The sequence below is a fragment of the Amblyomma mixtum genome, chromosome 6 (assembly GCF_055824585.1).
Source record: "Amblyomma mixtum isolate Tamu chromosome 6, ASM5582458v1, whole genome shotgun sequence".
NCBI classification, from domain to species: Eukaryota; Metazoa; Arthropoda; class Arachnida; order Ixodida; family Ixodidae; genus Amblyomma; species Amblyomma mixtum.
The window spans coordinates 46,876,474-47,136,068 of record NC_143017.1 but is presented as its reverse complement, the minus strand read 5'-3'; the positions used below and the strand labels follow the sequence as shown (position 1 = coordinate 47,136,068).

Here is a 259,595-nt window from a genome sequence, read left to right as displayed (position 1 = left end):
ATCTACGCCAAACCTGACCTGATTGCTGGTTACAGTGGTAACGATTCTTAGCAGTTCTTTGTTGACTTGATTTCGATACCTCCTAAAGGCATTGAGTGCGTCCGGGTATTTGACCTTGATAAACCTTTGAAAAAGCCGGTCACCCTTTTTAGTGAGGTTCAGGAGTTCAGATCTTATCTATGGTTTCCGGATTTTTTTTTTCACCTTTTGAAACTTTTTTTTGGAAAGCAGAAATTATAAACGGGGATAAGAATTTCTTCAGAAACTTATCATAAGCTACGTCATGGTTATATGCAGAGAGGACGTCCTTCCAGTTTACTTCTCCAATCCATTCGCGGAATGTAGATAATGTGCGCAGGTTGACTTGCCAGCAGAGCGAATGAAGCTCAGATTTCGCACTGACTTGAAAACCATAATGATAGACTGAGAGAAATATCGGAAGGTGATAGCTCAAAGAGTAGATAATGATACCAGCTTTATTACGACAGGTTTCGAAATTAACCATAAAGAGATCAAGAAGTGTTTGGGAACCTTCTGCCAGCCGTGTAGGTGATATTATCACATTTTGGCATGAGATAATATTCAAAAGAGATTTAAACTTCATCTTTGTGCGATCTACAGCAAGAAAATAACATTGAAATCTCTACCCAATATAATATAGAAGTTTTGAGCATTGACAAATTCTAACAAAGAATCCGTGAACGAGAAAAACGGAGACAGGTCACCGTATGGTGGGCGATAGAAGTACAGAATAAGTATTTGTGTGATTTTAGTACAAGCACTTCGAAGTCGGGAGTAGCACAACAAAACTCCTCGGGAATTTCGGATTCAATTCCGTTACAAATTAGCATCGATACACCACCACCACGTTTACCTGCACGATTAACAAAGTAAAATTTATAGCCACATAGCTTAATCACATCCTCTTGACAGTCAAACAGGTTTCAGAAAACATCACTACATTAAATATATCAATTCAATACAATGGCCTGGTTACAGAAAGCCACACGATCGCTATCCTTATTCTTGCCAGATCTCAGATTAAAATGAATGCAGTTCAAGCACCACCCAGAATAACCCAATGCACAGCCGTCCAGCTCCGTTGCATAAACTAAGTCTCTCATACACGAAGCCATCGTGAGAATACACCTGTATTGCATATTTATATCTCGAGCAGACGTCATCAAACTACCAACGCATGATGCATGCGCAAAGACGACTTCGCGCTATTACGCACCATTCATACTGGAATCGGTGCGTTAGGCTGGCATTCAGATTAATATTCAATATCAAATGCACACATAGGCCTGCGTTAAGCTATACGGTTTCATTGGGAATGCTTTGTGCAAGCAACATGAGCAGTGCTTTGACTTCTAACAGCCTGCATATAAAAAAAGGGACTTCGAACGCCCGCGGAGATAAGAAGATGGCAAGTATATTAAAATCAACTGCAAATCTAGTGTACACGTTACAAAAGAGGGATGAAGGCGTGTTTCTGGTCTAAACGCGAAGAATTAGCGTTCATGCTAAGTCAGCTTCGTTGTAATCTTTTGTGCGAAAGAGTGAAAGCTTCCACCCTGTGCCGTTCAATTTTTTTTGTGAATTAGTGATACCATCACGCCTTCAACGTCGTCATAGGAAAGGTTTTTAGATCTGACAGGGCCTCTGCAACAAGCATTATTTTTCATGTTTCGCTTCATTGTCTTTTGCGAGTCCTAGCCGATGCAGAAACACTTTCACTGCATCTTTTCAAGATCAAGCTCCTGCTGGATGGCCAATACGTCAGAGCCATCTGACTTTCTAGCGAAAATTTTTCCGTTGCGGCGCCAAAAATACTTCGCAGCCAGAAGAACGCTTTTTGGCAGCAGCCATTCCCAAAAGAAGTTTCAAAGTAGGGCACAGGGGTTCAATAACAAACACAAGGCATTCTGATGTGTGGCCAAGGTCAGAATTCTCAAGGCGAAGCTTTCTATCTTTTTCGAGCAAGAAAGCCCTCTTTTCGCGCTGACTGAACTGAGCAACAATGCGACTGGGTTTATTCTTGGACGGGACGTCATGACAAGCTTCAATATTCTCTTGGGCAATGCGCACAACGGCGAGTGCACCAAGATCACAGAAAATGCTGGTGACGTCCTTGTCGGGCTTTTCATCTAAGCCTTCAATTCCAACGCTTTTGTTTCTCGAGTATTGCTCTGTGTCAGACGGAATTCCGCACTCGTAAGGCGTTTCTTAATGGCATCAAGCTCAGCAAGCAGTGCACTGTTTTATTCTCTTTGTGCAGCATTTTCTGCCTTGACGTCACTGCAATCTATCAAGAAAGATTGCAAAAACTCTTCAAAAACTTCATTCATGTGAGTCATAATTTTTTCATGTTCACGTGCTTCCGCTCGCAGTTCTCTCATATCAGAACGTAAATCCCGGTCCACCGTATCGCGCGCTGCCTTTATTTCCTGCCGCAGTTCTTCCCCCAGATCGTTGATTTCATTGCTCATTTTGGACGAAACGCACACCAAGGTTACTTCGCTTACACAATGTCTATTGAAGTACTCCTGTCCAGCAGTGACAGCGAACAAAAAGGCACGAGCAGCGTGGTAAAAAAAGAGGCCTGACAAACCAACCTGCAAAAGAGATGGAATAGGAAGAGAAAGCTTGTAGGCAGTCACTCAAAACTTTTAGCGGCAGAGCACGAGAGCTTGTTATGGCATGCGGCAATTCTAGACTATTGCAGACGTGCAATAGCAATATATTTAGGGCATTATTTCACACGATTGGAGTACAATATAGTGTTTAGAAACTGTGTTTAGAAACGAATTTTCTATATTTTGTTCAAACACAAGCTTTACGATTCCATTGCGTGGCAGCCAGAGAGAGAGAGAGAGAAACAACTTTATTGCCATAGATTGGAGGGATTTAGGGCAGGTGGGCTTGGTGTGGCCCCCAGGTGGGGGCGACTTCCTGGGCCCACGAAATGAGTGCCAGTTGGATGCTCTTGTCTGGCCTTTTGAGGAGTTGGTTCCATCCTTCTTCGGAGGGAGCTGGCAGTAAGGTTCGAGGGGGCGGATTTCCCGCGCAACCCCAGAGGATGTGTGCCTGGGTGGCGATTTCTCCCTGGTAACAATTTTGGCAGACGGGGTCATATTCCCCGTCTGTGCTGTGATGAGTGAAAGTCTAGAATGGCTAAGGATGGAGTGCGTCTGCAACCTGCGGAGCAAGCTGGCTTGCGCTCGATTCAAGTCGGGGTGTGGAGGCGGGAACTGGCGTTTCATCTCTCTGTAGAGGTTGGTAATTTCGGCAAAGGTCTGGGGAGCCTCGGCAAGAGCGTCTGGGTCCGTGGGGCCGGCCGCCCGGTTGGTCAGTCCTCGGGCTAGTCGGTCGACCCCTTCGTTTCCAGAGTTTCCCGCGTGGGCGGGTACCCAGACCAGGTTGATCTTATGGTCGAGAGTGCAGCCGCGAAGGATGCGTGCAGCGGGGTGGCAGATAAAACCTGCCGAGTAATTTTGTATCGCTCTTTTGGAGTCGCTTAGGACTGTGCGCGTACGTGGGTCAGCGATGGCCAGCGCGATGGCGGTTTCTTCTGCCGCTGTCGGAGAGTGAGCTACTACTCTGGCGGCGGTGAAGAGAGTAGATTGTGGCGTGGTTGCACAAGCCACGTATGTGTTTGCACTTTGCCGTGCAGCATCTACGTATATTGCGTGTTCATCGGCAAGGTATGTGGCATCTAGTGCTTGGGCTTTCAGCTGACGGCGCGTATCATGGCGGCCAGGTAGCATGTTTTTGGGAATTGGTTTTATAACTAGGCGGCTATAGACCCCTATCGGAATGGGCGTCGTGGGGTGGACGTCGCCTATGGGGTTGATGTTGAGACGGTCAAGTATGAGCCGCCCGTGTTTAATCCGGGAGAGGCGGTGGCTTTGGGCGGTCTTGTGTGCCTCTATGAGTTCTGTGAGCGTGTTGTAGATGCCGAGTTGGAGGAGGTGCTGTGTGCTGGCGTGCTGAGGTAGCCCCAGTGCCGCTTTGTACGCTGAACGTATAATGCTGTTCACAGCTTCCTCGTCCTTCCGGCGGAGGTGATAGTAGGGGTAGGAGTAGACTATCCTGCTAATGAGGAAAGCTTGCGTGAGCCGACAGAGGTCATCCTCCTTCATACCTCTGCGGCGGGTGCTGATGCGGCGGATAAGGCCGTTGATCTGATTGGCTGTGGTGCGGAGGCGCTGAATGGCCTCCGAGTTTTGCGTGTTGTTCTGTATTAACATACCCGGAACGCGGATGGTGCGGACCGGAGGTATGGGATGTGTGTCGACTTCAAGCACAATAGGTTCTTGCGGGTCGGGGACTGGCAAGCGAACTCGTCTGTTCCTGATGACTAGTAATTCTGACTTCGTGGAGGAGCATGTGAGCCCGTTCGCCTGTACAAAGGAGTGTACTTTATCGATTGCTGTTTGGAAGGAGTTTTGGATTTCCCCGTCAGAGCCAGAGTTGGTCCACAGGGTAATGTCGTCGGCATATATTGAGTGTTTAATGTGAGGTATCTCTTCGAGGAGCGGAGGGAGGCCTCTCATTGCAGTGTTGAAAAGGAACGGAGATAGGACTGCTCCTTGTGGTGTTCCTCGGGTGCCTAGTGTGATCTTCTCGCTGTGGAGGTCTGCAATGTGAAGTTCTGCTGTACGGTTATGAAGAAAGTCGGCGATGTAGTTGTAAGTGCGAGTGCCTACATTCATTTGTCAGAGGTTAGCCAGGATGGAAGCATGTGACACGTTGTCGAAAGCCTTGCTGACATCTAGGCTTAGGATGGTTCGTGTAGCTCGGATGGGTCTCGGATCGAGGATGTCGTGTTGGATTTGCCACATAATGTCTTGAGTGGAGAGGCCGGTCCTGAAGCCGATCATAGTGGGGGGAAAAAGGTCCTCTTGGTCTACGTGAGTGTGGAGTCTATTGAGTATGACGTGTTCCATGACCTTTCCCAGGCAGGACGTGAGCGAGATGGGCCTAAGGTTGCCCAGCTCGAGTCGTTTGCCTGGCTTAGGTATGAAAATCACTTTGGCATTCTTCCAAGTGTCTGGAAGGCGACCCTCATGCCAGTGTTGGTTGAAGAGGTCCGTGAGTGCCTCGACGGACTGATCTTCGAGGTTACGAAGCATCTTGTTGGTTATGTGGTCGTCGCGAGCGGCTGCGGTGGTTTTAATCTGGTTGAGGGCGGCGCGGACTTCTCCTGCCGTGATGTCGGCGTCCATGTTGGTGTTCTGAGCACCCGTGTACCCTGAAGGGATGGGAATTTCAGTGGAAGTATTGATGTATTTGTCTTTCAGGGTAGCGAGGAGTTCCTCATTTGTGCCCTGAAAAGCGTGTATGACACGGGTGAGGTTCTTGTGAGATGTGGATTTGGTGTGAGTTGGGTCCAGTAGATGTCTGAGCAAGAACCACGAGTTTTTGCATCCTAACTGGCCGTTAAGACGGTCGCAGGTTTGATGCCATTGCTCCTGACTCAGTTTGATGGAGTAAGCTTCGATCTCTCGCTCGAGGCGAACGAGACGGAGCTTAAGGGATCGATTGTGTTTTTGGGGCAGCCAGCGAGCGCTAAGACTGCGCTGGGCCTCCCACATGTGTATGAGTTTGGCGTCGGGAGAGGGGCCATCCTCGTCCTGGGTAGTCGTGGAGGTGGCATTGGCGGTGTCTTCGAGCAGCGAGTTTGTCCATGTGTTCAGGTCGTCTATGGGGGCCGAAGTGCGTTTGGCGCGCACGTATCGGAAGGCGTCCCAGTTAGTGTGCCTGATTGTTCGGTTGGGGGCTTTGCTGTGTGTAGCGGTGAAGGTTGTGCTGAGAACATAGTGGTCGCTACCTATGTTCATGCCGAGGTTTTCCCAGCGGGCGTCTGGGATGTTGCGGGCGAAAGTGAGATCGGGGCAGCTGTCCTGTGTGACACTGTTTCCAATGCGAGTAGGCCTGTCGGGGTCTACGAGTAGTGTCAGGCCCAGTGTTTGGGCTGTCTCCCACACTTTGGCTCCCTTACGACCGCAAGCTTTGCGGGGGTAGCCCCACTCGGTATGCGGCGCGTTGAAGTCACCTAAGATGAGTAGCATCCCTGTTTGTGCAGCCGCGCAGGCCTTACGAACGAGGGTTGCCACTCGTGTACTTTTGTCGCTAGGGGGGCTGTAGACGTTGAGGATGTGGAGTGGGGCTTGTGAGCGGCTGTTCGGTAGGACCTGTGCGAAAGTGTGCGGAACCTCGGGGTAACTAAGGTCTATATGATTAGCTGCTAAATTTCGGTGGACCAGGATGGCGGTGTTGGGCCGTTGGTCTGGTGTCGTTTGTTGGTTATATGCGGCGTAGCTGGTACGTTTCGTGTCCATGTAGGTTTCCTGAAGTGCGATGATGTGGGGGGGGGGGGGGTGTGGCTGGGCCTGCAGGGTGTGCTCCAAGGCTCGCCGCTTCGCCTTGAAGCCCCTGCAGTTCCATTGCCAAACTGTGAAGGGGGAGCTAGCCATCGCGTTTCCCGTAGGGTTCGGGGCGCTGTGATAGCGCGACGGGTGATTTAAGAATGCCGCCTGCACGTGAGCGCGCGGTTGCACTCTCCGATGTGGCGACAATAATGGTTGCTGGGTAGTTAGGAGGGGTTGTCGTCTTCAAAGGGGTTGCGGATATCTGGGGATTCGTGAGAGTATCGAGTCTGGCATGAAGGGTTTGGATGTTGGCTGTCATTGTGGCGCAGCTTTCTACTAGACGGTCAATGGTGGGGGCTAGTCGAAGGAGGGCGCCCTCGAATTGGGCCATTCGCGTATCAGCTGCCTCGAATTTGGCATCTATGTCTGCTTGTGAGGAGGGGGGAGGTGCTTTGCGCTTGTTGCGTTTAGACTGTTCAGTGTCCATGCGTGGATCACCTACGGGGTCGGATGTGGGAGCGTGAGCCACCTGCTGCGGTTGCAATTTGGGGTTTGCCTGTTCTGATTCTAGGCTAAGAATTTTGGCATTTTCTTTGGCCAATTGTAGCTGTAGTTCCTTGACCATGTCTGCCAGCTCCCTTACCTGTGAATCTGGTGGAGAAGCGGTGACTTGTGCAGGAGTCTTCGATCCAACTTGTTTGACTGCTTTGGTCTCCGGCCGGCCTTGGGAGCTGGCCCGAGAGCTGCGTGAGGCGGATGTGGAACGGCTGCGAGTGCGGCTGGAAGGGCTGTCGCTGCCGAGCGGGGGGAAGGAGTCGTCCCGCAGTAGGTTGTGGTCGCCGCGGTTGCGGTCTCGGGACCGGGACTGGCGTCCGGGGTTTGTCGAGTTGGAGCCGGTATCGGCGTCAGTGACCGATGGGGAAGACTTGGACCGAGTGGAGGACGTGAACCGGTATTTGCAGCTTCTGCTGCCTGTCGGGTGGCCACCTTTGCAGACGATGCATGAGGCTTGGCACGTGGGCGGTTGGCCAGCTGGAGGAGGGTCATGGGCTGCGCCACAGCGTCGGCAGGTTGGTTTTCGTGGGTGGGGGCACACATCCGCCCTGTGCCCTAGCTTCCGGCAGTTGAAGCATGCCTCCGGCCGGCTTTTGTAGGGGAACACCTCAAAAGTGAAGCCGAGATACCTCACGTAGCGGGGTAGCTTGGCATTAGCGATAGTCACCACGAAATGTCGTGTGCGGCCCATGCGGCGTGCGGCGACTATGGGGAGATCGGGGTTTCGAGCTTGGAGCTCAGCGAGTATCTCAGCGTCGGTCTCGTGACTGTAGGCTCTGTAGATTATTCCTCGCACGGAGTCATCGGGGGCTGGGGCATACGTGGCTACCAGGATGGCGTTGGAGTCAATGGTTAAACTTTGTAGTTTAACATAGAGGAACGCACGTTCTTTGTCCGGTGTGCTGATGGTGACAGTGTTGTTTGTAGGATGGATGCGGACTTGGTCGGCGGTTATTGCAAGGCGGCCGTCGATCTTGGCGGCGTTGTAGATGGCCATCGCCAATTTGGCCGGGCCGACTGCGTTGAGGTCGACGGTACCTTGAGGTCGGAAGACGATTTTGTAGTCCTCTGAAGGCAGGCGAGGAAGTGGTCGTCGTTTAGTCGGCGGAGGTGGACGGCCGCGGGGTCGTTGGTCTGACAGGACAGTGGTGGCTGCGGGAGTTTGGGTGGTGGCCGGCGGCGTTGCCGGTGGTGGCGGGCGTCTGTAGCGGCGTTGCATTTCGAGCGCCGTCCAAGTGCCATCGGCCAGCTCCGCGGCGGTAACATCCGTGCCGGTGACTGTGTACTGCATGTTGAAATGCAGGGAAGCGCCGTCGAGGAGAAGCGGGCGTCGCCGCCGCAGCTGGGAGCAGAGCACGCACTAGGCGTGCTGAGCCGTTAGGCCTAGCTCCCGCGGTCGGGCGTGGCCGCAAATCGGCCGTAAAGTTGAAGGCACTCGCCTGAAAGTGGTTAAAAGTCCCACAGGTGACGCCGGATGGGTGGCGGGCCGTCCTGTGAAAAATTGGTGGCTGTAAATAGCCGGAAACTGATGAAATCGCCGGAAAATCGCGGACCGCATATAAGATGCGTCCGCTCGCTCCGAGCGCAGTCGGCCAGCGCGTGGCAGCCAAACCGTTATGAAATGAATGAAACTGTCACTAGTTAAGCAGACGACAGTTGTGTGCGCTAAAGGCGGTGATGTAATTTCGTAGAAACAATTAACTTCTTATTGTTCGTCTGTTACATAACAGTATCGCATTACCGTGGTTCTCCTCAGCTAAAGTGAGCATAGCTAGTACTCGTATGAAAATCCGGCACATTAATGCGTATTCACGCAAGTCACTCCTTTCAAAAAGCAATGTTATATAGACATGTTTCAATTGCTTAACATGTTTAGGAAAACGGGAGGGGAATGCATGAGACAGATTTGACAAGGGTGGAAACTTGGGGCATTCGGTAAGAGCGTACAACTTTGGCAAGATTGACAATCTTGAATGCAAGTACGCCTATATATGCAGTACAGATGATACAAATGCATGCTTGAATGCAAAATGGCAAAGGAAGATGTATGAAAACAAACGCTGGGAAAGAAAATGAAAAGTTGGTTGGTTTATGGGGTTTAACGTCCCAAAGCGACTAAGGCTATGAGAGACGCCGTAGTGGAGGGCTCCGGAAATTTCGACCACCTGGGGTTCTTTAACGTGCACTGACATCGCACAGTACACGGGCCTCGAATTTCTCCTCCAAAGAAATTCAGCCGCCGCGGCCGGGATCGAACCCGCGTCTTTCGGGCCAGCAGCCGAGCGCCATAGCCAAAAGTGTTGGTGAAATGGGTAAATTGGTAAATTGCTTTTTGAGGAAAGTAAATGGAGCAGTATGTCTGTCTCGCATACCTCGGTGGACACCTGAACCGCGCCGTAAGGGAAGGGAGGAAGGTGGGAGTAAAAGAAGAGAGAGAGAAAGAGATGCCGTAGTGGGGGTCTCCGGAATAATTTCGACCACCTGGGGATCTTTCACGTGCGCCGACATCGCACAGCTCATGCAGACGGCCCCTGGGCGCCGCCTGCTAAACCGCTTACACATCCAACACGACTGCACTCCAGAGGAGGCGGAGAGTCCCAGTACTGTGGCGCCATATGCTCTGGGTCTCCCCGCTCCCCCGTAACATGGACACCGACATGCACGTAAACAGGCGACAAGCGCGGGCTCGGGCTCTTGAGAGACAACACGGCTCCCGACCCGGTGTATATTATGTAGACGTAGCAGGCACATCGCCCACGGGATTTTACACGGCCGCTGTCGTTCACCAGGAAATGCACGTTGATGGACTCTCTTTTCGAGCCCCGAATTCAATGCGAGCCGAGGAAGTAGCGATAGCGCTTGCTGCCGCCCACGCCAATTCGAGAATCATCATTACGGACTCCCGAAAAGCATCTGATCATTACTTGGCAGGGGAGATCTCCCCCTTAGCTGCTTCCATTCTTAGACGGACTGCCACTGATCCAACACCCAAAAGAATCATTTGGGCTCCTGGCCACCAGGGCTTACGAGGTAATGAGGCCGCTGACGCGGCTGCCCGAGCGCTTACTCACCGGGCTCCTCATCCCAGCTCTTCTGGCTCGGAGACTAACCAGCCGCTGCTGCGATTCAAGGAAATTATAACGCATTATAGCGACATCCACCGCCTTTTCCCGGCCCCTGCAAAGGGGCTGAGTAAGACGGAGGAGCGAACTTTAAGGCGCCTGCAGACAGGTACTCTACTCTGTCCTGCAATCTTAAAGCATTACGATCCTAACACGGATGGGCGATGCCCACACTGTGTGGAGACCTGTGATATCTTCCACATGGTGTGGGCATGTACTCAAAATCCCCACCTCCCCCCTTCCCCTACCCCTTCCAGAGAGGCATGGGAGACTGCCCTTCTCAACTGCTCCTCGCTTGAGTCCCAAAGGGCTCTGGTGAAACGGGCTAGAGACGGGGCATTGTCATACGGTGTCCCGGACTAGGGACGCCGACCACGTAGCGGGGCCACTCTGTGGCTCCCAAACTCTACTTCAGTAATTAAAAGTTTTCACCACCACCACCACTACCACACGGGGAATCTACAGGGAATATTTTTTATTTATTTTTCTCTGAAGGCCTTGGGCATAATGCAGAGGGGAGTGAATAATCGGAACAATGTAACACAAAAAGAGAGAACGCGAAGCACAGAAGTCAATGATCTAAATATACCTACAATGTTTAATGTTGTTCGAAGACGAGGAATGTCTCTAATGCTGGCGATTGATCCAGGAACGTGGTTGCAGTCTTTGCACACTGAGGTATAGAAAGAATAAATTGGTTTTTTAGGAAAGGGAATCGCGCAATATCTGTCTCACATATTTCGGTGGACACCTGAACCGCACCGTAACGGAAGGAAGGAAGGTGGGAGTGAAAGAAGAAAAAGAGAGAGACAAGCACTTTTGCTTTCCGCTGCATGTTCTTGTCCTGATGGTGCTTTTCCACCCTTGCGTGCGTGGTCCAGGGGAAAGTTTAGTTAGTTTATGGGGTTTAACGTCCCAAAGCGGCTAAGGCTATGAGAGACGCCGTAGTGAAGGGCTCCGGAAATTTCGACCACCTGGGGTTCTTTAACGTGCACTGACATCGCACAGTACACGGGCCTCTAGAATTTCTCCTCCAAAGAAATTCTAGCCGCCGCGGCCGGGATCGATCCCGCGTCTTTTGGGTCAGCAGCCGAGCACCATAGCCGCTGAGCCACCGCGGCGGCAGTCCAGGGGAAAGTATGAGTGGGCTGCGAATCTTTGAAGAAATATGAAAATCTTATGGAATAATAAAAATGCGATAAAATACTAGTAGTATACTAGTACTGGTAGTACGATGATACTAGTAGTATCACGATAGGCATGAGAATGAAACGAATGAAGTTGTTTTGAACAATCTCCAGGCCAAAGTTAGGTTAGCACAACTGGTACCTTTAATCAATGCAGCGTATGCTAGTTTGCTACGAATTAGTGTTTTATAGAAGAAGGCTAAGTGAGGTTGGGCCAGAATAAAAATTACGGAGAAGATAACCAAGCGTGTGATTATCATTATTGATTATGGTGTTACTGCGTAGGAACCAAATAAAATCACAAGAGATTTCGATTTCGAGATAGACGACACTTTTTTCTCGCATTTCTAATTTCATCACACGCAGTAAATGGTAAATAAATGGCAAATTGGTTTTTGAGGAGAGGAAATGGCGCAGTATCTGTCTCACATATCTCGGCGGACACCTGAACCGCGCCGTAAGGGAAGGGAGGAAGGTGGGAGTGAAAGAAGAAAGAGAGAGAGAGGTGCCGTAGTGGAGGTCTCCGGAATAATTTCGACCACCTGGGGATCTTTAACGTCCACTGACAACGCACAGCACATGGGCGCCTCTTGCGTTTCGCCTCCATCGAAACGCGGCCGCCGCGGTCGGGTAACCTGACTTTTTTTGCAAGACATCTTGTATAAGTGCATGCACCTCACTAAGTATTTTAGAGCCTAAACTAACGATTAATGGCGGTGCCCAAGTCCATGCTTAAGAAGAGAGTGGTCAGCACACGAGAAACATGGAAGATGTACAAAGAAATGAACTCACTGAAGTGCCAGCCATTGATCACCGTCTTGTAAAGAATTTTTGGGCAAGATGAAAACGACGTTGATTCGCTGCTGTATGTGCGAATTTCAGGAAGAGAGAATGGGATGAGGCTGGCATGCCAAGAAGATGCGAGGTGCAGTGTGAAATTCGCTAGCCTAGGTTGATTGAAGGTGCGCATTGAACAGTTGTATTTATCGACAAATGCCTTTACCCTCCCCCTCATCCATCGCTCACGGTGCCGGAGGCTCGCCTTCTTCGGCACATCCAAATGAATGCAGTCATCACCCCGTCTCGCCTCTTTCTCTATCGCTATCGATCGGACCCTTCCTGTCCCAACTGCCCCTGTATCTATGCGGACCTTGCCCATTGCCTCTTCTATTGCCCGGCTGCTCAGCAGTCGGGTTCCTACCCCCCACTTTCTTTATCCATCACCACCTGGCTCGACTGGCTTGGCACTGAAGGGGAGGAAGAACAGCGACTTCTGGTCGCCCAGGCGGTCGACAGGCTCGGCCTGTAAATTTTGGCCGAATAAAAGTCTTCTACTACTACTACTACTACTACTACTACTACTACTACTACTTATTGCGTAAATATGCCCTTCGGCATTATGATAATTTGATTTACTATTTCGTCAAACAGTACATCACAGTCTGCAGCTATCCGCTTAAGCTATCTGCTTAAGAGAGTTATACCTACATGTGCTGGCCGGTGTCGGCTATAAATGCTAACAAGACCCGATAGAGGGGCCCATGGATCCAGATTTGAATGTCTGGTGGTCGGCTGGGGTGGCAACACTGAATGCCTCGGTATCGCTTACGTGCCGCCCGAAGTCCGGGGCAAGTTGGCATAAAGTGAGCTAACGTCGTAGTACGTAGATATGCTTTTTAACTACATTGGTTTACACGCTTACTACCAAAATGTTGAAGGCAAAGCAGCGCCCGTGGCATTTATTTGGGTAGAACGCGCAGAAAGCCGTTCAAGAAAATATTTAGATTATAATATTTCCTATCGACAGGAGCCTGATGCAATTTTATATACAAATTGCTACGAAAATAAAGGCGCCATTTCACCTTTCTAAGGTCGTGGTAGGTTATTTATGCGTAATTTACACGGCAGAAATTGTTGCGAGAATTTTTAGCCGAAAGTATGAATAAAACTTCATGTTCTCAGTTTTGGAGATGGCGCACATAGCTGAATTTGAAAAATTAAAATAAGGTAAGTATTACTGCCACGCAGATTGCAGTGTGCCTCTCCTACTAATACCCCACCCGCTGGCCATGGACTCTTATCCCGATTGTCGGCACCAAGCATCAAGTCCAACTGCACTCAGCACTGCTAGGGCCCTTTCTTTGAGCACCTATTAGCGCACAAGCGCGTCCCGTACCCTCAGAGACTACGACACAGCCATGTTGCAACCACGCTCGAGAAGCTTCCGCTACATGCCAGCATGGTGGCATGGCTGTGAAGGGCTCTTTACGCCCTGACCCACTATGTTCCCTAGTGGACCAACCTGGGCCTACCCAATCTGCTGGGTGGCAAGACGGGTGTTTTTTGTACGCTGAGGAACATAGGCTCCATCACGGCTTTTGTCTGCCACCTGCCACGCGTGGAAGCTTAGTCAAGTCGACCACATTGTGGTGACATTACACATGCCATTCAGAATATATATTGTTTCATGATTTTATGCTGAAACATCCAACCAGTATTATGGAGGTGCTACTTGGGTTCGAACCATGGCTCCACTTGTAGCTAATGGCCAAACAGTTGCCACTAGCAGGAGCATCAGAAAGGCGCATGGCCCCTTCCGGAGTAAGAAAACTCTCTTCACGCCTTGACCTAAAGAAACTGCTTGCGGTTTAGCATCTCTAAGCTCGAAATATTGTGCGAAAGCAGTTTTTCGCAGGCAGACATCACCGCCACGTACTGTACCTGAAAGTGCGCCTTGGGTGCCCGCTGACCCAGGGAACCAGTTATGCGGCTCGCCTAAAATCAACGGAGTCAACAACGCTGTCTACGCCAACGACAGTGAACCCGATGAACACCGGCGGCCTATTCCTGTAGTACCACGTTTATGCCAAACGCTGGCAACGAAAGTAACGCACATCGCTCTGTCACCACCGCCACGCTGCTCGAAGAGCATGTAATTCCGCTATGGCTAATGCTGGGCGGTTGCGGCGCACGCGGAGGATAAAAACAATCGCAAATCGACACAATTCATAATACGACACACCTAAACAACCAAGCTCGAGAAAAGACACGACACAGGGCAGATCACTACACATCATAATACGACACACTTCAGTAACGAGGCACTAGAAAGATGGCATTGAAGAGCACAGCACTAGGAGTGGTTGCCACTCTTGTTCAAATTCAGTCTGGGTATGCACGTTTTCCAATGACATGCGGGAGATAGAAATATACTTTTAAAAACAACGAAAGAGGATTTTTTTTTAACAACTACACTAAGAAAATAAACACTCGCCGGAGAGCGTCGAAAACGAGGAGCGCGCTTCTCTGGGATCACTGAATTTCTATATCCGACCTAAACGAAGCAATCGTCCCCTCCTCGCGCCCACCCTCACGCTAATATCACTGTCGCGCATGGACATCGCTTTCCCTTGGGGGAGTAATGGGCGCTTCACACTTTTCCAACTATAATTGGTTTATGAGCCTTGCTTCCCATGAGAAACTACAAACAGAGGGAAATGCAATTTCACCTATACTCAAGCTTGCGTGGAAAGGCATCTGTTCTCAGTAAAACTGAGTAAAATACTTTTTCCTTGGCTCCTTGAGTTTTGTACATCAGGGGGAGATATACAGTTTATTGTAAGCTCATCTTCATACCTTTCATATATAGGTTTATCTTGTTTTGTGAGCTCTGAGTTATGTGTCACGTGTATATCCAATGCGAAGGCAACGTGAAATTACTTCAACCAAGCGTTCAACGTTGTTCTTTTTTTTTTCCTATCCAAGGAATTGTCGCCGAATTCAGCTGTGAAAACTGATGCGCCCTCAGGCAACCTTGCTGCCTTCTTCCATTTATCTTGTATTACAGCACTTACGACGTAATACGCTGTTTCGAAGCCAACTGTAGAAAGCTGAGTAGTGTTCATATTTTTCGTTTAGCATCAAGCACTCCTGGAATATGGGTTCATATGGTGTTTGCTTTTTGTGAAAGCGAGTTAGTGCATACTAAACTACAGAGGGCAGGCTGTTCGAAGGTGGGAGATGATCAGGTCTGCGGGCGCCAGTCGGCAGTATGTATTGTGATCCTATTCTTGACATTTTTCCTCAATGCGGAGGAGCAAAGGCCTAATCTGCTGGTGTTTTTCCAATAGTGTTTTGCAAGTGCACTTTGTAACTATGCTGCAACAAAGATGTTTCGATAGCGACCTTAATTTCAGTATGTATCTACGTTGATGATTCCGATTCTGTCTGCTAGGGCTGGTTCATTTGGTTATACATACACTTTTTATGGGGTATGCTCTGTATGCCCCATTTGAGCGATGCAAACCCTGGCTAAGCACTTGGTCCAGTCTATTCTACTTATTTATGGAGGAGACGGGCAGCCCAGTTTAATTAATATCCATATCAGCTTAACGAATTCAGAAAATGCCAATACCTTCAGTGTTGTATTCCAACAAACTATGCCAACATTGCGCCAAAATACATATGCTTTAGAGAAGCTTGCAGGCGAAGCAAGCTCTCCAGCGCACGTAACTCCTCGAAATAGACAAAGGTTTGAAGCAGTTTGTAGCATGTCCACCTGGTAGGGGAGTGACAGTCATGGTTATTTCGTTTTTGATTTGCACAGCTAACATTTCCTAGTCATCGGTCACCCGAGCAAAATCCGCTACCATGACGCATTTCTTTCTCGTCGTAATATGGATCGCAACACTGTCACCTCGTCGTCTTTTCGCACGATTGAGAAAAAATAAAGAATTTATACCCAGACAGTCCTGAGCCTACACTGTTTATTGTATGCCGATACTACAGGAAATCATTTCTTTATGCGCACTCTTGAGCTCCTTGTATGTCGAGCCGGAGCTAGGATCATAGGAGACGTTGCGGACAGCAGGCGTTACTAGCCAGGCATCAGGAGATGGGGCAGCTGGTTACACTCCTGCGAGCAAAAAAAAAAGGAAGCAAATAAGAAAAAGGACAATGGAAAAACATAAGCAGTCGAAGAACAACGCCGATGCTTTATCACGGAACTTCATGGGCGAGTGAACCCAAATAGTGGTAGCCTTCGTCCCATTTAAGCATTATGATTGGCCAGTGCTGTTCTCAACCATGAATTTCTGGTGACGCAGTATCTCATGAGCACTTTTATTTGCTGTGAGAAACGTATTTTGTCCAGTACGTGCGCACGCTGTGATTTTTTCTTTTCAGAACAAGAGCGACAAACGGAGAATAACGTCATTTAAGTCAGTTTTAGCACTCAGCATCGCGAGTAAAATAGTAATCTGCATTTGTAGGCACGTGTTAACCGCTACAAAAGAACCGCAAGTCCGAAGCAGTGATAGCGAAAAGAATCATTAAACAGTACTTTTTGCTACCATGAAAGCATAATGCGTATTGTACGCGTGATCTTTCAGGAAGCGCGTAAAACTAAGGCCGTGGGGAAGTTAGCGTACCTGCAAGCGAACCACGTACGGCACTTGAGAAACTCTGATGCTGTTTTTCATGGCTTCGCCTTGGTAGCTGTACCACGACGCAGTAACAAGCCATAGATATTCTTTTCCCAAGCTTGTTGAGATAATAAATAACCTACACACAAAGCCTGTGTTATGAGTAGAGGCCGCCCTTACCTTTGACGCACCAGGTACCCCCGCATGGCTTAGGGCAGCATTCCAGACCCTGGGCTGCGCATTCTTCAGCTGTGCAGGTGGTGTGGACACAGTCGGACGAACCTGTAGGCTCCGGGCACTTGGCCTCGCTCACGGCTGTCAGCGAACCGGCGGCGATAATGACGAAGGCGAGGAAGAGGGCGGGCATCTTGACTGCGGTTTGTCCAGAGAAGGTGGCATGAAAGTCAGAACCTGTGGTCTACCTTTTATACTGTCGCTGTTGCAATGGTTTGGGCAAGAAGAGGAAGTGAAACACCAGTTCGGCGACCTTCCGGTAGCTATGCGACACGATGACCCTGCCGCAGTCCGCTGTGTTTGCCCTTCACAGAATAGTGAGCAGAGCAAGAAAAATACATTTCAATTCCCAGAGCTAGTGATGTTTCGGCGGTGTACTGTTGAATGCGCGTACTATAGCCTTAGTCACTTTGGGTCGTTAAACCCCATAAACGAACCAAACCAACGGTCATTTCAATTTTGTTTTCCTGCGCAGCAGAGCAGGAAGCCAATGCAGCTGCCGCTGTGTTATCAGCACCCGGGCACTGACAGTGCCGAACTCGGCGTATAGCTTAGTCAAGTGACATCTTTCTTTTGCTAAAAAGCAGGTTTTCTTTCGGTTCGTTTTAGTGCCTTGACTCACATCCTGTGTGGAAACAACCAGTTTTTTTCAAGGGAGACACGTGTATTCACTTATTTGCCCTTTTTTTTTTGCTTTCATTTAGTACGTTTTCTGAAACAAAATCATCAGGTTTTAAGCTAACGCAAATCAGACAGATTGAGTAAAGCATCCAAGGTACTTTTTCACGCTTCGAAGCCTCTTTTCTGGTTATGTATCCCATTGTAATGCGGGTCATGCCTACAGTATTTCTATGAGCAGGCAATGATAGCGGAAAATGAGCATAACTTTCTTCCAAGTAATTGTGACGACCCAAGTTCTGCGTGGGTCCGCATGGGAGGGAGAAGCATAGAGACACCGTTTGGCTTAGATGGAACAAAACAGATATATTAAAGAACTACATATTAGCGAGTACCTGATGCAGAGGCTTGGGTACCCATGCTTACATGCTGCTCCGTTGGCGCCGGAATCTTCATCAGAAGGAAAGGAGGTGCTGCGGAGTGCACCCTGTTCGATCGCTCAGGTTCGCCCTTTACTTCGATGGTCTGGGCGCTTCGGTCACCAGAGAACCGATTGCCAGCGGTGTGTCTCGGGCCTTCCTGGTCACCAAAACTTGCTGGCTTCTTCTCATTTTTTCCCGTCCATTCGGGCGATCTTTCTTTCCAGACTGGCGCGGCTCCCTCGCCTTCCTCTCAGCGCAGGCGACTGCGGCATTAACCGTCTTCCTTCATTTTCCAACCGGCTCTGGCCTTTTTTTCTCCGGTCAGCGCCTCTGCAACTCTTGCCGGGGGATGTGCTGGACCAGTTGAATGCTTATAAAGATGAAGGACCAGCTGTCGACCTTCAGACCTGTACTGAGCCTTGGACCCCGACAACCGGAGACTCCTGGCGCTTACAGTCTGTTGTTCAGGTTCGTCCGGGGTCTCAAAAAGCGAAGATGTCGATGGAGATAGCGATCCTCCGAAGAAGCGCGGCGCACTGTCACACTCGCTCACCGTCCGAAAAAATGTCCTCCGAACATTTGATGTCCTCATAGCGAAGCCACTCTGAGTACCCTCGAAGCAAATCCTTTCACTCCGCATAGCATTTTCGCAGAACACCACGAGTCGGCAGTCACAACTACGCGTATCACAGAGCCACACGGAACTTGCGCATATATGCATGAAACCCAGCACCTAAGCCTCTACCTTTAGTTCAAACAAGATGACATAAGCATTACGATATTTACCAAGGAGCTCCCACTTACAGCGCGATCATAAAACGAAGAAAAAAAGGGGAGGGTGTAGGGAAAGGAAGACAAATGTTATAAAACAGTGCATGCTCTCCTGCACAGGTACTACGTCGTCGAAACAAAGACTACAGTGCCTTGCAACTCCAGTGGCTTAGCTTATAGACATCAACATTGTTATTAGCTTCAATATAATACAGAGCTAACCATTTCCCACTCCCGCTTGGTAGATGCCATTAGTCCGATTAAGCTTTCTGCTTTCTTCACTGGTATCGGCATTCACAAGTCGTACCAGGTAGGTCTATGCCTTTTTGTGCGCTTTGGGACTCGGCGGTGGTCGTGGCAGGGGCCTCCCCATGTGTTACCTGCGCGGAAGCCTTGTGCGCTTCGTCTTCCAGCAGTGCATAAATATATCAGGCGGCATTCCTGCCATAAACCCTTGTACCTGCGGAACAAATGCAGGAGAGGACTTTTCCGGCGAACTATCTGCACGCTCCGTCCCAGTGCGGTCCCCATCTAAATCTTGGCTTATCACCTCGCTCACATGGTGACTACTTAGCTGCTGCCAATTATATTTTTTGCACACATCGTGATCACAAGTCTGTTCCCGTCTTGGATTTTGAAGGTTACTGGAGACAGCATCTCGACAACCTGACATGGTCCTCTCTACTTCGTCAGAGCTTTCTAGCTAACCCTGTGTGCCCTTGGCAGTTCTCAGTGTACAGGCTGTCCCCTGCATGGCGCGGCGTGTCTCTGGCACCGCGATCATGCGTCTTTTTCCTTCTTTTCGCCGCTTTCATTAAAGTCACCCTTGCGATGTCCCTTCAGTAACAGATGTCCCTTGCAGCCTGCAGTGGCAATTCCATCTCAACCTCATAGTCGTCCAGTCAGGCGTATGGGACGCGACGGGGACCCCCTGGTACCTCGCTGGACTGGCCTGGTCTCTGGCGTATAGGAAGAAGAATGGTTTGTCGCACGCGCTTTCATAGGCTGCTGAATTATATGCAAACATTGCATAGGAGAGCCACAATTCGCTGTCACGCTGGTCGCGCGCAACAAAATTCAACTTGAACCCGGTCACAGTTTCGTTTAGTCGCTCCACTGCGCCGTTGCAAACGGGATGGCATGGTATTGCCTGCCTCTTATTTATCTTAAGCAGCTTGCATACTCTCCTCGTTAGCCGCGACACCAAGTTGCCTCTTCGGTCTGTTAAGAGTTGCCTTGGAGATCGATGTCGGAGCAAGCTCTGTTCGACAAACTCTCGTGCAACCGTGTCTGACTTTCGAGATGGGATTGCATCGGTTGCGCGTATATTGGAAGATTATCTACAAATACTAGTATGCACCCGTTTCACGAAGTGGTAGCGGGCAACGGGATGACTATGTCTACACTTATTCGTTCGAAAGGAGCCAAAACTTAAGGGAACGCCTGAATTGGCGCTGCCCGGCGATCCTTTGGTGTTTTTCTCTCTAATCAGGAACGGCGCTTTTTTAGGTAATACATATCACTTTAGCCCATTCCACCTGTCTTATAGACCCTCTTGAGAAACTATACTCATGCACATATTTACTTCTCTTAGGCTCTATACACCCGGTGTTGATTTTAACATGTCCCATATTTCAGCCTGAGTCGATCAAGAAGCTTGCATATGTGTTTGGCGCTACTTGTCCTTAGATGCCCTAGCACCAAAAAACCTAGCATCACCATAAGAACGCAGTCCGAGAAGGATGTATACAGACAATCCTGCTTCTGTCTTTTTTTTTTTTTTTAGTTAGAGAAAGCCTATTACACCACATCAAAGTTTTGGATTCGGCGCGATGTTGGACACATCGGCATCCGCGGCAGAATAGTCAAATGCTTGAGTGGCTTTTTGTCCACCCGTTCATATCAAGTATGTCTCGGTGTCACGCTTTCAAGTAATTTCACAAAGAGAACCGCGTGCCTCAGGGGTGCACTTTAACTACTACGCTTTTCATATTAAAAATGAACTCAGTTGCGAAGATAAATCCAAAGCCTACTATGTATTCGGTTAATATGGGCGGCCCCCAGATTTATTGCGCGTCCTCTAAGCCTATCATAATGCGAGAGACAAATACAACTGACAGTAACGGTGGAAATTGGTTCAAGTTCCCACTCAGAAGTCAGCAGGTGTTCTGCTAATGCTAGAAGGGACTATACACCAATCCGACCCTTTATCTGAATGAACTCACACTGCCAGTAAAAGAGAAACACAAATTTTAAGGATAACATTGCACAAAAAAAATTCACATTCATTCCTCATTTAAACACCGTCGAAAGGAAAGCCTCCTGGTTTCTCAGCATACTCAAAGTCCTCTCAGCTAAGTAGTGGGGGTCCGATAGGACATCCCTTTTTCACATTTATCGCTCTGTTTTACGTTCTTGCCGAGATTACGGGTACATGTTGCGTGGGTCTGCAAGACCGTCATACCTAAAACGATTGAACCCAGTGCTCCACCTTGCTTTACGTCTCTCAACTCGTGCATACAGAACTTCTCCCGTAAAAAGTCTCTATGTCGAAACAAATGATGCCATTCCAAAGACCGAAGAACCATGCTTACATATTTATATGTCCTGAAAATACCCTTCGTAATGTCGCCTGAACGCCGACCCAGTGCCCCATTGTAAAGCCTTCCCAAAGTATGTGATATAACATTAAAACAGCTTCAGAAAAATAAAAAAATCCCAGGAACACTTTTTTACAGGAATACTTGGCAGTAGAGTGCGTATCTCATAGCCTTAGTCGCTTTGGGACGTTAAACCCCATAAACCAAAACAAACCAAACCAAACCACTTGGCAGTACAAGTAAAGTATCTGAACTACACAGAGTTTTGCACTGACGAATCAAGGACTGTCGATTGCGTTGGAAACGGGGAAACTGGTAAAAAAAACAGTAAGGTTGCCAAACTGCGCATGCATTCTTACATCAGAATGTTCTGGTGCCTGTAGCTATAGCTGAGTACCAACGTCTCCTCATCTTTAAATGCGTTCGAAAATGAGCATGGTTCTGACTATGCGCCTACTGTTTTTCTCCGGCAAGAAAAGAGAGAGCGTTAAAAGCGCTAGGATGACTTCTGTGTACCAGCTATCATTGCGAAATGTCTACCTTGACGGCGTGCACAGAGGAATGCATCCGCAATGGTGATAACTATTTTTCGTAGTTTGTGGAATGGATTCACCGAACGTTCACCACCATCTCAATGAGCGGAAAGGAGTGTCATGTAGCCTAACAAGATGTATTCAGGAAGACGTTGGTCCCCTATCGTTTGTGCAAGATGGGAATCAGACATGTCTCTTTTCACTGCAACAGGCCAGTCATAATATGTTTAACAATTCCATACCTTTGTTCATAGACTTGCAAGTTTGCAGGCGTACCATAAAATACTGAATTCTTTACTCCAGCGCATTTGTCCAAGTTGTCTCCGACATAAAAAGCCTTGGACTCTCAGAGGAATGTCGTGTGGTTTTCAAATAAAAAGTCCATCTCCCATGTTGTATGCATGCGAAACGACGCAGATAAACTGTTTACCTTTTTTTTTCTAAACAAAACTGCCCTAGTCTCCGGCTTTCAACGCATTTGGTAAAACTTTGCAGGCCATCTTTGCACCGAATAATGGAAGCTTCGTTCAAAGCTGTTGTTTTGACTTCCATTGAGGGGAGATGCCGCCACCTGTGGCACATTACCGACAATGTCTACGGAATGTTTCCGGCAATTCTGATACATGTATGTGGTGTCCTACATGAATTATTCCACTAACAGGAGATACAGTTGAAGCACGACTTAATAAATGATTAGGTTTATTCCAAGCTTAGCTGCGTCCCTTATAGGTTTTGAATTGGTCATGGAAAAATGCTCTTTTTTCGAGCTTTAAAAGCTCAGCTTTTCACATATGCCAATAGAACCGCGGCTTTTCAGTTATGACAGTAACTGAAAAGCCGCTATTCGGGCATATTAGGCCATGCTGTGGGCCATTGTTGGCAGTCACCTTAGGTCCATTGACCTTAGGGCCATTGTTGGCAGTCAGAGTGGCTGAACATCGGCCCTTTCTGGCGTGAATGATGGGCCATGTTTAGAAAATGAGTAATTCGCACTGATGCCAATGAAGGACCGGTTCTGGATCCAATTTTCGCCGCCGTTAGGTCCTGGGTAGACCATTAATGGCGTGCTGCTTGGGTAGAGAAGTATAAAATTTGTACATAGAAATATGAAGGCTAAATGGCAGACAACTCGGGAAAACGAAATAAACAAGCTGCATTTTGTAAAGCCTGTTCTCAAGGAACGAACGACCTGGATGTACAAGAAAGGTTTTAGAGAATTAATATTACGTCGCCTCTGAATTGGACGCACACAGTTTACACACAACTTCCCACTGACAAAACAAGATAAGCCTGAATGTGAAATATATGGAGATGAACTTAAACCACATTTTATTCTCATGCAAGCTAGAAAAGCTATGACAAAAGTACTTGAATCACTTTTATGTTTAATGCATTCTTTTTCATCCAACACCGCTCAAAGTGGAAATGCAATTGTTTACATGTTTTGCTAGCGTGACAATGCAGGTAACGGCACCACAATGGCGAGAGTGGTCTATCCCAGGCCATAGAAAGAATGGATTACCGCTTTTCATCTACCACTCCCTGCTTTGTTACACTACACAGTCACGAGAATCGGCCGACGCCATTGGCTGAAAGGGGATCCTCTGCCGGAGAAAAGCAGCTGCATTCTTGAGTTGTATCCGACTGTGGTCGACGTTTTTTTTTTTGCGTTTTCTCACCACTCCCTAATCCTTCTTCAACCATACTTAAAATGCCTCGTGGGCTTTATTTCTCTGCGGGACCCCATTAAAACAATGAAAAAATGTGCTTTTAAGTTGCCCTAATGAAGTAATAATTCATTAAATGAAGATCATGTGTTCCCTTTCATGCTTGACCTGCCTGTACGTCTTGGAGAGCTGGATGCGGCTTTTCCTATTCGTGCAGCACAATATTCAACAACGTTGGTAGACGTTCAGGTAACCAACAGAAAGGTATACTCATTTTGAATTGCCAATTTCTATGCATGAAATTTGTGTAGCCAAAATGTGCATTACAGCATTAAGACTGAAATGGCATAGCTCGAAAAGATGTTTCGAGCTTTACAAACATAGCTTGGCAGCTTTAATAATTGTGCCTTATTTGTGTTAACCTAAAACCTCACACGTGTTTCAGAAAAGAACTCAGACTGCAGAGATGATAAATTCGATGGAGGACCTACTTCAGCGAAGACCAGAAGGAAAAATAATATAACGGAACACACGTGTATCCCTCAACAAAGCTGGTTGTTGGCACTCCAGGACGCGCGTCACGGTGCTAAATCAGAACGAAGGGGAGAAACAAAAAAAATAAGACGCATGAAAAATACACAATAAACAAACCTAACGATTAAGCATAAAAAATATTAACTTGACTCAGCTATACACTGAGTTCAGCACTGTCAGTGCCCGGGTGCTGATAACAGAGCGGCAGCTGCATTGCCTTCCTGTTCCGCTAGGCATCAAAACAAAATTGAAACGAGCACGGGCATGCAACACAACGCTGCAGAAGCGGCATTAGCTCTGAGAAGTCGTTTTTTTTTCCTGCTCACTATTCTGGGAAGGGCAAAAGCACCGGAATTCGACAGGGTCATCGCGACTCAGAGCCGCCGGAAGTGTGCCGAATTCATGTTTCGCTTGTTCTGCTTGCCCAAATCATTGCAACGGCGGCAGTATAAAAGGCAGACCGCGGCTTGTAACTTTCATGCCACCTTCTCTGGACGCACCGCAGTCAAGATGAACGCACTCTTCCTCGCCTTCGTCATTATCGCCGCCGGTTCGCTGACAGCCGTGAGTGAGGCCAAGTGCCCGGAGCCAGCGGACGCCTCGGACTGTGCTCACAGCACTTGCACAGCTGAAGAATGCGAAGCCCAGGGTCTCGAATGCTGCCCCAAGCCGTGCGGCGGTACCTGGTGCGTCAAAGGTAAGCAAGGCCTTTGTGCTGTGCACAACGTACTTTTTTTTGTGGGTTATTTTTTACCTGAAAAAGATGGGGATAATAATCTCGGCAGTGCCTTTCCATGCTTCCAGTTACTGCTATGCCCTGCAGCGGTGGCTCAGTGGTTACGGCACTCGGCTGCTGACCCGAAAGACGTAGGTTCGACCCCGGCCTCGGCGGCCGAATTTTAATGGAGGCAAAATCCTAGAGGCCCGTGTACTGTGCGATGTCAGTGCTCGTTAAAGAGCCCCAGCTGGTCGAAATTTCCGGAGCCCTTGACTACGGCTTCCCTCATAGCCTGAGTCGCTTTGGGACATTAAAGCCTAATAAACCAAACCAGTTATTGCTATGTGCGAATTCAGCTTCTGTAGTTTTGCGACGGCATAATCAAAATTCTGCAACAGCATCGAGGTTCTGCTGCTGATGCGTAGCCCCGAAAAACTAGCCCAAAGCGTCGTCCATGAACCCGAAATGATGCCTGGTAGCAAAAGAAAAATAAAGAGATCCCCTTAGCTCACACACTCAATGTACTCTGCCAAACGTAACATGCCAGCGAAGATCATTGAGAGGTTTGTCGACGTCAGCTCTACTGCTTTCGTCTCAACCCTTCAAAGCACATTGCATACAGTTTTACTGGTTTATAACTGCCACATCTTGCTCAGATTGTGCTACTCGCAGAACACATTTTGTTTCTTTAATTTCAGGCATACTTAGCCCAGTTCAAGGCAGTAATGGGTTTTTATATAAACAAGCGAACGCAGCAAATAATTTTCACCGAAGCAGGAAGGTTAGATGGAAGCCATTCGCACTTTTAATATCTACTAATTTTGTCGCCGATCTTCTGTTTTCCTGAGTTTTTAGTGCATGTGTGTCTTGAAATCAAAAGCGATTCCGTGACACCTCAGGTGTCTACATGACAAGCCCTGGCATCTCAACGACACAGTTTGCCATAGTTTTGACGTTTTTACCCGAATTTTGTGCGCGCAGGTAAAGAATTAACAATGTGGGATTGGCTTTGCAAGACTAGTTGCCTAGATGTACTGGATGTAAGGTCTGGATGTACTAATACATACAAAAAAAAAGGTTCGAACCTCACCCGGTCACTGAAAGGGCAAAATACAGCGAAGCAGACACAACGGCTCAGCTCTAGTCCCTTCGAACAGTCAAATGTGCAGCGGCTTGTGAGCTCGTCTGCACCCGACCATGCTTCTGGGGGCGTCGAAAAAGAAACCGTAGGGTGCAGCGCTCCTTTCAGCCATTTGGCATTCGGAGAGACGGAACCTGCATCGTGGGCCGGGCGCGCCATCTGGACGGATGCCTTGGAAGATGAGGAATCATTCTCTCTAGGACGTGCTCATGAAGATGAGTTTTTATGGCGCAAGGGCAACAGTGGCCAAAGAGGGCCATGGTAAAGGGTTTTAAGCATGAAATGCTTTTTACTCCCGTTGTCGGCAGTGTGGTGACGTCACGCCGAGACCGAGAGCCAACATCCGGGCACTGAAACGTCAGCATCCGGGCATCGTACGAGATTTAACGAGACTCTCTAATGTTGAATTCCAATGGCAGATCGGGATCAAGTTTTTCTGCTCGGCTTGGATCAGTCGTATTCCAATGGTAAAATGGGAGCGCGAGTTGTATATTCTAATGGCAGATCGGGATCAGGCTTAAATCCCAGATCGCTCCGTGGAGCAGCGATACTTGATCCGCCGAAATCGGCGGATTTGACCGGAACCTCGCATGACGTTTTCTTTTCCGCCGCGTCTGCTTCCTGTCGCGACCGGCAGCAGCCGCTTCGTTCCTGTCGTCGCTACGTGGTAAGCCGGGCGAGCCGGGACAGCCGGGCACTTTCCAGTCAACAGTGGACGGCAATGATCTTGCTTCGAGCCGTGCGGCACCAATTTTGCTTCATGGAAGTGACAGTTCCGACTCGGGCACTGAAAGCTCAGAGTCCAGCAGTGAAGATTCGTCTGAAATGGACAGCGAGTGTGAAGCTGCCGGCCTGTATATATGCCTGCCGCCGGCGTCAGAAAAATGCGCTAATATTCTTTGTTCGCGTTCATAACAAGCCCTGGAGTAGAGGAATGTAAAAAATGAATCATTTTTGAGGATCGTTGGCCAATACCGAGTTGCTGGTAGAAGTGATAACTGCGATACAAGCAAATTTCTTCCTGGTGCCCAGTGCGGCTGGCCTGCTGTCTGCTAGCTCCGCTGTTGGAGGCGTCGCAGAAATCGATCATGTCTTTATTTTATTATGAGACGAGGAACACAGTAAAACGGTGACGCGAGTAGCACCTTTACTAAAGCGCTGGCCAATTCCGAAGCGCCTTCAGCTGCGGCATCGCTGAAAAACAGTTAGGCTTAGCGACGACTACGGCAGCCAAGGAGAAACGTTGGCCGGGGGGCAGCGCAGTTCGTCGCTCGGCGTGTCCGCGGGCGGCGTCGTTGCCGAAAGCTCGACTGTCTCGCTGATTGGTTCAGCGGCTTGCGTCTCGCAGTCGCAAGGCTGGAAAATCGAGCAGCGAGCAACTTGCCTGCGCGTCGTCCGGCACTTCTTTCGTGAACGGTAGGGACAGGCTCACTGGCTCTCGGAAGACCGCGACCGCATACTCGCGTGTTCACGGAGAGTGGACCATCCTGTACATACGCTTTGGTTTTGGTTTTACATTACGGCCTTCGTACTACCTCCTTTTTGTTTCGCCGAGGCGGCGTCTGTCAACGCGGAGATCGCGCCTCGCGCAACTCCTGTCGCACTCGAACACGAAGCTAGCAGGGCGCCCGCTCCGGCGGCGTGCCTAGTTTCCGCGGCTCGCCGCTGCGGCGCTGGCGTCGCGCTCCCGAGGGAGCACTGGCATTCCAATAGCAAAATGGGAGGTGGCAAACCTACGTGCTCCGACGCGCTCCGTGCCAACGCTTTAGTAACGTTGCTCCGTACCAACGTTACTAGAACGAACTCAGTTTGTTCTAATAATGTTGCTCCGTACGCGATCCGACGGAGCGGTCTAGATCTGCCATTGGAATTCAACATAAGAGAGAGGGCCGCTTAGAGCAAGAGGGGAGCTCCAGGGCGAGAAGGGCTTTGGGCAGAAAAACTGCTTCGGCGCCGTCTCCAAGGATGGCGCTGCGGTCCCACACTCACGCATGTAAAAGACCGGCCGCTGGGCCTTCAGCTCATGTCGTTTCCCCCTTTGCCAGGCAGATGTATACACGCTCGCGGGGCATTCGAACGCGCTGCATATACATTCTTGTCAGGCCTGCGTCTCGTCGTGTCCGCGTACGCTTCTGCATCGTCCTGCATTTCGATGCCGCCACCCTCACTGGTGCTTAAGCCGAGCAATGGAGCCTGATGAAAGGAGAGGTAGGAGCGTCTTGCGGAAAGCGATCGCTTTGCGAGTGATACGCCACGGCAGAAGACTGTTCGCCGTAAATATTTCATGCTTACCCTACTCTCGGTCACGGGAGAGGCAGAGATTTTTTTTTTCGGTTTTACACAAGGTGGGGTCAAAGACCCATTCCCAAGCCCTTCACCCTAAAGAAGCCGAGCACTAGGCAGGGGAAAGCTTATACCGATTGTATCACCGGTGGGTACCCGGCAGCACTGCGGATCGAACCCCGCGCCTCCTGGTCGCGAGGAGGAGGCTCAAATGACTAGACCACCGCTGCGGTACTCTAGAACGTTCTGAGGGCCGCGCGAAAGTCAGCACAAGCAAATGTCACATCCGGTCATTCTGAAGTACCCCCTGCAGAGCTGCTGTCTTATAAAATCTTTGGAACGCACTGCAAGAAAACCTTTTAAGGCGAAAGCCTTTAAAGGGTCAGTCTACTGAATTTTATCGGCCATATTTTCTTTGTGGCAACCGATAGCTCATTACTTAAATTACCGTTTAGCCAGGTGTGGTGTCAAGAAGTGACGTAAAACATTTTAAAACAGAATTTATTGATGTGGCAACACATCTGTATGAGATGGTAGTCTCATCTGGCAACCATCTGGATTTCCGCCGCGCGGCGACAAACATGGCGGCGCCCGTCGAAGCCGGACCTCTCGCTTCGGACTGAATTCTCGTTGTTGCTGCCTTTTTCAGTGCGTTCACTGGCCATAAATGGGGCGCCGGTCTTTCGCTTGGTCTTACCTCGCCTATCAGAAAACGTATAAGTGACAAATTTGCTTTCTTTTAATAATTACAGTGACTATTCTGCCGCTTCTAGGCTTACGTGGAAAGTCGGTTTGTTTACAGCAATGGTTTCCGTCCTGACAGCCAGGTGGCGCCACTATAGGCTGAGTTATTTTTGCGTCTCTGCTAGCATACACTGAACTAAAAGTGGGAATGTGCCTGCGTTTAGAGTACGTAGAACCAATAAATATTCATGTGATTTACAGAAAAAGCGAGCGGTACGCCTTCTACAGTTTACTAGAACAAAACGTACGTTTCTATGACATTGGGGCATACAAACGGTACGTAGTATATTCACTTATGCTTCTACAAAAAAGACTACCACCTGCACGAACAAAATGAACGTTTGGGCTCGCCACCACGCATTTTTTCGCGACTTTTAACGCCGAAATAAAATATAAATTCCGGCCTAAACGGGGACCAGTTCCCTCGTTATTGATGTTATAGGGTGCCAACTACCAGAATATGCTATTATTTATACACTCATCTCGGTGAGTAGACTGACCCTTTAATGCTTAATACTGTCGTTAGCAGACGCGTCGGCAGCCGTGTCGACAGACGCGTCGGCAGCCGTGTCGGCAGATGTGTCCGCCTTTCGGCGTCACTGCTTAAAAAGAAACTGCGCCGAGGGTGGGAGTTGGCATTTGGCATTTGAAGCGGAGACGCTACCACTCCGCCACGAAGGCTCAAGGTTCGAGCATGAATAAAGGCGCATCTAGTGAATGCATGGCTCTCATAAATGAAATAAAAGGAATGAAGTCAAGAAAAGGAAAAATAAAAATGAGAAAATAAACAAAAATAAAAACAAAATAAATATAATATATGAAAATATAAAACAATAACAATAAAAATAAGAAAAGAAGCACAAATAAAAAATAATAGAAACAAAATATAAAAAATAAAAAGTAAACAAAAACAGTGCGCAAGGAAACGCTTCCGCCTTGCAGCACTTTAGAGAGCCAAAGTGCCCCCCGAATTTTTCTTTCTGCTTCAGTTTTAACGGTCCAGTAGCACTCCTGCTTTCACAGCTCTAACAACCTCTAAACAAAACTTCGGGACGACTCTCTTGTTACGAGCTCGGCGACAGTTCACGTACAATACACGTTATGCTCTTCCAGTAGAAAGAGTGTGTTATTTGGTGACTCTTTTTGCTGCCATTGCTTCAGCCTTGCTTTGTTTTGTCACAGTGAACACCTGCCCGCGAACGCAGGTTACCATCTTACTTGCGATGGTGGTTTCTATAACTCATGGCAATGGCACTGTTTTTTGCTTGTCCCTCTTGTACTGAAATGGGAAAGACTCACAGCGCACGCACTTAGAGGGCAACTTTCATCGCTCACAGGAAGTGAAATCGCTATTAGACATGTAACGGAAGCCGTCGCGGTGACTCAGTGGAGGAGGAGGAGGTAAACTTTATTAAATAAGAGGTCTTAGGCGCGGATTGGGGTCATGTTCCCCTCCCCGCGGTGGGCTCCTCTTCTAGGCCGGACGCCAGGTGGCCGACCGACGATGTCGTTCGGCGACCTCTTCGGCTCGCTCTGTGGCTCGAAGTTGAACCTCCGGGTCCGAGCTGAGCAGCCCGGCCTCCCACTGAGATTGGGTAGAGAGCTGCAGACTGTGCGATGGCTTGTCTTGAGTCCATGAGTATAGGATGTGCGGCGTGTCTGCCGTTTGGTGCCCACAGAGAGAACAGACGGGGCTGTACTGCTCCGGGAACCATATGGAGTACATGTGCGGATTAAAGAAAGTGTCTGTTTGGAGCTGCCGCCAACTGACTTGTTGTGTTTTACTGAGGGATTTATGTGGTTCTGGGAAGATCTGTCTTTCTTTCTTGAAGTGGGTAGTAATTTCTTTGTAGGTTGTCATTAGCTTCTTGGCCGACCTGAGCTCGGGGTAGCGCACCTCCCGGTTAACCACGAATCCTCGGACAAATTGGTGCGCCGCCTCGTTTCCAGGATGGTCCGAATGAGCGGGGACCCAGATCAATGTTATCTGGCGGGTATTGGAGATTTTTTGTAAGATTTTGATGGCTGCTGAGTGGGCCCTTCCTTTTGCAAAATTTCGAATTGCTGGTTTGGAGTCACTTATGATGTATTTGGCAGTGGTGGAGATGATGGCTAAAGCTCAGTGGTTATGGCGTTCGGCTGCTGACTCGAAAGACGCGGTTTCTATCCCGCCCGCGGCGACCGAATTTCGACAGAGACGAAGTACTCGCCGCGGTGGCTCAGAAATTAAGGCGCTCGTCTACCGAGCCAGAGCGCCCGGGTTCGAACCCGACCACGGCGGCCGCGTTTCGATGATGGTGATGGTCTAAAACAATTAACTTGTACTATTTACAAGATAAGTATTTTGATGGAGGCGGAACCCAAAAGGCGCCCATGTGCTGTGCGATGTCAGTGCGCGTTAAAGATCCCCAGGTGGTCGAATTATTTCGGAGACCTCCACTGCGGAACCTCTTTCTCTTACTCTGTCACTCCCCCCTTCCTCCCTTCCCTTACGGCGCGGTTCAGGTGTCCTCAGAGATATGCGAGACGGATACAGTGCCATTTCCTTTCCTCCAAAACCAATAAACCAATATACCAAAGCCCGGAGGCCCGTGCACTGTGCGATGCCAGTGCACGTTAAAGAGTCCCAGGTGGACAATATTTCCAGAGCCCTTCACTACGGCTTCCTTCATAGCTTGAGTCGCTCTGAAATGTTAAACGCCCATAAACCATAAACAAAAAATTAAGGGGCACTTTGTTGACCTAAAGTGCGGTGAGGCGAAAGCCTTAGGCGCGGTGTTGCTGCTTGTCTCACTGATGTGTTGTTAAGATGTTAAGCTTCGCGTCTAAGAGTGAAACGCGACAGCGTCTTGCAACGCTGCCAGGGAGTCCATAGCGCGCCATCGCCCGTTCGGTTCTACGCCTTGCTCTTCGGCAATTTGGTTTTTGAGGAAAAGAAGTATCTGTCTCGCATATTCTCGCATATCTCGGTGGACACCCGAACCTCGCCGTAACGGGCAGGGAGGAAGATGGGAGTGAACGAAGACAGCGTATTAACTAGACGCGCCTTTGTTCATTCGAAACCATCGAGCTGGCATGGCGGAATGGTTAGCATGCTCGACTCGCACTCCGGAGACCGGGGTTCAATTCCCGAACTCGACCAATTTCCTTAGCGGTTTTATTTATTTATCTCACCTGACTAGAAATGTTAATTAGGTTGATTTGTTAATTAAGCAATGTAGTAAACTCATTCCCATTCACTTGGAGCATCACTATACGATCCCTTCAATTGGTTGCACGGTTACTAGCCAAATTACAATTGGCCCCGTTTGAAAATCGCGCACTGCGACGTCACGACCGTTTAGACCAATTTAAAAGCGTGACATTTCTGTCGACAACTTCTGCTTACAACGATGAGGCATTAAAGGCTTCCGCCTTAATATATCACGAGAATTACAGGACTGCAAACTTCGCTGACGAGAACTTAGCATAAGGGAAGGAAGCGACAACTGTCGGAGTTCACTCCCCAATATAGTTCCATGATACAGCAGCCGCGATGCTTTTCGACTCTTTAACACATTTTAAAACGTGATTTTCCTTATCTCCTTCATTTTTCTGCACGCAGGAGTGTAAGCAGTAGCCGCATGTCCTCAAGACGCCTGATGACGCCTGCTGTGTGCGACTGTCTGCTGCGTTCGTGGTTGCGGGACGACATTCAAGATGGGCAAAAGTACGCAGAAAACAGCGATTCTCTGTTATACTGGCACGCAATAAACGGTGTATGCTGAGGATTGCGTGACTGTCGATAGTCTGGTGCGCTGTTTCAAGCGGTCTGGAGCAGCAGTGATGAGTGGCTCGGGCACGACTAACGCCTCGTGACTCTTCAGCCACTGACTGACTGACTTACTGAGACTGACTGACAAACTGACTGATTGATTGACAAGGTTGGCTGAGCTCTTAAAATGCTTTTGCGCTTTACGAGAGGCCGCGAGTGGAGTCCTTACTCTAGGGCCCAAGCAGCTTTGGCCGTCACTGTCTACTATACTTACTCCAGTCGGTAAATACATATGTCCATGTGGAGTGCATACGCTGTAAGACATACCAGAATCCTGCATACGGCCGGAGCGGACCTTTAATCGGACAGTTCCGCATGACGCAATAACTTGAATTGCTTAATGTCCTGATATAGACAAATGGTTATTCTCTACTTAGCATTCATATGTCCCTGGGAGCCTGGCGCAGTGGTGCAGCGACTAAGCGATGCGCTATACTGCATTTCGATGGCAGCTGCTGCACGGGTGGGACTGGTGGACCCAGGTTGTTCTTCCCGATAAAACACTCGCGATCAGTCATTCATTTAGCTGCCACATGCCACAGTAGGCAGCTTGCTCGCAATCCGGTGGACTGGCTATGATGATACCACAAGGTTGCATGGCCTAGGTGGCCTGAGATACGAGCGACAAATATGCTGTGCGAGTTATTTTTGGTAATGCCGGCGACAACATCGCCCAAACTGCGTGCAGCAAGGTTTCTTGAGATGATCCTCACTATATCAGCAGATCAGATCAGGTAGAAGTACGGAAACGCTTGTTTAAACCCTCCTCATCAGCGCACTCGAAAGTGACGAAACGCAGCATTGCCAGATCTCATCTGAGGAACGCACTTCAAAGATCGTGTGCCTATGTGCCCCCACCAGCTTCCAAATGCAAACTGGGCTGTTGATAGCGGCAAGGTTCCCCAAGTCGCTCTTGGCAAGCTTGACGCGAAAAATTGGAGGGGTCACTTAAGCTCCGTCTTAAGGGTATGACGAGATAGCTGAGTGAGATAATTCCCATATATGCAGAATCTCATTCTCTACTTTGCATTCATAGATCGCTGGAAGTCCTCATACCATCCTTGATTGAAGGACAACGCAGAAAAAGGAGGAACGTTCAAAGAGAACTTTCAACCGCCTCCTTGTAGACGTACAAAGGTGTTTAAGGAACGAGCATTCGGTCTCAACTTCACTGTTGAAGTCCCCAGGGGCAACGTGCTACAGTTTCTCGACCTGTGCCTTAAATTTCTGCACTTTCTGGATGTTTGCTGGGAATACAGCCCAAGGTCGCTCAAACAACTGCTGCACTTCTCCTCAGCACGCTCGAAGCCTGTGTTGGTGGCATTGCTAAGTCATTTATTAGAACAGCATTATTCAAGTTGTGTCACTATCAAGTCAAGGCCACTGTCTAAGCACAGGTCTCCCGGTTGTCAACCGCTGGCTACCACAGTATGTAATTTCCGGGGATTTTGAGAAGATAGCAAAATTGGTAAAAAATGCCAGTAGACAATCCTAGCATTCCTGAGAGGATAGGCAACGAAGGAAATTTACAGTCGTACCTTGTATTCATTGCACGGCTCATGGGCTTAAAGAGGTGGCTGCCTGTTACAACGCTGACATTTTCTTTTCTGTTCCGAATAAACTCAGGCGAATTTGCAGTGATGTACAACAAAAGGCCACTGGAAAGGACAGCGCGAGCATCCACAGATAATGGGACATAAGACATACAAAGCCGATGGTAGCTTGCAAGAAAAATACTGTCTGCAAGATTCCTGTGTCATGCGGTGCGGTGTACATCGAACAAACCGGCCGTTGCATCAATACGTGCTTCACTGAACACATAGAGATATAAAGAATGGCACAGGCACTCAACTCGTCTGTCATGTGCGAAAACACCGGGAAACTGATAAAACTTGTTAAGCCCTCCTGGACCAAACATCAGTAATCTTAACTAATCGGGATAAAAAGGCTCGGGAGATTGCTGAAGCATACCACACTGCCAAGACAGATCACTGTATCAGTGAGCCAGAGGTTGCGCTGACGGAGAAAGAAATTTCTTTTCTAGACTGTCACAGCTAATCTTTGATCTGTTTTTGTTCCTTAATTTCTTTTTCTTGTTTTTTTTACCCCTTATTTATTTAGATCGGTTCGATTAAACGCATTTATTGTTAATAAGCGCTCGTCGTGCGTTCTTTCAAATATCTCTTTTTCTGCAGTCTCCATCAGTCAAGGTGAACCTGCACCAACATGCCCAACTTTTCGCTCTGCCTCATACCTTCACTGGTGCAGTGGTGCAGCAATTAAGCGGTGCGCCACTGCCCTGCGATGGCAGGTGCTGCCAGCGGTGGGCTTTGTGCGACCTAGGTTGATCTTCCTAAGCGACCAATTATTAATTTAATTGCCATTTGGCACAGTGGGAAGCCGGCTTACTATCCGGTGTACAGGTTGTGATGCCGCCACAAGGTCACGTGCCTCGTAGGTTGCTCTCCTGGCACGACCTGCCAGTGTCATGCTGGTGATTTTTCGCTCACGACGCCGGTGGCGGATTTTCTCGGCAGTGAGGCCTTTAACGGTATTGTGCTTAAATTTACTGAGAGAGCTTCAACCAAACATCTCATTACTGCGATACTGATCAGCCCTCAGCGAGAGCAGTTACTTCATACGTACAAGAAGTAGACACAGAATTGAGTAGGTCGGTGGGGAGTGTGAGTGAGTTTGTTGGTTGGTAGGTAACAACTTTATTTATTTAGTGTGAGTGAGTGAGTGAAAAACTTTATTAAGCTCTAGATTCGCTAGTCGTCTGCGGTTTTCATATGGCTTCGTCCATCTTCTTGCACAAAGGTCGGTTGCCTTTAGTCCAGGGCTCAGTTCAGTTCAGTTCAGTTTTATTCCTTAAAGGGATACTGAGGCGGATTTCGAATCAGCTAATTTTTTAGGGTTTTGAAGTAGTGTCATTGCTGATCACGTCTGTGAAATTATTTTTTCGATTTTGGCCAAAACAGTGGCGCAATCACCAATTAAAAACGCGATGTTTAAATCTCCCGCGCCCCGCGCGACCGCAGGAGAGGAGGACAGCGGAGAGGGAAACCTCGTCCATGTCGGCCAACGTGACGTCACGTTGAGGAGCCGGGGATACTTCGGCGCACCCGTGAGAGCTTTCAGCGCGCTTTGTTTCTCGTGCTGCATGCGTTGTTCCTCGTACTGCGTGCGTTGTGACGTACAAAGCGTGTCAGCCGACCTTGAGAATCAGATTCAACACGAGGTACTACTCTGCTTTCGTGTCCACGAAAAACTACGCCCGCGACTGTGTCGTGTTCCACTTTTTTACGCAAGATCATACGCTCGCAGCGCAAGCGCTCGCTGCATTGACGAAGAATTCAAGCCGACCAAAACAAGCGTACTCTGCTCGAAGCACTTTTGTGAGACCGGCGACATGCAGAGCTTGTCCCTAATGTGATCTCTGGAGATTTCAGTCGCGGCTGAACCATGACGCAGTTCCTTTCATTTCCTCGCGCATGAGAGGCGTGTCACCATTTCGAAGAAGCGGCTCTTCTAAAAGCAGAAACATGCTCACTAGAAACATGCCCCTACAGAAACCTAATAGAGGCTCAAGCATGTGTTGCTCTTCTCAGCTTAGGTGCGGCCAGACCACCTGAGGCGTGCTCAGCAAGGCTCGGTTAGTGATCTTATACTCGGTTCGACGTGCCCAAGCAAGCAAGCAAGCAAAGCAAAACACAATAAAGCAAAGCAAGCAAGCATTGAAGCTCTTCATATGCGGCATCTCGTTTAATCGTATCTAAGCGATTAAAATGAAAGCGTTCGACGCTCTGATTTCGGATGCAAATTTAACAGAGAAATGAATGCCAACCAAGTTTTTGCAAAAAAAACAAAATGTCTCGCAACCTTAGTCGGTTTCTTTATCGAGTTGTGGCAGCGAACGAGTTGCAGCTAGCTTGGCTTTTAAACACACACATAGTTGACCACTACTTCACTGAACCTAAACTGCAAACCTAGGAAGGGCGAACGTTTCCGAGGCAGCGATTAATATGTTCTGGCATCTGCTGAACGCGCCACGAGTGAAGCAGCAGCCTTGTGCGCGTATTTAGCTTGGTTTCCAGCGCACAATGATTCCTTCAATATCCTGTGGTCACATGCCTCGCAGTGCTTGGCCACTGCGCTTCGCTAATTTTAACATCAGCTTTGTGCTGCTTCATCGTTTCCTTGAAATACTTTCTTGCCCCAACCTACGCCGGGTACTGAGAATAGGATTTTTTGTACACAGCGCTTTGGGCCTTTTCTTTAGGATGACGCTCTTTCGGGCGAGCCAGGAGGCGTCCGGTGGTGGTAATTGACTTGAGTATTGTTCGCACCCCTTCCCTTCCGAGAATACCAGCCGAGGTTGTGTAGGCACCTTTTACGCATGGTCTGCATACGTGTCTTTCACGCTAGCGTATGCTTGTGCTAGGCGTAGAATTTTTTGCTCGTGTCTTTTTTGCTTTCAGGTGATACGTGGAATGAACAAACTGTAGTATCCTCTTCTTTGGAGGTCAGTAAAAAAATAGTCGCCATATTCGCTTTTACAACGCCACGGAAAGCTGCGATCTGCACTCAGCGCAGCGCCGGATCCGCATCGGCAGCTTCTCCAGTCCTCAAAGTGACGTCACGACCTCTCTTGACCAATCACGGGCGGCGGCGCGCCGCGCGGCGTGCCCCGCGGCACAGGCCGCATATTTCTGCTAAAAAAGGCAATTCGCGCTTGTTTTTGCCTTATTTGGATGCGATATTCGAGCATACAGCATGAAAAACTATAGGACGCCGCTGCCAGCCGGATTTTCAAAAAAAGTGCTTCAGTCTCCCTTTAAAGGCCCCCTTTTCAGGGGGTGTTACATAAGGGGTGGGAATACACTTGAACATGTGAAAAAACAGCAATGATTAACATTAAAGATGATCTGTTACACGTGCTTGAAAAACAGATGGCGAAGCGATGACGACGATGTCATAGGGAAGGCCGTTCAAGTCTGAAGCTGTTCGAGAAAAGAGCGCTGGATGCTGCTGCAAGTTGTGCTCGCCGAATCAGATCTTTTTGGTCGACTCGGCGATCGCTGGAGAGCACTCCCTCCCATTGCTCCGCACTCAGGTTTGGTATAACGGGTACCCCGCTTATCTTCTGGCATGCCCACGTTATGTGGTGCAGCGTGGGTGTCTCTTGGCACCAAGGGCATTTGTCATTGTATTGTGTGGGATACATTTTCTTGAGTACGGTAAGGTTCAAGTACGATCTCGTTTGTAGCTGCCTCCACGCGACAGAGTCCTCTCTGCTAAGGGAGTTGTGCGGTGGTGGATACCGCTTTCTACAGAGCTTGTAATAGTTTAGTATCGCCGAATAATCTTGGGGTATAGGTTCGTTCCCCTCGAGGTCGCCTATGTTGGATGCTCGGTAATAAGTGTACCCTCGAGCTATCCTGTCCGCTTCTTGGTTCTCTACTACTCCCGCGTGTCCCGGTGTCCATACTATTGTATGCCTGATTGGTTCTTCCTTTGGTTGGCGGAGTGTTATGTGGCCCCCAAGCGGAGTATGCGGAGCGTATGTGCCCTATTCTGCCACGTAGGTGTTGCGGCGGGGAACTCTGAGTCCACGTAGTCCACGTAGACTCCACGTAGGGGTCAATAGCACAAGTAGGTAGAGCAAAAAAGGTAAAAAAAAATCATTAATATTGCACGGATGTCGATAAAGTGAGAGGATGGGCAAAGAACTGTGGACGGCAAAATAGTGCGAAAATGAGCAAAGGAGTGAAAATAAAGTTAGAATGGATTGAAATATGTTTGGTGCGTCATAATTAAACGAACAAAGAAGTTTGACTGGGGCACACTAATTAATTATGAGCAAAAACCATTCGAGGTTTGAATAGGCTGGCCGGGGATATAGTGGGTGGACAGGAAAGCAGCGTTGGCGCCAAATTTGAAAACCAAAGTATGTGGTCGAGGAGAAGGGATGTATTCAGAGCGAAAGTAAGAGAATCAGAGGTGCAAATAGCATCAAAGAGGAGAAAAAAGAGACGACGAGTGCCGTGAAGGAGTCAGTGCTTTCGTACTCTCCCAGTGCGGGTCGTCGCAGTATCTCCAATGTTTTCATCCCACAGTTTCAAACTATGTCATCTTGTTGAACTGTGGAATTCATGCTGAAGACAACCAAATCGGAACGAGAGCCCGACGCACTTCGTTGAGAAAGTTGCATCAATGGAGTCGTGTGTACCCATCTTAGGCGTCTTCGAGGGCTTGCGGGTCTCTAAGCAGTGAGCACAAGGAGATGGACCCGCAGTAGCTTAATACTTGAGCCGGCAAGAGAATGAACTGTACGAGCGAGGCGAACAGAATGAAAGGATGCCATGACCAACGCCTCTACTTTCTCTGCAGGGATGACTGTACAGCTGGTGGTAAGCGGACTCTCTTGAAGGAAGCAAGTCATGGGTGGCGCGATAAGCTTCCATTAAGGCAGTCACGTGATCGATAGTGGTAATTGTTGGCGCGCCGCCGTTCATTATAGGTCGTATGCAACCCGCTTCGCTTGATTAGCGTCAATGCGATCAATTTATTAGCCTGCGCAGTTCTCTACGGAGTGCCGTCCACAGCACTATTAGTGCTCCCCGGCACAAATCACCGGCTATCGACTCACAACACCGCGGTGCTCGCGTCATATCTCAGGCATCCTGTTTCAGTCTACGATAACTGCACCAGCCACGGAAGGTCTAAACTGTAATTTCTTTCCTCACGGCGTTGAGTTTCTTTCGCCAGAGTTCATTTTCTTGCGCATCCGCCACAGAAGAAATATGGAGGTGATATTTTCATGCGCAATATTCAAAATAAAGAAAGTCAATATTCGAACACGCTAGCAATGGCGCCAGCAAAAACACAACATCACACGTGCTGCTCTCCGCAACGGGATCTGTCTGGGAGCTGCGGCACTCGAGGACTGAATCCCATTCGCTGGAGCCGCGGCCCCAGCACGGAGCCCACATTGGCGCCCCAGCAGCATCCCTGCGTAAGAATTTGTTTCCACGATCAGTTTAATTCTCTGAAGCGCGGCATGCAAAGAGCAGGAATACACGAACGGTTATTCAAAGCAAGGTGCGAAAACAACCACACATATCCCGTCCTTCCGTTAAAGGGGAGAGGAATGTGATAGCCGTGCGCATCCCGCCTGCCTACCTGGAAGGCCCAGTGACAGGCACACAGGAAACACATCTCGACTGCGGGACAAAATTTTCCAACAGAGCCGGAACGCTAAACACGTTCGTTCATCGTGCCATGTCAGTACACATTAAAGGTACGCAGACAGTCGAAACTGCAACCAAGCCCCCCACATGCGGCACCTAATTCTCTCCCACATTTCACTCCCTCTTTCAGTCCTTCCCTTACGGTGTACTTGTGGGTCCTACAAAGGATTGAGACAGCTTTGCTTTCTTAGAAACCAATTTTCATGACGTAATGGCATATTGTGATCAGTGAGCAACTGAAAAAGATAATTATCTCAAAGTGGTTTGTCGCCGTGGTGTAGCAGTGGTGTTGACGCAAGCCCAATATTATTAACGTAACTATTACTAGTAGTAGTAGTAGTAAAAGACTTTTAATCGACCATAATTTATAGGCCGAGCATGTTGACCGCCTTGTTACTATTACTATTTCCATAATCCGAAGTGGACGGAAACAGCAAGTCTGTACGAATCAACCAGCGGCATTTTCTGCCGTCCATTTGGTCCCTTGTCACTGGTCGCTCAGATATATCCGCTGCTTTTGAAGCCACCTTGAGAAGCAACCGGACGATCCGGTGGAAGGACATCGTCAGCGCAGCGCTCTGTCTTAAGCAGGCGAGCGGTTATTACCATTTGCTCCCGTTAGCTGCGATATGCAGCTAATGATGATGTCCGGTCGCCAACTGCCCAGTGGCCAGGTCACTTACAACAGGCGCTAGCAATTTTCAGGTATATATAATTTCCCAAAGAGAGAGGACCAAATTTACAGCTTACACCAGGTCGTTCTGGGAAGAATTAGTAATTTCAAAAAGTAAGCATTTTTGCGGTAAAACTACCCCTTTTGTGGCATTATATTAACAGTTTTGTCGGACAGCGGAAAGCCGGTGAATTGTCTTTAGTAAGTCGATTAACTAATTACTGATTACTAACTTTTTAACTACCGCAGCGAGACAGCTAGCTGCAATCACAGGTTTGAATAACACCATTTGCGGGCTAGTTGGTTGCGATCCATATGTATTAGCAGCGCGAACAAAAAACAGGAAGAAGTAGAAGAAGATAGTACAGAGCGCTGAACTTCCAACTTTGGAAAAGTTGGAAAAGAAGGTTTGTAGCCAGTCGTCAGCAATAGCCATACCAGTTTTTAGAATTACGAAAATGCCACTGTCCTCGGCACGGTGGCTCCACAAAATTTGGCTACATCGTGCCGTAATACACGCGATTTCAAAAAGCATGCAGGCTAAGCAACCTTTCCAGTGCACGTAACTAGTCAAAACAGCCAAATTTTGTGGAGCCATAGTGCCAAAGTTAATCACGTTTTCTTAGATTCTAAACGCTGATGATGCTGCTAATATCAACCAGCTACAGGTCTCTGTTGTAGCCAGGTGGCTAACTGAAATAGTTAGAAAGTTCATTATTAAAAATGACTTAACTAGCTTACTACTTAAAACGATTCACCAGTTTTCTGGTGTCCGCCAACACTGGTAATACTATGCTGAAAATGGCATACTTTACCTCAGAAACATATTTTTGGGAATTACTTAGTCTTCCCGGAAAGACCTTTTAAAACATGCTCCCAGAATTCTAACTGAACGCAACCAAGTCGAAACAAGGGGCCGACGAACTTGGTTGCGCACGTGACATCAGTGGAGACGTGTGTACCGAGCCTAGGCGTTTTCGAGAGCTTGCGGGGCTCCAAGCAGTGATCGCAAGGCGATGGACCTGTAGTAGCCTCCTATACGTGAGCCGACATGACATTTCTCTAGGTCGTCACCTTTTCCTTTAGGCCATCCAATACTAACCGTTCCCCTTCAGAGACTGATGCCCAAGAGAATGAATGGTACGAGCAAAGCAAGCAGGATGAAGGGATGCCATGACGAATGCCTCTACTTCTCATGCTGGGTTGACTATACTGGTTGCCGTAAGCGGCATATTTTGAAGGAACGCCGTCATTGGTTATAGTTGGAAAACGCGCGTCAGCACTAGCGAGTCACGTGATCGGTTCTCGTATTTGTTGATGAGCAGCCGTTCATTATTGGTCGTAAGCAGCCCGCTTTACTCTCAGAATTCGCAGGCCGGTGACTATGTGAGGCCTTGATCGATAGAAATTATGTCGGTGAGTCCTCCTATCGGAATACACGAGTTTTACGGGACAGTCGCATATTCTGCACGTGGCGTTCGTATCGTACCTGTTTGCGGAATCAGCTACGGGGCCATCAGCGTCGCGCTGCCTGGGTGGTGGTGCAGGCGCGGGGGTGGCCGACCGCAGCAGTTCCGACGGCGTCCAGGATTGCAGACCACAGAGCAGTGATGGTTACCCTGCCGAAATGCCCCTTTACAGGTGGATTGCGTGGCAAGAGCAGCAGTGGCGATACACGTTATAGCGACTGGGAAACTCAATGGCTGGCACATAGCGTCATAGGCGCATGACATCCGGCAGAAGAGGTATTTGTGTCTGTCTTGGAAGTGGCGCAGCCGCTGGTGAGGATGACGATAGAAGTGCAGACAATGTCCATGGCTGGAGACAGAATGGGAGAGCTTGCGGGGGGGGGGGGGGGGGGGGGGGGGGGGGGCGAAACTTGGGTGAAAGGCAGCGGTGCTGAATACGGTGCTCGGCGGAGCGACACCAAGTACGACAGCTCGGTCATGGCGTCACACGAGGGGCAGGTGAGGACGGAGGAGCGCGTGCAGCGGCGAGAATCAGTGCGCACTTCTTCCACGTCTTCTTCAAGAGTACATTGCTCGTATCAAAGCGAAAATTATCGCTAAGGTATGATAACACAGTACTATCGCTTAAACAGTTGAACTGAGAGAACTGTCCATAGAAAACATCCTCACACATCTCTGGTTACAACAGTGTGGCAGAAGCCCTGCTGCTGGTGTCGTTTTTTTTTTTAACGCCTTTGCACTGAAAACTGTTTTGTATAAAAGTACGCGGCGATGACTAAATTCATTGCAATCTACTTTTCTCAGGGAAGCTTCTAACCCCATTTAAGCAGCACCATCCGCCGCCTCTGTAAGGAAAACGTTTGGTCGATATCCTCTTCAGACTACGCTTTCGACTAGGCTTTTGCAGTGTATCCGTACCCCTACGAGTTGATACCTCCCTTTCCTGCTCGACTGCGCCGCCGCGAAGTCCACACCGATGCCAAACTACCTAGCTTTGCCCGTGAATACCATCGCATTCAATCATCCGCTGAATGCTACCCTAAACATCACATAATTCTAGTGTATTCCTGATGTTTTGATTATTTTGTTATCAAAATTATATCAATGAAGCATACACTCTGCTTGGACAGTCAAGTGTCGGTGCATACTGAAAACTCTGCACAGAAACACGAGAACTAAGCCGAGAAAACAAGGACGAGCGCGCACTCCCAACTGTGAGTTTTATTTCAAAAACATGTACATATAAATAGGAAAAAGAAAACAAGGCCAGAGCAAGCCTATCATCATGAATATCACGTGTCCCCCTTTTTATACTCCAATGAGTTGCCAAATAATCGTAACTCTTTATCAGAGAAGCGAACGAGAGTCTGACTGCCGCATTTATCTCCAATCCTAATTAAAGGCTTCCATGAGCTCACGCACGAGTTGATCCCTGTGCCTGAATAAAATTGTTTCTTTCTCGAAGAGTGGCTTACTCTAGATCTTCCTATCGTTCGTACCACAGGTGCGGCAGCGTTTTTCACGGTTATCACAGAAATCTCCCCTGTATAATCTTCGGTGTTCTTCTAACCTTTTATTGACGCATCGCAAGGTTTGGCCGGTGTACTATACACCACAAGATAGCAGCAACTTATGAACAACTCCCCTGGCACAAGGAAAAAACGGAGCTGCGTGCTTGATACTGCACTCAATTTTTCCTGCTTTCCTTCTGCTGCCCTTTCCTTTTGGCTAGGCAGATGCGGATGCGAACAGCTTGATGCCAACTAGTGGCTATTTATAAATAGCCACTAACGAGAACAGGGAGGGGGGTACACTGGGTGGCGTTGATGGTGCAACACATTTATTTATACTATTTACAAGAGAGGTATTGCTTCGGCCGGGCCTGAATGGCCGCGCCCTCACAATCACTCGGAGGGATCCCAAGTCCGGGACCCCTGTGGCCTCCGCGGCGGCCCGGGCTCTTGTCACCAGGGCTCGTTGGTCCTGGAGAGTTCAGCAGCCGAGCAGGGCAGCCTCCCAGTCCTCTCGGGTGGAGTGGGAAAGCAGGATTGGCTGGGCATGCCCACACCATGTGATACGTGTCTGCAAACACTTCCCCCACTGTGTAGACACTCTCCCGAAAAGTCCGAATTGAAATGCTTAAGCACTACCGGGCACAGTACCGTGTTGGTGTAGAGGCGTAGAAGCCAACGCTCCTCTGCCTTCATGAGGCGTGTACAGGGGGGTGGGTATCGGCCGTAAGCGGTGTGATACAAGAGAGAGAGATCTCCCGAAAAGTAATAGCCGGATTGAAATTAGTAGCCGGATCAGGCAGCGAGAGAGGCGATGCCCGGTAGTTAAGCGCGCGGGCGGTAGCATCCGCTATACCTTATTTCCCTCTGTCCCCGCGTGTGCTGGGGCCCAGGTGATGGTGCGCCGGATTCGGAAACCCCGGCACTCACATCTATGTAAAATTTGGAAGGCACGATCTGCAGTTTGTCCCTGTTCAAAATTGCGGCAAGCTCCCCTTGAGTCGGTGATGATGACTCGGGACGCTTGATCCGCGCCTGCAAGTGCGATAGCAACTTCCTCCGCGAATGTAATATTGGGGGCACGGAAGGTGAGGCCCTGAACTGGGTTGTTTTGGTGGACGACGCCAGTCATGTACCAACCCCATGGTGTGGACCGACCGTGATTCCGCAATGTCTGCAAGACTGCAGAGGTTTCAACCGAGTCAAAGGCTTTCTCGTAATCTGTAAAGGCTATAAAAAGGGGTTGGTTATACTCTGTGCATTTCTCTATCACCTGATCGATTGCTTATTCTGCCTGAGAGGAAAATGCGGACATTTCGTTTAATATTCCTTGGTAAATGAGAAGATGACTCTCGTGTGCAGTAATGATCTATTTTGCAGAGGTATATCGCTTACAGCAGGTCTATGAATATGTACTCAGTGGCCGCAGCAGTGCCCCAGTCGTTTGTGCATCCGCCTCGCATGCGCGGTAGCGACTCTTGTTTTGCGTGGATAAGATTCTTTTCGGTGGCATAAAAATAATTCAGTGATGCTTACGACGCATGTTCAAAGTCTAGGTTTACAGTTTTTACCCCAAGCTTATTCTTTAAATTCATGATCCACGTTAACTTTCAGCTTTTCAATTTCGAAAGAATTTTGTCATTTCTTATGTCATAGTTCATGGTCTTAGGACAAGAAAAATCTGTTATTTTTGGTGTTGAAAGTTACGAAGAGAGTATTGCAATTCTATGCTTGACACTGTGACCTATTTACTGTCCCCTTTCCGCATGCGTATACCGTAAATTATAATTAGTTAACAGGTTTCTGAGGAAGCCTGTGCATGTTACGGGGACACAACCGGCAGTTAACACAGTAAATATCATTCGGAAAAACTTGCTAGGTGTGAACTAGGTCAATCTTTAAACCTGTGCAACTCGGAACGGAGAGCCGTCCACAGTTCATTTCTACGGTCGAAAACTTGCACTATCAGTGCTGTTCATCACAATGGCCGGCTATGAACTCGAAATACAGCAGCCCTCGCGCATATCAAAGAGATCCTGCTTCTATCTGTGGCACCTGCACCACCTACGGAAGGAACAAAAAAGTAATATTTCTTCACCCGGCGTTTGCTTTCTTTTGCCATAGTTTATTTCATGGCTCATCCGCCACTGAAAAAATATCGATCTCAAATTCAAAGTACAAAAAAGCATCGAATTTCAAACGTGAAATACAATCCGAAATGTGCACGCTGGCCAGGAGTGGCGCCAGCAAGCAGCACAAGGTCCGGCAGCTTGACGCCAGTCGCCCACTGCAGGCGGCCCGTCTGAGTACTGCTCTCTGCAATGGGCTCTGCCTGGGTGCTCCGGAAATGAGGTCTGCGTCCCAGTCGTTGAAGCCGCGGTCCCAGCGCGGAGCAGACCTCGGTGCCCCGACAGCTATCCTGGGTTGGAATCGGTGTCCACATGAGGTCAGAGAAGTTCTCTGAAGAGCGGCTTCTAGTGAGCCCGAAGACCGATGGTTATGCAAACAGACCTTGAATAAAAACGACCTATAGTCAGAAGAAATGACCCCCCTCACCCCCCCAAAAAAAAAATTCAAAGCGGCACTCGGTTGCCCTAAAGTGCGGTGAGGCGGAAGCCTTAAGCGCGGTGTTGCTGCTTGTGTCACTGATGTGTGGTTAAGATGTTAAGCTTCGCCTGAACGCGACAGCGTCTTGCAAAACTGCCAGGGAGTCCATAGAACGCCATTGCCCGTTCAGTTCCACGCCTTGCTGGTGGGTAAAGCGGTTTTTGAGGAAAGTAAATGTATCTGTCTCATATCTCGGTGGACACCTAAACCTCGCCGTACCAGGAAGGGAGGAAGAAGACCCCCGTATTCACTAGACGCGCCTTTGTTCATTCCAAACCGTCTAGCTTGCATGGCGGAGTGGTTAGCTTGCTCGTCTCGCACTTCGGAGAGCCTGGTTCGATTCCCGACCTCGACCAATTTCCTACTCGGTTTTATTTATTTATCTGGCCTGACTAGAAAGGTTAATGAGGCTAGTTGGGTAATTAAGCAATTAAGTAAACTCAGCCCCACTTACTCGGAGCATCACTATACGATCTCTTTAATTGGTTGCATGGTTACTAGCGAAAGTACAAGTGGCCCCGTTTGAAATTCGCGCACTGTGACGTCACGACCATTTCGACCAAATGAAAAGCGCGACATTTCTGTCCACAACTCCTGCTTACAACGATGAGGCATTAAAGGCTTCCGCCTGAAAACCAGACATATCCCGCCCTTCCTTTGCAGGGCAGAGAAATGCAATAGCAGTGAGCCTCCCGCCCATCAATCTGGAAAAGAATTCAGGGGGCACTTTGACTGTCTAAAGTGCGTAGAGGCGAAAGCTTTTTCCGAACCACTTTCGCTGCTTCTGTGGCACTGGTGGCGTCACATATAATTGAGTACTAATTACTAAGTGATGACAAATCACTAATTAATTGTTTTATTACTGATTAATGCCTGAATACTAATTAACTGCTAATTAAGCTTCGCTTAAATTAAGCTTAAATTAAGCTTCGCCTTTAGGAGTGGAACGCGAGAGCGTGTTGTAGCGCTGCCAGGGAGTCCACGGAACGCCACCACCCGTTCGGCGCGATGCCTTGCTCTTTGAACGCAACGCTTTTTGAGGAAAGGAAATGGCGCAGTAATTCTCTGTCATCTCGGTGGACACCTGAACCGCGCCGTAGAGGAAGGGAGAAAGTGGGAGTGAAAGAAGACATAGAGGGCCCGTAATGAAGGAAATGAAAATTGTATTTGAGGAAAGGAAATTACGCAGTAACTGTCTCACATATCTCGGTGAACACCCGTCAAAATTCAGGGGGGCACTTTTTTTTCCTAAAGTGTGGTCACTGATGTGTGGTTAAGATGTTAAGCTTCGCCTCTAGTGGAACGCGACAGCATCTTGCAACGCTGCCAGGGAGTCCATAGAACGCCATTTCCCTTTCGGCTCTACGCGTCGCTCGTCGGTAAGTTGGTTTTTGAGGAAAGGAAATGTATCTGTCTCTCATATCCCGGTGGACACCTAAACCTCTCCGGAAGGGAAGGGAGGAGGATGGGAGTGAGCGAAGACACCGTATTCACTAGACGCGCCTTTGTTCACTCCAAACCATCGAGCTGGCATGGCACAGTGGATAGCATGCTCGTCTCGCACGCCGAAGACCGGGGTTCGATTCCCGAGCTCGACTAATTTCCTACTCGGTTTTATTTATTTATCTGGCCTTACTAGAAAAGTTAATTAGGCTATTTGGGTAATTAAGCAATTAACTAAGCTCAGTCCCACTTACTTGGAGCATCACTATACGATCCCTTCAATTGGTTGCATGGTTACTAGGCAAAGTACAATTGGCCCCGTTTGAAATTCGCGCACTGTGACGTCACGGCCGTTTCGACCAATTGAAAAGCGTGACATTTTCTGTCGACAACTGCTGCTTACAACGATGCGGCATTAAAGGCTGTCGCCTTAATACGCTGCCAAGCGCACAGGCAACACATCTCGATAGCGCGACAAAATTTTTTGATCGAGGAGAAACGCAAAAAGCGCCTGCGTTTCATGTCATGTCAGTGCACTTCAAACATCCTCATGCGGTCTGAATTGTTACGAAGCCCTTCACTGGGGCACCTATTTCTCTGTTTCCTTTCACTCCCTCGTTTAGTCCTTTCCTTAGTAGCGGTGTGCTTACGGTGCCCAGCGAGGAGTGAGACTGGGTTGCTTTCCTCCAAACCATTTTTTAAGGCGAAAGCCTTTAATGCCTCATACTGCCGTTAGCAGACGCGTCGGCAGGAGTGTCGACAGACGCGTCGGCAGAAGTCTCGACAGACGTGTCGGCAGCCGTGTCGACAGACGCGTCGGCAGATTCGTCCGCCTTTCGACGTCACTGCTTAAAAGGCTCAAGGTTCCAGCATGAATAAAGGCGCATCTAGTGAATGCATGGGCTTCATAAATAAAATAAAAGGAGTAAAGTCAAGAAAAGCAAGATAAAAATAAAAATAAGGAAATAAACAAAAATAAAAACAAAATTAAAATAATATGTGAAAATAAAAATAAAAACAATAAAATTAACAAAAGGAGCAAAACATAAATAAGAAACAAACTATGAAAAATAAAAAGTAAATAAAGAACAGTGGCCAGGAAACGCTTTCGCCTTGCAGCACTTTCGAGAGCCAAAGTGCCCCCTGAATTTTTCATTGCATAATGGCACATTATGATTGCCCAGCAAATGAAAAAGCAGAGGCCATAAATGTGACCACGTAAGCTCGGGGTTGCAATGACATTATAACTCACCCACTATTCCTGCAAACTAGACTTCTATTGTTACTACTACTAATTCGATTAATTTCAAGTGAATCAAAATAGCACATCAGTACGGATCAACCGGAGTTCGAACTAAGGCACCGCGGTCGTGAAAAGGGGCCCATGAGCTTCGTTGCGAACGTAATCCCTATTAGACACTTTTAGTTGGCCGTACGTAACGGACTTACGTACGCAACGCACACTACGTTGCGTACGGTACGAATGGCGCGTCCATCACACTTTTAGTTAGCCGTACGTTAGCGTCCTTCCGAGTGGACGTACCAAGCGCATCCTAAAATTCTCCGCTGTGCTTCTCCGCGCCATCTGGCGCAAGAAATAAGAACTGATGCTTGAAAAGTTTTTGACATCAGCCAAGCCAAGCCTCTCGCCAATCCTCCTCCAGCCATTCTCGCTGTTTTGTTTGCTTCAGGTTGTGATTCTCGTGTGCTCCGCGACTACCACAGCAGCTATCGAAATGCCGAGAAGCATTTAATTACTGGTAACGAAGCTGGATGCATCGCGAGTCTTTTTTTTTGTTCCAAGAAAAACTATGCAAGCAGAAGAAAATGAAATAATTGACTAAAAGCCAGAGAAGTGCTCCGCCAGGTGTCGTTGCTACGAGGTAAACACAGTTAAGCCTACAGCTTGAAAATCGCCAAATTATTTGAAAAACAGGGGCTAGTTATCGCTTATACTTCTGTGTGTGGGCGAGAGTGTGCAAAATAAAAGCTAACCGCTACCATTTGAGCGAGCTATCCCGCCGGAGAATGCAGCGGCGACATGTTTTTATTTAGAAGCGGGCGAGCTAGGCGCCGCCATCTTGTCAACGCAACCCGTAACGTGCCCGTAGCGTACGCACGCAACGACACGATGCGTGCGTACGTACGCAAGCGGCCCAGCGGTACGGAACGTTCTGCGCATGCGCACTCGCGACCCGCAACGTTCCTGCGTACGTAACGCCGTTCCGTACGGCCAACTAAAAGTGTCTATTGAGACGTGTCTGCGCAGCCTACGTTCGCGCGCTTGTGGGTCTCCAAGCAGTGCGGATAAGGCGATGGACCTGTAGGAGCCCCCTACGCGTACCCGGGGATCGTCATCCGTTAGATTGTGCCCGCCAATAGTAACCGGCCCCTTTCCGAGACTCACGCCTAGCAAAAGAAACGGTACGAGCTAAGAAAAGAGAATAAAGGGATGACATGACGAATGCCACTACTTTCCGTGCTGGGTTGACTATACAGCTGGAGATAAGCGGCTTGCGTTCACAGAAGGCAGTCAACACACCGCACCACGCAGCGTGGTAACCTTGAGCCTGAGTGTTAGAATATTCTTACACCGTGACTTGCACAAGTGCAGTCATGTGGCCTGTAGTCGTATCTGAAGGTGCGCATCAGTTAATTTTGATTAGTAAACAACACGCTTACTCTCACTTTGCCGGCAGGTGGAGGTCGTCTACGCAGCCTGCTGTAATAAAGATTGAGAGCTGTAATGCACTCAAATTACCGTGAGATTCCTGCGATTGAAATACACGACTATGACTGGACCGCAGTGTTAGAGTGGCTGTGACTGCCGTAGTGTTCAGTACAACGGGAATATGTTTTCGTCTGAAATTGCTGAACTAGCAAACAAATACATCCTGCTTCGCACCCTCCTCTGTAAACATAACGCTCCGTGGTAGAGCATCTGTATCAAGCGCTTGTCTAATAAAAAAGCGCGTATCTACAAATCAGCGAAAGGTTCCTTTAGCATAAACCGGTGGAGTAAATACAAACTCGCAGCCCATGAGTATATATATAACCGCACTTAAACAAGCAAAGGATAACTTTCTTCATAATACCTTGCCATCCATGCTTAAAACCGACATCAATAAATTGTGACGTGTCATTAACCCCAAAGCGGATCACATGAGAACCTTGATTGAGAGCTCTTCCAATGTTATTTCAACTAACGAATATGCGTACCATGATATTACTTTACATTACCTCCTCTCTCGTCTCACTTTGCCCCCTCCGCACAGATTCCTTTCCCAGCACCGCCAACGCTTATGGCACCACCTTCAGGCCCACACCTTTCTCACCGCCACACATCTCGCCCTCCTCCACCCCGGAGCGTACTCGCCGGCCTGCCGCTTATGTGACAGCCCAAGAGCCGACTGCGCTCATATCCCATGCTCCTGCCCAACACACTTGCCCCCTGCCTCTTGGCACCTAAACAGTCCGCAGCAGTGGGAGGCTGCTTCGTCCAGCACCGAGCCGTTTCTCCAGCTTCGGCTGGTGACCTGGGCAGAGGACGTCGCGACTAGGCACGGCCTGGACGCCACAACCGGCAGCCTGATGGCCACCCACAATGCTGCTGCATAATTTTCGTTTTTTAGGCCTTCTAATAAAAAATGTGATCACCACCACAGCTACTGAGTGGCATCACCTTGCTGCATCAACCGCTACAATTAGTGACCACCAACGCTTCAAGGCAACATTGGAAAACACTCCATAAGTAGGAGCATCTATTTCTGTATTTTTTTTTGTACGAGCATTTTTTTTCACCACTGTACTGCTGCGCTGTACGCAGTGTGTTGTATTCCATTAACCAGCACGCCAATAACCCAACAGTTAATATTGTATAACTAGGAAACATCATTTCAGTATTACTCATCAGTTTGCTGCAGTGTAAATTTTTCTTTAAGTTTATGTAAAAACTGCTCTCTATAATTCTTCTGCCTCTGCCGGTATACGAAATAAACACGAAATTCTAAAGATGCGAGTTCGCATTGGCGAGATTCTACGGAAGTAGCTCTAGTATGCAGTAGCGCTGGTACAAGTATTGTTGCACTTAGTACCGTTGATACTACATCGATAGCGTCGTAAATCGCTGAACACTCGATTCAGTTTGCTCCGAAGTACACAACTCTCTGTCGGTTGCAGTAAGCTATAATGAGGCATGCTAATATATGGCAATCCTTCGGGCCCCCTAATACAGAGCCCTTGACGACTATTCGAGCTACGACTATTCGGCTTTCGCTCCAAAGGGACAGACAAAGAAACAGCACTACATAAACTGGGAATAATAAAAAAAATTGGCTGTGGTTTGACCAATGGCCATCCCGAGTAGAATTGCGGAAGCAACGGCGCGGCAATCGCAGCGGCGGCGGCATCCCAGGTGGCACTTCAACGGTCTTAACGTGCGTAGAGGCGAAAGCGTTTTCCGCACCACTTTGTCTCTTTGGCACTGGTGACGTCACCACTGTATGACGTCACACAATTCGTATTAATTACTGAGTAATTGCAAATTACTGATTAAGGTCTAATTACTGATTAATGACTTAATACAAATTAACCGCTAATTAATGATGCTTAAGCTTCGCATTTAGGAGTGTAACGCGACAGCTTGTTGTAGCGCTGCCAGGGAGTCCACGGACGCCACCACCCGTTTGACGCGATGGCATGCCCTTCGAACGCAACGCTTTTTTGAGGAAAGTAAATGGCGCAGTAATTCTCTGTCACCTGGATGGACACCTGGCGCACTGTACAGGAAGGAAGTCTGACTGAAAGAAGAGAAGAGAGGCCGTAATGAAGAAAATGAAAATTGTATTTTGAGGAAAGGAAATTACGCAGTAACTGTCTCACACTCGCTCCTCGCGCATGCGCAGTTGGGGCTCTCCGGGGTTCCGCGAAATCCACGGGGCCCCGTAGCGTAATGTTGCTTCCGCAACAAAACCTGGGCCTGGGTAGGGGCCTGGGTAGGGGCCTTCATGTATAATTATCGTTAGCAATTATTTTCAGTACGGTGGCAGTCAAAATTTAGTCATATCTTAGCCATTGCTTTAAGCATAAACCCAGCTTGGTTGGTTGGTTGGTTGGTTTACGGGGTTAAAAGTCCCAAAGCGACTCGTGCTATGAGAGACGCCGTAGTGAAGGGCTCCAGAAATTTCTACCACCTACGGTTCTTTATCGTGCGCTGACACCACACAGCACGTGGGCCTCTAGGATTTCGCCTCCATCAAAATTCGACCGCCGCGCCGGGATCGAACCCGGGTCTTTCAGGACAGCAGCCGAGCACGATAACCACTGAGCCACCGCGGTAGCTCAACTTGGAAGAAGCATTGGCAAATCGATCATCCCCTAGCGGTCCACGCTATCATCTTTGTACCAACAAGTCAAACTACCGGCCACATTCGCCGGCTGCGCACGTAACAACTTTAAAAAGCGAGAGCTATGGCGCATCCGGCAACTATACGCGGCTTGGTGCCTGTAGCATTGAGTGCGTTCCGGACACTGGATTGAGAGAGCGCCCGTCCTGATACCGAGCAGGTCAGTTAATGGTTGATCGCGAGAGATTGCTCACCCAGTGAACGCTGCGGCCTATTGCTGCAGTGCCGCTTGTCTGCCACTGCGTTGTCAGCGCTAACTCATGCAGTAGAACTGTTGGCTGGGCTAGTTGGTCCATTCTGGTACAAGTGAAGCAGCGCGCAAGAAGCCCGAAGGCGAAACGAAGGGGGGTGTAGGAAAGAGCGCTCTTTCTTGTACCTCATTCGTTTCGGCTTCGGGCTTCTTTCGCGCTGCTTCACTTGTATCAGAATTGTAACGCATGCAGCCCACATTTCTCCCTCACAGCCCACTTATCTCAAAGCGCGATAGAGGCGTCCACTGACCCAGGGAGCCAGTTATGCGTACTTCCTTTCCTTAGAATCATCGCAAGTCTAAAACGCTATCAACGCGAACGCTAGTGAACACAATGAACGCCGAAGGCCTATTCAGTGCCGACTTACTGCCATAACACATGCAGCGCACATCTGTCACTACCGGAACTAGCTTAAAGCCAGACTGAGGTGTCCACTGTCCCAGGGGACCAATTATGCGCCTTTCCTTTGCTTTCGAGGCGCCCGCTCTTCGTCGTTTTCGTAGCCTAAAGCGCGACACTGCTGTCGCGCTTTAGGCTTTCCCAGGGGGATGCACTTTTCCTGTCCTTTGCTCTATGCGAAGGTCAAATGAAGGTGAAATCTTCAGACATGGTGAGCTTGGGTTTACCTAGGGCAATGAAGCTTTCGCTTCCAAATCTCATCTCCATATTAACGCACTAGCGTTAACGGCCCGTGTCGCAGTAAAAATTCAGGGGGGGGGGGGGGGCACTTTGTTGACCTAAAGTGCGGTGAGGCGAAAGCCTTAAGCACGGTGTTGCTGCTTGTGCCACCGATGCGTTGTTACGATGTCTTGCAACGCCGCCAGGGAGTCCATAGAACGCCATCGCCCGTTCAGTTCTATGCCTCGCTCGTCGGTATATTGGTTTTAGAGCGCAGCTCTTTGCCGTCCGTTCCTGGGTTTCGCGTCGTCGTCGGCGTCGGCCTCGTAACCAGCTCCGCCCCCAATGTCACGCTTTTCAATTGGTCGAAATGCTCGTGACGTCACAGTGCGCGAATTTCAAATGGGGCCAATTGTACTTTGGCTAGTAACCATGCAACCAATCAAAGGGATCGTATAGTGATGCTGCAACTAAGTTGGACTGTTTAGTTAATTGCTTAATTAATCAATTAGCCTAATTAATATAGAGGAGAATGAAGAGGTCTGAAGAAAAGAAAAGAAAGACGCGCGCCGCAGCGACAACAGCGTCCGCGGAAGGAGACGCTGCTGAAAAAAACATAAGTACGAAGCCGCGTTCCCTCCACCACCACGCACTTCCCCACACAGTAAGACGTTGCTCGTTTCATATACGTTGTGTCGAACAGGTTTGATACGGCGAGCTCAGCTGACGGCAGCATCCAGCGGAGCCCTGGAATAGGGGCAACCGACCGTTGCGGATGGACTCATCTGACCACATAAAAAAAAAGCACTTGTGCTAGAGCCAAATAAAGTTATCCTATCCTATCCTATCCAACAATTGACAGGTTAATGACAGAACACGATGGATAGAAATACAATAATATTGCCACGCGCCTAACGCGCCGCGTGGCCTCCGCGCTGAGTCGAAGACGACGACGAAGCGGCGGTGGGCTCTCGAGGCGCGCTGTTCTGTTCTGTGTCGTGGAAGCTGGCTCCATAATTAAAAAAAGGGCTCCCGGTCTTGGGTTCTTCTCGACGTCTACCTTCACGGCTCCTCTGGTCGTGACACTGGTGGAGGTGCGGGGTATGCTCCCTACTCCTGAGGACGACTCGACACGCCCGCCTCTTGTGACCACCCCTGTCCATCGTGCCAGCCGGAGGATCCGAGGCTTGTCCCCCGAGGCCCTCCCTTTTGTCGGTGAGCCCTCGACTACCCCTACACTCATGGCGACGCCAATACCCGCCCTGCCTCCGACTGTTCCTGCAGCCAGCCCTACCTATCTCACTCTTCAGACCCCACGAACGCCTAAGCCCTTTCACGGTGACCTGTTTGAAGATGCAGAAGATTGGTTGGCGCACTACGAACGGGTTGCGACCTTCAACTGCTGGGACGCCGCTACAAAGCTGCGTAACGTGTACTTTAGCCTTGAGGACTCTGCACGTACCTGTTTCGAAAACCGTGAGGCTACTTTCTCGACGTGGCAGGACTTTCGACGTCAGCTCCTGAGTACGTACGCCAACAGCGACCGCCGGGAGAGCGCAGAGCGTACCCTGTCCTCTAGAATTCAGCTCCCCAATGAGGGTGTTGCCATGTACGTCGAGGATGTGACGCGTCTTTGCCATCGCGCCGATCCGGCCATGCCTGAAGAAAAAAAGCTGCGGCACCTCATGCGCGGCGTGAAAGACCAGCTCTTTTCCGGCCTCGTGCGGAACCCGCCCAACACCGTCGCGGAGTTTCTGGCCGAGGCCGTCCACATGGAGAAATTGCTGCAGCAGAGATCGCAACAGTACGCCCGGCAACTGCGTCCGTCGTCGACACTGTCAATGTTGGACCGGTTAGACCATGATCCCAGGACGAATCCGGACTCCCTTCGCGAACTCATCCGTTCAGTGGTCCGCGAGGAGCTGCAGCACCTTCAAGGAACCTTTGCCCCTCGCGTCGATTCCGTCTCCAGCGTCATCCGCGAGGAAGTCCGGCAGGCCCTCAGAGCACCAGACGCTGCAGTTGTGCCGGCGCCGCAACCGACTCCATACGATCCCGCGCCGTACCCGACTCCGGTCCAGCCAGTCACGTACGCGGACGTCGTGCGCCGCACGGCCCCATCTCCTGGGCCTTTGCCTTACACCGCACCATTGGTCGCGGTGCACTCTGCTCAGCCTACTCCTTACTGGGCGGATCGGCGCCAGGCACCGCGGAAGACTGACCTCTGGCGCACTCCGGATCAACGCCCGCTCTGCTACCACTGTGGTGAGGCCGGCCATCTCTACCGGCGGTGCCCCTATCGCGAAATGGGACTACGCGGTTTTTCTGTCGACAGCCCCCGTCCACGCCCTGGAGAGCGCCCTCAAGACATCGCCGAGTATGTCACCCGCCAGCGTAGTTCACCGTCTCCTCCGCGCCGCGAGTCGCGATCGCCCTCTCCACGCCGGTCTTCGCCCTCTGGGTCCCGTTTCGCCTCAGGACAACGTGGTTCCTCGAGCCCTCGTCGGGAAAACTAGCTCCGGCGGCCTTTGGAGGCGAGGCCGCCGAACGCCGTTCCGACGCAAAGCTTCCACCGCCGCAGCAACTTAATCGCCCCGACGTCGGATGCCGCAACGCTGCGCAGTTTTCCCCGACGCGCCTTTCGACTCGCCGCGATGCCCTAACCCCAATCGCCGACCCGCTTCCGCCGCCGCACGTACCCAATCGCCCCGACGCCGAACGCCGCATCGCCGAGGAGTTTCCCTCAACCCGCCGCTTGAATCGACCCGACGACGCAACCCCAGTCGCCGACCAGTTTCCGCCGCCGCACCGACTGAGTCATCCACAACAGCCATCGACGGGCCGCGCTGAAGGAAGGGTCTCTTTGGATATCCCTGTTCTCGTCGACACAAAGGAGGTTAGCGCGTTGGTCGATACGGGCGCAGATTACTCTATCCTTAGCGGACGGCTTGCGACGGCCCTGAAAAAAGTGACGACACCCTGGGACGGTCCCGATATACGCACGGCAGGCGGACATCTTGTCGCACCACTCGGCATGTGTGCGGCCCGGGTTACGGTTCGAGGCTGCACATTCGTTGCCACGTTTCTCGTTCTCCGCGAATGTTCTCGCGATGTCATCCTTGGCATCGACTTTCTTCGCGAGCACGGTGCGATCATAGACCTCCCGAACCGCTTGGTGACGTTTTCTACCGCAATGGCCACAGAAGAACCAGCGCACCAGGGTTCTCGGTCCGCCCTGCGAGTCGCCGACGATAACGTTACGGTGCCACCACGTGCCAGCATTGTCACGAGAGTTACCTGCGACGAGCCACATAGGGGACTCCGGGTTGTCGAGCCTAATGTCTCCCTCGTACTCACTAAGGGGGTTGCGGTGGCACGGGGCCTTGGATCCTTTCATGAAGGTTGTACAGAGGTCCTTGTCACCAACTTCTGCAATGAACATCGACATCTGTTCCGTGGCACAGCCATCGCTTACGTCGACCATGTTCAGGAAGTGGCCGAATGCTTTGCTTGTGCGGAGGACACACCTGGAGCTGACGCCGAAGCGGTCACCAGCGTAGACATAAATCCTGGCCTTCCACCCACTGAAAAGAGGCAACTCCAGGACCTCTTGCGGGAGTTTGGTGCGTGTTTCACGTCGTCGTCCAAAGTGCGCCAAACGTCAATCGTTAAACACCGCATTATCACGCATGAAGGAGCCCGACCCATCCATCAGCAGCCCTATCGTGTGTCCCCTCGTGAGCGAGATGCTATTCAAACACAGGTCGAAGAGATGCTCACAGACGGCGTCATCCAACCGTCAAGCAGTCCGTGGTCGTCTCCTGTCGTCCTCGTGAAAAAGAAAGACGGGACACTACGGTTCTGCGTCGACTACAGGAAGCTGAACAGTGTGACCAAGAAAGACGTGTACCCGCTCCCGCGTATCGACGACTCCCTCGACCGACTTCGTCAAGCCAAGTACTTCTCTTCGGTCGACCTCAGAAGTGGTTATTGGCAGATAGAAGTTGATGAGAGGGACCGTGAGAAAACCGCATTCATTACACCGGACGGGCTGTATGAATTTCGCGTCCTCCCATTCGGGCTCTGCTGTGCTCCTGCCACGTTCCAAAGAATGATGGACACCGTTCTCACCGGTTTGAAGTGGCAGACCTGTCTTGTTTATCTTGACGATGTCATCATTTTTTCCGCAACGTTCACGGAACATCTGCACCGCCTCAGGACTGTCCTCAAAGCCGTTCGATCCGCCAACCTCTCCCTCAAACCAGAAAAATGCCACTTTGGGTTCACCGAACTGAAGTTCCTCGGGCACGTCATTAGTGCTGACGGAATCCGCGCTGACCCAGAGAAGCTTGCTGCCGTTGCTGCCTTTCCGGTCCCCTCCCACAAAAAAGCAGTCCGACGTTTTCTGGGCCTGTGCTCCTATTATCGCCGCTTCATTAGAAACTTCGCCCAGCTCGCCATCCCTCTGACTCTCCTAACCCGTGATGACACGTCATTTTCCTGGGGCAACGAACAACAGACTGCCTTCGACGAGTTACGACGCCTACTCCAATCACCGCCCATCCTGGCACATTTCGACGAAGATGCCGATACGGAGGTGCACACGGATGCGAGCAACGTCGGTCTTGGCGCCGTTCTAGTTCAGCGGCAAAACGGTGTCGACAAAGTAATTGCCTACGCCAGCCGCGCGCTGTCGCGTGCTGAGTTGAACTACTCTATCACCGAAAAAGATTGTTTAGCGGTAGTCTGGGCCGCCGCCAAGTTCCGCCCATACCTCTATGGCAGACCGCTTCGTATCGTCACCGACCACCACTCGCTGTGCTGGCTGAAAAATTTAAAGGACCCTTGCGGCCGCCTAGCACGTTGGGCATTACGCCTGCAGGAATTCGATTTCACCGTCACCTACAAGTCAGGCCGGAAACACACCGACGCTGATACCTTGTCACGCGCTCCCGTCGAACCTCCTCCGCAAGACACCACCGACGATGATAGCTTCCTTGGAGTGGTCAGCACATCTGAGCTCGTTTCCAGACAGCGTGCCGACGCCGAGCTCCGTCTGCTCATCGAACATCTCGAAGGTGGGTGCCCTGAGATACCACGAAACCTAGCTCGTGGACTATCGTCGTTCTGCCTGCGGAGAGGGGTGCTTTATAAAAAGAACTCTACTTCAAGTCCGACAACTTACCTGCTCGTCATACCGTCTGATCTGCGGGATGAAGTCCTCCTTGCCTGCCATGATGAACCGACTTCCGGCCACCTTGGAGTTACCCGCACCTTATCCCGAATCCGGCAGAACTATTACTGGCCCAACCTAACTTCAAGTGTCAAGCATTATGTCCGGACATGCCGGCAATGCCAGCGGCGAAAAAAACCCGCGCTCAAGCCTCCTGGACTGCTTCAGTGCATCGAGCCGCCACAAATACCATTCGACAGAGTCGGCATGGACCTTCTGGGGCCATTTCCTCTCTCGTATTCCGGCCACAAGTGGATCGTAGTCGCCACAGACTACTTGACCCGCTACGCTGAAACGAAGGCCCTGGCGCGAGGTACTGCCGCCGAAGTTGCCCACTTCTTTATGCACGACATCGTGCTTAGACACGGCGCTCCATCGGCCATCATTACTGACCGAGGCAAGGCGTTTACAGCCCGACTTCTACGTGACATCTTAGCGCTTAGCCATACTGCTCATCGACCAACAACAGCGTATCATCCCCAAACCAATGGTCTAACGGAACGGCTCAACAAAACATTGGCGGACATGATCTCGATGTACGTAGACGTTGAACACAAAGCCTGGGATGAGGTCTTGCCGTACGTCACCTTCGCATATAATACCGCGACGCAGGAAACCACCCAGTTCACCCCGTTCCGTCTCGTGTATGGCAGGGAGGTCCGCATGATGCTAGACGCCATGCTGCCATACGGCGACGCAGAGCTTCCCCCTGAAGCTGGCCACTTCGTGGAGCAAGCAGAGCAGGCCCGTCAGCTGGCCCGCTTGCACATCAAGGACCAGCAATCCGCCGATGCCCGACACTATAACCTTCGGCACAGGGACGTGCACTACGAGCCGGGCGACCACGTGTGGGTGTGGACACCAGTGCGCCGCAAGGGATTGTGCGAAAAGCTTTTAAATAGGTATTTTGGCCCGTACAGAGTCCTGCGCCGCCTGAACAGCATCAACTACGAAGTTGTCCCCCATGGAACTGTGGTCGCCGGCCCTCAGCGTCAACGGCCTGAAATCGTGCATGTAGTGCGCTTAAAGCCGTACTTTTCGCGTGACTGAGCGCTGTGTTCACGCTGTTTCGTACCTTTTCCCCTTACCGCACGTGTGAACTTGACTCTCCCTGCATGTCATCTAGAGCGCACTGTATAATTCACCTCACCCCCAGTCTTTTTTTTTTTTGTTCCTCCTCCCCTCACTATACATACCCCATTCCACATCGAGACGATGTTTGCTTTCGCGGGGGGGAATAATGCCACGCGCCTAACGCGCCGCGTGGCCTCCGCGCTGAGTCGAAGACGACGACGAAGCGGCGGTGGGCTCTCGTGGCGCGCTGTTCTGTTCTGTGTCGTGGAAGCTGGCTCCATAATTAAAAAAAGGGCTCCCGGTCTTGGGTTCTTCTCGACGTCTACCTTCACGGCTCCTCTGGTCGTGACAATATAAATATGAAATAGCCTAATTAACCTTTCTAGTTAGACCGCATAAATCAAAACCGAGAACGAAATTGGTCGAGTTGGGGAATCGAACCAGGGTCTCCGGAGTGCGATACGAGCACGCTAACCACTCCGTAATGCCAGCTGAATGGTTTGGAATGAACAAAGGCGCGTCTAGCTAATACGGCGTCTTCGTTCACTCCCATCTTCCCCCTTTCCCTTACGGCGAGGTGCAGGTGTCCACCCAGATATGCGAGAGAGATACATTTCCTTTCCTCAAAAAATAAATTTACCGTCCAGCAAGGCGTACAGCCGAATTGGCGATGGCGTTCTGTGGACTCCCTGGCAGCGTTGCAAGACGCTGTCGCGTTCCACTCTTACAGGCGAAGCTTAACATGTTAACCACACATCAGTAACACGCAGACAGCCAATGGACGCGTCATTCGCTGGCAGCACTTGATTCATCATTCACAACCACATTCGTGACAGAATGCTGTACTAAGGCTTTCGCCTTGCACCACTTTAGTCGCCATAGTGACTCCTAATTTTAGAGCGCAGCTCTTTGGCGTCCGTTCCTGGGTTTCGCGTCGTCGTCGGCGTCGGCCTCGTAACCAGCTCCGCCCCCCTTTCATCCCCCCAGCGCTAGCAGCGACCGACTGATAACGACCGACTGATACCGCTGGATGCCGCTGACGCCGCTAGAGAGTCAAGATAACGTGACTGCATAGAACACCGTCGCCGCCATGCAGAAAGAGGAGGAAAGGGTCCCCCCCCCCCCTGTTCTTGTGTGGCGGATAGGGTGCTCTTCAGTTGCCGACGCGCCGGTTATTTCACGTAGGCCCCGGCACGTCGACGAATACGTGACCACCTTCCCACGGCTAGACCTGGTTCTTAGCGCTGTGGAAGCGAGGGTATCATATTGTTTGTGTCGGCATCGGCGGCGTTGTCCCTGAAACCAACTCCGCAGCTGGGGTTGACTCTATCGAAAAGGTGAAACAGCTTATTTGCTGCGCTGAAATTTCGCATTAGGAAGTAACGTAATCGTCGGTAATTTTTTGAGGACAGGAAATGTATCTGTCTCTAATATCTCGGTGGACACCTGAACCTCGCCGCAACGGAAAGGGATGAAGACGAGAGTGAACGAAGACACCGTATTCACTAGACGCGCCTTTGTTCACTCGAAACCATCCAGCTGGCATGGCGGAGTGGTTAGCATGCTCGTTTCGCACTCTGAAGACCGGGGTTCGATTCCTGAACTCGGCCAATTTCTTACTTGGTTTTATTTATTTATCTGGCCTGACTAGAAAGGATAATTAGGCTAATTGGGTGATCAAGCAATTAACTAAACTCGGTCCCACTTACTTGGAGCATCACTATACCATCGCTTTAATTGGTTGCATGGTTACTAGCCAAAATACAATTGGTCCCGTTGTAAATTCGCGCACTTTAACGTCACGCGTAAAGCGCGACATTTCTGTCGACAACTTCTGCTTACAACGATGAGGCATTAAAGGCTTCAGCCTTAAAACCAGTGTCGTCGTCGGCGTCGGCGGCGTTCGCCGTCAGCGAATAATCCCAGAAGCATTAATAAACAAAATTCTTTCTGGATTAGTATACAAGGTATTAAGTTATCTAGTGTATTGACTGCCAGGACGTGCAGGTTTTGGTCGGTACCGAAATGCGGCTACCGCGGTCGCCTGGTGTCTCTGCAAGTTTCTAAGCCTTTATGAGCCTCACAACCCGCACATCTCTTAATCTGGGGTTTAGAAAGAAACAACAAATGGCATGGTGGTCACCACGTGTCAACACGATATTCAGCGACAGCTGTATAAGTTGTGGTTGAGAATATGAGCGCGACGTCTTTTATCTGTGTAGTTCTATGGCGCTGTTTTCAGTGCCCCACACAAAGTCGTTTACGCACCAGCGTATACAGCTCTTTCGGTCGAAAAGCCGTCGGCGTCGTAGTTGCAGTTGCCGGCACCACACGACGGAAAAAATTGTATCATGCCAACCGCTTCCCGAAGAATTCTCCAGATCGTGTAATACAATTCAGCCTTTTGAGCAGCATAAACTTGCTGGTAAAGCTAGAGAGCTCCCGGCAGGAATTCCAACCGGCGACCTATAATCCGGGTGGCGGATGTTCACCGAGATGTGCGACAGTTACTGCGACTTCCTTTCCTCAAATCCAACTGTCGTGTCCTTCATTCCGGCACCTCTTTCTCTGTCTCTCTCTCTTCTATCACTCCCACCTACCTTGCTTTCCTTACGGCGGGGTTCGGGTGTCTAAGGAGATGTGAGAGAATTACTGAGCCATTTCCGCTCCTCAAAAATGCGTTGCGTTCAGAGCTGTTCCCAACGGGCAAAGCATCGCGCTGAAGACGCGGTGGCATTCCGTGGACTCCCGGGCAGCGCTACAACACGCTGTCACGTTCCATTCCTTAAGGCGAAGCTTAAGCGTCTTCCAATTTTTTTCATCAGATATGTGCACTAGGTGAGCGCAGTACTTCCTCAGCACGGCTGGCCTAAAAGCGGACCGTCGCGAAAGGGCACGCTATTGAAAATTAGCTTAGTTAGAGGAGCGCGACGGGGAACGACGCGGGTACTGCGCAGTAGTTGCCTAAATCACTGCCCAGGATCGTGCTCTTTTAGAGCGCAGCTCTTTGGCCCCCGTTCCTGCGTTTCGCGGCGGCGCTGCTGTCCCTTGTAACCGGCAGCGGAACCCTTAGTCGACCTTTAAGCTGCGAAACCAATGAATCGGGAGCTTGGAAAACAGAGGGAAGGCGCATAGCTGCCCTCTTGGAACATTCGACACCCCAGTTGTGCTTTAAGCTACGTGGCGACAGTGACATGTGAGTTGCGTGCGTTGGCATTGACAATGTTGTGCCAGAAACGCGGCGCTGAAGCCATATGCCGTTTGCCTTGACGTTTTACACACATCATTTTAAGGAAGTGCGCATAACTGCCTTCCAGGGTCAGCGGATGCCTCAATCTCGCTTATAGGTGAAAGAGCCCGGACAGCACCTTACGCCAATGGGGTTGCGGACTGAGAGCTGCAACCGCCCCTACAACCTCCTAAAGTATTTCATTAAAATATTTTCACCACCGCCATCTAGCGATCAACCACTAACTGCCACCTGCCAGGGTAGACGCGATGCCTATCCTGTGTCCAGAACGCGTTCGTCGTTACAGACGCCGAGCCGCTAACAAGTCTGCAATCGTAAGTCCATACATGTCTTGCTGGAATTGTTTGCCTCAATCTATCGCAAAACTGAAACAGCTGATGAGCTGCGCTCAAATTTCGCATTAGGGAGTAACGTAATCGTCGGCAATTTGTCCTATGTGAAGCCGTAGAGCCAATTCAGCACACAGCGTTCGTATCGTACCCACCTCTTATCGGAATCAGCTATGGGGCCAACAGCGTCGAGCTGCCAGTGGGGTGACGTAGTCGCGGCAGTGGCCGACTGCAGCAGCTCCGACGGAGTCCAGGACTGCAGACCACAGAGCAATGACCATGACCCTGCTGCCGAAATGCCCCTCCGCAGGTGGAATCCGCGCCAAGAGCAGCGATGGCGATGCACGTCGCAGCGACCGGGAACTCGATGGCCGGCTCATAGCGCCATAGGTGCACGGCGTCCGGCTGAAGGGCCATTGGCGTCGAGCTGCATGGGAGGTGGAGTAGCTGCGGGTTGGGGTGACCGATTCAGTTCGGACAATCGTCATGGCTGCAGAGAGGAGTGCAGATCTTGCCGAGGTGCGCAGCTCTCTGAGGTGGCGGAGACTGGATAAAAGGCCGCGGCGCCGAGGAGGATGATGGGCGGAGCTGCATCAAACGCGACAGCTCGTTCATGGAGTCACACGAGGAGCTGGTTGGTTGGTTGGTTGGCCTCAAATAAAATGGCACATACCAACTACGGGGGAGTGGCCAAGACACAGGCGGTGAACTGATGGAAAGAGGAGCATAGAGGAAAGGGAGTAAGTAGTAATAGGGAATAGGCTGACAGATTGGACGACGCGACGACAGCGGACCTGTTAGCTGGGAGATGGTAAAATAAAATAAAAAAATTGGTAAATTGGTTTTTGAGGAAAGGAAATGGCGCAGTATCTGTCACACATATCTCGGCGGACACCTGAACCGCGCCGTAAGGGAAGGGAGGAAGGTGGTAGTGAAAGAAGGAAGAGAGAAAGAGGTGCCGTAGTAGAGGGCTCCAGAAATTTCGACCACTTGGGGATATTTAACGTGCACTGACATCGCACAGCACCATAGTAGAGGGCTCCTCCAAAAATTTCGACCACTTGGGGATATTTAACGTGCACTGACATCGCACAGCACACGGAATCGCGGCTTCTTCCGCTTATTTGTTTTTATGCGAAGCATACTAAAATAGCCCAACCCAGCTCCTCGAGCGCGGCGGTGTCGTTACCATTGACCTTTCGTGACCTCCATGTCATACCACGTGATGCGTGATGTCACAGCAGATGAAAAACGGGGGCCCAACTCGCGCCGTCGCGCGAGGCGTCGCGACCAAGGAGGACCACGTGATGCGTAACGTAACGACATAGGAGAAACGAGGCCCCAGCTCGCGCTGTCGCGCGAGGCGTCGCGACCAATGTGTTTCCTGCTTCTGCCGCTAGGTGCGCTGTAGTGAACACGTGATGCTGGAGCGGCGGTATACAAGGGGGTGCGCCTGCCTCTGCTAGGCGTAGAGTGGAGTATCTGTTCTCGCTTCGGCGAGCGCGGCTTCGGCCGCTTCTTTTTGAGCAGCGTCCGCTCCGGCGGACGCAGTTGTTGCTGCGACGCGCGTCTTTTCTTTCCTTTTTCTCTTTGCTCTGATCTTTTAGCTCTCCTCTATCTGCACGTGGCAGCGGTGGTGGCTTGGCTCGAGCCAGTAGCAGGCCCGTGCAATTTCCTTTTCATCCTTCTCTCAGTCACAACAACAACAACAACAAGGCGTACACGGGATAGAGATGCCTCCTGGAGACAGGGCTGCTCGTTGGAATGAGAAGCAAAAGTTGCGGCGTGCTACAGAGGCTGATGAAGAGCGTGAAGAACGTCTAGCCAAGCGGCGTGCTCGATATGCAACTCGGCGACAATATGCTTCGCATCTGACTAGGCTTAACCTAAGCTAATCCTCAGCCATTTTTTCAGCCAGCGTCCGCTTCGGTGGACGCGGTTGTTGCTGCGACGCGCGTCTTCTCTCTTCTTTCCTCTTATCTTTTAACTCTCCTCTGTCTGCACGTGGCAGCGGTGGTGGCTCGTCTGGAGCCAGTAGGCAGGCCCGTGCAATTTTCTTTTCATCCTTCTCTCAGTCGCAACAACAACAACAGCACACGGGGAGGTGGAGATTGATTGATTGATTACAAACGTCTTTATTTCTTCAATATTCTCAGAACATGTTGATGGGCCGCCTAGACCGGTAGTCCACTGGCTGCTGCTGCTGCGGTGGCCCTCCCCACCAGCCAGTGCTGACGGTCAGGATCATCGCTGAGCAGAATAGCCTCCCACTGCTCCTCCGAGGGGTTGGGAATGGGGTCAACTAAGGGATTATACTATTGGCATGCCCACACCATATGGTAGAGGTTAGCTACCTCTCCACAATGTGGACACTGCGGAGAGTATAGTGTAGGGTACCACAGGTGTAATTTAGCTGGTGTTGGGTCAGCATACACTCCTAAACCTATTAGGTCGCGGTCCCCTTCATGGTCATCAGGGGGAGACGCCCGGTATAGAAGAGCTCGGGCATGCCTGTGGGCGGCTTCGTTTCCTCCTGGTAGTTCCAGGTGACCGGGGAACCAGATGACTGAGACTTGGTTGGGTGGATGCTTGGTCAGCAATGACAACCCTGACTTGTGAATTAATCCGTTATTGAAGTTGCGACAGGCGTTCTGGGACAGAGAGCACAACGGCGTTGGGGTTAGATGCTACAGCTAATGCAATAGGTGCCTCCTCTGCGTGAGTGGGGTTAGATGTTTTCACCGAGGCGCAGTTCACCATCGACCCTGAAGGCGTTGAGACCACAATAGTCATGACTCCATTCTTTGGTCCTGCTGCGTCCACGTAAAGGGTGTTAATTTGCTTGTCCCATTTCTTCTGCAGGGCTTCACCTCGTGCTTTTCTCCTCTCGATGTTATATGCGGGATGCATATTCCACAGAATGGGGTGCACGTTGATGCTTCTTCTCACATCGCGTGGGACCTCTTCCCTTTGGTCCTCCTTCCTTTCGTCCTCTTCTCTTAGGAGTGGAACGCACTCCTAAAAGTGAAGCTTAAGCGTCATTAATGAGCAGCTATTTAGTATTTAGTTATTAATCAGTAATTAGCCACTAATTAGTAATTTGTCATTAATTAGTAACTAGTACTTAATTTGATACGAGAAGTGTGCTTTTGAAGAAGGCGTGGAAGAAGTGCGCACTGATTCTCGCCGCTGAACCCGAATGCGGCGGCCGCGTTTCGATGGAGGCGAAACGCAAGAGGCGCGCGTGAGCTGTTGTTGAGAGAAGAATGAAAAGGAAAGTGCACGGGCCTGCCTACTGGCTCGTACCGAGCGACCACCGCTGCCACGTGCAGATAGGGGAGAGTTAACAGAAAAAAGAAAAGAAAGACGCGCGTCGCAGCAACAACCGCGTAGGCCGAAGAGGACGCTGGCTGAAAAAAACAGATAAGCGGCAGTAGCCGCACTTGCTCCACCTCCCCGTTTCTTGCATAAGTCTTGAGTGCATAAGTCTTGCATAAGACTTATGCAAGAGACTGCAAGGAGAAATTCCAGAGACCGCTGAACAAGAACGCTAGTACCGCGTCATCAAACGCGGCATCAACAACGAAACTTTGAAGATTTAGAAGGCAGGAGCAGGCCGAGGCAGAAGAGGCAGCCTGCACAGCGACGGCGAGGAGCGTCGTCATCACTCTCCCACTCTCGTTCCGCCTCTTACGGCCGTTCGAGCTCAAGACGCCGGGCAACAGGCTCCAACCAGAATGCCAGTCACGTGGAGGCGGGTAAAGAACAAGGGAAGGAGAACCTCATCAAGCCCACCGGGGCGCTGAAGAAGACGTCCTCGGGTCAGCTTTCAGATTTGAAGGTGAGCTTTGCAGAGTGGCCTCCCCTCCCCTCGTGCTCCCCTCAGAATAACACGGAGTTGGCAGCACTCAAACAGATAGAAGGTCTCAAAAAACAAGTGAGTGCTTTAACAATCCAAAACCAAGAGCTTAAGCGAGCAACTACTAATGCAACAACGCCGGTAGCCCAGCCGACTACTGAAAACCAAAAACAGCAGGTAGTACCTAGCTCCCAGCCTACTTTAGGCGAGGTCTACCAACAAATCATCCAAGAACTAAGATCCTTCAAGGAGGAGTTTCAAGCTTTTCCAATTTACGTGAACGCCCAATTCCAAGAAATTCGAGAGCAGATTGCAAACAACTGACGATACACGGAAACGGCAATTTCTGCACTTCGGAAGGAACATGCGTATAAAAGACATAAGTCAAAATTCGCTCGTACAATGCACGTGGACCAGCCATCCGATACGGATTCAACATGCCAGCCAAACCTAGAGTAAAGATCTGGCAGTGGAACTGCCGGGGATACAGGCGAAAGCAGGCTGCTCTTAATCTCCTTCTATCTCAGGAATCTGACCCACCGCCAGCTATCCTAATTCAAGAACCCCACCTAATGCCTATTAAACTCCAAGACTATGTGACTTATCAGCACGACCAGTTAACTGCCACGTTAGTGCACAAATTATACACTGCCATATTGCAAGATTCTTTCGAGCTGGACATTGCGCACTGCTATATAACTATTCTTCCTCTCCAAAGAGGAGCGGCAAGCACGCACGTATTGAATGTCTACAGCCCTCCAAAAGACAGGCACGCAATATTGGGTTCCCTCATAAAGAAATTTCTGACCTTAGCGGGCCATGCCCCCTGCGTGATTGGGGGCGACTTCAACGCACCACATCCTTCATGGGGCTACCCGGCGGCGACACCAAAAGGCAGAAAACTGTAAGTAGTGACGCAAGAAGGGTTATCGATCCTCACCGATCCCACTTACCCTACGAGGCTGGGAAACAGTGTCAGTAGAGATACATGTCTTGACCTGACGTTCACCAAGACCATACAAAACGCCATTTCGAAGAATACCGAACAGCACCTGGGAAGCGATCACTTCATACTCTCTCTGGAGATAAGCACAAACGCGTGCAAGCGCAAAATAGGTATCGCAAGAGTTACGAACTGGGACAGGTGGAGAAAGGCCCAGGCATCTACTGCAAACCCTATTACCGACCTAGAGGAATGGGTTAAAGATGAGGTGCATACTTTGAAAGCCTTTACGAAAGAGATCTACACGACAGAAGATTGTCCAGCGGTCGATCCGCACCTTCTACATTTATGGGAAGCGAGACACTCATTGACAAAGAGATGACGCAGACAACGGCTTAACCGCAAACTCAGGAAAAAAAATAGAGGAGATAAAGAAAAAGGCAGAATCCTATGCCATATCCATAACCAGACAGAACTGGAATTCGCTCTGCGATGGTATTCAGGGGAAGCTAGGTGTGTCAAAGACTTGGAAGCTCCTACGTGTGCTAATCGACCCCAGCAGCAGCAAGTCGACCACTAAAGACAGGCTCACGAAGATCGTACACACCACCCCGGGTACGGACACAGAGTTGATGGAAAAGCTCAAGACCAGGTATCTGTGCACGGACCAAGACGTGGAACAGCCGGAGTATTCTGGGCTGCCAAATCCCAAGCTGGACATCCCACTCACGAAAGAAGAAATCAAAGCAGAAATCGCGGCCATGAGAAAAAATGCAGCTCCAGGTACAGATCAAGGTGGGGTGAGACTTTGTTTGGTCAAAAAATTCAGTTTTGAGATTGTTCAATCATCTGATAGAAAATTTCTTTATCTGTCAGAAAATATATTACACTTGGGTATTCGCTGTTTCAAAAATTTTTTTGTCCTTTTTCTTCGACGCGTTCACAGCAAAAGTGGGTGTATATCGAACACTGATCTCCACTGTCATCTCGAGGCAATCTCTTCGTGCACAGTGAATAGTGTCCAGCGTCCTCATCTCCATCGGCCGCGGGGATTGGCATTCCGCCAGCGGCGATGCGGGGAACGGTGGCGGCGCCCAGTGCCAACGGGAGTCGATGTGGCGATCACTTGGGTGCAGGCGACTGCGGCCTTATCGTGCCGCGAAGGAGGCGTAGAATAACCGTGTGCATTATCACGCAGATCAGTCAACAGAGCCGGTCGCCTTGAAGAGCGGGGAACTAGATGGCGAACGTCGTAGCACTGATTAGAACACAGCGACGAAAGAGCGACGTCCAAACGCGATTGTGGGTGGTGAGTCGAAGTTGCGACGTGGGCTGCATTATCTGCGGGAAGTCCGGGCAGCGAAATACCGTGCGTACGCGGCTCTTGTAACCTCCACCAAAATGAAACAACCATAATGCACACCAACAGACCCACAGGCACACCGAGACAAGGACCCACAAGCTGCGATACGCTATCCCAGGAAACTCTAGCACGCAGTCCTCCTGGCTCCCTCAGACGTCTTCGTTATGTCTGAATCAACCTGCTTGTTTGGCACGCGTCTCTATCAGTGCTCCCGGTTTCCTGGTTGCATTATTCGGCACTTCTAGAACAGGCCCTCACAGCACCAGGTGTCGGACTTTCATCTAGTTAATTCCCCATCACGGAAAAGAGATATAAGTGCAAGCCTAGACATAGAGACCCGTGTACAACAGTGTATATGTGTCTCTTGTTCCTCTGATTTGCCAAGCTGTTAATCCTTCCACTCTAGAAGCCCATGTGATCGAAAAACCTTTCATTCAGATTCTCCGAATCCCTTTAGCATTAGTGCTGGTTTCAATATAATCCATTACTTACGCGCCTTCTTGAGATGAATGGTCTTTCAATATCTGTGTGAAAGCCACCGAGTTCGGTGCAGTGGGAGGTAAATTGCCGCGTTATCTGGAAATACCGGGTGGGGGGGGGGGGGGGGGCTACATAGATGGCGAGTGGTATTTCATAGAGTGGCAACTGCCATGGCACATGCCTGTGAGCCGAATATCGTCCGGACGTGTTCGAGAGTGTGGCTACTCAGCCGCCAGTCTGTTCCCGCTCCACCTCGAAAAAAACTTTCTTCCTGGTACCATTGGTTGCCGACAACTAGAAGCTCTGGGAGCTGCACGGCTTGCTGCTTCTTTTCGGTTTAAATGCTTACCAGCAATTCAATAAACAAAAACTAATCTACTTTCCCTGAGCATTATTGTTTGAAAAAGCAATCGATTACAACATTGATTACAAGTGTTCAATTACTTCAAACGCCTTACGTTCAACTCTGGATGCAAGCCATCAGTTACTTACGCGCCACTGCCAGCAGCCTCTGCCACCGGCGTGGCTTGTGAGAATCAGGTCGCTGCTCCCGAGCAACCTCTCCCGACCAATGAATTATTAAAGTGTCCCGTGCCCCATTTGCTAGTTAACTCAATATACGATCTGCAGGTTGTCGTGACGTAACAAGAAAACCTGACCGAAGTGGCCAACCTGCCAACTAGGTTGCTTCTATAGTGATTTTTCGTTGAATTTTAGCTGACAGCCCACGAAGCCTACGCCGACGACGATGCCGCTTTTTGTGTACCTGGGACACCACTATCGCGTTAAAATGAACCAAAGCCGGTAGAACAGTGATCAATAATTGCTTTTAAAACGGATGAAATATATTCCCGAAAATGCGTTCGACGCATAGCACCTACCTGATGCCCTTATGCCGTAGACTGAGAACTTCTGATGAGCATTGTTCTGTCTTAAGCTATTGCTTGAGCTCCCATTTTATCTGACTTTAGTGCCTCTGACACATGTCTAGATGATATGTCTCGTCCGCCGTGCTATGCCCTCACAATAATCGGCATCATTTCACACCTGAAGCCAGGGCTGATTGCTTCTAGCGCTCTGTGGTGAGATGATTACCCGCCAGAACGTTTGCAATTTCAACCATATATTGGTGGCTGCTCTACTCACTTGAGGAATTACTGGTATTGCAAGTAACCGAACGTAACCAAACAATACTACTAAGCCTATTCACCTACCCTCCTGCAACAAGAAGTGGCGTCGCATGCGCTGGGCAGGGAAGTGGTGGCATGTCGCGCAGAACTAAGAACGAATTTTTATTTCAGACAATAATAAATATTCTAATATCAGACATACGATGCTGATAATGTGGCATTTATTGCAGCATCGTGAATCCCCTATTCCACAGCACATAGCCTGGAAATGCGTCACTGGGATAGGACTGTATTGTGCGCGCAAAGACCCAGCGGATGCTTGGAAAGCAGACGACGGAGGGGACATCTGACTCCGACGCCGCGTCAGACGTGCGCTAAGGCGCAGCGCTGCAAATGTCCACACATTGGCATAATTACGTCTGATGGAAAGGGCTAGACCCTCGACTGCGCAGTAACTAATCGACTTGCCGCTGTTTTTTTTTTGTTCGCTCAGCATTTATTCGGAATAAACTTCAAAAGGTAATATACTCTATAAAGATTCGCTGAAATCGACGGCCTGGAGCGAAAAGCAAAAATCGCATGGAAGGTAATTCATATCTTCGTCAAGGAGGGATCACAACGATATTGTTTCGCTCTTTGTTTTATTCTATATAGCGTTACTGGTTCTGCAACAAATGAAGGAATTGTAATTTTTCTGCAATGAAATTAACATGACAGAATATGGAGGTGCACAAATGGTATTGCATTGCAAAGATTGCATTTTCATTGCTAGGGTTCGCATTCGGTCAGCATCCAAAGACTGTGGAATTTTCTCTGCCGCCAACTGGAGGCATTGCTTTGTTCTACGTAACGAACAGGACAATTTATCTCCAAACATGTAATGAAACCGAATACGCTGGGAACAACAAACGCTTTCATAGCAGTGCTATATCCGCTTTACCTTGTAGGATATAACTACGTACTATTAAATGTACTCGTCTCACACACCATCGTATAGAGGGCTTAGTAGTTCCTAATGTTTTCCTCATCATTTTTACTGTCCTTCAGATATGAAATGTCAGCGACAGCATATGTTTCGAAAATTTGTACTGGCTTCATTCAAAAAATTAGCAATTACTTCATTGCTCTTTTGCTGGTAACTTGACGAATCTATCAGGGAACAGTTCTCGATGCGAAATTTTGCCTCTCAACGCGAACGGTTTGCAAATTGGTTCCAAACGGCTTAATTTGTCGCTTTTCCCGTCACATTAGACGGGGTACTGGGATTGCAGCTTACTTTCAAAGCCAGCGTTTGTTTCAGCAAATTATTAGTTGCCAGCTCGTAATTTCCGCTGAATATTGTTGCCGGCTTCTATAAAAGTACGAGGTATGGATGGTCTCTAAAATTATCGGAGCGGAACAAGACGAGAATGATCTAGGAAAAGTAGCAGAGCGTTTCGTCGGCATGGGAACACGTGTGAAAAAATAGGCAGTCGGTATTACTCCAGTTTTCATAATTATTGTGCGCCCACATGAATTGGTCCAAACAGCAGCTCAAGATGTTTGACTGCCAAAGGATGGTTTGCCCGCCAGCTTGTCGAAAAGCAAGCCTGCTGCTTATTGAGGTATATCATTGATTTTGTCATAGTATCGATGGTCATGAAAACTGGATGTGCTTTTTCCTTTCCATTCACAAGAGCCAGTGTTCGAGCCGACATTTCGTTCGGGGCGTTTCACCTAACACTTGCCGCACTTTTTCAAATTAGACTTTCTGAGTTAGAAGGGCAATTTTTCGGCATTGCGTTGTCAGAGCGGAAGTACATCAGACTAAAGCTAAGATTTCCCTACTAGCTTGATGGTTAAAAAATATTGAATAGCTCACAATTTAACTATTACCCTTTACCGTTATTCTGCTTAATTATTGGGAGGCGTCGAGTTAACCGTTCCTGATACACATATATCTTTTTTTAATTTCGGTAACTCTATTACCCTCTGTGCTGTGCCCAACGTGTTTTCGATATTTCGACCAGCTATCTGCACTGGATAGGTTGCTTTGCCTAGAAGCTCCTCTAAAGCTCATGTTTCTTGGCGCGATGTAGGCAAAATTTGTCGGCCACAATGCCCAGGGTAACTGCGTTTTCGAAGTATTAAAGCAGATACCAATATTACATGCCTCTTAAAAATTGAGGAACCTAACAGTGATTGGTAAAATTTTTATTCGGTAATCGTTAGCCATGCTGCTAGTTATCACATATGAGCTGTATTCTGGTGTACTGCGCCCATGACAATTCTATGCTGAAAAATGTGCTCTTCCAACCAAAAAAAGCCGATTTTTAAAAATTGTGAAAGCTATTTGGCGAAACCCCTGTATATAACCCCAATAAAACTCATCCTGCGTGCGTTTTTGTGGCGTAGCTGTCTGAGTGTCTGTATTAAGCTCTGTGGTTTACGCTGAATAAAGGAGCCCTAAGCAGTTGGTAACTGAACCATATCCTTTGGAATGCGGGCTGGATGCGTTCCCCTTAGGCAACTTAGGCACTTTCGTTCGGTTAGGTTTGAAGGGATAACTTGTACGAGTGTTTAGTTATGCATCGTTGTGCCTAGCATGCCCACTAGACAAAGCTACCGTCTGGTCCGGCAGTGGATCCGGGGGTAGCGTTTGTCCGATTCAGACGTCAGGCTGCAGGCACTCGGAAATCGGGCGGTTGTAGCAGAAGCAAAGAGGATTCGAGAAATAGAGAAAATTTTAAACTGATTTATTCGCATCAAACCATGAGAGAATGTTTGCATTTTCTATTGCTGCTGATTCTGATGTAGCTACTACCAATATATGTCGTACTGGTTATTTTCTACTTTACATTTATAGATCGAAGGTAGTCCTCATATTATGCCTGGTGGAGTGGTGGAGCAGTTAAGCGATGCTGCAGTGCCCCGGCAGGTTACAGTTTCAAACACGGACAACGGCTGGGCGTGTGAGATCCAGGTTGCTGTTCCGTGGGACCGCACGCGGCCAATTAATAATGTTGTGACCACGCCGCAAAGTCACGCGCCATTAGTGACTGCGGTCGCTGTTTGTGCTTCCACAAACCGTTGTGAAGGATTTCGCTTTATTATATATTTGTTCCGAAGGGCTGCTCGACCAGACCTACCTGGGACTAACATTCTTTATATCCGAAGTGATCACACATGACGGTGATCAGCCCAGGTGTGCCTGCCGTCACAGTTTCCGCTTGCGCAAACCCTTGTAGTGCTAACGCACTAGTGAAAATGAACTCATTTGTCATCTAATGTGTTGCTTGTGGATCTTGTAAGTTAAAAACGTAGTCAGTTACTTTGAGACAGCAATGTTTCCACAGGAGCAATTCATTACTTTCGAAATTGCTATTTAATAAAATGGGTGGCTGCTGCTTATGGCCGAAAAACTTTACTCTCTTTTATTCCGAGAAAGGCGTTTTGAAAGCAGGAGAGACAAGCGCAAAGTCTAAATCAGTGCAACAGTAGGAGTGCACTGGTCATGATTCGCGGGCATCTCCCAAGCTTAAGGATGTAAGCCAGGCATTTTTAGTGCGAATTACGATGTGTCAACCTCGAGCAAGACCTTGAGCAGTGTGCATGCTTGCGGTGTTTATGGGTTTACCGCAAGTGACATAAATAAATAAAGACAAATAAAATAAATTGCCCAGGCTACGAGTCCAAACCGCGGCGGCGCAAACCGATCAGCTTAGTAGGTGGCTGCGCGAGAGCACTAGACTATCACCTCATTTTTTTTTTTTTTTTTTGCAGCGAGAGCTACACTACGCCAGCTCTTCGAGCCTTCAGCGTGGCACCTCTTGGGCTCTGTGGCGGCGCTGTGGCCTTGAGCGGGTTGGTCACGTGGTGCGGAGCAGCTGCTGCTGCAGGCGGCGCGGCGCGCCGGCCAAACCGAGCTGCAACAGCTGTGCGCATGCGCCGTGTCGAGTTGGGAGAGGGGAAGAGGGGTCGCATCTGTACAGCACCGGGCTACGAATAATTCACATTCAAGATGGCGTGTATATATGACACCAGAGAGGAATAAATTCATCTGCGGATGAAGAGCGGCGTCTGCAATTTTATGATTTTTCAGTCACAGTAAAGGCTGAAAAAAGTGGTAGGATTTGAACCTAGCTAATCCGAGTAGACATGCGAAAGCACCTGTTTAGCCTGGTTGGCTTATGGTTTTGCTTTTTTGGGTTGTCGACGCGTTTGTCGACATTAGACTCAAATTAAGCTTTCATCGATGCTAAAATATTTCTGATCTGTCCTACCACAGAGGGAAGTTCATGAAGATGATGTGCAAGGCACAAAGCGAGACCCCTACATTTCTGTCTTCTTTCAACGGTGCGGCGAAGCTCGAATGTTAGGGTTTTAACGTGATTAAACCGAAGACGTTGAAAGAAAGGCCTGTTTTATTAGTTTAACTTGGTTTAGCTTGTTACGTACTTCGGTAGTAATCACTCAGCAGTTATCTTCATAGGCGCGGCACGTCTGGCGAAGATATTAATTTGCTAGTATTGTAACGAAGACGAAGCTGGCAGTGGCGCGTGACGGAGCGCCCGCGCTAAGCCAGCGGCCATTAAATCATCTCATAGCCATCGTTCACCACGTCTCATTCTTCGGCTGGCCGACAAGTTACATTTGGTGTGAGGTGCTGGGGTCCCTTCATCGCCATCCTGGTCCCGGAGCTTCGGTGTCCTGCGCCTGCCGTGGACGTCGGCCGTGAGTGCCTGATCCGCGCCGCCCGGCCGTGCCCCAGGCCGCCGGACCTGAACCGACCTCGCCGCTCACCTCAGCCCCGTCCCCCGCCCGGACCACAAGACACGACGACCCAAGACCCCACCGACCCGAGACCCCACCGACCCGAGACCCCACCGACCCGAGACCCGACCGACCCAAGACCCACATGTGAAGACACCGCCGCCCTGCCCCTGCCGTCCGGTGCGTCCACGGACCTCGGCCGTCAGCTCCTGGCACCCTCCGGCCCGGATGCTTCGTGGACCGGGACTCATTTTCTCATCTTTCTCATCGTGGCGGCCAGCACTGCACAATCTTCTACATATTGTTCGATCCTTCACTCAAGACCATCGCCATTTCGCCGTCTGTTCGTCACCGATCGGGACGATCGCTCGGAGGCCCCGGGTAGTGTGACGAAGACGAAGCTGGCAGTGGCGCGTGACGGAGCGCCCGCGCTAAGCCAGCGGCCATTAAATCATCTCATAGCCATCGTTCACCACGTCTCATTCTTCGGCTGGCCGCCACGTTACAGTATTATTGGTTGATGAAGACTACGATGTGCTATCATCCACAGCGAGTGAGTGTGTTCCATTTTAACACGAGGAGGGATCGGCTGCGCCGATAGCGTAGTACCCTCGTGCAGTGCCCAGCGAAGCTGACCTGTGCGCTCCGCCGCGGGTTTGAATCCCAGTCGCGGCAATATTTATTTATTTAAGATCAGTCGAAGGTCTGGCTTCTGCGATGGCCCGGATTTGGCGGCTTTGATCATGAAATAGAGCTCCCGCTCTGAAATCTTTTCTTGCTCAACGCCTGGATGCCCTGGTCTTCCTCAGAAGAGTGACTTTTAAGCCCGTCCAAATACATCCTTGCTTCAAAGGGAGGCAAAACTTTCGACCTCCACTTCGAAGGTGAGTTGCTCCTCAGATGCATTATATTAAGAAACTTGGGAGGTCTCAACCATTGCACTTCGCGTGCATAAATACTAGAAAGTAATGGCAAAGTAATATCATCATTTTGGGGGAGTTTTCAGTGGTAATTTAATTCATATAAATTTTGTGATTTTGGTTATGCACGTGTTTCTTCAATCTGAAAAGTAAGTTTTTTCATGTATGGCAGCCATTTACTCGTACCTTCCATTCTGGGCGGCGTTAGCAAAACGAAGGCGAGAGAGAGAGAGAGAGAAAAAGAGGAATTCGGGGCAAGCCCCAGGGTCCCCGCACGACCCCACTGCACTCAAGTGTTTATGTTCCTAAGGTCCATAACACTGGCAGCCCGGCCGGTGGCGATGGTCTGCACGGCCGGGTCCTCCGACATGAAATTTTGCAGCCTAGCAGTTAAGCGCCTCTTCTAGTAAATGCTAAAAATGCAAATCGATTATGAGGAAAGGAAATGATACACTACCTGCCTCACTACTCGGTGGGCACCTCAACCGCACCATGACGGAAGAGAGGAAGGTGGGAATGAAAGATTAATTTAAAAAGATAGGCTGCAGTGGAGGGTCCGGAATAATTGGTAACCGCTGTGGATCGTTAATGTGCACTGGCACCGCTCAGCAGACGGGCACCCCCCCCCCCCCCCCCTGCAACGCAAAAAAGCTAGCGAGAAAGAGGTTCCGCACGGGAGGATACCTAAACGGTTTCGAACACCTGAGAACTCTACACCATGCTGTCGAAAGTTTCGCTAGTGCAGATGCCCACATGGTTGTCGAAAGCGGCTGAACGGCGGGGTGAGGATCTGCCGTTCATTTATGACAATCGCTGCTGCCAGCCGTGATAGGTGTAGATTCTTAAAGCACCACAACTAAACCACAATCCTGCTAATTCGCACGCACATGATACCTTGTTTCAAGCATTACGTCACTCGTAAATGACGCCACTGCTCTCCCTAATGTGCCATTCGAGCGCTAGAGCCAAGTGTGTAGACGTCTGCGCATAAAAAGTGTGTGTTTCCAGTGGTCTTGGATGTTCCTCAGATAGCCAAAACGATATCCCTACTCCGTAACCCTCGTTTTAATTTCTAGTCTACCCTCATATATTTGGCAGCACTATCCTGTGATTAACTTAATGAGGCGGTCTCGCCGTGCAGTTTAAATAAGGTTATTCGTAGCCGGATTCAATATACAAGCATCACAGAAGAACGCGTGTATTAAGCCTAATTCTGACAGAGTATGGCCAGTCCTGGTACTCACATTGACATTTAATTGTCTCGGTTTTCCTTCCGTGCTGCACGGAGATTATGACAGTAGCTTGTCTAGCAATTCTCATATGCGCACTATGTTCTGAAAGGGCGCGTGTTGCATGTCGATGATAAAGTATTTCAAGTGCACTCGCAATATTCAGAAATATGTCCACTAATCTGAGATTGTATACAAGACTTCTGCTCTTGTGCCGTTTTACCTAAGTCGTAAACTAACATATGTCTTTATGCATTTATAGGAAACCACCGCAGGCGAACACCTGCCCCTAAAGCGTTTAGGCGAACTACAGGCCCCGAGTGTCACACACGGATAGTGTGCGCATCCATACACCTTTAGAGCTTGTGAGGGTAGCTAATCGGTTTCTGAAGAGATGCCCTCGACTTCGCGTGACTAGCTCAGTTTGAAGAGAGCTACCAGGTGACAAAGAGGTGTTGTCGCTTAGTGCCCACCTTTCGCTGGTCGCAAGCCATGGAATTGGCCGGAGCCAAATATTCACTAAGCAACCAACGTCATTCAGTCGAAATACGATGCAGAGGAATTACACAACACTCATTAGAGCAGACAATGATGACGATGATGGAATTATATATCGCAAGGGTATATGTGGCCAAAGAGCGCCATGGCACAAGATGTTTATCAAATACTCAAGGTGGGGTCAAAAAGTCATTTTCCAAGCATTTCTCCGCAGCTAAGTTGAGCACCAGTCCAGGGGAAAGTTTGTACCAATTGCATCACCGGTGGGTACTCGACAGCACTGGGGATCGAACCCCGCGCCTCCGCCGTTCGAGGCGGATGCACTCATAAGCTCACATGCAAGTGTTCTACAAGGCCAGTGCAACACCATACTTGACAGAGGCTGTAAGAGAGAGAGAAATCTTATAATATTACACTGCTGCACGATATAGGCACAAATTGTACGCGGCCACTGCGACAATCCGAAGACCGGAGGTTCCCATGAACCGATCCTGAAGTCTTCAGCACGCTCCCTCGCAGTTACCTAGCTGGGAGCCATTACTCTTGAATCCCGGGAGCGGCACTGGAGCTCTGCTCTCAGGTCAAACTGCGGCACGGGGTAGTAGCCGGAGCTCAATAGGTCATGTTGCATTAGTTTCCTCGCGCCAAGGCAGGCGTGGACACACACGTAACATTCACTGTACAAACGCTCTGTCACCCATTCCGCCCACTAAGGCTCATGTCGCCATCGGTGAGGTGCAGAGAAACTCTCCAGAAACTTCCAGTAGTTTCCTCAGCCCGGATTACGCTGCTTAAGAGCGTAGTGGAGAGGGCATCACTGAACACCGGAAAGGCTACACACTGTCCATTAGACAGCAGTGGATTTTAGAGCGATAGTTATAGCCTTCTGCAATCTACAGCGTCAGGCTTGAAACTATATTCAGTGAGTGAATTCGTTTCCTTGAACTTAATTAATTAAATATAATTTGGTTCAAGTTAATTTTGTTTAACATAGTTCATTTCAAGTGCCACATCCAAATGTGGCAGGTGGCAATGTGGAGAGAGGTAAATCCCAGTCTCCATGTTTAGGGAAGAAGACAGAGAGGCCAGGCGCAGGCAAGTGAGAGAGGGAACAGTGGATAAAAGGGGTTAAGCTCCCTATTGCTGCTGACGATGTAGATCCCACGGCCAATGCAAGGCGAAATAGCTGAATTGCCACTCTAACCTCTTTCGCAATTAATGCTAAGCCCGTAAGCTTAGTTGTGGAACTTTTTTTCGCCGTTCTTCTCGTTTGTTCCCCGGCGTGCGCGGGCGAGTTTCTTTTCGCACTGTGCCGGTTTCTTAAATGCGCGCAGGTGTTTAGGACAGCTGGGGGATTAACATGGGACGCCGCCATCACGGCACCTGGCCTGGCGCAATGGTTTATGGAAATCTCACTCGCAAACAACCTCATCCTCACACCACAACCTCTCTGTCCCCCACGGCCATTATCCAATAAAAAACTTCCGAAAATCTGCAAAAAGGGTGCTGCTGTTGCCAGTGCTGTTGCCAGCACCTCAGGCAATAGAAGACTTTAAGAGCGCACAACAGGCGGCGACCAGAATGAGCTTCAAGCATAGACGGGATAAGGTTCACCTCGGTTCACTTCATCGGTTGCTTCATCGGTTGCCATTGCCCCGGAAGCTCTGCACGGTTTCCGCCACGCACGCCGTCCTCGGTGGCAATGTGTACGTCCTTCGCGAGGCGCTGGCTTAGTTTCTAACAGGGATAATGGCGCGTACCCACAGCGGGAGATTGGCCAAGACACAGGCGGCGACTGACAGGTGCTCAAAACGTTAAAACCAAGTATCCCCGCGTTCACGGGCTCTCTAGTGGCATTGTTAGTCAAAAGGGAGGCAGCGACAAAAGCCATACTCGCGTTTTTACACATGGACCATGTATGTGCGCCGAAAATGACTAATGCCTCGCAGCCGCAGGTACGCAGTCCAAAATGACTTCAACAACACAGCCACCATCCGTTGTGCCTGCGTCACTATGCCTGTAGCTGAAACGACGACGACTAAACTGGTCGTGGTCAGTATGTACTAAGAAAAAGAACAACAGACGGTTCCTAGTGCCCCTCCCAGTGTGGTCCCCCGTGACAAGTGAATGAACAACGAAGAAGTTGAAGAAAACTGGCATGGCTTCCAGTCCAGTCCTTCCGACCGCCCAGCCTCCCAGTTTTCCCAGGCTGCCCAACTCTGCCAGTGCCGCAAATATCTCTCGCCGTTCTTTCTTCCTTGCGTGAGGCATAGCAACATCTGTGGCCATCACCACAGTGATCATAATGGTCGGCCTGACGAAGAAAGACCTTCATTCTGCTGCCCACGCGAGGTCGAGCAAATGTCCAGGTACGTCAAAACCAGCATAGACCCATGCCAAGATTAAGACCTGCGTGCAGACAATTTCACAACCAGGTTTGTTCACCGCTTCTTTGCCAAATGCCCTTATACTGGCGGCAGCGGGTGATCTTCTCAAGAATGTGGACTCTCGAAATGTGCTGATATTTAGTATGACCGCGTTCATTAAGTACGTACTTCCATCAGTCATACGAGCCATTTTCGAGCCGGGGAATTCAGGCATAGCGTTTAAGGCTGCGCCTATTTGTGGCATGGACCCTTTTCTCAACGCCTTGGCTACTGTAGTCGACTCATTTAACAGGAACAGCAATACAACGGTGACAACCCAAGAAGTGAGACTTTTCCAAAATGCTGTGTAAACGCTTTGATGCAGATTACGGAGTTCAGTCGTCTTACCGTACCAACAATGGGATGGACGCTTTCAACCGAGATGTTTGGAACGTCGACGACCTTAAAGCTGGATTCAGCGCCCATGGCCTGCATTTGAAGGATGTGGATATCATCTTTGTTTATGGCGTTTCAGGAATGCGGCACCTTTACGAAATATTGACCTCCGAACAGAATTCCGGGAAAAAAGCCGTCTATCTCCTCTGGCACAGCATTGCCAGCGCAGTCCTGCACTTCCCCGCATCATGCAGCGAGTGTTGGCCTCGCGTTTTCCAAGCGTGCAACGAAAGCGCATTCGAAATGATAGAAGTCTGTACCAAGTTTGAGGCTGAAATTCTTACCAATCGTGACCAGGACGCCGAGGCCAATGCTATTTTCACAACTGTAAAGGACAGCATGCAGAAGGAGTGGCAGAGAAGCTTCCTTTTTGGACATGCAGACGCAAAAGAGATCGAAGAATTTTTCATCGCTTTGGAGTTGCTTACACCTACGGCGAAGAAAATCAATCTGATCCCGGTTCCGAAGGCTACGCAAAACTTCGCCGAGAACCTGCTAAGAGGCCGCGCGTACGACTTTTATGTAAGCCAAGAGCTCCTCTCAACTCTGGGTGCCAAGACGGCTGTCTACTACCGCCACGTGTCGATCATCGGAGGCCGTTACATCATCCTGTATGCCGCCTTCTACAACCTCATTCGTGCCGATTCGCCCACTTCACGCCTGCCGACCATGGCCCTGCTAGGTCAATTACTGGCGGAGACCTTGTGGTTCGCTGCCTTGTATATCATTAAATGGGATCCTAAAACAAATGACAATATTCGCCGCTTAAAGGCTTGCTTCGCTCAGAATTACTTAGCCAATTATCGAGATGATTATGAAGTCGAGATGATCCTACTGAGGGCCCTTGTCTTGTCTTCCGTCCTGAGTGCGTTGAACCTGTCCGATTGGTATGCTGTGAAGACCTCCTGGAGACTGCGGAAGCTTTCTCATGCGCAATTCTTTCACATGTACAGCACCTACAACAGGTGTCCGGTGAATCCGTCGCCGGAGCTGGCGCTCAAGATTAATGCACCGCTAATGTACGTGGAAGACTTTTCAAAGGCATTCAGCTGCTCGTCTGATGCACCGATGTCAAAACGCGTATACTGCACGCGCCGAGGCATGCCAGCAGAATTAGTGCATCCACATGCGCCCGCCATTGTTCCTGGTCATCACAGAGAAAATCTGGGCACAGAACAAATGGCCACACATCGCCTGCGCTTTCTCAAGAGAACTCAAAGTTTGTTGTCTAGCTCATGACCTTAGCTTTTCAAGTGAAAGACTTCGCGAAAAAACTTGACAATGCGTCTTTGTCGCATTTCGGAACATTCTGGGACTGTTGCGACAGGAGCGCTCAGTAAGCACTAAGTGGACGTTTAGCAGTGAATGAACAGTCATATTTTATTTGAAGACTATTATTTGTAGCTTATTTTTTTGTTTTGTTAAAGTCACTCAGCACAGTTGTCTTTAGACGAATGCATGTAACCCAGTCATAACAAAGTTTTGGATCTTGTGCAGGTTGTGTATGTCGGACGAGACATATTTACTAAATACTTTTGGCAGTTCCTAGCACTCTGAAATATCTTTTCTTTTAAAACTGTACAAGGTGCAGAAGAGTGACATTTGGAATGGATCAGTCAGCCTAGTGTCCAACAGGGCACGGTGTTAGTCCTCACTTTGAGTAGTTAATCATTCCAATCGCACCCTACCTTGTGCGTTCTAGCTGACCAGGTTAGCTTATCTGGCACAGCGAGTCCTGTGCGAATCCTGGGTTCGATCCCCAAGCCATTACGAATTTTTCCTCCACTACAATGTTCCTGTGTAAGCTGTATAGCTTTGCTTTGCAGCTATGGCTCTCCTTTCTAGCCGTATGCCTGCACTTTGGTCAAACCAGCTAATGACTAATTACTCACTTATTACAATAGGGGGCATAAGTTGTAAATCTTCCAACGCCAGTCTCCATCGGTTATAATCATGAAGACGCACCCCTGCGTCTCCCAATTGTAACATGCACTTTGAAATTTCCGTTCGGTTTCGCTTGAAGTATGCGGAAAGTTTTCTCTGCAGACAAATAAGGGCCTACTTTCTGACAATCTCCACGAGCGACACCAAGGGCGGTCTGAGACCCTAATTATCCACCTTAACAGAATTATGAGGGCTACCTTGCACCTGGGGTCAGAATGGCTACGGAGATAGCAAAAATTTCAGGGGAGGGCTTTGTTGACGTAAAGTGCGTTGAGGCAAAAGCCTTAAGTGTGGTGTTGCTGCTTGGGTCACTGATGTGTGCCTAAGATGTTAAGCTTCGCCTCAAAGAGTGGAACGCGACAGCGTCTTGCAACGCTGCCAGCGAGTCCACAGAACGCCATCGCCCGTTTGGCCATACGCCTTGGTCATCGGTAAATTGGTTTTTGGAGGAAAGGAATTTATACGTCTCGCATATCTCGATGGACACCACGACCTCGGCGTAAGGGAAGGGAGGAAGATGGGATAGGATAGGATAAATTTTATTTGCTCTTTTTTACAAGTTATTACGGTCGACAGTGGTCGGCGCCCCTATTCCAGGGCACGGCTGAACTTGGCTGCTCGCTGCGCATGGACGATCAGTTCTCTCTGGAGAACCGGGTTGCCGCTAGAGAGCAAACTCTCCCTCTGTTCCGCACTCGGATTTTATATTCTATGGAAAGCCTCGTTTCTTTTGCATTCCCAGGTGGTATTCCCAGGTGCTGTGTTGCAAGCAGGCCTTGAAAATACAAAGTATGAACATGTGAGCTTATCACGCGTGCTGAGAGCGACTTCAGGTATGCAATGCAGATCCGTTCTTTAGGGCCATGCTTTAGACGTGTATACCATGACACCCTATGGTATCAACCCAGCCTAGGCCCTGGACGAAAACTTACTGCAGCCAATTCTGATGGTCACTGTAATGAATTGTTATGACATAGGGGCATCTGTGGCCAAAGAGCACCATAGCATAAGCATAGCAAATGTAACACGGTATTACACTCCGTCGGCTATATCTGCGGCGTCCGCCGCAAGTAGACAGCCGACAGCGAGTAGCGGCAGATGCGCACACGGGCAAGGGTTGGCGCGCGGAGCAGTGCGGCGGGAAAAGTTGTCCGAACCTCTGCTGGCTCGTAATGTTAGGGACCAGCTCGACAAGGCACTGCCTCGGGGTGCAGCGAATATAACGGCCGCCGATGACCGGTAGCCACAGTTCCACGTGGAACAACCTCATAATCCACGTTGCCAACACAACGGAGCACCTCATAAGGTCCGAAATATCGGTGCAGCAGTTTTTCGACAATCCCTTTTGGCGGACGGGGGTCCACATCCACACACGGTCACCGGTGTTGCAGGTAACCTCCCTGTGGGGCCGGTTGTAACGTCTGGAGTCCGTGTCTTGTTGAGCTGTGATGTGCAAACGAGCAAGCTGGCGAGCTTGCTCCGCTTGTTCGACAAAGGAACCCGCATCTGGTGTCAAGTCATCATCCACGCACGGGAGCATGGCGTCCAGCATCATCCGCACTTCTCTGCCGTAGACTAGACGGAATGGTGTAAAGCGGGTTGTTTCTTGAGTCGCAGTGTTGTACGCGAATGTGATGTAAAGGAGTATTTGGTCCCAGGTTCTGGTTGGTTTATGGGGTTTAACGTCCCAAAGCGACTAAGGCTATGAGAGACGCCGTAGTGGAGGGCTCCGGAATTTTAGACCACCTGGGGTTCTTTAACGTGCACTGACATCGCACAGTACACGGGCCTCTAGAATTTCTCCTCCAAAGAAATTCTAGCCGCCGCGGCCGGGATCGAACCCGCGTCTTTTGGGTCAGCAGCCGAGCACCATAGCCGCTGAGCCACCGCGGCGGCGGTCCCAGGTTCTGTGCTCCACATGCACGTACATGGAAATCATGTCGGCCAGTGTTTTATTCAGGTGTTCTGTGAGCCCATTTGTTTGGGGATGGTATGCTGTCGTTGCTCGATGGCTGGTTTGACTCAGCTCAAAGATGTCGCGGACAAGCTGAGCTGTGAATGCCTTCCCTCGGTCTGTGATGACGACGGACGGAGCGCCGTGTCGAAGCACTATTGCACGCATAAAGAAGTGCGCAACTTGGAACGCTGTTCCTTGAGGGAGAGCCTGTGTTTCGGCGTAACGCGTCAGGTAATCGGTTGCAACAGCTATCCATCTGTTTCCTACCGACGACAAGGGAAATGGTCCGAGGAGGTCCATGCCGACTTGTTCAAAGGGTGTGTTAGGAGGCATGATAGGCTGCAACATGCCAGGCGGCTTCAGAGGTGGCGTGTTCCTACGCTGGCACTCACGGCAGGTCCGAATGTATCGCTTCACACATGAGGCAAGGTTGGGCCAATAGTAGTTCTGCCGCACTCTGGCAAGTGTTCGCGTGAATCCAAGGTGTCCAGAGGTCGGCTTGTCGTGGCAGGCGAGGAGGATCTCGTGGCGGAGGGCGGCTGGTATAACCAAAATGTAACTCTTACCACTGGAGGCGGAGTTTTTTCTTATACAACACTCCGCCTCGAAGACAGGGATGGCAGCCTGCGAGCCAGGTGGGAGGGTATCGAGGGATGGTGACCTTCTAAATGCTCTATGAGCAGCTTCAACTCGTCGTCGGCACGTTGTTGTGCGATGATGTCGGACGAGGTGACTGCACCAAGGAATGCATCCTCTTCTGCGTTACCTTGGTAAGGTTGCACGGGCGAACGCGACAAGCTGTCAGCGTCGGTGTGCTTGCGACCATACTTGTAGATGATGGTGAAGTCAAATTCCTGTAAGCGTAATGCCCAACGTGCTAGGCGGCCACATGGGTCCTTCAAGTTTGTCAACCAGCACAATGAGTGGTGGTCAATAATAACCTGGAACTGCCTGCCATACAGATAGGGGCGGAACTTTGTGATGGCCCATACTGCGGCTAAACATTCCTTCGCAGTTGTAGAGTAGTTACACTCTGCACGGGAAAGTGCACGTCTAGCATAAGCGATTACTTTTTCGACACCGTTCGGACGCTGGACGAGAACCGCTCCAAGACCGACGTTGCTGGCGTCCGTGTGAATTTCAGTGGCAGCATCATCGTCAAAATGGGCTAGTACTGGTGGTGATTGTAGCCGACGTCGTAGATAGTCAAAAGCAGTTTGCTGCTCGGCACCCCACAAAAATGGCTCCTCATCTCGTGTCAAGCGCGTCAGAGGACTGGCCAGCTTAGCAAAGTTTATGAAACATCGGTAGTACGAACAAAGGCCTAGAGATCGTCGGACGGCTTTTTTATCAGTGGGAACCGAGAAGTCCGCGACGGCAGAAATTTTTATTTATTTATAAATACTGCTGTCTCTGAGGAGAGACATAGCAGGAGTGAGTGAATACATGAGTAAAAACAAATAACATGGGTAGCATAGAAATAGATAACACAGAAATATTAAAAACATATCAATGGGTCAAATTGTCAGGCAACTGAACAACAAACTCTTCAATTGGCAATGAACGAAGTGAGCCGTCCAATCCATTCCAAATTTCAACGGTTAGAGGAAAAAAAGAAAATTTAAAACAATCTATATGTGGTTTGAAGGGAACAATGTTTAATGGGTGGTTCCGTCGGGTTGCACGTGCGCTTGATGACAGAAATGTGAAGGGTGCCTGAATGCCAGATGATGTGTGAACGATCTTGTGCAGCATAATGATGCATTCACGTGTGCGCCTATGTTCTAAAGTTTGTAAAGATAAACTGTGCATATGGGAAGAAGGTGAAAACTTGCGATCATACCGGCTGAAGATGAATCTTATTGCTTTTTTTTTAACTGATTCTAAACGGTCAATGTCGCGCGCGTAATGAGGGGACCAGACAATTGAGGCGTACTCCAGGATGGGTCGAACTAGTGATTTGTAAGCAGTTAGTTTACATTCCTTCGTGGCATTTTTTAAGGTTCGTTTGAGATAACCAAGTTTACGAAGTGCTTTCCCAGATATTAAGCAAACAACGGAAGGGGAATGAGGGGCTCGTTATAAATATGACAGAAGCCAACAGCCACAGAAACCAAGGGGCACAGGGGATTTTTTTTTTAATTTATTTATTTAATTTGTGGTGTTGATCAATTTAAAATATTACTGAATATGTTATCGCTTAATGCTAATTGATTAGAAAAGCAGAAGAAAAAACAACCACATGCCGCCGGTGGGATCCGAACCCACGACCTCCGAATTACGCGTCCGGTGCTCTACCTCTGAGCTACGGCGACGGCTGTCAAATCTTCTGCTTTCGGGGGTATTTATGTTTACAAGTAACCTAACCTTGAGAGTGTTCATCAGCGCCACCCACGTTCATAAGCGGCGGACGTGGAACGTCCTTAGTTACCGCAGGTGTGACGTAGAACGTCATCGAACGAAGAGGGTGGAAGCTGCATGAGAACCCTCTTATGCTTCCTATGGCGTCAAGGCTGCCAGAACCGAGGCCCTCGCTAGGCAATTAAACAAACAACGGAAGGGGAATGAGGGGCTCGTTATAAATATGACAGAAGCCAACAGCCACAGAAACCAAGGGGCACAGGGGATTTTTTTTTTAATTTATTTATTTAATTTGTGGTGTTGATCAATTTAGAATATTACTGAATATGTTATCGCTTAATGCTAATTGATTAGAAAAGCAGAAGAAAAAACAACCACATGCCGCCGGTGGGATCCGAACCCACGACCTCCGAATTACGCGTCCGGTGCTCTACCTCTGAGCTACGGCGACGGCTGTCAAATCTTCTGCTTTCGGGGGTATTTATGTTTACAAGTAACCTAACCTTGAGAGTGTTCATCAGCGCCACCCACGTTATTCGCCAGATATGTTATTTATGTGAGAATTCCATTTTCAGTTATGCGAAAATATAACGCCCAGGTATCTGAACTCGCTGACGTGGGTCAAGCAGTTACCGTTGTTACTGTAAGAGAAATGCAGCGGATTCTTTTTGTTACCAAAGGTCATTGCAACTGTTTTAGTGAAATTAATTTTCATTTGCCATGCATTACTCCATTCACAGAACAATGAAAACACTTTGTTTAGTTCCTGTTGATCATCGGCGTTAGCAACGTTGCGGTAAAGCACACAGTCATCGGCATATAGGCGTAACTTCACTGCGGTGTCGTTAGTAACATTAGCTACATCATTAATAAAAATTATAAAGAGTAGAGGCCCAAGCACCGACCCTTGGGGCACACCTGAAGTTACAGTGACTGACGATGACTGTGCATGGTTAAAAGTGACGAACTGGGATCTTAAGTGTAAGTAGTCGGTTATCCAGTCCAGTAACTTATTGCCGTTAAACATGGTGCGTAGTTTACGAAGAAGCTTATTGCGGCAGACCATGTCAAATGCTTTGGAGTAATCTATAAATATTGCATCGATTTGATCACGGTTATTTAAAGCGGAAGCGATGTCGTGAGTAAATTCAATGAGCTGAGTGACAGTGGAAAAACCAGATCGAAAACCGTGCTGACAGTGTGACAGTAGATTATGACAAGTTAAGAACTGAACAAGCTGCTTGTGAATAATGTGCTCAAGAAGCTTGCAGCAAGTGGAAATTAGGGAGATCGGTCGGTAATTACTAATTCGTTGTTTATCGCCAGATTTAAACACCGGGATGACATTGGCAATTTTCCAAGCCCGAGGAACGGAGGATGTGTCCAGTGATTTGTTGAAAATCACTGTAAGGTAACGGGCACTCCATTCCGAGTACCTCTTTAAAAACATGTTAGGTATGGCGTCTGGTCCCGCACTTTTAGTTGTGTCAATTTTTACTAACAGATTGTGAACCCCAGGGTAACTTACTTCGAGGTTGGGTAACTGGTGTTCCGAGCTATGAATGAAGGGAGGATTGGTACCATCATCAAGATGAAAGACAGAGTGAAAGTAGCTATTGAAGGCTTCAGAAATGCTTACGGGATCAGCGCAAGGCTGCTCGTTGATAATGAAGGATACAGATTCATGGGAAGAGGGTAATATTGTTTTCCAAAATTTCGATGGGTTCTCTATCATGAATGTTGACAGTGTTGTGTTGAAGTAAAAGTGTTTAGCTTGTGTCATTTTTGTCTTTGGCTCCGACTTGAGTGAAAGTAGTAGTGAATCGCGGCTTTCGTTTCCTGGCCGGCTGCGCTTTCGCAAGCGCTTGATGCGTCTTATGAGATGAATTATGTCTCTTGTGTACCACGGATGCTTCGGGTTATGTTTCACACATTTTGTGGGGACAAAATGAAGCACACAGCTATGTACTAAATAATAAAACTGCTCTAACAAAGCATCAACACCACACGTTTCACTGCCTGTCACGAAGTCTCCGAAAGACGACGCTAGCAATTCAGTAATAGCACGGTCGTTGACACGGGTAAAATCTTTAGCAATATTGAAATTCGGCTTATGGGGCTCACAAACCACATTAAATTGCATGAAAACACACTTGTGATCTGACAGTCCGTCGACTAGATCACATTGAAATCCGTATTGCAGCAACTGTTCATTAACAAAAGCAAGGTCAAGAACAGAGTTTACTCGAGTTGGACATTCAACGACTTGTGTTAAATCAAATGATATAGCCATATTAATTAGGGATTCACAAACAGCCTTGTCACGACCTGTTGAAATTAACAACTTCCAATCGATACAAGGAGCATTGAAATCACCTGTAATGGTCATTTTATACTTGTGGAGCCTGTGTTCCGCTATGTATTCTGTAATGTGTGAGAAAATATTTTCCGAACCGGGCGGACGGTACACAGCACCCACGACTGTCACGAAACCAGAAATTTTTAGCCGGCACCAAACAGACTCAGTATTCGGAAGTTCTGGCAATACAAAAATTTCAATGCCTTTTCTAATGAACAGAGCTACGCCCCCTCCTCTAGCAAACTGCCTGTCGTTTCTGATAACTGAGTAATCTGGAGGCAAAAATTCTACATCTGATATGGAGTTGTCCAACCATGTTTCTGTTGCGCAAATAACTGACGGAGTGTAACACTCTACAAGCCAATTGAAATCTTCAATCTTATTAAGCAAGCTTCTAGCATTTAAGTTCAAAAGAGTCAGTTTCTGCTTTTCTTTCTGCTCATTTCTACCTTTCTGCTCATTAACGAGTCACTCTGTGTCCCTAGGCACTGCAGCACGTGCAGCCTTGACAAGCCTTTTGGAAACATCATCCCAAGTGTAACGAACACTGTCGACTATCAGGGAATCGTATTGCAACCTATACTTATCTGCTTCTTTGCGGATATCAACCGAGTTGTCCCAGAGAGCCTTCCTAATGTGCCGTACACGCGCAGAAAAGTCTTCGCTAATGTGCGTATCAGATCCTTTTAGTTTTCTGGCGTTTTTAAGGATGGAAAGCTTGGTTCTAAAGTCTAGCAGTTTAAAAATGACAGGTCTCGTCTTTTCAGTTGTTTGCTTGCCAAGCCTGTGACAGCGTTCAATACCTTCACATTGGATTCCAAGTTTGGAATACAGTAACTCCGATACAGAAGCCAATAGCCACTCAGAAGTATCAAATGATGATTCCATCAAGACATATAAGATAAAGTTATTCCTACGGGATCGGTTTTCCAGGTCATCATTTTTGCGGTCAAGTTTGGTAATGACATCTTTAAGATTCTCAACAGTTATCTCAAGATCATGAACACGCTGAAGAGCGTCGTTAGCAGTTGAAGCCAACGCCTCTATGTGCGTAATACGCTGTTCAAAGGTAGCCATTCTAGAGTTGAGCGCGGAAAGCTCTGCGCTGATTCGTGCTTGTCCAGCTAGCAGCTCCGTTAGCATTTCCTCTGACTTTGGGCCTGGATTTGTCTCGACATCGCCGGACAGTTGCAACAAAATTCTTAGCGAATGCAGTAGGCAAGAAAAAATACACACAAAGTGCTGAGGGTCTGGCAGCAGCGATAAGAACCGATTATCGCTCCTATAACATTTGAAAGCGTATTTGTGGCCTACCTGCAAAATGAAGCACACGTGTTTGCAAGAACCGTTCGCCATGCCGCTGCCAGACCCACTGAAGAGGATTGGCCGGTGTGTTGCTTTTATATCCCGTCGGGTCCGTGTCGATGACGTTCTGGGGTTGTGCCATGCGTGGTCGAGACAAGCGAGATCGACGAAAGATGAGGTTATGGTTGCATTGCCATCTATCGGTTGACAGCAGGAACTGAATGGCGGGCCCGTGAGCGTGCATTTTCCATGAAGGAAGCTTGAAGAAGAAGCATTGCTCAGGAAGTATGGTCCAGCGATGCTTGCGGCTATCTGCAAAATGAAGCACACGTGTTTGCAAGAACCGTTCGCCATGCCGCTGCCAGACCGGCCAGGGTCTGGCCGGATGCCCTCGGCGCTGACGACATGCCCGAGAAACTTCAATTCAGTAAATCCAAAATGGCATTTTTGCGGCTTTAGAGAAAGATGAGCTGACCGGACGGCTTCTAACAGCACTCTGAGCCGCTGCAAATGTTCCGAAAACATTGTTGAAAAAATGATTACATCATCCAGGTATACTAGACATGTTTGCCATTTAAGGCCGGTGAGCACGGTATCCATCATTCGTTGGAACGTTGCTGGAGCACAGCAGAGTCCGAAGGGGAGCACACGAAATTCATAGAGGCCGTCCGGGGTGACAAAGGCGGTTTTCTCCCGGTCTCTCTCATCAACTTCTATTTGCCAGTATTCGCTGCGCAGATCTACCGAAGAAAAGTATTTTTCTTGGCGCAGTCTGTCTAGGGAATCATCTATACGAGGTAGCGGATAGACATCTTTTTTTGTTACGCTGTTAAGTTTTCTGTAATCCACAAAGAAGCGCAGCGTGCCATCCTTCTTTTTTACGAGAACGACAGGAGACGACCAGGGACTATTCGATGGCTGGATTATGCCGTCATTGAGCATCTCCTTCACTTGCATTTGGATGGCCTCCCGCTCTCGAGGAGATACGCGATAAGGCTGTTGATAAGTATTGGGCGCGCGCCATCGTGCGTGACTATCCGATGCTTAGTGATGGTCGTCTGACGTACCTTAGATGACGAGGTAAACCAGTCCTTAAACTGCAGCAACAATTCTTGCGATTGCTGCCTTTCTGCGGGCGGGAGGCCCTCGTTTATGTGAACGGCGCGTACTGCCTCTTCGTCAAATTCACCAGGCGTGTCGTCTAGGCATGCGAAACACTCAGCCACCTCTTGGACAGGGTCGACGTGGGCGATGGCTGTGCCACCAAATAAATGGCGGTGTTCATTACTGAAATTGGTCACGAGGACTTCAGTGCGACCGTCAGATAGAAAGGCGAGCCCTCTTGCTACGCAAATAACCATGGTGAGCAAAAGAGAGACATTTGGCTCAACAACACGTTGTCCGCAATGTGGCGCGTCGCAAGTGACCCTAGCCAGAATACTCGCCCGTGGGGGCACCGTTACGGCATCGTCGGATATACGCAGTGCGGCTCTGCAATTCTCGGGGGCGGGTTTGGTGGCAGCGAGTTCAGTTGAAAATGTAGCGAATCGATTTCGAAGGTTAATAGTCGCACTATTTTCTCGAAGAAAGTCGAGACCGAGACTGACGTCTCGTGAGCATTCAGGCAGAATGAGGAACGTTGCCAGGAACGTGCATCCGCGCACCGTAATTCTGGCCGTACACATTCCGAGCGGCGGAACCACGTGGCCACCAGCCGTGCGTATCTGTGACCCTGCTCACGGCATCATAACTTTCTTCAGCACCTTAGCCATCCTACCACTCATTAGCGAGTAGTCCGCACCCGTATCCACTAGTGCGCTAACCTCCTTAGAGTCAATCAGCACGGGTATGTCAAGGGAGACCTTGGTCTTACCAGACCCAGTCGTCGGCGCCGTCTTCATCGTCGTCGTCGTCATCGGTATCGTGGTCGTCGATTCGGGAAGAGTCAGTCGGCGCGTCGGTGGAAGCTTTTCGGCAATACGGCGTTCGGCGGCCTCGCCTCCAAAGGTCGCCTGTTCTAGTTTTCCCGGTGCGGGCTCGAGGACCCACGCTGTGCACCAGGTCCATAACCGGACTGATGAGGCGAGGGATGGCGAGGTGAAGGCGATCGGGACATTCGGCGCGGAGGAGGTGGTGAACCACACCGGCAGGTGACGTATTCGTAAAACCCTTATAAAAATGGTCTATAGACTTTCTATAGACTTTTTATAGACTCTATAGCCATTCTATAGACTTTTCCTTTTGTCTATAGACAGTCTATAGAAAATCTATGGACTAAAGTCTATAGCTGCTTCAATTTCCTTTTGTCTATAGACGGTCTATAGACTCTCTATAGACTAAGGTCTATAGCCGCCTCAATTTCCTTTCGTCTATAGACTGTCTATAGACCCTCTATAGACTAAGGTCAATAGCTGCCTCAATTTCCTTTCGTCTATAGACTGTCTATAGACTCTCTATAGACTAAGGTCTATAGCTGCCTCAATTTCCTTTTGTCTATAGACTGTCTATAGACACTTTATAGATTAAAGTCTATAGCTGGCTCAAATTTCCTTTTGTCTATAGACTGTCTATAGCCACTTTATAGACTACAGTCTATAGCTGGCTCAATTTCCTTTTGTCTATAGACGGTCTATAGACTCGCTATAGACTGAAGTCTATAACTACCTCCATTTCCTTTCGTCTATAGACGGTCTATAGACTCGCTATAGACTAAGGTCTATAGCCGCCTCAATTTCCTTTTGTCTATAGACTGTATATAGACTAAAGTCTATAATTGCTTCAATTTCCTTTCGTCTATAGACGGTCTATAGACTCGCTATAGACTAAGGTCTATAGCTGCCTCAATTTTCTTTTGTCTATAGACTCTCTATAGACTAAAGTCTATAACTGCTTCAATTTCCTTTCGTCTATAGACGGTCTATAGACTAAGGTCTATAGCTGCCACAATATCCTTTCGTCTATAGACGGTCTATAGACTCTCTATAGACCAAGGTCTATAGCTGCTTCAATTTCCTTTTGTCTATAGACGGTCTATAGACTCTCTATAGACTAAGTCTACAACTACCTCAATTTCCTTTCGTCTATAGACTGTACACTATAGATAATCTACTGCCTATAGACCAGTCTATAACAATCGTAATTTTATCTAACAATGTTCGATACACTGACTTTCGACTAAGTCCAGAACAATGTCAATTCATTTTTGCACTGCATGTTGAGGGGACCTGCATCTAGTGACCGCAACTATGTCGGGAGTCCCCCACCTCCTTCGCTATTACGGAAATTAAAAAGTATTGCGCAAAGCCATTACATCACCCTCCTGTATATTGTTTTCAGGAGCATTGACAAGCTCCTTTTCGTTATACCGTGACGTATATTGTCAATACAATTAGATATTAATGCTAACAAGTAAGCCGAGGAAAGGCAGCCATTCTTGAAGTAAGGGCGCCCGCAAACTGTACTACATCGAACGAATACGCTGTCCCTTAAAGGAATCGCTTTGCACAATTCCATTCCATCTTTCGATCGTTACTGTCCAACGCGCTGAAATCAGACACATTTCATCAAGGGGTCTACATTTCTCTTTAAAACGTCCTGAAAATAAAGGGGAAAATACGGGTGTGAGAATTCAAGGAAGCGCCCATCGCTTAGAAACACTTCAGATTAATCTCAAAGAGCCTGGTCCTCTGTGCGATTAACATCTGCCATTTCTACATTTGCAGTTTGTATTCACGTGAATAAGTGCTGCGACGCAACAATCACAAAGCCAGTATTTTTTCGTTCCTACCCTTGCACCTGTTGCTTCGGAGCCGATGACACGCTGATGTGGCGCATATCAGTTTTCTAAACATGAACACACGCAAAAAAGACGTTATGCTATGCAACCTTATAATTCTTATTTGAGAATTGTACCACATACTATTCGGTGGGTGATGCGGCGCGTATACCGACAAGAAGTTAGATTTCGGTTCTATTTTCACGAAATCAATAAGATTTTTAGAGGGTAAGCGAAGAATTTAAGCTTATAAACCAATTGCCTTCTGTGGTCTTGGATATCAGATCAAGCTGCACACGGCAAGAGTGCGGGCGATAAAGATACGACTGTGAAATGGGTTTCTGTTTCACGTTTTACCCGTTTTACCGCGAGACGGCGGAAAATCATTCGGGCTGCCAACAACCCTGTGCGTGGCTGCATCAATGGCGTTGGCGTGTTTTTCGCGGATTACGTTTTCTTCAAAATCCAGCTTCATCGTCCGCTTACGGTAAGTCTACACGTTTATATTTTATTCATTTCGTCTCCTAAACCACTCTAAGCAGAGCTGTGTGTGCAGAACAGATCATGTGCTCAGCTACAAACGTCCTATCTTCGTTTCTAAGGCGGAAGCCATCGGGTTCTCGACTAATGCCCCTTATCTCTGTCCCGCTGTCTTTACTAACGCGCGGAAAGGCAGTCTGTGCGATGCCCTTGATGATAAGCCGCTCCTCGCGAGCTGTCTACTAGATTTCTCGTGTTTCAAGGTAGATGCGCGGCCATAAATGTCGTTTAGCCTGTGAATGACGGCCGAAATGGAACTGTGTGTTAGTTAGCGCCCTGTGAGCTCAATTTACTTTGCACCTCCGAAAACGTACTTACATGCAGTCTCGTTCAGTGGTGGATTACATTTATTTTCTTATCTTTGTGTTATCGCCTGTCTGGACCATGGAGTGCTGTTCTTTTTGAGGTGTGCATTGCTTGCTACGTATGGACGCTCGCTCGGTGCGCGTCGTGGACGCCGACGTTTCAGCAAAGGTGTCTTGTAACGCTATAGACTGGAGCGCGAGACGTTTGTCAAAGTTGTATTCAAGCGGCGCTGGAGGAATGCTTGTAGTGTGATGGGTGAATAAAATTCGTTGCCGGCGGGTATGGCCGGCGTGCTAAAACACCGCCAAGAACCCACGAGCTCCATCCCATCACCCCTTCGTTGCACACGTATGGATTCGTCCGTGTGTCATCAGAGCCGTTGGCCGCCGCCGCTGGCTTGCGGGCACTTCATTTTGAAAGCTGGGTAAAGGTCGGCTCGACAAGAGGTGGCTTACAATTCGTTCCGAGTGGTTCGTTCATGAATCCGGCTCACGCGTGCACAGATTTCTAGAATACCATTTGCGCGAGAGGCAAAGTATGTGTTTCTGATTTCAGACTGCTACGTTACGAAAGCGCCGATGTACTCGCCGCTTATTTGCGCCTAAAATTAAATTAAGCTCTCGTGTTCTTATAGCTGCGCCTGTTGAAGGCGTTAATTGTTTCATTGAAATACTTCCTACTTTGAGCACGTTAAATGCTTTCGCTGACTTTTCTAGCAACGTTGGGTTAGGCTGCCTCCATGCAAGAAACACACCTCTTTACTGCGCTGTTGGAGCTGCATTTGAAGGAAAAACTAAGTGAATTTCACGCGGTATTTTATCGTGACAGTAATTTGCTGTCTCAACCTCGCGACTGATTTTGAAACGGCGCAGCTGCAGCCTCTGTGTGCTGTATTAGTTTTCTGAATAATGAGTGCGGCATGGAAGCGCTGCAACCCGCTTGTTTCTAAGAGCGCACGCAGATGTACGAGTATGCTGTTCCGTCTTTGTGCTTCAAGTTATAGGCGCAAATCTGTGGTGAACTGGTTGCTTCTGCCTGCTGGTTTTGTATAGCTTGTGCCCGTTTGAGTATCGGCTTACGTACACTCGGCCAAATCTTTAAGTGGCTTAGGTGTTGCATCGCTAAATGCACCTGTAAAAAGGTGCCTTTTGGCTACACTGCTGGCATATTCATGTAGTAATTTGATGCGTGAGATGACATTTCATAGTTTGTTTTTGTTAATATAATGTTCGAGTGGAGTACTTGCATGTTTAGATCAAAGTTATCAGAAATATTCATCGTCTGCCGCTACGAAGAGCCGAAGCAAGCGGAATACGCAGCAATGGTTATGGTGGCGCATTCGCACTAATCTGGGTAAACGACTTGTCCGCCATGAAAGAACTGGTACTTTACCCAGAGGATGAGGCCATATGGACAAGATCCATTGCTGCGTATGCCGCTTGTTTCAGCTGTTCCTAGTGGCAGACGAATGCTTCTGATAACGTTGATCTAAACACGCAAGTACTGCACTAAAACATTATATTAACAAAAAGGAACCACGAAATGACATTTCACTCGTTAAATTACAGCATGAATATGCCAGCAGTGTAGCCGAAAGGCACCTTTTTACAAGGTGCATTTAGCGATGCAACACTTGAGCCAGTTAAAAATTTGGCCGGGTGTACCAGGCTTAATTCACGCGGGGTATTCTGAAGCGCTTCTTCTATAGCGGTTATAAGAATAAATGCTGCAATATTCTCCTTTTTGGATCCCTCTGTAAGGTGCACTGAATCTGTATTTTATGGAGGTGGCATTCTTAACAGCCCCTTGCGAGTCAATGCAGATATGTGGCACAATTGTTCGAAGTCTTCTGTTACAAATAGTGTAAAAGGATTGTCATAGAGTATTGGCTGCAACAGTATTGCCATACAGAAATCAATATCAGTACTGGATTCAGAGTAGAGTGCTCCAGGGATTAGGGGTCTTTGTTACAATGTTTTATGACGACACTTATAATCTGTCGTGTATTTACTGAAATGATTGAGCCGGCGTGATAGCTCAGTGGCTATCATGTTCGTATGGTGACCTGAAAGATGCAGGTTCGATTCCGGCCTAGGCGGTCGCATTTTAATAGAGGCAAAATGCTAAAGGCCTGTGTACTCTGCACAGGTGACCGAAATTATTCCCCAGCCTTTCACTTTAGCGTCTCGTAGCCTGTGTCGCCTTGGGTCTTTGAACCCCACAAAACCAAACCAAAAGATCAACATCGCCTTTCTAGAATGGCATAGCCAGGATATGCCTTGCATTGTAAAGCACATGTGTAGAGATGGAATGGGAATTTTTTTTTCAGTTCCTCTTATATTATTTTTTTCCTTTGTGCTGTACAGGTGAACATGCCCGGATGATTTACTCTAGACAACAGGCCACAAGAATGCTTCTGAGGAAACTAGCCGGACTGTTACTTTCAACTTTTATGTTACTGTGGTGCATTCTTATGGTGCATGTATTGCATATTCCCAGCCTGGATAGCTTGGAAATAAACTAAATTTATAAGTATACTGATTGTTTCATGTGTGAACTCTGTCTGGTGACCTTTTTCAATGATTGTGGACAGTCTATAGGCAGTCTATAGATAATGGTCTACTAATAGTTTAGTAGACAGAGGTCTATAGACTGTCTATAGACAAAGGTCTATAGAAAGCCAGGCCACACACCTATGGAATGTCTATAGACAGTCTATAGACATATGTCTACTGGACCAGTGGACTTTTGTCTGTAGACTGTCTATAGACAGTAATCTACAGGAAGTCTATGGCCATAAGTCTATAGGTCGTCTATAGTCCGTCTATAGACAAGTGTCTATAGACGGTCTATAGACAGCTCTATAGGAAAGGCATGACCATAAGTCTATAGATCGTCTATAGACTGTCTATAGACCTCTGTCTATAGACTTCCTATAGACCTATAGACTTTCAGTAGACATTTGTCTATAGACTGTCTCCACCGCGCAGTCACCACCTGCCACTCTAACTCACCTCCTGCGGCGCATGGTCACTCGACGCTCAGGTCTCCACGAGGCTCACGCGTGCCGAGTTGCCCACGCGCTGGCCCTCAACAAGGTCTTGTACTTTGCACCCTACGCTTCCTTCACTCAGACTCAACTTAACGCTCTCGAGACTGCCCTTGTGGGCCTCTACAAGGCAGCTCTCAACCTCCCTATCACTACCTCTACCACTAAGCTCTTTGCCACAGGCCTCTTCATCCTCTTCGTTCTCTTCTCAGTCTCCATCGTGACTCGCAGCTTGCCCGGCTTTCCCTTACCCGTCAGGGTCAGTGGTTATTGACTCAAGCGGGTATCTCGCCCATTCCAATCTCCCCGTTTACCTCTCCTATTCCCACCCCCGCCCCCAATCTTCGTATCCTTCCCCTCCCGACCAACATGTCCTCCGTCCTGCACGCCGGACGTCGTCATGCGGCCGCGCAGCACCATTCCCCTCTCTTTGATACCCAGGGTGTAGCTTACACGGATGCCTCTTTCGTGGCTCCTCGAGGTTCCTGCGGCTACGCCCTGTACCATCCACAGCTCCCTGCTCCTGAAACCCACACCAGCGGGCCGTATCTACACCCTCCAGACGCATTGTCCCTCGAGGTTCTCGCCATTGCGCATGCCCTCCAGTCATTTGCCCTCCTTCCCTCTCTCCAAGAGTACACAGTCTATTCAGACTCACAAGCCGCTATACACCACATACAGAAACGCACCCTGACCCCTTCTCTCCAACAGGAGGTCGAACGAGCGGTCTCCGCACTGCAGCCTTCCATCGTTTTCCTCCGCTGGGTCCCTGGGCATTCAGGGATTGACGGCAATGAGCTGGCCCATCAGCTCGCCCGCGACACACTTTTCCGGGCACCGTTGATCCCCTGGCCCAAGCCCTCGGAGGACGGTGGGAGACTCACCCTTCGCCGCACCATAAAAGAGGTCTACCTTGAGCTCCGCCTCGACAAACGCCTTTACCCTCCCCCTCATCCATCACTCACGGTGCCGGAGTCTCGCCTTCTTCGGCACATTCAGATGAATGCAGTTATCACCCCGTCCCGCCTCTTCCTCTATCGCTATCGATCGGACCCTTCCTGTCCCAACTGCCCCTGTATCTATGCGGACCTGGCCCATTGCCTCTTCTATTGCCCGGCTGCTCAGCAGTCGGGTTCCTTCCCCCCAACCTCTCTATCCATCACCACCTGGCTAGACTGGCTTGGCGCTGAAGGGGAAGAAGAACAGCGGCTTCTGGTCGCCCAGGCGGTCGAAATGCTCGGCCTATAAATTTTGGTCGAATAAAAGTCTTTTACTACTACTAGACAAAAGTCTACTAAAAGTGTATGGCCATAAATCTATAGACTGTCTATAGACCAGTCTAAAGGATTTGTCTATAGACATGATGGATGGAAAACTTTATTGAGCAAGTGAGTTTGGACCGTACAAGGTCTCAGGGCCACCGCACAGCCCTCACATTACGCGCATGTGTCCAGGCCACGTAGGGCCATGGCACTGGCACCCCGGTTCACACAGCGAAGTTGCGCGTCCGGGTCCTGCGACGCAAGGAGGGCCTCCCATTCCTCCCATGTACCGATGGCGGGCTGTCCCTGCGGGGGAGGATCGGCAGGGCAGCCGAAGAGGATGTGGTCTAGGGTGGTGTGCGGTTCTCCGCAGAGAGTGCACTCTGGGGAAACATGGCGGAAGTGGGATAGAAGCTGAGGGGTAGGAAGAGTTCGGGTCTGGAGTCGCCTCCAGAGGATTTGTTGGGAGTGGGATAGGCGGGGGTGGGGAGGGGGATAGAGTCGACGGGCAAGGCGTGCTTGTTGAGTTAGTTCTGAGAACGTGTGTGCCCGCTCCCTCGAGAAATCCCGGCTGGGGTCGCCATTTGCCCGGCAAATAAGTCCTCGGGCTATGTTATCGGCGGCCTCATTTCCGGGATTGCCAGAGTGAGCCGGCACCCACACGAGCTCAATACGCCTATCGGGATTTAGGGTGCACATTCTCAATATCTGCCACGCAGGGGGATGGACGCGTCCGCGGGCGAAGTTAAGAATGGCTGTTTTGGAATCGCTTAGTATATAAGCCGCATTGGTTTGGGCAATGGCTATTGCTATAGCTGCTTCCTCTGCTTCTTCCGGGGTACAAGGTGGGTCTATGAAATGGGTAAATGGGGGGGCTGCTGGATGATAAGCCACAGCTACTGAACGGTCTGTACCACACGCGGCGTCCACCCAGCGCACATCCTCTAAAGTGCCATATTCTTTATGGAGAGCTTTGGCTCGCGCGACTCGGCGGGATTGATGGTATTCAGGGTGGACATTCTTAGGAAGGGGTTTCAGGATAAGCGCGGAGTGTATGGCGCGAGGGAGAGAGATGAAGTCTGTCGTATGTGCTGGTATGCGAATTCCCAGAGAATCCAGTATATATCGTCCAGTTTCCGTGCCAGCCAGACGAAGGTACTGTGTGTAGCGATGTGCATCTATAAGTTCTTGTATAGTGTTGTGCATTCCTAATTTTAAGAGTCTGTCCGTGCTAGTGCTCTTTGGTAGGTTTAGCGCTGCTTTGGTAGCCATGCGGATAAGAGCATTGATCTTGTCTTTATCCGAACAGGAGAGGTTTAGGTAAGGAGTGGCGTAAAGAATGCGGCTAAGCACAAACGCATGCAGCACCTTGAGATTATCTGCTTCATCTAGACCGGCTCGTGAATGTGAAACCCTTCTAAGAAGATGGATGACGGAGTAGGTGGACTGTTTTAGTGCTTTCAGTGTAAGGTTGTTTTTCCCCGTGTCCTGTAAATGCAGGCCAAGAATGCGGAGGGTAGGTGTTTGCGGTATGGGAGTGTCATGCAGGTAGATAGTGATGGGGGAGGTAGGGACGCGCCGCGGGCGGATTATGAGGAGTGCTGACTTTGTGGGGGAGCATTCAAGCCCAATGTTTGCCGCGTGAGTAGCGATAGTTGTAGCGGCTTCCTGAAGGGTCGATTCTATGTCGCCATCCGAGCCGTATGTGGTCCAAACCGTTATATCATCCGCATAAAGTGTGTGTCCTAAGTGCGGGATGCGGCTGAGAGCCTTGGCCAGGGGGATGAGGGTGAGGTTGAAGAGGAAGGGAGATAACACCGCCCCTTGCGGGGTACCAATGTTACCAAGCGTGAAGGGGGGGGTCTGTATATCATCTATATGCAGTGAGGCTGTGCGACCGTTTAAGAAGGCCCGGATATAGTTGTAGGTCTCAGGCCCCAACTGCAGCTCTTGGATGCCCTGCAGGATGGCGCTGTGCGTAACTTTGTCGAATGCTTTGGTGAGGTCGACTGCCAGGATTGCTCTGGTGTGATGTAACATGTCATTGAGGATAGCGTGTGAAATCTGCAGTAGGGCGTCCTGTGCCGAGAGGTGGGATCGAAATCCTACCATAGTATGTGGATATAGTCCATGGGATTCCATGTGTTGCGTGAGACGGGTGAGGATGACATGCTCAAACAGTTTGCCCAAGCACGAAGTCAGCGAAATGGGACGGAGGTTTTGGGCATTAATAGGCTTGTTTGGTTTAGGAATGAAAATTATTTTCCCGTGCTTCCATTCAGCAGGTAGCGCCCCCATTTCCCAGCACTCATTGAAGTAGTCGGTGAGAAGGGAAATTGAACGGTCATCTAGATTTCTGAGCATGACATTTGTGATTTGGTCCTCCCCAGGGGTTGAGTTTCGGAGCTTGATAAGGGCTGCTCTGACTTCAACCTCCATAATGGGGGCGTCGAGGGAGGGTTGATCGGGGCCTACATAGTCGGGATATGATACAGCTTGGCCCACAGTGGTATAAGTTGATTGGAGTTGGCGTAACAGTGCTTGATGATTTTGACGATTTTTATGGGTAAGTCTTTTCAGTGTGAGCCGAGTTTGCTTTTTAGCTTGAGTGGGGTCTATCATATGTCGCAAAAGATGCCAGGCCCTGGTGGAGGAGAGATTACCTCGTAATCCGTCACATAATTGGTGCCAGTTAGATTTACTGAGTGCGGCACTGTGTTCTTCTATTTGTTTCTGTAGTTGCGCTAATTTTAGCTTAAGTTTCCGATTTTGCTTCTGGGTTTTCCAGCGTGTGAGGATACTGTTTTGAGCTTGGAGTAGGTGCGCTAAGCGACTGTCTGCAACGGGAGTCTCGGGGGTGGCGTCTAATGTTTGCGTGAATGCCTGGACATCCTGTTTCAGCTCTGTCATCCATGTGTGGAGGTTAAAGGGGGATTCTAATGTTTTGGCCTCTCTGTGCTTCCGAAGATTATCCCAGCTGGTAATCCTGACACGGTAGTTTTTAGCTTTTTTGGCGAAATCAAGCTGTATAGTTATGATATAATGATCACTGCCCAGGGCCTCATTTGAGTTTGTCCACACCGGTGTGGGAAGGTTGCGACCAAAAGTAAGATCTGGGCTTGTGTCGGCAGTGACACTATTACCGATTCTTGTAGGTGTGCTCAGATCATTATATATGGACAGGCCGTGCATCTGAAGGGTGTTGCGCAATTCCGCTCCTCTCTTGTTAGTGCGTGTGTACCCCCAGTCTACATGTGCGCAGTTGAAATCCCCTAATATAATGAGGGGGTCCTTTTTTGCAGCGTTGGAGGCGGCTTTAATTAGAGAGATTAAATCTGAGACCGGTTGCCTCGGAAGGAGGTAACAGTTGAGGATGAAGAGGGGTTGAGATCTGTGAGTGGAGGGGATTAATTCTAGGAATGTGTGAGCTACCGGCGAGGTTAGTACATGACAAGTGTATGGTACGAAATGTTGGAGATACGTGGTAACCCTGGGGTTTGGAGTGGTGTCGGACGGTACCAGAGCGTATCCTGGCAGCGATAAATTTGTGCCAGCATCCTGAAGTGCTACTATATCAGGGGGTGTGGAGGAAGCAGAGAGGAGCTGCTGCAGGGGGTCTCGTTTGCGACGAAACCCCCTGCAGTTCCATTGTAGGATGCTTAATTGGAGATTATTGCCCGTCAACTGGGCCATGCTGGAGGGTGGGGGGGCGGAGGATGGGAGCAGCTATGGGGTTGCTAGCTGGGATATGTGAAGACATTCCAGCAATTATTTGTGGAATTTGTTGTAGAATAGCAGAGGTTGCCTGACTGATAATAGTTTCTGTAAGCTTAGTGATGGCGGCTTCAATGTAATTTTGAGTCTGAGCCAGAATACTGGCTTCGAGCTGTTGGGCAAAGTTTTGTAATTTAGAATCCATGTCTGGAATGTCTTCTGGTCTGCGTTTCTTTTGTGGAGGGGGTGTGGAGGGTTGGGGAGTAGGTGAAGAGGTTTGGGGTGTTGGTGAAGGAGTGGGTGGAGAAACTGTAGGAGGGATGGAATTAATGGCTGCCCTAAGATGCCTTACCTCTTCCCGCAGGAGAGCTATCTCTTCCTCCCGCTGTGAGGTTTGGGGTGTACTGGTGGGTTTGGTCCAGGCTCGCTGGTGATCCTGATGAGGCACTAGCGGTGGAAAGTCCTTTGGCGTGGGCACTGGGCGCTTGGGTTTCGGCGCGGTCTGTCTACGAGGTGGAGGGGTCCTGGCTTTGCACGAGCCGGTACCGGTAAGGTGGGAACCACCACAAAGACTGCAGCTGGGCGTGCATGGGGTCTCTTGAGGGGTGTGCTTCTCGCCACACCGCGGGCAAAGTCCAGCCTTCGGGAGAGGGCACACGTCGTACCTGTGTCCAGGCTTCCTGCAGTTTGTGCAGGCATCGGGGCTTCCCTTGTATTTGGTGCAGCGGTGTACCACACACATATATTTAATTGTGTGAGGCACGGGACCTGAGGCAAAAGTTATTAAGATGGACGTTGTTTTACCCATGCGTCGGGCCGCTATAATGTTAGCGTCCGGGTTTCTGTACTGTAAGTCAGTTAGGATTTGTTCTGGTGTCTCGTTCCAGTAGGCCCGGGAAATGACGCCCTTGACTGCCGCTGGAGGGGCCGCGATGTACGCGGCTACCGGGTATTGTAGTCCATCTAAGGTAATTTGTTGAATTTTCACCAATGCCAGAGCTGTTGCCTCCGCCACCGTCGCCACTGTGAAGGTGTTGTTAGTTGGGTGGATTCTTATGTGCAACTCGCCAATCACTGAGCAGCTGAGCGTCGAGTGAAGTGCCTGCAGGATACTGGGAGCCGGGATCTTCTCCAGGGAGAGGCCGCCTCGCGGGCGAAAGACTACTCTGATGGTACCCGCCGGCAGTGCGGCGAGTTGCTTGCTTCTATGGACGACGGCGCGCGTCATGCGTAGGAGCTGTGGCGTCTCCTTGAACGCGCTTCGGGTGTTCCCAGATGCCGCGTCCGGTGGCGCGCCGGCGTTGCTGGCGTTTGGTTTAGGTTGAACGGTGGCCGATACCTGGTGTTTTGGGGGCGAATTCGAATCCGTGGTCCGATTACGGTATGCATGGAGCACAGTTTTCCACTCACCAGGGTGGCAGTCCAATGGGTTCAAGGTCTCTCCATCCACGGGCTCCTCCATGGCTGTTGGGGAGTGAGGAACGCGGCGCGCCGGCGAGGCTCGCCTCGATGAGGCGAGGCTTAGCGCAGCGGCGTGGCTGCCAGAGACATTTTCAACAGGTAGCTCACCGAGGTCATTGGGCACATCCAAAAGATGGTAGCGATTGGGGTCCGTGAACCTTCCAGGATCCGTTGAGGGCTTTGGTGGGTCCTAGAAAGGACTTAGCTGGGCACAGGAACCAGAAATTGGCGGAGCCGATAATAAACGCGTCCGCTCACTCGGGCCCCCTAGCGGCCAATCCTCGTCTATAGACAGTCTATAGACTTCATAGACTAAAGTCTATAGACAGTCTATGGACTGTCTATACAAATTTTTATAAGGGAACTCCTGAGGCTGTTCGGCATGCCGCGGACGGGGACTACCTGCAGACAAGCCCCTCAATCCCAGAGGCCGATATGGACACCGCCGGAAGATGTGACCGGCCTCGCCACAGTGGTAACACAGGGGACGTCGGTCTGGCGCACGCCAGATATCGGTCTTCCTCGGCGCCTGTCCTCGAGCTTGCCAGTAGGGAACCGGCTGCTCGGCGTGTACTGCGACTACCGAAGAGGTATAGGGTGGCGCGCAGGGAACCGGCGCAGGACGGCGTAGCATGTCCGCATACGTCGCTAGCGGCCAAGCAGCTGGCTGTGGTGGTGGCTGTACTGGAACGACGGGTGGTCTGAGCGCCTGCTGAACTTCCTCCCGAATGGCGCTAGTCAGTTAGTCCACAGGAAAAATCCCCTGAAGTTTCTGCAGGTCCTCACGGACCACAGAGCGCACGATGTCCCGAAGGCAGCTTGTATTGGCCCCCGAAGCAGCATCCAGGGGGTGTAGAGCCGAGATAGGGTTTAGCTGCCGGTAGTAGAAATTGTACCGTTGCTGGAGCGCCCTCTCCATGAGCACAGCCTCGGAGAGGAACTCGGCGACTGTTCGGGGCGGGCTTCGCACAAGACCGCAGAACAATTGCTCTTTCACGCCTCTCATCAGGTGTCGCAGCTTTTTCGCTTCCGTCATGGTCGGGTCCGCTCGGTTGCAGAGGCGCGTCACTTCCCCACGTACATCGCTACGTTCTCGTTTGGTAGCTCAATGCGAGCGGTCAATTCACGCTCGGCCCGTTCACGGTGATCGCTGCTGGTGTAAGTCTCCAACAGCTGGTGACGAAAGTCCTGCCACGTCGGAAGACTCGTCTCGCGGTTTTCGTACCAAATCCGAGCGGCGTCTTCTAAGCTGAAGTAGACGTTCCGGATCTTAGCACTGCCGTCCCAGCCGTTGAAACGGTCAACGCGCTCGAACTGATCAAGCCAGTCTTGGGTGTCCTCCGAGTATCTGGCGCGAAAGGGCTTCGGGATCCGGGGATTTTGCAGGCTCACAAAAGAAGCAGGAATGAACGGGGCGCTGTCTGACCTTGCTGCGGTGGGCGTAGCAATGGGTGCGCTCTCCTGAGGAAGGAGTCCGAATTCTGGAGACAAGCCGCGGAGCCTGCGGCTGACACGATGGACGGGGGGTCGCACAAGAGGCACCGGGCTTGTGCTTCGGCTCTCCAAGGAAGTATGGAGCATCAGCCGAGAATACCCAAACGACCTCCACCAGATGTCACAGGCCAGACGGAGCACAGTCGTAGACGTAGAGGGGGACCGCAGAACGGCCGAGGTTTTTAATCGCCCAGAACAGAGCCAGCTCGAGCACGCCTCACGCGAACGCGACCACTTCGTCCTCGTCACAGCTTACTGCGCAGGTAGCTCGAGCCAGGACCGTGGCAATATTAAGGAAAGCAACAGGCGCCGAAACCAAGGTGCGTGGAACAATGTTTACATATTTGTTTCAATTTTTCATATTGATCAATGGTGAGTAATGCTCTGATTAGCCTGTCGCTTAAAGGCAATAATTATAAAGCAGATGCCGCCGGGATCCGAACCATTTACCTCCGAATATCATAATGGACGAGGGTGGCCCTCGTAAACACTTTGGAAGGTTCGGTTATGCACAAACATAAATGGCAGTGACTACAGTGAGGGGGCCCGTCACTTTAAAATCTAGGCTACAATGAGGGGGCCCGTCACTTTAAAATCTACGCTGCAGTGAGGGGGCCCTTCACTTTAAAATCTGCGCTACAGTGACGGGACCCAACGACTGTAGTGACGCGAGACGCTGCTTGCACTGTACGTTGTCAACGGCTCAACGCCTAACCTAACCTAACCTAACGGCTCCAGGTGACGGAGGAAGCAAACAAAAGTATAAAAATATATAATTACCTGTAACTGCAAGCAAACTTAAACGTCATGTTTACAACAATTTGTTATTTCTCCCTCACTGTAGCCTAGATCTTAAAGTGACGGGCCCCTCACTGTAGCCTATATTTAAAAGTGACGGGCCCCCTCACTGTAGACTAGATTTTAAAGAGACTGTAGTCACTGCGAACATAAATACCTCCGAAAGCAGACGATTGCACAGTCGTCTCTGTAGCTGAGTTGGCAGAGCACTAGACGCGAAATCCGGAGGTCGTGGGTTGGGGTCCCACTGGTGGCATGTTTGTTTTTTCTCATGCGTTATAATTAGTTGCGTTTAAGCACGCACTAATCACAGTATTGCTCCGCATTGGTCAGCATCACAAATTAAAAAAAATAGACTGGAGGAACGCTTAAGCTCCGCCTTAAGGGTATGACAGCGCTAACTGTGTGGAATTGGTCATTCTCTACTTTAAATTCATAAATCACTCGGAGTCCTCATGCCACTTTTGGAGCACTGGTGCAGAGGTTATGCGATCCGCCAGAGCCCCGGGAGGTGGCTGGTGAACATGTAGCAACGGCTCTGGCTTATGAGACCCAGAATGGATGGATGGATGGATGGATGGATGGATGGATGGATGGATGGATGGATGGATGGATGGATGGATGGATGGATGGATGGATGGATGGATGGATGGATGGATGGATGGATGGATGGATGGATGGATGGATGGATGGATGGATGGATGGATGGATGGATGGATGGATGGATGGATGGATGGATGGATGGATGGACGGACGGACGGACGGACGGACGGACGGACGGACGGACGGACGGACGGACGGACGGACGGACGGACGGACGGACGGACGGACGGACGGACGGACGGACGGACGGACGGACGGACGGACGGACGGACGGACGGACGGACGGACGGACGGACGGACGGACGGACGGACGGACGGACGGACGGACGGACGGACGGACGGACGGACGGGAGCGTCCCCTTTGAAACGGGGTGGTGGCAATTGCCACCATGCTCAGCTTTTCTTTCTTTACTATTTTTTTGCTTACTGTGTTGGCAATTCTCATTAAGATTCGCCATCATCTTTACCTACGGTTTCCTACAATTCTAACCTTATGCCACATTTCTCCTTTTCAGCCACCAATCCTCCAATCGCTTTTTGCTAACTTCCACTGCTGATCTATTTACATGACCATTGTTACCTTTAAACTCTAGGGCCTCAGGAAGAGTGACTGTGCCTGCATTGACTCCGGATGGATACCATCACATTTGATTATGAGGTGTTCAATTGTTTCCACAGATCTACCACACACTGCACATGTGTCATCTTCGTTAAATTTCTTTTTGTAGCTGCGCGTTCTAAGACACCCTGACCTAGCTTCAAAAAGTAGGGCACTGCCTTTTCAGTTATCATAGAAAAATTCTTTCCTGATCTGCCTTTTCCAGTATCGATATAGTTCTACACTATGTTTCTTTTCCATTGAATTCATCCAATTTTTAACTTCAGCGTTTTTAACCTGTCGTTTAATGCTCTTTCTTTCTCCGTCCCCATGATCGGCATACTTACTGGTTAGTTTTCTAGTTCACTGCCGCCACTGTGAGTCAACGCTCTTTCTTTGTAAATATTTAAATACCTTAGCTGCCCACCTGTTCTCGTCCAATTTCCTCAGGCGTTCTTCATATAGTATTTTACTCTTAGCTTCCCGTGCTTCGAACGATGCCCAGCCCATATCCCCTTGTACTGCCTCGTTCGTGGTTTTGCCGTGGGCACCTAGTGCTAATCTTCCAACAGCTCTCTGATTTACGTCTAATCTGGACTGAACTTCTGCCCTTAAGCACCGAACCGCATTGCCGAAAATAAGCCCCAGCACCATTATTCCTTTCCAAATACCTTTTAGTACTTCATATTTGTTGTACCGCCATAATGCCCTGTGTTTCATTACCCCGGCGTCTCTTGGTCCTTTTGCCCTAAGAGCCTGTTCATGCTTTTCCGTGTATATCTGCCCTTCGTTTAGCCATATCCCGAGGTATTTGTATTCGGCCACTTTGGGTATTTCGTGGCCTGGTATTGTAAGCACCTGATCAGTTGTATCGTTAAAAATCATCACACCTGATTTAATTGCTCTAAAACTGAATCCTATAGCGTTTCCTTCGTCTCCACAGCAATTAACCAAAGTTTGTAAATCTTCCTGGCTATCTGCTAACAGTACAATATCATCCGCGTACATTAAACCCGGGAGTCGCTGCTCAACTATATTTCCGCCTAATCTGTACGACAGATTATAACCTAGATTACTTTCTTCTAGCCTTCTTTCCATGTTTATCACGTAGAGCATGAACAGCAGCGGTGATAGAGGACAACCTTGCCTTAATCCTTTGTGCACTCCCACAGTTGTGGTACTTTTTTTCCCTTCCCATGTAATTTGAACTTCATTATCTCGGTAGATTTCCTGTAGAAAATCAATTACCTCATGACCGATACCTAAATCTTTCAATATTGCTCCACAGGAGTTCCCTGTTCACGTTATCGTATGCACCGCTTATGTCCAGAAAGGCTAAAAACAGAGGTCTGTTTTCCGCCTGAGCTATTCCTATGCATTTGGTAAGCACGAACAGGCTATCATCTAAGCGCCTACCCCTTCTGAACCCATTCTGAAGTTCTCCTAGTATTCGATTACCTTCTACCCAATACTGCATTTTTAATTTCACCGCCTGCATTGCCAGCCTGTACATAACAGATGTTATCGTAATCGGACGGAAGGATTTTGTGTTGATCTTATCTCCTTTCCCTTTATAAATCAAATTCATTTTACTTTGTCTCCAGCTGTGCGGAATTTGCTGATTTGTTATGACTGTCTCCAATGCTTTTATCAGCGCTTCCTTGCTTCTTGGGCCAAGTTCATTAATCAGCTTAATTAGAATTTCGTCTATCCCTGCTGATGTGGTTTTAGAAATATTTGCTTCCGCCTTTTCCCAGTTAAGACTAGTCAGTTGTAAGCTGTTCTCTATTGTGGTGTCCTGTGTTGCCGCCTCACTTGGGGAGATTACCCCATTGTCGTTGCTAAAAGACGCAGCTATAAATGACGAAATGTAGTTCACAGTATCGTCTCCCTCTAAACATTTTCCCTCAGCATCTATAATCTGTTCCTGCGTTCTTTGATTTCTTTTTCCCAACCAGCCTATATAGTTCCAGAATTTTCTTGGCCGCCCTTTATTTGCCTCGCGAACTTCAGCCAGCCATTTATCAGAGGACTGCTTCATTTTAGCCTAAACTAGGACCTCAACTTGCTGTTTCTTTTGTCAACAAGATTCCCTTTTTTCGCCTATTTCCTCTTCAGATAACTGCGCTTTCTCTGCTTCTCTGTGTTCCCTTGAAGCCACCCGTCGTTGTTCGATGGCCTCCTTATTTTCCATATTCCACCAGCTTCGTGGCTTCCTCTTTCCTCTCCAGCGGTTTACTCCTTTCACTTGTTTCATTTTTGTAGCGATGAGCAGTTCTAACTGATTATAATCCCACTTTTCCATGGGGCGTTTCTCGTTTACTTCTATATCGGCTGATATTAGCGCTATTTGTTCATCGTTTAATTTTGCGTTGTCTTTTTCACTTCGCTGCATTTCTCTTTTGGCTAGGGCTCCCAACTGTAGACTAATACGTTTATGATCACTTCCTAGGCTGTACTTCCGCTCTTCGTCTATTTCCATTATTGCGAACTTGCTATAGATGCCCTGCGACATTAGACAGTAGTCAATGGTTGTTTGCCTGTTTCGGGATTCCCACGTGATTTGTCCCTCACATTTAGTTTCTCTATTGACAATAACTAGGTTGTGCCGCTCACGCAAGTCTAGCATTAACTTCCCGTTACAATCTGTGTATCCATCCAGATCCTCGATGTGGCCGTTCATGTCTCCAAGCAAACTAATATCGACACCGTCTCCAACCTGCTTTATATCGTCATTGAGGCACTTAACTAGATCCTTGTTTTCTTGCCTGCATTTGTCCCCGGTCCCCAAATAAACCACCCCTAGCCATGTCCTTCTGCCAGCAATTGTACCTGACACCCAGATACCCAGGCTGCACTTTCCGAGCGACCCTTCGCGGTTAATCATTAAATTAATTGCCACTTGCCACGGTGGGCAATTTTCTCACAATCCAGTTGGCAGGATTTCATGACGTCAGCAGATCACGTGACCTAGGTGGTGACGTCAGACCACAGCCCCCGCCGCAGCTCTCCCTAAAGTCATGTTGCGCACAAGACGATACCCGGCTTTACCTACCAGAGTGAAGATATCGCTTCTGTATAAACATTCCCCTATGTACCTTGCTTTCGCCAGTTGTTGGTTTCCTTGATATGTATATGAAACGAGCCCCTCATTTCCCTTCCCTTGTCTGCTAAATAGCTGGCCGAGTCAGCTATTTAGCCTCAGCCAGCTGTCTTGATTCCATAGGTAGCATAAGAGAAGAGGGTTCTCGCGCACCTACCACTCTCACCGCTCTCAGTACCCTCTCCACTCCTCCTCTCCACAACAGTTGGCACGCGCCGGCACGTGTTGCTTCACCAGAGGCCATACGCTGAAACCCGTTTGAGGAGGGGGGCGCGAGTTATGATAGCAGTAGAGCTACCGCTATTATACAATACAATACAAACTTATTGAACATCTCAAGGATGTTAGGAGTACAGACAAAAAGCCTCATGAAGGCTTGACTAGGCCCGCACCCCAATACATGGCAAACAGGACCAGCACGTGGGAAAAAAAGGAAAGAAGACAAATATTGCATGCGTACCTTGAAAAAACAAACTGCAGCTACTGCTAAAGTGGGAAAAAAATAGGTCATAGCGCAAACTACTAACCGGCAGTGAAACATACACCAGTCGAAGATGTGCATGCATCAATGAATGAGACATACAGGTAATGAAATTGTTTACGTAACGCATAGAAATGGTCACAAAGACGGTTGAAAAGACGGTTGGCGTCTAAGACGGTTGAACAACGTCAGGTATAATTTCGCAAAGCAAAATTAAATAAAAAAACTGTTTTAAAGAACAATAATAGCGTGTTGGCAGTCTAGCTCTATATAAATTTCTTTCGTAGGTTTTCCAATGAAACAGATTCTGTATCTGCGTTTTCAGCCTTTGTGAAATCAACATTCTCGGTAAACTGAATTTCAACATTTGGTTTCCGTAACCAGTACGTCATTTGCTCACATTCCATTGTACGGGTATGCGCGTTGGCTAGGTAGGAGTGTGTTTTTCCAGACCGGCCAGCAGTTTTAATGCATTAAAATTTTTAGCTGCTTCTAATCTATATTGCTTAGACAGTCTATAGTTGCACATAAATTCTACGCTAACAATGTTTAGTTGTTGTACTTGTCCTTCGTGTGGCTTAAATAAGGTGTTTTGCAAATTATGCGGACGGCACGTTTCTGTAGCAACTGAAGCTCAATAATATTATTTTTTTTCGTGGTTCCCCACACAAGTGTGGCGTAGAGTAGCGTTGATGAGAATAGAGTTGTAAAGCATCATGTTAACTGCTCTTGCAAATGTAAAACAATCACGCCGCATGAGATCAACGGCTTTCGAAAGTTTTTTCATGAGGTCATTTAAGTGCTGATCCCAGCATAAATTTTCAGAAGAAATAACACCGAGCGACTTGAAGCTCTGCACAACCTCTATATTGTCACGAATATTACACGGCACACCGTTAGATACACAAGAACTGTTCCAGTCTGCCGAGCGGTCACCAGCAAGCAGGCGAAAACACTTCTTCTTCCTCGTCACAGGTTTTTTGGCCGCTAGGGGGCCCGAGTGAGCGGACGCGTTTATTATCGGCTCCGCCAATTTCTGGTTCCTGTGCCCAGCTAAGTCCTTTCTAGGACCCACCAAAGCCCTCAACGGATCCTGGAAGGTTCACGGACCCCAATCGCTACCATCTTTTGGATGTGCCCAATGACCTCGGTGAGCTACCTGTTGAAAATGTCTCTGGCAGCCACGCCGCTGCGCTAAGCCTCGCCTCATCGAGGCGAGCCTCGCCGGCGCGCCGCGTTCCTCACTCCCCAACAGCCATGGAGGAGCCCGTGGATGGAGAGACCTTGAACCCATTGGACTGCCACCCTGGTGAGTGGAAAACTGTGCTCCATGCATACCGTAATCGGACCACGGATTCGAATTCGCCCCCAAAACACCAGGTATCGGCCACCGTTCAACCTAAACCAAACGCCAGCAACGCCGGCGCGCCACCGGACGCTGCATCTGGGAACACCCAAAGCGCGTTCAAGGAGACGCCACAGCTCCTACGCATGACGCGCGCCGTCGTCCATAGAAGCAAGCAACTCGCCGCACTGCCGGCGGGTACCATCAGAGTAGTCTTTCGCCCGCGAGGCGGCCTCTCCCTGGAGAAGATCCCGGCTCCCAGTATCCTGCAGGCACTTCACTCGACGCTCAGCTGCTCAGTGATTGGCGAGTTGCACATAAGAATCCACCCAACTAACAACACCTTCACAGTGGCGACGGTGGCGGAGGCAACAGCTCTGGCATTGGTGAAAATTCAACAAATTACCTTAGATGGACTACAATACCCGGTAGCCGCGTACATCGCGGCCCCTCCAGCGGCAGTCAAGGGCGTCATTTCCCGGGCCTACTGGAACGAGACACCAGAACAAATCCTAACTGACTTACAGTACAGAAACCCGGACGCTAACATTATAGCGGCCCGACGCATGGGTAAAACAACGTCCATCTTAATAACTTTTGCCTCAGGTCCCGTGCCTCACACAATTAAATATATGTGTGTGGTACACCGCTGCACCAAATACAAGGGAAGCCCCGATGCCTGCACAAACTGCAGGAAGCCTGGACACAGGTACGACGTGTGCCCTCTCCCGAAGGCTGGACTTTGCCCGCGGTGTGGCGAGAAGCACACCCCTCAAGAGACCCCATGCACGCCCAGCTGCATTCTTTGTGGTGGTTCCCACCTTACCGGTACCGGCTCGTGCAAAGCCAGGACCCCTCCACCTCGTAGACAGACCGCGCCGAAACCCAAGCAACCAGTGCCCACGCCAAAGGACTTTCCACCGCTAGTGCCTCATCAAGATCACCAGCGAGCCTGGACCAAACCCACCAGTACACCCCAAACCTCACAGCGGGAGGAAGAGATAGCTCTCCTGCGGGAAGAGGTAAGGCATCTTAGGGCAGCCATTAATTCCATCCCTCCTACAGTTTCTCCACCCACTCCTTCACCAACACCCCAAACCTCTTCACCTACTCCCCAACCCTCCACACCCCCTCCACAAAAGAAACGCAGACCAGAAGACATTCCAGACATGGATTCTAAATTACAAAACTTTGCCCAACAGCTCGAAGCCAGTATTCTGGCTCAGACTCAAAATTACATTGAAGCCGCCATCACTAAGCTTACAGAAACTATTATCAGTCAGGTAACCTCTGCTATTCTACAACAAATTCCACAAATAATTGCTGGAATGTCTTCACATATCCCAGCTAGCAACCCCATAGCTGCTCCCATCCTCCGCCCCCCCACCCTCCAGCATGGCCCAGTTGACGGGCAATAATCTCCAATTAAGCATCCTACAATGGAACTGCAGGGGGTTTCGTCGTAAACGAGACCCCCTGCAGCAGCTCCTCTCTGCTTCCTCCACACCCCCTGATATAGTAGCACTTCAGGATGCTGGCACAAATTTATCGCTGCCAGGATACGCTCTGGTACCGTCCGACACCACTCCAAACCCCAGGGTTACCACGTATCTCCAACATTTCGTACCATACACTTGTCATGTACTAACCTCGGCGGTAACTCACACATTCCTAGAATTAATCCCCTCCACTCACAGATCTCAACCCCTCTTCATCCTCAACTGTTACCTCCTTCCGAGGCAACCGGTCTCAGATTTAATCTCTCTAATTAAAGCCGCCTCCAACGCTGCAAAAAAGGACCCCCTCATTATATTAGGGGATTTCAACTGCGCACATGTAGACTGGGGGTACACACGCACTAACAAGAGAGGAGCGGAATTGCGCAACACCCTTCAGATGCACGGCCTGTCCATATATAATGATCTGAGCACACCTACAAGAATCGGTAATAGTGTCACTGCCGACACAAGCCCAGATCTTACTTTTGGTCGCAACCTTCCCACACCGGTGTGGACAAACTCAAATGAGGCCCTGGGCAGTGATCATTATATCATAACTATACAGCTTGATTTCGCCAAAAAAGCTAAAAACTACCGTGTCAGGATTACCAGCTGGGATAATCTTCGGAAGCACAGAGAGGCCAAAACATTAGAATCCCCCTTTAACCTCCACACATGGATGACAGAGCTGAAACAGGATGTACAGGCATTCACGCAAACATTAGACGCCACCCCCGAGACTCCCGTTGCAGACAGTCGCTTAGCGCACCTACTCCAAGCTCAAAACAGTATCCTCACACGCTGGAAAACCCAGAAGCAAAATCGGAAACTTAAGCTAAAATTAGCGCAACTACAGAAACAAATAGAAGAACACAGTGCCGCACTCAGTAAATCTAACTGGCACCAATTATGTGACGGATTACGAGGTAATCTCTCCTCCACCAGGGCCTGGCATCTTTTGCGACATATGATAGACCCCACTCAAGCTAAAAAGCAAACTCGGCTCACACTGAAAAGACTTACCCATAAAAATCGTCAAAATCATCAAGCACTGTTACGCCAACTCCAATTAACTTATACCACTGTGGGCCAAGCTGTATCATATCCCGACTATGTAGGCCCCGATCAACCCTCCCTCGACGCCCCCATTATGGAGGTTGAAGTCAGAGCAGCCCTTATCAAGCTCCGAAACTCAACCCCTGGGGAGGACCAAATCACAAATGTCATGCTCAGAAATCTAGATGACCGTTCAATTTCCCTTCTCACCGACTACTTCAATGAGTGCTGGGAAATGGGGGCGCTACCTGCTGAATGGAAGCACGGGAAAATAATTTTCATTCCTAAACCAAACAAGCCCATTAACGCCCAAAACCTCCGTCCCATTTCGCTGACTTCGTGCTTGGGCAAACTGTTTGAGCATGTCATCCTCACCCGTCTCACGCAACACATGGAATCCCATGGACTATATCCACATACTATGGTAGGATTTCGATCCCACCTCTCGGCACAGGACGCCCTACTGCAGATTTCACACGCTATCCTCAATGACATGTTACATCACACCAGAGCAATCCTGGCAGTCGACCTCACCAAAGCATTCGACAAAGTTACGCACAGCGCCATCCTGCAGGGCATCCAAGAGCTGCAGTTGGGGCCTAAGACCTACAACTATATCCGGGCCTTCTTAAACGGTCGCACAGCCTCACTGCATATAGATGATATACAGACCCCCCCCTTCACGCTTGGTAACATTGGTACCCCGCAAGGGGCGGTGTTATCTCCCTTCCTCTTCAACCTCACCCTCATCCCCCTGGCCAAGGCTCTCAGCCGCATCCCGCACTTAGGACACACACTTTACGCGGATGATATAACGGTTTGGACCACATACGGCTCGGATGGCGACATAGAATCGACCCTTCAGGAAGCCGCTACAACTATCGCTACTCACGCGGCAAACATTGGGCTTGAATGCTCCCCCACAAAGTCAGCACTCCTCATAATCCGCCCGCGGCGCGTCCCTACCTCCCCCATCACTATCTACCTGCATGACACTCCCATACCGCAAACACCTACCCTCCGCATTCTTGGCCTGCATTTACAGGACACGGGGAAAAACAACCTTACACTGAAAGCACTAAAACAGTCCACCTACTCCGTCATCCATCTTCTTAGAAGGGTTTCACATTCACGAGCCGGTCTAGATGAAGCAGATAATCTCAAGGTGCTGCATGCGTTTGTGCTTAGCCGCATTCTTTACGCCACTCCTTACCTAAACCTCTCCTGTTCGGATAAAGACAAGATCAATGCTCTTATCCGCATGGCTACCAAAGCAGCGCTAAACCTACCAAAGAGCACTAGCACGGACAGACTCTTAAAATTAGGAATGCACAACACTATACAAGAACTTATAGATGCACATCGCTACACACAGTACCTTCGTCTGGCTGGCACGGAAACTGGACGATATATACTGGATTCTCTGGGAATTCGCATACCAGCACATACGACAGACTTCATCTCTCTCCCTCGCGCCATACACTCCGCGCTTATCCTGAAACCCCTTCCTAAGAATGTCCACCCTGAATACCATCAATCCCGCCGAGTCGCGCGAGCCAAAGCTCTCCATAAAGAATATGGCACTTTAGAGGATGTGCGCTGGGTGGACGCCGCGTGTGGTACAGACCGTTCAGTAGCTGTGGCTTATCATCCAGCAGCCCCCCCATTTACCCATTTCATAGACCCACCTTGTACCCCGGAAGAAGCAGAGGAAGCAGCTATAGCAATAGCCATTGCCCAAACCAATGCGGCTTATATACTAAGCGATTCCAAAACAGCCATTCTTAACTTCGCCCGCGGACGCGTCCATCCCCCTGCGTGGCAGATATTGAGAATGTGCACCCTAAATCCCGATAGGCGTATTGAGCTCGTGTGGGTGCCGGCTCACTCTGGCAATCCCGGAAATGAGGCCGCCGATAACATAGCCCGAGGACTTATTTGCCGGGCAAATGGCGACCCCAGCCGGGATTTCTCGAGGGAGCGGGCACACACGTTCTCAGAACTAACTCAACAAGCACGCCTTGCCCGTCGACTCTATCCCCCTCCCCACCCCCGCCTATCCCACTCCCAACAAATCCTCTGGAGGCGACTCCAGACCCGAACTCTTCCTACCCCTCAGCTTCTATCCCACTTCCGCAATGTTTCCCCCGAGTGCACTCTCTGCGGAGAACCGCACGCCACCCTAGACCACATCCTCTTCGGCTGCCCTGCCGATCCTCCCCCGCAGGGACAGCCCGCCATCGGTACATGGGAGGAATGGGAGGCCCTCCTTGCGTCGCAGGACCCGGACTCGCAACTTCGCTGTGTGAACCGGGGTGCCAGTGCCATGGCCCTACGTGGCCTGGACACATGCGCGTAATGTGAGGGCTGTGCGGTGGCCCTGAGACCTTGTACGGTCCAAACTCACTTGCTCAATAAAGTTTTCCATCCATCCATCCATCCTCGTCACAAGCGAGATGGCGGAGCACTTCTTCTTCGTCCACTTCTAAGCTGTATCAATATCTACACCGTCAATTACAACTGGCGATAGCGCATAAAGTTTATTTTTTGGATGAAATATAAAAGTCTTAGTTTTTCTAATATTCAATTACTATTCATTTTTTGCTACTGAAATGATAACTAGGTGAAGCGCTGAAATCTGCACCAGAAGAGCCTGAAAAGAATAAAATTGTATCAACTGCAAAAATTACGTACTTGGCAATGGGGCCAGTGTTGACTATGTAATTTATGTGTAAAACAAATAGAAAAGGATCTAGGATTCTTGCTTGAGGAATGCCTAGTTTAACCGGTTCTACGGCAGGAGAGTGCCCTGTTATCACAAAACATTGTGATCGGGGCTCAAGGTATGATGAAATCATCCTAAGGGCTACACCACGAACACCATAACGCTCCAACTTTTCAAGGAGTACACGGTAATTAATGTAATCGAAGGCTTTAGGGATGTCAAGGAAGAAACCAAGAACAATGTTTTATGTTTTTGTGTTAAAAATTTTGAAGGATCGTTTCTTTCCGCGTAAGTAGCGCTAATTCAATGGACCTATTTTTTCTAAAGCCATACTGCGCAGGAGCTAAGATGTTGCGGTGATCAGTGAAGGAAGTTAGTCGTTTGAGAATAACTTCTTCAAGTCCTTTTGAAAAAAAACCCGAACTTATTGAAATGGGAAATTACAAAGTTTGTTTTGGTCGCCTGTTTTATATATTATGGTTACATTGGCACACTGCATGCTCCGGGGAAACGCCCCAGATGAGAGGCAGATGTTGAACATATGCACCAAAATATCCCCTACTAAGTCCATGACGTATTGTAAAGGTTTCACTTGAAGACCCATAGGGTCGGCGGAGGTGCTGTTTTTTAAGCGGGAAAACGCAGTTAATATTTCAGGTTCCGAGGCTGGTTCCAAAAACGCAGCTTGTGGTTAGGAAGGTTTCATGAAAGATAAGCACTCTCCGCTAGACGACCTGATACCCCAAAAAGAAAGTGGTCATTAAAAGTATTAGCTAATCTCTCCCCTGATATTTCTACGACATTATTAACTAGTTTTGTGAGCATCTCCAGAGATTTGTCGAAAGTTTGGTGTGATCTACGCCAAACCTGACCTGATTGCTGGTTACAGTGGTAACGATTCTTAACAGTACGAGGTTCTTTGTTGACTTGATTTCGATGCCTCTTAAAGGCATTGAGTGCGTCCGGGTATTTGACCTTGATAAACCTTTGAAAAAGCCGGTCACCCTTTTTAATGAGGTTCAGGAGTTCAGATGCTATCTATGGTTTCCGGATTTTTTTTCACCTATTGAAACTTTTTTTCGGAAAGCAGAAATTATAAACGGAGATAAGAATTTCTTCAGAAACTTCTCATAAGCTACGTCATGGTTATATGCAGAAAGGACGTCCTTCCAGTTTACTTCTCCAATCCATTCGCGGAATGTAGATAATGTGCGCAGGTTGATTTGCCAGCAGAGCAAATGAAGCTCAGATTTCGCACTGACTTGAAAACCATAATGATAGACTGAGAGAAATATCGGAAGGTGATCGCTCAAAGAGTAGTTAATGATACCAGCTTTATTACGACAGGTTTCGAAATTAACCATAAAGAGATCAAGAAGTGTTTGGGAACCTTCTGCCAGCCGTGTAGGTGATATTATCACATTTTGGCATGAGATAATATTCAAAAGAGATTTAAACTTCATCCTTGTGAGATTTTCAGCAAGAAAATAACATTGAAATCTCTACCCACTATAATATAGAAGTTTTGAGCATTGACAAATTCTAACAAACAATTCATGAACGAGAAAAACGGAGACAAGTCACCGTATGGTGGGCGATAGAAGTACAGAATAAGTATTTGTGTAATTTTAGTACAAGCACTTCGAAGTCGGGAGTAGCACAACAAAACTCCTAGGGAATTTGTATCGATACACCACCACCACGTTTACCTGCACGATTAACAAAGTAAAATTTATAGCCAGATAGCTTAATCACATCCTCTTGACAGTCAAACAGGTTTCAGAAAACATCACTACATTAAATATATCAATTCAATACAATGGCCTGGTTACAGAAAGCCACACGATCGCTATCCTTATTCTTGCCAGATCTCAGATTAAAATGAATGCAGTACAAGCACCGCCCAGAATAACCCAATGCACAGCCGTCCAGCTCCGTTGCATAAACTAAGTCTCTCATACACGAAGCCATCGTGAGAATACCTGTATTGCATATTTATATCTCGAGCAGACGTTATCAAACTACCAACGCATGATGCATGCGCAAAGACGACTTCGCGCTATTACGCACCATTCATACTGGAAGCGGTACGTTAGGCTGGCATTCAGATTAATATTCAATATCAAATGCACATATATGCCTGCGTTAAGCTATAAGGCTTCATTGGGAATGCTTTGTGCAAGCAACATGAGCAATGCTTTGACTTCTAACAGCCTGCATATAAAAAAAGGGACTTCGAACGCCCGCGGAGATAAGAAGATGGCAAGTATATTGTCAAAATCAACTGCAAATCTAGTGTACACGTTACATAAGAGGGATGAATGCGTGTTTCTGGTCTAAAAGCGAAGAATTAGCGTTCATGCTAAGTCAGCTTCGTTGTAATCTTTTGTGCGAAAGAGTGAAAGCTTCCACCCTGTGCCGTTCAATTTTTTTGTGAATTAGTGATACCATCACGCCTTCAACGTCGTTATAGGAAAGGTTTTAGAGCGCAGCTCTTTGGCGTCCGTTCCTGGGTTTCGCGTCGTCGTCGGCGTCGGCCTCGTAACCAGCTCCGCCCCCCTTTCATCCCCCCAGCGCTAGCAGCGACCGACTGATACCGCTGGATGCCGCTGACGCCGCTAGAGAGTCAAGATAACGTCAAAATAACACCGTCGCCGCCATGCAGAAAGATAGCAGCGACCGACTGATACCGCTGGATGCCGCTGACGCCGCTAGAGAGTCAAGATAACGTGACTGCATAGAACACCGTCGCCGCCATGCAGAAAGAGGAGGAAAGGGTACCCCCCCCCCCCTGTTCTTGTGTGGCGGATAGGGTGCTCTTCAGTTGCCGACGCGCCGGTTATTTCACGTAGGCCCCGGCACGTCGACGAATACGTGACCACTTCCCACGGCTAGACCTGGTTGTTAAAGGAATACGTGTGAAAAATAAAAAAAAAATTCTGTGATAGCGCATACATGTGTTGCTCGATTTCTTTGCCTCAATCTATCGAAAAGGTGAAACAGCTTATTTGCTGCGCTCAAATTTCGCATTAGGAAGTAACGTAATCGTCGGTAATTTTTTTAGATCTGACAGGGCCTCTGCAAGAAGCATTATTTTTCATGTTTCGCTTCATTCTCTTTTGCGAGTCCTAGCCGATGCAGGAACACTTTCACTGCATCTTTTCAAGATCATGTTCCTGCTGGATGGCCAATACGTCAGAGCCATCTGACTTTCTAGCGAAAATTTTTCCGTTGCGGCGCCAAAAATACTTCCCAGCCAGAAGAACGCTGTTTGGAAGCAGCCATTCCCAAAAGAAGTTTCAAAGTAGGGCACAGGGGTTCAATAACAAACACAAGGCATTCTGATGTGTGGCCAAGGTCAGAATTCTCAAGGCGAAGCTTTCTATCTTTTTCGAGCAAGAAAGCCCTCTTTTCGCGCTGACTGAACTGAACAACAATGCGACTGGGTTTATTCTTGGACGGGACGTCATGATAAGCTTCAATATTCTCTTGGGCAATACGCACAACGGCGAGTGCACCAAGATCACAGAAAATGCTGGTGACGTCCTCATCGGGCTTTTCATCTAAGCCTTCAATTCCAACGCTTTTGTTTCTCGAGTATTGCTCTGTGTCAGACGGAATTCCGCACTCGTAAGGCGTTTCTTAATCGCATCAAGCTCAGCAAGCAGTGCACTGTTTTCTTCTCTTTGTGCAGCATTTTCTGCCTTGACGTCACTGCAATCTTTCTTGACCTCTTCAAAAACTTCATTCATGTGAGTCATGATTTTTTCATGTTCACGTGCTTCTGCTCGCAGTTCTCTCATATCGGAACGTAAATCCCGGTCCACCGTTTCGCGCGCTGCCTTTATTTCCTGCCGCAGTTCTTGCCCCAGATCGTTGATTTCATTGCTCATTTTGGGCGAAACGCACACCAAGGTAACTTTGCTTACACAATGTCTACTGAAGTACTCCTGGGCAGCAGTGACAGCGAACAAAAAGGCACGAGCAGCGTGGTAAAAAAGAGGCCTGACAAACCAACCTGCAAAACAGATGGAATATGAAGAGAAAGCTTGTAAACAGTCACTCAAAACTTTTAGCGGCAGAGCACGAGAGCTTGTTATGGCATGCGGCAATTCTAGACTATTGCAGACGTGAGGGACGCTACATGGCGGTTCAAGCAAGCGGACGCGCGTCGCATCGGTTCCGCAGATTTTGACCAAATTCGACCGCACCAAATCATTCTCGCCACCGGATTTTCTTCGGAACGGAAACATATCAAGTGCTGGATCCCCAGGATAGAAATTTCAAGCGGTAGGACCAGTTTCCGGCTTTCTACCAGACTTGAAAGTTATAAAGCGGGCGCCGGCCCGCTAACCCTAACGGGCCACACAGCTCGACATCGTGAGAGCATGGGCCGCTAACCTTGTCGACGACGCCGACGCCTAGCATCGACGCCGTTTCAACGACGGACCATATGGCGGGGCCCAGCCAAGACAACGATGTGCCATTACAATCACCAAACGTCCTTCTCAACGAATTCCAAGAGATGGATGAAGAAGACTTCGGAGACGCCGACTTGGGAAGTGAGGACGAGATCCCGTCCGACTCCTCGTCGAAGCCAGCCGGGTACAACAACGACGCCAGCTGGGAGCTTGCACAATCCAAGCGCCAGAGAAAACTTCAAAGGCGAAAAGAACGCAAAGGCACGGGAACCGGCCCAGCCGCCAAACCTCACGATGGAAAATTACCGGGTGATGCGACCGGCTGCAACAAGAATGGATCAAGGGAGCAGAGCAGGCCTAGGCGAAGAATGCCGCCACTCCCCAGAAGCGACTACAAGATCATTATTCGACCTAAGAAAGGACTCATGGTGAAGTCCCTCACCACCCACCAAGTAGCGCGCGCCATTGTCATGGCGTGCGGCCAGCAATGCAAGGACGAGGACCTACTTGTAAGGCTTCGCACCGGATCCAATATCATTATCGTTAGCACCCCGCACGAGCAAACGGCTCAGCTAGTGCGGCACATTACCCGTCTCAAATTCGACGGAAATACTTATGATGTAAACGCTTACGTGGCGGCACCGGAAGACGTCCTGCGCGGCGTGATCCATGGTGTAGACCCAGGTACCCCTCCTGAAGAACTCAAAGCACACTTACGAGTCAGAACTCAAGGAGTCACCACACTTCAGGCAAGGATGCTCGGAAAATCCAAGACGGCAGTGCTCACGTTCGACGGCCCAGTCTTGCCGAAATTCGTCATTTATTACGGAGTAGAAGTACCATGCTACCAGTACCGCCCCACTAGGCAAGTGTGTTACGTCTGCTTCAAGCAAGGACACCGCTCCGACGTGTGCCGCACACCGAACATTACTGTGTGCGGACTGTGCGGAGTTTCGAACCCGCCCGACGACTACGAGTGCGCGCCCAAGTGCATAATCTGTGGCGAGGCACACCGGACCGGATCCAAGGAGTGCCGAGAGAGATTGAAAAAGGCGAGGCCAAAACCCACAGGAGGAAGAGGACGGAGCGACCAACGCGGGCGACCACCCAAGCGATGGCTCAGCTCAGAGGGAGAGACATCGAGGAGCCGATCGAGGTCCAACTCCTTTCCGCCTCTACCACCAGCCGGCCCACAGGAGGGGGAGAAGCAAGAGAAAAAGAAAAAGAAGAAGCCTTCTCAGACAAACGGCAGCAAGGTGAGCTGGGCTTCTACCACTGCTTCGCACTCGGTAGGAAAGGGTAGTGACATAAACAACACAAACAACAAAGACAGTCGCGTCACAGAACCGAAGGACGCGAAAAGCGATGCGCTCAGACGCGAGCTAGAACTCGCTCGAATCAAACAAAACGAGCTCGAACGCAAAGTTGAGGAACTCACAAAAACACTAAAGGAACAACAGCGGGAACTCGACACGACTAGAGCCCTTACAAAACGACAACCGCAGGCATCGAACGAAGGAGACCTTGAAACACGAATGCAACAGATGATGCAGCAGATGATGCAGGATATGATGCAGCAAATCCAGTTGCAAATGCAACAGATGCAAGTACAATTCCAAGGGCAGATCTCAAAGATCAGAAGCGCTTTTAGAAAACAAAAACATACCGAAAACATTACGGAAAGGGCGTACAACCGTCCAGCGCTAACAGCTTTCGCAAATGAACAAGGCAACAGCAGTAACGCGTAAACATCATCAGTACGTATCGGCAAGAACAAGAACACTTAGATATTTGGCAATGGAACTGCAGAGGCTACCGCAAAAAGCAGGCCCTCTTAAAACAATATATAAACACACAACTCACACCTCCTGATGTAATTGCGCTCCAAGAGACTGGAATCAAGCCGACCTTACAAGGGTACGAGGTTTACGAGAGTCAAAACGAAGGTAAAGCGGCCGTCCTAGTCAGCAAAACCATTACCGCCAATAGGCGCGATACCATCGCCGACACCGACATTGAACACGCGCTTGTTGAACTCATTCCGAAGAAGCGAAAGGGACGCAGCACGTTCTTACTGAATGTGTACAGCCCGCCGAGACAAAGAAAAGCCAAACTCTTCGAACTGTTTTATGGAGCGCACAAGCTGGCCAAAGAAAATGCGCTCATCATCGTAGGAGATTTCAACGCCATGGACAGGAGTTGGGGATACCAGAAACAAGACATCAAGGGAAGAACATTAGTGGAAGTAGCGGAATACTTTGGCTGCAGTCTAATCACAGATCCTGCGACCCCCACGAGAATCGGAAATAGCGTGAGCACGGACACATGCCCGGACCTCACCTTCGTAAGGAAGAGCAGGGAGTCACAGTGGGAAAACATGATGGAAAATCTAGGCAGCGATCACTTTATCCTCCGGACACGAATAGCATCCGACACCATAAGACGCCAGATTGGACAGGCGAAAATCACTGACTGGACCGCGTTTCGCGGGGCTTGCAACAAATCTGAAGGCGGTATCCAATCACTGGAGGAATGGAGCGGCATGCTGAGAGAAACGCGACAACGATGCACAAAAAGTCTAAGCAGAACGACAGCAACGCCCGAAGTAGACGCCCACCTCCTCAGGCTATGGGAAGCGAGACGCAGTCTCACCAAAAGATGGCGGAAGCAAAAACACAACAGGAAACTAAAACTAAAGATAGCAGAAATTACGGCAAAGGCGGAAGAATACGCGATGCAACTCGCGAAACAAAATTGGGAATACTCACCGACTCGCTTAGGAGAACTCTAGGCACAGCCAGAACCTGGAATCTCTTAAAACCACTAATCGATGCGACCAAAATAAAATCAGAAAACAATAAAGCCATCCACAGATTCATCCACTCCTTCGAGGGATCAGACATCGCCCTACTGGAGAAGGCACGAGAAAAATGTTTTGGCGATCAAAATCCCCCGCGATACCAAAGAACGTATCGAGGAGCCGAAAACGAGAAACTCGACCGCCCCATAACTGTGGAAGAGGTTTACGCGGCCATAAGAAACACCACCAGAAACACGGCAGCCGGAGCGGACAGAATCGACAACGCCCTAATCCGCAACCTGAGCGACGACCTCATACAAGAGCTCGTCAGCTTTCTTAACAAACATTGGGAGGCGGAGACGGTTCCCGAAGATTGGAAACACGCCGAAGTAATAATGATACCTAAACCTGGTAAAAAGCTACAAATTGAAAACCTCAGGCCCATATCACTCACGTCGTGCCTTGGCAAGCTTTACGAACGGGTTATGACTTTAAGACTTCAAAATTACATGGCAGATAACGACTGTGTACCACATACCATGTTCGGCTTCAGAGCGAAGCTCTCGACGCCGGACGTTCTCCTCCAAATACAAGAAGATGTCCTGCGAAACGTACCTCGGACGGGAGAAAATGTCATAATGGCCCTGGACATCAAGGGGGCATTCGATAACGTCAGCCACGAAGCGATCCTTACGGGCCTAGACAACCTGGATTGCGGACGCAGAATCCACGGCTTCGTCAAAGCCTTCCTGTCCGATAGAACTGCCACCATCGGCATAGGAGACCTTCGATCGGACAAAATTCGCACTCCAAACAAGGGAACACCCCAAGGGTCAGTTATCTCACCCCTACTCTTCAACATAGCTATGATAGGCCTAGCTCGAAAACTAGAGAACATCGAAGGCATCAGGCATGCAATGTATGCTGACGATATACACAGTCTGGACAAACACGGGCTGTCTCGGAGAGAAGGAAGAAAGGCTACAGCAAGCGGCCTCTTGTGTAGAGCAATACCTCGCAGAAAGAGGACTCGCATGCTCGACCGAGAAATCGGAACTGCTGAGAGTCTGGAGAGGCAAGCAAAACCGGACCGTCCCAACCAACGAGGACCTAAAACTCAACGTCTACCTAGAAGGGACACCCATACCCGAAAAGACAACAATAAGAATTTTGGGCATGTGGGTTCAATCCAACCAGCGCAGTACTCACACTTTTACATTACTGAAAGCAGCAACGCTACAAGTCGCACGATTGATCACCCGCATCACCAACAGGCGACATGGCATGCGGGAAGAGGACACACTAAAACTAATAAGAAGCCTAGTAGTTAGTCGAATCACGTACAGCCTACCCTACCAGTGCCTCAACAAAAACGAAATACAACAAGCGGATGCCCTGCTACGCAAAGCGTATAAGACAGCGCTCCGACTACCACGCTACACGTCTACAGAAAAACTCATGGCCCTGGGATTACATAACACCTTTGAGGAGCTACGAGAGGCGCAGCTTGAGTCGCAAAAACTCAGGCTGTTGCAAACAACGACTGGAAGAGCGCTCCTGCAGAGGCTCGGATACCGCGATCAGATGCGAGAAATGTCGAGGACGGCAACGATCCCCAACGAGCTTCGCAAGACCCTCAAGGTAGCTCCAATACCAAAAAACATGGATCCCAACCTCCATCGAGGCAGAAGAGAAGCGAGGGCCGAATTCATTGAGAAAACATACGCTCCTCAAGCCACGACCGTGTATACAGACGCGTCTTGGAGAGGAGGAGACACCAAAATCGCTGTAGCGGCGGTGGTCGATTCGTCTTTACGCGAAATGACCAGAGCGGCTCTCCGAGGCTGCACAGCTGCAGAGTCCGAGGAAGTAGCCGTTGCTCTAGCGGTGGCGGAGGGCTATAGAACCGGGCGGTCACTAACAATACTCACGGACTCTCAAACAGCCTGCCGAAATTACATGAATGGCAGGATAGGTCGTCACGCGCTCCGTATACTCCTCGCAGCCAGCGACAGAATTAAAAACCAGGAAGAACAAAACGACAAGATCCCACACAAAATTGTGTGGGTACCGGGGCACACGGGGGTGGCAGGGAACGAAGAGGCCGACAGGATAGCTCGAGGATACATTACTTTCCGAGCATCCGACGAGACCGCCGAACTCGCGCCAGCACCCAGGGAATATTCGGCCATACTACAAAACTATAGAGGCAGAAGAATGCGATATCCCCCACCGCACAAATCTCTCAGCAGAGAGGAAGCTGTCACTTGGAGACAATTACAAACAGGCTCTTTCCAAAACCTACATATACTAAACAAAATGCACCCTACGATATACACGGACAAATGTCCCTGGTGCGACGAAAAACCTACTCTATACCACATCACATGGGCCTGCCAAAACATACACGTGGCCCCCAAAATACAAAACCCCAGTGCGGAGCAGTGGGAGACTCTGCTGTCCAGCGACCGCTGTGAAGACCAACAAGGTCTGGTGCAGCGAGCTCAACGGGCGGCAGTGGCCAGCGGAGCCCTGGACTGAGGGCAACCGACCACTGATTAGAGGCGGACGACTTCGACAGAGAAGGCTCCTGGGGGTAGAACCAAGACGTCTCTGAAGATGCCCCCAAACCGCAGGAAAAACCATTAGTGTAAATAAAGTTTTCCCTTCCATCCTATTGCAGACGTGCAATAGCAATATATTTAGGGCATTATTTTACACAATTGGTGTACAATATAGTGTTTAGAAACTGTGTTTGGAAACGAATTTTCTATATTTTGTTCAAACACAAGCTTTACGATTCCATTGCATGGCAGCCAAACCGTTACGAAATGAATGAAACTGTCACTAGTTAAGCAGACGACAGTTGTGTGCGCTGAAGGCGGTGATGTAATTTCGTAGAAACAATTAACTTCTTATTGTTCGTCTGTTACATAACAGTACCGCATTAGCGTGGTTCTCCTCAGCTAAAGTGAGCATAGCTAGTACTCGTATGCAAAGCCGGCACATTAATGCGTATTCACGCAAGTCACTCGTTTCAAAAAGCAGTGTTATATAGACATGTTTCAATTGCTTAACATGTTTAGAAAACCGGGAGGGGAATGCATGAGACAGAAGATTTGACAAGGGTGGAAACTTGGGGCATTCGGTAACAGCGTACAACTTTGGCAAGATTGACAATCTTGAATGCAAGTACGCCTATATATGCAGTACAGATGATACAAATGCATGCTTGAATGCAAAATGGCAAAGGAAGATGTATGAAATCAAACGCTGGGAACGAAAATGAAAAGTTGGCTGGTTTATGGGGTTTAACGTCCCAAAGCGACTAAGGCTATGAGAGACGCCGTAGTGGAGGGCTCCGGAAATTTCGACCACCTGGGGTTCTTTAACGTGCACTGACATCGCACAGTACACGGGCCTCGAATTGCTTCTCCAAAGAAATTCACCCGCCGCGGCCGGGATCGAACCCGCGTCTTTCGGGCCAGCAGCAGAGCACCATAGCCAAAAGTGTTGGTGAAATGGGTAAATTGGTAAATTGCTTTTTGAGGAAAGTAAATGGAGCAGTATGTCTGTCTCGCATACCTCGGTGTACACCTGAACCGCGCCGTAAGGGAAGGGAGGAAGGTGGGAGTGAAAGAAGAGAGAGAGAAAGAGAGGCCGTAGGGGGGGTCTCCAGAATAATTTCGACCACCTGGGGATCTTTCACGTGCGCCGACATCGCACAGCACACGGGGAATCTACAGGGAATATTTTTTTTTATTTTTCCCTGAAGGCCTTGGGCATAATGCAGAGGGGAGTGAATAATTGGAACAATGTAACACAAAAAGAGAGAACGCGAAGCACAGAAGTCAATTATCTAAATATACCTAAATGTTTAATGTTGTTCGAAGACGAGGAATGTCTCTAATGCTGGCGATTGATCCAGGAACACTGAGGTATAGAAAGAATAAATTGTTTTTTTAGGAAAGGGAATCGCGCAATATCTGTCTCACATATTTCGGTGGACACCTGAACCGCACCGTAACGGAAGGAAGGAAGGTGGAAGTGAAAGAAGAAAAAGAGAGACACAAGCAATTTTGCTTTCCGCTGCATGTTCTTGTCCTGATGGTGCTTTTCCACCCTTGCGTGCGTGGTCCAGGGGAAAGGATGAGTGGGCTGCGAATCTTTGGAGAAATATGAAAATCTTATGGAATAATAAAAATGCGATAAAATACTATTAGTATACTAGTACTGGTAGTACGATGATACTAGTAGTATCATGATAGGCATGAGAATGAAACGAATGGAGTTGTTTTGAACAAGCTCCAGGCCAAAGTTAGGTTAGCACAACTGGTACCTTTAATCAATGCAGCGTATGCTAGTTTGCTACGAATTAGTGTTTTATACAAGAGGGCTAAGTGAGGTTGGGCCAGAATAAAAATTACGGAGAAGCTAACCAAGCGTGTGATTATCATTATTGATTATGGTGTTACTGCGTAGGAACCAAATAAGATCACAAGAGATTTCGATTTCGAGATAGGCGACACTTTTTTATCGCATTTCTAACTTCATCACATGCAGTAAATGGTAAATAAATGGTAAATTGGTTTTTGAGGAGAGGAAATGGCGCAGTATCTGTCTCACATATATCGACGGACACCTGAACCGCGCCGTAAGGGAAGGGAGGAAGGTGGGAGGGAAAGAAAAAAGAGAGAAAGAGGTGCCGTAGTGGAGGTCTCCGGAATAGTTTCGACCACCTGGGGATCTTTAACGTGCACTGACAACGCACAGCACACGGGCGCCTCTTGCGTTTCGCCTCCATCGAAACGCGGCCGCCGCGGTCGGGTAACCTGACTTTTTTTGCAAGACATCTTGTATAAGTGCTTGCACCTCACTAAGTATTTTAGAGCCTAAACTAACGATTAATGGCGGTGCCCAAGTCCATGCTTAAGAAGGGAGTGGTCAGCAGACGAGAAACATGGAAGATGTACAAAGAAATGAACTCACTGAAGGTGCCAGCCATTGATCACCGTCTTGTAAAGAATTTTTGGGCAAGATGAAAACGACGTTGATTCGCTGCTGTATGTTCGAATTTCAGGAAGAGGGAATGGGATCAGGCTGGCATGCCAAGAAGATGCGAGGTGCAGTGTGAAATTCGCTAGTCTAGGTTGATTGAAGGTGCGCATTGAACAGTTGTATTTATCGACAAACGCCTTTACTCTCCCCCTCATCCATCGCTCACGGTGCCGGAGGCTCGCCTTCTTCGGCACATCCAAATTAATGCAGTCATCACCCCGTCTCGCCTCTTTCTCTATCGCTATCGATCGGACCCTTCCTGTCCCAACTGCCCCTGTATCTATGCGGGCCTTGCCCATTGCCTCTTCTATTGCCCGGCTGCTCAGCAGTCGGGTTCCTACCCCCCACTTTTTTTATCCATCACCACCTGGCTCGACTGGCTTGGCGCTGAAGGGGAGGAAGAACAGCGACTTCTGGTCGCCCAGGTGGTCGACATGCTCGGCCTGTAAATTTTTGCCGAATAAAAGTCCTCTACTACTACTACTACTACTACTACTACTACTACTATTTATTGCGTAAATATGCCCTTCGGCATTATGATCGTTTGATTTACTATTTCGTCAAACAGTACATCACAGTCTGCAGCTATCCGCTTAAGCTATCTGCTTAAGAGAGTTATACCTACATGTGCTGGCCGGTGTCGGCTATAAATGCTAACAAGGCCCGGTAGAGGGGCCCATGGATCCAGATTCGAATGTCTGGTGGTCGGCTGGGGTGGCAACCCTGAATGCCTCGGTATCGCTTACGTGCCGCCCGAAGTCCGGGGCAAGTTGGCATAAAGTGAGCTAACGTCGTAGTACGTAGATATGCTTTTTAATTACATTGGTTCACACGCTTACTACCAAAATGTTAAAGGCAAAGCAGCGCCCGTGGCATTTATTTGGGTAGAACGCGCAGAAAGCCGTTCAAGAAAATATTTATATTATAATATTTCCTACCGACAGGAGCCTGATGCAATTTTATATACAAATTGCTACGAAAATAAATGCGCCATTTCACCTTTCTAAGGTCGCGGTAGGTTATTTATGCGTAATTTACACGGCAGAAATTGTTGCGAGAATTTTTAGCCGAAAGAATGAATAAAACTTCATGTTCTCAGTTTTGGAGATGGCGCACATAGCTGAATTTGAAAAATTAAAATAAGGTAAGAATTACTGCCACGCAGATTGCAGTGTGCCTCTCCTACTAATACCCCACCCGCTGGCCATGGACTCTTATCCCGATTGTCGGCACCAAGCATCAAGTCCAACTGCACTCAGCACTGCTAGGGCCCTTTCTTTGAGCACCTATTAGCGCACAAGCGCGTCCCGTACCCTCGGAGACTACGACACAGTCATGTTCCAACCAAGCTGGAGAAGCTTCCGCTACATGCCAGCAAGGTGGCATGGCTGTGAAGGGCTCTTTTCGCCCTGACCCACTATGTTCCCTAGTGGACCAACCTGGGCCTACCCAATCTGGTGGGTGGCAAGACGGATGTTTTTTGTACGCTGAGGAACATACGCTCCATCACGGCTTTTGTCTGCCACCTGCCACGCGTGGAAGCTTAGTCAAGTCCACCACGTTGTGGTGACATTACACATGCCATTCAGAATATATATTGTGACATGATTTTATGTTGAAACATCCAACCAGTATTATGTAGGTGCTACTTAGGTTCGAATCATGGCTCCACTGGTAGCTAATGGCCAAGCAGCTGCCACTAGCAGGGGCATCAGAAAGGCGCATGGCCCCTTCCGGAGTAAGAAAACTCTCTTCACGCCTTGACCTAAAAAAAACTGCTTGCGGCTTAGCATCTCAAAGCTCGAAATATTGTGCGAAAGCAGTTTTTTGCAGGCAGGCATAACCGCCACGTACTGTACCTGAAAGCGCGCCTTGGGTGCCCGCTGACCCAGGGAACCAGTTATGCGGCTCTCCTAAAATTAACGGAGGATACAACGTTGTCTACGCCAACGACAGTGAAGCCAACGAACGCAGGCGGCCTATTCCTGCAGTTCTGCCAAAACTTTGGCAACGCAAGTGACGCACATCTCTCTGTCACCACCGCCACGCTGCTCGAAGCGCGTGTAATTCCGCTATGGCTAATGCTAGGCGGTTGCGGCGCACGCGGAGAATAAAAAGAACTACCTCGAATGCACAAGAAGGAGAGCGCACCCTTGGGCTCGACTGTACATGAACTCAGTGCAAACAACGACGAAAATAATCGCAAATCGACACAATGCATAATATGACACACCTAACCAACCAAGCTCGAGAAAAGACGCGACACAGGGCACATCACTACACCTCATATTGCGACACACTTCAGCAACGACGCACTAGAAAGGGGGCAGTGAAGAGCAGAGCACTAGGAGTGGTTGCCACTGTTGTTCATATTCAGTCTGGGTATGCTCGTTTTCCAATGACATGCGCGACATAGAAATATTCTTTTAAAAACAACGAAAGACGATTTTCTTACAGCTACACTAAGAAAGGAAACATTGGCCGGAGAGCGTCGAAAACGTGGGGCGCGCTTCTTTGGGATCACCGAATTTCTATCTCCGACCTCAACGAAGCAATCGTCCCCTCCTCGAGCCCGCCCTCATGCAAATATCACTGTCACACATGGACATCGCTTTCCCTTGGGGGAGTAATGGGCGCTTCCCACTTTTCCAACTACAATTTGTTTATGAGCCTTGCTTCGCTTGAGAAACTACAGAGGGAAATGCAATTTCACCTACACTCAAGCTTGCGTGAAAAGGTATCTGTTCTGAGTAAAACTGAGTAAATTATTTTTTCCTTAACTCCTCGAGATTGTACATCAGGGGGAAGTATACAGTATATTGTAAGCTCATTTTCATATCTTTCATATATGGGTTTATCTTGTTTCATAAGCACTGAGTTATGTGTCACGTGTATATCCAATGCGAAGGCAACGTGAAATTACTTCAACCAAGCGTTCAACGTTGTTCTTTTTTTTTCCTATCCAAGGAATTGTCGCCGAATTCAGCTGTGAAAACTGATGCGCCCTCAGGCAACCTTGCTGCCTTCTTCCATTTATCTTGTATTACAGCACTTACGACGTAATACGCTGTTTCGAAGCCATCTGTAGAAAGCTGAGTAGTGTTCATATTTTTCGTTTAGCATCAAGCACTCCTGGAATATGTGTTCATATGGTGTTTGCTTTTTGTGAAAGCGAGTTAGTGCATACTAAAATACAGAGGGCAGGCTGTTCGAAGGTGGGAGATGATCAGGTCTGCGGGCGCCAGTCGGCAGTATGTATTGTGATCCTGTTCTTGACATTTTTCCTCAATGCGGAGGAGCAAAGGCCTAATCTGCTGGTGTTTTCCCAATAGTGTTTTGCAAGTGCACTTTGTAACTATGCTGCAACAAATATGTTTCGATAGCGACCTTAATTTCAGTATGTATCTACGTTGATGATTCCGATTCTGTCTGCTAGGGCTGGTTCATTTGGTTATACATAGACTTTTTATGGGGTATGCTCTGTATGCACCATTTGAGCGATGCAAATCCTGGCTAAGCACTTGGTCCAGTCTATTCTACTTATTTATGGAGGAGACGGGCAGCCCAGTTTAATTAATATCCATATCAGCTTAACGAATTCAGAAAATGCCGATACCTTCAGTGTTGTATTCCAACAAACTATGCCAACATTGCGCCAAAATACATATGCTTTAGAGAAGCTTGCAGGCGAAGCAACCTCTCCAGCGCACGTAACTCCTCGAAATAGACAAAGGTTTGAAGCAGTTTGTAGCATGTCCACCTGGTAGGGGAGTGACAGTCATGGTTATTTCGTTTTTGATTTGCACAGCTAACATTTCCTAGTCATCGGTCACCCGAGCAAAATCCGCTACCATGACGCATTTCTTTCTCGTCGTAATACGGATCGCAACACTGCCACCTCGTCGTCTTTTCGCACGATTGAGAAAAAATAAATAATTTATACCCAGACAGTCCTGTGCCTACACTGTTTATTGTATGCCGATACTACAGGAAATCATTTCTTTATGCGCACTCTTGAGCTCCTTGTATGTCGAGCCGGAGCTAGGATCATAGGAGACGTTGCGGACAGCAGGCGTTACTAGCCAGGCATCAGGAGATGGGGCAGCTGGTTACACTCCTGCGAGCAAAAAAATAATAATAAAGCAATTAAGGACAAGGACAATGGAAAAACATAAGCAGTCGAATAGCAACGCCGATGCTTTATCACGGAACTTCATTGGCCATTGAACCCTCATAGTTGTAGCCTTCGCCCAATTTAAGAATTATGTTTGGCCAGTGCTGTTCTCAACCATGAAATTTCTCGTGACGCAGTATCTCATGAGCAATTTTATTTGCTGTGAGCAACGTAGTTTGTGCGGTACGTGCGCACGCTCTCACTTTTTCTTTTCAGAACAAGAGCGACAAACGGAGAATAACGTCATTGAAGTCAGTTCTAGCACTCAGCATCGCGAGTAAAACAGTAATCTGCATTTGTAGGCACGTGTTAACCGCTACAAAAGAACCGCAAGTCCGAAGCAGTGATAGCGAATAGAATCATTAAACAGTACTTTTTGCTACCCTGAAAGCATAATGCGTATTGTACGCGTGATCTTTCAGGAAGCCCGTAAAACAAAGGCCGTGGGGAAGTTAGCGTACCTGCAAGCGAACCACGTACGGCACTTGAGAAACTCTGATGCTGTTTTTCATGGCTTCGCCTTGGTAGCTGTACCATGACGCAGTAACAAGCCATAGATATTCTTTTCCCAAGCTTGTTGAGATAACAAATCACCTACACACAAAGCCTGTGTTATGAGTAGAGGCCGCCCTTACCTTTGACGCACCGGGTACCACCGCATGGCTTTGGGCAGCATTCCAGACCCTGGGCTTCGCATTCTTCAGCTGTGCAGGTGGTGTGGACACAGTCGGACGAACCTGTAGGCTCCGGGCACTTGGCCTCGCTCACGGCTGTCAGCGAACCGGCGGCGATGATGACGAAGGCGAGGAAGAGGGCGTGCATCTTGACTGCGGTGCGTCCAGAGAAGGTGGAATGAAAGTCAGAACCTGTGGTCTACCTTTTATACTGTCGCCGTTGAAATGGTTTGGGCAAGAAGAGGAAGTTAAACACCAGTTCGGCGACCTTCCGGTAGCTGTGCGTCAAGATGACCCTGTCGCAATCCGGTGCCTTTGCACTTCCCAGAATAGTGAGCAGAGCAAGAAAAATACATTTCAATTCCCAGAGCTAGTGCTGTTTCCGCGGTGTACTGTTGAATGCATGTACTATAGCCTTTGACCCTTTGGGACGTTTAACCCCATAAACCAACCAAACCAAACATCATTTCACTTTTGTTTTCCTGCGCAGCAGAGCAGGAAGCCAATGCAGCTGCCGCTATGTTATCAGTACCCGGGCACTGACACTGCCGAATTTGGCGTAGAGCTCAGTCAAGTAGCAGCTTTCTGTTGCTAAAAAGCAGGTTTTTGAATGCATGTACTATAGCCTTCGTCCCTTTGGGACGTTAAACCCCATAAACCAACCAAACCAAACATCATTTCAATTTTGTTTTCCTGCGCAGCAGAGCAGGAAGCCAATGCAGCTGCCGCTATGTTATCAGTACCCGGGCACTGACACTGCCGAATTTGGCGTAGAGCTCAGTCAAGTAGCAGCTTTCTGTTGCTAAAAAGCAGATTTTTGAATGCATGTACTATAGCCTTCGTCCCTTTGGGACGTTAAACCCCATAAACCAGCCAAACCAAACATCATTTCAATTTTGTTTTCCTGCGCAGCAGAGCAGGAAGCCAATGCAGCTGCCGCTATGTTATCAGTACCCGGGCACTGACACTGCCGAATTTGGCGTATAGCTCAGTCAAGTAGCAGCTTTCTGTTGCTAAAAAGCAGGTTTTTGAATGCATGTACTATAGCCTTCGTCCCTTTGGGACGTTAAACCCCATAAACCAACCAAACCAAACATCATTTCAATTTTGTTTTCCTGCGCAGCAGAGCAGGAAGCCAATGCAGCTGCCGCTATGTTATCAGTACCCGGGCACTGACACTGCCGAATTTGGCGTAGAGCTCAGTCAAGTAGCAGCTTTCTGTTGCTAAAAAGCAGGTTTTTGAATGCATGTACTATAGCCTTCGTCCCTTTGGGACGTTAAACCCCATAAACCAACCAAACCAAACATCATTTCAATTTTGTTTTCCTGCGCAGCAGAGCAGGAAGCCAATGCAGCTGCCGCTATGTTATCAGTACCCGGGCACTGACACTGCCGAATTTGGCGTAGAGCTCAGTCAAGTAGCAGCTTTCTGTTGCTAAAAAGCAGGTTTTTGAATGCATGTACTATAGCCTTCGTCCCTTTGGGACGTTAAACGCCATAAACCAACCAAACCAAACATCATTTCAATTTTGTTTTCCTGCGCAGCAGAGCAGGAAGCCAATGCAGCTGCCGCTATGTTATCAGTACCCGGGCACTGACACTGCCGAATTTGGCGTAGAGCTCAGTCAAGTAGCAGCTTTCTGTTGCTAAAAAGCAGATTTTTTAATGCATGTACTATAGCCTTCGCCCCTTTGGGACGTTAAACCTCATAAACCAGCCAAACCAAACATCATTTCAATTTTGTTTTCCTGCGCAGCAGAGCAGGAAGCCAATGCAGCTGCCGCTATGTTATCAGTACCCGGGCACTGACACTGCCGAATTTGGCGTATAGCTCAGTCAAGTAGCAGCTTTCTGTTGCTAAAAAGCAGGTTTTTGAATGCATGTACTATAGCCTTCGTCCCTTTGGGACGTTAAACCCCATAAACCAACCAAACCAAACATCATTTCAATTTTGTTTTCCTGCGCAGCAGAGCAGGAAGCCAATGCAGCTGCCGCTATGTTATCAGTACCCGGGCACTGACACTGCCGAATTTGGCGTATAGCTCAGTCAAGTAGCAGCTTTCTGTTGCTAAAAAGCAGGTTTTTGAATGCATGTACTATAGCCTTCGTCCCTTTGGGACGTTAAACCCCATAAACCAACCAAACCAAACATCATTTCAATTTTGTTTTCCTGCGCAGCAGAGCAGGAAGCCAATGCAGCTGCCGCTATGTTATCAGTACCCGGGCACTGACACTGCCGAATTTGGCGTATAGCTCAGTCAAGTAGCAGCTTTCTGTTGCTAAAAAGCAGGTTTTTGAATGCATGTACTATAGCCTCCGTCCCTTTGGGACGTTAAACCCCATAAACCAACCAATTCAATCATCATTTCAATTTTGTTTTCCTGCGCAGCAGAGCAGGAAACCAATGCAGCTGCCGCTATGTTATCAGTACCCGGGCACTGACACTGCTGAATTTGGCGTATAGCTCAGTCAAGTAGCAGCTTTCTGTTGCTAAAAAGCAGGTTTTCTTTCGGTTTGTTTTAAAGCCTTGACTCACATCCTGTGTGGGAACAACCAGCTTTTTCAAGGGAGACACGTGTATTCATTTATTTGCCCTTTTATTAGGCCTCCATCGAATAGATCACTTGTGCAGTTTGCTTTCGTTTAGTACGTTTTCTGAAAAAAAATCATCAGGTTTTCAGCTAAAGCAAATCAGACAGATTGAGTAAAGCATCCAAGGTACTTTTTCACGCCTCGAATCCTCTTTTCTGGTTATGCACCCCGTTGTAATGCGGATCATGCCAACAGTATTTCTATGTGTAGGCAATGATAACGGGAAATAAGCACAACTTTCTTCCAAGTAATTGTGACGCCCCACATACTGCGTGGGTCCACACGAGACGGAGAAGTATAGAGACACCGTTTGACTTAAGGAAAAAACAGATATATTAAAGAACTACATATTAGCGAGTACATGATGCAGAGGCTTGGGTACCCAAGCATATATGCTGCTGCGTTGGCGCCGGAATCTTCATCAGAAAGAAAGGAGGGGCTGTGGAGTGCACCCTGTTCGATCGCCCAGGTTTGCCCTTTACGTCGATGGTCTGGGCGCTTCGGTCACCAGAGAACCGACTGCCAGCGGTGTGGTCTCGGGCCTTCCTCGCCACCAAAACTTGCTGGCTTTTTCTCATTTTTTTCCCGTCCATTCCGGAGATCTTTCTTTCCGGACTGGCGCGGCTCCCTCGCCTTCCTCTCAGCGCAAGCGACTGCGGCATTACCCGTCTTCCCTCATTTTACAACCGGCTCGTGCCTTTTCTACTGTAACTCTTGCCGAGAGATGTGCTTGACCAGTTGAATGCTTATAAAGATGAAGGACCAGCTGTCGACCTTCAGACCTGTACTGAGCCTTGGACCCCGACAACCGGAGATTCCTGGCGCTTGCAGTCTGTTGTTCAAGTTTGTCCGAGGTCTCAAAAAGCGAAGATGTCGCTGAGATAGCCATCTTGCTGAGAAGCGCGGCGCACTGTCACACTTGCTCACCGTCCGAAAAAATGTCCTCCGAACATTTTATGTTCATACACCGAAGCCGCTTTGAGTGGCCTCGAAGCACGCTCTTTCATTCCGCATAGCATTTTCGCAGAACACCACGCGTCGGCAGTCACAACTGCGCGTATCACCGAGTATGAACTTGCGCATATATATGCATGAAACCCAGCACCTAAGCCTCTGCCTTTAGTTCAAACTAGGTGACATAAGTGTTACCATATTTACAAAGGAGCTCCCACTTACAGCGTGATCATGGCACAACCAAAACGAAGAAAAAAGGGTGAAGGTGTCGAGAAAGGATGACAATTATGTTATAAAACAGTGCATGCTCTCCTGCAGAGGTACTACGTCGTCAAAACAAAGACTCCGATGTCTCGCAACTCCAGTCTTAGCTTATGGACATTAACATTGTTATTAGCTGCAAAATAGTGCAGAGCTAACCATTTCCCATTTCCGCTTGGTAGATGCCATTAGCCCGATTAAGCTTTCTGCTTTATTCACTGGTATCGGCATTCACAAGTCGTGCCACGTAGGTCTGTACCTTTTTGTGTGCTTTGGGACTCTACGGGGCTCGTAGCACGCGCCTCCTCATGTGTTACCTGCGCGGACGCCTTGTGCGCTTCGTCTTCCAGTAGTGCATAAATATATCAAGCGGCATTCCTGCCATAACCCCTTGCGCCTGCGGAACAAATGCAGGAGAGACTTTTCCTGCAAACTATGTGCGCGCTTCCCCTCAGTGCGGTCCCCATTTAAATCTTGGCTTTCACGTCGCTCATATGGGATTACTGAGCTGCTGCCAACTAGAGGCGATTTGCATGCATCGTGATCACGAGTAGGTTCACGTCTTGGATTTTGAAGGTTACTGGAGACAGCTTCTCGACAACCTGACATGGTCCTCTCCACTTCGTCAGAGCTTTCTAGCTAACCCTGTGTGCCCTTCGCAGTTCTCGATGTAAAGGCTATCCCCTGCATGGGGCGGCGTGTCTCTGGCACCGCGATCCTTCGCCTCTTTCCTTCTTTTCGCCGCTTTCTTCAAAGTCTCCCTTGCGATGTCCCTTGCAGCCTGCAATGGTGATTCCAGCTCCACCTGATAGCCGTGCAGTCAGGCGTATGGGACGCGACGGGGACCCCCTGGTATCTCGCTGGGCTGGCTTGGTCTCTGTCGTATAGGCAACCTGCACCCGCCAGGCACCGCCACCGTCGAGGCTGCGTTCAGCTCCCCCGCGCGGCCAGTTCCTCGTCCCTGTCAGGAAGGCTCGCCCCGCGAATGCGAAGGGATGGCGTCTGCTAGCGGCTGCCGTTGTTCGTAGAGGCGGGATTTTGACCTATTCATTCTTGAGGCTGAAAAATTCTTTCGAGGAGCGAACGTCAGGAAAGGAACGAAGCTTTTTGAAGCAGGCCATGTACACAATGTGAAAGAGGTGGTGTGCGACGGGAGCAAAGTAGCAGCTCGGTGCATTGCGCAGCCAAGCATCACTGCGCCACCGAAAACGATCAAATTAATGCTAAGAAATATTTCTATCTAATGCCTGTCAGCGCTGCACTCTCACTGAGTTTTTTTTTTATGTAGCTATCTTCCAGTAGATAGCTTGTTGCCGCGAGCTGCAGTTGCAAGGCAGGCAAATGTAAACACGCTGCTGCCGTGGCTGTGTTTTTGGAGCGGTGTGAAACGCTCTCCAAAACGAGCCGCCCGCAAGCCTGGGGTGTTCCTGCATTTAAAAAGGCTTGCCCTAAACTTTCAAAGACGGCCAGGCGGCATAACATTTAAGGTAATTAGGAAACTCTAGTTTTTGAGCGAACGACGCAAACCTCACTTCATAACATTCTCTTTTGCCGCTACCTTCGGTGTGCGCACTGAAAGTCATGCGGATAACGTCAAACTGTTTGATTCGGATTCTGCAAAAAAAGGAGTATCCCAGGTAATTCATGCAGCATTCTTGCCGAAAGCTCCTGCTCAAGGAGCGGAATTTCATTTCAAGCTTTGTTTAATTTCAAGTGTCTTGAATATTGGACATTTAGATATATGTTTATTGTAGAAAATTATGACCCAGTCCTTCAGATGTGGAGCAAAGATTTATCAGGAACATGTTGCCATTGCCCCTTAAAACGTGCCTTTAACTGTCGAAAAAGACGCTGGACGACAAGGCGCAGTGGAAGCGAGCAAGGATTGCGCGCATAACTGGAACTAAGGTAAACGATTCTTTAGTGCGCAAAATTTCGGCTCCTTCAGGTGTGACTGCGGGCGAGTTTCGGCGTGGCTTTTTAAGCTTACATATATTGTTGACAGCCAAGTCAGTGACCGGAAATCGTGGGTGCAAGAAGAGGGAAGGGTTCCCAGAGAGCCATTAGCATTCCTCCGAGTCTGCTGAATTTGCCATGACTCAGAAACCTTTCTAGGAGGTAATGCACGAGTCAAGCAAGCGTATTCCGCACGGGTTTGACCGTTGTTTGACCAGAAACCGCGCGCGCGTGTTGCCCGTCGCGAAGGGTGGGCCGCCTCCCAACGTCGCGCTGGAAATCCATAAAATCTTGTTCGAGGCGAATTTATATATGTATTATTGCATCCTACAACACAGCAATGTGTCCTGCTGCTGTTATGTGCCATTTTGTGCTCGAGAAGGAGGCGTACAACTGCTTCGCGACAGCGCGCGCAACACAGCGGGAGCTGTCGGACTGCCCCCGCCTTCCTGACAGGGACGCGCGCGCCGCCGCCAGTGGCGCGCGCGTCGCGCTTGAGTTAGATGCGCAGGGTGCCTATAGGAGGAAGAACGGCTTGTCGCACGCACTTTCATGCGCTGCGGAATTGTATGCAAACATTCCATAGGGGAGCCACAAGTCCCTGTCACGCTGGTCGCGCGCGACAAAATTCAACTTGAACCCAGTCACAGTTTGGTTTAATCGCTCCACCGTGCCGTTGCAAGCGGGATGGCATGGTATTGCCTGCCTCTTATTTATCTTAAGCAGCTTGCATACTATCCTCGTTAGCCGCGACACCAAGTTGGCTCTTCGGTCTGTTAAGAATTGCCTTGGAGATCGATGTCGGAGCAAGCTCTGTTCGAGAAACGCTCGTGCAACCGTGTCTGACTTTCGAGATGGGATTGCATCGGTTGCGCGTATATCGGAAGATGATCTACAAATACTAGTATGCACCTGTTTCAGGAAGTGGTGGGCAACGGGCCGACTATGTCCACACTTATTCGTTCGAAGGGAGCCGAAACTTAAGGGAACGCCTGAACTGGCGCTGCCCGGCGATCCTTCGGTGTTTTTCTCTCTAATCAGGAACGGCGCTTTTTTAGGTGATATTGTTACGCGGCGGCCAGCCGAAGAATGAGGCGTGGTGAACGATGGCTATGAGATGGTTTAATGGCCGCTGGCCTAGCGCGGGCGCTCCGTCCCGCGCCACTGCCAGCTTCGTCTTCGTCACACTACCCGGGGCCTCCGAGCGATCGTCCCGATCGGTGACGAACAGACGGCGGAATGGCGATGGTCTTGAGTGAAGGATCGAACAATATGTAGAAGATGGTGCAGTGCTGGCCGCCACGATGAGAAAGATGAGAAAATGAGTCCCGGTCCACGAAGCATCCGGGCCGTAGGGTGCCAGGAGCTGACGGCCGAGGTCTCTGGACGCACCGAACGGCAGAGGCAGGGGGACGGTGTCTTCACGTTTGGGTCAGTGGGGTCTTGGGTCGGTGGGGTCTTGGGTCCGTCGGGCCTTGGGTCCGTCGGGTCTTGGGTCGTCGTGTAGTGTGGTCCGGGCGGGGGACGGGGCTGGGGTGAGCGTCGAGGTCGGTTCAGGTCGGGCGGGCTGGGGCACGGCCGTGCGGCGCTGACCAGGCACTCACGGCCGACGTCCACGGCAGGCCCAGGACGCCGAAGCTCCGTGACCAGGATGGCAATGAAGGGACCCCCGCACCTCACACCAAATGTTACGCGGCGGCCAGCCGAAGAATGAGGCGTGGTGGACGATGGCTATGAGATGGTTTAATGGCCGCTGGCCTAGCGCGGGCGCTCCGTCCCGCGCCACTGCCAGCTTCGTCTTCGTCACAATATATACCACTTTAGGCCATTCCACCTGTCTTATAAACCCTCTTGACAAGCTATACTCATGGACATATTTACTTCTCTTAGGCCCTATACACCCTGTGTTGGTTTTAACATGTTCCATATTTCAGCCTGAGTCGACCAAAAAACTTGTATATGTGTTTGGCGCTACTTGGCCTCAGATGACTTTGTGCCAAAAAGCCTATAATCACCATAAGAACGCAGTCCGAGAAGCATGTATACACAGACAATCCTGCTTCCGTCTTTTTTTTTTAGTTAGAGACAGCCTATGACACCACATGAAAGTTTTGCATTCGGCGCGATCTTGGACACCTCGTCATCCGCGGCAGAATACTCAAATGCTTGAGCGACTTTTTGTCCACCCGTTCATATTGCCACACTCTACCAGCGCCCCCGTGCGGTTTGTCTTCGTCCTTTGTCGCGCGCCGGACTTCGTCCTCTTCTGCTCGGTGCTAGGGTCGGCCGGCTGTGCTCCGCCCAGTGTGCTCGCCAGAGACAGAACGTTCTACCGGCGCCCGTGACATTTTGGTGCAGCTGCGGGGTACGATCCATGTACGAAGAGGTCCCAGGAACCTCCAGCGCTCCGCCACACCCCCTGGACACGACACCTGTCCACAAGTCAAGCCGCCGCTTGAAAGGCTTAGCTCCCGAGTACAAACCCCTCACCGCGCCATCCCGCACGATGACCTCTACGGTGGCCAGCCAGACCTTCCAGCCATCTGTGAGTTCGCCACCGCTACTTCTTCATACGCCTCGCACGCCTGCGTCGTTTCATGGTGACAAGTTTGAGGATGTGGAGGACTGGTTGGACGGGTATGACAGGGTTGCTGAATTTAATCTGTGGGACGAAGACCGCAAGCTTCGGAACGTTTACTTTGCCCTCCAGGACGCCGCCAAGACGTGGTTCGAAAACCACGAGTCCGCCATCCACACCTGGCAAGACTTCCGGCGGCAGTTGCTGCATACCTTCAGCAGCAACGAACGGCGGGAGCGTGCTGAATTGGCCTTGCAATCGAGGGCGCAGCAGCCAAACGAGAGCGTGGCGATGTTCGTGGAGGACATGACCCGGCTCTTCAACCGCGCTGATCCTTCGATGTCTGAAGCCAAGAAGGTGCGCCATTTGATGCGGGGAGTGAAGGAGCAATTGTTCGTTGGGCTCGTGCGCGATCCTCCGGCTACAGTCGCCGATTTTGCGAAGGAAGCGGCAGGCATGGAGCGCGCCCTGCAACAGCGGTTTGCGCACTACGGCCGTCCATCAAACATAACTGCTGTGGAGTGCCACATTCCGAAGCCCGGGGATGAGAACACCTCCCTCCGAGAGCTCATCAGGAGCATCGTGCGCGAAGAGCTGCAGAAGCTTCGCTCTGTGGAGCAGCCTCCTAGTGTGACCGCCATCTCGGATGCTGTCCGTGACGAGATACGCCGCACGGTGCAGCCCATTCCGCCTCCCCAACCGCCAGCGCCCTACGTGATGACGTACAGCGAGGCATTGCGAAGTACTGCGCCACCACCGCCGGCGTTCTACTCTCCTGCCCCTACCGCGCCGTCCCGCCGATTCCCGTATACGGCAGCGCTGCCAGACGACCGCCCACCCGTCACGAAGGCAAACATGTGGCGCACGCCGAACAACAGGCCCTTGTGCTTCCACTGCGGCGAAGCAGGCCACATCCGTCGTCACTGCCCGTACCGCCGGATTGGCCTGCGCGGCTTTTCGCCAGACGCACCCCTGCCACGCTATGGTGAACGACCCCGCGAGATCGATCAGTACCTAGCGGCCAACGTCCCACCTGCACCCACTGCCCAACGTCAGTCCAGGTCACCGTCACCTCGACGGTTGTCTTCACCAGCCCGCCAGTCCTACGTCCGGCAGTCCTCCAGCCCGCGCCGGGAAAACTGAGTACGGCGACCCCCGGAGGTAGGGCCGCCGTCACTGGACATAATGACGAACATCCTCCGCTCACCGACGTTAGCATGCCACCCGACCTCCGACCTCACGCCGCTACGACCTTTCGACGCCCAGAGACGTCTCCGCTTGACGCACCAACTCGACCGCGAGAACGATCCCCAAGTCCGACCACCCCCACACAGCGTTTTTCCGAAGGTGACCAAGCTTCGGCTGAAATCCCGATCATCGTTGATGGCCGCCGCGTGACTGCTCTCGTAGATACCGGCGCCGACTTCTCCGTCATGAGTCGTGGTCTGGCGACTGTCCTGAGGAAAGTCCTGACACCTTGGCCTGGAACGCACATCCGGACAGCCGGAGGCCATCTGGTGACACCGCTAGGTGTCTGCACCGCTAGAATGGAGATTCGCGGTGTAACCTTCATTGCCTGCTTCGCTGTGTTGGCTCATTGCTCGAAGGACCTCATCCTCGGGTTTGATTTTCTTCGAGAACACGGTGCGATAATCAACCTCCGCGAACTTGTCGTGACGTTCTCACCTCAGTGTGCCACAGCCGGCAGAAGCGAGCCCGACAGGCCTGTTTTTCGCGTGTGTGATGACAATGTCACGCTACCACCACGCTCCAGTTTGTTTATTACGGTGGAATGCTCCAACCCACGCACGCCTCACGGGATTGCGGAAGGTAACCTGTCGTTACTGTTGAGTCAACAAGTCTGCGTTGCGCGTGGTGTTGCTTCCCTCCGCGGAATGCGAACGCAGCTTTTTGTTACCAACTTTAGCGCCGAATACCGCCACTTGCCGCAAGCAACAGCCATAGCCTATTTCGATGAAATTAGTGACTCAGTCTCCCACTGCGCCTTTACCCTCAACGATACCCATGAATCGACGTCTGACGCCCCCGTTCTGACTGACGTGAACCCCGACCTAACCGCCGATCAGAAACACCGCCTCCACATGATCCTCGACTCTTTTCGCGACTGCTTTGCGACCACTTCTAAAGTTCGGCAAACATCGGTCGCTAAACACCGCATTGTAGTTGATGAAGGCGAGAGGCCTATACAACACAACCCCTATCGAGTGTCTGCGAAAGAAAGGGAGGTGATTCGGAGGCAGGTTGAGGAAATGCTCCGCGACGAGGTTATCCAGCCGTCAACAAGCCCGTGGGCTTCGCCCGTTGTGCTGGTTGCCAAGAAGGATGGCACTCTCCGATTCTGTGTCGACTATCGTCGCCTCAACAAGATTACTAAAAAGGACGTTTATCCGTTGCCCCGAATTGACGACTCATTCGATCGCCTGCGTCATGCCCGCTACTTTTCCTCTCTTGATCTACGCAGTGGGTACTGGCAGATCGAAGTCGATGAACGTGACCGTGAAAAGACCGCTTTCGTAACCCCCGACGGTTTGTACGAGTTCAAGGTGCTCCCCTTTGGCCTGTGTACCGCTCCTGCCACCTTTCAAAGAATGATGGACACTGTCCTGGTTGGCCTCAAATGGCAGTCGTGTCTCGTCTATCTTGATGATGTGGTTATTTTCGCTGCGACCTACGATGAACATCTCAAACGCTTGAGTGCAGTATTGACGGCAATCCGATCAGCCGGTCTGTCTCTAAAACCCGAAAAATGCCACTTCGCGTACCAACGGCTGAAGTTTTTGGGCCATGTTGTGACACCTGAGGGCGTCAGCCCCGACCCTGACAAGACGGCCGCTGTAGCTGCGTTCCCGACTCCCACTGATAAGCGAGCTGTGCGTCGGTTTCTTGGCCTCTGCGCATATTACCGACGCTTCGTGCAAGACTTCTCCAGGCTGGCTGAGCCTCTCACACGGCTGACAAAAGACGATCAGCCTTTCGTCTGGGCACAGGAACAGCAGGACGCCTTCGAAAAGCTCCGCGAACGCCTACAAACAACGCCCATTCTTGCCCATTTTGACGACGAGGCGGACACGGAACTTCACACCGATGCCAGCAACATTGGCCTCGGTGCAGTCCTCGTCCAGTGGCAAGATGGTGTTGAACGCGTGATTGCGTACGGCAGCCGCACGTTGTCACGGTCCGAGGCAAATTACTCAACCACTGAAAAGGAGTGCCTAGCTGTTGTGTGGGCGATAACGAAGTTCCGGCCCTACTTGTATGGTCGCCCGTTTCGGGTCGTGAGTGACCACCACTCACTGTGTTGGCTCGCGAATCTTAAAGACCCCTCGGGCCGGCTAGCTCGTTGGAGCCTTCGCTTGCAAGAATTTGACGTTACAGTTGTCTACAAGTCGGGCAACAAACACAGCGATGCAGACTGCTTGTCCCGTGCTCCTATCCCGTCCAGCTCTGATGACCTCGAAGATGACCCTCTATTTATTGGTGCTCTGACCACGTCCGCCCTCGCTCAACAACAGAGAGACGACACGGAATTGCGCCCACTCATCGATTATCTCGAGGGAACCGCCTCGTTACCACCTCGTCTATTCGCGCGTGGCTTGTCGTCGTTTTGCTTGCGAGATGGCGTCCTCTACAAACGAAATTACGGCCCGACGGACTCTGGTTACCTGCTAGTGGTTCCAACGGCGCTCCGCACTGACGTTTTGCAGGCGTGCCACGACGAGCTTCCTTCCGGCCACCTCGGATTTTCTCGAACGATGGCACGAGTTCGTCACCGTTATTACTGGCCCAGGCTTTCTGCGGCAGTCAAGCGTTATGTGCGCACTTGCCGCGAGTGTCAACGTCGGAAGAAACCACCTTTCAAGCCGGCTGGCTTGCTCCAACCCATTGCTCCGCCGAGAATTCCTTTCCACCAAGTCGGCATGGACTTACTGGGCCCATTTCCCACGTCATCATTGGGTAACCGGTATATTGTGGTTGCCACCGACTACCTCACCCGGTATTGTGAGACGAAAGCCCTTCCCCGCGGTACTGCTGCTGAAATTGCTGACTTTTTCATCATCAGCATAGTCCTTCGCCATGGCGCCCCTTCTGTTGTTTTAACTGACCGAGGCACAGCGTTCACGTCCACGCTTACTCAGGAAGTTATGCGGCTCAGTGGCACAAGTCATCGTAAGACCACAGCTTACCATCCTCAAACCAACGGCCTAACCGAGCGCCTCAATAAGACTATCGCTGATATGATTTCTATGTACGTCGACGATGACCACAAGAACTGGGACGCAATACTTCCGTACGTCACGTTTGCCTACAACACTGCCCTTCAAGAGACGACGGGGTTCACGCCATTTCGTTTGGTACACGGTCGTGAAGTCGTGACTATGTTGGACACGATGTTGTTGCCCGATATTGCGCACCCATCCGTTGCCGACGCTGATGCATTCGTTCGCCATGCAGAAGCTGCCCGCCGGCTGGCTCGGCAACGAACCCGCGTGCGGCAGGAAGTCGATGCTCACCGCTATAACCTTCGTCACCGCGAAGTCATTTTCCAGCCTGGAGATCAAGTGTGGGTTTGGAGCCCCATCCGTCACCGCGGTCGCTCGGAGAAGCTTTTGCGCCGTTATTTCGGTCCCTACGAGGTACTCCGCAAACTCAGCGACGTTACGTATGAAGTGCTCCCGCAAGGGAGTGTTCGTTCTTCAAGACGCCCGCCGACATCCGAAATTGTGCACGTCGCAAGACTCAAGCCTTACCATGCCCGCTAAACAACTCTCACCACGTTCCGCGCCCGGGACTCGGTTCACGCACACACGTGGCTCCCCCTCAATCCCAGCCATCGAGTCGATGCCTTTCCAGAGGGGAGGGGCAATGCCACACTCTACCAGCGCCCCCGTGCGGTTTGTCTTCGTCCTTTGTCGCGCGCCGGACTTCGTCCTCTTCTGCTCGGTGCTAGGGTCGGCCGGCTGTGCTCCGCCCAGTGTGCTCGCCAGAGACAGAACGTTCTACCGGCGCCCGTGACAATATCAAGTACGTTTCGGTGTCACACTTTCAAGTAATTTCACAAAGAGAACGGTGTGCCTCAGGGATGCGTTTTAAGTACTACGCTTTTCATATTAAAAAGAACTCAGTTGCGAAAATAAATCCAAAGTCTACTATGTATTCAGTCAATGCGGACGACCCCCAGATTTTTTGTGCGTCCTCTAGCCTATCATCATGCGAGAGACAAATACAACTGACAGTAATGGTGGAAATGGGTTCACGTCTCCCACGCAGAAGTCAGCAGCTGTTCTGCTAATGCTAGAAGGGACTATATACCAATCCGACCCTTTATCTGAATGAACTCATACTGCCAGTAAAAGACAAACACAAATTTTTAAAAATAACTTTGGACAAAAAAACTCACATTCATTCCTCATTTAAACACCGTCGAAAGGGAAGCCTCCAGATTTCTCAGCTTACTCAAAGTCTTCTCAGGTAAGTAGTGGGGGTCCGATAGGACATCCCTTTTTCACATTTACCGCAAGGTTTTCGTTCTTGCCGAGATTACGGGTGCATATTGCGTGGGTCCGCAAGACCGTCATACCTAAAACGATTGAACCCAGTGCTCCACCTTGCTTTACGTCTCTCAGCTCCTGAATACATAACCTCTCCCGTAAAAAGTCTCTATGTCGAAACAAATGAAGCCATCCTCAACGACAGAAGAACCATGTTTACATATTTATATGTCCTCAAAATACCCTTCGTAATGTCGCCTAAGCGCACGACCCAGTGCCCCATTGTAAAGCCCTCCCACAGTGTATGATATAACGTTAATACAGTTTCAGAAGAAGGAAAAATCACAGGAACACTTTTTACAGGAATAATTGGCACTAGAAGTAAAATATCTGAACTACACAGAATTTTGCACTGCCGAATCAAGAACTGTGGATTGCGTTGGAAACGCGGAAACTGGTAAAAAAACAGTAAGGTTGACAAACTGCGCATACATTCTTACATCAGAATGGTCTGCTGCCTGTAGCTATAGGTGAGTACCACCGTATCTTCATCTTTAAATGCGTTCGAAAATGAGCATGGTTCTGACTACGCGCCTACTGTTTTTCTCCGGCAAGAAAAGAGAAAGCGTTAAAAACGCTAGGACGACTTCTGTGTGCCAGCTGTCATTGCAAAATGTCTAGCTTAACGGCGCGCACAGAGGAATGCAGCCGCAATGGTGGGAACTTTATTTTTCGTATTTTGTGGAATGGATTGACCGAACGTTCACCATCATCTCAATGAGCGGCAAGGATTGTCATGTGGCCTGACAAGCTGTGTTCAGGAAGACGTTGGTCCCCTATCCTTTGTGCAAGATGGGAATCAGACATGTCTCTTCTCACTGCAACAGGCCAGTCATAGTATGTTTAACAACTCCAAACCTGTGTTCATGGACTTCCAAATTGCAGGTGTACCACAAAATACTGAATTCCTGATTCCAGCTGATTTGGCCAAGTTGTCTCCGAAATAAAAAAAAAACCGTGGACTGTCAGAGGAATGTGGTGTGGTTTTCAAATGAAAGGTCTCTCTGCCATGTTGTATGCATGCGAAACGACGTAGATAAACTGTTTACCTTTTTTTTCTAAAGAAAGGTGCCCTAGTCTCCGGCTTTCAACGCCTTTGGTAAACTTTGCAGGCCAACTTTGCACCGAATAATGGAAGCGTCGTTCAAAGTTGTTGTTTTGACATCCATTAAGGGGAGAGGCTACCACCTGTGTGCACATTACCGACAATGTCTATGAAAAAATACGGAATGTTTCCGGCAATTCTGATGCATGAATGTGGTGCCCTTCGTGAATTATTCCACTAACAGGAGATGCAGTTGAAGCACTACTTAATAAATGATTAGGGTTATTTCAAGCGTAGCTGCGTCGCTTGCAGGCTTCGAATTAGTCATGCAAAAATGCTCTTTTTTCGCGCTTGAAAAGCGCAGCTTTTCACATATGACAGTAGAACAGCGGCTTTTCAGTTATGCCAGTAACTGAAAAGCCGCTATTTGGGCATATTAAGCCGTGCACTGGGAGTGACCTGAGGGCCATTGTTGTCAATCAGAGTGGCTGAACATCGGCCCATTTCTGTCGTGAATGATGACCCATGCTTGGAAATTGTAGTAATTCGTACTGACACCAATGAAGGACCGATTCTAGCTCCAATTTTCGCCACCGTCGTTATGCCATCGATAGACCAATGTTGTCGAAGCCGCTTGGATAGAAAAGTATTAAATTTGTAGACAGAAATATGAAGGCTAAATGGCAGACAACTCAGGAAAACAAAATACGCAAGCTGAATTTCGCCTCTTCTCAAGGAATTGACGATATGGATCTACTAGGAACGTTTTATAGAAGAATTTTGTGTCGTCTCTACACTGGACACACACACACTTTACACACAACTTCCCACTGACAAAACAAGATAAGCCTGAATGTGAAAAATATGGAGATGAACTTCAAACACATTTTATTCTCATGCAAGCTAGAAAAGCTATGACAAAAGTACTTGAATCAATTTTATGTTTAATGCATTCTTTTTCATCCAACGCCGCTCAAGGTGGAAATGCAATTGTTTACATGTTTTGCTAGCGTGACAATTCAGGTAACGGCACCACGATGGAGAGAGTGGTCGATCCCACACCACACAAGGAAGGGATTACCCCTTTTCATCTACCACTCCCTGCTTTGTTACACTACACAGTCATGAGAATCGGCCGACGCCATTGGCTGGAAGGGGGGGGGGGGGGGTCCTTTGACGGAGAAAAGCCGCTGCATTCTTGAGTTGTATCCGACTGTGGTCGACGTTTTTTTTGCACTTCCTCACCCTTTTATGCTGATCCTCCTTCACCCACGCTTAAAATGTCTCGTGGACTTTGTTTTTCCGGGGAACACCATTAGAACAATGAAAAAAAATGAGCTTTCAAATCGCACTTATGAAGTAATAATTCATTAAATACACATCATATGTTCCCTTTCATACTGGAGCTGCCTCTACGTCTTGGAAAGCTGGCTGTGGCTTTTCATATTCATGCAACTCAATATTCACCAACGTTGTTAGACGTTCAGGTAACCAACAGAAAGGTGTACTCATTTTGAATTGCCAATTTCTATGCATGAAATTTGTGCAGCCAAAATGTGCATTACAGCATTCAGACTGAAATGGCATAGCTCGAAAAAATGTTTCGAGCTGTAAAAACATAGCTTGTCAGCTTTAATCATTGTGCCTTATTTGTGTTAACCTAAAACCTCACACGTGTTTCAGAAAAGAACTCAGACTGCAGAGATGATAAATTCGATGGAGGACTACTTCAGCGAAGAACAGAAGAAAAAAATTATATAACGGAACACACGTGTATCCCTCAACAAAGCTGGTTGTTGGCACTCCAGTACGTGCGTCACGGTACTAAATCAGAACGAAGGGGAGAAACAAAAAAATAAGACGCATGAAAAATACACAATAAACAAACCTAACGATTAAGCATAAAAAATATTAACTTGACTCAGCTATACACTGAGTTCAGCACTGTCAGTGCCCGGGTGCTGATAACAGAGCGACAGCTGCATTGCCTTCCTGTTCCGCTAGGCATCAAAACAAAATTGAAACGAGCACGGGCATGCAACACAACGCTGCAGAAGCGGCACTAGCTCTGAGAAGTCGTTTTTTTTTTTCCTGCTCACTATTCTGGGAAGGGCAAAAGCATCGGAATTCGACAGGGTCATCGCGACTCAGAGCCGCCGGAAGTGTGCCGAATTCATGTTTCGCTTGTTCTGCTTGCCCAAATCATTGCAACGGCGGCAGCATAAAAGGCACACCGCGGCTTGTAACTTTCATGCCACCTTCTCTGGACGCACCGCAGTCAAGATGAACGCACTCTTCCTCGCCTTCGTCATTATCGCCGCCGGTTCGCTGACAGCCGTGAGTGAGGCCAAGTGCCCGGAGCCAGCGGACGCCTCGGACTGTGCTCACAGCACTTGCACAGCTGAAGAATGCGAAGCCCAGGGTCTCGAATGCTGCCCCAAGCCGTGCGGCGGTACCTGGTGCGTCAAAGGTAAGCAGGGCCTTTGTGCTGTGCACAACGTACTTTTTTTTGTGGGTTATTTTTTACCTGAAAAAGATGGGGATAATAATCTCGGCAGTGCCTTTCCATGCTTCCAGTTACTGCTATGCCCTGCAGCGGTGGCTCAGTGGTTACGGCACTCGGCTGCTGACCCGAAAGACGTAGGTTCGACCCCGGCCTCGGCGGCCGAATTTTAATGGAGGCAAAATCCTAGAGGCCCGTGTACTGTGCGATGTCAGTGCTCGTTAAAGAGCCCCAGCTGGTCGAAATTTCCGGAGCCCTTGACTACGGCTTCCCTCATAGCCTGAGTCGCTTTGGGACATTAAAGCCTAATAAACCAAACCAGTTATTGCTATGTGCGAATTCAGCTTCTGTAGTTTTGCGACGGCATAATCAAAATTCTGCAACTGCATCGAGGTTCTGCTGTTGATGCGTAGCCCCGAAAAACAAGCCCAAAGCGTCGTCCATGAACCCCAAATGATGCCTGGTAGCAAAAGAAAAATAAAGAGATCCCCTTAGCTCACACACTCAATGTACTCTGCCAAACGTAACATGCCAGCGAAGATCATTGAGAGGTTTGTCGACGTCAGCTCTACTGCTTTCGTCTCAACCCTTCAAAGCACATTGCATACAGTTTTACTGGTTTATAACTGCCCATCTTGCTCAGAATGTGCTACTCGCAGAACACATTTTGTTTCTTTAATTTCAGGCATACTTAGCCCAGTTCAAGGCAGTAATGGGTTTTTATATAAACAAGCGAACGCAGCAAATAATTTTCACCGAAGCAGGAAGGTTAGATGGAAGCCATTCGCACTTTTAATATCTACTAATTTTGTCGCCGATCTTCTGTTTTCCTGAGTTTTTAGTCCATGTGTGTCTTGAAATCAAAAGCGATTCCGTGACACCTCAGGTGTCTACATGACAAGCCCTGGCACCTCAACGACACAGTTTGCCATAGTTTTGACGTTCTTACCCGAATTTTGTGCGCGCAGGTAAAGAATTAACAGTGTGGGATTGGCTTTGCAAGACTAGTTGCCTAGATGTACTGGATGTACTGGATGTAAGGTCTGGATGTACTAATACATACAAAAAAAAAGGTTCGAACCTCACCCGGTCACTGAAAGGGCTAAATACAGCGAAGCAGACACAACGGCTCAGCTCTAGTCTCTTCGAACAGTCAAATGTGCAGCGGCTTGTGAGCTCGTCTGCACCCGACCATGCTTCTGGGGGCGTCGAAAAAGAAACCGTAGGGTGCAGCGCTCCTTTCAGCCATTTGGCATTCGGAGAGACGGAACCTTCATCGTGGGCCGGGCGCGCCATCTGGACGGATGCCTTGGAAGATGAGGAATCATTCTCTCTAGGACGTGCTCATGAAGATGAGTTTTTATGGCGCAAGGGCAACAGTGGCCAAAGAGGGCCATGGTAAAGGGTTTTAAGCATGAAATGCTTTTTACTCCCGTTGTCGGCAGTGTGGTGACGTCACGCCGAGACCGAGAGCCAACATCCGGGCACTGAAACGTCAGCATCCGGGCACCGTACGAGATTTAACGAGACTCTCTAATGTTGAATTCCAATGGCAGATCGGGATCAAGTTTTTCTGCTCGGCTTGGATCAGTCGTATTCCAATGGTAAAATGGGAGCGCGAGTTGTATATTCCAATGGCAGATCGGGATCAGGCTTAAATCCCGGATCGCTCCGTGGAGCAGCGATACTTGATCCGCCGAAATCAGCGGATTTGACCGGAACCTCGCATGACGTTTTCTTTTCCGCCGCGTCTGCTTCCTGTCGCGACCGGCAGCAGCCGCTTCGTTCCTGTCGTCGCTACGTGGTAAGCCGGGCGAGCCGGGACAGCCGGGCACTTTCCAGTCAACAGTGGACGGCAATGATCTTGCTTCGAGCCGTGCGGCACTAATTTTGCTTCATGGAAGTGACAGTTCCAACTCGGACACTGAAAGCTCAGAGTCCAGCAGTGAAGATTCGTCTGAAATGGACAGCGAGTGTGAAGCTGCCGGCCTGTATATATGCCTGCCGCCGGCGTCAGAAAAATGCGCTAATATTCTTTGTTCGCGTTCATAACAAGCCCTGGAGTAGAGGAATGTAAAAAATGAATCATTTTTGAGGATCGTTGGCCAATACCGAGTTGCTGGTAGAAGTGATAACTGCGATACAAGCAAATTTCTTCCTGATGCCCAGTGCGGCTGGCCTGCTGTCTGCTAGCTCCGCTGTTGGAGGCGTCGCAGAAATCGATCATGTCTTTATTTTATTATGAGACGAGGAACACAGTAAAACGGTGACGCGAGTAGCACCTTTACTAAAGCGCTGGCCAATTCCGAAGCGCCCTCAGCTGCGGCATCGATGAAAAACAGTTAGGCTTAGCGACGACTACGGCAGCCAGGGAGAAACGTTGGCCGGGGGGCAGCGCAGTTCGTCGCTCGGCGTGTCCGCGGGCGGCGTCGTTGCCGAAAGCTCGACTGTCTCGCTGATTGGTTCAGCGGCTTGCGTCTCGCAGTCGCAAGGCTGGAAAATCGAGCAGCGAGCAACTTGCCTGCGCGTCGTCCGGCACTTCTTTCGTGAACGGTAGGGACAGGCTCACTGGCTCTCGAAAGACCGCGGCCGCATACTCGCGTGTTCACGGAGAGTGGACCATCCTGTACATACGCTTTGGTTTTGGTTTTACATTACGGCCTTCGTACTACCTCCTTTTTGTTTCGCCGAGGCGGCGTCTGTCAACGCGGAGATCGCGCCTCGCGCAACTCCTGTCGCACTCGAACACGAAGCTAGCAGGGCGCCCGCTCCGGCGGCGTGCCTAGTTTCCGCGGCTCGCCGCTGCGGCGCTGGCGTCGCGCTCCCGAGGGAGCACTGGCATTCCAATCGCAAAATGGGAGGTGGCAAACCTACGTGCTCCGACGCGCTCCGTACGAACGCTCTAGTAACGTTGCTCCGTACCAACGTTACTAGAACGAACTCAGTTTGTTCTAATAATGTTGCTCCGTACGCGATCCGACGGAGCGGTCTCGATCTGCCATTGGAATTCAGCATAAGAGAGAGGGCCGCTTAGAGCAAGAGGGGAGCTCCAGGGCGAGAAGGGCTATGGGCAGAAAAACTGCTTCGGCGCCGTCTCCAAGGATGGCGCTGCGGTCCCACACTCACGCATGTAAAAGACCGGCCGCTGGGCCTTCAGCTCATGTCGTTTCCCCCTTTGCCAGGCAGATGTATACACGCTCGCGGGGCATTCGAACGCGCTGCATATACATTCTTGTCAGGCCTGCGTCTCGTCGTGTCCGCGTACGCTTCTGCATCGTCCTGCATTTCGATGCCGCCACCCTCACTGGTGCTTAAGCCGAGCAATGGAGCCTGATGAAAGGAGAGGTAGGAGCGTCTTGCGGAAAGCGATCGCTTTGCGAGTGATACGCCACAGCAGAAGACTGTTCGCCGTAAATATTTCATGCTTACCCTACTCTCGATCACGGGAGAGGCAGAGATTTTTTTTTCGGTTTTACACAATGTGACGACCCCACACAATGCGCAGGTCCACACGGGACGGAGAGGCAAGAAGACACCGTATGGCTCAGTTTAAACAAAATGATGTAATCAATAATTATACATGGTACATCAGAGGCTGGGGTGTCCGAGCTTACGTGGCGACGCCGTCATGGGGGCGATGGATGGTCTCCGGAGTTGCGATCCGTCGGTGGCTGGCAGAAGCTGCGCGCCGTCCGGCTTCGGCGCTGAAGGACCCTTTTTCGTGAACGATCTCGTCCTCTGCCTGCCTTTCGTCCGCACTCGCCAGCTATATCTGCCCCGCCGGCCACGCCCGATCTCCTGTCTTCCCGACTGGAATGTTTCTTTCTTTCTTCCTCCTTTCCACGGCGGCGCCCTGCGGCATCCCCGACATCCGTCGTTGGAATGTCGTTTGTCTCCCGCCGGCAGCTTTCTTCTCTTGTCCTTGTACGGCCAGGCATGCCTAATTGGGCTGGCTTTCCCTCCGGCCGGCGCCTTTGTACCATTGTACCCCTTCAGTGGCTTGCCGCCACTGGGGGCTCCGTCTAGGCGGCGCCGCCGAACGCGGACCGTTTTAGGGGAGACAAGGGAGTAGGACGGTTGAGCACAAAGAAAATTCCGCCGAAGGTATGGGCCCTGGTATTTCACGCACGGAACGTCACACTCGCTCACCCTCCAGAAGAATGTTCTCAGGTATGGGCCCTGGTATTTCACGCACGGAACGTCACACTCGCTCACCCTCCAGAAGAATGTTCTCCGAACATTTGAGTCCAGGCAGCTCCCCTTCTTTTTCTGAATCGCCTCGCACATTCCGTCCGACAAAACACTTTTCGCTGCACACAACACCACTGCACTGCACCATATGCCGCAGCTGTCATAACTGGCGTCTCCAGGGGCAGCACTGATCTTCTTTCACAGACAAACATGAAACTCAGCACCCAAGCCTCTCCTTGCTAGTCCAAACTGGACGAAATAAATTTACCACACTTACAAAGGAGCTCCCACTTCCAGCACAATCACGGCACAGACAAAAAAATATATAGATAACGAAAGGAAGTCGGGCATGTTCTGCATCCTGTAAAAGTGTCACTTAATGGCAGAAAGGTTTAACTAGCAACTCCGATATTTTAACACATAAGCACATAGCAATGTTATGAGCTGCAGCATTACACAGTCTTAACCAGTCCCCAACTCCGCTCTGTTTACGCCATTAGTCCGACTTAGCTTTCCGATTTCGAAGCGGATATCGGCGTTCATGAGCCGTACCAAGTAATTCTGTGACCCCTTGTCTGCTTTGAGACTCGCGAGGGCTCGTGGCAGGAGCCTCTCTTGGCGTTATCTGCGCGGCAACCTCGAGCGCTCCTTCCTCCAGCAATGCATGAAGTAAATCCGGTGGCATTCCTGCCGTAACCTCTGGCGCTTGCCGAACAAATGCAGGAGAGGGCGTTTCTTGCGAACAATCTGCGCGCTCCGCTTCACTTCGGTCCCCATCAAAATCTGCGCTTTCCCCCTCCTCAGTTCGTGAATGCTGAACCGGTGCCGACTTGAGGCGATTTGCGTGTATCCTTATCAAGCGGCGGTTCACGTCTCGGACCCTGAAGTTTACCGGAGAAAGCTTCTCGACAACCTCGCACGGTCCTCTCCACCTCGTCTGGAACTTACGAGCCAACCCAATCTGTCTTTGGCAGTTTTCGATGTACACGCTGTCCCCCACATCAAACGGCGCGTCTCTAGCACCGCGATCGTGTACCTCCTTCCTGCGCTTCGCCGCTTTCTTTAAGGCCTCCTTTGCGATGTCCCTCGCCACTTGCACGCGCGATTCTAGCTCAACCTTATAGTCGTCCAGTGAAGCGTATGGGACACGACGGGGGCCCTCTGGCACTTCACTAGGCTGGTCCGGGTCTCGGCCGTAGAGAAGAAAGAATGGCGATTCGCCCGTGCTCTCGTGTGCTGCGGAATTGTAGGCAAACATTGCATACGGGAGCCACAAGTCCCAGTCCCGCTGGTCGCGCGAAACAAAATGCGACAGGAACCCGGCCACGGTTTGGTTCAGTCGCTCCACCGCGCCGTTGCAAGCCGGATGGTACGGTGTTGTCTGCTTCTTAGTGATCTTAAGCAGCTCGCAAACTCTCCTCAGCTGCGACACGAAGTTCGTTCCCCGATCTGTCAAGAGTTGCCTCGGAGATCCATGTCGGAGCACGATCTGTTCGACAAATGCTCTTGCAACCGTGTCTGCTTTCTGATCTGGGAGTGCTACCGCTTCCGCGTATTTTGAAAGGTGATCGACAAATACTAAAATGTACCTGTTCCAGAAGTGGTCGTGGGCAATGGGCCCATTATATCCATACCTGTCCGCTCGAAGGGAGCCGAAACCTCAGGGAACGGCTGAATTGGTGCTGGCCTGCGTCCCTTGGGTGTTTTTCTTTCCAGACAGGAATGACACTTCGCACAGTAGTCTCTAACATCCTGTCGCATGCCACTCCAAAAGTACAAACGCTCGACGCGCCTGCGTGTCTTCGCTACGCCAAAATGACCGGCGCACGGCGCATCGTGGAACGCGCGAAGAACCCTTTCTGTCCACGACCGAGGTATGACGACTCTCTCCCAAGCGGTTTTCTCTGGTCTCCCTTTCCTGGTTGGCCTCGTGCGCCGACACAGGGTGCCGTCTTTGCCAATGAAATAACCTAGCTGTTCGGGGTGAGATGGTACGCCCTCTAAGCTTTCGATTATTCGCTTCAGGTCAGGATCTTTGCACTGCTCTGTGCGTAATTCGGCGGGGTCGACTACGGGGACAAACTCATCTATAGCTGACACGGCAGCTGTACGGCTGAGCGCATCAGCATTCAGATGTGTCTTTCCTGACTTGTGCTCCACCTCAAAGCAGTATTCCTGCAGCTGTAGATTCCATCTAGCGAGTCGCGAGCTAGGGTCCCTGACACTCATCACCCATTTCAGAGGATGGCAGTCTGTGACTAGCTTGAATTGGCGGCCGTAAAGGTAGCATCTGAAGTGCTTTACTGCCCAGACAACGGCGAGGCACTCCCTTTCTGTAGCTCCGTACTTCTGCTCTGTGGGGCTCAGCTGTCGGCTAGCAAAAGCCACGGGATGTTCTTTGCCCTCGATAACCTGAGATAACACAGCACCAACTGCGAACTTTGACGCATCTGTGGCCAAAACGAAGGGCAAATTAAAATCCGGGTGGCGCAACAGCGGTGCACTCATTAGCTTCCTCTTCAGGGCCCCAAAAGCATCCTCCTCGTCTTTGCACCAGCGAAAGGCGACATTTTTGGCTGTTAAGGCAGTGAGCGGCTTAGCGAGCTTGGCGAACTCCTCTATGTGCCTTCGGTAGTAACCGATCAGGCCGAGAAACTGCCGGACCTGGCGGACACTAGTCGGGGATGGAAAATCCGAGACACACCTTAGTTTCTCAGGGTCCGGTCGCACGCCGTCAGCTGAAACAATGTGCCCGAGGTATTTCACCTCGTTTTTGAGGAATTGGCACTTAGAAGGCTTCAGCTTGAGACCAGCTCCTCTTAGTCGCACCAAAACCTGCTCAATATCGCGCAAGTGGTTCTCAAAACTGTCACTGTATATGATTATGTCATCCATATACACGAAGCACAGCTTCCCCAGAAGACCCGCCAGGATAACATCAGCGGTTCTCTGCCAGACAGCAGGGCTGTTGACCAGACCCATCGGCATTCTTTTCCATTCATAGTGCCCTGAGGGCGTGTTGAATGCCGTTTTCTCAGCATCTGCCGGATCCATTGCTATCTGCCAGAATCCCGCCGCCATGTCCACTACCGTGAAGTACCTGGCAGAGCCCAGCTGAGAAAGCGTCTCCTGTATATTGGGATTGGGGTATGGATCGATGCGAGTTACGGCATTTAGTTTGCGGTAGTCCACCACCAATCGATACGAGCCATCTGGTTTTTCCACCAATTGTGCCGGTGCTCCCCATGGTGACTTTGAGTGTTCGACAATGCCGCGATCAATAAGGTCCTGCACCTGCCGCTCCATCTCCTCACGTTGGGAGTAAGGAATCCTGTACGCACGTTGGTAAACGGGCGATGAAGTGCCGGTTTCTATCCTGTGCTTTATAACGCCACAGCAGCCCAAATCCAGGTTGGACGCGGCGAATACCTCTGAGTAGTCGTTCAGCAAACCAGCCAGAGCCTCCCTCTCCCTGGATTTTACGTGGGAAAGATCGAACAACGCATTTGGAGGAGCCGAAGGACTAGCATGCTCTACAGTTGCGAGTACCGTATCGGTGGGCTCATGTGTCTCTATCGCAGAGGTGAAGAAAGCCAATGTTTTGTTCCTGGGAAGGCTCAGTGGCTGCTGGCTACAGTTAGCCACCCGTAGGGGCACTCTGTGGGCGTCATTAACAGTCACGAGGCACGCGGCTGCCTTCAGTCCATTACTAAGAGAGTCGACCGGTTCAAGCACTCCCACGGCGCCGCTCTCTACATCTGCAGGCACATAAGCGTACAAAATGTGCTCCGACCACGGAAGGACGACAGCCTCATCGACCAGCTTCACGGCAACCCGCGAATATACCTTCTCTAATGATCCCACTGTTTGACGGGTGTCAATATCGGTACTGCGAACCTCAGCCCTGCTCCTGTTCAAAAACGGAACTTTTGAGCCCCCCGCATTAACTTCTTCTTCAGAGAATGAGACTACTACCTTCCCTTTTCTCAAAAAATCCTGCCCTAATATACCTGACACTCCGTTTGGCAGAGACACCGAGTCCGGGCATACGTAGCAGGGGTGCTCCAATGCAATTCCGCCGGGAGTGAAGTGTAACCGGTAGACCCCACTTCTGACACCAGTGTGACGACCCCACATAATGCGCAGGTCCACACGGGACGGAGAGGCAAGAAGACACCGTATGGCTCAGTTTAAACAAAATGATGTAATCAATAATTATACATGGTACATCAGAGGCTGGGGTGTCCGAGCTTACGTGGCGACGCCGTCATGGGGGCGATGGATGGTCTCCGGAGTTGCGATCCGTCGGTGGCTGGCAGAAGCTGCGCGCCGTCCGGCTTCGGCGCTGAAGGACCCTTTTTCGTGAACGGTCTCGTCCTCTGCCTGCCTTTCGTCCGCACTCGCCAGCTATATCTGCCCCGCCGGCCACGCCCGATCTCCTGTCTTCCCGACTGGAATGTTTCTTTCTTTCTTCCTCCTTTCCACGGCGGCGCCCTGCGGCATCCCCGACATCCGTCGTTGGAATGTCGTTTGTCTCCCGCCGGCAGCTTTCTTCTCTTGTCCTTGTACGGCCAGGCATGCCTAATTGGGCTGGCTTTCCCTCCGGCCGGCGCCTTTGTACCATTGTACCCCTTCAGTGGCTTGCCGCCACTGGGGGCTCCGTCTAGGCGGCGCCGCCGAACGCGGACCGTTTTAGGGGAGACAAGGGAGTAGGACGGTTGAGCACAAAGAAAATTCCGCCGAAGGTATGGGCCCTGGTATTTCACGCACGGAACGTCACACTCGCTCACCCTCCAGAAGAATGTTCTCAGGTATGGGCCCTGGTATTTCACGCACGGAACGTCACAACAAGGTGGGGTCAAAGACCCATTCCCAAGCCCTTCACCCTAAAGAAGCCGAGCACTAGGCAGGGGAAAGCTTATACCGATTGCATCACCGGTGGGTACCCGGCAGCACTGCGGATCGAACCCCGCACCTCCTGGTCGCGAGGCGGAGGCTCAAATGACTAGACCACCGCTGCGGTACTCTAGAACGTTCTGAGGGCCGCGCGAAAGTCAGCACAAGCAAATGTCACATCCGGTCATTCTGAAGTACCCCCTGCAGAGCTGCTGTCTTATAAAATCTTTGGAACGCACTGCAAGAAAACCTTTTAAGGCGAAAGCCTTTAATGCTTAATACTGTCGTTAGCAGACGCGTCGGCAGCCGTGTCGGCAGATGTGTCCGCCTTTCGGCGTCACTGCTTAAAAAGAAACTGCGCCGAGGGTGGGAGTTGGCATTTGGCATTTGAAGCGGAGACGCTACCACTCCGCCACGAAGGCTCAAGGTTCGAGCATGAATAAAGGCGCATCTAGTGAATGCACGGGTTTCATAAATAAAATAAAAGGAATGAAGTCAAGAAAAGGAAAAATAAAAAATAAAAATGAGAAAGTAAACAAAAATAAAAACAAAATAAAAATAAGATATGAAAATAAAAAAGAAAAACAATAAAAATAAGAAAAGAAGCACAAATAAAAAATAATAGAAGCAAAATATAAAAAATAAAAAGTAAACAAAAACAGTGCGCAAGGAAACGCTTTCGCCTTGCAGCACTTTAGAGAGCCAAAGTGCCCCCCGAATTTTTCTTTCTGCTTCAGTTTTTAACGGTCCAGTAGCACTCCTGCTTTCACAGCTCTAACAACCTCTAAACAAAACTTCGGGACGACTATCTTGTTACGAGCTCGGCGACAGTTCACGTACAATACACGTTATGCTCTTCCAGTAGAAAGAGTGTGTTATTTGGTGACTCTTTTTGCTGCCATTGCTTCAGCCTTGTTTTGTTTTGTCACAGTGAACACCTGCCCGCGAACGCAGGTTACCATCTTACTTGCGATGGTGGTTTCTATAACTCACGGCAATGGCACTGTTTTTTGCTTGTCCCTTTTGTACTGAAATGGGAAAGACTCACAGCGCACGCACTTAGCGGGCAACTTTCGTCGCTCACAGGAAGTGAAATCGCTATTAGACATGTAACGGGAGCCGTCGCGGTGACTCAGTGGAGGAGGAGGAGGTAAACTTTATTAAATAAGAGGTCTTAGGCTCGGATTGGGGTCATGTTCCCCTCCCCGCGGTGGGCTCCTCTTCTAGGCCGGACGCCAGGTGGCCGACCGGCGATGTCGTTCGGCGACCTCTTCGGCTCGCTCTGTGGCTCAAAGTTGAACCTCCGGGTCCGAGCTGAGCAGCGCGGCCTCCCACTGAGATTGGGTAGAGAGCTGCAGACTGTGCGATGGCTTGTCTTGAGTACATGAGTATAGGATGTGCGGCGCGTCTGCCGTTTGGTGCCCACAGAGAGAACAGACGGGGCTGTACTGCTCCGGGAACCATATGGAGTACATGTGCGGATTAAAGAAAGTGTCTGTTTGGAGCTGCCGCCAACTGACTTGTTGTGTTTTACTGAGGGATTTATGTGGTTCTGGGAAGATCTGTCTTTCTTTCTTGAAGTGGGTAGTAATTTCTTTGTAGGTTGTCATTCGCTTCTTGGCCGACCTGAGCTCGGGGTAGCGCACCTCCCGGTTAACCACGAATCCTCGGGCAAATTGGTGCGCCGCCTCGTTTCCAGGATGGTCCGAATGAGCGGGGACCCAGATCAATGTTATCTGGCGGGTATTGGAGATTTTTTGTAAGATTTTGATGGCTGCTGAGTGGGCCCTTCCTTTCGCAAAATTTCGAATTGCTGGTTTGGAGTCACTTATGATGTATTTGGCAGTGGTGGAGGTGATGGCTAAAGCTCAGTGGTTATGGCGCTCGGCTGCTGACTCGAAAGACGCGGGTTCTATCCCGCCCGTGGCGACCGAATTTCGACAGAGACGAAGTACTCGCCGCGGTGGCTCAGCAATTAGGGCGCTCGTCTACCGAGCCGGAGCGCCCGGGTTCGAACCCGACCACGGCGGCCGCGTTTCGATGATGGTGATGGTCTAAAACAATTAACTTGTACTATTTACAAGATAAGTATTTTGGTGGAGGCGGAACCCAAAAGGCGCTCATGTGCTGTGCGATGTCAGTGCGCGTTAAAGATCCCCAGGTGGTCGAATTATTTCGGAGACCTCTACTCCCTTCCCTTACGGCGCGGTTCAGGTGTCCTCAGAGATATGCGAGACAGATACAGTGCCATTTCCTTTCCTCCAAAACCAATAAACCAATATACCAAAGCCCGGAGGCCCGTGCACTGTGCGATGCCAGTGCACGTTAGAGTCCCAGGTGGACAATATTTCCAGAGCCCTTCACTACGGCTTCCTTCATAGCCTGAGTCGCTCTGAAATGTTAAACGCCCATAAACCATAAACAAAAAATTAAGGGGCACTTTGTTGACCTAAAGTACGGTGAGGCGAAAGCCTTAGGCGCGGTGTTGCTGCTTGTCCATAGCGCGCCATCGCCCGTTCGGTTCTACGCCTTGCTCTTCGGCAATTTGGTTTTTGAGGAAAGGAAGTATCTGTCTCGCATATTCTCACATAACTCGGTGGACACCCGAACCTCGCCGTAACGGGCAGGGAGGAAGATGGGAGTGAACGAAGACAGCGTATTAACTAGACGCGCCTTTGTTCATTCGAAACCATCGAGCTGGCATGGCGGAATGGTTAGCATGCTCGACTCGCACTCCGGAGACCGGGGTTCAATTCCCGAACTCGACCAATTTCCTTAGCGGTTTTATTTATTTATCTCGCCTGACTAGAAATGTTAATTAGGCTGATTGGTTAATTAAGCAATGTAGTAAACTCATTCCCATTTACTTGGAGCATCACTATACGATCCCTTCAATTGGTTGCATGGTTACTAGCCAAATTACAATTGGCCCCGTTTGAAAATCGCGCACTGCGACGTCACGACCGTTTAGACCAATTTAAAAGCGTGACATTTCTGTCGACAACTTCTGCTTACAACGATGAGGCATTAAAGGCTTCCGCCTTAATATATCACGAGAATTACAGGACTGCAAACTTCGCTGACGAGAACTTAGCATAAGGGAAGGAAGCTACAACTGTCGGAGTTCATTCCCCAATATAGTTCCATGATACAGCAGCCGCGATGCTTTTCGACTGTTTAACACATTTTAAAACGTGACTTTCCTTATCTCCTTCATTTTTCTGCACGCAGGAGTGTAAGCAGTAGCCGCATGTCCTCACGACACCGCTGACGCGTCCTCAAGACGCCTGATGACGCCTGCTGTGCGCGACGGTCTGCTGCATTCGTGGTTGCGGGACGACATTCAAGATGGGCAAAAGTACGCAGAAAACAGCGATTCTCTGTAATACTGGCACGCAATAAACGGTGTATGCTGAGGATTGCGTGACTGTCGATAGTCTGGTGCGCTGTTTCAAGCGGTCTGGAGCAGCAGTGATGAGTGGCTCGGGCACGACTAACGCCTCGTGACTCTTCAGCCACTGACTGACTGACTTACTGAGACTGACTGAGACTGACTGACAAACTGACTGATTGATTGACAAGGTTGGCTGAGCTCTTAAAATGCTTTTGCGCTTTACGAGAGGCCGCGAGTGGAGTCCTTACTCTAGGGCCCAAGCAGCTTCCACGTAGAGTCCGCGTAGGAGTCAATAGCACAAGTAGTTAGAGCAAAAAACGTAAAAAAAATTGTTGAAATAGCGCGGACGTCGTGAGAGGATCGGAAAAGAACTGTGGACGGCAAAATACTGCGAAAATGAGCAATGGAGTGAAAATAAAGTTCGAATGGACTGAAATGTGTTTGATGAGTCATAATTAATCGAACAAAGAAGTCATAATTAATCGAGCAAAAACCATTGGACGTTTGAACAGGCTGACCGGGGATATCGTGGGGTGGACAGGAAACAGCGTTGGCGCCAAATTTGAAAATCCAGGTGTGTGGTCGAGGAGAAGGGATGTATTCAGAGCGAAAGTAAGAGAATCAGAGGTGCAAAGAGTATCAGAGAGCAGCAAAAAGAGACGACGAGTGCCGTGGAGGCGTCAGAGCTTTCGCACTCTCCCAGTGCGGATCGTCGCAGTATACCAATGTTTTCATCCCACAGTTTCAAACTATTGCATCTTGTTGAATTGTGGAATTGAAGCTGAAGACAACCAGGTCAAAACGAAAGCCCGACGCACTTCGTTGCGAAAGTTGCCTCAATGGAGTCGTGTGTACCTATCTTAGGCGTTTTAGTGGGTTTGCGGGTCTCGAAGCAGTGAGCACAAGGCGATGGACCCACAGTAGCATAGTACTTGAACCGGCAACAGAATGAACTGTACGAGCGAAGCGAGCAGAATGAAAGGATGTCATGACCAACGCCTCTACTTTCTCTGCAGGGATGACTATACAGCTGGTGGTAAGCTGACTATCTTGAAGGAAGCAAGTCATGGGTGGCGCGATAACCTTCCATTAAGGCAGTCACGGGACCGGTAGTGGTTATTGTTGGCGCGCCGCCGTTCATTATAGGTCGTATGCAACCCGCTTTCCTTGATTAGCGTCAAGACGACCAATATTTAGTCGGCGCAGTTCTCTACGGAGTGCCGGCCACAGCATTAGCAGTGCTGCCCAACACAATTCCCGGCTATCGACTCACAACACCGCGGTGCTCGCGTCATATCTCAGGCATCCTGTTTCAGTCTACGGTGACTGCACCACACACGGAAGGACTGAAGGACTTTCCTCATGGCGCTGAGTTTCTTTCGCCAGAGTTTATTTTCTTGCGCATCCGCCACAGAAGAAATATGGGGACGATATTTTCACGCGCTAAATCCACAATAAATGAAGTCAGTATTCGAACACGCCAGCATTGGCGCCGGCAAACACAGCATCCGGTAGCCCATCGCCGGTGACGCATTGCCGGCTGTCCGTCTGCGTACTGCTCTCTGCAACGGGCTCTGTCAGGGGGCTGCGGCACTCGAGGACTGAATCCCAGTCGCTGGAGCCAGTCTCCCAGCACGGAGCCCACATTGGCGCCCCGGCAGCATACCTGTATTATAATTTGTTTCCACGATCAGTTAAATTCTCTGAAGCGCGGCTTGCAAAAAGCAGGAATACAACAACGGTTATGCAAGGCGAGCTGCGAAAACACCCACACATATCCCGTCCTTCCGTTAAAGGGAAGAGGAATGTGATAGCCGTGCGCATCCCGCCTGCCTACCTGGAAGGCCCAGTGACAGGCCCACAGGAAACACATCTCGACTGCGGGACAAAATTTTCCAACAGAGCCGGAACGCTAAACACGTTCGTTCTTCGTGCCATGTCAGTACACGTTCAAGGTACGCCGATAATCGAAACTGCAACCAAACCCTCAACATGCGGCACTGTTGCGACTTTGGCATCCCACCGCTGCCACCACTGTTTCGACGCTACATCCCACCGCTGCCACCACAACACTGTTGGGACGTGACATCCCACCGCTGCCACCACTGTTACGACTTGGGCATCCCACCCTAGTCACCACTGTAGGGACTTGAGCGTCTCAGTCTGCTGCCTCTGTTGAGCAGACCTGAGCGATGAACGGTCGATGCGACGGTTAGTTAACTGACGTTTATATACAATATTTACAAGGCTTTTTACATTGATGTACAAGGGCCGTGAGCACAACGGGCTAGGACGAGGCCCTGCGGAGAGCGTCTGTCTGGCACGATGGCGTGTCTGCTGCCCGTCTGCTACCGCGTCTCAGTGCGGCTCTCCTCTTATAGCCGCCGGTGACCGTTGCGTTCTTCTGCACCTGGCGTGCGTTCCTCTGCTCCGATAAGTTCACGCCACAGGCCACCGCTCGGATTGGCTCGATCCGACGCTAGTGAGGGGTAGGAGGAGGAAGGGTCAGCCGGCCAGCCAGGATGACGCCGTGCCTTGGCGGCGAGTCCGTGCCTGCTTTGCGCGACGGCGGGCGCACAGCTCTGGTTCCCCGACAGGCCAGCGGAATGAGGGTTCAGGCACAACAGCACATATTTCTCTTCCACCTTTCACTCCCTCTTTCAGTCCTTCCCTTACGGTGTACTTGTGGGTGCCACAAAGGATTCAGACAGCTTTGCTTTCTTCGAAACCAATTTTCATGTCATAATGGCATATTGTCATCAGTGAGCAACTGGAAAAGCTAATTATCTCGAAGTGGTTTGTCGCCGTAGTGTAGGAGTGGTGTTGACGCACGCCCAATATTATTACAGCAACTACTACTATTGTTACTATTACTATTTCCATAATCCGAAGTGGACGAAAACAGAAAATCTATACGAATCAACCAGCAGCCGTATTTTATAAGGTATCCATTTCCTGCTGTCCATTTGGTCCTTTGTCACTGGTCACTCAGATATATCCGCTGCTTTTGAAGCCACCTTGAGAAGCAACCGGACGATCCGGTGGAAGGACATCGTCAGCGCTGCGCTCTGACTTAAGCAGGCGAGCGGTTATTACCATTCGCTCCCGTTGGCTGCGATATGCAGCTAATGATGATGTCCGGTCGCCAACTGCCCAGTGGCCAGGTGACTTACAACAGGCGCTAGCAATTTTCAGGTATATATAATTTCCCAAAGAGAGAGGACCAAATTTACAGCTTACACCAGGTCTTTCTGGGAAGAATAAGTAATTTTAAAAAATAAGCCTTTTGTCGTAAAACTACCCCTTTTGTGGTATTACCTGTTTTGTCGGACACCGGAAAGCCGGTGAATTGTCTTTAGTAAGCTGATTAACTAATTTTTATTACTAACTTTTTAACTACCGCAGCGAGACAACTCGCTGCAATTAGAGGTTTGAATAACACCATCTGCCGGGCTAGTTGGTTGCGATCCATATGTATCAGCAGCGCGAACACAACACAGGAAGAAGGAGGAGAAGATAGTACAGAGCGCTGAACTTCCAACTTTCGAAAAGTTGGAAAAGAGGGTTTGTAGCCAGTGGTCAGCAATAGCCATACCAGTTTTTAGAATTCCAAAAACGCCACTGTCCTCGGCACTGTAGCTCCACAAAATTTGGCTACATCGTGCCATAATACACGGTACTGCAAAAAGCATGCAGGCAACGCGACCTTTCCAGTGCACCTAACTAGTCAAAAAAGCCAAAACTTGTGGAGCCACAGTGCCAAAGTTAATCACGTTTTCTTAGATTCTAAACACTGATGCGGCTGCTAATAGCTGCCAGCTACAGGTCTCTGTTGTAGCCAGGTGCCTAACTCGTATAGTTAGAAAGTTAATTATTAAAAATGACTTAACTAGCTTACTACTTAAAACAATTCACCAATTTTCTGGTGTCCGCCAACACTGGTACTACTATGCTGAAAATGGCCTATTTTACCTCAAAAACATATTTTTGAGAATTACTTAGTCTTCCCGGAAAGACCTTTTAAAACACGCTCCCAGAATTCGAACTGAACGCAGCCAGCTCGGAACAAGGGGCCGACGCACTTCGTTGCGCACATGACATCAGTGGAGCCGTGTGTACCGAGCCTAGGCGCTTTCGAGGGCTTGCGGGGCTCCAAGCAGTGATCGCAAGGCGATGAACCTACAGCAGCCTCCTACGTGAGCCGACATGACATTGCTCTAGGTCGTCAGCTTTTACCTTAGGCCATCCAAAACTAACCGGACCCCTTCAGGGACTGATGCCCCAGAGAATGAACGGTACGAGCAAAGCAAGCAAGATGAAGGGATGCCATGACGAATGCCTCTACTTACCATGCTGGGTTGACTATACTGGTAGCGGTAAGCGGCATATTTTGAAGGAACTCCGTCATTGGTTATAGTTGGAAAACGCGCGTCAGCACGTCCCCCCCCCCAAAAAAAAAATAATAATAAAACGCGATAACCTTGCACTAAGCGTGTCACGTGATCGGTTCTCGTATTTTTTGATGAGCAGCCGTTCGTTATTGGTCGTAAGCAGCCCGCTTCACTCTCAGAATTCGCCAGCCGGTGACTGCGTGAGGCCTTGATCGATCGAAATTATGTCGGTGAGTCCGATCTGAATACACGAGTTTTAAGGGACAGTCGCATATCTTACGCCGACCTATATGAAGGTGTGAAAGAAGCCAACAGCCACAGAAACCAAGGGGCACAGGGGATTTTTAATTAGTTTATTTATTTTGTGGTGTTGATCAATTTAGAATATTACTGAAGATGCTGTCGCTTAAAGCTAATTGATTAGAAAAGCAGAAGAAAAAACAACCACTGCCGCCCGTGGGATCCGAACCCACGACCTCCGAATTACGCGTCCGGTGCTCTACCTCTGAGCTACGGCGACGGCTGTCCATTCTTCTGCTTTCGGGGATATTTATGTTTACAAGTAACCTAACCTTGAGAGTGTTCATCAGCGCCACCCACGTTCATAAGCGGCGGACGTAGAACGTCCTGAGTTACCGCAGGTAGTGACGTAGAACGTCATCGAACGGAGAGGGTGGAAGCTGCGTGAGAACCCTCTTATGCTTCCTATGGAATCAAGGCTGCCAGAACCGAGGCCCTCGCTAAGCAATTAAGCAAACAAGGGAAGGGGATGCGGGGCTCGTTATAAATATGAAAGAAGCCAACAGCCACAGAAACCAAGGGGCACAGGGGATTTTTAATTAGTTTATTTATTTTGTGGTGTTGATCAATTTAGAATATTACTGAACATGTTATCGCTTAAAGCTAATTGATTAGAAAAGCAGAAGAAAAAACAACCACTGCCGCCGGTGGGATCCGAACCCACGACCTCCGAATTACGCGTCCGGTGCTCTACCTCTGAGCTACGGCGACGGCTGTCAAATCTTCTGCTTTCGGGGGTAACTCAGGACGTTCTACGTCCGCCGCTTATGAACGTGGGTGGCGCTGATGAACACTCTCAAGGTTAGGTTACTTGTAAACATAAATACCCCCGAAAGCAGAAGATTTGACAGCCGTCGCCGTAGCTCAGAGGTAGAGCACCGGACGCGTAATTCGGAGGTCGTGGGTTCGGATCCCACCGGCGGCAGTGGTTGTTTTTTCTTCTGCTTTTCTAATCAATTAGCTTTAAGCGATAACATGTTCAGTAATATTCTAAATTGATCAACACAACAAAATAAATAAACTAATTAAAAATCCCCTGTGCCCCTTGGTTTCTGTGGCTGTTGGCTTCTTTCATATGTATAACGAGCCCCGCATCCCCTTCCCTTGTTTGCTTATATGAAGGTGTGTCAGTCAAAACAAGCGCTCCCCAAAACAAGGACGAGCGCTCACTCCAAACTGAAGTTTTAGTTCAAAAACATGGACATATAAATAGGAAAAAGAAAACAAAACCAGAGCAAGGATATCATCGTGAATATCACGTATCACCCCCTGTATACTCCAATGAGTTGCCAAATAATCGTAACTCTCTATCAGAGAAGCGAACGAGAGTCTAACTGCCCCATTTATCTCCAATGCTAATTAAAGGCTTCCATGAGCTCACGCTCAAGTTGATCCCTGTGCCTGAATATAATTTTCTTTTTCGAAGAGTGGTTTACACTGGATCTTCTTATCGTTCGTACCACACATGCGGCAACATTTTGCACGGTTATCACGGAAATCTCCCCTCTATAATCTTCGGTGTTCTTCCAACCTTTTATTAACGCATCGCAAGGTTTCGCCGATGTATTATACACCACAGGATAGCGGCAACTTACGGACAACTCCCCTGGCACAAGGAAAAAACGGAGCTGCGTGCTTGATATTGCACTCAATTTTTCCTCCTTTCCTTCTGCCGCCCTTTCCTTTTGGCTACGCAGATGCGAGCAGCTTGATGCCAAATAGTAGCTATTAATAAACAGCCACTAACGAGAACAGGGAGGGGGGTACACTGGGCGGTGGTGGTGGTGTAACACATTTATTTATACTATTTACAAGAGAGGTATTGCTTCGGCCGGGCCTGAATGGCCGGGCCCTCTAAATCACTAGGAGGGATCCTTAGTCCGGGACCCCTGTGGCCTCCGCGGCGGCCCAGGCTCTTGTCACCAGGGCTGGTTGGTCCTGGAGAGTTGAGCAGCCGAGCACGGCAGCCTCCCAGTCCTCTCGGGTGGGGTGGGGTGGGGTGGGGTGGGGTGAGTTGAGGGTTGGGAAGGAAAGCAGGATTGCCAGGGCATGCCACAACATGTGATACGTGTCTGCAAACACTTTCCTCACTGTGTAGACACTCTCCCGAAAAAGCCGAATTGAAATGTTTAAGAACTACCGCGCACAGTGGTGAAATAAAACGTACACTCGCTAAAAGATGGTTTATAAAAAACTTAGTTTGACGTTTCGGGACCCGTACGGGTCCCTTGTTCACAATGAATGATGGACGGAATGGGCCGCTTCTTATATGCGCACTTGACAACGCAGTGAGTGGGCGTAGTTATCCGGGAGATTACCCTTCGTCCTGTTAATGACATGATCCGTGGTCTGTATATAAAAAGATTCTAAAAGCAGTCGTGACGATGTGGGTTTCATGGTATCTAATATTGTGGCGTTCTCCCAGTCAATGGTGTGGTTCTTTTCTTGAGCATGCTCTGCCAGCGGGTTCGATGAGGTGCGACATTTGTTGACGTCGTTCTTATGTTCTCTTAATCTTCTTCTGAAATCGCCTGATTCGCCAATATATGATGCATCGCAGTTTTTGCAGGGGATTTTGTACACCACTCCGGGGAAACGTGTGCGCTCCAGACGATCTTTCACGTGACAGAGCTGTTGTTTCAGCTTGCTGGACGGCACGTGCGCAATGCGCACGTCGTATTTCGAAAATATCCGTGCCAGAGCCTCACTTGTCCCCCGGGCGTAAGGAATGCTCGCGCGCTTCTGTTGTCCGATTAGTCGGGGTTCGGCAGGTTGCAGAGAGCGGCGTTGTTCGTTGTGCAGCAGATGTCGAGGATAGCCATTCCTCTCGAGGTCGGCGCGGACTTTATTCTGCTCGGAACAGCGCAGACCGGGATTGGAGCAAAGACGAGTTGCACGGTTGTATAGAGCTGACGCGACGGAACGTTTGTGGCCAATGGGGTGGGCGGACTGAAAATCCAAGTACTTCCCAGTGTGTGTGGGCTTCCGGAAAACAGTAGTGGCAAGACCATCGGGAGTGCGGAGAACAAGGACATCAAGAAAAGCAATCCTTTCGGAAACTTTCTTCCATTGTGAATTGAATTTTGGGTTGAAAAGAATTTAGGGGGTCCAGAAACGGTTTGGCGTCCTTGCGGGGAATTACACAGAAACAATCGTCCGGCAAGCTGAAACAACAGCTCTGTCACGTGAAAGATCGTCTGGAGCGCACACGTTTCCCCGGAGTGGTGTACAAAATCCCCTGCAAAAACTGCGATGCATCATATATTGGCGAATCAGGCGATTTCAGAAGAAGATTAAGAGAACATAAGAACGACGTCAACAAATGTCGCACCTCATCGAACCCGCTGGCAGAGCATGCTCAAGAACCACACCATTGACTGGGAGAACGCCACAATATTAGATACCATGAAACCCACATCGTCACGACTGCTTTTAGAATCTTTTTATATACAGACCACGGATCATGTCATTAACAGGACGAAGGGTAATCTCCCGGATAACTACGCCCACTCACTGCGTTGTCAAGTGCGCATATAAGAAGCGGCCCATTCCGTCCATCATTCATTGTGAACAAGGGACCCGTACGGGTCCCGAAACGTCAAACTAAGTTTTTTTTTTATAAACCATCTTTTGGCGAGTGTACGTTTTATTTCACCACTATGCCTCTCCCTCGCCAGACAGGATTCTGTCGAACCCTTGATTACCGGGCACAGTACTGTGTTGGTGTAGAGGCGTAGAAGCCAACGCTCCTCCGCCTTCATGAGGCCTTTACAGGGGGTGGGTATCGGCCGTGAGCGGTGTGATACAGGAGAGAGATCTCCCGAAAAGTAATAGCCGGATTGATATTGGCAGCCGGATCAGGCAGCGAGAGAGTCGATGCCCGGTGGTTAAGCGCGCGGGCGGTAGCATCCGCTATACCTTATTTCCCTCTCTCCCCGCGTGTGCTGGGGCCCAGATGATGGTGCGCCGGATTCGGAAACGCCGGCACTCACATCTATGTAAAATTTGGAATGTAAGATCTGGAATTCGCCCCTGTTCAAAACTGCGGCAAACTCCCCTTGAGTCGGTGATAATGACTCGGGACGCCTGACCCGCGCCTGCAAGTGCGATAGCAACTTCCTCGACGAATGTAATGTTGGGGGCACAGAAGGTGAGGCCCTGAACTGGGTTGTTTTGGTGGACGACGCCAGCCATGTACCAACCCCCATGGTGTGGACCGACCGTGATTCCGCAATGTCTGCAAGACTGCAGAGGTTTCAACCGAGTCAAACGCTTTCTCGTAATCTGTAAAGGCTATAAAAAGGGGTTGGTTATACTCTGTGCATTTCTCTATCACCTGATCGATTGCTTTATCTGCCTGAGAGGAAAGTGCGCACATTTCGTTTAATATTCCTTGGTAAATGAGAAGATGACTCTCGTGTGCAGTAGTGTTCTATTTTGCAGAGGTATATCGCTTACAGCAGGTCTATGAATATGTACTCGGTGGCCGCAGCAGTTCCCCAGTCGTTTGTGCATCCGCCTCGCATGCGCGGTAGCGACTCTTGTTTTCCGTGGATAAGATTCTTTTCGGTGGCATAAAAATAATTCAGTGATGCTTACGACGCATGTTCAAAGTCTAGGTTTACAGTTTTTACCCCAAGCTTATTCTTTAAATTCAAGATCCACGTTAACTTTCGGCGTTTCAATTTCGAAAGAATCTTGTCATTTCTTATGTCATAGTTCATGGTCTTAGGACAAGAAAAATTTGTTATTTTTGGTGTTGAAAGTTACGAAGATAGTTTTGCAATTCTACGCTTGACACTTTGTGACCTATTCACTGTCTCCTTTCCGCATGCGTATACCGTAAATTATAATTAGTTAAAAGGTTTTTGAGGAAGCCTGTGCATGTTACGGGGACGCCACCGGCAGTTAACACAGTAAATACCATTCGGAAAAACTTGATTGGTGTCAACTACGTCAGTCTTTAAACCTGAGCAACTCAGAACGGAGTGCCGTCCACAGTTCATTTCTACCGTCAAAAACTTGCACTATCAGTGCTGTCCACCACAATGGTGGGCTATGAACTCGAAATGCAGCAGTGCTCGCGCGCATATCAAAGAGATCCTGCTTCTATCTGTGGCACCTGCACCACCTACGGAAGGAACAAAAAAGTAATATTTCTTCACCCGGCGTTTGCTTACTTTTGCCATAGTTTATTTTATGGCTCATCCGCCACTGAAAAAATATTGATCTCAAATTCAAAGTACAATAAAGCATCGAATTTCAAACATAAAATAAACTCCGCAATATTCCCGCAGGCCAGGAGTGGCGCCAGCAAGCAGCACACGGTCCGGCAGCTTGACGCCAGTCGCCCACTGCAGGCGGTCAGTCTGAGTACTGCTCTCTGCAATGGGCTCTGCCTGGGTGCTGCGAGAGAAGAGGTCTGCGTCCCAGTCGCTGGAGCCGCGGTCCCAGCGCGGAGCAGACCTCGGTGTCCCGTCAGCAATCCTGGGTTGGAATCGGTGTCCGCGTGAGATCAGATGAGTTCTCTGAAGAGCGGCTTCTAGTAAGCCCGCAGACCGATGGTTGTGCAAACAGACCTTGATTATAAACGACCTATAGCCAGAAGAAATGCCCCCACCCCCCTCAAAAAAAAAAAAATTAAGGGGGCACTCTGTTGACCTAAAGAGCGGTGAGGCGGAAGCCTTAAGCGCGGTGTTGCTACTCGTGTCACTGATGTGTGGTTAAGATGTTAAGCTTCGCCTGAACACGACAGCGTCTTGCAAAACTGCCAAGGAGTCCATGAACGCCATCGCCCGTTCGGTTCTACGCCTTGCTGGTGGGTAAAGTGGTTTTTGAGGAAAGGAAATGTATCTGTCTGATATCTCGGTGTACGCCTTAACCTTGCAGTAACGGGAAGGGAGGAAGATGGGAGTGAGCGAAGACACCGTATTCACTAGACGCGCCTTTGCGCATTCCAAACCGTCGAGCTTGCATGGCGGAGTGGTTAGTATGCTCGTCTCGCACTTCGGAGACCGGGGTTCGATTCCCGAGCTCGACGAATTTCCTACTCGGTTTTATTTATTTATCTGGCCTGACTAGAAAGGTTAATTAGGTTAGTTGGGTAATTAAGCAATTAACGAAACTCAGTCCCACTTACTTGGAATATCACTATACGATCCCTTTAATGGTTGCATGGTTACTAGCCAAAGTACAATTGGCCCCGTTTGAAATTCGCGCACTGTGACGTCACGACCGTTTCGACCAATTTAAAAGCGCGACATTTTTGTCGACAACTCCTGCTTACAACGATGAGGCATTAAAGGCTCCCGCCCTACAACCAGACATATCCCGCCCTTCCTTTGCAGGGCAGAGAAATGCAATAGCAGTGAGCCTCCCGCCCATCAATCTGGAAAATACGCCGCCAAGCGCACAGGCAACACATCTCGATAGCGCGACAAAAATTTTCGATCGAGGAGAAACGCAAAGAGCGCTCGCGTTTCATGCCATGTCAGTGCACTGAAAAGATCCTCATGCGGTCTAAATTGTTACGAAGCCCTTCACTGGGGCACCTATCCTTTTTCCTTTCACTCCTTCGTTTAGTCCTTCCCTTAGTAGCGGTGTGCTTACGGTGCCCAGCGAGGATTGAGGGTGGGTTGCTTTCCTCCAAACCAATTTTCATGGCATAATGGCACATTATGACTGCCCAGGAAGTGAAAAAGCAGAGGCCATAAATGTGACCTGGTAAGCTCGGGGTGGCAATGACATAACTCACCCACCATTCCTACAAACTAGACTATTATTGTTACTACTACTAATTCGATTAATCTGAGGTGAATCAAAATAGGACATCAGCACGGATCAACCGGAGTTCGAACTAAGGCACCGCGGTCGGAAAAAGGGGCCCATGAGCTTCGTTGCGAACGTAACCCCTCTGGAGACGTGCCGGCGCGGCCTATATTTGCGCGCTTGTGCGTCTCTAAGCAGTGAGGATAGGGCGATTGACCAGTAGGAGCCCCCTACGCATACCCGGGGATCGTCATCCGTTAGATTGTACCCGCCAGTAGTAACCGGCCCCTTTCAGAGACTCACGCCTAGGAGAAGGAACGGTACGAGCTAAGAAAAGAGAGTAAAGGCATGCCATGATGGATGCCACTACTTTCCGTGCTGAGTTCACTATACAGCTGGCGATAAGCGGCTTACGTTGACGGAAAGCAGTCAATACACTGCACCCCGTAGCGTGATAACCTTGTGCCAGAGTGTAAGAATATTCTTACACCATGACTTGCGCAAGTGCAGTCATATGGCCGGCAGTCGTATCTGATGGTGTGCAACAGTTATGTTTTATTAGTAAACAACACGCTTACTCTCACTTTGCCGGCAGGTGGAGGTCGTCTACGAAGCCTGCTGTAATAAAGATTGAGAGCTGTAATGCACTCAAATTACCGTGAGATTCCTGCGATTGAAATACACGACTATGACGGGACCGCAGTGTTAGAGTGATTTTGACTGCCGTAGTGTTGAGTCCAACTGGAATATGCTTTCGTCTAAAATTGGTGAACAAAAAAACAAATACAGCCATTTTCGCACCCTCCTCTGTAGTCATAACGCTCTGTGGTAAAGCATCTGTCTCAAGCGCTTGTATAATAAAAAAAGCGTCTCTACAAATGAGCGGAAGGTTCCTTTAGCATAACCCGGTGGAGTAAATACAAACTCGCAGCCCATGAGTATATAACCACACTTAAACAAGCAAAGGATAACTTTCTTCATAATACCTTGCCATCCATGCTTAAAACTGACATCAATAAATTCTGACGTCTCATTAACCCCAAAGAGGATGACATAACTTTCATTGACAGCTCTTCCAATGTTATTTCCAAATAACGAATATGCGTACCACGATATCACTTTACATTACCGCCCCTCTCGTCTCACTTCGCCCCCTCCGCACAGATTCTTTTCCCAGCACCGCCAACGCTTCTGGCGCCACCTTCAGGCCCGCACGTTTCTTACCCCAGCAAGTCTTGCCCCCCCGAGCTTAGTCGCCGGCCTGCCGCTTACGTGACAGCCCAAGAGCCGACTATGTTCATATCCTGCGCTCCTGCCCAGCACACTTGCCCCCTGCCTCTTGGCACCTAAACAGTCCGCAGCAGGGGGAGGCTGCTTTGTCCTGCTCCGAGCCGAAACTCCAGCTTCGGCTGGTGACCTGGGCAGAGGATGTCGCGACTATGCACGGCCTGGACGTGACAACCGCGGCAGCCTGATGGCCACCCACAATGCTGCTGCACAGTTTTCGTTTGTTTAGGTCTTCTAATAAAAAGTTTTTCACCACCACAGCTACTGAGGGGCATCAACTTCCTGCATCAACCGCTACAATTACTGACAACCAACGCTTCAAGCCAACATTGGAAAACACTGCATAAGTAGGAGCATCTATTTCTCTATTTTTTTTTTGTAAGAGCATTTTGTTTGTTTGTTCACCACTGTACGGCTGCGCTGTACGTAGTGTATTATATTCGATTGACCAGCACACCAATAACCCAATAGTTAATATTGTATAACTAGGAGCCATCATTTCTGTATTACTGATCAGTTTGCTGCACTGTAAATTTTTCTTCAAGTTTATGTAAAAACTGCCCTCTATAATTCTTTTGCCCGTGCGGGTACACGAAATAAATAAATAAATAAACACGAAATTCTAAAGATGCGAGTTCGCATTAGCGAGATTGTACAGAAGTAGTTCTAGTACGCAGAAGCGCTGGTATCAGTATTGTAGCACTTAGTACCGTTGATACTACATCGATAGCGTCGTAAATTTCTCAACACTCGATTCAGTTTCCTCCGAAGTACCCAACTCAGTCGTTTGCAGTAAGCTAGAATGAGGCATGCTAATACATGGGAATCCTTCAGGCCCCCTAATACAGAGCCGTTGACGACCAAACGAGCGTTCCTGTTTTAGGCAGGTATTGGGCTACGGGCTCAACAAGTTTAGCTACCACTATTCGACTTTCGTTCCAAAGTTACAAAGAAGCAGCACTAGATCAGCCGGGAATAATAAAAAAATTGGCTGTTGTTTGACCAATGGCCATCCCGAGTAGAATTGCGGAAGCAACGGCGCGGCAATCGCAGCGGCGGCGGCATCTCAGGTGGCACTTCAACTGTCTTAACGTGCGTAGAGGCGAAAGCGTTTTCCGCACCACTTTGTCTCTGTGGCACTTGTGACGTCACCACTGGATGACGTCACACAATTCGTATTAATTACTGAGTAATTACAAATTACTGATTAATGTCTAATTACTGATTAATGACTTAATACAAATTAACCGCTAATTAATGACGCTTAAGCTTCGCATTTAGGAGCGTAACGCGACAGCTTGTTGTAGCGCTCCCAGGGAGTCCACGGAACGCCACCACCCGTTTGACGCGATGCCTTGCCCTTCGAACGCCGCCGCGGTGGCTCAGTGGCTATGGTGCTCGGCTGCTGGCCCAAAAGACGCGGGTTCGATCCCGGCCCCGGCGGCTAGAATTTCTTTGGAGGAGAAATTCTAGAGGCCCGTGTTCTGTGCGATGATGTCAGTGCACGTTAAAGAACCCCAGGTGGTCGAAATTTCCGGAGCCCTCTCATAGCCTTAGTCGCTTTGGGACGTTAAACCCCACAAAACCAAACCAACCTTGCCCTTCGAACGCAACGTTTTTGTGGAAGGGAAATGGCGCAGTAATTCTGTCACCTGGGTGGACACCTGGCGCACTGTACAGGAAGGAAGTCTGAATGAAAGAAGAGAGGCCGTAATGAAGAAAATGAAAATTGTATTTTGAGGAAAGGAAATTACGCAGTAACTGTCTCACACTCGCTCCTCGCGCATGCGCAGTTGGGGCTTTCCGGGGTTCCGCGAAATCTACGGGGCCCCGTAGCGTAATGTTGCTTCCGCAACAAAACCTGGGCCTGGGTAGGGGCCTGGGTAGGGGCCTTCATGTATAATTATCGTTAGCAATTATTTTCAGTACGGTGGCAGTCAAAATTTACTCATATCTTAGCCATTGCTTTAAGCACAAACACAGCTTGGTTGGTTGGTTGATTTACGGGGTTAAAAGTCCCAAAGCGACTCGTGCTATGAGAGACGCCGTAGTGAAGGGCTCCAGAAATTTCTACCACCTACGGTTCTTTATCGTGCGCTGACACCACACAGCACGTGGGCCTCTAGAATTTCGCCTCCATCAAAATTCGACCGCCGCGCCGGGATCGAACCCGGGTCTTTCAGGACAGCAGCCGAGCACGATAACCACTGAGCCACCGCGGTAGCTCAACTTGGAAGCAGCCGAGCACGATAACCACTGAGCCACCGCGGTAGCTCAACTTGGAAGAAGCATTGGCAAATCGGTCATCCCCTAGCGGTCCACGCTATCATCTTTGTACCAACAAGTCAAACTACCGGCCGCATTCGCCGGCTGCGCACGTAACAACTTTAGAAAGCGAGAGCTATGGCGCATGCGGCAACTATACGCGGCTTGGTGCCTGTAGCATTGAGTGCGTTCCGGACACTGGACTGAGAGAGCGCCCGTCCTGCCACCGAGCAGGTCAGTTAATGGTTGATCGCGAGAGATTGCTCACCCAGTGAACGCTGCGGCCTATTGCTGCAGTGCCGCTTGTCTGCCACTGCGTTGTCAGCGCTAACTCATGCAGTAGAACTGTTGGCTGGGCTAGTTGGTCTATTCTGGTACAAGTGAAGCAGCGCGAAAGAGCCCGAAGGCGAAACGAAGGGGGGTGTAGGAAGGAGCGCTCTTTCCTGTACCTCATTCGTTTCGCCTTCGGGCTTCTTTCGCGCTGCTTCACTTGTATCAGAATTGTAACGCATGCAGCCCACATTTCACCCTCACAGCCCACTTATCTCAAAGCGCGATAGAGGCGTCCACTGACCCAGGGAGCCAGTTATGCGTACTTCCTTTCCTTAGAATCATCGCAAGTCTAAAACGCTATCAACGCGAACGCTAATGAACACAATGAACGCCGAAGGCCTATTCAGTGCCGACTTACTGCCATAACGCATGCAGCGCACATCTGTCACTACCGGAACTAGCTTAAAGCCAGACTAAGGTGTCCACTGTCCCAGGGGACCAATTATGCGCATTTCCTTTGCTTTCGAGGCGCCCGCTCTTCGTCGTTTTCGTAGCCTAAAGCGCGACACTGCTGTCGCGCTTTAGGCTTTCCCAGGGGGATGCACTTTTCCTGTCCTTTGCTCTATGCGAAGGTCAAATGAAGGTAAAATCTCCAGACATGGTGAGCTTGGGTTTACCTAGGGCAGTGAAGCTTTCGCTTCCAAATCTCATCTCCATATTAACGCGCTAGCGTTAACGGCCCCGTGTCGCAGTAAAAATTCAGGGGGGCACTTTGTTGACCTAAAGTGCGGTGAGGCGGAAGCCTTAAGCACGGTGTTGCTGCTTGTGCCACCGATGCGTTGTTACGATGTCTTGCAACGCCGCCAGGGAGTCCATAGAACGCCATCGCCCGTTCAGTTCTATGCCTCGCTCGTCGGTATATTAGTTTTTGAGGACAGGAAATGTATCTGTCTCTAATATCTCGGTGGACACCTGAACCTCGCCGCAACGGGAAGGGATGAAGACGGGAGTGAACAAAGACACCGTATTCACTAGACGCGCCTTTGCTGACTCGAAACCATCGAGCTGGCATGGCGGAGTGGTTAGTATGCTCGTCTCGCACTCCGGATACCGGGGTTCGATTCCTGAACTCGGCCAATTTCTTACTTGGTTTTATTTATTTATCTGGCCTGACTAGAAAGGATAATTAGGCTAATTCGGTGATCAAGCAATTAACTAAACTCGGTCCCACTTACTTGGAGCATCACTATACAATCGCTTTAATTGGTTGCATGGTTACTAGCCAAAGTACAATTGGTCCCGTTGTAAATTCGCGCACTTTAACGTCACGCGTAAAGCGCGACATTTCTGTCAACAACTTCTGCTTACAACGATGAGGCATTAAAGGCTTCAGCCTTAAAACCAGTGTCGTCGTCGGCGTCGGCGGCGTTCGCCGTCACCGAATAATCCCAGAAGCATTAATAAACAAAATTCTTTCTGGATTAGTCTACAAGGTATTAAGTTATCTAGTGTATTGACTGCCAGGACGTGCAGGCTTTGGTCGGTACCGAAATGCGGCTACCGCGGTCGCCGGGTGTCTCTGCAAGTTTCTAAGCCTTTATGAGCCTCACAACCCGCATATCTCTTAATCTGGGGTTCAGAAAGAAACAACAAATGGCATGGTGGTCACCACGTATCAACACGATATTCAGCGACAGCTGTATAAGTTGTGGTTGAGAATATGAGCGCGACCTCTTTTATCTGTGTAGTTCTATGGCGCTGTTTTCAGTGTCCCACACAAAGTCGTTTACGCACCAGCGTATACAGCTCTTTCGGTCGAAAAGCCGTCGGCGTCGTAGTTGCAGTTGCCGGCACCACACGTCGGAAAAAACTGTATCATGCCAACCGCTTCCCGAAGAATTAGATGGTGTAATACAATTCAGCCTTTTGAGCAGCATAAACTTGCTGGTAAAGCTAGAGAGCTCCCGGCAGGAATTCCAACCGGCGACCTATAATCCGGGTAGCGGATGTCCACCGAGATGTGCGACAGTTACTGCGACTTCCTTTCCTCAAATCCAACTGTCGTGTCCTTCATTCCGGCACCTCTTTCTCTGTCTCTCTCTCTTCTATCACTCCCACCTACCTTGCTTTCCTTACGGCGGGGTTCGGGTGTCTACGGAGATGTGAGAGAATTACTGCGCCATTTCCGCTCCTCAAAAATGCGTTGCGTTCAGAGCTGTTCCCAACGGGCAAAGCGTCGCGCTGAAGACGCGGTGGCATTCCGTGGACTCCCGGGCAGCGCTACAACACGCTGTCACGTTCCATTCCCTAAGGCGAAGCTTAAGCGTCTTCCAATTTTTTTCATCAGATAAGTGCACTAGGTGAGCGCAGTACTTCCTCAGCACGGCTGGCCTAAAAGCGGACCGTCGCGAAAGGGCACGCTATTGAAAATTAGCGTAGTTAGAGGAGCGCGACGGGGAACGACGCGGGTACTGCGCAGTAGTTGCCTCGATCACTGTCGAGTATCGTGCTCTTTTAGAGCGCAGCTCTTTGGCCCCCGTTCCTGCGTTTCGCGGCGTCGCCGCTGCCCCTTGTAACCGGCAGCGGACACCTTAGTCGCCCTTTAAGCTGCGAAACCAATGAAGTGGGAGCTTGGAAAGCATAGGGAAGGCGCATACCTGCCCTCTTGGAACATTCGACACCCCAGTTGTGCTTTAAGCTACGTGGCGGCAGTGACATGTGAGTTGCGTGCATTGGCATTGACAATGTTGTGCCACAAACGCGGCGCTGAAGCCATATGCCGTTTGCCTTGACGTTTTACACACATAATTTTAAGGAAGTGCGCATAACTGCCTTCCAGGGTCAGCGGATGCCTCAATCTCGCTTATAGGTGAAAGAGCCCGGACAGCAGCTTACGCCAATGGGGTTGCGGACTGAGAGCTGCAACCGCCCCTACAACCTCCTAAAGTATTTCATTCAAATATTTTCACCACCGCCATCTAGCGATCAACCACTAACTGCCACCTGCCAGGGTTGATCGCTGCCTATCCAGTGTCCAGAACGCGCTCGTCGTTACAGACGCCGAGCCGCTAAAAAGTCTGCAGTTGTAAGTCCATACATGTCTTGCTGGAATTGCTTGCCTCAATCTATCGCAAAGCTGAAACAGCTGATGAGCTGCGCTCAAATTTCGCATTAGGGAGTAACGTAATCGTCGGCAATTTGTCCTATGTGAAGCCGTAGAGCCAATTCAGCTCACAGCGTTCGGATCGTACCCACCTCTTATCGGAATCAGCTATGGGGCCAACAGCGTCGAGCTGCCAGTGGTGTGACGTAGTCGCGGGAGTGGCCGACTGCAGCAGTTCCGACGGCGTCCAGGACTGCAGACCACAGAGCAATGGCCATGACCCTGCTGCCGAAATGCCCCTCCGCAGGTGGACTGTGCGCCAGGAGCAGCGATGGCGGTGCACGTCGCAGCGACCGGGAACTCGATGGCTGGCTCATAGCGCCATAGGTGCATGGCGTCCGGCAGAAGGGGCATTGGTGTCGAGCTGCATGGGAGGTGGCGTAGCTGCGGGTTGGGGTGACCGATGCAGTTCGGACAATCGCCATGGCTGCAGAGAGGAGTGCAGATCTGGCCGTGGTGCGCAGCTCTCTGAGGTGGCGGAAACTGGATAAAAGGCCGCGGCGTTGAGGAGGATGATGGGCGGAGCTGCATCAAACGCGACAGCTCGTTCATGGAGTCACACGAGGAGCTGGTTGGTTGGTTGGTTGGCCTCAAATAAAATGGCACATACCCACTACGCGGGAGTGGCCAAGACACAGGCGGTGAACTGATGGAAAGGGGAGCATAGAGGAAAGGGAGTAAGTAGTAATAGGGAATAGGCTGACAGATTGGACGACGCGACGACAGCGGACCAGTTAGCTGGGAGATCATAAAATAAAATAAACAAAATTGGTAAACTGGTTTTCGAGGAAAGGAAATGGCGCAGTATCTGTCACACATATCTCGGCGGACACCTGAACCGCGCCGTAAGGGAACGGAGGAAGGTGGTAGTGAAAGAAGGAAGAGAGATAGAGGTGCCGTAGTAGAGGGCTCCAGAAATTTCGACCACCTGGGGATATTTAACGTGCACTGACATCGCACAGCACCGTAGTAGAGGGCTCCAAGAATTTCGACCACCTGTGGATATTTAACGTGCACTGACATCGCACAGCACACGGAATCGCGGCTTCGTCCGCTTATTTGTTTTTTCAGCCAGCGTCCGCTTCGGTGGACGCGGTTGTTGCTGCGACGCGCGTCTTCTCTCTTCTTTCCTCTTATCTTTTAACTCTCCTCTGTCTGCACGTGGCAGCGGTGGTGGCTCGGCTGGAGCCAGTAGGCAGGCCCGTGCAATTTTCTTTTCATCCTTCTCTCAGTCGCAACAACAACAACAGCACACGGGGAGGTGGAGATTGATTGATTGATTGATTACAAACATCTTTATTTCTTCAATATACTCAGAACATGTGGGTGGGCCGCCTAGTCCGGTAGTCCACTGGCTGCTGCTGCTGCGGTGGCCCTCCCCACCAGCCAGTGCTGACGGTCAGGATCATCGCTGAGCAGAATAGCCTCCCACTGCTCCTCCGAGGGGTTGGGAATGGGGTCAACTAAGGGATTATACTACTGGCATGCCCCCACCATATGGTAGAGGTTAGCTACCTCTCCACAATGTGGACACTGCGGAGAGTATAGTGTAGGGTACCACAGGTGTAATTTAGCTGGTGTTGGGTATGTGTTGGTTTGTAGTCTCCTAAGGGTGTTCTCTTCTAACTTATTGAGGGATTTGTGTGGTGTTGGGTACTCCTTTCTGCCTGTTCTGTATGGCGCGAGATTGTCAGCATACACTGCTAAACCTATTAGGTCGCGGCCCCCTTCATGGTCATCAGGGGGAGACGCCCGGTATAGAAGGGCTCGGGCATGCCTGTGGGCGGCTTCGTTTCCTCCTGGTATATAGTTCCAGGTGACCGGGGAACCAGATGACTGAGACTTGGTTGGGTGGATGCTTGGTCAGCAATGACAACCCTGACTTGTGAATTAATCCGTTATTGAAGTTGCGACAGGCGTTCTGGGAATCAGTGAGCACAATGGCGTTGGGGTTAGATGCTACAGCTAATGCAATAGCTGCCTCCTCTGCGTGAGTGGGGTTAGATGTTTTCACCGAGGCGCAGTTCACCATCGACCCTGAAGGCGTCGAGACCACAATAGTCATGACTCCATTCTTTGGTCCTGCTGCGTCCACGTAAAGGGTGTTAATTTGCTTGTCCCATTTCTTCTGGAGGGCTTCACCTCTTGCTTTCCTCCTCTCGATGTTATATGCGGGATGCATATTCCGCGGAATGGGGTGCACGTTGATGCGTCTTCTCACATCGCGTGGGACCTCTTCCCTTTGGTCCTCCTTCCTTTCGTCCTCTTCCCTTAGGAGTGGAACGCACTCCTAAAGGTGAAGCTTAAGCGTCATTAATGAGCAGTTATTTAGTATTTAGTTATTAATCAGTAATTATCCACTAATTAGTAATTTGTCATTACTTAGTAATTAGTACTTAATTTGATACGAGAAGTGTGCTTTTGAAGAAGGCGTGGAAGTGCGCACTGATTCTCGCCGCTGAACCCGAATGCTTCTTCTTTTTGTATGGTGAAGAAGAAGAAGAAGAATGCGGCGGCCGCGTTTCGATGGAGGCGAAACGCAAGGGGCGCCCGTGAGCTGTTGTTGTTGCGACTGAGAGAAGAATGAAAAGGAAAGTGCACGGGCCTGCCTACTGGCTCGTACCGAGCCACCACCGCTGCCACGTGCAGATAGGGGAGAGTTAACAGAAAAAAAGAAAAGAAAGACGCGCGTCGCAGCAACAACCGCGTAGGCCGAAGCGGACGCTGGCTGAAAAAAAAAACAGATAAGCGGCAGTAGCCGCACTTGCTCCACCTCCCCGTTTCTTGCATAAGTCTTGTGTGCATAAGTCGTGCATAAGACTTATGCAAGAGACTGAAAGGATAAATTCCAGAGACCGCTGAACAAGAACGCTACTACCGCGTCATCAAACGCGGCATCAACAACGAAACTTTGAAGATTTAGAAGGCAGGAGCAGGCCGAGGCAGAAGAGGCAGCCTGCACAGCGACGACGAGGAGCGTCGTCATCACTCTGCCACTCTCGTTCCGCCTCTCGCGGCCGTTCGAGCTCGAGACGCCGGGCAACAGGCTCCAACCAGAATGCCAGTCACGTGGAGGCGGGTAAAGAACAAGGGAAGGAGAACCTCATCAAGCCCACCGGGGCGCTGAAGAAGACGTCCTCGGGTCAGCTTTCAGATTTGAAGGTGAGCTTTGCAGAGTGGCCTCCCCTCCCCTCGTCCTCCCGTCAGAATAACACGGAGTTGGCAGCACTCAAAAAAGAGATAGAAGGTCTCAAAAAACAAGTGAGTGCTTTAACAATCCAAAACCAAGAGTTTAAGCGAGCAACTACTAACGCAATAACGCCGGTAACTCAGCCGACTCCTGAAAACCAAAAACAGCAGGTAGTACCTAGCTCCCAGCCTACTTTAGGCGAGGTCTACCAACAAATCATCCAAGAACTGAGGTCCTTCAAGGAGGAGTTTCAAGCTTTTCCAATTTACGTGAACGCCCAATTCCAAGAAATTCGAGAGCAGATTGCAAACAACCGACGATACATGGAAACGGCAATTTCTGCACTTCGGAAAGAACATGCGTATAAAAGACATCAGTCAAAATTCGCTCGTACAATGCACGTGGACCAGCCATCCGATACGGATTCAACATGCCAGCCAAACCTAGAGTAAAGATCTGGCAGTGGAACTGCCGGGGATACAGGCGAAAGCAGGCTGCTCTTAATCTCCTTCTATCTCAGGAATCTGACCCACCACCAGCTATCCTAATTCAAGAACCCCACCTAATGCCTATTAAACTCCGAGACTATGTGACTTATCAGCACGACCAGTTAACTGCCACGTTAGTGCACAAATTATACACTGCCATATTGCATGATTCTTTCGAGCTGGACATTGCGCACTGCTATATAACTATTCTTCCTCTCCAAACAGGAGCGGCAAGCACGCACGTGTTGAATGTCTACAGCCCTCCAAAAGACAGGCACGCAATATTGGGTTCCCTCATAAAGAAATTTCTGACCTTAGCAGGCCATGCCCCCTGCGTGATTGGGGGCGACTTCAACGCACCACATCCTTCATGGGGCTACCCGGCGGTGACACCAAAAGGCAGAAAACTGGAAGTAGTGACGCAAGAAGGGTTATCGATTCTCACCGATGCCACTTACCCTACGAGGCTGGGAAACAGTGTCAGTAGAGATACATGTCTTGACCTGACGTTCACCACGACCATACAAAACGCCATTTGGAAGAATACCGAACAGCACCTGGGAAGCGATCACTTCATACTCTCTCTGGAGATAAGCACAAACGCGTGCAAGCGCAAAATAGGTATCGCAAGAGTTACGAACTGGGACAGGTGGAGAAAGGCCCAGGCATCTACTGCGAACTCTATTACCGATCTAGAGGAATGGGTTAAGGATGAGGTGCACACTTTGAAAGCCTTTACGAAAGAGGTCTGCACGACAGAAGATTGCCCAGCCGTCGATCCGCACTTTCTACATTTATGGGAAGCGAGGCACTCATTCACAAAGAGATGGCGCAGACAACGGCTTAACCGCAAACTCAGGAAAAAAAATAAAGCAGATAAAGAAAAAGGCAGAATCCTATGCCATATCCATAACCAGACAGAACTGGAATTCGCTCTGCGATGGTATTCAGGGGAAGCTAGGTGTGTCAAAGACTTGGAAGCTCCTACGTGTGCTAATCGACCCCAGCAGCAGCAAGTCGACCACTAAAGACAGGCTCACGAAGATCGTACACACCACCCCGGGTACGGACACAGAGTTGATGGAAAAGCTCAAGACCAGGTATCTGTGCACGGACCAAGTCGTGGAACAGCCGGAGTATTCTGGGCTGCCGAATCCCGAGCTGGACATCCCACTCACGAAAGAAGAAATCAAAGCAGAAATCGCGGCCATGAGAAAAAATGCAGCTCCAGGTACAGATCAAGGTGGGGTGAGACTTTGGTCAAAAAATTGAGTTTTGAGATTGTTCAATCATCTGATAGAGAATTTCTTTATCTGTCAGAAAATATATTACACTTGGGTATTCGCTGTTTCAAAAATATTTTTTGTCCTTTTTCTTCGACACGTTGACAGAAAAAGTGTGTATATCGAACACTGATCTCCACTGTCATCTTGAGGCAATCTCTTCGTTTCCGATACGTGCAGAAAGTCAATGCTCTGAAGGTTTCGGTTTTGAATTTATTCTTGTGAGTAGTTCGTTTCTAAGCCACTAGGGCTCCTTCTGCTGCTCTTCTGTTTATGGCTGCGCGCTAAGCTTCGACGCTGTCCCTTTGTGCTGTCGATGTACTAACAATTAATCTGGGTGAGGTGTCCTGAAACCTTCTTTGCCAGTCTCAAAACAATTGATACAGCTGTCGATGATGCAATTGCATGCTATAATGATGGAAATGTAGCAGTAGTAAGGGTGCTGAAACATTTAGGAGCCACCCCTGGGCCTCTGTCTGTGTCAACGCTAGCATCTATAGGCAGACGGAGGGTAAAAAAATGATTTCAAGCTGACATTTGAAGCGAAACAGGAAAGAAAGGACTGAAGAAACAAAGAGAAATGGTATGGCGATGCCGCCACTTCAAACACTAAAACCCAGGGAATCTTTCAAGAATAAAAATGTTTTGAAAGACTTCACCGGCGTTTTTCTCGAAACAATATTTTTGGATGTTTGTGTACTTTTTTCTCGGGAACTATAAAGCACAAGCAAACAAAATTTCTCTGAGGTGTTAATTAGTGGTAGTTAAATAACTGCAACTAGAATCAATAGCCTAGGTGCATTTTTATTTTTTCTAGCATAAAACACCGGTCTTAAGTGGCAATTTTCATGCATCGGGAAAAGGAAAAAACGTAACAAATCTAGTTTTCGTTGTAGAAACACAATTCTAGTTCCACTTCTGTGAAACATTTGTTGCTACCTTTGCACAAAATTGGAACACTCTGTGGCTAGCAGATCTTAAATAAAAGGTACAAACGTATAAAAAAGTAAAAAACAAAAATAAAAATTGCTTCAAAATTCAAAACTAATTTTTACTGTGCTGCAAGCTGCGTCTATTTTTAATATTCCTTTCAAATTTTATGACCATAGCTTTAACTGCTACTGCTGTACAACCAAATTTTGAAACTCGATTTCAAAGTCTCACACCACCAGCGAATTTCTTATTTAACCTCAGCGATGACACCATAACCTCGCTGGTGGAATGCTTCAACGAACAGCATTGGGCTACAGGAACATTACCAATATCCTGGAAGACAGCCGAGGTTCGGTTCATTCCGAAGCCGAACAAACCCCTTAAACTGGATAATCTAAGACCGATATCGCAGACCTCGTGTTTATGGAAGCTCATAGAGAGGGCCATCAACAGGAGACTGAGTAGATACTTATAAAAAAACAACCACCTACCTCATACTCAATTCGGCTTTCGCCCTCACCTATCGACACATGTACAAAGACCTCCTTGAGACACCTCCCAAGTCACAGACAAGCGCCATCCTGGCACTTGATTTGAAAGGAGCGTTCGATAACGTTCTACATAAAAACATCCTGCAAAGCCTCGCCGATACCAACTGTGGCGAAAGAACTTACAACTATATCAAAAACTTCTTATCAGCCAGGCAAGCCACAATAAACTTCAGTGGAATAAAATCTGATCCCATCACTCTAGGCCTGAGAGGAACTCCGCAAGGGGCGGTACTGTCACCCCCCTTGTTCAATTTGGCTATGAAAGATCTACCAGGCCTTCTTTCCGAAATCCCCGGCATCAAACACACATTGTATGCGGATGATATCACTGTCTGGTGCAACTCGGGGAGTGACGCCGAGATCGAGGAGCGTCTTCAAGCAGCAGCCGACACGGTGGACCGGTACGCCAGGGAGAAAGGCCTCCAGTGTGCGCCGGAAAAGTCCGAGTTGCTGATCCTGAAGAACCCGAGGACACCACTAGCGCAGAACATTTCGGTGTATATAGAGAACCACCCAGTACAGAAACCCACGGAGATATAGATCCTAGGGCAGTATATCCCGCAGGGGCGACAGAACACCACCACTATGAAGAAGCTTACAACATCCACTGAGCAAATCCTCCGGATGATACATCGTATCCGAAATAAACACCATCAACGTGCACCCCATTCCGCGGAATATGCATCCCGCATATAACATCGAGAGGAGGAAAGCAAGAGGTGAAGCCCTGCAGAAGAAATGGGACAAGCAAATTAACACCCTTTACGTGGACGCAGCTGGACCAAAGAATGGAGTCCTGACTATTGTGGTCTCAATGCGGCCATAGACTCGGAGTCATTTGACTCACAGAGACGCACCCCACATCGGCTCCGCACAAAGACAGCGGAATTCGCCAATCGCCAGCATCATCGGCCCAAATTTCACCATCCACTGATCTACGAATGTGAGTGCCGCACGCCATCAATTTTTGGCCCGCCTAAGCCATTTTTCGGGCACCCACGGCCCTTTCTTTGTGACCTCTCCGCTGGGAGCTAGGCCTACTGCGTCGGACGCTTCCGCCACCAACACCATCATGGAGGTGCAGGTGCAGGGAGAGGTTCTTAACCCCCACGACTACGACCCAAGGGACTGGACGCACATTCTTAGTGTGCCTGCCCGCTCCAAGGACGTCCTTTCACCATCCCGAAGCCAGGAGGCAGCAGCCTCTGCTACCGGTGCCCCCAAGTCTGCGCGCCTTGACAAGTCAGCGCACCTACAAGCAACGCGCACAGCTGCGCAGCGTTCGCGGCAGCAGCCGCCGCTTCCTGCTGCAGACTACAAGGTCGTGTTCAGATCACGAGGCGGGCTGCAGCTGGACCTGCTTCCACCCCGACAACTACGGGAAGCCATCCTTCAAGCGGCGTCCCAGCTACACGAACCAACGCGTACCCAAATCAGGGTACACCCCGTAAACAATACGTGCACCGTAAGCACGCCCATAAAAGCTGACGCGCTTGCCCTGGTTAGCGTAACCAGCATCAAAACCCAAGGCAAGGACTTCACCGTCGCAGCTTACATAGCCCCGCCGGATGGAGCGGTACGCGGAGTCATCTCCAATGCTTATTGGAATGAGACCCCGACAGAGCTCCTGCAAGACCTGATCACCGGCAACCCAGACGCCCTCATCGTGGACGCCCGCCGAATGGGCTCCACGCGTTCCATCCTAATCACTTTCCGAGCTGGACCTGTCCCACGCGCCGTCCTTTATGGAGGAGCCCTCCACAGGTGCACACCCTATCGAGGGCATATAGACGCCTGCACTAACTGCCGCGTCCCTGGTCACCGGGCAGACGTGTGTGTCCACCCAAGATCCCATAAGTGCCCCCGCTGTGGGCAGTCCCACCCAAAGGAAGATGTGCCCTCATGCACCCCCAGCTGCATTCTCTGCGGAGGCCCTCATATGACCGGCACCGGGAACTGCAAGGGACGGGGCCGCAAACTAGCGTCCCCGAAGAACGCTCTCTCTCCTCCGGGTACATCGCGGCTTTCCCGCTGCGATCAACCAGGCACAGCCAGCAGACGCAGCTCGACGGCATCCCGGTCGCCTTCTACAAGCCGGCAGAATGGCAGCAAGAACGCCACGCGTCTCACCTGGGCAGACCGCGTTTCCGGCAAAACCACCCGTCAACCCCCACCACCCCAGTCCTCCCAGGCAGACCCGAGAGACCAGGAACTCAAGGCCTTGCGTGACGAGGTAAGCCGCCTTTCCTCTCTCCTAAGCACCCCCGCCCCCTCCATGCCCCCTCAACCCGCACCCCCTGTCATTAATTCGAGCTCATCATCCACAGACACTTCGAGCACCCCTCCTGCAAAGAAACAGCGCACCACAGACGCCACACCCCCTCCCGTGCCCCCAGAAATAGACGCTAAATTAGCAGCACTCGAAGCAAAATTTGACCATAAACTAAAGGAGCTAGACGCCCGCCTGGAGGCCAGATTCAATCACCTTGCCGCCGCCCTCACCGAAAAACTTGAGCAGCGCATGGACGCTATGCTTACCAAGATGATGGAGCTCTTGGAGCATAATCTTACCCATCGCTTCACCCAACTTCAAACCCCCTCCACTCCCCCCATCCTACCTCCACAAGCACAAAACACCTTCCCTGAGCCACACATACCAATTGACACCCGTCTTAATACCCTCCTCAATCCCCCCACCATCCAATATGGCGGGGGGAACACTAATTATCTCCCCATTATAACTTGGAACTGCCGCGGCTTCCGGGCAAAGCGCGCACCTCTGCAACTTCTCCTTCCCACCATCACACCCACGCCCCACATACTTCTTCTCCAGGAGACTGCACACCGAGCAACCCTCCCCAGCTACACATCTACACACTCGGATACCACTAACACACCCAGGGCGTGCACACTCATCCACCGCAGCCTCACCTACAAAACTCATCACATTACGTCTGAGACGCCCTGCGTGATCACGGAAATTATACATCACACACATTCACTTCCTTCTATATTTATAGCAAACATATACCACCCCCCGTCCCTGCCGATGGCCCCGCTAGAATCACTTCTGCGAAAGCTACACCATATAGCAGGGAAACATCCCCTACTCATCGGTGGGGACTTCAACAGTCAGCATACTGACTGGGGATACACAACCACGACACATCGAGGTCGCAGGCTCTGGCTGCTCCTGCAGAACCTCCAACTCACTGTGCACAACACGTTTCAGACGCCTACGCGGATCGGCAACAGTGTCAGCATGGACACCAGTCCGGACCTGACGCTGAGCCGCTGTATCCGCGGCGTTACCTGGAACAGAACACAACATACACTGGGCAGTGATCATTACATTATACAAATCACTGTCCCATACAAACCACCCCGTCACGCAAATATGACACACGAACTCATTAACTGGGATGCTTTTCGCGCTGCACGCACCGCCCTCCCAGACACTCCAATCGCAGACATCGATGCATGGGTGCAATCACTCAAGCATGACGTTCACCACAACACGCGACACATTGAAACTACAACCGAAACACCGACCCTTAACACACGCCTAGCCCACCTCTGGGAGGCTTATCACAGCATCCTGGAACGCTGGAAAAGCAACAAACACAACAGAACGCTTAAAAAGCGGCTGGCCGCGCTGCAGACACAAATCCAACAGCACTCTGAGGAGCTCTGTCGATCCAACTGGGGACAGATATGTGACGGCATCGCCGGAAACCTGTCCAGCAAACGTGCATGGCAACTCCTCCGACACCTCATTGACCCCACACGCACCAAATCAGCAGCACAGCACCACGTGACACGCCTCACACATGAACACATTGACGATCCCGACACCCTTCTAGACACATTTCAAACCATGTACACATCTTCAGGCGGCCCCATACCTCTACCGCACTACACAGGACAAGCAAATCCAACACTCGACACCGACATCACGGAGACGGAAGTCAGAGCGGCCCTCCTGACTCTCCGCGCCAACTCCGCACCTGGTGCAGACCAAATCACAAACTCCATGCTCCGTAATCTGGATGACCAATCGATCACCCACATTACGAAATACTTCAACCAGCGCTGGAGGGAGGGTAACCTCCCGCAGTCCTGGCGCCACGCGAAGGTAATATTTATACCAAAACCCAACAAACTACTCACCATTCAAAACCTTCGCCCGATTTCGCTAACCTCATGCCTCGGGAAGCTCCTCGAGCATGTTGTGTTAGCGAGACTCACAAGTCACATGGCGGACAACAATCTCTACCCGCATAGCATGGTGGGATTCCGCCCTCATCTATCCGCACAGGATGCCATGCTGCAACTCACACACGACCTTTTTGACCCGCTTCTTCCAGGTCACACCAAGGCAGTCTTAGCTTTGGATCTCTCCAAAGCTTTTGATCGCATTGAACATCAGGCGATCATGACTGCTCTATCCCCATTGAATGTGGGTGTGCGCACGTATGCCTACATTCAAGCATTCCTGACTGACCGCACGGCTGAGATACACTTCGGGCCTCTGTCTTCCACCTCCTACACACTTCAGAGTATCGGCAGCCCTCAAGGGTCCGTCCTTTCCCCCTTTCTCTTTAACATAACCCTCATACCCCTCTCCCGGAAATTGGCAACTATTCCCCACCTCAAGCACACTCTTTATGCCGACGATATCACCCTGTGGACCACCCACGGCAGGGACGGCGACATAGAGAACACCTTACAGGAAGCAGCCACCCTCACCCAAAATTACGCACGGACCATCGGACTGTCTTGCTCCCCACAGAAGTCCGAACTGCTCCTCATCCGGCCTAAGAACCACCGCTGTCCCCGCTCCCCCATTGCCTTTGAATTGAATGGTTACCCGGTACCTGAGGTTGGCACCCTCCGTGTATTGGGCTTGCACATCCAGAACGATGGCAAAAACACCACTACCCTCAAGAAACTCAAGCAGGTTGCAGGCGCGATATCGCACCTCATCCGCAGGGTTTCGGGACATCATAGAGGCATGAAGGAGCGCGACCTATGTCGCCTCATTCATGCCTTTGTCCTCAGCCGTGTACTGTACACTACCCCATACTTACAACTATCCAAACATGACATAAACGCTTTGGATGCTTTGATTCGCAAGGCATTCAAGGTAGCACTTCATCTTCCCCTCAACACACCCACAGACAGATTACTAGGCCTGGGCCTCCACAACACAATCGGGGAACTGGTGGAGGCCCACCGACAGGCCCAATACATCAGGCTCACAAAAACTTCCACAGATCGGTATATCCTGGACTCCCTGGGAATCAGAATACCGGCCAACGACCCAACCCTTCTCGCCATCCCACGATCCCTTCACCGAGAACTTCTCATCAGGCCGCTCCCGAGGAATATGCACCCGTCCCACCATGAGCAGCGCCGCAGAGCCCGTGCGAAGGCACTCCATCGAGCGTACGGCCCCCAGCCGGACGCCGTATGGGTGGACGCTGCCTGCACGGGTGATGAAGCGACAGCAGCTGCGGTGGACTCCTCTTCATCCACCCTCCTCACACTACCTCTCCCTCCAGATACGTCCCCAGAGGCTGCAGAGGAAGCCGCCATTGCACTTGCTATAACCCGCACGGAAGCCCGGTATATTTTAACTGACTCTAAAACTGCGATTCTAAATTTTGCTCGAGGCCGAGTTCATGTCCCTGCTTTTGGCATACTGGACTCGCCCGATGCACCCCCGCCCCGCCAAGTGGAGCTGATATGGGTGCCTGCGCACTCCGGGAATCCCGGAAACGAGGCCGCCAACCTTTTAGCCCGAGGTTCTTTAAACCGGGCTCAGGTGGCCTCAGATCGGGGATTCACGAAGGATCGCATGCACTCATTCAGTGAGCTGACCCAGGCATACAGAGCCTCTCGCCAGCTCTACCCCCCGCCCCACCCCTCCCTTGATAACAGACACGCAACACTCTGGCGCAGATTACAAACACATACTCTCCCCTCGCCCCTTACCCTAACCCACTATCATCCCTCCTTCCCCACTCCTGCTTGCGCCCTATGCCCAGAACCCTTCCCTTCTTCCCTCCACATCCTTTCCCTCTGCCCGGCGGACCCTCCCCCGCGGGACCTAGAGAACCTCAAGACCTGGGAGGACTGGGAGACCCTGCTGCACTTGGAGGACCCGGCCGTGCAGACCATCGCCACCGGCCGTGCTGCCAGTGTTATGGACCTCAGGAACATAAACACTTGAGTGCAGTGGGGTCGTGCGGGGACCCTGGGGCGTGCCCCGAATTCCTTTGTAAATAAAGTTTTTTCTCTCTCTCTCTGGTCTCAATGCCTTCGGGTCGATGGTGAGGTACGCCTCGGTGAAAACATCTAACCCCACTCACGCAGAGGAGACAGCTATTGCATTAGCTGTAGCATCTAACCCCAACGCCGTTGTGCTCACTGATTCCCAGAAAGCCTGTCGCAACTTCAATAACGAATTAATTCACAAGTTAGGGTTGTCATTGCTGACTAAGCATCCACCCAACCAAGTCTCAGTCATCTGGTTCCCCGGTCACCTGGAACTACCAGGAGGAAACGAAGCCGCCCACAGGCATGCCCGAGCTCTTCTATACGGGCGTCTCCACCTGATGACCATGAAGGGGGCCGCGACCTAATAGGTTTAGCAGTGTATGCTGACAATCTTGTGACATACAGAACAGCCAGAAAGGAGTACCCAACACCACACAAATCGCTCAACAAGTTAGAAGAGAACACCCTTAGGAGACTACAAACCAACACATACCCAACACCAGCTAAATTACACCTGCGGTACCCTACACTATACTCTCCGCATTGTCCACATTGTGGAGAGGTAGCTAACCTCTACCATATGGTGTGGGCATGCCAATAGTATAATCCCTTAGTTGACCCAATTCCCAACCCCTCGGAGGAGCAGTGGGAGGCTATTCTGCTCAGCGATGATCCTGACCGTCAGCACTGGCTGGTGGGGAGGGCCACCGCAGCAGCAGCAGCCAGTGGACTACCGGACTAGGCGGCCCACCCACATCTTCTGAGAATATTGAAGAAATAAAGATGTTTGTAATCAATCAATCAATCTCCACCTCCCCATGTGCTGTTTTTGTTGTTGCGACTGAGAGAAGGATGAAAAGAAAATTGCACGGGCCTGCCTACTGGCTCCAGCCGAGCCACCACCGCTGCCACGTGCAGACAGAGGAGAGTTAAAAGACAAGAGGAAAGAAGAGAGAAGACGCGCGTCGCAGCAACAACCGCGTCCACCGAAGCGGACGCTGGCTGAAAAACCAAGCGGACGAAGCCGCGATTCCGTGTGCTGTGCGATGTCAGTGCACGTTAAATATCCCCAGGTGGTCGAAATTTTTGGAGCCCTCTACTACGGTGCTGTGCGATGTCAGTGCACGTTAAATATCCCCAGGTGGTCGAAATTTCTGGAGCCCTCTACTACGGCACCTCTTTCTCTCTTCCTTCTTTGACTCCCACCTTCCTCCCTTCCCTTACGGCGCGGTTCAGGTGTCCGTCGAGATATGTGTGACAGATACTGCGCCATTTCCTTTCCTCAAAAACCAATTTACCAATTTTTTTATTTTATTTTCCGATCTCCCAGCTAACAGGTCCGCTGCCGTCGCGTCCTCCAATCTGTCAGCCTCTTCCCTATTACTACTTACTCCCTTTTCTCTATGCTCCTCTTTCCATCAGTTCACTGCCTGTGTCTTGGCCACTCACCCGTAGTGGGTATGGGCCATTTTATTTGAGGCCAACCAACCAACCAACCAGCTCCTCGTGTGACTCCATGAACGAGCTGTCGCGTTTGATGCAGCTCCGCCCATCATCCTCCTCAACGCCGCGGCCTTTTGTCCAGTTTCCGCCACCTCAGAGAGCTGCGCACCACGGCCAGATCTGCACTCCTCTCTGCAGCCATGGCGATTGCCCGAACTGCTTCGGTCAGCGCAAACCGCAGCTACGCCACCTCCCGTGCAGCTCGACACCAGTGCCCCTTCTGCCGGACGCCATGCACATATGGCGCTATGAGCCAGCCATCGAGTTCCCGTTCGCTGCGAGGTGCATCGCCATCGCTGCTCTTGGCACGCAGTCCACCTGCGGAGGGGCATTTCGGCAGAAGGGTCACCATCACTGCTTTGTGGCCTGCGGTCCTGGACACCATCGGAGCTGCTGCAGTCGGCCACTCCCGCGACTACGTCACCCCACTGGCAGCTCGACGCTGTTGGCCCCATAGCTCATTCCGATAAGAGGTGGGTACGATACGAACGCTGTGGGCTCAACTGGCTCTATGCCTCCACGTAGGACAAATTTCCGACGGTTACGTTACTTCCTAACGCGAAATTTGAGCGCAGGTCCTCAGTTGTTACAGCTTTTCGATAGATTGAGGCGAAGAATTCCAGCAAGACATGTATGTATATAATTACAGACAAGTCCTTAGCGGCTTGGCGTGTGTAACGACGAGCGCGTTCTGGACACTGGATAGGTAGCGCACCCACCCTGGCAGGTGGCAGTTAATGGTTGGTCGCGAGCTGGTGGTGGTGAAAATATTTTAATGAAATTGTTTAGGAGGTTGTAGCGGCTGTTGGAGCTCTCAGTCCGCAACCCATTTGGCGTAGGCTGCTGTCCGGGCTCTTTCGATGAGTTGCTTTTGACCCGTTTCGTCCGAGCTGGTCATAGCGGCCTCCCACCCCTCCTGCGTTGGATGGCTATTAACAGTGATCGCCTGATTTTGTTGGCAGGCCCATACCATAAGGTACAGGTCCGCCTTGTCCCCGCAGAATTTGCCTTGTGACTCAAATGACTCCGGGTCTATTGCGTGAAGTCTTCGTGGGTTGTTGTGTTTCTCCTCTCCCATGTGTTCCGTCGTGCGCGGGGGCGGAGGAGGACCGAGAGTGTTGCTTGAGTTCGCTCACGGCTGTCAGCGCCAACGCATGCAGCCCACATCTCTCTCTCATCACTCCACGTACCTACAATCGCTCCACTGACCCTGAAAGGCAGTTATGCGCACTTACTTAAAATGATGTGTATAAAACGTCAACGCCAACGGCATATGACTTCAGCGCCGCGTTTCCGGCACATTTTCAATGCGAACGCACGTAGCTCACACATCACTGCTGCCACGTAGCTTGAAGCACAACTGAGGTGTCGACTGTTCCAAGAGGGCAGTTATGCGCCTTCCCTCTTTTTGCAAGCTCCCGCTCCATTGGTTTCGCAGCTTAAAGGGGACTAAGGTGTCCACTGCCCATTACGAAGGACAACGGCGACGCCGCGAAACGCAGGAACGGGGGCCAAAGAGCTGCCCCTTAAGAGCACGATACTCGACAGTGATCGAGGCAGCTATTGCGCAATATCCCACGTCGATCCCCGTCGCGCACCTCTAACTCCGCTAATTTTCAATTGCGTGCCCTTTCGCGACGGTCCGCTTTTAGGCTAGCCGTGCTGAGCAAGTACTGTGCTCGCCCAGCGCAGTTACCTGCTGAAAAAAAATTTGAAGACAGGTTAAGCTTCGCCTTAAGGAGTGGAACGCGACAGCGGGCTGTAGCGCTGCCCGGGAGTCCACGGAACGCCACCGTCCCTTCAGCGCGACGCCTTGCCCGTTGGGAACAGCTTTGAACGCAACGCATTTTTGTGGAGAGGAAATGGCTCAGTAATCCTCTCACATCTCCGTAGACACTTGAACCCCGCCGTAAGGAAAGGGAGGTAGGTGGGAGCGATAGAAGAGAGAGAGAGAGAAAGAGGTGCCCGAATGAAGGAAACGAAAATTGTATTTGAGGGACGGAAGTAGCAATAACTGTCACACATCTCGGTGGACATCCGCAGCCCCGATTATAGGTCGCTGGTTCGAATTCCTGCCGAAAGCTCTCTAACTTTAGCAGGTTTATGCTGCTCGAAAGGCTGAATTGTATTACACCATCTGGAACATTCTGCGGGAAACGGTTGGCATGATACGATTTTTTCCGGCGTGTGGTGCCGGCAACTGCAACTACGACGCCGACGGCTTTTCGACCGAAAGAGCTGTATACGCTGGTGCGTAAACGACTTTCTGTGGGAAACTGAAAAGCGCCGTAGAACTACACAGATAAAAGGCCGCGCTCATATACTCAACCACAACATATCGCATTAATAGCTGTTGCTGAATATGGTGTTGACACGTGGGGACCGCCATGTCATTTGTCGTTTCTTTAACCTTAACCCCAGAGTAAGAGATATGCGGGTTATGAGCCCCCCGCACCCCGCGGCGAACGCGGCGCCCGCGGTAGCCGCATTTCGGTACCGACGAAAGCCTTCACGTCCTTGTAGTCAATACACTAGATCACTTAAAACCTTGTAGACTAATCCAAGCTACGAACCGGAAGAATTTTGTTCATTAATGCTTCTGGGATTATTCGCTCACGGCCGACGCCGCCTACGCCAACGACCGTGGCTTTTCTGCGACACGGGGCCCTTAACGCTATCACGTTAATATGGAGATGTCGAGATTTGGAAGCGAGAGCTTCGCTACGCTAGGTAAACCCAAGCTCACCATGTCTGGAGATTTCGCCTTCATTTGACCTTCAGATAAAGCAAAAGACAGGAAAGATGCATAACTCCCCCCTCCCCCGTCCCCCCCTGGGACAGCGGACACCTCTTGGTCGCGCTTTAAGCTGTGAAAAATTCAGGGCGCACTTTGACTGTCTAAAGTGCGTAGAGGCGAAATCGTTTTTCGCACCACTTTCGCTGCTTGACACCTCTTGGTCGCGCTTTAAGCTGTGAAAAATTCAGGGCGCACTTTGACTGTCTAAAGTGCGTAGAGGCGAAAGCGTTTTTCGCACCACTTTCGCTGCTTCTGTGGCACTGGTGGCGTCACATATAATTGGGTACTAATTACTAAGTGATGATGAATCACTAATTAATGGTTAATTACTTATTAATGACTGAATACTAATTCACGGCTAATTAATGACGCTTAAGTTTCGCCTTTACGAGTGGAACGCGACAGCGTGTTGTAGCGCTGCCAGGGAGTCCACGGAACGCCACCACCCGTTCAGCGCGACGCCTTGCCCTTTGAACGCAACGCTTTTTGAAGAAAGGAAATGGCGCAGTAATTCTCTGTCTTCTCGGTGGACACCTGAACCGCACCGTAGAGGAAGGGAGGGGGAGTGAAAGAAGACAAAGAGGGCCCATAATGGAGAAAATGAAAATTGTATTTGAGGAAAGGAAATTGCGCAGTAACTGTCTCGCACATCTTGATGGACAGCCGTCAAAATTCAGGGGGGGGGGGGGGCACTTTTTTGACCCAAAGTGTGGTCACTGATGTGTGTTTAAGACGTTAAGCTTCGCCTCTAAGACTGGAACGCGACAGCGTCTTGCAGCGCTGCCAGGGAGTACATAGAACGCCATCGCCCATTCGGTTCTACGCCTCGCTCGTCGGTAAATTGGTTTTTGAGGAAAGGAAATGTATTTTTTTGGAGGGGGGTGGCATTTCCTCTGACAATAGGTCAAGTTTTTATTCAAGGTCTGTTTGCATAACCATCGGTCTTCGGGCTCACTAGAAGCCGCTCTTCAGAGAACTTCTCTGACCTCATGTCGACACCGATTCTAACCCAGGAATGCTGACGGGGCACCGAGGTCTGCTCCGCGCTGGGACCGCGGCTTCAGCGACTGGGACGCAGAGCTCATTTCCGGAGCACGCAGGCAGAGCCCGTTGCAGAGAGCAGTACTCGGACGGGCCGCCTGCAGTGGGCAACCGGCGTCAAGCTGCCGGACCTTGTGCTGCTTACTGGCGCCACTCCTGGCCACCGGGAACATTGCGGATTTTGTTTTATTTTTTTAAATTTGATGCCTTTTTGTACTTTGAATTTCAGCTCGATATTTTTTCCATGCCGGATGAGCCATAAAATAAACTGTGGCAAAAAAAAGAAAACGCCGGGTGAAGAAATATTACTTTTTTTGTTCATTCTGTAGGTGGTGAAGGTGCCACAGATGGAAGCAGGATCCCTTTGATATGCGCGCGAGCGCTGCTGTGTTTCGAGTTCATAGCCGGCCATTGTGGTGGACAGCACTGATAGTGCAATTTTTTGACCGTAGAAATGAATTGGGGACGGCAGACACTCCGCTGAGTTGCACAGGGACGGACCTAGTTGACACCAAGCAAGCTTTTCGGATTGATATTTACTGTGTTAACTGCCGGAGGTGTCCTCGTAACATGCAAAGGCTTCCTCAGAAACCCGTTAACTATTTATAACTTACGGTATACGCCTGCGGAAAGGAGACAGTGAATAGGTCACACAAAGTGTCAACATAGAATTGCAAACTCTCTTCGTAACTTTCAACACCCGAAATAGAAACACCAGATTTTTCTTGCCCTAAGACCAAGAACTACGACTTATAAAAAATGATGATTCTTTCGAAATTCAAACGCTTAAAGTTAACGTGGATCATGAATTTAAAGAATAAGCTTGGGGTAAAAACTGTCAACCTGGACTTTGACCATGCGTCTTAAGCATCACTGAATTATTTTTATGCCATCGAAAAGAATCTTATCCACGCAAAACAAGTGGTGGTGGTGGTGTGGCATTTTTATTCGAACATTAGGCGTTCAGTACATCCAATCTGGCTCGCCTCCCTGGATCTGAGGCGGATGCTCAAACGACTGGGGCACTACTGCGGCCACCGAGTACCTATTCATAGACCTGCTGTAAGCGATATATCTCTGCAAAATAGAACAGTACTGCACATGAGAGACATCTCATTTACCAAGGAATATTAAACGAAATGTCCGCATTTCCCCCTCAGGCAGAATAAGCAATGAAGATGGTGGTAGAGAAATGCACAGAGTATAACCAACCCCGGTTTACAGCCTTTACAGATTAGGAGAAAGCGTTTGACTCGGTTTAAACCTGTGCAGTCTTGCAGACATTGCGGAATCAGGGCGTTGAAGAGCCTTATATAGAAATAGAAGATATGTATAGCGGGTGCGCAGCTACCATAGCCCTTCACAAGGTCAACAAAACAATTCCGATAAGAAATGGTGTCAGGCAGGAAGGCACCATTTTGGCAATGCTTTTCACCGCCTGTTTGCCGGAGGTATTAAGAGATGTGAGTAGGGAAGAGCTGGGGATAAAAGTTAATGGAGAATGCGTAAGTAATCTGCGATTCGCTGATGACATTGGCGTCCTAAGTCACTCAGGAGACCAACCGAAAAAGATGATCAATAATTGGACAGGCAGAGCAGTACTGTGGGTCGAAAAATTAACATGCACAAAACCAGACACTTCAACGCTCTTGGAAGGGAAGAGTAGTTTAGAAATGATAACAAGGTGCTGGAAATGGTGAGAGAATGCGTCTACTTGGGGCATAAAGTCGCCGCATATCCGAATCACGAGAGGGAGATAAACAGAAAAATAAGATTGGGGTAGAGCGCATTCAGCAGGTTCTCTCAAACCATGAATAGCAATTTACCAGTGACCCTCAAGCCAAAAGTATAACAGATGTATCTTACCGGTACAAACGTATGTGGCATTAATATCGATTCTACGAGAAGGTTTGAACTTGAGCACTTCTTCGCGAGATAGGGAAGGAAAAATGATATGTGTAACTTTGAGTCCGGACCAGAATTGAGTGTATGAGGTATCAAACACGGGTTTATGGCGTCCTTGCCGAAATTGAAAGGAAGAAATGGGTTTGGGTAAGCCATGTAATGGGAAAGCAAGATAACAGATGGTCCATGAGATTAAGGGGTTGGAATCCAAGAGAAAGCAAGCGTAGCAGGGTTCGACAGAAAGTTAGGTCGGCGTATGAAAATAAGAAGCTTGCGGCGATAGTGTGGGCGCTGATATCAAAGGACAGAGTCAGTTGGAGAGACATGGGAGAGGCCTTCGACTTAGAATGGGCGTAGTCAGGCTGGTGCTGCTGCTGCTGATGAAGACGGATAGTTTTTCTACAAGCAAATTCTACACATAGACGAATAGGTGGAACAGGCTCAGCAAAAAGACACTATATACTCGAGGACAAAGGAATTAAGTATCCGATTTCCTCAAGGAAGTCTAAAGTAGTTCAAACTGAGTGTAGTTCGTTCTGTAAGAAGACAAAGAAAGCATAAAGTCAGGCTATTTTCGTAAGTGAGTTAAGACTCCACAGTCCACGCTCGTAGCAAAGCATTTCTCACCGGCACTGAAAATTACGATGTCTCCCATCCAAGGCCTTCGCTGTCGCATGGCATAAAAGATACCTTACAGATTAAATGATTACCTTTTTATCATTTACCTTTTACCTTTCTCTGGCTAGCTTGTTAATGGGCCAGGTGGCGACAACCGGAGATGCGTATATTATTGGGATATTTTTGACTGTTTAGGACTACTGTTATTTAATAAAATGCCCACTTCCGTGAACTGCAGCTCCTGAAAGTGCGTGACGACACCTCATGAATGTCGCACGTCAGTCAAATCTCATAATCAGCCGCTATAAAGGCAAGCTGCTGGATCTCTACTGGTGGCCCCGCTTGAGCAAGAAAGTCTAAAACAACTACGAAAATGGGTCTTATAGATGTCATGCAATGTCTGCTAGTCTTGTTGCAGCTTGTTTGTATTGTGTACATTATTGCCGCTTGTTTGTATTGTGTACATTACCGAGAGAAGCCTAACCAAGAGGCCTTCTGAAGCATCTCAAAAGGGAATAAAACAGAACAAATGGGAATGTGCCTTCCCTCGCGACAGGTCTCCCAGTAACCATTCATCTCTGCCGGATGATTGCAACTAAGCGGAGGAGCCTTCTAAATCCTACAAACACCGAAGAGACAGTCTGATAGATAACGACGCATCAGCCTGTCATTCAACCCGATACCTGACCCACATTAGATAAATGAGAACTGTCTACCTCGTGACTTGTGCAATTACCAGAGCTTCAGCTTCCCTGGCCAACTCACTATGAGGTATGTGGCGCCAACCTAACAACTCACATGCATATTTCACCAGTTCACTATGCACCAAATCCCTGCTGTCCCTCGAACATACATTCCTGCCCTCCCTCTCCCCATTTGACCAAATGCTGACAAAGCTGTGTTGCTCCTCCTGTTGCCCACATCGTCCAGGTGCTGGGAAAGGATCACACCGCGTCGAGTTGCAATATCAGCCCACCGACAGCGGGTCGGATTAAGCACCGACAGCGGCCCGGACCTGGGAGGCGCTAGAAAAGCTTTCTCTATCCCTCGTTAAGAAATGTACGTTTTGAACGTTGACAAGTTTCTGACTCATCAAAAGAGTTCAAAGACAAAATGTTTCTAGCGGCATTCGGTCCGATGACAAAAACCCATGCGCTTCAAGGCAATAGGTTACAGGAGTAGAGAGCGTGTTGCATATCTGGCACTGGTTCTTTTACCATTTAATGGATTATCTGGTATTGTGTTCGAATGAGTATAACTCTTTAATCAGCTTACATAAGTGGTATGTGACTACAGACTATAAATGTTATAATCGTGCAATACAGGATCACTTTTCGACCACTCACTGAACAGCTTTCGGTACATATTTCGGTTTACCGGGTTCGGCGGAAAGTTGAGGTGTGGGGGGTATCGCACCAAACTAAAAGCTGGAGTAGACGTTGGCTATTGGCCGGAATACCATTGCCGGCGCCTGACACTAAGGGAGAGCTCACTAGGCTACAAGAGATTCATTACAAACGCAGCGACATTGCACACACCGTACATACTTCCCAAAGTGGTCTTTTGCCACAGATGGAACACTCGTGAACATCCGATGCACCCACTGCCAAAAACACTGTACTGAAGACGTACACAATATTCTACGGACTTTCTTTCTCGAGATTGTGGGGTGGGGGTGTAACACGTTTATTAAAGCAGCTCTTAGGTTTGTTAGGCGTTTAATACATGGCGAGTGCGTGGCGAGGGCGTGGCGAGGGCGTGTTGCAGTTTATGATCCAGGGAGGAGACTCTGATGGGCTACGGTGGGGGTGGGGGAAAGATTAAGAGGGGGACTGGAAGGCTGAGTGGCACTGTGTAAGGCAGGCACAAAATTGAGCATACACCACATGAAAACATGGCCAGTCTAGCCCCTCTGAACGATCTTGCACGGCAGGACAACATGCCATCACAGAATACGATATTGAGAGTGGCCTTTCATGTAGGGTAGGAGCTTTGGAGGCTACCAAAATGAAACCTACACCCCCCCCCCCCCCCTCACCCACTCCCATCCCTCCTATTTCACCAAGAGCGGGTGGGAGGCAGTCCTTCCCAGAATAAATGTTTAAGTGCGAAAGCACTCATGCGCCCATCAACTCCAACCAAGAATCTTGTGACGGTCAGTGCGGTTTTGAGCCTTTTCCTAGCATCCCGAGCTTACAGAAGTTAGTCGGGTATGCTCGGACAGCTATGAAATGGCTCTTGTTCGGGTTCGAATTCGAAGCGGTCGGCTTCGAACCCGGGAACTCCGGCTCAGTAGACAAACGCCTTAACTACTGAGCCACCGCGGCGGATAATCATTGAGAACCAAGAATCTGTTCTGGGGACGCCGAGCAAGAGTATCTTGAGGGGAGAGCAACTCAACCACTTACACTAACACAGTGGAACTGCCCAGGTCGCAAGACCCACAAAAAGTGCGTTCATCCCCGCCTCTACCTTGAGACCCTCGAGTTTCTCGGCACCGCGGTTGCCCTTCAGGAACCGAGCGCCGGTACCAAACTCACAATCTACGCAACATTTCAACACAACCCGTAGACATGTATACTTGTGGACAAGCAATATGCTACGGAGGTGGTCAAGCTCCCCGCAACACCGTCTTTCCATACACGATGGTGTCACTGCTGCCCCTAAAGACGTCTGACCCATCTGTACACATTGTAAACATTTACTGCCCAATGAAACTTAAGAGCATCACGTTCAATGAAATTTTCTCAACAGCTATGCAGGTGGCGGGAAGGGATCCCTTCCTGATCGTCGGCGACTTCAACGCCCCGAGCATGCTCTGAGGGTACCCCGGGAGGACAGGCGAGGGAGGAAGCTTGCGGAACTTCCTTCCACATTTGGACTCACTCTCCACACTGCCGCCGCCAACCCAACACGTGTCGGCAATTCGATTCAACGAGATACTTGCCCGGACCTCACACTTACACGCAACTTACGACATGCCCACTGGCTGAATACAGATGACACTTTGGATTGTGATCACTGTATATTCAACACAACCATTTACATGCATCCCCTGCAACCTCCACTAACACAAGCTCGTGTCCAGGACTGAAAGACTTTCCACACCTCTCTACCTATCGCAGACCCCCTCCACTCGGGATTCGACGTCTGGTCTAAATCGCTGACGTCTGCACTCACACAACACGAAAAGCAGATACAGCTCACAGAAACACAAATGGACGTGGACATCCACCTGCTCCACCTTGGAAGGCCCGCCGCAGCCTCAATAAACGATGGAAGAAACAGAAAATAACAGACAGCTCAACAAACGCATCCTCGGACTCACATAACAGGCAGCGGAATATGCTACTCAGCTAGCCTACACTAACTGGGTGAACCGGTGCACCGCGGCTGCGCGCCAGATGTCTGGGGGCAACACGTGGCACCTGTTCCGCGCTCTCACCGATCCAATGCAAACAAGCACGAAAACCTAACGCCACTTACATAGGGCGCTGCACAACTTTACAGGAACGACAACACAGCTAGCGCACACGTTCAGGGACCGATACCGGTGCACCACCAAGGATCCCCGGCCGGCGGAGTTGTTAAGTGGAGCGGTGGGGTTGACCTCATCTCTCGAACAACCTATACCCTCCACCGCAGCGTTTATGAACTCAGCCATATGAGTAAAATGTATCTTCAAGAAATTAACTGTACTTTTAATCGCAGCGTGTATGACTCTACCAAGTAGATCAAACGTGTTTTAAGTCAATGTCTGCTTCATAGGAAGCGACTACAGGTTTCGTGCGGGGTCCTGATAATTATCTGTTGTTTAGTATCATTGGTTCATGGGAAGCTTGCGATGCAGTTTATGGACTTAGATTTACCGAGCTCCACGACGTAAGGGGTGGTGCTAGCGTGTAGTTCATGGTGCCAGAGATTAGTGCGTGCTGGCCACCGCAATGATTCCCTACCTGTGCCATGGCAGCGGAGACCTTACTGTGCATATCACGAGATAACGGCCGTCTCATCGGCGTTGCTGCTCTGCATCTAACGTACGAACAGCTTGGTTCGGAGCTGGCGCTCTTCTAGGTGGATATTTTGCGGTACAAGTGCGATGCGGATCCAGCTGTGCAGGTAATGGAATAGCTGTGGGAACTGGCAAAGACGAGCACCGCCAATTGGGCGTTCAGGAATGCTAAGCTGAAGAGAACAGTGCCATGGAAAAACCGGCACAAGTTTCTGGTGCAAAAATTAGCTTGAGCGGCACGCCCAGCTAAACACGTAGACCTACACGAGCACCCGCATCCCTACGTCCTTGCGGAAAGGCTACCCGGTCAGCAGGGAGTAAAATGGAAAGAACGGGCGTACGCCTTCGCTCATGACGTGACTCCGAGCAGCCCTTCATCTTGGCCAGATGATTACAACCTAAAAGGAGAGCGGTATATGTACCGCAAAAACCAAAGGGGCTGACAGAAAAAAACTACGACGCTCCGGCCGCCTCATTCTTCCCTCTTTCCCGCACCTTACTCGCCGCGAATCGACTTGCATTAGACGGGTGGCGAGCTGACCCTGTAACTTGTTTCCTTCACAAACGTCACATCGTCTACTGCCTTGGCCACGCCTGCTGTCAGGTATACGTGGCGTCTACCCCGACAACCAGACACATCTTGGACCTGACCACGCTCCACGCAGTAACTGCGTCACCTTGAACACAAATTTCTCCCCCGCCCGCTCCCCCATTATCCAATTAACTTGTTTGCGGAAGAGCTGTCTCAATCCTCCGGCTGCATTATGCCCAAAACGGCCGCCACTGCTCGTCGTCCGTATCCCCAAGGTGTTGGGAAACAAGCACAGTGCGCCAAGCTGCACCCTCAGCCAACCGATTTGGGACCGCTACCCGGACATTGGAGATGCAACAAAAGATTCTTTTTCTCTCCCACTGGAAGGGAAATAGGTTTAGCTTTGTAAAGGTTCCGACGCACCACGACGTTTCAAGGTCACAGAAGCTATGGTGGCTGTTCCATTTGACGCGAGAAAACGAAGCAGTACCAGGCTACAGGGTGCGAGAACGCTGCAGCTCCTGACGCTTGCATGTTGAAGCTAGATGACTGTTTGATCTAACGACACATTTCAATGTCATCTCAAAATGATGAAAACAGCAGATATTGCGTTAGCATGACGAAATGTTTCAGGTGACAGCGGGTGACTGATTCAATACGATGGCATTCAAATTGGAAGGTGGGTACTTTGGCGTCGGTGGAGACATTGTGGCTCCTTAGTGGAACAAGCAATAGAAAGACGTCCACTCGAAGCCTCACATGGAGAGTGCGCAGCAAAGGCGTAGTCAAAAGTGATATGTGGAGAGGCTCTAGATCACAACCTTTTCCTTATAGAAGAAGCGAAGCGGCCCTGCTGGCATACAGTTAGTAAGGCATTACAAAATAAAATGGTTACGTTGAGGTCAACCGACAGAATAACGTCCACAGTCGCCAGTAACGCCTTAATGACAAGCTGTAGTCTCGTGCACTGTCCTTCTCGCGAAGAAGTTCGTTTTTGTTTTTATAAATGAAAAAAGAAAACTGAACAAACGGAGGTTTTTTTTTCTCCTGAGACTGTATCACCTTTAGGTAGCACTGTGGGATTTTTTGGGTTAGGTTTCATTGCCAGCTGCCGGGAGCTTTTTTGCAGGGTAAAACAGCTTGAGAACGAATGTCGGCAGTGCCGTTTTAATTGGCTGTGTGCCATGATGTCGCCGCAATCAGCCAATTGGGTGAACTGCCGGAAAAGTTCCCTGCAAGTTGTTTTGCCCACTGCCGGCACCTCCTCCATGACAAAACAACACCAGCGTCAGGACTTCTATCCCACTGCTACAATGAGGCGTTTGCGAAGGGCCGTATGCACACTGCCCTCAGTACAAGTGTTGACCGATAGTACTGTGCAATCATACTTTAGCATTCATTTTGTTTTGTTGCGGAAGCAACACTACGCTAATGATGAGTGATTTCGCGCTCTCTCAGAGCCTCAGCTGCGCATGCGCGAGGAGCGAGTGTGGGACAGTTACCGCGAAATTCCCTTTCCTCAAATACAATTTTAATTTTCTTCATTACGGGCCCTCTTTCTCTTTCTTCTTTCATTCCACTTCCTCCCTTCCTCTACAAACGGATGCCGGATGTCCACTGAGATATGTCAGACAGTTACGGCGTAATTTACTTTCCTCAAATACAATTTTCATTTTCTTCAAACGGCCCCTCTTTCTTCTTTCACTCTCACTTTCTCCCTTCCTCTACAAACGGATGACGGGAGTCCACCGAGATATGTGAAACAATTACTGTCTAATTTCCTTTCCTCAAATACAGTTTTCATTTTCTTCATTATGGTTCCTGTTTCTCTTTCTTCTTTCACTCCCACTTCCGCCATCGCGCTGGCCATCGCTGACCCACGTACGCGCCCAGCCCTCAGCGACTCCAAAAGAGCAATACAAAATTACTCGGCAGGTTTTATCTGCCACCCCGCTGCACGCATCCTTCGCGGCTGCACTCCCGACCATAAGATCAACCTGGTCTCGGTACCCGCCCACGCGGGAAACTCTGGAAACGAAGGGGTCGACCGACTAGCCCGAGGACTAACCAACCGGGCGGCCGGCCCCACGGACCCAGACGCTCTTGCCGAGGCTCCGCAGACCTTTGCCGATATTACCAACCTCTACGGAGAGACGAGACGCCAGTTCCCGCCTCCACACCCCGACTTGAATCAAGCGCAAGCCACCTTGCTCCGCAGGTTGCAGACACACTCTATCCTTAGCCATTCTAGACTTTCACTCATCACAGACGGGGAATAAGACCCCGTCTGCCAAAATTGTTACCAGGGAGAAATCGCCACCCAGGCTCACATCCTCTGGGGTTGCGCGGGATAGGTAGGTAGGTAGGAAAGACTTTAATTGCTCTAGAAAGGTGCTAGTAGCAGACGAGAAAGAAGAGGTCCATCTTCCTTCTTCTCACAGGGTCGGTGCCCCTATTCCAGGGCACCGCTGAGCTTCGCTGCTCGTTGGGCGTGCTGGATAAGACCTTGTTGGCAACCCAGATCGCCGCTGGAGAGCCGGCTCTCCCACTGTTCTGCACTCGGGTCTTTGCGAAAGTTGTCGTTTTTACTGCATTCCCACGTGATGTGGTACAACGATGGTTTGCTACCACACCACGGGCAAGTGTCCCGATATTGCGTCGGGTAAATCTTGCTAAGGATATGCAGGTTTGGGAATGTTCCTGTCTGCAATCTTCGCCAATACACTGCCTCTAGTTGATTTAGATCAGGATGAGGCGGCGGATAGCGGATCCGTACCCCCTTATAGTAGTTCAGAATGTCTGAGTACGTAGGGCTGACTCGGTCGGGTAGATCGTCCGATTGGGAGGAAGCTCGGCTCGTATACCCTCGAGCTACCTCGTCGGCGCGTTCGTTCCCGGCTATGTCGGTGTGTCCTGGCACCCAGTAAATGCTGTGTGTGACTTTTGGTGGGGTCGCGCTCTGGAGGAGCCGGAGCGCGGCGCGACCTATGCGGCCGTTCATGTAGTTACGGCACGCTTCTCTCGAATCTGTAAGGATGGTAAGGGACATGTTGCTTCGATAACCGGCTACCGCCGCTAGAGCTACGGCCAGCTCCTCCCCTTCGGTTACCGTGCAATCCCTCACTGAGGCGCTAGCTAATTCCTTTAAGTTCGAATCAATAACTACCGCCACTGTGCTGTTATGTGAGCTTCCTGTATACGGAGCCGCGTCCGTGTATACCGTTGTGGATTTTGTAGCTAGATTTTGTTGTACATACCTCGCCCGGGCTGCCCTACGGGCCGCATGCAAGTTGGGGTCCATGTTCCGGGGAAGGGAGCGAACCTTTAGCGTCTGGCGAATTGCGTCCGGTATGCTCGCAGTACGATTCTCGAATTCCGCAGTTCGGCCTAGCCCCAGTCGCCTAAGGAGCGAGCGCCCCGTAGGAGTCTGCTGGAGCCTAGCTAACTGCGTGACCAGTTGGGCTTCTTTGATCTCTTCGAAGGTGTTGTGAATTCCAAGAGCCAGTAGTTTTTCGTTGGAGGTGGTCATTGGTAGATGCAGGGCAGTCTTGTAAGCTTTGCGGAGTATGGTATCTGCACTATCCACTTCTCCTTTGTTGAGGCTGAAGTACGGGAGGGCGTAACCCACGCGACTGACCACCAGGCTCTGAACCAGGCGCAGGGTATCCCCCTCTCGCATGCCGCTCCGCTTCTGCGACACGCGCGTGATCATTCTGGCGACCTGAGTGGTCGATTGCTTGAGAAGGCCGAGCGTATGGCCGCATCGCTGGTTGCTCTGCAGCCACATTCCCAAGACTCGTATCTTGTCTCGTTCGGGAATTAGCTGTCCTTCGAGGGAGACATTGAGGGACCCTTCCTTGTGTTTCCCTTTGTGGACTCGCAGGAGTTCTGATTTTTCGGTGGAGCAGGTGAGGCCCCGTGCACTGACATATTCTTCAACGCAGGTAGCCGCTGCTTGCAGTCGTTCTTCTTTCTGGCCGAGCGACCCAGTGGTAACCCAGACCGTGACGTCGTCAGCGTATATTGCGTGCTGTATGCCTTCGATCTTCTCGAGTTGTCTCGCGAGGCCGATCATGGCCACGTTGAAAAGTAGTGGCGAGATGACGGACCCTTGAGGTGTGCCTTTGTTGGGGGTCGAAAATTTAGCGCTGCGAAGGTCTCCGAGCCCAACCGTTGCAGTGCGGTTGGAGAGAAAGGCCTTCACGTAGCTGTGAATCTTCTCGCCGCAGTGGAGGATGTCAAGTCCTTCCATTACAGCCGTGTGGCTAACGTTGTCAAAGGCTCCTTTGATGTCCAGGGCCATAACCACGTTCTCGCCTACGCTCGGGACGTTGGTGAGGACTTCCTCTTTGAGTTGTAAGAGGACGTCCTGGGTGGAGAGGTGGGCTCGGAAGCCGAACATACTGTGGGGGTACAGGTCTTCGTCTTCCATGTAGCTTTGGAGCCTCCGAGTAACGACTCGCTCGTAGAGCTTGCCTAGGCAGGAGGTGAGTGAGATAGGTCGGAGATTTTCGATCTGGAGTTTCTTACCCGGTTTGGGGATCATTACGACCTCTGCATGCTTCCACTCTTCAGGAACCGTTCCTGCGGCCCAGTGCCCGTTGAGGAAGGTGGTCAGTTGGTCGACCGCCTCGTCGCTGAGGTTGCGTATGAGTGCGTTCTGGATCTTGTCTGCTCCCGCCGCAGTGTTGCGCGTGCATGCCTTTATGGCAGCGAACACTTCTTCCCTGGTGATCGGCCTGTCTAAGTGGGTGTTCGGTTTCCCCAGGTATGGTTTCGCGTATGCCGCAGGCAAGGTCGTGCCGTAGCATTTCTCTTTGGCCTTATCTAGCAGTTCCTCTTCCGTACCCTCGAAGGTGTGGACGAGTCTGCGGATAGCTTTCCCGCTTTCGGCCCTGGTTTGGGTAGGGTCGAGGAGGGTCTTGAGTATACGCCACGTTCTCGCCGTGCTGAGGGTGCCGTCCAGCGAGCTACTGAACTGCTGCCAGCTCTGCCTGGCCAGTTGGGTCGCGTACTCCTCCGCTATCTTGGTGACTTCTGCGATCTTGAGCTTGAGCTTCCTGTTAAAGCGCGGGAAATCCGCCCCCTCGAACCTTACTGCCAGCTCCCTCCGAAGACGGATGGAACCAACTCCTCAAAAGGCCAGACAAGAGCATCCAACCCTGTGAGAAGAAGGAAGATGGACCTCTTCTTTCTCTTCTGCTACTAGCACCTTTCTAGAGCAATAAAAGTCTTTCCTACCTACCCACCAATCTATGGCAATAAAGTTGTTTCTCTCTCTCCTCTCCTCTGTGCGGTGCGGTTCAGGTGTACACTGACATGACAGAGAATTACTGCGCCATTTCCTTTCCTCAAAAAGCGTTGCGTTCAAAGGGCAAGGCATCGCGCCGAACGGGTGGTGGTGTTCCGTGGACACCCTGGCAGCGCTGGCCTTAGTGCGGCACGCTACTGATGCAGCGCGACTCAGTGGAGCCCTGGACTAGGGGCCCAACCTTGCTGAAGAGAAGCCTCAAGTCGCCGGCGCCACGAAAGACGACGGAGGCTTCGAATCCGCGAATCTCTTAAAAGATCTCAATAAAAGTTTTCTACTACTACTACTACTACTACAGCACGCTGTCGCGTTCCACTCCTAAAGTTGAAGCTTAAGCGTTATTAATGAGCAGTTAATTAGAATTTAGTTATCAGTCAGTAATTAGCCATAACTAGTAATTTGTCATTACTCAGTAATTAGTACTTAATTTGTTACGAGAAGTGTGCTCTTGAAGAAGACGTGGAAGTGCGCACTGATTCTCGGCGCTGAACCCGACTGCGGTGGCCGCGTTTCGATGGAGCGGAGGAGGAAAACTTTTATTCCTCTTTACAGTGAGAGGTCGATGGGGCGAGCCGGAAGGGACCGCCACTTGCAAACACTAGGAGGCGATACGCAAGAGGCGCCCGTGTACTGTGCGATGTCAGTGCACGTTAAAGAACCCCAGGTGGTCGAAATTAATCCGGAGGCCTCCACTACTGTGCCTCTTTCTCTCTTTCTTCTTTCACTCCCACCTTCCTTCCTTCCCTTACGGCGCGGTTCAGGTGTCCGCCGAGATAGAGATATGTGTGACAGATACTGCGCCATTTCCTTTCCTCAAAAATCAATTTGTATTTTATTTTATGATATCCCAGCTAACAGGTCCCCTGTCTTTGCGCCATACATTACATTCTGTCAGCCTATACCCTAATACTACTCCGTTTCCTCTATAAATGCTCCTCTTGCCTTCAGTTCACTGCCTGTGTCTTGGCCACTCCCTCGTAGTGGGTATGTGCCATTTTATTTGAGGCCAACCAACCAGCACGCGCTTCTCGTTCCGCACCAGCTCCTCGTGTGACTCCATGAACGAGCTGTCGCGTTTGATGCAGCTCCGCCCATCATCCTCCTCGGCGCCGCGGCCTTTTATCCAGTTTCCGCCGCCTCAGAGAGCTGCGCACCTCGGCAAGATCTGCACTCCTCTCTGCAGCCATGGCGATTGTCCGAACTGCATCGGTCACCCCAACCCGCAGCTACGCCATCTCCCATGCAGCTCGACACCAGTGCCCCTCATGCCGGACGCCATGCACCTATGGCGCTATGAGCCGGCCATCGAGTTCCAGGTCGCCGCGACGTACTATCGCGCTCAATATGAGTTGCAACGCGCGGTCATCGACCGGTGTTCGTTCCGTGGTGTGCCTCCTCCAAACAGTCGCTCGGAATTCTGGGAGAAACTTTTTCCTGAGCGGGGCTGCTGTTGTTTCCTGCAACAGCAGTTTCTCCCAGAATTCCGAGCGACTGTTTGGAAGAGGCACACCACGGAACGAACCCCGGCCGATGACCGCGCGTTGCAACTCATATTGAGCGCGATAGTACATCGCCATCGCTGCTCTTGGCGCGTATTCCACCTGCGGAGGGGCATCTCGGCAGCAGGGTCATGGTCATTGCTCTGTGGTCTGCAGTCCTGGACGCCGTCGGAGCTGCTGCAGTCGGCCACTCCCGCGACTACGTCACCCCACTGGCAACTCGACGCTATTGGCCCCATAGCTGATTCCGATACGAGGTGGGTACGATACGAACGCCGTGGGCTCAACTGGCTCTATGGCTTCACGCAGGACAAATTGCCGACGATTTCGTAACTCCCTAATGCGAAATTTCAGCGCAGCTCATCAGTTGTTTCAGCTTTTCGATAGAGTGAGGCGAAAAATTCCAGCAAGACATGTATGTAACAATTACAGACAAGTCCTTAGCGGCTTGGCGTCTGTAACGACGAGCGCGTTCTGGACACTGGATAGGCAGCGCACCCACCCTGGCAGCTGGCAGTTATTGGTTCGTCGCGAGATGGTGGTAGTGAAAATATTTTAATGAAATTGCTTAGGAGGTTGTAGCGGTGGTTGGAGCTCTCAGTCCGCAACACCATTTGCGTAGGCTGCTGTCCGGGCTCTTTCGATGAGTTGCTTTTGACTCGTTTCGTCCGAGCTGGTCATAGCGGCCTCCCACCCCTCCTGCGTTCGCTGGCTATTAACAGTGATCGCCTAATTTCGTTGGCAGGCCCATGCCACATGGTAGAGGTCCGCCTTCTCCTCGCAGAATTTGCATTGTGAGTCAAATGTCTCCGGGTCTACTGCGTGTAGTCTTCGTGGGTTGTTGTGTTGCTGTTTCTCCTCTCTCATGTGTTCCGTCGTGCACGGGGTTGGAGGAGGACCAGAAGTGTGCACGGGGGCGGAGGAGGACCGAAAGTGTTGGTCTGGTTTGGTTCGGTTTATGGTGTTTACCGTCCCAAAGCGACTAAGGCTATGAGAGACGCCGTAGTGGAGGGCTCCGGAAATTTTCACCACCTGGGGTTCTTTAACGTGCACTGACATCGCACAGTACACGGGCCTCTAGAATTTCTCCTCCAAAGAATTTCAACCGCCGCGGCCGGGATCGAACCCGCGTGTTTCGGGTCAGCAGCAGAACACCATAACCCCTGAGCCACCGCGGCGGCGAAAGTGTTGTTCTGTAGCTTGAGTTCGCTCACCGCTGTCAGCGCGAACGCATGCAGCCCACATCACTCTCTTCACTCCACGTATCTATAAGCGAGATTGAGGTATCCACTGACCCTGGAAGGCAGTTATGCGCACTTCCTGAAAATGATGTGTGTAAAACGTCAACGCCAATTGCATATGGCCTCAGCGCCGCGTTTCTGGCACAACATTGTCAATGCCAACGCACGCAGCTCACATGTTACTACCGCCACGTAGCTTAAAGCACAACTGAGGTGTCGACTGTTCCAAGAGGGCAGTTATGCGCCTTCCCTCTTCTTTCCAAGCTCCCGCTCCATTGGTTTCGCAGCTTAAAGGGCGACTAAGGTGTCCACTGCCGGTCACGAGGGACAGCCGCGACGCCGTGAAACGCAGGAACAGGGGACAAAGAGCCGCCCTCTAAAAGAGCACGATACTCGACAGTGATCGAGGCAACTACTGCGCAGCATCCCGCGTCGTTCCCCGTCGCGCTCCAATAACTCCGCTAATTTTCAATTGCGTGCCCTTTCGCGACGGTCCGCTTTTAGGATAGCCGTGCTGAGCAAGTACTGCGCTCGCCTAGCGCACTTATCTGCTGAAAAAAATTCGAAGACGCTTAAGCCTCGCCTTAAGGAAACGCGACAGCGGGCTGTAGCGCTCCCGGGAGCCCACGGAACGCCACCGCCCGTTCAGCGCGACGTCTGGGAACAACTGTTGGGAACAACTTTGAACGCAATGCAATGTTGAGGAGAGGAAATGGCTCAGTAATTCTCTCACATCTCCGCAGACACCCGAACCCCGCCGTAAGGAAGAAGGTAGGTGGGAGTGATAGAAGAGAGAGAGAGAAAGAGGTGCCGGAATGAAGGAAACGAAAATTGGATTTGAGGGAAGTAGCAGTAACTGTCACACATCTCGGTGGACATCCACAGCCCCGATTATAGTTCGCCGGTTCGAATTCCTGCCGGAAGCTCTTTAACTTAACTAGCAAGTTTATCCTGCTCGAAAGGTTGAATGGTATGACACCATCTGGAACATTCTGCGGGAAACGGTTGGCATGGTACGTTTTTTTCCGACGTGGGGTGCCGGCAACTGCAACTTCGACGCCGACGGTTTTTCTACCGAAAGAGCTGTATACGCTGGTGCGTAAACGACTTTGTCTGGGAGGCTGAAAAGACCGCCATAGAACTACACAGATAAGAGGTCGCGCTCATATTCTCAAGCGCAACGTATCGCATTAACAGCTGTCGCTGAATATCGTGTTGACACGTGGCGAGCGTCATGTCATTTGTAGTTTCTTTCTTAACCTCAGAGTGAGAGATATGCGGGTTGGGAGGCACCCCCCCTCCTTTCCCCATAAGGCTTAGAAACTTGCAGAGGCACCCGGCGAACGCGGTAGCCGCATTTCGTTACCGACGAAAGTCTGCACATCCTGGTAGTCAATACACTAGATCACTTAAAACCTTGTAGTCTTATCCAAGCTACGACCCGAAAGAATTTTGTTTATTAATGCTTCTGGGATTATTCCCTCACGGCCAACGCCGCCGGCGCCAACGACGACGACCACACTGGCTTTCCGGCTATGCCATCATCAGTCTTCATTCGCACTTTCCTTTTCCTCCTCTTCCCTTTCCCCTGTGTGGAGTAGCAGGCCAGGGCCATGTTACCACCGGCCGACCTCTCCACCTTTCCCTCATTAATATTCCTTTCTCTCTCTCTCGGCGACACGGTGCCCTTAACGTTATCGCGTTAATATGGAGATGTCGAGATTGTGAAGCGAAAGCTTCACTACGCTCGGTGAAGCCAAGCCCGCCATGTCAGGAGATTTCACCTTCATTTGACCTTCAGATAGAGCAAAGGACAGGAAAGGTGCATAACTACCCCCCTTCCATCCCCCCCCCTGGGACAGTGGACACCTCAGTCGTGCTTTAAAGGTGCACTGAAGAGGAATCTGAACTTGTCTTTTTGCCGCGGGAACTCGACCTACACGTTCCTAGAATTCTTAGAAACCGCAACTTATTGCCCTGTGTGGCCGATTTCCCAAATTAAATCGAATTAACGGCCGGCTCCCGCCCTTCTTTTTGAATTCTGCCTCGTACGGTGGGCGGAGTCGACCAACGCGTGGAGTGCCTTTCACCCAGTCCCGTGGCGGCTTGCCGCTCTGCCATCGGCGGAGTAATACGTAGTAGTCCGTAGTAGCAAATAGTCCGCGCGTATTTTTATTTCTGCGGGCTTATTTTGCGGCTATATTATCTGCGAATGAAACTATTTATTCATGGAAACCTAAAAAACAAAACAAAGCGAAAGCAAAGCCTCCACGGAGCTGGCTGAAAGGAACTTCACGCGTTGGTCGACTCCGCCCATCGTACGAGGCAGAATTCAAAAAAAAGGGCGGGAGCCGGACGTTAATTCGATTTAATTAGGGAAATCGGCCATACAAGGCAATAAGTTGCGGTTTCTAAGAATGCTAGGAACGTGCAGATCGAGTTCCCGCGGCAAAAAGACAAGTTCAGAATCCTCTTCAGTGCACCTTTAAGCTACGTTCCGGTAGACACACATGTGCGCTGCATGCGTTGTGGCAGAAACTCGGCACTGAAGCCATAGACCTTCGGCGTTCATTGTGTTCATTGGCGTTCGCGTTGACAACGTTTTAGACTTGCGATGATTTTAAGGCCGCCGCGGTGGCTCAGTGGTTATCGTGCTCGGCTGCTGACCCGAAAGACGTGGGTTCGATCCTGGCCGCGTATCCAGTGTCCATAACGCAGTCAATGCTAGACACCAAGCCGCGTATATTTGCCGGATGCGCCATACCTCTTGCTCTCTAACGCGGCTCAAGAGTACTTGAACCGAAGCTAATTTTTTTCTTTGCGGCTCATGGAGCGCTCAAGATCACCGTTGTTGCGTTCTCTCATGTTACGTGCGCAGCTGGCGACTGTGGCCGGTAGTTTGACTTGTTGGTACCCCATAGCGTGGACCGCTATGGGGTGTTCTATTTGCCGCAAATGCTTCTTTCAAGCTCCATGGCTCAGTGGTTATGGTGCTCGGTGCTTACCCGAAAGACACGTGTTCGACCCCAGCCGCGGCGGTCGGATTTCGGTGAAGGCGAAATTCTAGAGGCCCACGTGCGGTGCTGTGTCAGTGGACGATAAAGATCCCTAGGTGGTAGAAATTTCTGGAGCTCTTCACTACGGCGTCCCTCATAGCCTGAGTCGTTTTGGGAGGTTAAACCCCATAAACCAACCAACCAACCAAACCAACCAAGCTGGGTTCGTGCTTAAAACAATGGCTAAGATATGACTAAATTTTGACTGCCACCGTAATGAAAATAATTGCTAATGATAATTATACATGAAGGCCCCTAGTCGGGCCCAGGTTTTGTTGCGGAAGCAACACTACTCTAGGTGTGAGCGATTTCCCAGAGCCCCTAAGAGCCCCAACTGCGAATGCGTGAGGAGCGAGTGTAAGACAGTTACTGCGTAATTTCTTTTCTTCAAGTACAGTTTTCATTTTCTTCATTAGGGCCCCTCTTTCTCTTTTTTTCTTTAACTCCCACTTCCTCCCTTCGTCTACAAACGGATGACTGGTGTCGACCGAGATATGTTAGAGTTACTGCGCAATTTCCTTTCCTCAAATACAATTTTATTTTATTCATTACGGCCCCTCTTCTTTCACTCCGATTCCTTCCTTTAAGGTCCGGTTCGAGTGTCCACCGAGATGACAGAGAAATACTGAGCGATTTCTTTTCCTCAAAAACGTTGCGTTCGAGGGGCAAGGCATCGCGCCGAACGGGTGGTCGCGTTCCGTGGGCTCCCTGGCAGCGCTACAACACGCTGTCGCGCACCGCTCCTAAAGGCGAAGCTTAAGCGTCGTTAATTAGCAGTTAATTAGTATTAAGACATTAATCAGCTATTAGACCTTAATCAGTAATTTGTCATTACTTAGTAATTAGTAATAATTGCGTGTCGTCATCGAGTGGGGACGGCTCCAGTGCCACAGAGGCAGTCGAAGTGGTGGGGAAAACGCTTTTGCCTCAACGCACTTCAGACAGTCAAATTGCCCCATGAGGTGCCGCCGCCGCTGCGATTGCCGCGCCGTTGCTTACGCGATTCTACTCGGGATGACCGTTGGTCAAACCACAGCTAATTTTTTATTATTCCCGGCTTACCTAGTGCTGTTTCTTTCTCGGTCACTTTAGAACGAAAGTCGAATAATCGTAGCTAAACTTGTTGTTGAGCCCGTAGCCCAATACCTGCCTAAAGCAGGAACGCTCGTTTGGTCGTCAACGGCCCTGTATTAGCGTTCCTGAAAGATTCCCATATATTAGCATGCCTCATTCTAGCTTACTGCAAACAGAGTTCGGTACTTCGGAGCAAACTGAGTCGAGTGTGCAGGGATCTATCGATGTAGTATCAGCGGTACTAAGTGCACCAATACTGGTACGAGCGCTACTGCATGCTAGAACTACTTTTGTAGAATCTCGCTAATGCGAACTCGCTTCTTTAGAATTTCGTGTTTATTTATTTATTTATTTATTTCGTGTACCCGTAGGGGCAGAATAATTACAGAGGGCAGTTTTTACATAAACTTAAAGAAAAATTTACAGTGCAGCAAACTGATCTGTAATACAGAAATGATGGCTCCTAGTTATATAGTATTAACTATTGGGTTATAGTACAGTGGTGAAAAAACAAACAAAATGCTCGTACAAAAAAAAGAGAAATAGATGCTCCTACTTATGCAGTGTTTTCCAATGTTGGCTTGAAGCGTTGGTTGTCAGTAATTGTAGCGGTTGATGCAGGAAGGTGATGCCACTCAGTAGCTGTGGTGGTGAAAAACTTTTTATTAGAAGACCTAAAAAAACGAAAATTACGCAGCAGCATTGTGGGTGGCCATCAGGCTGCCGGTTGTGGCGTTCAGCCGTGCCTAGTCGCAACGTCCTCTGCCCAGGTCACCAGCCGAAGCTGGAGATACGGCTCGGTGCTGGACGAAGCAGCCTCCCACTGCTGCGGACTGTTTAGGCGCCAAGAGGCAGGGGGCAAGTGTGCTGAATAGGATATGAGGATAGGATATGAGCCTAGTTGGCTCTTGGGCTGTCACATAAGCGGCAGGCCGGCGAGTACGCTCCGAGGTGGAGGAGGGCAAGACGTTCGGAGGTGAGAAAGGTGTGGGCCTGAAGGTGGTGCCACAATCGTTGGTGGTGCTGCGAAAGGAATCGTTCCGGAGAGGGCAGAGTGAGACGACAGAGGCGGTAATGTATCGTGGTACGCATATTCGTTAGTTGAAATAACATTGGAAGAGCTGTCAATCAAGGTTATCATGTCATCCGCTTTGGGGTTAATTACACGTCACAATTTATTGATGTCGGTTTTAAGCATGGATGGCAAGGTATTATGAAGAAAGTTATCCTTTGCTTTTTTAAGTGCGGTTATATACTAATGGGCTGCGAGTTTGTATTTACTCCACCGGGTTATGCTAAAGGAACCTTTCACTGATTTGTAGATACGCCCTTTTTTATTAGAGAAGCGCCTGAGACAGATGCTGTACCACAGGACGTTATGTTTACAGAGGAGGGTGCGAAGCGGGATGTATATTCCATATTCCAGTTGGACTGAGCACTACGGCAGTCGAAGTCACTCTAACACTGCGGTCCCGTCATAGTCGAGTGTTTCCATCGCAGGAATCTCACGGTAATTTGAGTGCATTACAGCTCTCAATCTATATTACAGCAGGCTGCGTAGACGATCTCCACCTGCCGGAAAAATGAGAGTAAGCGTGTTGTTAGTAATCAAAATTAACTGATGCGCGCCATCAGATACGACTAGCGGTCACATGACTGCGCTTGCGCAAATCAAGGTGTAAGAATATTCTTACACTCTGGCTCAAGGTTACCACGCTGCGGGTTGCATTATGTTGACTACCTTCCGTCAACGCAAACCGCTTATCTCCAGCTGTATAGTGAACTCAGCACGGAAAGTAGTGGAATCCGTCATAACATCCCTTCATTCTCTTCTTTTAGCTCGTACCGTTTCTTATGCTAGTCTCTGAAAGGGGCCGGTTACTATTGGCGGGCACAGTCTAACGGATGACGATCCCCGGGTACGCGTAGGGGGCCCCTACTGGTCCATCGCCTTATCCCGTGTACTGTGCTATGTCAGTGTACGTTAAAAAACCCCAGGTGGTCGAAATTTCCGGAGCCCTTCACTACGGCGTCTCTTATAGCCTGAGTCGCTTTGGGACGCTGAACCCCATAAACCAAACTAAACCTTATACTCACTGCTTAGAGACCCACAAGTGCGCAGACATAGGCTGCGCAGACATGTCTCCAGAGGGGTTACGTTCCCAACGAAGCTCATCGGCCTCATTTTCCGACTGGGGTGCCTTAGTTCGAACTCCGGTTGATCCGTACTGATCTTTTATTTTGGTTCACTTCAAATTAATCGAAATAGTTGTAGTAACGATAATATTCTACTTTGCAGGAATAGTGGGTGAGTAAAAATGTCATTGCTACCCCGAGCTTACGTGGTCACACTTATGACCTCTGCTTTTTCACTTGCTGGACAATCATAATGTGCCATTATGCCATGAAAATTGCTGTGGAGGAAAGCAAAACAGTCTCACTCCTCACTGGGCACCGTAAGCACACCGCTACTAAGGAAAGGACCAAACGAGGGAGTGACAGAAAAAAGAGAAATAGATGCCCCAGTGAAACGATTCGTAACAATTTAGACCGCATCAGGATCTTTGAAGTGCACTGACATGGCATGAAACGCGGGCGCTTTTGCGTTTCTCCTCGACCGAAAGATTTTGTCGCGCTTCCGAGATGTGTTGCCTGTTGGCTTGGCAGCGTATTTTTCAGATTGATGGGCGGGAGGCTAACCTCTATTTCATTTCTCTGCCCTGCAAAGTGAGGGCGGGATATCTCTGTAAATAAGGCGGAAGCCTTTAATGCCTCATCGTTGTAAGCAGGAGTTGTCGCAGAAATATCACGCTTTTCAATTATTCGAAACGGTCGTGGCGTCATAGTGCGCGAATTTCAAACCAGGCCAATTGTACTTTGGCTAGTAACCATACAACCAATTAAAAGGATCGTATAGAGATACTCCAAGCAAGTGGAACTGAGTTCAGTTAATTGCTTAAATTACCGAACTAGCCTAATTAACCTTTCTAGTCAAGCCAGATAAATAAATAAAACCGAGTAGGAAATTGGTCGAGTTCGGGAATCGAACCCCGGTCTGCGAAGTGCGAGACGAGCATGCTAACCACTCCGCCACGCAAGCTCGACGGTTTGGAATGAACAAAGGCGCGTCTAGTGAATACGGTGTCTTCGCTCACTCCTATCTTCCTACCTCCCCGTTACGGCGAGGTTTAGGTGTCCACCGAGATATGAGACAGTTACATTTCCTTACCTCAAAAACCACTTTACCCACCAGCAAGGCGTGGAACCGAACGGGCGATGGCGTTCTATGGACTCCCTGGCAGTTCTGCAAGACGCTGTCGCGTTCAGGCGAAGTTTAACATTTTAACAACACATCAGTGACGCAAGCAGCAACACCGGGCTTAAGGCTTCCGCCTCACCGCACTTTAGGGGAACAAAGTGCCCCTTTGAATTTTTTTTTTTTTTGGGGGGGGGGGGGGCATTTCTTCAGACTATAGGTCAAGTTTTTATTCAAGGTCTGTTTGCATAACCATCGGTCTTCGGGCTCACTAGGAGCCGCTCTCCAGAGAACTTATCTGACCTCACGTGGACACCGATTCCAACCCAGGAATGCTGACGGGGCACCGAGGTCCGCTCCGCGCTGGGACCGCGGCTTCAGCGACTGGGACGCAGACCTCCTCTCGCGCAGCACCCAGGCAGAGCCCATTGCAGAGAGCAGTACTCAGACGGGCCGCCTGCGGTGGAAAACTGGCGTCAAGCTGCCGGACCGTGTGCTGCTTTCTGGCGCCACTCCTGGCCACTGGGAACATTGCGGATTTTATTTTATGCGTGAACGCATCTGATTTTATTTTATTGTTGAAATTTGATGGTTTTTGGTACTTGGAATTTGAGCTCGATATTATTTCCATAAAATAAATTATTACAAAAGAAACAAAACGCCGAGTGAAGAAATATTACTTTTTTTGTTCCTTCCATAGGTGGTGCTGGTGCCACAGTTAAGAGCAGGATCCCTTTGATATGCGCGAGCGCTGCTGTATTTCGAGTTCATAGCCGGCTATTGTGATGGATAGCACTGATAGTGCAAGTTTTTGACCGTAGAAATGAATTGTGTGCGGCACTCCGTTCTGAGTTGCACAGGTTTAAAGATTGACCTAGTTGACACCAAGCAAGTTTTTGAGAATTATATTTACTGTGTTAACTGCTGGTGGTGTCCCCGTAACATGCACAGGCTTCCTTATAAACCTGTTAACTAATTATAACTTACGGTATACGCATGCGGAAAGGAGACAGTGAGTCACAAAGTGTTAAGCATGGAATTGCAAACTCTTCGTAACTTTCAACACCCAAAATAGAAACACCAGATTTTTCTTGTCCTAAGACCATGAACTATGACTTATAAGAAATGATAAGATTCTTTCGAAATTGAAACGCTGAAAGTTAACGTGGATCATGAATTTAAAGAATAAGTTTGGGGTAAAAACTGTAAACCTAGACTCTGAACAGGAGTCTTAAGCATCACTGAATTATTTTTATGCCATCGAAAAGAATCTTATCCACGCAAAACAAGAGCCGCTGCCTGGCATGCGAGGCGGATGCACAAACGACTGGGGCACTGCTGCGGCCACAGAGTACATATTCATAGATCTGCTGTAAGCGATATATCTCTGCAAAATAGAACAGTACTGCACATGAGAGACATCTCATTTATCAAGGAATATTAAACGAAATGGGCGCATTTCCCTCTCGGGCAGAATAAGCAATCGATCAGGTGATAAAAAAATGCGCAGAGTATAACCAACCCCCTGTTTATAGCCTTTATAGATTACGAGAAAGCGTTTGACTCGGTTGAAACCTCTGCAGTCTTGCAGGCATTGCGGAACCAGGGTGTTGAAGAGCCTTATACATAAAAATACTGGAAGATATGTATAGCCGGTACACAGCTACCATAGCCCTCCGCAAGGTCAGCAAAAAAATTTCAATAAGAAGGGGTGTCAGGCACGAAGGCACCATTTTGGCTGTGCTTTCCACCGCCCCTGCTCTCCCCTGGTCGTGACGTCACGCTGTCACGTGGTCGCGCGCCGCAGCTGCGCCGGAGCGAAGGAACGACCTCCACCGACGGCAGAAAAGTGCTAGCAGTATTGCTTTCGCAGTAAAACCGATAATAAAAAGCAATTCACTAGCGCGCACACCTCGGTTCGAGGACACACCAAAGCTCGAGCGAAGCTGAAGCGTTGTGCGCACGGCCGCAATTTAAACTTAAAAACAATTACGGCTCCTTCTGCACATACAGCAAAGCTTTAGTTCTACAGCTACAGCCTAATTTGAAAAGAAATCACTGACGAAGTGAAAACTGAGGGCAGAAAACAAAAGCTAGAAAGGGGGTTGCCAAGCTCCGCTCATATGACGATACCCCGCACACTTCCGTGAGTGCTCGCAGTAATAAACACAAAAAACGACGGAAATGTGAAATATACCTTGTTGCCATGAGCATCGAGGTATCCTCGCTGCGTGCACAGAGGAACACAACAGTGCATCGGCATTTCACTATTCGGATGAAGTGAGGCCGCCCGTACACGCTTGTGTTTGCCCAATGCATCGGGCAGTGGTTTCGCTTCCCTTTACCGAACAATCATGGCGGACGTAGTTCTCAAGCGCGCAAGAGATGGAAGCTGTGAATTTCGCATATCGTCTATTGGCGAAGCAAATAATTACTGGAGAAATCATTTTTCAGTGCGCATTTTGATTATTGATGGGGGACGTTTAAATTAATATATTAATGTCCCGTTATCACCTAGAATAGTCCCTCAGCGCGCTCTACGGGAAAGTAGATGTCCAGGCGACGTTCATAAACACTGCGGAGACTCTTCGAGTAAATGCGACATGTGCGCTCGGAGGAGCGAAAAATACCTTGAAGAGAAGTTTATTGGACTTATTATTCATACAAAGGGACCATAGTCCCTCACAAAGACAAAAACAACAAGGCAGCGACTAGTGTCGCTCGGTACAAACAAGCTATGAAACAAGAACACGACGGCGACTGCTGTCGCCGTTCACACAAAATCATTCACAGCACAGAATGTTCAAAGGGTCCATAATGTCCAGGGATCGCGGGGGGAAGCATGCTCACTAAATACGATGAACGCGCACTGACACCGCGCACCACACAATAAGGCAGGAGCCGCACCGTCACGCGGCCCCCGCTGGCGGCGATGAAGCGGGTGCAATGCCAGTGAAAACGTGTGGCCTATACTGTGTTTGTACTGTAGTGGTATACTTAGAGCGCTTAAATGCCATGATAAAAAACGCACCTCGATGCATCCAATGAGTCTGCAGTCGATGAAAGAACAAATTATTGGCTGTGCTCCCAATAATTGAACGCGCTTTTCTTCCATTTCGCTTAGCCCTTAATGCAGTCCTGTTACTCAGAACACAACTAGCGATTAAAAATAACAAGAAAAAAATTGGCTGTGGCTTAGCTAAGGTTAAGCTATAGTGCCTAGAATATACTACCCACTGAATTAAAGCAGTGAGCCAATCACTCATTAAAATGATGAGTGTCCAGGCAACTGCTCCTCACTGCGCACTCAAATGTTGAGAAAGTGAGGGAACCACACAAAGATTTGAAGAATTGTAGCTACTCTGCAAGCCTTGACCCCTACAAGGCTAACAAGTGGAAAATCATTTAAAGTGGAGCCAATATATGCCAGACACTGCCTCAGAAAAACTTGGTTCTTGTGCAGTAAACACCAAATCACCAATTGTCACAACACAAGATTGAGATGCACAGGCTTCTTATCATTGCTTGGGCAGCAGCTGACAATTTGCAGAGAAGCAGGGCTAGTTTGTGCATCTAGTATATTCTAGGCACTATAGTTAAGCCTGGATATCTCGAAGCGAAAAGCTGCGGCAAGGCGGAGGAGGAGCCGAGGGTGTAGTGATGCTGCCTTACAAGGTTGCTATCGCACTTGCAGCTGCGGATCCAGCGTCCCGAGTCATTATCACCGACTCAAGGGAAGCTTGCCGCAATTTTGAACAGGGCCAAATTCCAGATCGTGCTTTCCAAATTTTACACAGATGTGAGTACCGGGATTTCCCAACCCGACGCACCATCATCTGGGGCCCAGCACATGCGGGGATAGAGGGAAATAAGGTAGCGGACACTACCGCCCGCGCGCTTAACCACCGGGCATCGCCTCTCTCGCCACCTGATCCGGCTAGTGATTTTAATCCGGCTGTTACTTTTCGGGAGATCTCTCTCATATATCAAAACGCTCACGGCCGATACCCACCCCCCTGTAAATGCCTCAATAAAGCAGAGGAGCGTTGGCTACTTCGCCTCTACACCAACACGGTACTGTGCCCGGCAGTGCTCAAACATTTCAATTCGGCCTTTTCGGGCGAGTGTCCACACTGTGGGGAAGGGTTTGCGGACACGTATCACATGGTGTGGGCATGCCCTGCCAATCCTGCTTTCCCACCCCACCCCCACCCCACCAGAGAGGACTGGGAGGCTGCCCTGCTCGGCTGCTCAACTCTCCAGGACCAACGAGCCCTGGTGACAAGAGCCCGGGCCGCCGCGGAGGCCACAGGGGTCCCGGACTAGGGATCCCTCCTAGTGATTGTGAGGGCCGGGCCCTTCAGGCACGGTACAAGCAATACCTCTGTATATAGTATAAATAAATGTTTTACGCCACCACCACCACCATAGACATGTACTGTGGTGTGCATTCCTTTCGGGTGTACACCAAGATATGAGAGACAGGCATTTGCTTTCCTTAAAAGCAATTTTCATTTCATTTTCCTTAGAGCTCTTACGGCGCCATTCGGTATCCACCCAGATATGAGACAGGCATCGTTTCCTTTCCTTAAACCTTTTCATTTTCCTTCCCTTACGGCGCAGTTCAGGTGTCAAACGAGATATGTTTTTTTTCCTGGCGCACTGCTGGTCTTTCATTTATTTTTTTTATTTGTGCCGCTTGTGACGTCACGCTTTTCGGGTGTACACCAAGATATGAGGGACAGGCATTTGCTTTCCTTAAAAGCCATTTTCATTTCATTTCATTTTCCTTAAGGTTTTCTTTTATGGAGGTCTAAGGTCCCAAAGCAACTCTGGCTATGAGGGACGCCGTAGTGAAGGGCTCCGGAAATTTCGACCACCTGGGGTTCCTTAACGTGCACTGACATCGCACAGTACACGGGCCTCTAGAATTTCGCCTCCATCGAAATTCAGCCGCCGCGGCCGGGATCGAACCCGCGTCTTTCGGGCCAGCTGCCTAAAGCCCGCGGTTCGAGCATCAACCAAAATATCAGAGAGACAGGCGTCGTTTCCTTTCCTTAAAATCAATTTTCTTAATCATTTTCCTTCCCTTAGGGCGCGGTTCGGGTGTCCACCGAGATATGACGGTTTCCTGGCGCACTGTTTGTCTTTTATTTACGTTTTTTTATTTGTGATATTTTGTTTCCATTTCTTTTTTTTATTTTCGTTCCTGTGCTCATTTTTATTCTTTCTTTTTAATAGGAGTCTGCGGCCACCTGCGCTGCTGTGCGTGACCTCAGTCGGTTTCGCGCATGCGCAGAATATGGCTTTTGCAGCATATCCGTCATACGGGAAGCTCGGCTGCGACCCTCGTAGTGAAGCTTTTCGCTTCAAAAACCCACGGAAAAAGCTTAAAATTTGGTTTTTGAGAAACGGAAATGGCGCAATAATTTTCGCACATCTCGGTAAAATAAGAACCGCACCGTAAGGGTAGGAAGGAAGGCGGGAGTGAAAGAATGAAAAAAAATCGCTTTGGCTTAGCTTGGTTAAGCCCGGTATCCGTACCTACGCCATGGTTCAGCTGGTAGTGTAGCTGGTGGTGGTGCTTGTGGTTAGACTTGTGGTGATGCATCGGTTATCGAATCCAATCTAATCTAATCTAATCCAATCCAGTCCAGTCCAATCCAGTCCGGTCAGGCCGCCGTTCATGTGCACCGCCGTCGCACACGCACGGCGCTAGATGGTCGCCCAGCTCTTCGGCGTGACGTTACAACACCTGTGGCGCTCCTGGCGGAGAGAGCGGCAGTTAGGGCGCCGTTCATGTGTACCGCCGTCGCACAAGGACGGCTCGAGATGGTCGCCCAGCTCTTCGGCGTGACGTCACAACACCTGTGGCGCTCCTGGCGGAGAGAGCGGGAGTTAGGCCGCCGTTCATGTGCACCGCCGTCGCACACGGACGGCGCGAGATGGTCGCCCAGCTCTTCGGCGTGACGTCACACAGAGGTCATGCGAAAGGTCATTTCATGTGCACCGCTGTCGCACCGCAAAGGCTTGGAAGTGAAAGTAGTATTGCTTTCGCAATAAAAATTGGCGGGGGCTTAGCTTTGGTTAAGCCTGGTAGGTTGCGAAAGCCAGCGCAGCGCCTCTGAAGGCCGGTTCACATGCAAGCGACTGAGCGATTGAGCGGCGCGTCGCAGCGAAAATTTCCAACTTGTTGAAACCTCGCCGCTCGTCGCAGCGACGACTCAAGACAGGTTTTTCCGCCGCAGCGACAGGATTCGCTAGCATTTTCGCTGGCATGTGAAACAGGCTTAACGGAAGGAACGCGGCGCGCCGCGTCTAAAGAAGGAACGCAGTGCGCCGCGTCTACAGGTCACGCGTCGCTACTGGCCACCGCTGCGCGACGACTCGACTTGGTAGCCCATCTCTCACCCTGGTATGGCGTCAGAGGTCATTCTAAAGGTCAAATGTGGCTGCCGGCCGCCGCTACGCGAAAGGCCGTTCATGAGCGTAGCATTGCTTTCGCAATAAAATAATTGACAGTGGCTTAGCTCTGGTTAAGCCTGGATTACAAGCGAAAAGCTTCAGTTACGCTTCGTTTGACGTCATGGCATTCGCAGTTGGCGCACAATGCACTGGGAACACCACGATAACGGTGGAGGCTTTCGGCCGTCCACACATTGCCTGTGCGGAGGCCGAGGAGGGGACGGTAATCGGCGCGGTTAAAGTTCAGGGGGCACTTTGGCTCTATAAAGTGCTGCAAGGCGAAAGCGTTTCCTGGCGCACTGCTTTTTTTATTTTCCAGTTTTTTTTTCATTTCATTTTTGTTTTTGGTTTTGTTTTTCTTCTTACTGTTTATTGATTTTTCTTTCAATTTTTTATTCGTATTTTTTCTTTTCATTTTTATTTCTGTTTATTGTCTTATTTTTGTTGTTTTTATATTTTTCCCTTTTTATTTTTATTCCCGCTGTTTTGTTTTTCATGGTTTTTATTTTTTCTTATTCTGGTTTTTTACTCCTTTAATTTCATTTATGAGAGCCATGCATTCACTAGACGCGCCTTTATTCATGCTCGAACCTTGAGCAATCGTGGCGGAGTTGTAGCATCTCGGCTTTAAATGCCAAAAGCTCTGGTTCGATTCCCAGACTCGACGTTTTTTCAAGCAGCGCGCGGCTGCTTCGAAAGGTCGAACGGTGGCGAGGGGGAGTAGCGCTCGCAGCGGTAGCGGCTGCACACATGCGCAGTAGCGCGCGGCCACCTGCGCCGCGTGTGACGTCACTCGATTTTGTGCATACGCAGAACTGGCAAATCTGTGCACCGGCCACGGCTTACGCGAAGCTCCGACCCTCGTAGTGAAGCTTTTAGCTTCAGAATCTTAGGGCACTGACGTCACGTGGAGGAATGCGAAAGCATGCGTTTTGAGGAAAGGGCGCAGTAGCGCTCAAATCTCGACATCTCGGTGGACACCTCGATTGCGCCTTAAAGCATATGCACCTGAACGTGCATGCGTAATCGGTCCGAACCCGTGTCGCAAGCCTTCACATCTCGGCATCTCAGTTGACACCTCAACCGCACCTTAAAGGAAAATATAGTCCCACAAAGCATGCAATTTAGGGTGCATATGTCATTGGTCCGCAGCCAGCAGCCATGTCGCAAGCTAGCCTCTAACTTGACTAAAACACGTAAGCTATACGCAAAGATACGGTACGACGAGCGGTTGTTGAAAATTTTGGTGAACGTTTTTGGGAATATTGCCACCTCTTTTAGCTCAACCAGTGAGGACATCGCTGGGATTTCGTGAGCTCCTGCGATATCTGCTGCTCAAAAAAGTGCCATCCCTTCGGCGGACGGGGTTTTCCGCCGCAGGTCTCTCTTTCTCTCTATGTCTGTATATGTATTATTACTTCTTTCTGCTGCGTGAAATTTTGCGTCGTCTTGTCAGGTCATCTCGCACGCCAGCGACCCGGGTTTGATTCCCAACTAGTCCCCATTTTCTTTTATTGCGAAAACAATACATAAAGAACACCTTACAGGAAGCAGCCACAAAATTACGCACGGACCATCGGACTGTCTTGCTCCCGAGAGAAGTCCGAACTCTTCCTCATCCGGCCTAAGAACCACCGCTGCCCCATTTCCATTGAACTGAATGGTGACCCGGTCCCTAAGGTTGGCACCCTCCGTGAATTGGGCCTGCACATCCAGAACGATGGCAAAAACACCACCACCCTCAAGAAACTAAAGCAGGTTGTAGGCGCGATATCGCACCTCATCCGCAGGGTTTCGGGACGTCATAGAGGCATGAATAGCGCGACCTATGTCGCCTCATTCACGCCTTTGTCCTCAGCCGTGGGCTGTACGCTACCCCATACTTACAACTATCCAACATGACAAACGCTTTGAATGCTTTGATTCGCAAGGCATTCAAGGTAGCACTTTATTATGCGAAGCATATTACGAGAGCTACACTACAGCCCGTCGAGCGCGGCGGTGGAGCTACCATTGACCTTTAGCGTGACCACGTGACACCACGTGACAACATGACGTTACAGCAGAGGAGAGATGGGCTGCCGACTCGCGCGGTCGGCCGCGGCGGTGGAAGCTCCACATCAGAGGCGCGGCGGCTGACCACATGACAACATGACGTCACAGCAGAGGAGAGATGGGCTGCCGGCTCGCGCGGTCGGCCGCGGCGGTGGAGGCTCCACATCAGAGGCGCTGCAGCTGACCACGTGACGCTACAGCAGCGGTATAAAGCTGAGCTTGCCTCGCTCTCCGGGCACTTACGAGGCGGCCAGGTGTTGGGATGCCCCCTAGAAGCAGGGCTGATTTGAACGAGAAGCGAAAGCTTCAGCGTGCCACAGAGACCGATGAAGAGCGGGATGAACGTCAACCAAGGAAAGCCATGTATTACCAAGCCTAGCCATCAATATGCTTCGCATCTGACTAGGCTTAACCTTAGCTAAGCCTCAGCCATTTTTTCTTCCCCTCAACACACCCACCGACAGATTACTAGGCCTGGGCCTCCACAACACGATCGGGGAACTGGTGGAGGCCCACCGACAGGCCCAATACATCAGGCTCACACAAACCTCCACAGGTCGGTATATACTGGACTCCCTCGGAATCAAAATACCGGCCAACGACCCAACCCTCCTCGCCATCCCACGACCCCCTTCACCGGGAGCTCCTCATCAGGCCGCTCCCGAGGAATATGCACCGTCCCACCATGAGCAGCGACGCAGAGCCCGTGCGAAGGCATTCCATCGAGCGTACGGCTCCGAGAGAGAGAGAGAGAGAGAGAGAAACAACTTTATTGCCATAGATTGGCGGGATTTAGGGCAGGTGGGCTTGGTGTGGCCCCCAGGTGGGGGCGACTTCCTGGGCCCACGAAATGAGTGCCAGTTGGATGCTCTTGTCTGGCCTTCTGAGGAGTTGGTTCCATCCGTCTTCGGAGGGAGCTGGCAGTAAGGTTCGAGGGGGCGGATTTCCCGCGCAACCCCAGAGGATGTGAGCCTGGGTGGCGATTTCTCCCTGGTAACAATTTTGGCAGACGGGGTCGTATTCCCCGTCTGTGATGAGTGAAAGTCTAGAATGGCTAAGGATGGAGTGTGTCTGCAACCTGCGGAGTAAGGTGGCTTGCGCTCGATTCAAGTCGGGGTGTGGAGGCGGGAACTGGCGTCTCATCTCTCTGTAGAGGTTGGTAATTTCGGCAAAGCTCTGGGGAGCCTCGGCAAGAGCGTCTGGGTCCGTGGGGCCGGCCGCCCGGTTGGTTAGTCCTCGGGCTAGTCGGTCGACCCCTTCGTTTCCAGAGTTTCCCGCGTGGGCGGGTACCCAGACCAGATTGATCTTATGGTCGGGAGTGCAGCCGCGAAGGATGCGTGCAGCGGGGTGGCAGATAAAACCTGCCGAGTAATTTTGTATCGCTCTTTTGGAGTCGCTGAGGACTGTGCGCGTACGTGGGTCAACGATGGCCAGCGCGATGGCGGTTTCTTCTGCCGCTGTCGGAGAGTGAGCTACTACTGTGGCGGCGGTGACGATAGTAGATTGTGGCGTGGTTGCACAAGCCACGTATGTGTTTGCACTTTGCCGTGCAGCATCTACGTATATTGCGTGTTCGTCGGCAAGGTATGTGGCGTCTAGTGCTTGGGCTTTCAGCTGACGGCGCGTATCATGGCGCCCAGGTAGCATGTTTTTGGGGATTGGTTTTATAATAGGCGGCTATAGACCCCTATCGGAATGGGCGTCGTGGGGTGGACGTCGCCTATGGGGTTGATGTTGAGACGGTCAAGTATGAGCCGCCCGTGTTTAGTGCGTGAGAGGCGGTGGATTTGGGCGGTCTTGTGTGCCTCTATGAGTTCTGTGAGCGTGTTGTAGATGCCGAGTTGGAGAAGGTGCTGTGTGCTGGCGTACTGAGGTAGCCCCAGTGCCGGAAGGACGAGGAAGCTGTGAACAACATTATACGTTCAGCGTACAAAGTACGGCTCCGAGCCGGACGCCGTATGAGTGGACGCTGCCTGCACTGGTGATGAAGCGACAGCAGCTGTGGTGGACTCCTCTTTATCCGCCCTCCTCACACTACCTCTCCCTCCAGACATCACCCCAGAGGCTGCAGAAGAAGCCGCCATTGCACTTGCTATCACCCGCACGGAAGCCCGGTACATTTTAAGTGACTCTAAAACTGCGATTCTAAATTTTGCTCGAGGCCGAGTCCGTGTCCCTGCTTTTGGCATACTGGACTCGCCCGATGCACCCGCGCCCCGCCAAGTGGAGCTGATATGGGTGCCCGCGCACTCCGGGAATCCCGGAAACGAGGCCACCAACCTGTCAGCCAGAGGTTCTTTAAACCGGGCTCAGGTGGCCTCGGATCGGGGATTCACGAAGGAGCGCATGCACTCATTCAGCGAGCTGACATAGGCCTACAGAGCCTCACGCCAGCTCTACCCCACGCCCCACTCCACCGTTTATAAAGCTTTTTTGAAAAGGATCTATAAACGATGCCCCACTCCTCCCTTGATAACAAACAAGCAGCACTCAGGCGCACACTACAGACACACACACTCCCTTCACCCCTTACCCTAGCACTCTATCATCCCTCCTTCCCCACTCCAGCATGCGCCCTATGCCCAGAACCCTTCGCCTCTTCCCTCCACATACTTTCCCTCTGCCCGGCGGACCCTCCCCCGCGGGACCTAGAGAACCTCAAGACCTGAGAGGACTGGGAGACCCGAGCGGACCATTGCCACCGGCCGGGCTGCCAGTGTTGTGGACCTTAGGAACATGAACAATTGATTGCAGTGGGGTCGTGCGGAGACCCTGGGGCGTGCCCCGAATTCCTGTTACAATAAAGTTTCTCTCTCTCTCTCCCTAACGGCCTTTCGCGTAGGGGCGGTCGGTAGCCACGTTTGACCTTTAGCTTGGCCTCTGACGTAGCAACCGTTGCGGTGGGAACCTGAACCGCACCGTACAAGAAGGGAGGCCGTAGTGAAGAAAATGAAAATTGTATTTGAGGAAATGAAATTACGCAGTAACTGTCTCGCATCTCTCGGTGGACACCCGTCATCCGTTTGCATAGGAAGGGAGGAAGTGGGAGTGAAAGAAGGAACACAAAGAGGGCCTGTAGTGAACGAAAGGAATTATAGGAAAGAAAATTGTCGTGTTCGTCGACCAAGCTACGCAAGGCCGCTTCAGCAGCCCTTGCCTCCTCCGCGCATACTCGCCGGCCGCTTCTAAGAAACAAGCGCGGGCCGGCCGCTCCCGCAAAAACTAGCAGGCGTCTCCCCCGACGACATCTGACCCCTACAGTCCCGTCGACTGACGCATTCCCCATTCCCTTACCGTGACCGTCTGCATTCCCACAGCACAGGAAGTGCTTTCGTTCACACTCTCCCCTCTCTCTCCCCCTCACTGCAATAAACCTCCAGTCTCCACCCAGCAACTGTGTTGAGAGGTTCCTCGCATGCGGTGCTCCCACGCCCCGAACTAACGCAACCATTAACACTGGCGACGAGAAGCAGGATCTAGAACGTACGCAGTTCGAAGTGTCGCCGATGGCTACTGGAGGACTACACGGTGGCATCGAGCCTTTTAAGGGTAAGAATTGGTCATCATGGATTCTGCGCCTCACCTACTTCGTGGCAAACGATGTCTCCGACGAAGCAAAGAAGCGCGCGCTCCTCCTGTCGCTATGCGGAGCCGACACCTTCGAGACTGCCTGCGCGATGGTCGCACCGAAGACTCCTGGAGAAGTCAGCTATGAAGATCTGGTCACGCTTCTCCAGAAGCACTTCGATCCCAGACCTGTACAGCCGGTACGCTTTCCAGCGACGTGACCAACTGCCGGAGAAATCGATCAGCAGCTACGTCGCAGCCCTCAGAGGTTTGACAGCCGATTGCAACTTTGGGGTGCTAACGACAACGTCTGCAACATCGACGCCTCCGACAGAAAGCCATACAGCCGTCGTAACGAACCCCACCATGCTGTCCCAAGACGTCATGCTTCGCGACAAGTTTGTGTGCGGGATCCGCGACCAACACCTCCAGCAGAGACTGTTCGCGGAGAAAGACTTGACGTTTCAACGTGCTTTGGACCTAGCACTGTCATCAGAAAGTGCGTCAAGGCAGCATCGAGGACTCAAGGGAGCGACGAGCTCCGCAGAAGTGCACAAGACTTCCCAACCCACAAGAGAATGCAAAAACGCACCACAGCAACGGCGTTGCTATCGATGTGACAGCTGGCACGAGGCTGCTACCTGCACGTTCAGGACGGCGCAATGCCGCTTTTGTTCCAAGAAGGGTCACATCGAGAACGCTTGCATCACTCGGAAGAAGAAAAGCGAGGGAGACAAGTCCAACACAAGCCAAGGAACGCACAGTGTGAACGCTCAGTCCACGAGCAACGACACTACGCACAGCGATCCATGCTACCAGCTTCACGCAGTAAGTGGGCGAAAACCCTGCCCCAAATACCTTGTTGACGTTGAAGTCGAGGGAAGGCACCTAACGTTCGAAGTCGACACGGGTGCACCATGTTCTCTGATCAGCGAGGCTGTTTACCACCAAACATGGCCAACGAACGCCCCGAAGCTTTCGAGAGAACCCCTTGACTTACGCACTTGGTCGGGAGAGGAACTTCGCAACCTCGGATCGGCGCAAGTTCGTGTGCGATTTAAATCAAAGGAATGTTTGCTACCACTGCTGGTGATGAAAGGAACTGGCTGCAACTTACTAGGACATGTCTGGTTTTCGGCGCTGCACATCTGCGTGCAGGGAATTAAAGGGACACTGAGGAGAGCACTATTAATATGTTTTTTTTATAGCAAAATCCGATAGTTCAGCATGTCTTTGCTTTGTTGCCACTTGGCCGACAGCGAAAGATGCATTTATTTCTAAGAAATTTGGACTCGAAGTTGAAAAAGTTTTTCCCGCCGCTCTGATTCAAACTTGGGATTCTCCTATGACGACACAGGACTAAATGACGTGAAACATGACGTAACGCAGACTCCGTGATTTTTGACGGCCAGCAGAGCAGCCTATAGCAGCAGCCGAAACGAAAGCTACCGCCGGCCGCACGTTGAAGGCATCTATCGGCTATTGCGGCCGTCGCTACAGTCGCTTCGCTTACGTTTGCACTGGCGTTTTGCCAGCGTTACGATGGATCTCGTTCTCGAAGTCGTCAACGAAGTTCTCGCAAATAAACACCTTTAGCATACCGTGTACCTTGTTACCGCTAGCGGAATACCGGGAGCCCCGCTAACGCCGGTGAGCAGGCGCTGATTGGTCCCGATGCTTCAGGCGCGCGCGTAGCTGCCGGGCACGTGGCGCTATCTGGCGACGTCAAGAATATTTGCGCATGCATTGGCTGCGCCTCAGTGATTCGTGGATTCTCGGGTCCTAGAGTTGCTAGAACCATTGGTTCTAGCAACACTGTTTTGTTCTATGATCTCATCACGCTTGTACTTGCGAGTTTGGCCAGTGGCGGCGATACCTGTATTTTGGTTTTTGCTCTTTTCTGCGTTACGTTACGTTGTCAGTATGAGTGGCGTTTTTTGTAATCAGGAGCTGGTACTCTGCCGATACAAGCCAACTTCAATTTCTCCTCAGTGTCCCTTTAACCAGGTAGCTGGGCCAAGTCAAAAGCTCCGAGAGGTTCTCGCACACCATCCTGATGTATTCAACTCTGACGGTGAGCGGGATCCATTTTTGGTGATATTTGTACATCGACTGTACCTCGCTCGTTGGTTTCATAAATGTGGTTCAGATATCTCCGAAAAGCTAGTTTTCTCTGCTTTCAAAACATGCATTTGGTTTAACGATAGCTGCAAATTTGTTTAAACTGTAAAAGAAAACGCAAAGATGAAAACTGGCAGTTAAGCTCAACTTGTCTCAGGAAATGCAAAATTGTGAAAAACCTCTCGTACCTAGAGAAAAATCTTTCGAGATACGTTGAGACCTGAAGCTAGTGAGCATGTTTAAGCATTTAGAAGTACCGCGTGTTCTGTCCCTGTTACGAAAAATTCCGCTGCGCAATCTACTGAACTATATGGGCTCAAAACGCCGACTATAAGGTACCTTATGATGGTATTCGTCTTTCAATAAGTAATTTAACATCTAAAATTGCCTGTATTTTCAGGAATCGGCGAAAACAGCATTCAGCTGCGGCAGAACTTTTCGTCCAGGCGAGCAAAGAAGCCAGTTTGACAGACTGCGCCATCTGGCGAGCGGCGTTAATTTCAAGGAGCAGACGACATGCACATCCGAAGAAACCGCGCAAGGTGCGCATTCCCGCCCCAAGCCGTGACATCGGTTGCCTCACCGCTCGCCAGATGGCGCAGCCTGTCAAAGTGGCTTCTTAGCTCGCTTGGACGAAAAGTTCTGCCGCAGCCGAATGCAGTTTTTCGCTGATTCCTGAAAATTCAGGCAAGTTTAGATGTTAGGGGTGTGCGAATATTCGAAATTTTCGAATATAATTCGAATAGTATATTTTTAGTATTCGTATTCGATTCGAAATCTAAGTATTCGTGTTGTTTCAAATATTCGATCCGACGCGAATATTCGTACCCAGCCGGATATTCTATTGGTAGCACCGGCGTTCATTTCGGTGCGCAAGGCTTATTAAAAGAGACATAACAATATGGCGGCGCCCAGAGCAATGCGTAACGTTGGGCCATGCAGTAGCTGCCCACGAAACACAAAACGTCTTACGAACGTCTCGGAACAGCTTCAAATGACTACAAACGTCTCGCGCTGTGTTCAAACGTCTCATAGATGTCGACAAGAAGGTTTCCTCTGCGGCGTCTCTTAAACATCTGCAGTCAGACGTTTGCTGTGAAACTTCTGTGAAACATCTGTAGTCAGATGTTTTCTAGACTTGTTTCTAAAACGTGGAACTTGAGACCACGTCAAGGAGATGCGCCAGTAATCAGCAGAGTTGCCACCGTGGATTAAACATGCTGTAAATCACGGCACATAAATTAGATGGCCATCCTGCTTGACGTTTCGAAGAGCAGGCGCGCCGGTGCAAAGACCGCGCTCTTTGTATTCGAACACAGAAAGCGCGTTTTCTCCTGCGGAGCCCGAATCACGTTCCACATCGAGTGGAGCTACCGCCACTCGTAAGGCTGGATTTAGGTAACATATAATTGCCCTGAAAGCCGACGCGAGTGAAAAAATTTGCTTCATGTTGCGAACGCCTCTGTTACGCCTCGGCTAGCTGGCGGCAGCATGCGGATTGACAGGCGCAGCGCACGCTGCCTTCGCCGTCTTCCTGCCGCCTTCGCCGAGCTCGCTGAGCCTCGCTCGCGCGGTTTATCGCGCAGATCACCCGCGCGCTATCTTTTCGTGGCGGCGTATCTTGGAGGCAATCTTTCTTGAGTCACGCCGCAGCTTGCTGCTTGGTGTCGCTCCGCACGGTGGCGATGCAGGATAGTTTGCCAAAATGGTTTTAGCCGTTTAAAGCAGAAAGAAATCTTAGTGGAAGCTGCAAGTGCTTAGTTTTACATGAAAGTATTAGATTCAATTTGTTTTTTGGTTCTTTGATGATTTGTTTATTTTTACGTTTAGAAATTTAGTACTTCATTTGGTCATTTGGCGTTGCAGAGGCTAGCGATAGCTACGCGCGCGAAGCGGATGCTGCGCACGTTGTAGTACGTTTCGTTGCGCACTTTTTTCCGCGCTGGTTGGCACTTCACGCCGCTGCAGTTTGCATTTTCCCCTTTTTCTGCGGTATCGTTTACTACCAGTGTTGCACTGAGATGTGAGCCTCGTTTTCAGCAAAAAGTAAGTAACCTTCCATTTCTCTTCTGTGGTGAAAGTGTCGGCTTTGCCGGCTAAGCCACTAACGCGCCTGATTGAACCTTTGGTTTACAAATCACAAAACAGTATCAGCCAGTGTTTTACATACCAAAGTGCAGCGTTGAATGTATTAAAACAGGGCATTTGCACGTATTTGAGCTTTTGTTAAGTGGATACAACTAGGCTGCTATCGCATGCGAGTTGCTTTCTTTACCAAGGCGATGACAAGGTGAACAGTACTCTTGCCAAGGACTCTCATCTGGCCACCTGTGTGCTCCAATTCTCCTTGCTGTGATTGCCGTCAGTGAAACTCGCGTTAAAAAGGCTTTGGTTATCTTAACTGCGTCAAGCTTTTATTTCATTGCGATTGAGAGCCCCGGCACAAAGGTAGTTTACTCAGTGGTGCTGCTCTGTATGTGTGCAGGCTGTTCGACAGTGCAGTAAAGTACTACGGCTCTTTGCAGGCATGGCAGCTTTTATTTCTTGGAAAACCATTGCACCGTGCACAGCCGGCGTTGTCCCTACTTCACTGTGTACATTTCGTTTTGGGTACAGGCTGTTCAACAGTGGTTTTCAGAGGACCTCCTTGACTGCTCAACTTCTCAAGTTTTGGTAAGCACGCTTTGCAGCTGACACCTTTTCTTTCACTTCATGATTTCTTGTATAGGTCTAGGCTGTTTGCTAATGTTCATTCCACAAGCCCCATTATTTGTTTGTCCTTTAGAACTCCAACTGTTGGCCGGAGGAGCAAGGACCTGGTCTAGTTTCACGCAAATGAATAGCAGCACCTTGTACTTGGTTGTTCAGACGACTTGGCCTGGAGATTGTTTCAGTTCTGAGGTGGGAACCTGGACTAATGCTTCTTGTGCAGTGGTGTAAGCAATCTCTTGCCCACTGTTTGAGCTTCATCGTACAGATTAGAAAGGGCTTCTTTGGCAATGCAGTGTTAGAAACCTTACACACACGCACTTTTATTTGTCTTATCTTTCAGATGTGCCCTGTGTGGCTGTCAAGTTAAGGTCCAAGATTTAACACATCTCTGGTGTATACTGAAGTGATGCAGGCATTACCAGGACAGCAGCATCTCTGCTATGTTTTCATGTGACGGTGCAAGATGTCAAACATCAACCACTTTTGATTCAGCCACATCTTGCAGGTAAGAGAAAGCCTGTTTGCAAGATGCAGCTTTGGAGGTTCTATGAGTACAGTGTGCATCACAGTAAGGCAGTGCACTTGCTATTGACTGCTTGGCTTTCAGTGTCCATGCACGCTGTTTGGATTTTGCTTCTGTTAAAGGCCTCCACAGTGATTGACATCTTGAGTTTATGGTGAGCCGTAGCACTCTGCTGAAATGCCGCTTGCAGTGACATCATATGCATCTATGTTTTTAATTAGCTTATTTTATTGCCTGTGCTGTCACTCCTTGCCATTTCCTGGTCTTATTTGCTTCCGACTCCTCATTGGCCATTCTACATGCACCTGACTGACTGTGCTTTTGGTTACTCTTATATTTTTCACTTCTGCAGGCTGCTGAACCGAGCTGGATTTGACTTCCCCTTGTTACCGTCTAGTTGGCATCCTCCTTGCAAGAAAAGCGATTTTTGGAACACCTAGCGAGCTCTTCAGTGCCATCCAAATCACAGCAACTTGCTCATCAACGCATCCGTTGTGAACATGCCCGGGGCCGAATGATTTTTTGATTTAACAATTGGTTGCTGCTCGACACTTTCCCGCCATCCAAGTGCTTACCGTTGCAACGTCAGCCAAACCAGTGAAGCGACCTCCTCCGTGGCTTCTAACATTAATTTCCTGATCCTTTTCTTTTTTGTGTGGTTGTATATGCACTGGATTCAATAAAGAGTTACGCAGTGACTGAAAAGTGTGCTAGCATATGCATTTATGGCTCATTACTACAGCCATACATCCCTTGTAATGTGGGCTCATTGTTCGGGTCATTGCAAATCAGTTTTGAATTCATTTTTGAGTGGTGTATACCAGAAAAATGAACTATAACATTTTTAAAGCTTTAGAGGGTTTAAAGGCAGCACTAAAATCAGTCTTGAAATGCGTAAAATAATACAGGCACCCATTTCGGAAAAAAAAGGAACGTCTAAAAAAATTCTAGAAAAGTTCTACCTCAGAAGTTTTCTAGCCGTATAAAAGCGTAGCGTTAGCAGAGCTAATAGAGGGCTAATAAACGTCTAAGTCTAAAAAACTGCTTAGGTGAAACTTCTAGATGTCAAGCTTTTTTTCCGAGACTTTTTTTAGACGTCTATTAGCGCTTTTTGTGTTTCGTGGGTGGCTACGCTGGTGAGCTTCTTTGTGGCTATGCCTGCGAGCTGGTATAGTCAGAGCTCTGCACGAAATACCTCGCAATACGTGACAGTTCAGCGCCAAGTTAGAGGGCATTTTTGTGACTGGAGAAGTCGCTTCAGCTAGAACGGAACTAACTACTTCTGCCTGACCGTGTGGAGCAGCAGCCGGTTTTCCTTCACGACAACCTTTTATGTTCATGCCAGCAACGCGCTTTTGTACTTATGGCAAGCTAGCCTTAATCAATGTTGTGTACTAGCCATCTTCTCTGATATTTCCACTCTTCTATGAATATTATGCGAGACTTTGATACTTTTTGTGCAGTCGTACACATCTTCTGCGTTCATTTCATCACTGATAGTTGAACTGTGATGTTCTTGGGTGCTCAAATAATGTTTTGTAGTGGTTAAATGCATCTGTCCTTGATTATTCGATATTCGATTCGATATTCGGAACCAAGTATTCGTATTCGATTCGTATTCGAAAAATTTGATATTCGCACACCCCTAGTTAAATTACATATTGAGAGACGAAGACCATCAAAAGCTACCTTGTAGTCGGCGTTTGAGCCCAAATAGTCCAGTAGTTTGCGCAGGAGAATTTTTTCTAACACGGACAGATAAATACGGAACAAGCGGTACGTGTATAAGTTAGTTTATTAGCCACGCTTGTTTGAAAAGCATAGAAAACAGAACAATGTTATCTGCAATAACTTTTGGGATATGCATTGTACTGCGGCGACTTTTTGTACAGTTTGAGATCGTCTAATCGCTCTTCGATTCTAAAAATATCATTTTTCTGCCTTGTTCAGTTCAAAAGTTATTCCTGATCAAAGTTAGCGTGTTTTTTTAGAAATTGTTAAAAACGGAATGCTATACTGTTCAGGTAACCAGCGTGTGGCAGTTCTGAGATTTTGCGTGAAGAAACTTAATACTTAGCTCTACGCGGCTAAGCATCGCCTTTACTCTACAGCTTTTGGGGAATGTGCAATGTTTAGTTGATTTTAGCTACCTTTTTTGTTCTCCTTATGAAGGGCACAAACTCTTGAAACGTTCCGCGGCTTCTTTCTTTCTGTTAAATATACTCTTAAAATGTCGGTCTCTCATTCTTTTAATCAACTTGTAACAATTAACAACAACAAAGTCCACAAAATACAAACAATAATAGCATTAACTCAGCGACATGCGATAAATGTAGATAAATGTAGGGAGCCTGCATGTACCGGTTTTTGTACATGCAGACATGCAGGCTCCCTAGATGATGATGATGATGATGATGATGATGATGATGATGATGTAGCCTTCCCTTTGTAACGGGCGGGCGCCTACCAAAAGTGCCCTGGCTGGATAAACACACACATAAATGTAGTAAATAGCGCCATCTACACCAATGTACGTGTACTAAATAATCACAGTTCAAAAGAAATAACAAAGGTGACGCTGCTAAACATTTAAAATCAGGAGGTGTTCACGAGAGGGAACGATATCTCTACGGTGTTTGCACGTTTCCCTCCAGTTTGCCCTAGCCTCTGTAGTGTGTGTCGCGTAGAGTTTGTTACTATTACCTAGAGGGAAAGCTGGTGGCGCTACACTTCAGCCATGACTTCAGCCACCATGGACGCCCAAAGCATCATGGGGCGGTGAGCATGGAGGAAGATGGCGGTGAGGGCGGTGAGCTACTTGTTGCGGCGCAGTCGTAATTTTTTGGGGACATGGAGTGGCACTACTAAGACGTTTCATTTCGAAAACGCTGTTCGTGTGTGCGCAGTAGTGCGCAGAAGACTCTTGCGCGAGCGCAGTGGGCAAAACTAATAGTAGTGAAAACGCGACGACACAAGACGCCAATAAAAGGTTTCACTTTTCTGAAATGCCATTAAAAACCTCTTATAGTGTTTAAGCAACAAATTTTTTTAAAACATATTTACTTTTAAAAGTGCGCCTGGTAATTACGAAATGTTAGTTTTGTAGAGTTCATTACTTAGCCAATAGAAGAGCTAGCCATCCCTTATTTTGGGCGAACTTTGCACTTAAATGCTTTTCTGCTCGTTTGTTGCAATTTACAGACAGGATATTGAACGTTAGGACATTCTTGAATAGCGTTTATTTTTGCATTATTTTTTGGCGAAAAGTTCCAGTTCTGCAGTCGGTAGCTCATGATGCTTTGAGCGCCCATGGTGGCTGAAGTGGTCTCGAGGGATCTCCATGCAAACTCCCATAGACGGGCTGCCAGCTTTCCCTCTAGGTAATAGTAAGAAACTGTATGGTGTGTCGAACTTCCAAGCAGATTTCCGCCATATTGCTTTGCTGGATTGTTTTGTAGCGTAAAGCTCACTACGCGGGTCAGAGCTGAGTTTTGCGTGAGTGTCGCGAGAGGCGCAGCTGCGTCGCCTCCTCGCCACAGCTGGTGCGAGCTCCTCTCCGACGCGTGACCTTACTAGCCGGAGCCGTGTTTACGACAGTTGCACCGCGCGCTACTGCGCATGCGCGAGGAGGGTGCGCGGAGAAAAGACGGTCGCGCTCGACATGTAAGCTAAGGAGAGTCGAGCCGCTGCCAAACGGTACAGAAGACTGGAAAATTAAAAATTCTTCCGATCCCGAGGTTGTCGCCTGGCAGTTCGCCGCCGAGCAGCATTAGAGCAATCGAGCCAAGGCGAAACGTGCGGCCGAAACATCGGAGCGCTTTACGCTACGTATATCCAGGCATAGCAGAGCTAAGCCACTGCCAATTTTTTTCACCTGACGCTACGAAACGCATTCTGGGAGTCGTATTATTTCTCGATGACAGGCTTGGCATTGCCATATTCCTTCAATGCTTTTTCGAAAAAAGCATTGAAGGTCTATGGCACTGCTAAAGCGACAGGAAAGCGAAAGAGACAGGCTTTCGCTTCGTGCTGCCTGTTGTTCGTTGTTCCGGCTAGCGCTGCGGAGGGGAAGTTGGAGAGCGCTCGATTCGCCTGCACTCACTGCACCAGTTCGGCAAAGTTCTGCGGCAGCGACGGTGCCACGGGTGTGTACCGCTAGTTCCGGCGCTTTGAGCGCAGTTTGGCACTGTCTGCTTCCAAAACGGATGGTCGAGTGCAGGCCTGGTCGTCGCTAGCCTTTGCGATGCCAATGAATTGCAGCCAGCTGTTTACAGCCTACATCAGCGGCTGCCAACATCTCGTATCTCATGAAGAAATGTTCAAACAGCACATCACAATACCATGTTGCCATGAACCAGCCTCGATCCGTTTCTTTGGAGAACTCGAGCAGCGTTCTAGCTTGTCGACGAGTGAAAGTTACTTGAGTCTCCGCCGTTTATCACAACCCGCAAACCATCATCTGCTTCCATGGCGGCTGCAGCTGCACTATTTCAGCACTAACCATCGAGAAGGTGCAGTTTTCCTGAACTAGACTCGCACTTCTTCCAAACGAATGCCGTGGTTCAGAGGGCGCCATATTTCACCGCTGAAATGAATCCATGTAGCATATAAGTCGGGTACAACTCAAGGACGAAGCAGCACATGCCCATCAAAGGAGACCGCCCAGCCAAGCGCGTCGACCGAACAGTTTCCTGTTCGGTCTCCACAGGTGCGCCGCGACAGCACCGGTGGAGACTGAAGCCGCCACGACAGGTCTGATGCCGAACATGACCCCACCTGTAACATTCAGCGCTCTTGCGCAAAAGACGCTCTCGCGCGGACATATGCGAAATGTGAGCACCCCAGCCCTCCCTCCCCCCCCCCCCCCCCCCCACTGTAGTGGCCAGTGCAGCTTAGACAATAAACGGGGGCACCACTCCTACTAGTACCTTCTCCTTTCTCCCAGTCTTTTCATACTTTTATTTCTCTCCTACCTGTCAGATCGTTATCACTTTCCTTTCTGCTGCCCCAGCTCAGGTGCTCCTAGAGACGATGGCAGTAGCCGGGGCAGCAAAATCTTTTCCTTTCTTTTTGCGATATTATTCTTTTAGCCTTATCCCGAACAAAGGACATCCACTCTCGGCGACACGGGGACAAAACGCCGTCTCCTTCCCTCTCTTTCGCAGGCTTGGCTGCATGCACAGCCACAGAAATCGACGTGACTGGCTGGAGGGCTCCCTCTGAGTTGCATGTGCCGCTTTGTTCTTTAGTTGTAACTGACTATAGTGCTGAGAAGTCCCTTCTTCCGGAACTGGCAAAAAGGACCGTCCCCTTCCCTTTCCAGCTGAGCCAAGAGGTGCGCGCCCTACTGCAGGCGGGGTAGACTAGCGCCGCAGGAAAAGGAGTTCTCGGAAAATGATTACAAGCATGTTATAAGCGGTGTTTACATGACGGGATTGAATTGAGGATTTGAGCTGAAAACCGGTTACTGGGTTCACGTGAACACCTAAGAGTCGGGTCCGGGAGTCGAGGGAGCGAGTCCAGTCAACTCCGCTGCAGGGGGTGGGTTGACTCACTCGACCCCAACAGCAGATAGCATGTAAACCGGATGGAGTCGGAGTCGGGTTAGTGGAAAAGAAGGTGATAAATGCGCACCTGTTATTCGCTTGCGCCATAGCGCCTCCGAGAGAGCCGTGCATGCCGCAATCTTCCAGGCTGCCACTGCCCTTTCTCGCTGCGCCGCACGACGCTTGGTGCCGCTGCTGTTGAACCGGTCTCTACTCGCTAAAATCGAGTTCATGTAAACACGCAGTCGTCAAGTTGGGCTGACCTTGCTCAACACGATCTCCTGGCTCGACCCGCCGAAGTCGGGTTCATGTAAATGAGGCTATAGTTGCCTGACAATAGACGGTGTGAAAATAGCAGCTGTTCCTTCAGTTTCCAGGTACGCGCGCGCGGACACGCACGCATACACACACGCGCGCGCGCGCTTTTATTTCGAAAGCAATACTACTTTCACTTTCAAGCCTTTGCGGTGCGCCGGCGGTGCACATGAAATGACCTTTCGCATGACCTCTGAGTGACGTCACGCCGAAGAGCTGGGCGACCATCTCGCGCCGTCCGTGTGCGACGGCGGTGCACATGAACGGCGGCCTGAATGGACTGGATTGGATTCGATTGGATTGTATAACCGATGCATCGCCACAAGTCTAACCACAACCACCACCACCAGCTACACTAACAGCTGAACCATGGCGTAGGTATGGATATTGCTTTCGCAATTACCGGGCTTAACCAAGCTAAGCCAGAGCGAATTTTTTTCCATCTTTGATCCAACCCAAATCGAGGCAAATAGACGCAAGGCGCGTAACATATACATTTCAGCACGCAATGGAAAATTCTGGAGGGAATAAGCAACCTAATGATGTAAACTGGATGCAAGAAAGACGTACGTCTAACATGAATAAGAGCACGCAGTTGAGGGTCCAGACGAGATAGGGGAGGGGGTCGCCCTAAGTGCCTACAGAACTATCGCTTTGTAGTCGACCCCCCCTTTTTTTTTTGCAGCGTTCCTGCACACCTCCCCCCCCCCCACCCTTTCTTCGTACAATGTTTAGTCTGAGTCCGCCTCGTGAATGGTATGCATCTGTACTGCATTTTTGTGAACTTTGGCAAAATTCTGTCTAGGTTGATCGGAATTGGTTGCAAGGTGCCGCCGCATGTACGACAGATATTTTCTTCTAAGGTGAACACATTCCGACACCCTGCGGTGCTAGCCCTCTACAATAGTAATTTCATGTCTCTTGCGCAATGTCGATTCATCTCAAGGGTAAACAGAAATTGACAATTGCCCACTTCTCTCTACCTTTTTCTTTACCAACCATAGTTTATAAGGTTGGACAGGCATCCGCCAAGCGTTGACTAAATTGTATAGCTGTCTTTGTTATAGTTTTCTTATCATAGATGTAATATTATTTGATAAAAAAATGTATTATTTTGAGCGCTAGAGTTGGCAGGTTACACTCTAGACCAGGAGTGTTCCGACTACTACTAATATTACTATGCATCAACAGTGACGCGCAGAAGACAAGGGCAGAAGGAAGGACACAAGAAAGGCACCGATTTCAACTATAAGGTTCATTGAAAAAAAAACGATATAAATATATACATGGGACATAAATATAGATGATTTGCTTGATATCACACCTTTCTTATTTTTGGCGTCCGCTTTCTCTTTTCGCTTACTTAGTAATTTGCGCTGTGCAATTATGTCCACTGTATTATGTCCAAGTTTCCACTGTATCGACGTTGCGCCTTTTGCGGTGCGGGCTGGGCAGCATTATTTTTTTTTTCTTTTTCTTTGCTCCCACTAATATATGTCACGACATTGAAAACAGGAAAGTCTGTAGTCGGGTAAAACTCAAGAACGAAACAGCACATACCCTCAAAGGAGGCCCTCCAGATAGTAACATCGACGGTACAACTTTCTGTGGCTACTCAGCCAAGGCTAAACAAGACAGGGAAGGAAACGGTCCTCTGTTCCCGTGCTGGGCATCGTTATCCCGAACAAGGATCACCCCACCTCTGACGCCGTTTCGACAAAGACGGTACCCTCTTTGTCCCGGCTCTCCAACTTTTTCCCTTCACCCTTCCGGAACCATAGACCGAATAAAGGAAGCCCCACTCGCTTTGGCTTTGGCATGGGACAGGCAGAGAAAGAAGCATGCGGAACCACCCCAGCCAACACCTCCCCCCACGCACGACGGGGACTAGCTGCCGGGTTTGCCATGGTTCGTTTTTAATCCTCTGAAGGCAGGCACAGCAACAAAAGAAAAGCCTTCACGCAGCGCGGGTCAAGAAAGGACGGACACATATCTCAACCAAAACCAGTCTCGGGTAGCTCGGGGGCAAGACGGGTAAACACTTTCTCAGTGATGGATCAGTGTCATAGCCTGGTGGCAGAATCTGAACTACTCGCAAGATGGCGGCATCGGTCAGGGAGGAGAGGGGGAGAAGAGGTCGACGCCTTTGGCTAGAGGGGGCCTGAGGGGCTCCTTCGAGGGGCATCTATCGCTTCGTTCTTTTGTTGTGAGGAGAGACAACAACCATAGAGCACTGTTTAAAGAGTGGGTATGTGTTCACTCGCTGGTACTGCTCACTTGCCTAAGCAACCTGTTCTTAACTTCGCAATGTCAAAATCTGAACACAAGATTTTCTTCGCAGTCAGGCAGGTTCCTTCCTTCTACGCTGTGTACAGACCACCGGACTCAGCACTTGATTATCTGCTGAAATTGCAGTCCCACATAGCTGAATTTACCGAACATAAGGAAATTGTTCTGGGTGACCTTAACCTTCCTGGCATTGATAGGGAACATTTACGATCAGGCCCTGAGTCGCACAGCAACGGCAACATCCTTTTTGACATAATGCTTGCTCATGATCTTGTCCAAATTGTCCGAGATGGGACACGTATCCCCATGCAGTTCATCATGTTCTATACTCGACCTTGTTTTCGTCCCACAATCGCATGCTGCAAAGCGTTCTGATTGCGCACCTATCTTGACAACTGTCAAACATTTTGCTCACGCTGATGATGTCGGCATATTAGGTTTTCTTGAAGCTCATTTCGACGAATTCTGTGGTGAAAATGTGGAGTTACTGTCGGAAAAGTTCAAAGTTTTGCTTATGCTGCCTTCAAAACTTTATTCCAGATCGAGTATAAAGAAAGGAAGATCAACACCACGGATGACGAGGAATATCATACAACTTAAGCGGAAGGCAAAACGCTTGAGAAAGAAAGGTTCTGCAGCCCATGCAGTCAGCGCAACTCCCCTTGCACATTACAAGCTACTGAACGGGCTAAGCACTTCTACTAATTAGTACCACGCTTCCAAATTGTACCAACGATGACCATCAAAAGTACTGGAACTTTTTAAGAGAAAAAAAACAAACCAGTTAATCAAATTTTTCACGACGGATTGCTCATAAGCAGTCCAAGGCAAATTGCTCATCACTTTAATTCCCACTTTCGCACTGCTTTCCCTCCTTCGACTTCGCGTCCAATGCCAAAAACCTCACTAATTTCTCAAATGATTTCGCTATTACAAACGGAGGGGTTGTTAGCATCCTCCTTAGGTTAAGATTTAAATATTTGCCCAGTAACACTGAGGCACTAGTTAAATTTCTCATAGTCATTTTTAACGTCGCTGTGGTCCGCTACACTGCCACAGGACTGGAGGTCTGCGAGAGTTTTAACAATTTATGCGTTTCGCGGCGTCGCCTTCGCCGTTGTCCGTTGTTACCAGCAGTTGGAAAGGAGAAAGTAAAAGCGCAACCTCCTCCCCGCCTTAGCAACCGGCGCCCCGGTGGGGGGCACAGCTGTGCATAGCAACCGTGACGTCACACAGTAGCGGTAGAACGAGCGCGCGCGCGTCGGCGGTGGCAGCTACACTGCCAGGGTTGCCAGATTGGGCGATTAATAGCCAAATTGGGCGACTTTTTGTCCGAGTTTGCGTCAGAAATTTCGTTTTTTGCTATGTGGCTACTTTTGGGCTATCTTTTTTATGCGTGAAAAAAAAAAGTTGAAGTAGTTATAATGTGCTCTGTTACATTATACAGGGACGGAAATAAAAGGCATGTTGGAATCAAAATGCAGACTATAGCACGATAAAGAAATTGAGCGCGTCTGCTACAAAATGGCAATTTGAAAACGCTGTGTTCGAGAAAACTTATGTGTGTCAGGCGGTCAAGGATCATGGCCTTTCGATTTCTTTTGTAAAGAGTGGACACTCCGTGAAAGTTGCTCCCAGGAAACACTTCACGGGCCATAGATTCCACTTAATCCGCGAACTAACGCCACCCGCCGCGCGCGCCACCGAACTTAGAATGCTGCATGCTGTCTGCACATGTGAGCGTTCGGCGTCCAACCTTATAAGCATGAGATGCGTTTAGTTCCCATTGAACCTTGGCGGCAGCATAGAGGGAAAACACTAAGAGAACTTGAGTCTCCCTGCGTGGTGCCAATGCGTAAGCATGCTCCTGTTTCGTTTCTGTTGCGCAGTTTTGTGATCCTCGCATGTTAACCGTAGACGTGGCCTATAGTGGTTTGTGCGTGCGCTTTTGGTGCTGTCCTTTCCTTGTGTTTTTTATTCTGGTTCTTCGGACTTATTCTCCTCAAGATACGCATAAGGCAAGTGATGCTTACGCATTAATAAAGTCTTTTTCTCTCTTCATATTCCCGTGGCGGACACAGCAAGCGCGTGACAAACAAGAACCTACGCTGTTTTCTGCAGCCTCAAGCGGAATACGCTCAGTCCTCGAGTTTCATTGCCAGCTATGCGAGAGCGCCGTGTCCGTTGGGTAATCTGCGTGCACTCACTCACGCGGAGCCATGGCGCCATCCTTCGGCGCGGCGCGGAATTCACAGTAACGCGGAAGTTAGTGGCATGGCATGGCATTCGATCCATCACTACCAGATTTTTATGCGTAGCATATTGCAATCACTCAGTTCAGCCCTTGGGCGCGGCCGGGCAGCCACCAAACCACGTGACGTGACGTCACGACAGCCGGAGGAAAAACCGTAGGTAAAGATGATGGCGATTCTTGGTGAGAATTGCAAACACAATAAACAGGAAAAAAAGTTAAAAAAGAAAAAAAGAAGGAAAAAAGAAGGAAAAAAAGAACGGTTGAGCATGGTGGCGGTTGCCACCGCCCCGTTTCAAATGGGGCGCTCCTATCCATCCATCCATCCATCCATACGTCACGGAGGAAAAGCTGCTGAGAAAATAATACCTCGCGCAAAAAGACCGCGCAATATGCAACGCATTCTTGGCGTAACCAAGCTAAGCCTGGGCATCTTTTTTCCTTCCTCCATGCTACGAGAACTTTCGGAATGGGCAAGTGGGCGAAGTACACCCGGAACTATAAGAAGGAATGGGAAAAGGAGCCGGAATTCAAGGGTAATATGTTTTTCTCTTTATTGCGAACGTGCTGTTAGTTAGACTGAAGATAAAATCGACATAGATTATCATCTAATGGCATATCCTCTCTTTATGCTGAGCTCATGTATATTATCGAATGTAGCTTCTAGATGGCGCATGCTAGATGCTTTGAGCTGACGTTCTTAGCGAGAACCTTTCTCTAAATGCATAAAATTGAAATGTGAGGCTGCGTAAGTATACAAGGCATTTTCACCGTCGATGTTCCTAAACTGCGCGCGAACATTTAAAAGGTGAAATAATCCTAAACTAGAGCTACGTTGCGTTATAAAGCGCCGCCGTTCTTTTCCGCGGGCAGACTGGCTGTCGTCACCCGCCTCAGGTGGTATGGCCTACTGCCGGGCCTGCAAAGTGGAACTGCGGCCCCATCTTCAGGACCTAAAACTGCACCGCACAAGACTCAAACATACACCAAAAACATGAAGCTTTCCGCCGAAGCGATGGCGGGCCGAATGCTATCGTTCGCGGAAAGAAGACCGAGGTAGCTCTCCGGGTCCTCTGATGAGCTCAAGGCTGCAGAGCTGCGCCTGGCTGCTCATGTTGCCGTCCACGGTAGCTTGACGGCGGCTGACCACCTGGCTTCAGTGGTCACTGGGTGCTTCCACGACTCTGCGTTGGCGTCGGCACTGACATTGGCCAGAACGAAGTGCACTGCACTGGTGACAAGAGTACTGGGACCAACGTTTAGAGATGAACTTTTGCAAGACATGACTGGTGCGCAATATTCGCTGATTGGGGATGAGAGCACGGACGTATCACGCACGAAGGAACTAGCTGTCGTGGCGCGTTTCTTTTCTCGCAGCAAAAGTGATTTTGTCACAGCCTTTCTCGGCCTTGCGACAGTACGGCCGATGCATCTGCGGAAGGGCTATTTTGTCAATTGAAGGCGCTGCTGGCTGACAGCAAACTTGACATCAAATACTGCGTTGGCCTCGGCACAGACGGGGCAAGTGTTACGTGTGGGCAGCATTACAGCCGTCACACAAAAATGAAAGCAGAGAATGCTCGACTTGTGCTTGTAAAGTGTGTGTGCCATTCCCTACAGCTAGCTTGTAATGAGGCAATCGGTGTGCTGCCCACCCAGATTTATTACTTCGTACGCGAAACTTTCAATTGGTTCGCGCATTCTCCAAAAAGGCAGCAAGAGTACAGGGAAACGTACAGTCTTTGTCAAAAGTAACCAGGCTGCATGGTTTGCTTCTAGCTCGTACAGTGGAGCCCTTACAACTTTCCTGAAGCTGAATTGGTTGTTAAAGGTAAGGACTGGGGGTCTTCTTACCTTCCAACGACTTTTGATCTTTAGGAAAGTCATAAGGGCTCCACTATACAAGCTAGAAGCAAACCATGCAGCCTGGTTACTTTTGACAAAGACGGTACGCCGCCATCACCTCGGGCGGTGTCCCGAATAAGCTGGTAGGTGTCTGTGCGACAAGATGGCTGAGCATTGCACCTGCCTTGCGTTCAATCATGAAACAGTGGGCTGCGCTGCAAGCCCACTTTGAAGCAGCGAAAAGTGAGGAGCGCTGAGGCCCTGTCAGGCTAAATCAGGAATTGATTTCTTTTGTGAAAACGCTGATACCAAGAGTCGTAACTCCTGGCTACGCAGAGCCTGACAACGCGGAATGTGAGCAGCACACATTACATGTCAGGGCATGTGGCATGGGAGTCCTTTTTCTTGACTGCCTCGAGAAATCTTCCCTCAGCGACACGGATAAAATCTTTCTACTGGAAAGGTGCCGCAGCTTTATTATAGCGTGCATTAAAAGCGTGCTGAAGAGGCTTCCTACGAACCTGAGGCTTCTGAGCGACCTTCAGCTTCTAGAACCAAAAAAATTCGCTGTGGCTTAGCTCGGTTAAGCCCGGTAATTTCGAAAGCAATATCCGTACCTACGCCATGGTTCAGCTGGTAGTGTAGCTGGTGGTGGTGCTTGTGGTTAGACTTGTGGTGATGCATCGGTTATACAATCAAATCCAATGTAATGTAATCTAATCTAATGTAAACTAATATCATCTAATCTAATATAGTCTAATCTAATCTAATGTATTCTAATCCAATCAAATCCAATTCAATCTAATCCAATGTAATCTAATCTAATTTAATCTAATCCAATCTAATCTAAGGCCGCCGGTGGTGGCACCGCTACTACTCGCAGACGGCGCGAGATGGTCGCCCAGCTCTTCGGCGTGACGTCACACAGAGGTCATGCGAAAGGTCATTTCGTGTGCACCGCCGTCGCACGGCAAAGGCTTGAAAGTGCAAGTAGTAAAGCTTTCGCTTTAAAACCTGAAGAAATACTCGTTCGAATTTGTCCAGCGTTCGTTCGCTACTTTTATAGCGACCGATTCAATTTCTGCATTGTAATCCGAGTATCGCCTCCTTCAAACGAAAGTCGAGAGCCTGGCAGAGGGTTCCCCGTCCACTAGTATATTCTGGGTAAGCGTGAGAAACGCAAAAAATGCTGCTGGCCTGCCGATGTTTCCACTCATGTCTGAGCTGGCACTTTCTTTGTTATCGCTACCCTTATCGAACGCCGCCGTCGAACGAGTGCTCAGCCAGGTTTCACTAATTAAAACTGATCTGCGGAACAGAAAGTCGAATGAGACATTGGAAGCGGTCCTGCACGTGAAGTTTGGCCTGGCCAGGAACGGAGGTTGCTGCAAAGATTTTAAAGCGGGTCAAGAATTTTTGTCCCCTTTCAGCTGAGAGTTTTTTGTATGGATCAAGCAGTTCCGCGTCCTAATCAACTCTTGATGCTTAAAATCTTTCCCCACCATGCATTATTCTATATATCTTCAACTAGATTTTGTACCAGCCGCTATTGTACTGGTCTTTGTCTTGAAAATTTTTTTTTGTGGTTTATCATTTAGTGTGTTGTGTTCAGCGACATCGTAGTTTATTGCGTGGTGCTATTTGTGTCTCCTTTTGGTGATTTCTTTGTTACTCAGAAAACAGTAAAACACTGCATTTGTGATGAAGACGGCATTTCGCTTATCATGAATTTGCTTGCATGCCGGCATTGCTCCACTCCTTGCATCTTGGAGCATTTGCTTCCCGTGGCACACGGACTCCGTGACGGTGCGCGCAGCACGGTGTTAGGTTGTTACACCAAGCTCCGTGGGTAGCGTTGGCCTGGCGGCCCGGGGCCCAGCTTCCAGTTTCAGGAGGTCCGGCGAAAGACGAAGCGTCGTTAACGTTTTAATGCTGCATAACGTAAGAGCGACCAGAAAACGCCCACTCAGCGAGAACAGACACACGCAGAAGCAGCAGCTTCTCGAGGACGAACCACCGACCGACGTGGAATGGCCGCTTTATAGCCGCTCTGGGCGGTACAGGGAAAGGAGGGGAGAGTGAGAACCGTGCGCGCGCGCCGTCCGAGCGAATGTGTCCGGACCCGCAGCTCTGAAGCAGACTCCATTGAGCCGAGGGCACCTCCTCGCGAGTGCTGGAGAGTCGTTCTGTCTCCTGGGCGCCGCACTGAGAAGGCTGCGCGAGCGCAGGCACGCACATGCCCACACGCACGCACGCACGCACAAGCACACGCGCGCGCGCGCGCTCGAGGACACGTGGTGTGAACACGTCCAAACCCCCCCGGGCGCGTCCAGGCGAGGCTAGCGTCGTCGCTGGAATGTAGTGCCAAAATGTCCGATGCCGTTGGCCGGGCGTCCGCCGCAGCCGCGCTAGTTAGCGCACATGACGGAGGCGAAACGGAATGAACACGCCGTACGCACCACCTCAGACATCATGTGCGGGAAAGATATCTAATATGCAGATATTCTTGCTGAAAATTAATTCAATACGCCTAAGAAATCTCGTCACAAAAGCAAATACTTTAGGCTACTTTTGGGCTACGCAAAATTTTTGCTTTTGGGTACATTTGGGCTACTACGGAGGCCAATTTGGCTACCTGAGGTCGGAGCGATCTGGCAACCCTGTACACCGCCGCTCCTTCGCCGTAGTAGTAAGAAACTCTATGTTCGCCATAGTTTTTTTCCCTCCATGCTAGCCATACGTTTCGTTACAGTGTAGTTTCGTTGCAGTCGAGTGAGTCACACGCATATAGCTCCGAAGCGGCCCAGTGATTCGGCGCCAAGCGGTTCGGGGAAGCGGCAGTGGGTTGACCACAAGGCTTTCGCCAAGCACACTTTAGAATTTCCAGTGTCTTCGGTATTTTTTTTAGGAAAGGAAATGCGCAACGCGAGCGTTCGCACGGGGAGTCAGACGTGCTGCTCGTCGGCTCCGGCGATTTTCAGCCGGAGCAGCGGAAGTTTCCGCCTGACCCTAGCAAGATCATCCCCAACGTGCACCGAAAGCTGTCGGGAACATCTGGACACCAGTTTTTTCCAAGGTGGGCCCGGTTAAACCCCTTTTTCGGGCAACACATGGCCCGATCGGGCCGGTGGCGCGGCTAGGCCTAACGGCCGAACCGGTACCCGGCACATCGGGGCCTCTGGCCACTGACGCCAGTATGGCTGCTACGCAAATCTCCTGCCGAGGCTACGACCCGGAAAACATGCACTGGACAACGGTTAACCCAGCGGCAACCGAAGGCCCAGTTTCGGCAACGGTTACCCCAGCGGCAACCGGAGGCCCAGATTCGGCAAGATTTCGCAGCGCCGCGTTGAACGCCGCAGTGCTGCGCCGAGCGCAAGACCAAGCCTTAAAGCCGGCGTCCGTAGACGCGGCCGGCGTTCACGCCGGAAACCAGCAGTCACCCGCCCCGCGCGCGGCGGGCCGCAGTCGGCGACTGCTCACGAAACCGCCTGTTATTCCCAAGCCTGCTCCAGACGACTACGTCGTCGTCATCAAGCCCCGGACCCGCGTCTCGTTGTACGAGACTTTCCAGGAGACCGGCTACGGCCGGGCGTTCACGGCTCTCCTGGGCACGCAACCCGCAACAGACCTTACCATAATACCGGTAAGAGAACAAAACCTCATTATTGTTCAGACTGCGAAACCTGAGCTAGCCGACCGTATCATCGGCGAATTTGAACTTAATGGACCCGACGGGAGGGTCCCCCTTGTGGGGCACCTGCGCCAAGACGGCAAGGACGTCTGCTACGGCGTCATTACCGTCTGTAACTCTGAAACTACGGACTCGCTCCGTATATAGGCTCCAATGGCGCTACGGCACCATCGTGGAAGTGCGAAAATTTGGGACATCCAACAAAGCGAGACTGACTTTCGCCGGAACAGAGAAGCCACGTTTCGTGCACTACGACTCGGAGCTTGTACAAGTTAGGCCTTACCAGCGAACCATTCCAGCCTGCCGACATTGCGGTGTGGTCGGCCACCGCGTGGACGCCTGCCCCGGCCAGAGGCTGGACCGGTGTGGCCTGTGCGGACAGCATGCTCTACTCGTTGAGGGGGTGCGGGCCCCTCACCAGTGCAACCCAAAGTGTTCAGTGTGCAGCGGGGCCCATGCCACGGGGGGCCCTGCGTGTACGGCTAAATATCGCGCTATCCAGCCCCCGCATGCCGAGCGCGGGCGTAAATCGAAGC

General features: G+C 49.8%; 3 protein-coding genes, 1 long non-coding RNA gene and 1 pseudogene across 9 annotated transcripts; 3 read left to right on the top strand and 2 right to left on the bottom strand.

The window, feature by feature from the left end:
- Positions 1–16,004: 16,004 nt before the first annotated feature.
- Positions 16,005–64,218, bottom strand: LOC149338995 (uncharacterized). Of its 3 annotated transcripts, none has more exons than XR_016283473.1 (2): positions 64,015–64,218; positions 16,005–16,156 (listed from the first exon to the last, which is right to left on the bottom strand). XR_016283473.1 is itself a non-coding variant. In XM_089547847.1 (2 exons), the coding sequence occupies exons 1-2, from the start codon at positions 17,029–17,031 to the stop codon at positions 16,149–16,151; spliced, it is 195 nt and encodes a 64-aa protein (XP_089403973.1). In that variant the 3' UTR covers positions 16,005–16,148. The 3 variants fall into 3 exon arrangements, 1 of the variants encoding a protein (XP_089403973.1); XM_089547847.1 differs by lacking the exon at positions 64,015–64,218 and adding an exon at positions 16,845–17,031; XR_016283472.1 differs by lacking the exon at positions 16,005–16,156 and adding an exon at positions 45,827–46,068.
- LOC149338994 (uncharacterized) lies at positions 63,799–166,650 on the top strand. Of its 2 annotated transcripts, XR_016283471.1 has the most exons (3): positions 63,799–63,844; positions 123,285–123,342; positions 166,495–166,650. XR_016283471.1 is itself a non-coding variant. In XM_089547846.1 (2 exons), the coding sequence occupies exons 1-2, from the start codon at positions 153,957–153,959 to the stop codon at positions 166,500–166,502; spliced, it is 195 nt and encodes a 64-aa protein (XP_089403972.1). In that variant the 3' UTR covers positions 166,503–166,650. The 2 variants fall into 2 exon arrangements, 1 of the variants encoding a protein (XP_089403972.1); XM_089547846.1 differs by lacking the exons at positions 63,799–63,844; positions 123,285–123,342 and adding an exon at positions 153,957–154,143.
- An 18,562-nt stretch (positions 166,651–185,212) lies between these two features.
- LOC149338993 (uncharacterized) lies at positions 185,213–185,656 on the bottom strand (annotated as a pseudogene).
- A 30,952-nt stretch (positions 185,657–216,608) lies between these two features.
- On the top strand, positions 216,609–226,241 carry LOC149338992 (uncharacterized). Its single transcript, XM_089550845.1, has 3 exons — positions 216,609–216,866; positions 217,174–217,274; positions 226,007–226,241. The coding sequence occupies exons 1-3, from the start codon at positions 216,609–216,611 to the stop codon at positions 226,239–226,241; spliced, it is 594 nt and encodes a 197-aa protein (XP_089406971.1).
- Positions 226,242–241,293: 15,052 nt separating this feature from the next.
- On the top strand, positions 241,294–243,821 carry LOC149338991 (uncharacterized). 3 transcript variants are annotated; one of them, XR_016283470.1, is made up of 5 exons: positions 241,296–241,930; positions 242,410–242,557; positions 242,670–242,820; positions 242,937–243,101; positions 243,472–243,818. It is a non-coding gene; the product is annotated as an uncharacterized LOC149338991 (long non-coding RNA). The 3 variants fall into 3 exon arrangements; XR_016283468.1 differs by having other exon boundaries at positions 241,294–241,930; positions 242,670–243,101; positions 243,472–243,821; XR_016283469.1 differs by having other exon boundaries at positions 241,298–241,930; positions 242,501–242,557; positions 242,670–243,101; positions 243,472–243,817.
- The last annotated feature ends 15,774 nt before the right edge of the window (positions 243,822–259,595 follow it).

Bases quoted from the DNA above. Each gene is read 5' to 3' on its own strand.
- LOC149338995 (XM_089547847.1), bottom strand. From the start codon at position 17,031: ATGCCCGCCCTCTTCCTCGCCTTCGTCATTATCGCCGCCGGTTCGCTG.
- LOC149338994 (XM_089547846.1), top strand. From the start codon at position 153,957: ATGAACGCACTCTTCCTCGCCTTCGTCATTATCGCCGCCGGTTCGCTG.
- LOC149338992 (XM_089550845.1), top strand. From the start codon at position 216,609: ATGAACGAGCTGTCGCGTTTGATGCAGCTCCGCCCATCATCCTCCTCG. The intron at 216,867-217,173 runs GTCGCCGCGACG...GCATCTCGGCAG, and splicing joins AGCCGGCCATCGAGTTCCAG to CAGGGTCATGGTCATTGCTC. The intron at 217,275-226,006 runs GCTATTGGCCCC...ATTCCAACCCAG, and splicing joins CACCCCACTGGCAACTCGAC to GAATGCTGACGGGGCACCGA.